This window comes from Bos mutus, chromosome 17 (genome assembly GCF_027580195.1).
Source record: "Bos mutus isolate GX-2022 chromosome 17, NWIPB_WYAK_1.1, whole genome shotgun sequence".
NCBI classification, from domain to species: domain Eukaryota; kingdom Metazoa; phylum Chordata; class Mammalia; order Artiodactyla; family Bovidae; genus Bos; species Bos mutus.
Genome location: NC_091633.1, coordinates 27,392,371 through 27,610,430, shown reverse-complemented (window position 1 = coordinate 27,610,430; position 218,060 = coordinate 27,392,371). Strand labels below are relative to the sequence as shown.

The 218,060-nt window shown below is 50.5% G+C and overlaps 5 protein-coding genes, 1 long non-coding RNA gene, 1 other non-coding gene and 1 pseudogene across 14 annotated transcripts; 2 read left to right on the top strand and 6 right to left on the bottom strand.

Annotated features, from left to right (window-relative positions):
• Positions 1-19,476: 19,476 nt before the first annotated feature.
• Positions 19,477-25,270, bottom strand: NOC4L (nucleolar complex associated 4 homolog). The gene is made up of 15 exons (XM_005891208.3): positions 25,089-25,270; positions 24,626-24,746; positions 24,022-24,128; positions 23,647-23,754; positions 23,342-23,491; positions 23,159-23,258; positions 23,045-23,079; positions 22,646-22,696; positions 22,444-22,555; positions 22,147-22,207; positions 21,645-21,755; positions 21,331-21,491; positions 21,162-21,244; positions 20,765-20,878; positions 19,477-20,661 (listed from the first exon to the last, which is right to left on the bottom strand). The coding sequence occupies exons 1-15, from the start codon at positions 25,203-25,205 to the stop codon at positions 20,542-20,544; spliced, it is 1,551 nt and encodes a 516-aa protein (XP_005891270.1). The 5' UTR covers positions 25,206-25,270; the 3' UTR covers positions 19,477-20,541.
• Positions 25,271-25,276: 6 nt separating this feature from the next.
• DDX51 (DEAD-box helicase 51) lies at positions 25,277-32,932 on the top strand. 2 transcript variants are annotated; one of them, XM_070386357.1, is made up of 15 exons: positions 25,277-25,637; positions 25,724-25,875; positions 28,024-28,174; positions 28,486-28,631; positions 28,716-28,787; positions 28,881-28,987; positions 29,078-29,186; positions 30,503-30,648; positions 30,784-30,982; positions 31,061-31,176; positions 31,265-31,381; positions 31,577-31,678; positions 31,794-31,857; positions 31,969-32,103; positions 32,291-32,932. In XM_070386357.1, exons 1-15 carry the CDS (start codon positions 25,328-25,330, stop codon positions 32,315-32,317), a joined length of 1,953 nt encoding a protein of 650 aa, XP_070242458.1. In that variant the 5' UTR covers positions 25,277-25,327; the 3' UTR covers positions 32,318-32,932. The 2 variants fall into 2 exon arrangements, with proteins under 2 accessions (XP_070242458.1, XP_070242459.1); XM_070386358.1 differs by lacking the exons at positions 28,881-28,987; positions 29,078-29,186.
• A 2,173-nt stretch (positions 32,933-35,105) lies between these two features.
• LOC138991491 (tRNA (cytidine(32)/guanosine(34)-2'-O)-methyltransferase pseudogene) lies at positions 35,106-48,124 on the bottom strand (annotated as a pseudogene).
• A 1,987-nt stretch (positions 48,125-50,111) lies between these two features.
• Positions 50,112-157,622, bottom strand: EP400 (E1A binding protein p400). Its single transcript, XM_070386356.1, is given in 55 exon segments — positions 50,112-53,084; positions 55,409-55,486; positions 61,035-61,181; positions 62,682-62,806; positions 63,172-63,367; positions 65,169-65,387; positions 67,034-67,221; positions 67,333-67,540; positions 69,794-69,903; positions 69,986-70,031; positions 71,018-71,269; positions 71,363-71,441; positions 72,992-73,048; positions 73,172-73,308; positions 75,593-75,766; positions 75,900-76,141; positions 76,263-76,416; positions 76,519-76,563; positions 76,830-76,964; positions 77,268-77,351; positions 77,562-77,705; positions 80,475-80,618; positions 80,768-80,879; positions 82,882-83,078; positions 85,176-85,345; positions 85,435-85,637; positions 88,815-89,086; positions 89,587-89,681; positions 90,919-91,074; positions 92,312-92,476; positions 94,314-94,556; positions 95,383-95,552; positions 97,059-97,225; positions 99,807-99,993; positions 100,539-100,675; positions 100,758-100,932; positions 101,235-101,404; positions 102,380-102,516; positions 107,061-107,238; positions 107,486-107,676; positions 108,640-108,747; positions 113,294-113,383; positions 114,254-114,311; positions 114,720-114,769; positions 115,448-115,526; positions 116,625-116,765; positions 117,884-118,069; positions 118,551-118,847; positions 120,799-121,112; positions 121,115-121,183; positions 121,689-121,796; positions 123,166-123,256; positions 135,448-135,558; positions 137,042-138,399; positions 157,486-157,622. Coding segments are annotated over 54 exon segments (9,387 nt in total). The 5' UTR covers positions 138,365-138,399; positions 157,486-157,622; the 3' UTR covers positions 50,112-52,811.
• LOC138991518 (small nucleolar RNA SNORA49) lies at positions 83,317-83,447 on the bottom strand. Its single transcript, XR_011467498.1, has one exon. It is a non-coding gene; the product is annotated as a small nucleolar RNA SNORA49 (small nucleolar RNA).
• Positions 157,623-166,964: 9,342 nt separating the features above from the next.
• Positions 166,965-177,418, bottom strand: PUS1 (pseudouridine synthase 1). Of its 3 annotated transcripts, none has more exons than XM_070386354.1 (6): positions 177,334-177,418; positions 176,313-176,544; positions 173,374-173,511; positions 172,411-172,513; positions 169,067-169,758; positions 166,965-167,277 (listed from the first exon to the last, which is right to left on the bottom strand). In XM_070386354.1, exons 2-6 carry the CDS (start codon positions 176,532-176,534, stop codon positions 167,230-167,232), a joined length of 1,203 nt encoding a protein of 400 aa, XP_070242455.1. In that variant the 5' UTR covers positions 176,535-176,544; positions 177,334-177,418; the 3' UTR covers positions 166,965-167,229. The 3 variants fall into 3 exon arrangements, with proteins under 3 accessions (XP_070242455.1, XP_070242456.1, XP_005891272.3); XM_070386355.1 differs by having other exon boundaries at positions 177,199-177,338; XM_005891210.3 differs by lacking the exon at positions 177,334-177,418 and adding an exon at positions 176,850-177,085.
• Positions 177,419-181,067: 3,649 nt separating this feature from the next.
• Positions 181,068-204,009, bottom strand: ULK1 (unc-51 like autophagy activating kinase 1). Of its 5 annotated transcripts, none has more exons than XM_070386348.1 (29): positions 203,676-204,009; positions 203,246-203,338; positions 203,122-203,163; positions 195,350-195,382; positions 195,009-195,045; positions 194,143-194,316; positions 193,993-194,066; positions 193,583-193,684; positions 192,481-192,539; positions 192,307-192,389; positions 191,812-191,862; positions 191,420-191,508; positions 190,417-190,627; positions 189,669-189,729; positions 189,373-189,462; positions 188,747-188,872; positions 188,184-188,332; positions 187,976-188,062; positions 186,909-187,177; positions 186,046-186,239; positions 185,652-185,761; positions 185,422-185,565; positions 184,793-184,986; positions 184,523-184,695; positions 184,318-184,436; positions 183,820-183,977; positions 183,520-183,555; positions 182,846-182,981; positions 181,068-182,765 (listed from the first exon to the last, which is right to left on the bottom strand). In XM_070386348.1, exons 1-29 carry the CDS (start codon positions 203,784-203,786, stop codon positions 182,710-182,712), a joined length of 3,261 nt encoding a protein of 1,086 aa, XP_070242449.1. In that variant the 5' UTR covers positions 203,787-204,009; the 3' UTR covers positions 181,068-182,709. The 5 variants fall into 5 exon arrangements, with proteins under 5 accessions (XP_070242449.1, XP_070242450.1, XP_070242452.1 ...); XM_070386349.1 differs by having other exon boundaries at positions 190,417-190,612; XM_070386351.1 differs by having other exon boundaries at positions 190,417-190,570.
• On the top strand, positions 203,242-213,970 carry LOC138991490 (uncharacterized). The gene is made up of 3 exons (XR_011467458.1): positions 203,242-203,410; positions 205,242-205,353; positions 213,526-213,970. It is a non-coding gene; the product is annotated as an uncharacterized lncRNA (long non-coding RNA).
• The last annotated feature ends 4,090 nt before the right edge of the window (positions 213,971-218,060 follow it).

Genomic DNA, 218,060 nt, shown 5'->3' with positions numbered 1-218,060 from the left:
TCAATTCAGATCAGTCACTTAGTCGTGTCCAACTCTTTGGCCTCCCTGTCCACTGTCAACTCATGTTGGATATGAGTTTACTCAAACTCATGTCCATTGAGTCAGTGATGCCATCCAACTGTCTCATCCTCTGTCGTCCCCTTCTCCTCCTTGCCTTCAATCTTTACCAGCATCAGGGTCTTTTCAAATGAGTCAGTTCTTCGCATCAGGTAGTCAAAGTATTGGAGTTTCAGCTTCAGCATCAGTCCTTCTAATGAATATTCAGGACTGATATCCTTTAGGATTCACTGGTTGGATCTCTTCACAGTCCAAGGGACTCTCAAGAGTCTTCTCCAACACCACAGTTCAAAAGCATCAAGTCTTCTGCGCTCAGCTTTCTTTATAGTCCAACTCTCAGATCCATACATGACTACCAGAAAAACCATACCTTTGACTAGATGGACCTTTGTTGGCAAAGTAATGTCTCTGCTTTTTAATATGCTGTCTAGATTGGTCATAACTTTTCTTTCCAGGAGCAAGAGTCTTTTAATTTCATGGCTGCAGTCACCAATGCAGTGATTTTGGAGCCCAAGAAAATAAAGTCTGTCACTGTTTCCACTGTTTCCCCATCTATTTGCCATAAAGTGATGGGACCAGATGCCATGATCTTATTTTCTGAATGTTGAGGATTGGGGAGGAGTAAACATCTGCCCACTGTTGGGATGTTGATGGTGGGAAAAGAAAGGAACTGGGAGATTCTTTTCAAACTCCCAGAAGAAGCGGGCACACTCTCCAAATATATTGCTAGAGTGGGTGTTACCTGGGTATATACAGTTGTCAGAACTCTGAACTGAACATTTCTCTGTGCGTTTCCTAATAAGTGAATTATATCTCATTTTTAGAAAGGACCCAGGACCTTTTAAGGCAGAGAACTCTTCCATGTGGGACAGCGACGAGGAGGTGGCATTGTGCATTCAGAGAACCCGTGGATGTGCAGCACCAAGAGGGACGCTGATGTGAACAGCAGAATTCAGTTATTAACACGAGTCAGTGCTGGCTGCTCAGTTGTAACAGATTGTAACAGATGTACCAATGACTACAAGAGGTTAACAATGGGAGTTCATAGAAACTCTTTGTACTTCCTTTTCGGTTTTTCTATAAACCTAAAATCGCTCTTTAAAATAATCTATTAATGGAAAAGGAACAGTGAGGGCTTGTATTGGGGTTGGAGCCCCAGAGGGCAGAGGTGAGGGTCTGGTATCAGTCCATCTCAATGCTGTGTAACAAGTGTGCCCTTCTTTGGGGCTAGCCCAACATCTAGCAAGCCCATCACATGCTAGTAAGGTAGTTTATGCTCAAAATGCTTTAAGCTAGGCTTCAGCAATATGTGAACTGAGAACTTACAGATGCACAAGCTGGGTTAAAAAAGGCAGAGGAATCAGAGAAATTGCCAATATTCGTTGGATCATAGAAAAGTAAGGGAACCCTAGAAAAACATCTACTTCTGCTTCACTGACTATGCTAAAGCCTGTCAGTGTCCATTAATAACCCAGACTTCTGGACAAGCAGAAAGTTCAGGAATGAAAGCTCATTAATCACCAGTGTGCCCGGGATCCCCACCCAGGCTGCTTGATGGGAGAGGGATGGACACTCCTCCTGGCACTCATACCCTCTCCCCAGCTTCAGAGATGCCAGCCTGGATCCAGGCCCAGAGCTGGGATCCAGACCCAGGTTCACCCCCATCTGCTGTTGGTGCCATCTTCCACCTGGGCACTGCAGGGTCTCTGAGAGTTTCCTGTGGCCCCTGTGACAAAGCACCCCAGGCTGGGGGCTCTAACTCTGAGCTGGGACTGTGAGAGATGCCCTGTCTCCTCCATCCAGACTGTGTGGACAGGGCAGGCCGCAGGGAGTGAGGCGGGGCGGGGATGGGGGGTGGGGGTGGGTATCCTGTCTCTTTCAGGGCCTCAGAGCCCTGCCAGGGGACACCAACTTCTCCTGGGACCGGGACCCCTCACCTTCCTCAGGTGAGGGACAGGCTGAGGCCTCTCTGCGGTGGGGGGAGCTGGGGAGAGGCACCCCCTCACACACACTCCACCCCCACTGAGCCCTGGGTATAGCCCCTGAGGGGGCAGAGTGGGAGTGGATTTGGAGGGGCAAACAAATGCTCTGAAGCCTGTGAGGTGGAGAAGCCAGGCTCCCCACCCCGAAGAGTGTTCTGGCAGCTCAGCCCAGAGGGTGGAGGAGCTGAGGGCCTGGAGGGCCCAGGGCGGGAAGGCAGGGCCACCTGCAGGGCAGAGACCAGCACCCAGAGCCTTTGGAACAGAAAGAACACCCAGTGCATCAGTGCTAAGCGAGCTCCCCAAACCCAGACCCACCTCCACTGCTGTAAAAGTGCATCGGGAGAAATTCCACCCTCCTGCTTGCCTGCTGTGTCCCCTGACCTGTGGCATCACACAGGGTGACCGCAAAGCCTTGTCCCACTCCTGGTCCAGCCACGGGCTTTGCACAGGAGGCTGCTGGCTCCACAGACAGTGAGAAGAACCTGAGATGTGAGATTCCACCTGCCCCCACCCCACACTGACCGGGGTGTAGAGTCCTATCCCAAGGCCGCTAGTGCAAAGCCTTGTACCAAGGTCACAGAAGCGGAGCCCAGAACCACGGTCATCCCCAAAGCTGACTGAGCCCGTTGTGTGTGTGTGCTAAGTCGCTTCAGCCATGTCCAAGTCTTTGCGACCCCATAGACTGTAGCCCGCCAGGCTCCTCTGTCCAAGGGATTCTCCAGGCAAGAATACTGGAGTGGGTTGCCGTGCCCTCCTCCAGGGAATATTCCTGACCCAGGGATCAAACCCGTGTCTCTCATGTCTCCTGCACTGGCAAGTGGGTTCTTTACAGCTGAGCCACCTGGGAAGCTTCTGAACCCCATTGTAACCATTACCAAAAGATCCCTGATCCTTCCTGGCTAGCTTCCTGACCCCATGTCAGGCAAAAGTACCCACCCCGGTACTCAACCTACAGTGCCCAAACCAGTCACCTGATGCCACCTTTTCAGCAGGAGCTTTCTTTGTCCTGAGGCTATAAACAGTGGCTACTAACCCACAAAAGGGGACTTCCCAGGTGGCTCTAGTGGTAAAGAACCCCCCTGCCAGTGCAGGAGACACAGGAGACACGGCTTTGATCCCTAGGTTGGAAAGATCCCCTGGAGAAAGAAATGGAAACTTGCTCCAGTATTCTTGCTGGGGAAATCCCAAGGACAGAGGAGCCTGGCAGGCTGCAGTCCACAGGGTCGCAGAGTCAGACACGACTGAGTGACTCAGCCCACACACACAACCCACAAAAGGGGTGGGCTGTCCCTTGAGCTGGCCCACTGTTCTAACAGTCGACTCTGCTTGGCCTGTCAGGAGGTCGGCGCTCTGTGCTCGTAGTGCCCACATTATCTCTGCTCTTTGTTCTTAATAAACTCACTCCCTTATGCAATACTCTGTGTCTGGAAATTCTATTTCAGCCTGTGCCCAGACAGCCACGATACTGCAGACCAGGGCTCAGCCTAAGAACAAAGGCCCCCACCTCTGCCTGTGTTGGGTCACCCCCGGGGTGAAGCTCGGTTCTGCAGCTGAGAGCTGAGAACACACAGGGACAGAGTCACCGACTTGGCTACTTGCTGAGGGAAAGCTGATTCCGGCACACTGGCTTGAGAACTGCCCGAACCTCCCCAAGACCGTCCTCTCCTTTTCCCCCAAAACAGAGACCCTCCTGTGCTTCCGGTGGTCTCCCCGCCTCATGTTCAGAGCTCCAGTGTGCAGCCCCACTTCCAGTCACTCCAGCCTCCAAGAGGTCCCTGCACTGGGAGTCCTCCCCACTCCCTCACCCCACCCCCAGGCTCCAGGGCTCCCTCTTCACCTCCTGTCTCTGCCCCAGTGCTCTCTCCCTTCACTGCCTTCTGGAACACTGAACATTTAAAAAATTTTGTCTCATTTCCATCTGTCCACCTCGATTAGAATACAAGCTCCAGGAGGGCAGGGGCTTTGGGCTGCAGCATCGTCTCTGCAATGCCTCAGGCACACGGTTGTGCCAGCAAGTCTTGAATGAAAGAATAATTGAATGTATGAATGAATGAATGTAAAGGGAGAGACCCTAAGTGCAGGCCCAGAGGGTGTTCATACCAGTTCCCACCCATCTGCCCGCATCTGCATCCCCAGTCTCCATCCAGCCCCATGGCCATCCGTGGTCTTTGGGCTCCCAAATGCAAGTCCAGGCCCACACCACCAGGAGCCAGTTCTGGCCGTGCGGGGCCATCTTCCTTGAAATTCACACCTACCTCATCTGTACCCTGTGTCCGGACCCCCAGAAGGTGACCCCTCTCCACCCAGCTGAACAAGCCTCCATCCGGGTGAGAGCCTCCTAACCGGCTCCTCTGACAGCCCTGCCTGTCAAGGACGCCAGGTGTGTTTTATGAGAAAGTATTAAATTTTATTTTTCAACTCAGCAGCTGAATCAGTGGGAACATAATTTCCCCACCAGGGAAGAATCTGAAGGTTGATCAGATAGGTCAGGCCGAAGCACCAGGTGGACATACTTCAGCTGACAAGCTTATGAGCCTCCTGGGGGCCAGACTGTAGCTGAAGTCAAGGAGTGGGCATTGTCCTCCACATGGGGACAGGGCACTCTCCAAGTCTGGCTGGAAGGAGGAGGAGGAACCTCTGGCTGGGGACAGCCAAGGCCAGAGCTCCCGTCCCATCCGTGGCGAGATCAGGTCTGTGACCACAGTCACCAGCCACCAGCTCCCGGCCTCAGTTGACAGACAAGCTTTGCTGCCAGCTCCATGAGGTCAGACCAGGGTCCCTCCCAGCCCTGCACCCTTGCCCTCAGCTGGTGAATCCTGCTCCCTGACTCCTGCTCCCAGAGCTCCCACAGCCTGAGGGCTGCCACTGAGCCTGTGGGCAGGGGCTGTTTCGGCTCTGGTTACTTGGCCGAGCCATCACATGATGAGTGGGAAGCCGAGGTTCCAGATCCACACCCCCACCTCATCATACCACCCCCCCGCCCGCAGTCCAGGGAGAGCACAAGTCTTCACAAAGATGCCCGAGCCTGTGGCAAGGCTCTGAGGCGTGGGACAGACAGTGGGGCAGTGGTTCAGTGCTCACCGGCCCCACCATGGCCAGCCCAGCCCTGAGGACGGGTCAGCCCCTACATCCTGCCCACAATGACCATCCCTTCCCCAGAGCCCAGCCGACCCCAGCTTCTCAACAATGGCCCACGGGGCTGGGTGTGGTTGAGCCTCCACTGTCTGTGGGCTTCCTGACTGTGGGACCCCCAACACGGGACCCTCGCTAGTCATGCATTCTGGGTGGGAAGTATGGCAGAGAGCTTGTGGGCAGGTTTAGACCACACTTCCTCAGAAACTGCATAACTTTGGGCTCTAGGGACAAATTAATCAAGATAGAAAAGCTCTTCACACTGATTCAAATGATAAAGGGAAAACTTGGCTCAGAAGTGAGGAAAAAAACACATGGTTCTGGCTTCAGGCATGGCTTGATCTAGGGGCTGGATGGATCCAGTGCTGTGCCCAAGGTTATTGAGGGTGCCTGGCTGTGCACTTTTGCTCTAGTGTCTCAAGAAGACCCTGTGTAGTAAAAGATTAACTGTGCTCAAAGTGAGAGCTGGCCCTAGACCAGCTCCTAGGAAGTGACCTCAGGCCCTAGGTCCTGTCCAATCAGTGTCTTTGTTTACTTGGGGGTCTTGGGCCGTGTGGTATCAGTTTGACCTCTGGGGGCAAGACAGGTCAGCCATGTGTGTAGTCATCTTAAGTGGCCAACCTCCAGTAAAAACCTTGGACCCCCAGGCTGGGGTGAGCCCCCTGGTTGGCCACACTTCACACTCTGTCACATGTCACTGTTAGGAGAGCTCAGCACTGTCCACATGACCCCTGGGAGGGGACGGTGGGAGCTGGTGGCTGGTCTCTCCTGATCTGGCCACCTGCACTGCTCTTCCTATTGCCATTTGTAGTCTGGGCTTTTCACTGAAGTAAATCATGAGTCCTCTGGCTTCACTGAGCAATGCTGAGCCCTTCTCATGAATTGTTAAACCTGAGTGTAGTCTTGGGGTCCCCTAAGCTGCAGAACCAAAGCATTTTCACATGATTTCTTGGAGAAGGGTGTGGGTTCAGCTTCAGATACAGCTGGGTCCAGAAGCAAGAATGAAGGATCAGGTTCCCCCCTAGCCCATGCACTGCCTCTGCTTGGCCCTGTCTCCCACCTAAGCCCCATACACTGAAAAGGCTCCCTTTGCTCACAGTAGGTAGTACAGAGCCTCGGGGTGGGGGCAGGGACACCCCAGTCCTTGCACATCTCCAACCCCAGACTCTGCTGCATCCTGTGGGGCAGAGATGGGCTTTGTGGTCTCCAGGAAGGTACAGTCCTGGGCTTAGCATGCTGAGCAATGATCAAGGATGTCCTGGAGGTAGGGATCAGTCTCTACAAGTTTCTGGGACCCCTCAAAGTGTTTGCCCTTGATGGGGTGGATGCAGCCAGCCCTGGCCATTTATCCATCAGAGATGGGACATAATCAAACTCCAGAGGTCTTGCTGCTTCTGCAAGCAGACTTGGCAACGATTTCTGGCTCTGTGAGCAATGCTGCAACACCCTGAACCTTCAGGGTAGTATCTTTTGGGAGTGGCCCCCTGCTGTTCCTACCTGGCCTGGCACTGGCCGAGCTCAGAGACCAGCCTCTGTGGGTCAGTTCTGCACAGCACCCTTTTTTGTGAGTGAATTGCCTGCATTTAGACTCAGGGGACACCTCAAATGTGTGGAGGGAGATGAGATATGACAGTGGTGACTGCTCTAGAGCTCTGGGGTCCTCCTTCAGCACCCACCCACCTCCACCTAACTAGCAGAAAGCCCTCTTCCACCTGCCCGGAGCACCCTGCCATCATCGCCAGAGGGACCCGAGCCCATCAATGTCCCCATGTGAGTCAAGTATGTTTTCAGGAAAAGGAAATAAAAAGGCATTGAAGTGCCTCCCACTTGCCAAGAGGTGAATTTGCCATCACACCACCCCTTAGAAGGCCCCTGGCTGGGTGGATGCAGCCAAGTGGGCTGTCAGAGGGAAGAGGGACCAAGGAAGGGGGCACATAGCCAGGAGAACTTGTGGAAGGAAACAGATATAGAGACAGACAGCAAGAGCCTGGGAGCAGGAGAGAAAAGCACAGACAGAGCAGACGGAGCCAGAACCCTGCCCAGACGCCCCCTGGAGCCCTTGTGTTTGTAGCCAGAACAAATGAACGAGGTCATCTCTGTGGTCCAAACGAAATAAACTGCAAATTCAGAGATGATTCCCAGTCTTCTCTGAAATATTAATAAGCAATCCCATTGCTAACAGTGAAGGAATTGGAGTACAGGGTTTCCCAGGAGCCACTCCGGAGACCACAACCCTCTAGCAGCCCCCTGGGACCCTCACAGTTCTCACCCAGGCACAGGAGAAGTGGGGCAGTGGCCGGGGAGGGGGTGAAAGAGCCCTGCTGGTCTCCTAATTCTGCATTTCCAGCCACCAAAGGCGATTACCACCACTGCCCGGGAAGACGGCCATGCCATTATTGAATTTTAAATGAAGCCGAAACTGACTGCAGAGGCAAGGGGAAATATTTCATAGCACAGTAATTTTTCTTCAGAGTGCAGTTGCTACAACCAATAAAAATGACCAGCTCTGGAACCAGGCAGCGGTGCAGAGCCAACCCACAGGGTCCTGCTCCTAGTCCTGACCCAAGGCGCTGGCCAAGCCCCTCTATCTGGCCCATAGACCACCCCCCCCAGACACCTCCTGGATCCTGTGTGCACCTGGCCACCTGGCCTCTGACTTTTTTCTTCCAGGACATCTCACGTGGCTCTCCCTCTGCTGCCGAGCTTCCTTGTGGCCTGGCAGCTGGTGACCCAGGAGTGAGTGATGGAGAGAAGACTGAAGACTGAAGCTGTGGTCTTTCATGCTGAATCTTGGAAGTGATATGCCATCTCCTCTGAGGTGCTATTGGTGATGGTGGTGCAGCTGTAACCTGCTCCTAGGCTGCACCATTGTGAATGCGGGGATCATTGGAGCCACCGGGAGGCTGGCCCCTCACCCGGAAAACGGCTGGAGTATAGACTCTAAGACAGCAATGACCCTGTGGGAGCTGGGGTCAGCAGAGGTGACTGTCATAGACGTTGAACAGCAAGGAACTCACTCAGCCAGCCGCGGACCCATGGCTGTGTAACAAAACATCCCTAATCAATGTCTCAGTGGTAAAGAATCCACCAGCCAGTGCAAGAGACTCAGGTTCGATCCCTGGTCCAGGAAAATCCCACATGCCGCAGAGTGAATAGCCTATGTGCCACAACTGTCGAGCCTGTGCTGTAGAACCTGGGAGCCACAACTGCTGAAGTCCGTGCACCCTAGAGCCTGTGCTCCACAAGAAGAGGAGCCACCGCAATGGGAAGCCAGGGCACCACAGCCAGAGATTAGCCCTCTCTTGCCGAAACTAGAGAAAGCCTGCACGGCAATGAAGACTCAGCAGAGCCAAATAAAATAAATAAATAAATTTTAAAGCTCCACTCAATAAAAAAAATATTTTATATATATATATATATACACACATATATATGTGTATATATATATAAAAGGTCAGAACAATTGTTTTCTTACACCAGGGGTCCCCAGGCCACCCAGCAAGAGGTAAGTGGTAGGTGGGTGAACAGGGGGCAGGTGAACGGCAGGCACGTGAGTGAAGTAGCAGCTGCATTTACAGCTGCCTAAGCTCCGCCTCCTGTCAGATCAGCAGCCTTAGGAGCACAATAAGTGTAATGCACTTGAATCATCCTGAACCCATCCCCACCCCTAATCTGGTCCATGGAAAAATTTTTCTTCCATGAACCAGTCCCAGTGCCAAAATGGTCGGGGGCAACTGGCTCATGCCATCGGTTCTGTGGGTCAGGCTCAGACAGGACGCAGCAGGGCTGCCTGAGTGTCCTCTGGTCCATAGGACAGGGGCCTCTGCTGGGAAAGGGACTCCATGTCCAGGCGCTAGAACCATCCAGAAGCTCGTATGTTCAGGCACCCGCTCAGGATCCCCTCCGTGGTTCCTAGGAGCCTGCAGAGCCCCCGGGGGTGGCCTCCTCCACCCCAATCACTGTGGCCACCCTGGCAGGCCCAGAGCTCTGCCAACCTGGAGATGAGAGCCGTCTCCATGAACCAGCACCCCATCTCTTAACTACTTCTTTCTGTTCTCTGCCTGCAGTTCTCATTCTCTTCTGCAGCTGAACCCAGATGGTGTGGGATCAGCAAGCAGGTCCATGCCCTCCTCAGCCACCAGCTACACTGACTCCACCACACGGCCCGGTGAGAAACCTCCATCGGGCCATGGTGACAGTGTTATCAGTGGCCACCAATCATTCCCCCGGTGCCAGACCTGACACCTACCTGCCCAGCAGTGGGGCCTGACCCCAGGCTTTGGTGATGGCAGAGAGTGCCCTGTGGAGCCCTTCCCAGCTGGGTCTTGGTACACCGTACTAGGATTTTGGGGTGCCCTGGACATCATGTGGACAGTGCCCAGGTCCACGGCAGGGGGCTGGGCAGAGAAAGGCTGAGAGAAGGGAAGGCAGAGAGAAAAGGAGACAGCGTTTCATTTCCTGGAGCTGGGCTCACCACCCACCCGGCCCACCTGTCATGTCCTGAACCCAGGAGCCTGTGTACACATCACCTCACAGGCACAGGCACTTTGCAGGGCAGTTCTCCGGTGGTCCAGAATCTGCCTTCCGATATGGGGACTCAGGTTTGATCTCTGGTTGGGGAACTAAGATCCCACGTGCAGCTGAGCCCACATGCTGCAGCTAAGACCCGACGTAGCCAAAATAAATAAATAAAATTTTTATTTTTTTTAAAAGCACTTTACAGACAAGATTAAGTTAAGGGTTTTGCAATATGGAGCTTGTCCTGGGTGATTGATGGGCCTAAGGTCATCGCAAGGAAGCAGACCTGAGGATGAAAGCAGAGGTTGGAGTCATGAGCTCTGAGTTGGAGGAAGGAGCCGGGAGCCCAGGAATACAGGCGTTTCTGAAAGCTGGAGAATGCAGGGAGCGATTCTCCCTGGAGCTCCAGAGAGACCAACCGACCCACACCTTGATCTCATCCAGCAAGACTCTGTGGACTTCGGTCCTGCAGACTACAGGATAATAAATCTGTGTCATCTCAAGCCTTTCATTTCCTATAGCAGCCACAGGAAACTCCAACACTGTCTTCCCAGTGATGTGGCCTCGGGCTCCTGTGGATACAAACCGGCCCAAGGTGGCCCTCATTTGCCTCCAAAGGGTCCTGCCTGGTTCAGAAAGTGGTCCTGCAGGCAGTGGTGAATGGTCAGCCTGAGGCTGCCTGAGTCCAGGAAGGAGGTCGGTGGTGGGGTCCTACTGATCCCTGCTGAAAAGCCACATGCCTTGGGACAAAGGAGCCAAGTTGTCACTATGCTAAGTCACTTCAGTCATGTCCAATTCTTTACAACCCCAAGGACTGTAGCCCACCAGGCTCCTCTGTCCATGGGATTCTCCAGGCAGGAATACTGGAGTGGGTTGCCGTGGCTTCCTCCAGGGGATCTTCGCTGGAGGAGTTGTCTCCAGCCCCGCTTCCAAACTGGGACTCAGACCACAAACCTCTGGGGCCCGAAGCCCAGGGCACGTGGAGACAGACATCGAAGGGCTGGACTGTGCAGCCATTTCCTGAGGTTTCCTTGATGAGGCCGTGGAGACAGACAGACCAGGGACATGCCGGTCTGTCTGGAGGTGGGAGGGGCATGGAGGACAGCTTTGCAGAGGCCCTTCCTGCCCAGGGACCCGGGTCCAAGGCTGCTGCCATCAGAGAATCGCTTACTGCAAAAGCAGCTTCTCCGGGGACTTCCCTGGTGGTCCAGTGGCTAAGACTCAAGCTCTCAATGCAGGGGGCCCTGGTTCAATCCCTGGTCAGGGAACTAGATCCCACATGTATGGCAACTAAGAGATCTTGCATGCCACAATGAAGATGGGAGATCCCGTGGGTCGCAGCCAGGACCCAGCACAGCCAAATAAATAAATAAATGCTTACAAAGCAGCTTCTGTGTCCCTCAAGCAAAGGCAGAAAAGTGGGGGACACAGTGAAGGGTGAGGTTGGGTTGTGGAGAGGCTGGGGGGCTGCCTTCACCCTTCCCAATGGCAGGTGCCACAGCCTATGCATGAGAAGGCCTGTGCTCATTGTCTCATGGCAGAATCCCCATGGACCCCCAGATGACCTGGAAGCTGGGCCCCTCTGCTCCCTGCCTTTTCCAGGAGGTGCCCACTGCCCTGGGCCAGCAGCCCCTTCCTCCGTCAAAGCACCTCCCTCCAGCCTCTGCTAACGTCTCTTTTCCTCAGCATTCTGACTCCGGCCCTCCTCCTCTTAAAAGGACCCTTGTGATCCATGGGGCCCCTGGAACATCCAGACCAGACACCCCCACCTCAACATCCTTAACTGAACCCTACTTGTCCCATGAGGTTCCAGGCTTAGGACATGGACACACCTTATGTGAAGAGCAGATTCACTGGAAAAGACCTTGACACTGGGAAAGATTGAGGGCAGGAGGAGAAGGGGGCAACAGAGGATGAGATGGCTGGATGGCATCACTGACTCGATGGACATGAGTTTGAGCAAGCTCTGGGAGATGGTGAAGGACAGGGAAGTCTGGAGTGCTGGAGTCCAAGGGGTCACAAAGACTCAGACACGACTGAGTGACTGAACAACAACAACAACAGCTCTCTGGGGACACAGCTCTACCCACAGCAGGATGTGATAAATGGATCTAGCCCCTCTTAATGGTGGATGAGGGAGTCTGGTATCTTCCCTTCAGGGGGAATTTGCATCTGAATAGCCAATCCTGGACCTTGCTGATGCCAACCACAGGCCAGGAGGACAATTTGGAAGACAGGTGGTGGCAGCGTTTTAGTGCCCATCAAGGCACACCTTCGGGGGGTGCCCAGCCTGGTCGCCCCCTTGGCCCACGCCAACCAGGACTCTGGTGGCTACCTACCCCAGTTATCCTAAACTGAGGCCGACTTTACTTCTGACCTGAAATTAAAGCCCTGCTTGGTTCTGCTCTTGACTTATGGGCCCAAAGCAGAAGAGCTGTACTTGGCCTCCTGTCCCATCAGGTCCTCCTGCTGAAGTCAGGCCACCTTCCAGCAAGGCCCCAAGCTCCCTACCACCGGAGCTGTCATCCCCTGGGGAAATCAAAACCCAGCCCCACGCCTCCCTCATCTATGGGGCCCCGGGCTCTCTTGCCACCTCTGCAGAGGTGCCCAAGCGCCAGCTGAAATTCTAATCAACCTGCAGCCTGAGAACGCTGCAGTCCCTGGACAACACATGTCAGTCGGACACGACTTAGCAACTGAACAACGACAACGACATCATATCTTGGGTATTTTTAAAGTGATATTTTAGGCATATGTGTGTATATGTTTTTTTTAAAGTAGATTTGAGCATATGCAAGATCTCTTTTTTAAAATAACATTTATTTATAACTACACTGGGTCTTCGATGGTGGGCTTTCTCTAGTGGTGGTACGCGGGCTACTCATTGCAGTGGCTTCTCGCTTCTGAGCACAGGCTCTAGACACGGAGGCTCAGTAGTTGCCCTGTGGGGTGTGGGATCTTTCCGACCAGGGATTGAACCTGTGTCCCCTGCATTGGCAAGCAGGTTCTTATCCACCAGACCACCAGGGAAGTCCCCAACCAAATTTCTTAAGGGGCTAAAGTTGACCAGTCCAGGGATAGGAGACACTGTCCCAGCCGCGCAGCAGGACAGAGAGAGGCCAGGCCCCAGTGTCTGTTTACCCAGTATGACCATCTCTGGCCACCTCCACATAGTACTGATCCCTTGAGGTGGACACTGGTTACCCTCAGGTGAGCCCTGGCTGGGTCAGGGTCTCCTCGACACATTTTCACTGTAATGGGCTAAACTGAATCTCCCCAAAATTCACGTCCACTGAAACATCAGAAGATGACCTTGTTTGGCAATAAGGCCTTTGCAGGTGTAGTTAAGATGGGATCATACTGGAGTAGGGAGGGCCTTGGATTCCATATAGGCTGTCCTTATAAGGTTAGACACAGACACACAAGGAGAAGTCATGTGAAGACAGCACCCCTCCCACAGAGACTGGGCGGGCGGGCAGGCGGCCGCAGTCAAGGACCGTCGGGCACCCCAGAAGAGGCAGGAAGGGCCGTTGCCTAGAACCTCAGAGGGGGCATGGCCTCATGGCCCCTGGATCTTAGACCTTTGGCCCCTAGAACCACGAGAGAATAAATTCCTGTGGTTTTAAGCCTCAAAGCTTGTGATGCTTGTTATGCAGCCCTTGGACACTAATTCCCCCACATTTCTTCATTTACCCCTCACGAGGGGCTTCCCCGATAGCTCAGTTGGTAAAGAATCTGCCTGCAATGCAGGAGACCTTGGTTTGATTCCTGGGTCAGGAAGATCCGCTGGAGAAGGGATAGGCTACCCACTCCAGTATTCTTGGGCTTCTCTTGTGGCTCAGCTGGTAAAGAATCCACCTGCAATGCGGGAGACCTGGGTTCGGTCCCTGGGTTGGGAAGAGCCCTTGGAGAAGGGAAAGGCTACCTACTCCAGTATTCTGGCCTGGAGAATTCCATGGACTCTACAGTCCATGGAGTCACAAAGAGTGGGACACGACTGAGCGACTTTCGCTTTCATCTCTCATGAGTTCAGTGCTGTTCTTGTCCCCACTTTACAGATGGGGACACTGAGGCCCAGCCAGGCTAGGTCACTTGCCCATGGCTCCCCCCATGCACAGCCCCCCTCCCTGTGCTTGTAAGAGGAAGGACCTTCCCCTCCCACAGCCCAGGGTCAGCAGAGGCTCCACGGTTTGACACCCTTCCAGTTCAGAGGTGAGGTTTATGTCCTTCCCCCCTTGAGTCTAGGAGCATAGCCGGTGGCCCCAGGAGATTTCTGGATCTGAGTCTTAAAAAGCCAAGCAGCGTCCACATGCTCTCAGAGCCCCACCTGCCATGTGGAATTCATACTCCTGAAGCCCCTGGAGCTGAGGAACCAGCCCTGGGAGTCTGGCTGCCTCCAAATGACCCAGCCCCACCGTAGACTCCATCATTCTGCTGGGGCCCCAGATACTGTGGAGCTAAGCGAGCCGCCCAGGGGCCCCCGTCTAATTTCTGACCCAAAGGACTTGGGTGTTTGGGCTGTTTCATGCCACTGAGTTTGGGGGCAGTTTGTTACACACTAACAGTAACCAGAGGGGTAGCAGCCCTGCAGGGAAACGCACACACCCTCCCAGGGGCTGTTGGGCTGCACCCTGCTTGGGGAGGCTCACGCAGCTTGTGATACAAAGCGTGTGATGGGCTTCAATACCCCAGCCGGGACTGTTGGGGAAGGGGTGCATCACTGAAAGGCTTTGCAGACAGAGAAAGGTCCTACACGGTGGGGAGGGGGTACAAAGGAGACCCTTCATCTGGTAAGAAATTTGGATTTCCAGGGTGAAAACTCACCTCTCTGAACTCCACTGCCTGGGGGCTGGGGGCATCAAGGCGGAGGCCCTGCTACTCGGGACCATCCCTGCCCTCTGCCCCCTGCCCTGTGACGGGGTCAGGGGCAGCTTCTGGGCCTGGCAAGGATGCAGAGTGAGGGACACAGAAGGTGTCACAGAGCAGATACTGCCACCTCTTCCTGGCAGAACACCTGGTCACGCATCTAATATTCAATCCACTTCCCAAGAATCTGTTGCATCCAGTAATACTAGAAATTTGTCACAGCCTCTTGGAAATGCGAACAAATACTCTTCATGGGTCAAAAAAAGAAAGGCGGTGGAGGGACTTCTCTGGCAGCCTAGTGGTTAAGATTCCACTGCAAGGGGCACAGGTTCGATCTCTCGTCAGGGAACTAAGATTCCACATGCTCCAGAGCACAGCCTAAAGAAGCAAAACAGAAGGAGAATCAATACTGCAATGACAGACATTCGATGGAAAGTCAATATATCACAACTCAGGGGACACTGGGGGCAGCCAGACAGAGAGTGCTCTGTGCACACGCTGTGCCTGTACGTGTCCCAGGCAGAGGGGAGGCGAGGGCATGTGGGACTTACAATGGAACGCTGCCATTTTTAATTAAAGGATCCTGAGGAGGAGACAGATGTGCACCGAGCTGGTAACCATGGTCAAGTCTGGGACTGACATCCCGGGGACCATTAATGGACAACTCCTATAAAAAGGGAAAAACATAACTCCCCTGCAGATACAAATGAGCCTCTGTCAGAGTCTATTTAGCCAGTAATTAAGGAAGGGGCTGGAAAGACTTCAAACAGTTCCCGGGGAACCCAAGTGAAGGCCGATCGGGAGAACTGAAGCGAATCCCCCAAAATGATGACAAGCCGGCCCCTCCACCTGCAGAAGGGATATGACCGTCCCTTCTACAGACCAAGTTCATTCCGTGGACGAGAACTATGTCCTTGGTCATGTCCACTAATGAAGACCTGGACACAGACATAACCTAGGAAGGTCGCTAGACCAGGGGTGCACAGGCTGCGGCCCACAGGCTGGATCTGACACCCTGCTTTTGTAGAGAATTTTCTATGTTGTTGTTCAGGTGCTCAGTCATGTCCTATTCTTTGCGACCCCATGGACTGCAGCACGCCAGGCTTCCCTGTCCTTCACCATCTCCTGGAGCTTGCTCAAACTCCTGTCCATTAAGTCAGTGATGCCATCCAGCCATCTCGTCCTCTGTCATCCCCTTCTCCTCCTGCCTTCAGTCCTTCCCAGCATCAGGATCCTTTCCAGTGAGTCAGCTCTCTGCATCAGATGGCCAAAGCATTGGGGCTTCAACTTTAGCATCAGTCCTTCCAATGAATATTCAGTACTGATTTCCTTTAGGATGGACTGGTTGGATCTCCTTGCAGTCCAAGGGACTCTCAAGAGTCTTCTCCAACACCACAGTTCAGAAGCATCCATTTTTTGGTGCTCAGCCTTCTTTATGGTCCAACTCTCACATCCATACATGACTACTGGAAAAACCATAGTTTTGACTAGATGGACCTTTGTTGGCAAAGTAATGTCTCTGCTTTTTAATACAGTGCCTAGGTTTGTCATAGCTTTTCTTCCAAGGAGCAAGTCTTCATTTCATGGCTGCAGTCACCATCTGCAGTGATTTTGGAGCCCAAGAAAACAGTTAGATGACATGGATTGGAATGAAAACTGACTTTTGCCCCTGCTTTTGTAGAGCGTTTTCTTGGCACACAGCATTCGTGTCCACTACGTCCTGGTGGCTTTCTGCAGCAGAGGTGAGCTACTGCCACCAGCCAACCTCCAGGCCTTTGCAGAAGCTTTGCGGATGGTCCCACTGGGCAGTCCCCAGCCTCCCAAAGACGTCTCCTGGGAACCTTCTTGATCATTTCAGAGTCTCACAAGTTCTCTGTAAGCGACTTTTCCCTTCCCACCTACAGCTGCTTCTATAATAACTGAAGTTCAATAATGGGCATGGATGAACTGTGCAGTGAAAAAACATCCTGCCCTATTGCAGCACATCTTCCTGGACACGCCTTTAAGCCTGAGACAATGTCAGTGGTCCAGGCCTTGTCTGACCTCTGATGGCCCTACACCAGCTCAGTTACTCCCACTCTCACCCTAGAACACCCCAGACCTCAGGGGAGCTCAACCTGAGGTTCCAGCCACCCCAAGTCCTGCCAAGCCGAGAGGAGGCCAGCTGTCCCCCCGAAGCCCTGCCTAGGCTACAGACTCACGAGCAAAATCGATGTTGTCGTGCCACTAAGTTTTAGGGTGACTTCGCGAGCAGCTAAGGCTCCTGGAACCGCCCACTTTGTGGATGAGACAACTGAGACGTGGATGGTCCGAGCGACTTTTCTGAGCACAGAGCGGAGCCCGAGCTGGTGGGCGCCAGGCCGTGACCTCACCCTCAGCTGCTAAGGTGGGATTGAGGCCCCAGGGCAGGAGTGGCTTCTATTAACCAAGGATCCCCCTTGGAGGAGGGTGACTCAGTGCTGAGGGGACCCCTTACCCTGGCCCCTGGTCCAACGGGAAACCCTTGACGAGGGGGCAACTGCATTCCCCCAGCTTGAAGCCCTGACTGACGTCTCAGGAGACACTCCTCTGACATCCAATTTTCTGCAGCTAATTTGCTAAATGCCAGTGAAATGCTTGAGCGTTCCTTATCGCTGGAGAGTGTTCTCCACGTCTCGTCGGACTTCCTCATTACGTGTGTGACTATGACTTAATTGCCAGCCAGCCTCATTCATCTCCTAGAGGGAGACAGGGAGACAGACAGGGAGAGAGAGAGGGAGAGACTGAGAATCAGGAGGGCAGCTCCGGAGATAGGACTGCCCTGCATACTCGGGATATACCAGCATACGGACTGTGTGCCGGGCACACAGCGGGCAGCATCTACCCCCTACCCCGGCCCCAATGACTGAGCACACTGCCCTCCCTCCAAGATTTTCTGAAACTCTGGGCAAACTCTGGACCAAAGGCCCTGGAGCCCAACTCTGTGCCGAGGGGCAGTCAGTGGGGGGACCGCTCATGGATCCAGGAAGGGGTCCCCTGTGTCCCTAGCTCAGTAAGCTAAGAGGCAGGACCACGGGACCTGCAGGAGACGCTGTGTCCCTGTGTTTTTGCAGCGGGATGCAAATTCTATTCCAAGCTCCAACTCTGAGTGAGGCAGAAATGGGGTCTCTGTTGGCCAGGATGCCCCTTTTCCCCGGTGGTGTCAGGATGGAGGTGTGTGTGCCAGGGTGAGGGCTGGTAGAGAGAAGCAGCGCCTGATCCGGGAGCGGCTCCGGTGACCAGAGCTGAAGAGCCAGCAGGGAGGGAGGTGGCCCTGAGATTGGAGCCACAGGAAGCTGTCACCCTGAGCAGGTTGGGGTGGGGAGCCAAGGTGTGTATGGGAGCCCCACCTCCCACGGGGCTGCCTGCGAGGAGCCTGGACTCAGGTCACAGGGAAGGACTTGGTGGTCCCTTGGCACACGGGGCACTACCTGTCCTGGCTGGCACCCCAAGAGGCATGGCCTCCCCACCATCCTGTCTGGAGGCCACTGGTCCGCTCTTCCCCACCGTGAGGCTCCTGTCTGCCCTGCTGTCCCCGGCGATCCTGGATGCACCATCCAAGGTCCTCCACCAACCTTCCTTCTCTGGAGGTGTCTCCTGCCCTGCTTGGATCACCTGGGGATGCTTAACAAGGTGGGGTCAGGGGCAGGGTTCTCATCCCGCCTAGTGCTTGGTGGGGTAGCAAGTGCAGGGATCCTCTTTCTCAGGGGCCCTCCAATCTCATGCACACTCCCTTCCCCAAGAACATCCCCAGCCTGACCTTGACTGCCAAGTCTGGGGTCCTTGAAACTCCCTCATGATGGACAACCCCCTGGGAGGACTCCCCCAGGCACCTGAGGGCTCTGTTCTCACAATCCCAATTTACTGCAGGGAAGTGTAAATTCCCTCTGGAGGGGGAGTGGGCACCGCTCAGTCCAAAGCCCCAATGGGGTCTCCAATGGACCCCAGCCCCATGGACAGCAATCCCAGGAGACAGGATGCCCGGGGCCTGGGTCCCTCCTGGAGCCAGACAAAGGCCAGCCCTCGATCTGGACCAGGTTAAATCATCCACCAGATGCCAGACTCCCCAGGGTGGGCAGGCACCTCCTTCCTCCAGACCCCAGCCCAGGTGCCTCTGCCTGAGGCCTGGGGCTGATCCAGCTTGTGGCGGCCACCTGACCTTAGGGGGAGAGGATGGCAGAACCTCTGCCTTGTGGCTTTCCAAGTGGGGGCTTCTGGTTCTCAGATGCCTTCCAACGGGCTTCATCATGAAGCAGGAGGGGTCAAGATATACACCCATGGGGGAAATGGAAAGTTCTGGAACTAGATACAGGCCGTGGTCACACACCCATGAATGCACAAATGCCACAGAGCCATGCATTTTAAAGTGCTTAATTTTATGCTTTGTGGACTTCAACTTTTAAAATTTAGTATACCTCAGATATCAGATGGGGCATGCTTATACCAAAAATGTGTTCATTGTATATCTGAAATTTTTAAAAGCCGGTTGTAAAAACTCCGACCCAAGCTAGGAAATAACATGTCTATGTGGGGTGGGGGTGGGGGGCGTACTCGACCTCTCGTAGAGGGTGGGCAGCACATAGGATGTAGTCATTCTAGGAGTACAGAAACGGGGAAAGAAAACAGACCCCAGCAGGATACCCCGCCCTCCTTTCTCCAACCCTGCTCAGTTCTCACCACCGCTCACTGCTCACCTACAGCCACTCAGCCAATTGCATGGCCTCTGGGAAGGGCACTCTCAGCCCCTTTCTCCAACAGGAAGCAGGAACCTGCCCAAGGTCAACCATCCAAAGTGCAGCTGTCTAGGGGTCAGAGTGGCTGTGGGCGGGCGTCCCCGAGCTGCCAGAGTGAGGAACTGCGGGAAGCACAGGAGGCTGAACCCAGGTAAGACCAAGAAAACGTGTTCGCATTTCATAATTTATTTAAATTTTTACATACTGCTATTTTTCAGGAAAAGCGAGGACTCAGGCCCGTCCAGCACTGCCCCCTGGTGTCCCTGATGAGGCCATGGCAGCCTCTGGCTCACTGGACACTCCTGGTGCCAGGCTGTCCGGGACCCTGGAAACCACTCACCACGAACGTGCATGAGGGCCCCCAGCCCCGAGGCAGGCCCTGCACCCCAGGGACAAGGCGATCTCCAGGGCGGGGAGGAGCGTCCCTGGTTCTCTCAGGACAGTGGGGCCGTGCCGTGTGCTGCTCCCAACGGGGTGCTGAGTGCACACTAGGACCCTGGGCTGGCAGTGAGGGTCCCCGGAGACCAAACTGGCTTAACTATTCCCTGCTGTGACTCCCAGGGTGCCTGCTGTGAGCTCACACCCTGCTCCTCTGGATGGGGGTGCAGGTGGAGTTGGGGAGGGGTGTGCCCAGAACATGGTGGGGACAGGAGGCTGCTGGGGGCAGCGAGGGTCTCTTCCCGCTGGGCTTGAGAGCCGCCGCCCGCCCCTGCCCCTGCCACGGCTTGCTCAGTCCCTGCCAAATGTAAGCTGGCACCAGTTGTGTGCTTGAATAAACCAGTTTCTTAAAGAAATGGGGTCACTGCTGTAGATGGAGAACCAAGCATCCATGGTAAAACAGGAGACTAAAAAAAAAAACCACCCTGGAAACACAAGCAGCTGCTGGCCTGCGGCCAAGGCGCCTGCTCTGCTCAGGGCGTGGAGGGGCTGGAGGGATGAACCAGCATGCTTGTAACTGCAGCCCTGGGGGCAGGGACTGCTCCTGTACCCCCTGCCCCCATAAACCCCCACCTATGTCCCCACCAGGCTGCAGAGAATGGAGGGTCCCTGGGTAGCATGTTCCAGCGAGGCCAGCAACACACTGCAGTCATGAGGGCACGCTGCCAGCACTGATCCCAGCCCCATAGGCTAAGGAAGAGGGGGTGGGCTTCCCTAGACCCCGACCCACCAGCCCACCCGAATAGCTCTCCTATGAAACCACTTATGGGGGGTGGTGGGGAGCAGGAGGCACAGGGTCAGCTCAGCGTGAAATGCTGGGCACAGAGGTCCTCCCGCCGGCCCAGCAGGCCCCGTGCTGGGATGAACTCCAGCGGCACCGACCCAGGCCCCTTCTTCTTCAGGTCCCGCTCAAAGATCTGCAAGGAAAGGATGGACAGTCAGTCTGCACTGTGCAGCCACGGCCACCCCATCCCCCCGCCCCTCTACCCTCTCCACTGAAGCCCTGCCCCACGCCCTTACCTCAAAGGCGGTGACCTCCAGCAGCGGGGCGATGCTGACCTCGGGCACGGACAGTGCCTGGTTGATGGCGCTGGCGGCCTTGGACACCTCGGGGTGGTAATGCTGCTGGAGGGCCTGGAGGGACATATGGGATTTCACCAGCCCTCCTCGGGCAGCACTGAGCAGTGGACATCCCAGTGCTTCAGCAGCCCAGGGAGGGGGACAGAGTGGAAACTCCAAAGACTCCCTTGGGAAACCAAAGTGATGGGGCAAGATGGGATCCTGGAGGACAAAGGCCAGAGGAAGGAGCTGGGCAGAGACACACAAGCAGAGCTGGGCGGGTGGCCAGGGAAAGTGCCCCGGGGAGGGTGGCTCCAGGAAGCTTAGGGTGTGATCTGGGCAGTCAGGGTGCCCTTACCTGTAGCTCCCACAGGGAGCTCTCCAGGGCTCGGCTCTGGGCCGGGTCCTCCTCTGTGGGGTCATAGGGGTCGGCGTCCAGCTCTAGGAACAAGATCCAGGGCTGATCTCCACTCACCCCCACGTACTGGCCTCGCGGCCCAGCCTCCTCCACCTCCAGCCGCACTCACCAGGGCCCCGGGGCCGATGCATGAGGACCCGGCAGGCCGGGTGTCTGCGCAGCAGGTTGCAGATAAAGGGCAGGACCATGAGCAGGGCCTCGGGGGGTGCTGTCAGGGCCAGGCGGGCCAGACGCTTGGTGAAGGCAGCCACCAGGTAGGCAGGCAGGTGCCTGGGCAGGGCAGTGGGCGTGAGACCCTGCTGCCCCCTGCACAGGCCCCGAGCTTCCCTTCCTACCCCGCAGGACTCAGTGGGGCCCAGGTAGCCCCTGTCGCGCTGAGCTAGGCCAGGTATCCCCTAGTCCCACCCCCACCCCTGTACTCACGAAGACGACAGGAAGAGGTCGGCCAAGTGAAAGAAGCGGGCCCGGTACTTCACGTGGAAGACGGACGGATCGAGAAGGCCATACAGCTTCCGGTAGAAGTCAGGGTACTCCCTAGGAGGGTGAGGTAAGTGAGGGGGGCACGTGTGGGGAGAAGCCACAGAGAGAATAGATCAGAACCCTGACCTGGGGGCCTCCCTGGTGGCTTAGTGGTTAAAAAATCCACTTGCCAACGCAGGAGACTCGGGTTTGACCCCTGGTCCAGGAAGATCTTGGATGCTACGAGGCAACCAAGCCCGTGCACCACGACTACTGAGCCTGTGCTCCGCAACAGGAGAAGTCAGCACAGCTGGAGAGGGCTCGCCGCAAGGAGGAAAAGTCCACGTGGCAATGGGGAGCCAGCACAGCCAGCAAGAGATAAATTACGTTTTTAAAAAATGCCAGCTCAGGTCAAGGACCTTTTAGCAGAGCTAAAAGGCCTACAAACCCCCAGGCAGACACTCACAGGTTGTGTTTATGAATCAAGATGAAAAGTCCATTCAAGGCCAGCAGGCTGACGGCTCCACCTGCAGACAGACACAGCTGTGAAGCCCCAACCTAACAGCACCCCAACTCTGGGAACGAGATTCCAGCAAAGCCAGAGGCCATCCGCCAGATGGGAGGTAGGAAAAAACCTCCAGTACAAATACTGCTGACCAGCTGGGCCCCTGCTCTCAACCCTGCTGGATGCCGGCATCCAGGAACGCAAAGCACCACCCCATGCCCGGTCCCGCTCTGGGCCCGCCGGGCATCTCCTGCTCACCGATGTCATAGGCGCGGGTGAGGAAGTCGATCATGAGGCTGGGCTGCGCCAGGTGGGGCAGGATGGAGTCGTGCATGATTACCAGCACCTTCTTGCAGACGCAGAGAGGCAGCTGCGGGAAGCAGCAGGTCAGGGTGCCGGCTTCCCCATCCCGAGAGCCCCATACTGGTGCCCTGCCCTGGGTCCCTCCCCATCTTCCTACCTGGTGCTTGAGGAAGTGGAGCCACATCTGCTGGAAGGCCTTCCTGTGCTCCTGCAGGGAAGCGGCAGGGGTCGAGGTCCCCCACGTTCTCAGTCTCACCCCACCCTCCTCCTGCCTCTGATACCAGGACAGGACCTAAGGGGTCGCGGCGAGAGAAAACCTCCCTCGGGACCACAGGGTCAGTGTTCATAGCCCACCCCTGGCAATAACACTCAGCACCCAAGAGGTCCGGGCAGGCTGCCTCTGACCTCCGGGAACCGTGCCTGTGGGCATCCTCTCCCCCTTGGGTCCTCCTGTCTCCACCTCCTGACCCCACTGTTGAGGCTAGGAAGGAGGTGCTGGCCTAGGATCAGGTGGTTCCCAGGAAGGCCAACCAACCATCTGTCCAGGGAGTCTCACCTTCAGATGAACGACCTTCCACTTGTCTGACAGCTCTGCAAGGAATGCAAGGGGTCACCAGACATGCGACCCGGCTGGGCCCCTCCTGCCCGCCCTCCCACCCCCAACACTCACCTGTGTGCTTCACATAGAAGCTGGAGAGGGTGCTCTCCTGGCGGGGCAGGCTCACAGAGGACAGCAGCATGAAGGCATTGTTCCAGAAAGTGAGGGGCACCTGTCAGAGGCCAGGCTGAGCACCTGGATGCTGCATGCCCACTGCCCCCTCCCTCCCTGCTCCCAGGGACCTGGGTGGCTCACCTCAGGGCGCCCATTGGTGGTCCGGGCCACGGTGTTGGAGGCGGCCTGCATCGTATGGTAGCGGATGTCATCGTGTTCCAGATACTCCCGGAACTGGGAGAGGAGCAGGGAGCGGTCCTCCTCTGGAGACAGCAGGCCTCCCACCACCAACTGCACATGGGGAGCAGGGCAGGGCACTGAGCATCTCTCCCACCCCCAGGATAGACAGCCCTGAGGTGGAGCTCACAAACCAGAGTCTAGAGGAGCTGCGAGAGTCCCCTCAACTCCACAACCCATAGATGGCTGGGGGAGACCCCAAGACTCACCATGAAGAGCTGGTGGGGGAACAGATAGTTGCCTTCCCACTTGGGCTTCTCCAGTGGGTGCTCACCCTCCAGCTGCACAAACTTCATGAGTGTGCTGAGGGCCAGCTCCTAGGAGGAGGGATGGCAAAGGGACCACGCTGCACATCCCCACACGTTACCCCTGCAGACAGGTGCTTAGACCTGAATGCCCGCAAAACCACACTCCGGGCAGAGTCAGGAGACAGAATGAAACCACACCCTCGAAACCAGCCACAGAAAGAGAGAACATCCTTACCTAGCTAGAGGTCTGCAGTCACAGCCCCAGACCCCTGCTGTGCAGAGAAGGTGGGGCAGGGGCCGTGCAGGTAAGAGGCAAAGCCAATCACCCCAGCTCACCTTGACCTGAAAGGAGGGGTGAGCCAACAGCTCCCCCAGGCGGTTGCAGCAGCTCTGGTACCGGTGCCGCATCCAAATCTTGTATTTGCGAGTGGCCCCCCGGGACCCTGTAGGCGGGACAGGGTGGTCAGCCCACACCCTGACTGGTGCCAGCCCCAACCTCCCCCTGCCTTCTACTCTGGGCAACCAGGGAATGAGTGGAAAGGAGTCACTGTGGCTCCAGACCTGGGGTGGGACCAGCACGTTCCCACAGGCAGGCAGGGTAGGTCCTACTTGGGCTAGGCTCTCTCTCTCATCCCAAGACCCAGACATCCCAAGGACCAGACACATACACCTAAATCTTCGTGGTACTAACAGCCAACGCTCCAGAATGTCAAATCCCACAAGAGGCACGAGACACAGTTATACCCCATCCATTCTTTACTTAAACTCAGCCTCAAAGTCTGTATTACTTTGAACCCCACCCCTTTCCCCAAATATAATCCCCTGATCCCACCCACCTGCATGGCCCGTGATGGAGTTTGGGGTGGGGTTGGGGGGCTCAATCCATGTCAGCGAAGTCCCTCTCCAACACTGTCAAGACTAGGCCCTCCTGGACACTCACCTGTCAGGACCATCTCCTCAGAGGGCAGTTGTCCCACAAACAGTTCTCCTCGGGCCAGCAGGGCCCCGAAAAGTCGGCTGCATGCGTGCACGGCTTCCTGGATCTCCTCCTGGTCCTCAGACTGTGGGGAGATGCCGGTGTTCGCAGGGTACCCCGTCAGGAACTGTGGCCCCTGCTCCCTTTCCCGACCAGGACTTCAGCCCCATCCCCCTCCACCCCTGATCCCGGCGTGACTCTCCCATCCCACCTCTGTCAAAGCTCCCCCGGCCCCGCCCCGGGACCCTCCAACCTAGAGCCCTGCGAGGCTGGAGAAAACTTCCAGTATAGTCCTGGACTCCACCTCACAATTATCTGCCCCCATCCGAGACCAAGTCCCACTTCGTCCGTGCCCGAGGAGACCCCCATCCTGGTCTCTAACCCGCGGACCCGGCCGCGACCCCCGCCACACCACACGTGCCCCCACCTGCAGAACGGCCAGGATGTCGAACACGGCGTTGGCCTCGCCGCGGCTGGCCAGTACCGCCTCCACTAGGTGGCCCAGCGCCCGCCGCGCGTCCCCGGGGCCGGCGTCCCCCTCCATGCCGCCACCCCACGCGGGACAGACCAGACCCGTCGCTCCGCCGCCTGGCGCGCCACTGACGTCACGCCCCGTCCCCGCCGTCATCGCGGCGCGCCGAGCAGGAGAGGTGCGTGGTGGCCGGCATGGCGCTCTTCCACGTCGCGCGGTACGCTGGCCCCGAGGCGGCCGGGGCGGAGGCCGAGGCAGACGGCCGGGCTCGCGCGCTGCTGGAGCGGCTGCAGTGCCGGGCCCGAGAGCGGCAGCTGCAGAAGCAGCCGCCGCAGCAAGCGCCCGAGGAGGCCGCGCAGAGCGCGCCGGCGGCGGGGAAACGGCGGCGGCGACCTCGCAGAACTCGGAGGCGCGAGGGCGGCAGGGAACCAGGAAGCCCGCCCGCGCCCCCCAACAAGCGGCAGAAGACCGACGACGAGGACGAGAACGAGGACGAGGGCGCAGGTGGGGCCTCGCGGGCCGGGGCGGGGTCCTGAGACTCGGGGCCGCGTGGTGCTGACAGCCGCCCCGGCCCCGCTTCTGCCGCGCAGAGAGCAGTGAAGAGACACCCGCGGAGAGCAGCGTGGGCGCCGAAGCCGCAGGATCGCCGGAGGGCCGGGGCGGACCACCCCCAGAAGAGGCCTCTGGACCCCTAACCCACGCCCTGGTGCTCGGGGGCTTCGGGAGAAGCAAGGTGCCAAAGGTGAGAGGCCGCGGGGAGGCTGCAGAGCTGGGGTGACTGTCGTTAACGCGGCTCGTGTTCGTGGAACAGCTTGGAGAACGGTGCCTGCACCTGGTGGGTGTCAGGTTTGTGTTCAGTGAGTGAATTACTGAGTGGGCTGACTACTGAAGCCTCAGCTGTTTTGTCTGCGGTGGCTACTAATCGTTTGAGTTCTGTGCAAGCTCACCGTTTCTACCTTCAATTGTAAAACTTCTCTTTTTTTTATAATCTATGAGATCGACTTGGTTTCTGTGCTGCCGTCACAGAGATCTCTAAACAGCTTCTCTTCCTTGGTGCACATTTAAGGAGGTTCTACTGTGCTCACACTTGCTTACCAAACAAACAGGAGATTCTACCTGGGAGTTGCAGCTTTATCTTAGCACAAGAGATTTCAGTAAACAAATTCTGGAGCTAAAGGGTGTTTGGATGGTGACAGTCACTAGGAAAAATAAGAGAGGCTTGGCAGAGCCCTTGTAAAGAGATCCACTTTTTTTCTTTTCTTTTAGTTTTATCAGAGTATTGGAGAAGGCAGTGGCACCCCACTCCAGTACTCTTGCCTGGAAAATCCCATGGACGGAGGAGCCTGGAAGGATGCAGTCCATGGGGTCGCTGAGGGTCGGACACGACTGAGTGACTTCACTTTCACTTTTCACTTTGATGCATTGGAGAAGGAAATGGCAACCCACTCCAGTGTTCTTGCCTGGAGAATCCCAGGGACGGGGGGAGCCTGGTGGGCTGCCGTCTATGGGGTCGCACAGAGTCGGACACAACTGAAGTGACTTAGCAGCAGTAGCAGCAGCAGTATCAAAGTATTGATTTACAGTGTTGTGTTAATTTCTGCTATATAGCAAAGTGAGTCAGTTATATATTTGTTGTTGAGTTGCTCAGTCGTGTCTGACTCTTTGCCACCCCATGGACTGCAACAGGCCAGGCTTCCCTGTCCTTCACCATCTCCCAGAGCTTGCTCAGACTCACGTCCAATAAGTCGGTGATGCCATCCAACCATCTTGTCCTTTGTTGTCCCCTTCTCTTGCCTTCAATCTTTCCCAGCATCAAGGTCTTTTTTGATGAGTCAGCTCTTCACATCAGGTGGCCAAAGTATTGGAGTTTCAGCTTCAGCATCAGTCCTTCCAATGAATATTCAGAATTGATTTCCTTTAGGATTGACAGATTGGATCTCCTTGCAGTCCAAGGGACTCTCAGGAATCTTCTCCAACACCACAGTTCAAAAGCATCAGTATTTTGGCCCTCACCCTTCTTTATGGTCCAACTCTCACATCCATACATGACTACTGGAAAAACAATACCCTTGACTATATGGACCTTTGTTGGCAAAGTAATGTTTCTGCTTTTTAATACGCTGTCTAGATTGGTCCTAGCTTTTCTTCCAAGGAGCAAGCATTTTATGTCCGTTCTCTTTTAGATCCTGCTCCCATATAGCTTATTGCACAGTATGGAATAGAGTCTCCTGTGCTGTAGAGTAGGTCCTTACTGGGACATCTGCATTGAGTTGGCATCTGTCTTTCTCAGAGACAGAAATCAGCCTAGTTAAGATGGGGGAAGAGGGGCAGGGAAGTGTGTGCCAGGCAGAAGGCCGGATTGGAGCACAGGCCCTGAGGTAGTAATGAGCTTAGTGTATGAAAAGCATGGAGGGGATTGTGTACTTGGGGGACGAGAAACTGCCAGGTCATGAGGCCCTGGAGCTGTGGCTCAGAGCACAGATATTTTTAGAGCATGGATGTTATCATAAGTGCGAAGGTAAGTCCCTGGGTGGTTTGTTTGGCTCATGGAGTGGCACATTTTGGATTGTATTTCTCAGTTCCTTTAAATGTCACGTGGAGAGTGAGTTGTAGGGGTCAAGGAAAAGCTGGGCACTCCCTGATGGTCCAGTGATTAGGATTCCATACTTTCACTGCCAAGGACCTGGGTTCGATCCCTGAGGGTTCAATCCCTCAACAACAACTCAGATCCCATAGGCAGTGGAGGAAAAAAAGAGCTGGGAGAAGTTTGAAGCCTTGCCTGTTTCTATAGCCTCTTTAGCCTGAGTGTTTTGAGTTCTTGGCTTCCCAGGCCTTGCCCAACTGGCTCTGGAGAATTGACCCGGTCTTTCTCTTCTGTCCTTTGTGATAGGTCCAGCCTTTCCTGCCAGTGTGGTTGGCTCAGCCAAGCTGTGTTGGAAAGAATGTAACGGAAGGCTTGGTGCCTATTGAAGACATCCCTGAAGTTCACCCAGACCTGCAGAAGAAGCTGCGGGCACAGGGCATCTCATCCTACTTTCCAGGTGCCCCAGCCCTGGGCAGGTGGACTGGGGACGGGGGTAGGGTTCCTTCTAGAGCATGTTCAGAGCCATGCAGGGCCTCATTCAGCAGCTGCCAACACAGGCAGCCCCTGTACACGTCCAGTGTCACGTGTGGACTTGGTCTCAGTGCCTTCAGCCTCTTCGACACTCCTGGAGGCCCTGGTGCCGACCCTGAGGGAGAGCCCAGCCTAGAGGTCACAGACGGGGAAGACGCTATTTCTGGCCTCAGAGCCTGTGCTAATCCTGGGTGTCCCTGCACAGACATGACCTGCCTCTTTCCCTTCCCTGTCCAGTGCAGGCTGCAGTGATTCCTGCTGTCCTAGAGAGCACAGCCAATGGGTTTCTGGTCAGCAGAGGCGGCTACCGGCCTAGCGACCTCTGTGTTTCTGCCCCAACGGGCAGCGGGAAGACCCTGGCCTTCGTCATCCCTGTGGTGCAGGTGAGCGTAAGGACCCCTCACCCTCCAGTTGGGCATGCAGGCAGGGAGTGACCCTGCTGACACGAGCGGTCGTCTCCTCTGCAGGCCCTGCTACATCGAGCTGTGTGCCAGGTTCGTGCCCTGGTTGTGCTGCCAACCAAGGAGCTGGCCCAGCAGGTACGTGGACCCCATGCCTGGAGGTCAGATCCAGGGTCTTTGTTGCTGCAGGGGGGCCTCAGATCACACTGGTGATGGCCACTCCTCTTCCAGGTGAGCAAAGTGTTCAATGTCTATACGGATGCCACTCCTCTTCGAGTAGCCCTGATCACTGGGCAGAAGTCACTGGCTAAGGAGCAGGAGAGCCTCGTGCAGAAGACGTAGGTCCTGCTGGGCTGTGGGCACCTTAGGGAGGCAGGCTCACTTGGTCAGTGCCGGGGGACCTCGCTGAGCCACCCTCTGCTCCACAGAGCAGACGGCTTCCGCTGCCTGGCTGACATCATGGTGGCCACCCCTGGCCGCCTGGTGGACCACATCGACCAGACCCCAGGATTCAGCCTCCAGCACCTCCGCTTCCTGGTAGGTCATCCGCCTGGAGGGAGGCCTACCCCAGCAGGAACCAGGGATTCCCTCGGGGAGGATGGCATGAATAAAAGAATAGATAAAGAGATAAGGAAAGAATTTTGCAGTTAAGAAAATAGAGGAGAGAAAAGAGGCTGATATTCCTTGGTTTACGCAGAAAGCCAGTAAAGCCCCAGCACAGGACTTGCTCTGTTCACGTAGGCTGCAGGTGCCCTCTCGAATCGCAGAAGGTGCCCCACCTTAGGCACCTTCTCGAGTGGGTCTTAGAAGCCCAGGCAGGAAAGTGAATGCAGAGAGCCTCTGCGCTCCAGGGAGATCAGCCAGAAAAGGAAAAGGAAAGAGAATTACAAGGGGAGACCGAGCTTCGGTGAGCAAGGCCCGCACTTTGTTTTCCAAAGTAGTTTTTATACCTTAAGTTGTGTATAGAGGATAATGGGTGGGGAGGGGGTGCGGGTAGACTCATGCAAGGTCAGCAGTCCTTGATCCTTATCGAAGCCAGGCTTTCTTTCTGCAAACTTATCATATGCAAAAGCTTTAGGTGATTTACATCATCTTCTGGCCAGGAGGCCTGTTAACATTTTATGACCCTTTCTTTAGAAAACTTATTTTTCTCTAATGGTGATTATTCTAAAGTCAGGCGCCACCCTCTGAAAGCATTAGATAAAGTTGCATTCCTATAGGGCAAAAGTGTGGTGGGCTATAATAAGAGAAGAGTTAACTCAAGGGTCCAAGGTTACAAACATTAAAGCTACTACTTACATTTCTATACACCAGCTATATTAATCAATACACTCCCAGGGACACAGTAGGTAAGGGATATGGAAACTTGGCAGCAAGCATTAGCTCAACAAAGAAATCCTCTACTAGTTCTATTTAACAATTTTAACTCTCTGAGAAGCTCTGCATTATTAGAATATCTTAAGCTTCCCGTAGTTGGGAGGTTGTGAATCTGAACAAACCTGTCAGGCAAGCTAGAAAGTCATCAGAGGGGTTTGAATTGAAACACTCCTATTATGCCCAGGAGACTTATTAACTAGAGTTTTAAGTTGATTTTCTTACAGAGAAAGGTGGTCGGGGATAGCCCCCCGTTAATGTCAGAAGAGTTGGTGAAAGTCGTAAAATAGTAAAACAGATTCTGGTTTTGGGGTAGACGCTCAGGCAGGCCCAGAGGGGCACCCCTCGAGTTCTGGCTTGCCTTGCCCACCAGAACTCTCCCACATGACCTTGTCATGGGTGGGGCTCCCGTGCTGGCTCCCAGCAGAGGCCAGCTGGGCTTAGAGCTGAAGCTGACCTCAGTTTCCTGTCTCCTGCAGATCATTGATGAGGCTGACCGCATGATCGACAGCATGCACCAGTCCTGGCTGCCACGGGTGGTGGCTGCTGCCTTTCCCAGTGAAGGCCCCAGGGATCCCTGTGCTGTGTTCCAGAGAACGCAGCCCCGGGTGTTGACTGCTGCCAGGTACCCAGCCCTGAGCTTGCTCTGCTCCTGGCCCAGTGGAGCTGCCCTGAGCTGGTCCCTTGAGCCGTCCGCGCCGGGCTGGAGGGCCTGCTGGTTGAGCTGTGGCTGCTTTTCCAGTACCCCATTCCCTTTCAGCATGTGCTGTCCCCAGATGCCCCTGCAGAAGCTACTCTTCTCAGCCACTCTGACCCAGAACCCCGAAAAGCTACAGCAGCTCGGCCTTTACCAGCCCCGGCTCTTCTCAACGGGGTCAGCACACAGGGGCCCCAGTGACCCCGACATTGACGTGGACGAGGACTCAGGTGGGAAGTACACCTTCCCCACAGGGCTCAAGGTGAGCAGGGCACTGGGGGTGGGGAGGGGGTGCATCTAGGCACCTGGGTCCTGGCCAACCCCATGCCGTCCCCCACAGCATCACTACGTGCCCTGCAGTCTCCGCTTCAAGCCATTAGTCATCCTGCATCTGATCTTGGAAATGAACTTCTCACGGGTCCTCTGTTTCACCAACTCCCGCGAGAACTCACACAGGTGAGGCCTGGCTGCCCAGGGCGGGTGCAGGAGTGGAGGCAGAGGTGGTTCTGCTCCAGCCCACTGGGCTTTGGCTTCTCCCATGCAGGCTATTCCTGCTGGTCCAGGCTTTTGGGGGTGTGACTGTGGCCGAGTTCTCCTCCCGCTATGGGCCTGGCCAGAGGAAGGGCATCTTGAAGCAGTTTGAGCAGGGAAAGATCCAGCTGTGAGTACCTGGTGAGACGGGCGGGGTCCTGCTCTGGGGAGGGGCGCTCACTCGGGCCAGCTGGGTTCCTGAAGGTTCCCTGGTGTAGGAAACGCGCCTCTGGACTTCATAGGCGTGTCCCCTGCAGACTGGGAGCGGGGGTGTGACACTGCTCCTGGCCTCAGACAGGCCCCACAGCCCCTTGTATCCCGGCAGTCTCATCAGCACTGACGCCATGGCCCGCGGCATCGACGTGCAGGGCGTGCAGCTGGTGGTCAACTACGATGCCCCCCAATATCTGCGGACCTACGTGCACAGGTGCAGGCCTGACCCCGGGTCTGGGGGCAGGGGTGGCCTGGGGAGGAACCACAGCTCCCTCAGATCCCTAAGGGGCTGGGGGCCAGTGCTCTGCAGTAGCTGTGCTTGGTTTCAGGGTTGGAAGAACTGCCCGTGCAGGAAAATCCGGACAGGCCTTCACGCTGCTCCTTAAAGTCCAGGTCAGTCTGTGTGGTCTCCGCAGGAGGCCAGGGCTGGGTTCTATCCGGGGCCGCCCAGGGTGGGGCAGGGGGGCAGGGAGGAACCTCATCCCCTCGTGTGCTTCCCTCCAGGAGAGGAGGTTCCTCCGCATGCTCGAGGAAGGTGGGGTGCCTGGGCTGGAGCGGCATGACACCCCCAGCGAGCTCCTGCAGCCGCTGGTCCCGCAGTACGAGGAGGCCTTGTCCCTGCTAGAGAAGGCTGTCAAGGTAAGGGGCCAACCGCGGGGGCTCGTCTCTCCGGGAAACCCGAAGTGGAGGGAGGCGACGGGGCGGGGAGGCCCACGGTTGGGCTCACTTTCTGAGCAGGCTCAGGGCATCTCGGGTTTGGAGGGGCAGAGCTGGTGCAGGGAGTGAGGGAGGGTGGTGTGGGCCAACCCTGTCTCCCCTCCTGCAGGAGGAGCGGAAGCAGAAGGCAGCCTAGGCCAGGACTGGGGACACATCAGCGAGGGCTCCCTCCTTTCTGGAAAGATCCTGAGCAGTGGCTGCCAAACGCATGAGCAGGAGACAGGGATTCCTCAGTTGCAAGAGTCTTGGTCCCCAGGTACTCTGCTGCCTCAGACCAGGCCCCAGGACACACAGGAGGCTTGGCCCAGGCCCAGGACTGGCAAGGGGGCACAAGGTCAGGTCAGCTTCCCGTAGGTGGTCTTCCTGGAGACAAAGCTCCAATGAAGCTGTTCACACTCGCCCAGAACTGACGGGGTGGGGTCTGCCTTCGTTTGGCTGTAAGTTGGGGGTCAGCCTTGAAGTGCCTTCAGGAATTCAGTTCTTCTAAGGACGTGAGCCACCACCCTGAGTGGGAGAGGTGGCCCTGGGTCCCTCACTGTTGGGGCAAAGCACTGGCCACTTGGTAGCCATTCCCTGAGAGGCATTGCAGAGACCAGAGGACACGCTGTGGTCATCAGTGCTTTACTTCATGATTATTCAGAGTGTGTGAGATGAACATCCAGAAAATGGCTTCAGAGCACTAACCGCTGGATGTGAGCAAGCCTCATCTCCAAGACTCACGTGGTGACGTTAAATACAGTGTTAAACTGGGGACTGACTGTGGCTTCTCCTCTCTGCCTGGACACGTGTCACTTGTTTTGGCAGAGTGACAGCCCAACCCACAAGTCCTGGCTTCCCGAGTGCTCACTGTCACCGAGTCAGGGAGGCAGTGGCCGCTACCTGGAGCTGCACTGCTTTCTGCAAAAAGTCCCTGGGAGCACAGGGGCCTGCTGTCCGGCTGTGGTCTGAGCCTGTGTGTTGGAGGGACACGATTACAGATGGCTTGGCTCACAGCTTCCCGAGGAGCTGGAACCAGTCTGCACAAATGGTGGGGGTGAGGGGAGGCACGGGTGTAGCCAGTGGTGAAGCAGAAGCCTGGCTCACTTGTCAGGAAACCTCAGGTTGGATGTGTCCAGTTTATTGAAAAACAGCCCCCAAAATTACCGGAGTCTTATTTCTGATAAATCAACAGCCCCTACTGACTGGGTCTAGCTTTTGCTCACAGAAGGTAAGGTTGACTGGAATCAATTTCCAGGAGATGGAACGGGGAATGCCATAGACCCTCTCCCTAACAAAACTACTGGCAAGATCACAAAAACAGCTGCTTAGAGTCCAGAAATTGTCCTAAGGGCAGATAGCAAATGGAGAAACATTTCTCTAAGAAAATCCAGACAAGGGCCAGCTGTGTTTGAGCTCCTGTGCCACCCCACCCCCCACCCCTGCCCAGCATGGCGGAGGCTCCCCGCCTGGTGGGTTCGGCCAACAAGTCATCAGAAGGTGCTTGGTGTCACTGATGACCCAGGAGGTGCGTACCACACACAGGCCACCCCTGCAGCAGTGAGCCGGGACAGTACCGGTGTGGCACTGACGTGGGGACAGCCCCACACGCTGGCACTGTTGGTGGGTGTGACCGCCATCCGTGCAGCTGCTGTGTGACCCCACTCCCACACCTGGGCACATGCCCCAGAGAATGAACGTGTGTTCACACAGGACAGTGTTCCTCCTAACAGCCAGGGAGTAGAAACATCCCAGGTGTTCATCACCTGATGAATGGATGAGAACACAGGGTGTGTGCGCACCAGAATAAAAGGAATGAAGTGTGGACGTGGGCTGGGGAGGGGCAGGCAAGGGCAGTGGCTGGCTGGTGGTGGGTGCAGTGCCCCGTGGTGATAGGGTTATTGGAAATCCCGGCCTGCCCCTCAGCTTGCCCTTTTCTTTACATCCAGACACGCTTATATCAGAAGAAGGTGACTAAAGACAACAGCTGAGCCTGCAAGTTTTATAATAAATACTAGCAGGACAAAAAATTGCGGTATCACGTTTACCGAGTATTGTGGGGTGGCCAGGCTAGCCCCAACCCCACTGTCCCAGCAGGGCCCAGGGTATGCACAGTGGCCCCGAGCCTGTCCACGAGTTCTCAGAAGGGGTGCAAGTGGCGGGGAGGGTACACGTGCAGGGATACAGGTGGAGGCTCTGGGCCAGGTCAGCAGAGAGGGCGGGAGGCCAGGAGGCTTCAACCAGGGGCCAAGGGTGCCATGTGCCGAGGACTCCATGTAACTGTGCTCCTGAGCAGTGGGAGTGGGAGGGGGTCTGAGTCCAGACCTGCTGGCATCCTCCCTTCCAAGGAAGTAGCCAAGTGACCACAAGGAAACTGGACATGGCTTGACTTAGACTTCCCTCTGAACCTAGAGATACAGAGTCGGCCTGCAGCAGCCCCTGCACCTACTGGGCCCCCAGGGCCCTACATGTCTGGGAGACGGGAGGGAACAGTGCTTTTCAGGTGGGCTGGAGGTACAGGTCACTTTTTGGTGCTGGGTTTCAACAGTGACCTGCTAGGCATTTTATCTGGAATAAAAAAAGACCTCAGGAAAGAGTGAAGTAGGAGGGATTAACAGTGCTGCTGCTGCTACTAAGTCGCTTCAGTTGTGTCCGACTCTGTGCGACCCCATAGATGGCAGCCCACCAGGCTCCGCCATCCCTGGGATTCTCCAGGCAAGAACACTGGAGTGGGTTGCCATTTCCTTCTCCAATGCGTGAAAGTGAAGTCGCTCAGTTGTGTCGGACTCTTAGCAACCTCATGGACTGCAGCCTACCAGGCTCCTCCGTCCATGGGATTTTCCAGGCAAGAGTACTGGCGTGGGGTGTCATTGCCTTCTCTAATAGTGCAGTCAACCAATTAAACTCATCAAAAAAGATATGTCATTACCAGAAGCAGGGACTGGAAATGGTCAAAAGGTACAGACTTCCATTTATTAGGTAAATAAGTACCAGGAATGTAATGTACGACATGACAAGTATAATTAGCACGCTGTAGATTATACATGATACGTGTGAAAGTTGTTGAGTAGATCATGGACTTCCCTGGTGGTCCAGTGGCTAAGACTCCACACTGTCATTGCAGGGGACCTGGATTCCATCCCTGGTCGGGGAACTAGATCCCACATGCCATAAGTAAGCAATCCTGCATGTTCCAAGTAAATCCTTCACTGCATGCTGCAGTGAAGATCAAAGATCCTTTATGCTGTAACTAACACCTGGCATGGCCAAATAGATGAATTGAAGAGTAAATCCTGAATTTTCACCATAAGGAAAATTTTTTTCTATTTCATGTTCTATCTACATGTGATGAACATTCACTAAACTTAGTGTGATAATCCTTCCATGGATGTGCCAGATCATTATGCTGTCCACAGTGCTGTAGGTCAACTACATCTCAATAAAACGGGGGAAAAAGGAAAGAATGGAAGAGGCTGGGAACGTGGCCAACCAGCAGTGGCCTTGGGCCCACCGAGCAGCAGGGTAGGCTGGCGGGCACTGAGCTCACGAAGGATCTAGGGGGACTCTTAAATAACCAGAACTGCATCCCCCAGGGTTTAGGAACTGATCATGTTTCAGGTGGCCCCCAGAACAGGGGGCCTAGTGGGGACCCCTGAGTCCAGCAGCTGCACTGGTCACAACATCCCTGGGCAGTCTGGTCTGCCCTCCTATGTGACCCCTGGGTCAGGCCAGAAGACAGCGTGGCCTCAGTGCAACTGCTCTGCTGCCCTCGCCCACCTAGGGGTGCAGGGTAAGGATGGGGAGTGAGGCAGCTTTGCCGGGTTGGGGTAGAGAAGGCAACAGCAGGTCCTGTCATCCAGGAAAGACCCAGGTGCTGCCTCTGAGCTGGAGCTGGGGGAGGTACCATACCGTGGGGCAGCAAAGGCTCCCTCCTGCTAAAGAACAGCCTAGAATGTGCCCACAGGTGCTTCTGGGAGCTTTCTCTGGCAGATGTGTGAAGGGGGTGCCCTGGCCTGACAGTTTCCCCTCCCCCAGCACATAGCCACCTTCTGATACAAGAGACAGAAGATGATGGCGAGGCTACAGCCACAGCTCTGAACACCTGTGTGTGAACCTGCATCTCCACTCAGCATCATGACAGAGTCAGGCATGAAAGGCAAAGAAGGGGGCTGTCAGGTATCACCAAATACTCCATCTATGACCGGGCACTTGTCATAACCTTATAAAACTACGTGTGACCACACGACTCTTAAATAACCAAGGGTCCAGCTCATGCTCCCCTCTGTGAATCCCTATTCCCATCCCATTCCCCCACAGATCTAACATTTTTTGGGGGGAATTATTTTATAGACCCCAGATCATGTGTCTCTGCAATAGAAATGTGCTCAAAAACCGACCACAAGACTCTTAAGTATTCAAAAATAATCTTCTGAGTTGATAAACTGGTACAATTATTATTGGTATGACAAGTATACTACGATTATAGTAAATAATTACTAAATATAAAAAGTGAAATCTAACAGATGGAGAGGGCTCTCTCTTCTTCAATTAGTTCCTATATCCACAGGATTCAATGTCAACTCCATTGTTTTCAATTTACAGATCAAAACACCGAAAAAAATCCCATTCCCAAAAATAAACTGATGGGATGAGGAAGAGCTTTGTTGTTGAAACGTTCCTCAATCCTTTGCTCCCTTTCTGAGCTCTCGGGTCTGTGGCCAAAAACCACATCCAGACCAGTGCCTTCCTAGCTGGAAGGACGAGTCCTGCAGGTGGAGACAAAGCAGAAGCCACCACCTGGCTAAAGCAGCTGCAGCCCCGCCCCAGCCCACATGAGAGCATCTGTCCTCAGACCTGTGCCCACAGGGGGCAACTGCGGGCACAGCAGGCAGAGGGAAGGATGAGGGGTGTGAAGGCTGCAGAGGCCACTCCCCTGGAGCCATGAGGGAGGCACTCCTCGGAGCCTGTTTATCCCAACACCAGAAAGAACGTTCTGGTTTCCAGAGTTATCACTGAGAAGTTAGCCAGGTTTTCCCCACACCCCTCTCAGTCACTAATTTTCTAACAGACAGTTTACTCTCCCATGAAGTTTTCAAAAATCTGCAGTGAAATCTGCATCCAGTAAAAATCACCACCCCCACCCCCGGCCTTTCTTTCTGGGCAGCTTGTGGGATTTTAGTTCTCCAACCAGGCCTTGGACAGTGAAAGCTTGGAGCCCTAACCACTGGACCTCCAGTGAAAGTGTCAGTCATGTTCAACTCTGCAACCCCATGGACTGTAGCCTGTCAGACTCCTCTGCCCATGGAATTCTCCAGGCAAGAATCCTGGAGTGGGCTGCCATTTCCTTCTCCAGGGGATCTTCCCCAACTCAGGGATCAAACCTGAGTCTCCTGCGTTGCAAGCAGACTCTTAACCTACTGAGCCACCAGGGATCTGGTAGTGGACCGCCAGGGAAACCCCAAATTTTCTGGATGCATGGTATTGTGAGTGTTGAGAAAGGCTATGAACAGGACATTTGCATCACCCCCAAATCTCCAATGGCCCTTCTGAGGTCAATCCTTTCCCCTACAGCCATCTCACCCCTAAAATCCCCAAGCTGTAGTCTGACTCTATAGTTTTGCCATCTCCAGGATGTCATATAGGTGAAATCATACAGAATGCAGGGGCTTCCCTGGTGGTTCAACTGGTAAAGAACCTGCCTGCTAGGAGATGTAAGAGACGTGGGTTTGATCCCTGGGTCGGGAAGATCCCCTAGAGAAGGAAATGGCAGCCAATCCAGTATTCTTGCCTGGAAAATTCCATGGACAGAGAAGCCTGGCCGGCTACAGTCCATGGGGTCGCAAAAGAGTCAGACATGACTGAGCACGCATGCACAACTACAGAATGCAGCCTTTGGTGTTTGGCCTCTTCCTTTCTGCACAGTACACTTGAGATCTGCCTGCCGTCCCAGCACCAGCAGCTTGGTCCTGCTTCCCGAGTGCTGTGTCATCATCTAGAGGGGACGCAGTTTGCTTCTCCCTTTGCCAGGTGAATGACTGGGTTGCTTCCAGTTTGCGGAGATGATGAATAAAGCTGCTCTCAATGTTTGCATACAGGTGATTATGTAAATGCCTGTTTTCACCTCTCCTGTGTGAACAGCGAGAAGTAAGGTTGCTGGGTCAGAGTAAATGATGGTTTAAATAATACAAGCTGCTTCCAAAGAGGCTTTACACTTTCAAGTGCCCACCAAGAGCATGGGAACGGGCTGTCCTACATCCTCAGGAGCCAAGGTCTTCACTGTTGAGCCAGTCTAACGTGTGTGTCCTTGTATCTCACTGCTGTTTTTTAAATATATGAACTTTTAAAAATCAGTACATCTAATTATGAGATCTTATTCAAAGTAGTGGCCAATGTGAACAACATTTTAAGATATCTGCAACTGTAACACAACACAAAAGTAACTGATCAAAAGTAGTAGTGGGAAAGTTGCAGGCATTGCTTTTACTACCGTGATTATGCCGCCAGCGTTCAGATTCCCAAGTAAAGCTAAAATTCCAGCTATATCCGTGAAAATAAAGATGTAATATTTTCTTCCATCAAGTTCACAGATACTGCTGACTTCTACGAGGGTTTAGAAGTCCTGCTTTCAGAGTAAATTCTGGACACATTCAGGACACACGGCTGCGAAGACTTAGAGAAGAGGCAGGACCCTATTCAAGAATTCCCTCTGCAGTGCAGATGTATGTTCTGTGATGTTTCTGTCCTTGCTGTGTTTGTGGTGGTTGCCGGAGGTTCCCACTTGGAGCCTGTATGTTCAGGACTTGCTTTGATGTATTTGAAAACAAGTTCACCTATTCAAGTTATGGTTTTCCTTGAACAGCAAACAGCTTCCAAGTCCTTATCAGACTGCCACCTTAGTTAACATGTTAAGGGGAATAATTCATTTCACTGTCTTCCACCTCAGAGGTCAGCAGGGTATGACCTGCGGGGCGGCCAGGGATGGGGGCAATGTGGACACTGTGCTGATGGGGCAGTCCTGGGGGCAGATCTTCGTGGCCAGCCGCCCCTTCTTCTTCAATGCTCAGGCCTCCTGGTACGATGGTGAGAGGGTGGGGGCTGAGTGCGTGGAGTCTACTTCTATTCTGAGCCGTCTTCTAGGTCCTGTGGGTAACCGCAGTCTGAATCATAGGCGCTCTGGACCCCACAGGTCACAAACGGCACAATGACGCGAGTGGGGCCATCTAATTGGTTGAAATCTGGATCGTAAGAGTGGTCTAGCAGCGGCTTGGACAGGTCAGGCAGGAAGCCCTCAGGAGGGTCATAACCCTTACAGACAGCAAAGGCCTCGATGCTGGTGTTCCGGCTGCTCCTGGGCTTGGCACAGAGCACGCTGGAGAAGAAGACACGCAGCTGGCTGTAGACCAGTGTCACATCCCGGCCTCGGAAGATCTTGGCCACAAAGCAGCCCCCTGGCTTCAGGACGTGTGTAGCAATGTTCAGGGCAGCTAGGAGGAGCTGCGACTGCATATACTCATCGACATCGTGGAGGCCGGTCACATCAGGGGCCCCATCGCACACCACTAGGTCTGCAGGGCAGTCCTCAAAGTGCTGGACGATCTCCTTGGCAGTGGACAGCTGGGTGATGTCCCCCTGGATCTGCACCACACCTGGCAGTGGGGCCATAGCCTGCAGATCCACAGCCACCACGTGGCCAGAGCCCTGGCCTCCGATCTTCTGACTCAGCACCTGGGTCCAGCCGCCTGGGGCCGCGCACAGGTCAACAGCCCGCATCACGCCTTGGAAGAGGTGGAATTCCTCATCCAGCTGCAGCAGCTTGAAGGCGCTGTGGGCACGCCAGCCATTCTCCTTGGAGAGGCGGTGATAGACATCCTGCTTGTCCTCTGATGTCCGGCCCATCTCACAGTTTGTCCAGGCACCTGCCAACACTAAGCTCAAAATTTCAGTTTGGAGAAAAGGAGTGAAGCAGGTTGCCAGTCCAGGAGCAGTACAAGCCTCGGCGAGAGCGCAAACCAGTGAGATTTCAGGATTTCAGTTTGTGTTCTCAGTTGATCTGAGTATGTCGCAGATGCCTAAGGGCAAGCAGAGTGTGGCAAGCCTGTCATCAAGGAAAGCGGTCGTTTGTGCAAAGCGGAGACCAGACCTGAATGTACCACGAGTTCTAGTATCTCGTGCCTATGTGGCCAGTCTGGCGAACTCTCTCACTGCTGTTCTGCTGGGGGCACAGGTTCAATCCGTGGTCAGGTCAGGAAACTAGGATCCTGTATACCATGTGGCATGGCCAAAAACGAAAGAAAAGAAAAATGAATTATTTCTCATTAAGTTTTCACAGTTCTTCATTGGGAAATGATAAGAAATATATAATATACTGGTCTCTGTCCCCGGCTCCTGACACAGAGCTCCTAGAACCCATGGAATCTCCTGAGTGTCAGGGCTGCCAGGAGGGTCTTTTGATCTAACCAGGTGACTCTTGGTGGGCTCCTGGCCAGAGGATGATCACCAGAAAGACTATATACTATGGTCAGAAGCTTGGAACCTTCAGCCTTACTCCCCATCCTCTGCGGAGTAGAGAAGGGCTAGACATTGAGTTAATAATCAGGCCCAAGTAATGGGACCTCCACTGAATCCCAAAGGACAGGTCTAGGGAAGCTTCCTGCCTGGTGAACGCAGGAAGGTGTGGAGACTGGAGCCCAGCGAGGGCACAGGGGCTCTACACGCCTTCCCCACACTCTGCCCTGTGAATCTCTTCCATCTGGCAGTTCCTGAGTTATACCCTTTAATCATAAACCAGTAACCTAGGAAGTAAACTTTTCCTGAGTTCTGTTCTAGCAAATGATTCAACCTGAGGATAGTGGAATCCTCCTGATTTATAGCCGGTGGGTCAAATGGCCAGGTGACAACCTGGTCTAACTGGCACCTGAACTGGGGTTATCTGAGGGGCTCTGCTCTAGCCTTGGGCTCTCAGCATCCAACTGCGCTCTGCCAGGACAGCTGGCCAATGTCATGGGAACCTGAAGAACTGCTTGGTGTGGGAAACCCCACACATCTGGTGTCAGAAGTGTTGTGAGTGCAGAAAATAGGTGTTTTATTATTATTTATATATTCTATGTACTTCATGTATGGATGTGAGAGTTGGGACTGTGAAGAAAGCTGAGCCCCAAAGAATTGATGCTTTTGAACTGTGGTGTTGGAGAAGACTCTTGAGAGTCCCTTGGACTGCAAGGAGATCCAACCAGTCCATTCTAAAGGAGATCAGTCCTGGGTGTTCACTGGAAGGACTGATGCTAAAGCTGAAACTCCAGTACTTTGGCCACCTCATGTGAAGAGTTGACTCAATGGAAAAGACTGATGCTGGGAGGGATTGGGGGCAGGAGAAGGGGACGACAGAGGATGAGATGGCTGGATGGCATCACTGACTGGATGGACGTGAGTTTGAGTGAACTCCAGGAGTTGGTGATGGACAGGGAGCCCTGGCCTGCTACAATTCATGGGGTCACAAAGACTCGGACACGACTGAGCGACTGAACTGAACTGATGTACTTCATAAGTTGTGTCTTTTGCAAATGTTTTCTCCTAGTAACTCTTTTCATTCTCTAAATGTTTTTCACATGGCAAACTTGTTTTTAAGTTCCACTTTTTTTCTTTTATAGATTGTGCTTTTGGTGTTGTATCCAGGAAATCTTTTTTAAAACTTTTATTTTTGGCTGCACCAGGTCTTCACTGCTGCACATGGGCTTTCTCTAGTTGGGGCAGGTAGTGGCTACTATTTGTTGGGGTGCCCAGGCTTCTCATTGCAGTGGCTTCTCCTGTTGCGGAGAACAGGCTCTGGGCACCCGGGTTCAGTAGTTGTGGCACACAGGCTTAACTGCTCCCAAGATCAAGGATCGAACCTGTGTCCCTTGCACTGGCAGGAAGATTCTTATCTACTGTACCACCAGGGAAGTCCCAAGAAATTTTATCCAAGGCTACAAAGATTTTTTTCCTGTATTTCAGAATTGTGAGTTTTACATTTCCGATCCATTTTGCATCCATTCCTATGTATGGTATGAGGTAGGGATTGAGATTATTGCCATAAAGTTTTAAGTTTCAGTTGTTTTAGTTTCTGGATCTGGTTCATGTTTTCATCTGCTTGGTCTCTGATGACCCTGTCTCTTCTCCATGCTTGTTATTTCCTCCTTTTGCTTCTTTCACCATATTAAATACATTTTGCTTATCGTATTCTAGATCCAGCAATTCTATCATCTAACGTATCTTCAGCTGTGAGTCTCACTCCTGAGGGCTCTGTGCTATGTATATTGTGGTTTTCTATTATGAATGTACATTCTGGGGGGTCCGCTGGCCTGAGGCTTGGAGGTGAGGGTTCCTCCAGTGAGGCTAACATTTTCTGAGGTCAGTCCTCTGGGCTTAGACATGGTGCTAATGGCTTCCCTCACTGATTATTCACAAGACCACCAGCAGACCAAGCCCACCATCATCCCATGTGACACAGAGGGAACTGAGGCTGAGAGGGGAGCCTCTCGCATAGGACAAAATGCAGTTGGTATCTTCAGCCCCTCCACTCCTTCACAACTTGGGACTAAAGCCCAGGACACAGGCGATTTCCTATTTCCAAATGTGCTTGAATAAAGTACATGTATTGCAGACAAATATGTTTTATAAGATGTTCAGATCTCGTTTCTTCCATCACAGTACATCATATAAATTCAGGGGAAACATTTGTAAGTTTTTCAGATCACATTATCTGATACAGAATTTCTTTTAAAGATTTTTATGTGAACCATTAAAAAACTCTTTATTAAAGTCACAAAGTTGCTTCTGTTTTGTTTTGGCTTTTTGGATGCATGGCATGTGGGACCTCAGCTCCCTGGCCAGGGATCAAACCCACACCCCCTGCATTAGGAGAAGTCTTTTTTGTTTTTTAAGTATTTTTTTTTTGTTTATTCATTTATTTGGCTGTACCAGGTTGTAGTTACAACATGCAAACTCTTGCTTGTGGCATGTGGGATCTAGTTCCCCAACCAGACATTGAACCTGGCCGCCCTCCATTGGGAGTGCAGAGTCTCAGCCACTGGACCACCAGGGAATTCCCTAGAAGGTGAAGTCTTAACCACTGAACCTCCAGGGAAATCCCTGATATAGAATTTCTATGCAGAAAAATTTGGAGGAAAAAAAATTTTTTTAATTTATTTTTCTGCATCTGGTCTTACTTTACTTGCAGCATTAAGTGATCTTCATTGCTGTCTGTGGGATCTTTAGTTTCGGCAAGTGAGAGCATGGAGTCTTAACTACTGGACCACTAGGGAAGTCCCAAAAACTTTTTCCCGTGTTTTTTTTTTTTTTTTTAATTTTATCAGTGTACAGTTGAAATGAAAAGTTACTTAATTATATACAAAAAGAAACAGAGATGTCATAAAGGAAAAAAGAATTATGTAAAAACGTTCTGTGGGTGTGTGTTGTGGTTAGTCGCTCAGTAGTGTCCAACTCTTTGCGACCCCAAGGACTGTAGCACACCAGGCTTCTCTGTCCATGGAATTCTCCAGGCAAGAATACCAGAGTGGACTGCCATTCCCTTCACCAGAGGAACTTCCTGACACAGGGATGGAACCCTGGTCTAGTGCATCACAGGCAGATTCTTTACCATTTGAGCTATAGGCAAGTCCTATGTTTTAACAAAGTAAAAATGTTCTGAACAAAGTAAAAAAACAAAAATAATCAAGGGGGAAATAATATGCAGTATTTTATTTATAGCTGCAAAGAGAAAATATCCCTAATATAAAAACAGCCCCTAAAAATTAGTAAGAAAACAACTTACTGGGGAAATGGGGAAGAGTATGAAGGACATCTACAGAAGAGATGACAGCGGGCAACAGCAGCTGAGAAAAAGTAACAGAGCTCAACAGCAGAATGCCCTTTCACTTACTCAACTGGCAAACCTTCATGATGTAAAGTAAAGGGTCCTCCCCTACACGGCATACAGGAATATAAGTTGCTATATTTGGGGAGAAATATTCTGTCAATACCTGTTAAGGTTTTTACAATTTATTCATTTTTAAAACCAATCATTTATTAAACTTTTTATTTTATACTGGAGTATGGTTGATCACAATAAACTGTGGAAAGTTCTGAAAGAGATGGGAATACCAGACCACTTGGCCTGCCTCTTGAGAAACCTATATGCAGGTCAGGAAGCAACAGTTAGAACTGGTCATGGAACAACAGACTGGTTCCAAATAGGAAAAGGAGTACGTCAAGGCTGTATATTGTCACCCTGCTTATTTAACTTATATGCAGAGTACATCATGAGAAACGCTGGGCTGGAAGCAGCACAAGCTGGAATCAAGATTGCCTGGAGAAATATCAATAACTTCAGGTGTGCAGATGACACCACCCTTATGGCAGAAAGTGAAGAGGAACTAAAAAGCCTCTTGATGAAAGTGAAAGAGGAGAGTGAAAAAGTTGGCTTAAAGCTCAACATTCAGAAAACGAAGATCATGGCATCTGGTCCCATCACTTCATGGAAAATAGATGGGGAAACAGTGGAAGCAGTGTCAGACTTTATTTTGGGGGCTCCAAAATCAATGCAGATGGTGACTGCAGCCATGAAATTAAAAGACGCTTACTCCTTGGAAGAAAAGTTATCACCAACCTAGACAGCATATTCAAAAGCAGAGACATTACTTTGCCAACAAAGGTCCGTCTAGTCAAGGCTATGGTTTTTCCAGTGGTCATGTATGGATGTGAGAGTTGGACTGTGAAGAAAGCTGAGCCCCGAAGAATTGATGCTTTTGAACTGTGGTGTTGGAGAAGACTCTTGAGAGTCCCTTGGACTGCAAGGAGATCCAACCAGTCCATTCTAAAGGAGATCAGTCCTGGGTGTTCATTAGAAGGACTGATGCTGAAGCTGAAACTCCAATACTTTGGCCATCTCATGCGAAGAGTTGACTCTCATTGGAAAAGACTCTGATGCTGGGAGGGACTGGGGGCAGGAGGAGAAGAGGACAACAGAAGATGAGACGGCTGGATGGGATCACCAACTCTAAGGACATGAGTTTGAGTGAACTCCAGGAGTTGGTGATGGACAGGGAGGCCTGGCGTGCTGTGATTCATGGGGTCGCAAAGTCGGACGGACACAACTGAGCGACTGAACTGAACTGATGGTTGATTAACAATGCTGTGATAGTTTCAGGTGGACAGCAAAGGGACTTAGTCATACATATACATGTATCCATTCTCCCCCTAACTCCCCTCCTACCCAGGCTGCCACATAACACTGAACAGAGTTCTGTGCTATACAGTAGGATCCCTATTAAGATTTTAAATATGTGTACCTTTGACCCATTATCCTAATTTAGTTCCTACTAATGGGAATCTATAGAAACAAAGCAGAATGACCTACGTTTTAAAATACTTACCTCAGCTTTCAATGACTGGAATCAAAGATCTCTCTTGGTAAACATCACATTGCACTTGAAAATACGTGGGTTATTTTCAAATATCTTTTGATATTAATTTCTAACATAATTCCACAGTGATAAGAAAACAGACTCTGTATGATTTAATACCTTTATACCATGAAATTTTTGCACCTTGTTTTATGTTTCTGGATACGTTCCAGTGTCTCCTGGTTTATACTCTATGGGAACTTGAATAAAATTTTTATTCTGCTGTTGGGTGAAAACTATAAATCTTAATTATGTTGAATTGGTTCATAGCATTTTCAGGTCTACTATATCCCACATTTCTGTCTATTCATTCTATTATTTTTGAGAGCTTGATAATGAAACCAAATCCAACTAAAAATCTTAATTTATCTACTTAAAAATAATTGTGATAGTGGATCTATATGTAACTTTGTTCTGTATTTTCCAAGTCTCCTGTCAATGTGTTATCATACTTTCATAATTTAAAAAATTAAAAAAAGATTTTTTTAAATACTCACCTCAGTATGACTCTGTAGTGGTAAAAGCCGGACTCTAAGTGAAAAACCCATCAATGGGGAATAATGAAATAAATATAGTATATGCTCACTGTGGATTATCATCAGACATAAAAAGAATTAAGTTGTTTATCTCTTGACTTGAATAGCTGTTGGAGATCTATTATGTGAGGAAAAAAAGTGGGGTGGGGTGGGGTAAATAGGTCTAAGGACAGAGAACAGAAAGGAATTCTTATTTTTCTATGTTGTTTGAATTTTATGAGACTATTTAAAAACTAACTGGTTAAGACTCCGTACTTCCAATGCAGGAAGGGCAGGTTCAATCCCCGGTCAGGGAAGTATGATTCCATATGCTGTGGTGTGGTCAAAAATAAATAAATCAAAATACAAAAATAAGCCAGGTGACTTTCCTGGTGGTCCAATGGTTAAGAATCCACGTTCCAATGTAGGGGGCATGGGCTGGATTCCTGACCAGGGAACTAAGATTCCACATGCTGTGGGACAACTAAGCCTGCAATACCACAACTAAGACCTGATGCATCCAAATACAGAAGTAAATAAATAAGTACTTTAAAAAAGTAAGTCAGACACAAATATGTAATCTCTGTGGCAGTTGGAATGAAACAAACACAGGAGAATAGCAAAGCTGGGTTTTCCTTCTTCTTAGAGTACCTCAGCACAACTCTGCATCGAGCACAATCTTTCACCACTCTCCTCCACATGGTCGGTGTCACCAAAACTTTGAGGGGCCAAGACTCATTTTAGATCATTTTGTTCTCCTAGTCCAAACGTGTCGTGCCCCATAGTTCTCAGGGTCATTTCTGAAAACCATATTCTTATACCACCCGACAACTGATGATCCTCCCAAAACTTCCCCAAGGACCCCTACATTGCATTATCAACTTTCAAATATTAAAACTTCACTGCTTTGGGGCATCCATAAAGAAAACTTATGATGATAACTGATATTTAATTATTAATATTATGAACCATTAGTGGTGTATCAACAGGCCCAGGAGTACAGAGAGTCACACCCAGAAGTACTCTGTATCACGCTGTTCTCATTAAACCTATTTTTCTTCGCAATCTCATCTGCTACATATTGTTAAAGGAGAAAGTTCTATTTATCTATTACCTCGACGTCAACATTAAGTAGACACTTTTATAAATAAACTAACATGTCCATTTGCTTGGCTAAAGGTTAGAGAAATGTGTGTGCAAAACCTGAGTCATTTTGTAGGCGTTGGCCATCTCTACACAATACACAAAGCCCCTAGGAAGATTTTAAGATTCGACATTGCATCTGGAAAATAAACCTGGTTTTGAGAGACCCTCCACGCCCTCAGTTCTGCAGACGCTGAGACAGCACACGTCATTCTCAGACCCCGGCCCCGTGAGTGAGGCTGGAGAACCGTTAACCCAATCTGGCAGCCTGGGAGCCTAGAGATTTTTCGCACGTGAACTGAGAGCTACTCGAAGCTAAACCAGGTTTCCGTGAGGAAGGAATCCTTATCAGCTTCGGGGACAGACTTCCGTCCCTGAAACTGCGCAAAGGTGTTCGCAGTTCTCGCTGGGTCCTGGGGAAGGCCTCCGGGGAGAGGGGGTGGGGAAGCGCCTCTTCCGACTGACGCCCCCGGCGGGGTCGCCAGACGACGCGCCGACGTGGAGCACCCGCAGGCGAAGGCACCGAGGACAGCGCCCTCCAGGGGCCGGCTGGGGGCTCCCGGGAAGAGAGACACCAGGGCAAACGTCACGGGTGGGGGGCAGCGCGGAGAACTGAGGGTGAGGTGGGCCGGGGGAACCGCGGGGCCACTGGCGGGCGCGGGGGCTGAAAGCTGCGCCGCCATGAGCACGTCCCCCCCCGCCCCCCGCCCGGGTGCGGACAAGCTTCTGCACTCACCGTGGCTGCCCGGCGACACGGCGGCGAGCGCCAGCGGGGCGAGAGCTGCGTCAGCCGGGTGACCAGGCCCTTTCCACTTACCAGCCGACCGGCCTAGCCCAGTGCGCAGGCTCAGCAGTGTAGGAACCGGAAGGAGAGGCGGGATGCGGGCGGGACCTGCGCGCGGGTGCTCGGTCAGCGCCTGCGCACTCCCCCGGCCTTGTTCACCCGCGGTCACCTGGGCCCAAGCCCTCCTTCAATCATTCTGTTTTGCGTCCAACTCGTCCGTCCGCTCCTCCCCCGTCCCGTCCACCCCCTCATCACATACTTAATTACCTGTTAACGGTGACGAAGCACATCTCGTCCTTGCCCTGATAGAACCTGCAGTCCAGGGAGGAGGGGACACACATCAACAAGTAAATAACCAATTAGAAAATAAGGCTAGGCCAGACAGGCCGAGCAGCTTGAGAAAGGGAGGTGGTGGTTGAGTGCCTATTTTCAGTTGGGGGAAGGGAGTCAGAAGACGCCTAATAGGCTAAGCTGGGATATAAAGGTCCACAGGGATAATTTGTTTTCTCCTGTGACCAGGGAGATGGTCCAGTGTGTCTATCCCTGGTTTCACTCTTGCTGCCACTAAACACCATCTGCACTGCAGACAGGGTGAGCTTTCAGAATTGAAAATCAAGTCGTCTTCCAGGTTTCAACCTTCCCCATTTGCTTGGAATGAAATTCAGATTGCTTGTCATGACCTTGTCCCTGTTTCTGCATGGTACTTACACTGTTTTGAATTCTTCTATTATCTGTATGGAGTATGAGAATGTAACCTCCTTTTCTACTCTGCTCATAGATTTAGCTCCAGGGCCTTGAAAACAAATTGCCACATGGTGTGAAAAGAAGAGAAGCGAAAAGCAAAGGAGAAAAGGAAAGATATAAACATCTGAAGGCAGAGTTCCAAAGAATAGCAAAAAGAGATAAGAAAGCCTTCTTCAGCGATCAATGCAAAGAAATAGAGGAAAACAACAGAATGGCAAAGACTAGGGATCTCTTCAAGAAAATCAGAGATACCAAAGGAACATTTCATGCAAAGATGAGCTCGATAAAGGACAGAAATGGTATAGACCTAACAGAAGCAGAGGATATTAAGAAGAGATGGCAAGAATACACAGAAGAACTGTACAAAAAAGATCTTCACGACCCAGATAATCATGATGGTGTGATCACTGACCTAGAGCCAGACATCCTGGAATGTGAAGTCAAGTGGGCCTTAGAAAGCATCGCTATGAACAAAGCTAGTGGAGGTGATGGAACTCTGGGAGTTGGTGATGGACAGGGAGGCCTGGCGTGCTGCGATTCATGGGGTCGCAAAGAGTTGGACACGACTGAGCGACTGATCTGATCTGACCTGATCTGATGCTCAATAAAGGGATTCCCTGGTGGTTCAGACAGTAAAGCCTCTCTATCCTGCAATGCAGGAGACCTGGGTTCGATCCCTGGGTTGGGAAGATCCCCTGGAGAAAGAAATGGCAAACCACTCCAGTACTCTTGCCTAGAAAATTCCATGGATGGAAGAGCCTGGTGGGCTACAGTCCATGGGGTCACACAGATACGACTGAGCGACTTCACTTCACATGATCAATAAACATTAGCTGAATAAACCAATAATTTTTCATCTCTCTCATTAGCTTTGATTTTCTTAAAGAAATGAACCAATGTTGCTTTTTCAAAAAAAATTTCCATCACTAGTGATAAAGCTGGCATGTAATATGCTTCAATAAATATTTGCTGAAGAGGATAAAATAGGAACACAGCACAGCTGGGTAAACACTGCTACCTTGTACAAGGTAGTACTGGAGAACAAGAATATTATGAATAATAAAATGCATCCGGTCTTTCCTCCCTGTGTAGCTTTGGAACAGAGTGGCCAAGAACGCATGGTCTCTGAGGAGAGAACTGGTGATTTCACTGAAAGACTCCATTCCTTCTAGTTCCTTCTACCCTGTGGGGGAGAGGCAAGGAGAAGAAAACTTCAGCTTCCAACACTACTTGGTTTCTCTGTATTTTGTTTTCACATGAATGAAATAAATACGATATCTTACTTTAACTTGAACAGTAGTTTTCTATGAAAGACAAAACAAACAAGCATATAAAAAGGTCAATTTATTATACCTTTTGTTTGGTGGGATATCAGTGCCCTTTAAAACCCTACTATTCAAGTACAAATGATTATGTTTACAAAGTATTTACAATTTCAGTCTTTCTTTATATTTTAAAACACAACAGCTATCTGGACACAACAGTTAACAAAAAATCCTGAAGGTGGCAAAAGGGAAAGCCTCTGCCTGAGGAGGCTCACTTCAGTCTCCTGCTTCCCTCAACCCTGTGACCACCACCCGGCCCCCACTAGAACAAATGTCTCTGAATCAACGAAAAACTGGGTGACTGATTTCCACGGTGGCCAATTCCAGTTTGACAGTGTTTGGCTGCTGTCTTTGTTTTATGTTCTGAAGATTTCTTTCAATCATTACCACTGCACTGGGGTGGGGGTCGGGGTGGGGGGGGGACCCTATTCTGCAAGGTAATATGGGATTCTGCCAACAGTATCAATCTGAGGAAACCTGGAAAACACCACCCTAAACTCACACTTAAATATGTAAAGTTTAACCTTTAAAACAGAAGGTCAAGAAAACAATACACTGGAACTTTTACCTACAAATGACACTATGGAAGACTATGAGGTCAGTGGCGACATCTAGATGTTACTAAATTGAGTGATACCAATAAAACTATTTTCTCTCCCATATCTTGCGACAGGAAATTGCAAAGGAAACAACTTCTTTCACTCACATGGTAAGACAGGGCAGGAGTTCCACACTGCAAATATTCAGACTCCAGTTCTGTTCTCTTAGAAGGCTTTTGAGAGACTTCTCTAAATTTTTCTTCTAGTGTTCTAGATTAATGGAGGACTTCTATTCAGGCAGCTATTTCTAGGATATTCTAAACACTCAACATTTCACCACCATCTACAAAGAGACCGTCAACACTCCATGAAAGATAAGAACAAAACCATCGGCTGCACAAATTAAAATAAGCTGAAAAGGAGAATTCCTTTTTAGTTTTGCACATTTGAGGATTTAAAAAAATGTAGAAACTCTCCTCAGCACTCAGCTATGAAGTATTTCCTGCACGCAGTACTCTCTCATCACAGCAGGTACCAAAGCACAATGAACAAGTCAGAAGGCAAATTACAGTGTTCTGTTTTGGTATGTTCAATTTATTGAAATGTTAAATCCCTCCCACTTTCAATACCTCATTTTAACTTTTTTCCAAATTTCGTGCCAAGAAGGCAAAAATTAGCTGCTTAGTTGGCTTCACTAAGTATCAATTGCCATATTGCTGTCCACATAAATTGATGGGAAATAAGAAAAATTCAGGACAGAACACTTTCCTTTTTGTCATAAAAAGTGATACAAAGGGGGAGGAAACTGATTAAAATGAAAAATCTCTTGGTATGCTAAAACTTTTCCTTAGTACACAGAGACCTCACACAACCTGATCTCCAGGACCAAAACTGTAAAATATGCACGGAGACAGAGCAGAGAGGGTGTCATCAGACGAGTGCCTTTTCCTTGGGTGGACACTTCCAGGTAAGCAGACATCATCACCCAATCAAGTCCACTGCAGTTGCCATAGTGGGGAAAAAAAACAACACCTAAAAGCAGCAAACACAGGGCCGCCTCTCTGCCCCTCAACCATGGGGCTGCCACGCCAAAGAGCTTGGACAGCTCCCCGCTTTAGGCAGAAACCCAAGCAGCCGATCTACTCACAGATGAGACATGACAAGTCTAGTATGAAGATGCCACCACATCCATTTCTGTAGATTATACTTGTAGGTGCATAAACACACCACCTGTATAGAGACTTCTCACCTCCGCAGGTCACGCCTGGGCTGGGCCTGAGAGCAAAGGGGCGATGCAGGCTGCCTGCCCTCAGTGGGCATCTGGCCCCACCCTGCACTCAGCGGTGCACTCTGCAGTGTGACGACCCTTGCACAGCACTCTGGGCCCTGAACCACTCCCAGATGGGAGCCTCACAAAGTCTTCGGGAGCTGCCTCAATACTCTAAGTCCAATTACAAGTTTATCCAAAACCTGGGAAAATACTGTGGATGTACTGGGATGGGAGCAGTCCCAAAGGTTCCGTTTACATGGAAACTGGTCACTCTAGGGGAAGCCACACCAGTGCTCTTTGGAATGAAAATTCAACCTCAGGTCACTTCCGTTCAATGCCAGCTGGGGACACGTTATAAATGTGCTTCGATGTGTATCAGCCTTAAGCCTCTCCTTTAAGGGTCCAAACAAGTCACATTTTAGGAGGGAGGGGAAAAATCACACTGGTTTTCTCTGAGATGACCTACCTTAGATGTTAGACAGTTTTTCTCCTCCCATACTGTGTTTTCAAATAGGAATAAAGAACCAAACAGAGGCAGATGCTGTCAGACCACGTTTTAGCTTCTATGGTCTACTTTATGACTCACTGCACCTTCCAAATGGCTGCTTGCAACATGCAAAACACTGTACACTAACAGAGAAATTCTAGCTGGCTTTCAAGACCCAGCACTATTGCTCTGGAGGAGAAACTAAAGGTCAAACACCTAGGAAAAACTGCCACTGTCACTTTTTCGATCAGTTACGTAACACAGAAAGGGTGTTCGCTGAGAATTGCCGCTCCAGGTGCTGAACATCCCACAGGACCCAGTCCCAGGGTTCAGTAAATAAAGTCTATCCCGTCTTGGTAGGACGGTGGAACGCACAGGTAGCCCGCCTGGGGCTGCCCTCTGTCCCAACTAGGGGCACGGAGGTTTGGTGGGCGTCTTTAACCTGACGGCAGGGACCCTCATCTGGAGCTTGGGCTGCTGGTTCGGGCTGTCGGAGGCGGCTGGCACCTGGGCAGGGGTGGGGACACCAGGGGTCTGCAGCTGGGCGGCCGCTGTGGTCACCACTTGCTGCTGCATGAGCTTCTGCTGCACCACCTGTGCTGTCGCCGTCACCGCAGGGATCATCTGGACCTGCTGCCCAGCAGCTGTCGCCTGGGTGAGAGTCACAGTCTGAGGGGAAGCCTGAGCCAAAAGAGAAACACACAGTGTCGAAAATGCATGTCAGATGACACACAAAATTAAACACTCTTGGGTGTGGGAAGGAGGGGTGTTTAGAAACTTAGCTAGCACGAATGCATCTGTGAAGTGTAAAAACTACCCAACATATCAAAATAGGACCTCCAGTGTCTAACCAAACAAAAGTCAGAACACTGAACTATTGGTGCTTTTAGGCTAAAAGTGGATGATGCCTCTGGGGAAACGCACACGTCAACGACTGGGGACTGACAGCGCTGGTGTTCAGCTTCTAATACCATTTGGTTTCTTGAAATCTACGTGCCAGCGTGATTTTGAACAAAATAAAATTATTTTAAAGCACTGCTTTTATACTACCACATTTCTCAGCAGTAAATAAAATGGTAAGAACCCGAAAGCTAGGCTCTGTTAGGAAGGTGTGTTAGGTTGGTGCAAAAGTAATTGCAGTTTTGGATTGTGAATTTTATAGGCTCAAACACATTTTTATTAGTCAAAATAGGAACCATTAAAATCAACACATTTTTGCCAATGGGAAGTAAGTTTGCTTATTCTTCTACCATAAAAATCTGTGCTTCTGGATTCAATGAATTCTTGAAAAGCATTTTCTGCATCCTGCTTGTGGTGAATGTGTTTTCCCTGCAAAAAGCTATCAAGAGATGAGATGAGTATGGTGGATGAGGCAAGAGTTCACAGCCCAATTTGTTCAACTTTTGAAGCATTGGTTGTGCGATGTGCAGTCGGGCGTTGTGAAGAATTGGGCCCTTTTTATTGACCAATGCCAGCTGCAGGTATTGCAGTTTTCGGTGCATCTCATCAATTTGCTGAGCATACTTCTCAGATGTAATGATTTTGCCAGGATTCAGAAAGAATTCAGAAAATCAGACCACTAGCACACCACCAAACAGTGACCATGAACATTGTGGGTCCGAGTTTGGCTTTGGCAAGTGCTTTGAAGCTTCTTCTTGGTCCAGCCACTGAGCTAGTTGTCGCTGGTTGTCGTATGAATAATCCACCTTTCGTGGCACGTCACAACCTGATCGAGAAATGGTTCGTTGCTGTGTACAGTAAGAGAAGATGGCACTTCAAAACAACGATTTTTTTTCATTTGCAGTCAGCTCATGAGGCATCATGTATTCAGCTTTTTCACCTTTCCAATTTGTTTCAAATGCCCAGGGATTGTAGAATGGTTGATGTTGAGTTCTTCAGCAATTTCTCAGGTAGTTGTAAGAGGATCAGCTTCTATGATAGCTCTCAATTGGTCATTGTCAACTACTGATGGCTGGAAACTACGCTCCTCATCTTCAAGGCTCTCGCCTCCTTTGGAAAACTTCTTGAACCACCAGTGCACTGTATGTTTGTTAGCAGTTTCTAGGCCAAATGCGGAGAAGGCGATGGCACCCCACTCCAGTACTCTTGCCTGGAAAATCCCATGGACGGAGGAGCCTGGTGGGCTGCAGTCCATGGGGTCGATAAGAGTCCGGCACGACTGAGTGACTTCACTTTCGCTTTTCACTTTCATGCATTGGTGAAGGGAATGGCAACCCACTCCAGTGTTCTTGCCTGGAGAATCCCAGGGATGGAGGAGCCTGGTGGGCTGCCGTCTCTGGGGTCGCACAGAGTCGGACATGACTGAAGTGACTTAGCAGCAGCAGCAGGCCAAATGTGTCACTGATATTGTGAGTTTTCTTCCCTACTTTACGACCCATTTTGAATTTGAATTAAAAAAAAATCACTCAGATTTGCTTTTTGTCTAACATTTCCATAGTCTAAAATAAATCTAAAATAAACAGGAAGTAATAAGTCATTAGCAAAAAACATTAAGCGAGAACTGCACATTAAAATCATGTATAACAACCACATTTATTAAGAATATATTCCAATATCAAACAGCAAATTTCAATAATGCAAAAACTGCAATTACATTTGCACCAACCTGATAAGTCCTGGTTGCTGCCTGTATTATTCTACTTCTGAACTCAAGGTCAATACGAGCAGATTCTCTTTTCTTTGTTTCCCTAAAACTCATGTGTGGTGGCTTCAGCTGTCATGATACACCTAAGATTACTGGCTGAAGGAAGAATCCCAGAAATGAGCCCCTTCTCTGTACACATGACACTGAGTCTGAACACATCTGTTCAGGCTTTTTCCTGCCAGATTAACGATATCAAGTGTTTTCCCCAAAGTTAACTGCTTTTTCTATACTATGAAAATGACAAGCAGTTCTCTAGGAATTAAAATTCTGTTTCTTCAGAGAGAAACCGAGATCTCTCTCTGTGAGTACCTCCTAGGTGGCTCTGGTCTCCGGATCCTACCTGTTGGGAAGCAGAGGCGACCTGCTGGATGCTGGCCACGGGTGTCTGCTGTTGGACAACTTGAGGGATTTTTGCAACCTTGACAAAAGGAAAAAAGCCAAACACAGAGGCCGAATCAGTGTGTGCATGAAAAGACATTTCTCACCCTTTCTCTCCTTCTCAGCTCTTAATGCAAAACAAAAACAAAAACAAAACAGTGGTCAGATGCCACAAAATAGCAACTCTCAAAGTGTGCTCACCTGGAGCCCAGAAAGTTGGTTATTGCACTTTTGTACTGAATAACAATTGTCTTCCTAATCTGTAATCATCTGTAATCTGAGGCTTTACTGGTCTCATATTTCAGACAGTCACATTTTTCTTTTACTAAAAATCTCTGGAAGTTTACGTGAGAGAATTAAATGGAAGACGGGACATTTGGGCGCCACTCCAGGCGTGCTTCCACTGTGAAGCGCCCTGGACCCACACCACGGTTCAGCCCTAGTCCCGAGATGTGCCACCAAGTGGTTCCTTCAGCACTTTTCTTCATCACAACCGAGATATTCCTCTTTATAAAACAAAATTTTCCACCCGATGGTCACTTTTTGTAAACCTGCATATCGTGCTATCTTGACACAATAAGACAATTCAGGCCATCTGTCTACTCAGGGCTTCAGGGGCACCGGCTCACAGAAGCAGAAGGGGCTCCCAAGTGGGCAGCTGCTGGGGGCCATGGAAACCCTGCTCAAGCCTCTAACTGGTAGAATGGGATGAAAATAAGTCATGCCCAAGATAATTCTGGAGAAAATGTGAAATTATATGATGTACTTGCAAATAACAAGCTCTGAGTAAATATGAATTCTCATTAAGAAATTAAAATTAATCAAAAGACATTTACTAGTTTACTATAACTTAAATCAAAAACTGTGAGTAGAATTTACTGAGATCAAAGCAACCCCTGACTGAACCCTGTGTTCCTCTGACAGGAGAGATGGGCAATCAGCTGCTATAGCACACGGGCCACAGCTCAGATGGGCAGACACTGAATATGCTGAAATGCCGTGGATAAAACTAAGGTGACACCTATATTTTGTTTTTATTTTACCCTAGTCCCTCTTTATTTTTTTAATTGGAGGATGATTACTTTACAATGCTGTGTTGATTTCTGCCATACAATAATACGAATCAGCCATAACCATATAAATATCCCCTGCCTCTTGAGCTCCCTCCCACCCCTCCCCTAAGGTGACATCTCAAATGCATCAATAAATTTGCACAGTCCAGAGCTCCCAGTTTCAAAATCTAAGCAAAGAGGGGAGACCCCAAGCCATGACAAGGCTCCAAAGACCCTGTGCTGCAGGTGAAGCCTTAGACTGGGTTTTCACCACCCCCCGGGTGTGGCAGACAGGAGACGCATCCAAACCCGCTCTCAGGGGGAGCTAACAGGGGGGCCTCATGCTGCCCCCTACAGCTGCAATCCTGTCACTCAAAGGGTCTGTGAGGAGGTCACCTGAGACTTCAGTGGTGGGCAGGGAGGAGGAGACACAGGCTGAGAGACCAAACCCTCAAGCCACAAGCTCATGTGGTCCTGACTGCACCCACAGAAGCCTAGCAGAAGGAAGAACCTACCTTCCACCCAAACCTCAAAGCCTTCCCACAAACAAGCTTCAAGGGAAACTGGCTCACAACAAGACAATTTCTATAAAGACAAAAAACCCCACAGTTCCTGAAGCAAGAACAGTGGAAAAGAAATAAGTAAAATCAGCTGAACCTTGACTTCAAATAGAGGAATTACCAGACACGCACAAAATAGTATGCTGCTCTGCACAGCTTGAAAACACGTGTGTGAACAAGAAACTACAAAGACCAAGCAGATCTGAGATAAAAACAAACAAAACTTCAAAGAATAAGAATAAAATAAGTATCACCAAAATTAAAATTCAATGGGCAAATTTTAACAGCAAATTAGACCTAACAAAAGGGAAAATCATTGAAGAGGAAGGCAGGTTAGAGGATGTCACTCAGAATATAGCACAAAGAGACAATGAGAGGAGAACACAAGAGACTGAAGGTGCGTGGGAGGTGGGGATGCAGCAGCGGTGGCATCTACCGCAGTAACGGCTGGCCAATGCCCAGGTTCCAGGGGGTCGACAGATACCAAGCCAGGGCGTCATGGCATTCATAAAACCCAAGACAAAGAAAGGCACTTTCCAGGCAGTGCTAGTGGTAAAGAATCTGCCTGCAACGCAGGAGACACAACAGACGTGGGTTTAATCCCTGGGTTGGGAGGATCCCCTGGAGAAGGAAGTGGCAACCCACTCTAGTACTCTTGACTGGGAAATCCCACGGACAGAGGAGCCTGGCAGGCTACAGTCCGTGGGGTCACAAAGAGTCAGACATGACTGAGCAGGCACACACAGAGTTTCTTTGTAGTTTGATGCTACAGGAGGTGTTTGTCCAGGTGCAAGTATTGCAGCAAAAGGCCCCAAGTCCCAGCCTGTCTCAAGACCACCAGTATTTCTCAAGCAGCAGTTATACACAAGACACTGGGCTAAATGCTGAGATTACAAAGATGGACAAGGAAAAGATCTCAAAAGAAAACAAGAAAAGACAAGTTACATAGAAGCAATGACCTGCTAGACAGACATCGGACTTCTCATCAGCAATAAAAGACCAGGAAACAGGGACAGCTGTTAATGTGCTGAGAAAATAAATGTTCATCTAGAATTCCACACCAAGCAGAAGTATCTTTCAGGAATAAGAGTGAAATACACGCATTTTCAAACACTACAGGAAACTCCAAAGAATGGACTTCAAGCAGAAGACAAGCAGTTTTACACGAAAAGTGCCAAGGCAACAGGAGAGAAGGAAACTGTGACCACAGCACACGTGGGTGCAGAGGCTGGAGCAAGTGTGACAGACCAGCGCTCAGAGCAGAGCTGAGAGGGGCTCGCGCTGCTCTGTGAAAAGGCGCACCTGCACATGGACATTTTAGGAAAACCGCTTCAGAGAACCCAGAGAAAACAGGCAATTTTCAAACAAGTAGAGGAGAAAAAAGAGAAAGACAAAAATAAATAGACAAATGGAAGGAGAGAAGACAAGTAAGGCAGGATGAGAACACAGAGCAAGCTGAAAACCCAAACAAAATGGAAGCCAAAGGCCACCCTTCCAGGTCTCACCACAAAGGTGAGCAAATCTGTCACATCAGCTGAGATGCAGGGCGAAGGCAGTGCAGCAGCATCTACCCGACCATTTCTGTGACATATGTATGAAACAGAGAAAATGAAAGATGGAAACAATGCATCAGAAAATTCTAACACAAAATGGGTGGAGTTCTCAGTTTGAGGCAGAGCAGGCTGCCAGACCAAAACAGTACTTCAAAGTAATAAAATTAGAAAGTTTAATTTATGTGTAGCTAATAATAAAGAGCTTCCCAGGTGGTGCTAGTGGTAAAGAACCGGCCAGCCAATGCAGGAGACCAGGGTCCAATCCCTGAGTCAGGAAGATCCCCTGGGAAAGAAAATTGCAATCCATTCCAATATTCTTGACTGGAAAATTCCATGGACAGAGGAGCCTGGTGGGCTACAGTCTATGGAGTCACAAAGAGTTGGACATGACTGAAGTGACTTAGCATACACACAATAATAAAGAACCTAATATAAAAAGCAAAAATAGAAAGGAACATAAGGAAAAACGGGTAAATCCAAAATCAGAATGCGAGATTTTTTCTTCCAATTTTTGGACATGCCACGCAGCATGTGGGATCTTAGTTCTCTGACCAGGGATTAAACTCATGCCCCCTGCCTGCCCTGGAAGCACAGAGTCCCAACTACTGGAGCTCCAGGGAAGTCCCAGAATGGGAGCTTTTAATACACCTGTCTCATAATTGACAGAATAAACCTGACCTGGAGGTGACAAAGGGAGCCCACAGCCACACCCTGCACCAACACAAACCATATCTCAGCACACTTCCCTGCAAGATCAGCGCTGGGCAGGGGCTGGAGTGTGAAGAGCAGCAGAGGGTTTGGCCCAGGTAAGGTCAGGACAAAACTGCTGTCCCGGGGCTGGAAGAGGAGCTGCAGTGCACAGGAGGATCTCAGGTATTGGAGGTGCATACCTCCAGGGAGCCATCCTCAGGCAGCTGGGATGAAAACTGTGCCCGGGGTCGGGGGGGACGACATGACCTCCCTGGTTGTCCAGTGGTTAAGAATCCACCTCCCGACGTAGGGGATGCAGGTTTGATCCCTGGTTGGGGACTAAAATCCCACATGCCCCAGAGCAACCAACCCCAAGCGTTACAACGCAAGATTCTGAGAGCCAAAACGAAGACCTGCTGCAGTCAGGAAACATAATAAAAACAAGCAAACAAAAACCCTGTGAGGAATGGCAACTGGCTACAGATATGAATCTGGACTCATCAGGAGAGATGGGCTCACAGCCTCATGACTAGAGTGACTACAAGGAGAGGGGTGCAGACAGAGGGTTTTTAAAAAGACAAAACACCAAACAAGCAAAGGAACAAAAACTTGTAGCCAACTAGATCAAGAAGGGAATTTTCTTATGTGCTGAAGGGTGAGTTTAAAAATTCAACCCTGCAGAATGACCAAGGAGAGCGATGTGGCCGAGCTTCCTATCTGCGCCTGCCCTACAAGCCCTCGTGAGCAGGAAGAACGGGAAGGAGGAAGGGGAAGGTGTCGCCACCAGACTCACAGGTGACAGTGTCAACACAAATGACAGAAGGACAGACTGAGGCTGCAGGATTCAAAAGTCAACACACACAGTGCCTCAGGGACACACAAGAGGGGACTCACAGTAGAACAGCAGAAAATGCTACTACTCAGGAATAAACCCGGGATGAGCAATAAGATCCTTATGGGAAAAAACAAGAAACTTACTTGAAGGGCCTTAAACAAGATTTAAACAGTAAAGGGTGTCTCATGTTGGTGAATCTGAAGTCAAGGCTGTAGAGATGTCTACTCTCCCCCAAACTGATCTACAGGGTCAATGTATTCTAACAAAAACCCCATCAGTTTGATTGTGATGTGAACACTTAATATGCTGACTCAAAATTCAGAACTTCTGTTCGTAAAGTGAGTGAGAAGATAAGCTACAAGCTGGGAAAAGTATGACATAGACCCGAAGGTGAACACCAGGATATACAACTGCACCGGCAAGCCCTGAACAGGCTTGTCCCTTGAAAGGGGCCCCAACAATCAGCAGATTCACCAAGAACAGAATCACACGGCTGCTAGAGGAAGGCAGACAGCAGGCCGGACCGGCGTGGGTGGAGGCCAGGAGACCACATAGCGCCTCAGCAGGGTGTGTGCCCAAGCCCCACACCCCGTCCCAGACATTACATGTGGCGCTTACATGCAGGACCCACAGGATGTGTGACACTGGGCTGGGCAGCACGGGGAGCAGCAGAGGGAGAGCTCACGAGTTCCTGAAGCACAGGGACGACCACGAGCCCTGGAGAAGCCTCACCAGCACAAAGGCCGCCACTGCGGTGGGCCCTCAGCGCGGTCCCCAGGCCACACTGTGGGGCCCCACAGTGTGTTTCATGGGATGCTGATCTGTGGTCCCCCTTGTTCTACCTCTGAGTGCCCCTCCGCCAAGTCTGTTGTCAGTCCACAGGCTCCCTCCTGCTCACCTGGATCTGGGTCTGCACCTGCTGGGTCCCGGCCAGTTTCTGGGCCTGGGAGATGGGTGTGGTGAGAAACTGGGTTTTAAGGGCTGGCTGGGTGGCGTAGGTGACCTTCTGTGGTTGGCCCTGAGCAGCAATCTGCTGTGCTGTGATCTGAGGAAAGAGACCGCCCAGGGTTAGAGCTGCGTCCCCGTCTCAGAGCCACCAGGCCTCCTCCCGGGCCCTGCCCTCCCCCAGGTGCCCACAGCATTGACCACCCCAGCTCCCAGCCCTGCCTGCCCACTGCCCCCACCCCCAGAGCCCAGTCCCAGGTCATCGCTTCCTCTCCTGGGAGGTCCCCTCACAACCCAGGCTGGGCTTCATCTCCACATCTTCTTCAGAACCTGGGGCCACGTCAGCTCATCAGGTGAGTGAGTGAGTGAACTTGACAAGACAGGAGACACATGTGCACAATTTCTCGAATCTAATTTTAAGAATTTGACATATACTCAAACACATTTAGGACAGATAGAAACAAACTATATGCACAATCTTTGCATCTTTAGTCTGATTTTTAGCTTTCCCTGCCAGGAGAATTTAAATACTATTCTATTTAATACTATTTCTATTCAGAAAGCCATGCGTAATACACAGACCATATATTTGGTTACAAAGTCACCTCCATGCACAAACATTTTTAAGGTCTCAAAAGTCTTCTTTCAAGTCATATGAACATACAGACCAGCACATTCATAAAGCCCTTCTTCTCTCTTTTAGATGTCGGCTAAGCCTCCATGCTGACCCAGCCCTGCCTGTCCAGCACTCCCCACTCACAAGTCACTTCATTTCTCTACATGTCAGTTTCTGAGAATGGGTGCCAGCACCCACAGAGCCCTCAGCACACAGAGGGAATGTTCCAGCTCCGGTTCAGAAAACACAGATACAGCACACAGTTCAGTATCAGCAGTCAGAAATCAGCACGATGATACATCATGATCTGTAGGCCAGGCTTCATGCCACCAGAAGCAGACGGAAAACAGAATGCCTTGCACTCTGCTCCTGCTCGTCAACACGGGCCTGCAAGTACAACCCCGAACCCCCACCTCCAAGGAGGATTTGCTTTTGGGAGCTCAATCAGCCCAGAGCTGCCTCCCAGCCTTCTGAGTCAGGGTATCAGCAACACACTGACAATACTCCTCTTGCAGTACCTTTGTCCACGGTCTCTTCCCTCCCTCCATCCATCCTCTGAACATGAGCACCAGTGTACACACACTCTCTCACATGGACACGGTCCTTGCCTGGCCTCTTGACAGCTCGACAGCCGTGGCCTGGCTCCATCTGTCCAGTACACCCAGGTGGGTCGCACACCATGAGCTACACCCATGTCCTGGAATCCTCTGGCACCTCCCCAGTCATGCAATTCCATAGACTGAGTCCATCATGGTTGCTCCCACAAGCCCTCGGTGCATGGGGGTCTCTCTCCCTCCAGGGTGAAGCCTAAGACCATCCTCTGTGCTGCCCAAGCCCACAACCATAGGGTCTCCTGTGTGACGAGGCCAGGCAACCAGGCAGGGCCCATTATTCAGGACCCTCTCCACCTCTGTGCATCCAATGCTTGGCAGCAGGGCCCACCTCAAATGCAGCGGGGATGCTAGGGACCCCAGTACCCAGTACCTTCTGCTGGACAGTGGCAGGGCCTGGGGCAGCCTGCGGCTGGATGGCCTTCTGCTGCTGGACGGCTTGCTGCTTGAGCTTCAGCAGCTGCTGGACGTGCACAGGCTGGGCCACGACAGTCTGTCCTGCGAACACCAAGCAGATCATTTAATTACGAGCACCAGGAACGAACAAGGTCTCAGGACTCACACTGAGTTCAGCTTCAGTGATTTCTTTACAGAAAATAACAGCCTGAAATGGTGTTGAGGCAAATAAAGCCGTCTCTTATGACAACTTTAAATGTTTCTGGGTTCATAATAACATTCAGACAAAGGTCTGGGAAGCTGAGAATGTTAACGGTTAAATCAAGGGACACCTCCGCTAACACACACTGTGACACTCAGAAAAGGGCTGACGGCCATGGCTACTAGAAAAGGCTTGTCAGCCCCACTGAAGGCTGTAAGCAGGGGGTGATGTGCGGGGGGAGCAAGGGGCGGCGTGAGACAGGCACCTGCGGCTTTCTGCGGCTGCCCGATGGCCACACTGATCCCAGCAACGTTCATGGGCAGGGTCGTGACGCCTGGTGAGGAGACCACAGCTGCTGGCACTGACACCACCGGGGGCTTCGCCAGCGCCACCTGGGCCGGCTGGGGTGCTGGGGCCTGCATCTGCCCTTGCGCCTGCAGCTGTGAAGTGGGGACCCGGGTCTAGACAATGAAAATAATGGGAGAGTCCAGAGATATTCAGGATTCCATGCATCTGCAAACATTTCCCACCAGAGGTCAAGTGGTGAGAAACTGAAAAACTCATGAAGGTGCAATGTGGTGCTCAGCTAACGGAAAACACCTTGCTGTGGGCTGCCTACGCCCCCTGCCCATCACCAAGAGACGCAGGGAGCGGGGCTCAGAAAGCCCCACGTGTGCCTGGGCACACTGCCGCTCAGCCACGGCTCCTGTCCTGTCCCACAGGGCACGTGCGTCTCTTGCCTCGCCCTACACCTCAGAGCCTCACAGCAGCCCCAGACTGCCACGTCTCCTAGTCTCATCTCCTAGTCTTTCAGCGACAACCCTTACCCTGAGACTACTGCCACAGCCTCCCACGGGCCACGCTCGGGCCCCATCTCCTGAGACTTCGTTATCACGCTGCTTCCAAACACTTCTTTCCTTAAGTTGTATTTTTAAAAAGGAAAATGGAAATAGACCCGTTTTTACATGTACAAAACTCAGAAAAAGAAAATATGTCTTATCTGTATGGCTCGCTGGGAAAGTGTGTAAAATGAGATGAACTTTAGGTATTTTGTAATCTGAGTCTCTTCCTTTTGTAACAATCCTTTTGCAAAGCTGCATACTATTCCACCATGTGCTTGCTATACAGTCTATTTAGGTGACTCCTTAGTGATGGCGATTTAACCCTCTCCTAACATTCCCAATACAAGTTTGTATATTTATCACTTTGTACTTGTTCTATTATTTCTTCAGAATGTAACAGAAACGAATCACTGGGTAAAATAACATGCATGTTTCTTAGCTCAACTGACTAGAACTCTCTCCAGAGGGAGCCAGTTCCCGCCAGCAAGTCCCATTCAAGGAATGGGCTCCCCAACCTGGCCTTCAAGTGTGATCACTACTCTGCTCGTTTGAATTGGCATTTTTTGTGAACACAGGCAACACCAAGCTTGCTCTCACAGTTTTTATCTACTTCTGTCCCTTCTCTTACAGACTCAGAGTGAAGCACCCAAGAAGCAGAGCCTGGACCCCCAAGTTACAGCTGTGTTGTGGGTGATGAGTTGTAGGATCTGGGTGTTACTAAAGGTGTGTGGCTTGGTTTCTGCACCTGCAAAATGGAGTTAGCATCACAGCACCCACTCCCACCTCAGCACCAATCAGGTGACAGGCAGAGAGGCTCAGGCAGCACCCAGCCCAGAGCAGGGTTCCTAGTGCTAGTTGTCACCAGGTGTGACAGAGTGGCCCACCAGACACTCCCTCGGCTCCTGCTGATTGTGACTGACCGTCCCAGACACCCCTCTCCCCCTAGCATCATCCCCTCCTTCAGAAATCTCCAACGTCTCTCCGTGCCCGCAGAGCACTGTGATCCTGGAGCCTGGCTCTGGGGTCTCACTAGCCCCTCTGGCTCCTGCAGTCTCCCCTACCTCCCCTCTGCCCAGCAGCACTGGCATACTTTCCATGCGCCCGGTCTCATGCTCCCCTCATCCCCCACGGAAACCCTGCTCTCCCTTCATGGTCTGGCTTGCTCCCCTCCTCCCTGACCTCTCAGGCCACTATAAGTTTTGTGACACTGACGTTCTGGAGCACGACTGTGTAAATGTTTCCCATACGTGTGCTGTGCTTCGCCCTCTCCAAGGAGAACTTAAAGTTCCTGGGGAAAGACCATGTCTTTACTTGTCACTCCACCATCACACCTGCAAGGGCCTGAGCAAGCAATAACAGTTCAGTTAAAACGTTAAGAAGACGCTGCTCTGGAAAAACAAGCGTATCAACGGGAACTTACGAGCCGGGCCACCTGGAGGTTGGCCACGGTGGTGCCCGTGAGCAGGGCGCCGGGCCTCGGGGCCGTGACCGTGGTGAGCTGGGGGCTCTGCTGCTGCGTGGGCTGCGGGGGCTGCACCTGCACTTGAGCCGTTGGCTGCGGGGGCCCCGCTGGGGCCTGTGCTGGGGGCGCCTGCTGGGGCAGCTGCAGTTTCTGCTTCTGCATTTTGATCAGGTGTTCCTAAAACCCAGATAAAGTAATCTTTTCATCAACATTAACTGTACTCCACTTTGTATATATCTTGGTTTTAAGTTACTGTTCTACTACCCATTAAATATTGAAGCAAACAGTTGCTACTATGCAGTCTGCAAACAATCCTCCAGGCTTTTGCCAAACATTTTTTAAATGTTCGTTTATCATGATGAAAACTAGCAACTGTGATTCTGACAGATCAGCAAATCTGTAACAAAATTTCTAGGTTCTGATCACTCATAAACAAGTTAATTTAAATCTGCAATACCATCAAAAAAATTCTAAAAGTCTTAAAATCGTAGTCCTTCTTGAAATTTTAAAATGTATTATAAGCAGTAGCTCTAAATTTTGTATTCCAATTGTCTCCAAATGAAAGTTTAATTGATAAATAAACCCATGTCTTTAAAAGAAGTCGAAATAACAAGATAAAAATATTCTAGGGAATAAAAAATTTTTTAGGAAAACTGATATTGACTTATTCATTCATGACTATCAGATCTCTCTCAAGATGCTGAAAAAGAAAAGGACTTTGCAACTGGTTTGGGAGAGGGCAGGGAAGACAGGAAAGGAATCAGGTGCATGAGTGGGTCAGTGGGGCTCTGAGCAGCTGAAAGCGGGGAGCAGGCCACTGAAGGCCTGCCATCACAGAGCAGAAGAAGTAGGGAGATGGGCGGTGGGAGGAGGCAACAGCGTGGGGAGTGGCACAGACCCGCTCTGACAACTCGCCCCTGCTGGGGTGGACAACCCTAATTCAGTGCTGCCCATCAGCACTCCGCAGCAATGGACATACTCTGGAGCTGGGCTGTCCAGTGAGATGGTCACAGCCATGTGTGGCCTTGGACCCCTGAGCTGTGGCTGGTGTGACGGAGGATGGAAAGTTGAGCTTGGTCACATTTGGTTTGTGTGGTGTGCGCTCGAGTGCCCCTCCAGGATGAAGTCCTGGCTGGTGCTCGCAGGTTCTCAGGGCCCTCCAGCACCCTGGGCCCCTCTGTCACCCTCAAGGGGCAGGCCCGAGGGCAGGTACTTACTGTGGCAGCTCCGACAGCCAGCTGCAATTCTAAAATACCATCTTGTTTTTATTACATACGTTTTTCTGGCTCCTTTCTATGTTGAGTATTAATGCTTTTCCATTTGTGGCAGTATTTCCTTTTAAAATGAATGTATTTGGTTGTATAACAGCACAGGTGGTACAGAGATTGGCAAAATTCAGGAACATCAGTACTCAAATGACTGACACTGAGAAATGATAATGCAAATGAACTACTCCTAGAGAAACCAAGTGTTCACCACCTCGGCTCTTAAACTGTAGAGGAATGCTTTTCACCAACATTTTCTCAGGCTGGGAAAAGGGTCCAGAGGCCTTCAAGTTCTCCCTGGAGCCTGAGCTGCTGCGCACAGAACAAGCAAGCAGGTGGGAAGATCCATCTGGAAACAGGGATTAAGGCCTCAGAGAGCGGGGGAAAGGGCTGGTCACGTGATCATGGAAGTGGCCCTGTAGGCAAGGTTGTTTCTAAAGACCACACACACACACACTTCACATATACAGACAATGGCAGGCTGTGCAGAACACACACTGAATGACACGACACAACAAGGCGTCATCACAAGGGGTATCAAGGTTTCTAGATGCTCACCGGCGTCAGCTTGCCCACAGCCTTGATCTGTGCCGGCGACTGGGCCTGGCCTTGGATCTGCGGGACCTGCACCTGAGAGGCCGCCTGCTGCTGCTGCTGCTGCTGCTGCTGCTGCTGCTGCTGCTGCTGACGAAGGAGCTGGAAGTGTGCGGGCGTGATGGTTTTCCCCGGGAGCTGGACCCCTGTGGCTGAAGAGGTTGTCTGGTGAGACCACAGCCCCCTGACACACACACACGCACCTGAGCCCTCAGGAGCTGTAAGAGCAGGGCAGGTCACGCAGGAAACAACCCTGCCTTTACCTTGGGACACCTGAGTCACCAAAGACCGGGTCGGGGTCTGCACGGGGGTCAGGCTGGTAGTGACCACAGCCGAGGCCGTCACTGAGGTGACCGCACGAACACCCTGAGTCGGTGCCAGGGACACCAGGTCGGATGTGGCCGTGGCTGGGGAACCAACTGCTCGAGGCTGGGTGTGGACCACCTGGGCAGGAGCAGAGCCTCCCGAGGTCTGGAAAAGGTGAAGGGAAGAGAACTGTCAGGCTGCTTCGCGATACTCAAGACTCTACAGTCATCGGGTGAAGAAAAAAGGCCACAAAACTCTAAAACCTAGAAAACAAAGCCTTCTGACAGAGTGCTGAGAGACCTGTGAGTGCAAAACCTGTGCCCTGGGCTAGAGCAGGAGGCAACACGCAGAAAAGGAAGATCCCCTCCCCCGTCTACCACACTTGCCCTATGTCTGTCCAGGTGTCCTCACTCGAAAGACCTTTGGTTTCCAAGAAACCATCTAGATGCCCGTGTTTATCCCCAGAAAACACACAGGACCCTACTCCCCATGGTCATCCCCAGCCGGGCATGGAAGCTGCAGCCCTGAACCCACTTCCACCCACTCCAGGCCTCGTGGCATCCCAATTGAAGTAACTGCTCAAATCTTTTGTCCATTAAAATTATTTTGTCCACTATTAAAAGTTGTTCATTTTCTTACTGTTGATGCAAGAATTTTTATATATATTTATAATTTATTTTGGGCTAGTGTTGGGTTTTCACTGCTGCATGGGCTTTTCTCTAGATTCAGTGAGTGGGCTTCTCATTGAGGTGGCTTACTCTTTTTTTTTTTTTCAACATTGAGGTGGCTTACTCTTGTGGAGAACCTGCTCTAGGGAGTACAAGCTTCAGGAGTTATGGCACATGGGCTCAGTAGTTGCAGCTCCTGGGCCCCAGAGCACAGGCTCAGTAATTGCTATGCAAGGGCTTGGCTGCTCTACATTGTGTGGGATCTTCCCAGACCAGGGATCAAACCTGTGTCTTCTGCATTGGCAGGAGGATTCCTTACCACTGACCCACCAGGGAAGTCTGGAAGAACCTTTATATAATCTAAACACCAGTTCTTTCTCAGGTATATTTTCCATGCCTTTAACTTTATTAATAATTTTTCCAAAGAGCAGAAATTCTTGATTTGACGATGCCTCATTTATTAATTTTTTCATAATGAACAGGTTTTTGGTATCTTAGGAAATCCTCGCCTAAATCAAGGTAGCAAAGATGTTCTATTTTTTTCCTAGAAATTTTATAGTTTGGGGCCTACGACCCACTTTGAGTGACTTTCTATACACAGTACTAGTGAAACAGGTCAAAGTCCATTGCTTTGCACACGGCTCTGCAATTTCTCTAGCACCATTTGTTGAAAACACTGTCCTTTCTCCACTGAATGAAATCCTCTAGCACTTTTAGCAAAAAGCAACCAACTACGTACACGTGGGTCTATTTCTGGGCTCTCTATCCTACTCCATGGATCTGTGTGTCCATCCTTTTGCCAACACCACTCATCTAGATCACTACCAGCAACACCTGCACAACAAAGACATGTTTCAAAACTGAAGAGGGGCCTTCCCTGGTGGTGGTGAAGGATCCACCCACCAATGCGGGGGGACATGGGCTCAATTCCCTGTTCCAGGAAGATTCCACAGGTCAACTAAGCCCATGCTCCACGACAAGAGAAACCACTGCGATGAAAAGCCCGTGCACCTCAACTGGAGAGTAGCCCCCACTTACGCACAGCAACGAAGACTCAGCACAGCCAAATAAGTAAATTTCTAAAAAATACCCAAGAAGGACATCACTCTATTTGCCAAATGCACTGCTGACTCTGAAGCAGCTTCTTCTCATTTGGGGCACATGTTACTTTAGGTCAGTGACTGAACTGGAACTCAGGACGTAAATGTAAACTCGTCAATTTCATTTGTTCACTTCCGCTTTTATGGTAAAACACCACAGCCCAGCAGGTGTGTCTTCTGGTGAGTGCCCTGTCTTCTGGTTTCGTGCTCAGGGGTTTTGCCACTCTGCGTCATTCCCTCTGCCCAGGTCTGGCCCCTTCTTGCTTCCTACTCATGGGCCTAGATATCCCAGAAACCCACCACCCCACCTTGTGCCCCATCTAGCACCGTCCACTCCTGTACTTGTGCAATGGCCACCATCCACTCACAGGCTAACCTGTCAGTACGGCACGTGGGGTACCCCTTCCGTGGGGTCAGAGACACGCTCTCACTCCCTTCCTCCTCCTGGAGTCACGGTGGGGGATTTCAATACCCTCTCCCTCAGAAAGAACAATGTGGAAACCATCCTCTGCACACCTGAACGTTCTTGGTATTTTATGAAATTCAGACTACATCAGTAATCTCTATACCAATGGAATTCTTTTTACAGCTTCGGCAGCATCCCAGGTCATGCACACCACCCAAAACACCCAGGAGCAGGGACAACTCACGGTTAAGGCTCCAGGAGCCACGGGCGAAGCCAGACGCTTGTTAATGGACTGGAAGGTGGCGGCGGGGACGCCAGCGATGGTGTTCACGATCACATTTCCACTCACGGTGCCTGCAGGGAGAGAGGGTGTGAGGCAGGAGGACAGGAGAGAACTCATCTCTAGCTGTGGCATCTCACCCGTGAGGCTTCTTACCCGTGGGCATGCTCGTCCCTGTGACGGACGTTTTGATGGCTCCTGCCTGCTGAAGGAACGAAACCATTTGAATTTCAGGTCAAGTTCTCCCCTGCACAGATGCTCCAAAGCCCTCCATTTCATCAGGATAAAACTGAAAGTCTTAATCGTGGTTACTTAGACCACATGGCCAACTTTAGCCCCATCTCTCCCCACGTCCTCCCCACACACCTACCCATTCTCCCACCTCCTCCCACACTGCTGGGTCTGTGCCTCAGTCACCAAGCTCCAGCCACACTGATCCTTTTAACCCCGTATCTGTCAAACTCAGGGCCTCTGTGCTTGCTAGTTTCCATTCTTCTCTGACTAGTGTCACTTGACTACAGGCTAGGGGCCAGTCCTGCAGAAAGTCTTCCTGACCACCTACCACTGGGCAACAGCAGCTCTCACACCAAGCAGGTGCTTAGTTTTCTGAACAAGGAAGGACAGAGCTGCTTAAGTGCCCATAAAAACACCACTGTGGCAAATGCAGTAAAGAACATGGGGAGGAAACGACTCTGTATAACAAAGCCATCCCACGCCAGGCGGCAGTGTCTTCGCATGGGGGATTCTTATGTGTCACCATGCACATACAGAGAGGGCACATGGCAGGGCACGCTGCGTGAGACCGTCAGGCTACCATTCTTTTTAAACACTTTTTACTGCCTCCCTCTCATGAGTGCACAAGCTTTGGGGGAGGGTGGGGCAGGGTCAGGAAAGGGAGGTCTGCACTAACTGCTCTGCAAGTCCGCAGAGGTCGATCTCTTCACAGTTACACTTCACAAAGCCCTAATCCCAAACTTCCTGTCTCCTCCACCAAGAAGAGCGGCCTTGCCTCCCACATCTCTACTGAGCTAAGCCAGCCAGGAGAGCAGAGCTGGGCCTGCATGGGGTGATGCAGGTGAAATAGCCGCTTCCTCAAGGGGGGAGACTGGGCCTCTGAAGGGCTTTGGGCTGGAAGCTGCGGGATCCCTTGATGGGTGTGCTGGACCCGACCTCCCTGTTCCTTCTCACCAGCACTGCGGCACTGCCCACCGTCGTGATCGCAGGGGGTGCCTTTGGTGGGGGTGGCGCGGGCTGTGCAGGGGGCTGTGCCTGAGCCTGGGGCTGGACGGCAGGCGGCCCCGCGGGCTGCTGGCTGCCTGCTGCTGAGGGCTGGGGCAGAGGCGGAGGCGGCTGCTGGGGCGGCGGGGGCTGCGGCTGAGGCGGGGGTGGTGGGGGCTGTGTCACAGGCGGCTGCTGTGCCTTCTGCTGGTCGGCCAGCGCCTACAGGGGCAAGAAGGAACAGTGTCATGGGAAGGAGCTGGCCCAGCAGACCACCCCAGTCCCTCTGGGCCCTGCCCGCCCACTGCACCACACCTTTTTCTCCTTGGCAATGCGCTCTGCCCGGAGGGACGCGACCTGAATAGGAGGCAGGGGTTTGTCGTAGTTGATGCCACTAAAGATGAAAAAATAGAAACGTATTGCAAGTTCTAAAGCAGACAAACATTCTAGGAACCCAAATCCCCGTTTCCCATCCTGCCAGGTGCTGGGACATGACTCCTACAAAGCCCCACAGGCCAGGGCGCCTGGTGGGTCGGCCCTAGGAAGGGGAAAGGATGCCCTTCCAACAGGAACTCCTGGAAGGTGGGCCTGGGTCTGACTCCCCTCTGCAGCGGTACTCGGCCAGGTGCCCAGGATATCAGGAGGCCCCGAGCATGTAGGGACAAGAAGGCCATTCAGCACTGTGCTCCTCAGAGCAGACTGCCTGCCCCTCCACCCAGCACAGCAAACTGCTCACCCCACCTGCCCTGAGCATCAGCCCTACTCCAAGGGAGAGGTCAGCTGGTCACCCGCCTAGTACCGTGAGCACCTGACGGTCCTCCCCAGCCTCTCACAGCACCCTTGCTTCCAAGGTTCCTGTGCCTCCTGGCCCCCATGACAGTCACAGGAAGGCTGGCTCTGCCCTGTGCACGCCCCTCCCCACCCCCCATCTCAGGGCGGCTCACCAGCACGGCCCAGATGCTGTGGTGCACCTGTCTGGTATCTCTGGATGCCAGCCCTCCCAAGTCACATGTCCCTAGCCCGCCAGCACTTTGTCTCCCATCCTCTGACTGCCCATGTCAGTCCACTCAGCCCCCCAAGGCTGCCCTGCAACCCATCCAGCTGCCCCCATATTCAAGTAAAGATGCAAAGACAATCTGTACCGTGAAGAGACACAGAGAGGGGCTGGGGTGTGAGCTCCCACAAGAAAAAGGTGACACGTGAGAGTGAGGCAAGGGGAGAGGCCAACATGCCGGGGGAGACCATCCCAGATGGAGCGACCCACAAGGCAGAGCCGTGAGGCAGGGACTGCCAGCCCACTCGAGGAGCAGCCCCAGAGGCCTGGGCCCTCGGTGCGGCTGGGAGGGCCGGGACTCTTAGCAGGGACGGGCCCGTGTCCAGCAGTATCTGCAAAACCTGCTTGGTTACAAGGAAAGCTTGAGCCCTAGTGGCAACTAGGTTCCATCTGAACACGTTCTTTCCTCCCCGAATTTTAAGAAGCCAAACACACAGAGAGTGGCAGGGATTTTACAGCCAACACCCAGATGCCAAGCAACTCAGACTGCACAGTTCTCTGTCACTGCTCTCTTGCACCAACCAGTCTCACTACCCATCTACCTAGTCATTTTTTTCTCCCTTTGCAAATTTTCAAAGCAAGAACACCAACCCCTAACAGCATATATTTTCAGGGCAGAGCCAACAAGACATCTGCCAGCGTAGAGACGCTGAAGGAGAAGCTGCTCTCCCTCCTGCAGCCCATCAGGCCGTCAGACTGCAGGCAGGACACCCCCTCATCAGGTGAATGGAGACACCGGCCAGCCGGGCACTCCCCACCTCAACCCCACCCCCAGCTGATGCCTGGACACACTGTCTGCACAGTAACTCACTGAACCTGTAGACTTTAAGAAAGCCCTAGAATGAGGTCATTTTCAAATGGTTAAAACTGTATCACAAACACAGGAATACCTTTCCGCCAATACAGAAGCATGCTTGGGGTTTTTCTGAAAGGGATTCATGCCAAGCCTGCAACACAGAAAGAGAAAAAATTACTGAACAAAGAACAACGCAAAGGAAGGGAAGGCTGACAGCGAGAACAAGCCCCCACTGACTCCGCACAGCCAGCACTGGGGGACCTGGGAAGCGTACAGCGGCTTGATGGGGGGGCTCCTTTTCCCGGCAGTCATCTTCATCAGGTCAAAGTGACTCGTGTACAGCTGGGTGTGTGTGGCATTCTCGTCCTGGGCGTACATCTGGCCTGTGCGCAGAGGACGGTTGTTCTTACTCTGAAACAGAACGGGGCAGCACAGCAGTCAGACACTTACCTGTGAACAGGGTCCCCAACTGGGAACCTAATGTGAAACCTTTGGGTTAAAAACCGAGCCCCTTCTTTCTGACCTTTTCTTGAGACCCAACACAGAACAGCAATGACACAGCGGCCGTCATCCACTGACCACACTCCCCAGCCTGTGCAAGGCCTCCTTGCCCATCCTTGGAGGAAGAAGGGGACTCCTCCAGCTGGGGAGACAGCGGTGAGGCCAAGTGGCTGGGTCACATGGCAAGCCACTGACAGCCAGGACACCTTGACTGTGATCCGCCCCTGGGCACCAGCTTGCCCTCCCAGGGGCCTCTGGCCCCCAGTGGACGTGAAGGCCTGGACTCTGGCATTATTTGTGCCTGGGACTCTCTCCTCCATGGGCCCTATGGTGAAACCAGGCACTTCCTTGCTCCTGTAGAACTTCAGGGTGGTCCCTTTCGGCCTGCAGGCCGCCCCACAGAGGCTGCGTGAGTCCCTCCTGTAGATGTAACACGTCTGACCACCCCTGCTTCAATGGGTGCAAGCAGGTCGTCGACGTAGGATGCCCTTATGGAGCAGCGCTCTAACGCAAAGCAGCAAATCCCCACATGCAGAAGTGAGACACCTTGGACACTGAGTGCCTGCCAGTCACTGGACTATGGTTCATTTCTAACCCCACTCTATACTCTGCTGCACAGGCACTTAACAAGCTTTCCAGTTTATTCAGAATACCACCTTCAAACCCTATAAACCTCTTTTGCCATTTTCTTTAGCTTCACACGTGAGCTTTAACAGAGCATCAAGTTTCAGCTTGATGATATACCATATCCAAGTTATGACAATTGTTAGAAATGCTTCCCAAACCTAATGGCCCTGACACTGGAAGCCCTGTTGATGAAAGCATCGCAAAATGGTGTTCTGAGGAAAGACTGCTTTTCTGGTGATTATTTTCAAATGAGGAAACAAACATGTCTTATCCAGAGACAACTGTTTTTAGAAAATTGAAAACTTGAGATTTGTTAAAGGGTGCTCATAGAAAAAAGTTAAGTAACGTTCATGAGCAAACTTCATCAAAGCTCAGGATGTCTACTGCTGCTACATCTGGCCCGGCCGGTCCCAGGCAGAGACGAGGTCATCTCTCCTGTTCTGTGACTGGACGTGAGGACCATCACCCCAAAGGCCACCAGCCACAGGCCCAACACTGTGCACAGAGGCTTTCTACATGGAGGCTGTGGACCCACTCCCAAAGGCAGAAAGGTAAGGACAGAGCTACCTAGATAGCATATTCAAAAGCAGAGACATTCCTTTGCCAACAAAGGTCCGTCTAGTTAAGGCTATGGTTTTTCCTGTGGTCCTGTATGGATGTGAGAGTTGGACGGTGAAGAAGGCTGAGTGCCGAAGAATTGATGCTTTTGAACTGTGGTGTTGGAAAAGACTCTTGAGAGTCCCTTGGACTGCAAGGAGATCCAACCAGTCCATTCTGAAGGAGATCAGCCCTGGGATTTCTTTGGAAGCAATGATGCTAAAGCTGAAACTCCGGTACTTTGGCCACCTCATGAGAAGAGTTGACTCATTGGAAAAGACTCTGACACTGGAAGGGATTGGGGGCAGGAGGAGAAGGGGACAACAGAGGATGAGATGGCTGGATGGCACCCCCAATTTGATGGACATGAGTTTGAGTGAACTCCAGGAGATGGTGATGGACAGGGAGGTCTGGCGTGCTGCGATTCATGGGGTCGCAAAGAGTCGGACACGACTGAGCAACTGAACTGAACTGAAGGACAAAGCAGATGGAGAAATAGCAAGAGACAAACGCAGTTCAAGGGGGATAAGAAAAGGTGCCACAGTGGAGACATCCTCAGCAGCCACACTAACCGTGGGGCTGGGCCTCGTGACAACATACCACGTCTGCAGTCAGTGTCCACGAAACCTGCAGCTAGGACCAAGGTGTCCAACACCCATCAGCCCCGTAGCAAGGCACTGAGGCGGCCACACGGACAGACCCTTCTTCACGTCAGCTGACAGCAGAGCATGGGCCCTTCCACTCACCAACCCGGGAAGCAGGAAGGCCTCGGATGGTGCTGAGGCCACCAGACAGCACACAGAACTTTCCAGAGGACACAGCAGTGCGGCCACTCCCTATGAGGTGGGATCTCAGCACCCAGACCGCTGCCAGCAGTTACTGTGACCGCGCCGCCCCCTCTCAGGGCCTTGTCCAGCCCTGCACACCCTCACCCGCCTCTGCCTAGCCCCCCAGCCCCCATGAGCCGCACCTTGCCCTCCTCCCTGGGGATGAGCACATTCTCGTAGCGGTTCCGGCACTGCTTGGAGGAGCGGTAGATGCGGCTGCAGGAGTTGACGACGTCGCTGACCAGGTCCCAGTTGGGCGTGTGGGCCGGGGACACAATTGTGAGGTTCAAAGGCAGCTCAAGCAGCTGCTTCACGGCCTGGAGGATCAGGTTCAGGACCCGCAGGTCAAGGGCCTGCCCGTTGGACACCTCCCCCCGCCCCCATCCCCCTCCACTCCCGTCCCAAGGATCCCAATGACAGGGCTGGCCAAGGTCGGGGCCTCAGACTCACCTGCAGCAGAGCCCAGTCCTCACTGATGAGCCACTCGGGGTTGTCAGGTCCGGACTCAGTGGTCGGTTTGGCAAAAGTTGGCAGAGGTTTGGCAAACTGTGTCTGCTGCTTCAGCAGAATGTTCTTCTTCTGCTCCTTGCCCTCCCGGCGGATCTTCAACATGCCGGGGGTCGTGCGGTCAAACAGTGACCGCGGGGGCACCACGGCCTCCCCGTGCCGCTGCTTCTTCTTCCTGCCTGCGGCTGCACGGAAAGCAGCTTCAGCCAGCGGGTCAGCGGGCCAAGGTGGGGAGCGGAAAAGCCACGGGGAAGGGTCACCGAGGCCACCGGCAGCCACAAGCCCTCTCCCTGCGCACAAGCCCACCTGAGGGGTCCGTCTTGTGTCGGCGGCGCTCCTTTCTCACGTACACGGGCGGCAGCTTGGACTCGGGGATGGGCGTGGTTTCATACATGAGACACATGACCGAATCGATGTAGATGTCGTTGTCGTCCTGGGGGGGTGTGGGTGGCGTCCAGAGCTGCGTGCAGGAGGGACAAGCCTGAGCTGGGTGGCCACAAGGGCAGCCGGCCTGGCACCGCGGGAGGCAGGGGTCTGGGGGCGTGGGGACATGGGCACTCACCGGCATGACCTCCGTCTGCCCGTCAGCGCCCTCACACACAAACTCCTGCGGGAAAAGGGGAGGCTTTTCAGGTCCATGCAGCCCTCGCTTTGAGCTGCGAGCAGTCAACCGTCTACCTTCACATCAGTTAATAAGCCTTCGAAATAAGCAGGCAGCACCACTACTGCCAAGACCTAAACTTCGCTTGCATCACAGCCGGCGTGACGGTGGGGAGAGCCAGCAGCAGGGAACAGAAACCTGCTAACCCGGGCTGGACCGAGACAGGCCAGCCCGCCGGCCCGGGCCGTGGACAGGAGACCTGGGGCCCGTACCGCGCTGTAGGCGTCCTCCCGGGTGTAGGTGAGGAGCTGCTCCTGCTCCTGCTCCAGCCGCGCCCTGGCCTCCTGCTCCCGCAGGCTCTGTGCATTCCGGGCCTCCCACTCACGCACAGCGGTCATCACGGCACCCTGCGGGGAGACCGGCCATTCCCATCGCTGCCCCGCACTGCCCCCTGGCCCCCCAGTCCTTGGGCCCCTTTTCCTCTTCCCAGTACATGACCCTCTAACCAAGCACCGAGCTGCTTCAAAACCAAGGAAAACAGCCTGGTGTAGGGTTTCTGAGGCTTTGCCCATCTGATCAGTTTACATACGGGTGGGGTTTGGTTTTAATGCCTTGAATTCTGGGCGAGTCACGCTTACTTCCAACCCAGTTTAACACTGAAGAATTTGAGATTCTCACATGTGAAGATGATCAAAAGTGCAATCTCTTACCTCACTACTTCTCTCCTTTTCTTGATCAATGGAAGTATGGAATAATTCCAGGTAATTCAAAGCATATTTTTCAATTGGTGTGAGCTGTTTCAAAATGCATTTTTTGAACAGAATTAATAGCAAGTTCATAAGGATTTAGTTCCTCATATAACCCCCCACCAGCACCTGAATCAAAATAGCGACTGGTCTTGGTCCAGAATGAACAAGAAATGCCCCACAGAAAGGTCACGTGCTTAGAATATTTAGGTATGAAGAAAAACTGAAGTAGAAACCCAGAAGAGAAAATGCCCAAACCTGCCCCATGAAGTCCGCTAACTCCTCCAGCTGCGAGGGCTCCTCGTCCCACCTGGAACCACTGGAGTCAGGCGACCCGGGCACGGCCTCCTCAGCCGGCTTCTGGGCATCCTCCTCCTCCAGGTACTCGATGCTCTTGAGGGCCTGCAGGATGTGCACGCTGCATGGGGTGACTTTAATATGCTTTGAACACTTTAAATAAGGGGTCTTGGAAAAGAGCCACGTACAGAGCTGACTACACCCCCACACTGCACACCAAGCCCCCCACCACAGCAATGAGTGTGCTCCTCGGACCCTCACACACCCTGGGGAAGAGCCTCAGGACACACGCCGAGACACACAGCAAGGCCCCCAGACTCTGAGAACCGAGCAGAATGGGGTGTCTCGTTCCATCTCATACCTGACACCCACCTTCCCGCCCCAGTCCCACCACAAGCGCACTTCATGTGACACAGGCCCTGGTCCATGGCATAAACAGAAACCAAACCCCCAGGAAGATGGTCCTTGGCACCGCCATTCACGAAATGCAAATTACTCTAGCAGATAACGCGTGCTCCTCTCTTGATAGCCGGAAGGTATACCTGTCAGGGGTCGGCAAACTCAAGACACACACGCTCACGTCGGGGGCGGTGGTAGGGGGGATCACGCAGCTTAGAGGATTCAGTTAAGAACTAGCACCTCTTTTCAGGGCAACTGGGCAAATCTTCAAAGTTTAAAAGGTAACCCAACCTCACACGATACCCGGAAATTATTTCCAGACAGACTGTCCATCTAAGCATGAGGGATAAAACACTGAAACATCTAGAAGAAAGTAAAGGAGAACCTCTCAGAACGCAAAAGCGTCAATCACTTGACAAAGACAGTGGCATTAGGACCAAGAATTTCTGCTCACAGAGTATTAAAAAAGGCAAACCACAGATTGGGAGAATATATTTTACATGTATCCCACAAAGGCCTTGCACTCAGAATGTAGGAAAAAACGCCAACAAGCCATTAAGAAAAAGAGACAACCCAGTCTAACAAAAAAAAAAAAAACAGAAAAAGATGCGAACAAGCATCTCACAGAAAAGTACCCACACTACCAATGAACACAAAGCTCACCAGCCAAGAGCAAGCTGCAGTTCAACCAGAGATGCGCCCACATGGCCCCACACCTGCACCTCTGAACCAGTCCCCAGCCCAGTGTCCACACAGAGCCAGATGACGGTCCTGAGCCACATGTTCTTGGGCAGCCTGTCTCCATCGCCGCTGACCCCCGGCCATGCCTGATTCCCTGCTGACACACCTGCTGTCCCTCCACCCGTAACACTCCTAGACACTGCTCGTCACACCATCTCCATGAGGTGATGGTCTGGCATCTCTCCTGTCACTAGAACAGAAGCTCCGGGGAGGACGAGAAGTCTTTTTCTCAACACTATACCCCTACTGTTTAGAACAGTGTTTGACACACAGTGTAAGACAACCCACCAGAACATTTCAGAGAATCTGTATGTTGAAAGAACCCCAAGCCAACGTCTCTAAGTCACACTAAGAAGCAACAGCGAGGGTGTGTGACACACTCACATTCCTCAAACACTCATGCCTTTAGACCTCACACATTTGTCTTCCACAATATCCAGTAAGATTTTTACCAATGGTTAATGATTACCTCCAGGAGAAGTAATCTACTGTTTCCCCACTATCATTTCTGTTACGAGGTTTATGTTAACGATGTTTTGGGTTTGCGGGGGGCGGCGGGGGGGGAGGTTCTAAAGTTGAGAGTTGTTTTGTTTTTCATTTACTGTTTAAATTTTGGGTGCACTAGGTCTTCAGCATGGAACTGGGGCTCCAGACTGTGCAGGCTCAGTAGTTGTGTCACAAGGGCTTAGCTGTCCAAGGCTTACGAGATTTTAGTTCCCCGATCAGGGACTGAACCCAGGTGCCCTGAATTGGAAAGTGAATTCCTAACCACTGGATGACCAGGGAAGTCCCCGTCATGCTATTTGAGATTTTCTTAAAAGCCTAAGGCACCTATCACCTATTTTAAAAAACAATGGGGTAAATCGATCTGTTCCTCCTGATACAGAAACAGCTGTAAGTATTTCTATGCACCTGACATTACCCACAGACAACTCCTATAAGAAAATGTGAGAAATAGTGGACAGTGGTTGTCTCTGAGAGGGAAGTGAGGGCCTGATGCAGGAGACTTACTTTTCATCATAACTTTTTGAAGATTTTACCACATGCATTTATTACTACTCAATAATCAAACAATTAAGTTTCAAAAATAGAAGAGGAGGCATCCTGTAGCCAAACGCTTCTCCAAGAGGCAGGACAGGAGCAGAGCCTCAGGGAGGAGAGCGAGGTGGTCCTGACAGGTGGGTGTGCAGGTGGGTGTGTGACATGTCTGCACAACGGCTTGTGAGACAAGTGTGCAACCTGCAAGCGTCTGGGCCAAAAGCGCAGAAGGCAGGACTTCACTCACTCTCATAAACCTGAGGCACATCATCTCGGCACGTAACCCACAAAGACGGCCGAGTGAAACAGCTGCTGTTCTCTGGGGTCCTGTCCTCAGAGTGGGACGTGGGGCTCACGCCAGTGCTGCCTTCAGCCCAGCAGCACTGCGACAGGGGAGCACTAAGACGGCAGCCGGCAAGAGCCAAGGCGTTGGAGCAGAAGGTCACACACAACAGTGCGGGGTGGCCCGAGAAGCGTGGGTGTGAACGGTGCCAGCGGGTGGCGGTGGCAGTGGGGCATACCGCTCTCTCCCGCTCCCTTCACCTCTTTTTACAGCTAAAATCCCCAACAATGAAAGCACGGGTGGAGAAAGCTGACAGATCAGGCCCAAGGCCTGGGAGAGGGAGCAGTGGTGCTGCAGCGGCAGACCCAAAGCTCCAGATCCAATGATGCCAAGCAGGCACCAGCCATGCTCACCTCTATGAAAGGTCTTGCAATTTTGGGTGCGATGGTTTCTGTAACAGAAGGTTCCTGAGAAAGGACGACAAACTCCTCGGCCTTCACTGGGAAGCCAGTATCATCCATGGGTGGATAAACCTCAAACAGCTCCTGGATCGTCCGCTGAAACAAAAATGCATATCACTGAGCCCGTGACCTCTGTTCCCAGAAAACCAGCAGCCACCAACCCCTCAACAGCACTAAACCCACCCATTCTGGTCACTGTGTGGCACCCCCTCCCCCGCCCCAGGCCTCCTCACGGATGACAGTACCTGCGTGAGGAACGCCATGGAGTAGTCGTTTCCCTGAGCAGCCACTTCTCGGATCAGATCTTTGGTGCCATTTTTCAACAACTTCTCTTCAATGGAATTGCCACTCACGAGCCTGCAAACCAAACACGTACACACATGCCACAGCTAAGTCCCTGGGAGCCCGAGGGCAGCCTGAGTGCCATGGCGCCCGGACTACCCAGCAGAACAGCACCCACGTGGAGTGGCATGTTGGCAGCGCTCTGAGCTTTTCCTTCCTTTGTGTGGTGGCCAGAGGGGACTGGAGGCCTGAGGGGTCGACTAGCTGCTACCCCACATGAGGTTAGCCACACCACCACCTCCCATGCAGCAGGAGGGCTGGCCCCAGAGGCCCCCGCCACCCATGCTGGCTGGCCATGTCCCCTCGCTGGCCTCTACCTGGAAAGAGCCCCCAGGACACCGGACCCCTTGAGCCCTGTCTCCCTCAGTGCTAAGGACGGTGGGCAGGTGCCCCCAAGTCACTGTGCGCCTCCCAAAGGAACCCGAGTCTAGAGGCTGCAGCCCTAGGACCAGTGTCCCCTGGCTGCTGCTTCATGCCACCTGAAAAGCTGCAGTAACCACTCCCTACTTCCATGATCAGGGCTTTCATTAAAATGATGTTAAACTTCACTATCACTTGGGGGAAACTTTACAGTTTTGTGAACCAGGCCTTCTTGTCCCAGAACAGAGCATGTCCTGAGTTCAGGACATCGCTCAGGTTACATCCTTTCCCAACTTTACCCTCCACTCCTGCACATCCTTCACCTTTACTGCCAAGGTCGTTCCTGAGTGTCTACAGACTGTGGCTACTGAGAATAAAATGTTTTCCCCATTACTAGCTAGTAACTGCTAAAGGGCCAACAGTAAGCAATTACACAATGAAACGTTATTCAATCACAAAAACAATACACCAAATTTATATATATTTGCATGGAAACAGGCTCTAAATATATTGTTAAGACAAAACAGCATTACATGGTAAGACTGCTGGCACGACCCATTTAAAAAAATCAGGGAGGGCTTCCCTGGTGGCTCTGTGGTAAAGAATCTGCCTACCAAAGCAGAAGACATGAGTTTGATCCCTGATCCAGGAAGATCCCACACGCTACAGAGCAACTAAGCCTGTGCACCACCATTACTGAGCCTGTGCTCCAGAGCTCCGAGAGCTGCAACTACTGCAGGCCGAGCACCTTAGGGCCCGTGCTCTGCAACAAGAGAAGCCGCGGCAGTGAAAAGTCTGTGCACTGCAACCAGAGAGCAGCCCCTGCTCACCTCAACTAGAGAAAAGCCTGCACAGCAACAAGACCCAGTGCGGGCAAAAACAAGTAAAATTATTAACAACAAATTTATATTAAAAAATTGGGGATATGTCTGGAAAGACACTAAAATGCTACTAATAGCCTATTGGGCAGGCTATCTGCCTTCTCCATGTGCTGTCATTTTTATTTATTTCTTTTCAATGAACAAGTAACACATTTACAACGACAAAAAAATTAAGCTATTTAAACACAGTGTGTGGATGACTACCTCTTGAAAATGGTAAAGGTTATGCATGTGGGGCTGGGGTTGCAGCCCTGGGCCAGCCGCCAGGGACCACGCACTCTGCAACAACCCCTCCCAGAGGCAGCAGGAGCACAGAGGAAGGGGAGTGTCACATGCCTGCACACTTGGGCACCAGATGGGCAGACAGAGGGCTGACACACAGGCAGAGCCTCCTCTGCCTTTCTCAGCTGTGTGTGGATGACCACTTATAAGATTTAAATTCTTTCAGTAGCTTGTTTACAAGTTGCCACAGCTAAGTTATAAAAATCATTTACATTTGACAATACCTGAAACAACCTAAAACCTGAGACACCCTCTTAAGGGTCAGAGACTCTAGAAGAAATATAATAGGTACATGTTAGAAGGACAACATTTGTGTCTCAGTAGCAAACCCAGTCACCACTGCAAACAACTAGGTCCCAAGCAAGGCTGAGTGTAAAGAAAGCACAGACGGGATAGCAGGAACGTGAGCCCACATGAAGGAAAGGAAACGCAAAGCAGAAGCTTCTGCAGTGCACTGCAGCCACCCCTGGCTGCCCCGCTGGCAGCCACCTCACCTGTATATGTGCACGTCCTTGCGCCGCCCTATCCGGTCACACCACTCCTGGGCCTTGGCGTCCATCACGGGGTTGAGGTCGTGATCATAGAAGACCACCGCATCCGCCTCCACCAGGCTTACACCTGTGGCACGGCTGTGTGTGGAGAGGAGGGCGCAGAAGATGCGCCGGTCTCGGTTGAAACTCCTCATCAGTTCCTGGGGTGAGATAAGCTCCCAAGTTAGCACTCCTGACCATGACGGGAAACCTCCAACACGTTCAGATACTAATCAGTTAGAAACGGGTGTGTGTTTCCTTTGACGCATGGTTCATGTTCCAATTACATCAGAGTTTAGCATTTTATCCTGATTCTTTCAGGCATGTGCTCTATTCTTCGATTATTGATCGCTAACATCTCTACTGGTTTGAAGGTTGCCAGCCAGCCCCCCGCCCTGAACTGTCAGCTCCACGTGTAGGCCCCAGAGAACAGCAGAGTCTCCCTGGGGAGGGATGCGTGCTTGTTCATGTACCCTCCGGCAATGCCAGGAGCCTTACAGCAAAAAGCCCCTGGAGTAAGGCCGAGGGAGCTGCAGCCAGCCAGGGGCAGGGCCCTCCACTACCCTCAGGGCCGCCAGCTGAAATGGCTTCCTTCCCACGACGTCTCTCCTACAATGATTTCAGCGCCCAAGCAGACCTTAGCAGACCAGCCCTCAGCAGACCAGTCCTCTTCCTTCAAGAAATTCTCTATCTACAGTAAGTCGCCTACATATGAACCTTCAAATTGCTAGCTTTCAAAGATGCAAAGGTGAATTCACACGTTCAACCATGTAAGTTAGTTCATATGTCTGGTGTACACTGTCACGTGAGTGCATCCTCTGCAAGTGGCTGTGATTCTGTGCACCTCCCTGTACAGCACTGCACAGAGCACAGTGGTGCATCATCTTTATTTCAAGCCCAGAGTGTCCAAACCAGTGTAAAAGCAGCAGCGATGCAGCTGGTTGTGTTAGCTGGGGACCTAGGCTAACTTTGGTGGACTTACAAACAAACTGGACTTATGAATATGCTCTCAGAACAGAACTCATTTGTATGTAGGGGACTTACTGTACTGTGTTACATTACTCTTGAGGGAATTTACTGCTTAAGACTGTGGTTTATTTCCTTCCAGGCCTTCTCAGCGTAGGGAGGCCTGGGTGTACTGGATGATGTGAAGTGGGTAATGCGATGCAGAGCCCAGCAGCTTGTCTGCACTCGGGAACACTTCACCATGATACCAAGACCCGTTATGAAACACTGCCGAGTACGACTTCCTAGTTCACCCTGTGGGACACGTAGGACGGCGCCAAGCCCTGTGGCCCACAGGCCACTGTGGCCCATGCTTCTACTCCTGGACGTGGACTTTGCTCCCAACTGGGGGTTATTACAAACACTTTCACAGACAATTGAATAGATACATCTTTAAGAAGCGTGGTGCTGCTAAAGGAGTTCTAGATACAGAATAAGGGCTTCCCTGACAGCTCAGTTGGTAAAGAATCTGCCTGCAATGCAGGAGACCCTGGTTCGATTCCCAAGTCGGGAAGATCCACTGGAGAAGGGATAGGCTACCCACTCCAGTATTCTTGGGCTTCCCTTGTGGCTCAGCTGGTGAAGAATCTGCCCGCAACGCGGGAGACCTGGGTTCAATCCCTGGGTTGGGAAGATCTCTTGGAGAAGGGAAGGGCTATCCACTCCAGTATTCTGGTCTGGAGAATTCCATAGAGTACGTCCATGGGGTTGCAAAGAGTCGGACACGACTGAGTGACTTTCACTTCACTTCAGATACAGAATTCCCAGGCCAAGCATATATTCATTTTTAAGGTTTACAACCCATCCTGTCAATTTGCTTTCTAGAAAGGTGTCCTAATTTGCACCTCCACCAGAAGCCTGATGGAATCAAGTTACCCTCAGCTAACCTGGCCAAGTAAAAACTGGCATGTTATTTGAACATGCATTTTTAGAGTGTAAGTCAGTCAGGAGGGCTTTGCTGTTTTCATGTGGCTACTTCCTGAAGGACAACCACCTCGTTCCTATAAGGACCACAAATCACCAATTTTAATTCTAAGACATCTAGCCAACTGGATTTCCCAAGTTACAGGATTTATGAAAAAATGTCAAAGGGTGCAGCTAAAGTCCAGAGACACTAAGAGGTTCTTCCCTTTGCTGAGACAGCACGACAACACTGAGGCCGCATGGCTCCGAGAAACCAGCTTAGAAACTGGCAACCAAAGTTAACCCGACCAAATCATAAACGGGAACAAAAGAATCGATTTCCTTCCTACCTGCCGTTGTTCACTGTTGGCGTTTTCATCAATTCTTATGTAGGTGAGATAATGGAAATTCAAGAACATTTCTAAGATGTCCAACATGAGAACCATCTGTGATAAGATCAGCACTCGGCGTCCTTCAGACTTCAGCTTCTGAAGTAAGATGGCTAAGGCCTCCAGCTTTCCTGTCAAACGAGTGACACCGAGAGCATCTCATAATCCAAAGCGAGAAAGCCCGACACAGGGAGCGGAGTAGACGGGACGCCTCTGGTACCTGAGTCAAACTGGACCAGCCTCAGCTCGGGGAACCGGAGCGAGTGCAGAGCTGTCATCCGCTGCAGCTGCTGTGCGTAGGGCGCTGTGTGCTCCCGCAGGCAGTGCCGGAAGAGCCGCATCCTGTGGCTGTAGAGGGAGGGTGGCCTCGCCACCCACAAGTGCGGGGGCGCGGCTACCACAGGCGGGATCACGCACACCACCCTGAGAAGCAGAAAGCATGCATGTCACAGCTGACACCCACGGCACCTCCACCAGGCAGTCCCTCTGGCTCAAGCAGCAAAGGCTCGAGAAGGCAGAGGGCAGAACCATCTGGCAGTGGAGAGTCACGAGAGGAGTCAGGGTGCCTAACTCCAGTCCCCCTGGGGGCGACATGGCTGCTGGAACACACCATCACAGCAGCCACAGGAGCGGGTGCTGGCCAGTGAGGACTGCCCAGATCAAAATAAGCAGTGCAGAGTACTGCCCCCTACCCCCTGGGAGCACAGGGATGTGTGCGGAGGCGGGACATAGGCACTCTGTCTCCTGGATGGTCTGGGGAGGGTGTGAGCCCTGAAGCTGCTACAGCCACAGCGTCCCCAGCCAGGGTTGGGAGCCAGGCTTGGGAGGAGGAGGCCCTGCCAAGGGCAGCAAGACGACGACTCAGAGGACCCGGACTGTCAACTGGACACCCACCTCCCAACCTGCAGATACCACCTGCTCCAGGAACTCTAACCCTCTCCCTTGCTGCATGCAAACTGAAAACCATTTCTGATCAAAATTCTAATCAATGAAACCAAAGAAGCACTAAATAAATGGAGATATTCCATAACTATGGATAGGAAGATCCAGTATAGTCAAGACGTCATCAGTTCTTCCCACTTGATCAAGACATTCAATTCAATCCCAGTCAGCTATTCTGTAGATAGTGATAAATTCAATCTAAAGTTTACATGGAGAAGCAACAGACCAGAACAGGCAACACAATACTGAACAAGAAAAAGTCAAATGACTGGCACTACCTGACTTCAAGATTTACTACAGTAATCAACAGCATGATACCGTCAAACAACAAAGATATCAATGGAACAGGAATGATCACCAGATTTTCTCCACAAATAAACTACAAGGAAAAAAAGAGGGGGAAACAGAACCTATGTATTAAAAGATACATAAAAGATATAAGTTGATTGTTATGTATGTACCTCATTGTGACTCCGGCTTGAAATATTAAAAAAAACCATGAAATAATCAGAAATGTGAATACGGAACAGACATTTGATGATATTATATCTGCTCTGTGAAAGAAAGTCAGAAGAATGAAAAGACAAACAACAGACTTGAAGAAGATATTTGCAAAAGATACATCTGCTAAAGAACTGTTATCCAAACATACAAAGAACTCTTAAAATGCAACAATAAGAAAAATGGGGGAAGCGATAGCTACGGAGTTTGGGATCGACATGTACACACTGAGGTATTTAAAATGGATAGTCAATACAGTCCTACTGTAATAATAAAAATTTTTAAATCTTTAAAAATGGACCAAAGACCTAAAGAGACACGTTACCAAAAACATATAAATGTCAAATAAGCATATGAAAAGATGCTCAACATAATATGTCATGATGGAAATGCAAATTAAAACAAGATACCACTACACATCTATTAAAATGGCCGAAATCCAGATCACTGACAACACTAATTGCTGGCAAGGATGTGGGGCAACAGGAACTCTCATTCATTGCTGGTGGGAATGCAAAATAGTACAGTCACTTTGGAAGACAGTTTGGCAATTTCTAACAAAACTAGTCTCTTACCATAAGATCTAGTAATCACATCCCTTGGTATTTACCCAAAGGAATTAAAAACTATGTCTACACAAAACATAGATAAAAACTATGTCTACACAAAAACATAGATGTTTGCAGCAACTTTATTCATAACTGCCAAAACTCCACAGCATCCATGTTGTCTTTCAGAAGGCAAACGTTTTTTATTTTTTTCAGTTGCACCAGGTGGCTTGCAGGATCTTTCTTCCCTAACCAGGGATTGAACCTGTGGCCCCAGCATAGGAAGTGCAGGCCACCAAGAAGTCCCAGTACGTGAATGTTTTTAAACAAACTGGTGATTCCAAGTCTTCTCAGGTGCCACGAGTGGTAAAGAACCCGCTTGCCAATGCAGAAGATGTAAGAGATGCGGGTTTGATCCCTGGATTAGGAAGATCTCCTGGAGAAGGGCATGGCAACCCATTCCAGTATTCTTGCTTGGAGAATCCCATGAACAGAGGAGCCTGGCGGGCTACAGTCCACAGGGTCACAGAGAGTCGGACATGACTGAAGTGACTTAGCACACACGGAGGGGGTGCTTCCAGACAGTGGAACATAATTCAGTGTTAAACAGAAATGAGTTATCAAGCCCTGATGAGATATGGAAGAACTTTAAGTGCACATTCCTAAATGAGAGAAGCCATCTGAAAAGGTTGCCTACTGTATGACTCCAACTATAAGACATTCCAGAAAAGCAAAACTATGGAGACAGTAAAAAGATCAGTGATTGCCAGGTTTTGGTGGGGAGAGAGGGATAAATAGGAAGGAATCAACCCAAAGGAATCACCCACAGGTTTCCTAGAGGGTGGAGAGACCATCTGATGCCAAAGCTGAAGACCCCAAAATCGATTCTGAACAGATTTCAGAGGACAACTTGGGGAGAGAAGTGAGATGAATGTCCACAAAAAAACCACAAAAGTTGGTGGGATGCAACACAGCGTTTATTTTTTTGGGCTCCAAAATCACTATGGACAGTGACTGTAGCCATGAAATTAAAAGACGCTTACTCCTTGGAAGAAAAGCTATGACCAACCTAGACAGCATATTAAAAAGCAGAGACATCACTTTGCCAACAAGTCTGTCTAGTCAAAGCTATGGTTTTTCCAGTAGTCATGTATGGATATGAGAGTTGGACCATAAAGAAAGCTGGGTGCCAAAGAATTGATGTTTTTGAACTGTGGTGTTGGAAAAGACTCTTGAGAGTCCCTTGGATGGCAAGGAGGTCAAACCAGTCAATTCTAAAGGAAATCAACCCTGAATGTTCATTGGAAAGACTGATGCTGAAGCTACACTACTTTGGCCACCTGGTGCAAAAAGCCAACTCAATGGAAAAGATCCTGATGCTGGGAAAGATTGAGGGCAGGAGGAGAAGGGGGCGACAGAGGATGAGAAGGTTGGATGACATCACTGACTCAATGGATATGAGTTTGAACAAACTCTGGGAGACAGTGAAGGACAGAGGAGCCTGGCCTGCTGCAGTCCATGGGGTTCCAAAGAGCTGGACATGACTTAGCGAGTGAACACCACCACCAACAGTAAGTGAGTAAAGAATGCTTACAATACTCTACCTTACCTGTCGATGACATCCTGGAGGGATTCTTGACGTTGAGTCAGCGTCAAAATCAGGTCCCTGTGACTTTTCGAGGGCGATGTGTGCCTGCTTGCAGGCCCAGCCCCCTTCCCGTGACCACGGTCAGAAGCCCGGAACCAAGGCACCTGCTCTCTGCCAGGCAAGGAACAAATCCCCAACAAGTCTCTGCCGTAGATGGGGGAGCGGGAGCAGCGCCGTTCGTTGACGAAGTAAATCTGGTCCAGCCGCTCTTTCAGAAGTCTGCTCTTCTCCTCCTTCAACAAAAACAGGGATGAAAATGGCTACTGAGAAATAGCATGGCCGGTCTTACTGAGCCCTATGAGGCCCCCACGTATGGCAACTGGCCATAGAGCGCGCGTAAGACTCACGGGGCCAGGCTACACGGAAAACAGTGACAGAAAAAAACAGTGACAGAAAAGCAAGCAGAGAAAACAGCGCCATTTTCATTGCCAACATGAGTAGTATTTCTTCAGACACTGTGAGCATTTCTAATGTCTGAAAGACTAGTAGAAGCATACAAAAAATGGGAAAGGTAATTTTTATAATGCTAAAGCCTAGTTGATTAGAAAAAGTGTTTTTAATTCTCTAATTCAAGGGCACACCATGTTTTTGATGGCAAGTAAACAGATAAACACCTCACAGAGGCGGGGATATATTAATATCACAACCCTCCCCCATGACAAGCAGCTTCTGAGAAGGACTTCCGTGTGTGCAGGGATGCCACGATGTTGCGCTGGGATCTGTTGCACCATACCTGGGTGGGGCCAGCTACAGGAGAAGCTGGTTTGGAGGCCGCTCCGGGTTCTCCTGCGGCCAGGGGACTGACTGCCACTCGACCAGGCACACCCACTACAAATGCAAAAACGAAGGGCTGGCACACAAAACTACTGGCATGCCCTCTAGAGGCCCTCCTTCACTGGCATGCTTCCTGGAGCATCCTTGGCTTTCACAAGCACATTTCTAGAATATGTCAACTCAAGTCTAAATCATTCAGAACCAACAGTGAGGCATTCCTGCTCTCTGGCCATGATCTGAAGTGAACGTCAGGGTCTGACTCTTTGCCAAGAGCCCTATGTGCACCTCAAACCTCCCCACCATCCTTCTGAGCAGCAGCCACATGGGCCCTACGCTCTGCTGTCCTTGACATCTCGGCAGCATCAACCCTGTGTGCCCTGTACAGAGGGATGCCAGGGCCCAGGACAGTCTGCTCCCATCAGCCAAGCCATGTAGCCCGTCTTGACAGACACTTCTCCACAAGGACTGTGAAGGGGGTAGCTGAGGTCAGTCGTCAGTTCTCAGTGAAGGATCCACTTGCAGGGAGCAAGGGAAAGGGTTAAGATGACTAGAACCCAGTGGCTGGACTGGTGTCAGGTTGGGAGTCTGGGGCCTCACAGAACAGGACTGAGCACCCTCTAGGGAGAGAAAACCTGAAGTATGAAGCCAACCAAATACAAGTAGAACTGTAGGTTGTCCAGCTGGACACAGAGCAGTGACCAGGACCCTCCAGTACCCACACCACCAACAGAGCCCCTGACAGAGATGGAGTGTAGTGACCAGGGGTTCCAGTTAGGAGAGGTCCTTGCCACCTCCACACATCAACCTGAAGAAGTGCCCATGTGCAACAGGTGTGCTCTCCAGCAAGCACCGCGGGAGGGTGGGTATGTCTGAAGCAAGGGACCCTGGTAGGAAGCAGGCAGTGGGGGTGCTGGAAGGAGGACCAGCCAGCTGGCAGGAACAACCCTATTCTGTTACCTGACCGAGGGAAATTCTAGCACGTTCCCTAAATGTATTTGTAACATGAACAAGCAAAATTTCTCATGATTCCAAGTCTCTTGTTAGAGCAAAATCAAAACAAAAAGTCTTAAGGTGAGTGACGGCCGGTTGTATTCAACCAGGACCTTTGGGAACAAAAGAGAAAAGAGACGTAGCAGACACGGGCCGCCTGCGGAAATCAGAGGCAGCCACAAACAGGACTGTCGGGTTCTGGGGCCTTACAGAACCCATCAACATCCTCCACCTGCCTCAGAAGCAAAAAGAGTTGGTAAGTGGTTTCAAAGCCAAGTATCCCCCAAGCTCTCCACTCTACCTGGCGGGGTCACAGGCGTGGGGCTTGGGCCACTGGCTGGAGGCTTGCTTCCCAGGGCATTCAGGGCACCCGCCTGAGACACGGTCTGCATCACCACAGGGCCAGGAGGGCGCAGGTAGGACTGCCCAGGCGCCGACACAATCTGGAGCACACTGCCTGCAAGCAAAGGGCACGGGTCAGTCATGAGGTGCCTGTGCCTTCCATCCCCCAGCCACACCCACTTCCAAAGGCACAGAATGAGGTGAGAAACCAAAAATCCAGAATCAAATTTACTCCAGTGAGGCAACACAAAGTTCAGTTTGCTGGAGAAAGATGGAACTACTTCATTCTCAATGAATGAAAACTCTGAGGATCAAAGACACTTGGCTTAATGTCAAGAAAAACTTCTGCAACTCCTTGCAATGCCAGATTTCAGGCAGTGAGGCAGGTTCCCACTCACTGTCTGCTCCAAGCCTGAGCCATCATGCGGGGGTGGGGGTGGGGGGTTCCTGCCCCCAAATCACACACTGGGTGCGTGCCAGCTGGTCAAGCTGGATGAAGAAATATCAAAAATCTCTGTGGCTCTATAACCACTGTTTAAAAAAACCTGCCATTTCCAGCCTCTGTGTGATTTAGTCCTGAAGTCCTCTACTCTGGAATTATACTCTACAAAAACTAAAGTGCACCTGAAATTCTTAAGAGATGGCCTCGCCTTTCTGGTCAAAAAACTGGAGAAATATGGAGTAAATCAAATGAAACCTTTTTTTTTTTTTTGCTGCAGGCTTCCTGGGGGCCTCCACTCTGCTAACATGTGACCCTGGTGTCCACATGGAACACCCCAGACTGGGTTGACAACTGAACTGTCCACCCCGACAGGAGTCATAAACGCATGTCTGGGAGGCTGCTAGGAGAGGTGGCCGGACCCCACCTCTGGGAGCTCCGGCCAAGTCACTGAGGATGAAATTTAACATCCCACTCAAACTGTATCCCCTTGTTTCCTCCAAGAAGCAGTTACTGCAGGAACACACCGCTCTCAGCCAGAGGCAGTCTGGAAGTTTTAAAGTCTGTACATAAAAGAAAATAATTTCTCCTATGTAAATTGCTAGTCTTTTAGAGTTTTGAGGGCAATTTACCTCACACTAAAATCTGAAAGGAGCAATTATTTCTGTTTTGATTTTTAGAATAGGAAACCGTATTCAAAAAATTTTTAAATACTATCCTCTATATAATATGGGCCAAGGGCCAGGCCACTGGGTGATTTACGAGTCACCTCCCTCATTTAGAACACCTACAAGGTGAGCCTCATTTAGGCCATTGCCAGGTGAAGCACCTGCGCTAAAGGGGCCGGAATCACAGCCACAGCGGGCACCCCAGTCAAGCCCCTGTTGGGTCACCACCCATCAGAGAGCCTTACCTTGGAGCTGTAGGGGCTGGCCGGCCGTGAGCTGCCGGAGCTGGCTGTGCGACAAGGTGAACTTGTTGCCTTGGAACTGCAGTGTCACGGGGGTCTCTGGCTGGGCGACGCGGCTCGGCGGGCCTGCGAGGGAAGCCAGTTGGGCTATTTTGACCACCTCCCCACCTGCAGAGATGCAGACGAAATGGGAATGAACATTCTTTGGAAGGGTTGGCGACTGCTATACTGACAATCACTTGTCACAGAGAATGACCGTCTGTAGCAAACTAAAGTGTCACAGGAACGTTCATTAGGTATTGCTTTCTAACACTTTCAGAAGATATTTTAATAGAAAAGAAAAAACAATTAGAATTAACACCAGGTTTTAATGGTCAACTTACTTAATCCTAACTGGTAGAAATTTTAGAATATCAGATATTAATAATTAACCAAACCATTAAGGAACATTTTACTTTTCTTTCCAAACAAGAAAAAGTAGCAAACATCAAAAGTTAACAGAAATATACTGGCCATACACTTTGAAACTCTCATATCAACCTCTTCATTTCAGAATACTTTTAAAATGTGAGAAAGTACATATCCAATTTAGCTCACAGAGACAAATGAGATTTTATCACTACAAATATAAAACACAGAACTAGCTTCAATTATACCCATAACCTTTTCAAAATTTGGCAATGTATTTAAGTACATAAATACATCACACTTTACGATACAATATTCACAGTAATTTGAACTAGATCGTAGAATTTGGTCTATAATTCTAACTGAAAAAATGCAAAATTTAACAGTGCTTAAATTCTTTCAAACAGAACTCAGATGAGATCATATGTACCTAACTCAAAAAGATACTACATTCAAGCTGGAATTGAGCAACAGCTTCAAAGGTTTCTTTAAACCCAATGGTTGATATTCGAGTCTAAATGTTCCTCCCATGAAATTCATGCCAGAATTATTAGTGATACTATAAAGAGAATAGTTAGCCAAAGACTAGAAAAACGCCGAAGGATATGTTGCCCACAGAAACCGTAAACAAGGGAGGGGAAACGGAAAAGGAGACGCAAAGATTTGTGCACAGAAACATGACTCTTCCATGAGCTCCCCTCAGTCCAAAAGTGGAGGCGCCAGAGTGAAAGGTGGCCTGGCCCCTCACACTCCCCTAAGCACGGCTCCTGCAATACACCCCTCAGGACTACTACCTCAGGCCAAAAACACCCACAAAACACATGTAAGGGCTCTCCTGCCCTGGGCAATGAACCAGGATAAGTGCTCTTCATCTGCTGGCATGAAAGAGGGGCGTGACACAAGAGAAAACTAACGTAACTCAGGGTCTCCTCATGACCCTACTTCCCTCTCCTGTCTTTCCAGAGAAGCCTCAACATAACTTGTTGTGCCAACAAATAAAGTGCTCCAGGTGGTATCTGAGAAATGGTGTAGCCCAGATAGTTCTGTCAGTACACTTCTGACTGCAGCATGGACAGAGGGAGTAGGCTAATCACACTGGCCACAATAAAAAGTTCTATTTAAAAATGTCAGTGACCTACTGCAAAACGTCTCACTTAAGTAATAACTCACTGCAGCTTCAAATCTGGGGATAAACCCAGAGACTAGCAGGAAGTGGGACTGCAGTTCACAGGCTTTCCTTCCCCTGCCCTTTGCTCTCCGAGGGGCCCTGGAGGCTGACAGGACGAGCCCAAGGCTTGCTAAGGAGAAGTGCCAGCCTCAGCCACCAAGGCGGAGCACAAGCCCAGGAGGGAAGCAGAGCTGATGGACGGGGCCACGAGAAAGGACAGAGAGAGGACAAGACCCTGGACCTTGGCCCTGAGTGGGGCCTCCCTCTGTAGGCCAAGGGCTAGAAAGGACAGTGTGGCGAAAGGCAGCACCGGACACAGGGTCAGGGAGACGAAGGGAGTGGACAGCAAGGCTCTTCACACGCCGCTGATCTGAATACAACGTCCTTGTGCAAAGAGGTGGCAGACCAGGGAGAGGCGAGGCCACTTACTCGGCAGGCGCGCCTGGGCCTGCGAGGTGAGCACCAGCCCCTGAGGCAGCGCGCTCTGCCCGGCCGGGTGCGAGGGGGCCTGGGGCTGGGGCTGGGGTGGGCCCGGGGCGGAGGCTGGGACAGTGGTCTGAGCCCGCAGTTTCGCAGGATGGGCTGGGCTAGGTGCTGTGCTGAAGGTCGAGGTAGGCTGGTGTCTCGGAGCACCGGTGGAGGCCTGAGAGGTCTGAAACGGGGCTGCTGCCGCTGCAATTGATAAGGTTGGTTTGTGCAAAGCTGTTAGAGGTTCTTCATACAATGCAGTATTAAATCCGAATTTTACAGAAATAAAACAAACAGTATTTCTTTCACACCACCTCTCCAATGAGAAGCCCTCCCTAAAAGGGGGGCGGGATGGCCTATGGGATGAGAAAATCTAATTTTTTATATGTTGTTAACTATTTTTACTTTACGTTCACCATCCTGCTACATGGTGTGTTTCTGGAGTAAACGGAGTGTCAAAAGTCGGCCCTTAGATACATCAGTGAGAGCCATGTCCTCACCACACGAGAAGGTAGGCAGCACTGGCCCCCTGGCTTCCCAAAGAGCTCTTACAACAAGCTGCTCTGGCATTTATGAAGATCTCAGAAAAACATGGGACGTGACCCCACAGATAAGGGTTACAAGACTATTTATTACCTTTCCTGCTGTTTAACCCTATCCTTCTTCACAGTAAGCAGGTTACGTTGAAGTGGTGGCACTGAACACAAGAGCAGACTTCCTCAGAAGTTTCTTAAATGACTTTGACGTGTATTTCCCGACATAAAAGAGAACGTTTCTGCTGAGGTACATTTTCACCATCACATCAACAGTGACTCAACGAAGAATGTAATGTCTTATACAATTCAAAGACATGAAAAAAACTAAACTCATGTAAGAACTACACATGGTCTCCTGGGAGAATCAGAGCAGACAGTCCCACTCCTGCTCAGAGGAGTGGTCACACATCCCCATGGGGCCGGGGAAAGTGCGAGAGGAATTTCTTCCACAAAAACCCTTTGTGATGCCGAGCACAGCCCCCTGAGAAGCATACCTTTTGCATCCGGATTTGCAGAGAATGTGGCAATGGGTGGCCGTCCTCGAACGTGGCCCTGTGGCGTGGCCGTGGCTGTGGCAGGGGTGGCCGTCCGGGGTGGGTGTGTGTTGGGGAAAGCCACGGTGCGGCCCTCAGGCTTCTGGCCATACTGCACAGGCTGGAACAACCTGGACGCCCATGTGCACGGGCAGGGAGACGTGGACACTGCTGAGACGCGAAGGCAGGGCCCCCTAGATGGGCGCTGGGGACCTAGGGCCACCTGAGGGCAGAGGGCTTCCCACCTCAGGGGCAGTTTAAATAGGGAGATTTCTAAATAGAGTATTAAGAAGCAGCCGCTCATCAAGGACAGGGAGAGGGGTGCTTAATACACAAAAGTGGTACCTCTGCCCCTGCAATGCTTAGGCAACATTCAGGAGTGAATGTGATGGCAGTTTTTAGGTTTCCATGAATGTGGACTAGAAAAATTATATCTAACACAAAGTCCATTAGACTACTCTTTTGATTAAGAGTCAAGCAGAGTGAAAAGTCAACGTGCACAATTAGGTAACAAGAAACAGCAGAAATGATAAAGGCACCTCATAGGTGCCAGTGGGGAAAACTTAAAGCGAGAGCCACAACACAGCTTCCCTGTCTGACTTTTTCACAAGGCAATGTGCTCTTCACGTTTCTTTCACCTAGAAACCGTAATGGCAGGAATTTTGTATTTTCAAAACCCCTGTGCAATGCAACAGGTGGAGACAGCCAGCAGAAGCAACTAAATGAGGCTGCAACAGCCCAGAGAGGACTTTGGCTTCACCGCCCCGGCTCTGTATTTAACTGAGGGCTGCAGGGCTCCTGCGAGTGCAGGCAAGGAAGCTGAGGGAAGGGCGGTCGGACCCAAGTCGTCAAGTAAGTCACATCAAGAAAAGGCAGTAAGAACAGGCTGCCAACCGCAGCGCTGGCCCGTTTCTCTCTAAATCACCAACCTGCTTTTTCCTTTGTTTCTGACTGGTGCCCAGAATTGTGCATAAATCCAACTCATGGATTTCGCCTACCTCGCCTACTTCAAGTCATTTGTGTTTTGAGTTCATCGTCTAGGGTGCCTGCTCCGTCTAGTCTCATGGCACCTGCAAGATGTCCCTTTTTACCCCGGACACTGTAGCCGGGGTGGAGCCTCTGCCAGACCTCAGGGCCCCACCCCCACCCCCACAGCACTCAGGGACCCCAATCCCGCTCCCACAGTACCCCCTCTGCCCTCCTACTCTGACGGCTGTCACTAGAGCCTGCACCAGGTTACAGGCAGTCTGACTGCCCGTCTCTGACCACCTCCCCACGGAGAGCCCTCCCAAAGCCCAGCGCTTCTCCAAAATGATGAAAAGGCTACTCTTCAGGCAGCCGAGTGGCCACACTGGCCTGTCCACACTTGCTGCTTATCCCAGAAACCAAGCACACCTGGGCATTTCGAGGAGAAGCAGGTAACCAGATTAGACGATTAGCCTTTCTCTTCACAAGCTGTAGCCCAAGTTCTCGTGTGGAACTCAAACCCAGTCATCCCAGTTCTCCCTGAGAGGCCAGGGTCTCTTTCAGCAGGAGGAAGAGGGGATGCCATCCGGACCCCACGACCCACAGCCAGCCAAGACCCAGTCAGAGGCAGCCAGTGAGCAGGAAGCACCGCTCCACATCACGCCACACACCTGCTGGGCTTCAGTCTGACGGCCGCCGGCCTGCTTGACGGCGGCGGCGCAGTGAACAGCTCCTCAAAGAGTTTCCGTGTCACCTTCTTCTTACCCAGCAGTTCTGCCTCATGGCGAGTCATTTTATTTTCTAAGCCAAGAAGATCAAAAATAGAAAGGTCCGTTTCCTAAGGAAAAAAAGAAAACAATTTTGCTACATGAGGCAGGAAAAAAAATGACTAGGAATCAAAGTGGATTCCAAACTGGGAAGGACAGGCCCTTACTGGCCATCTTTCCAAGAGACGCCCAGCGGGACTTGGTGTGCTCGGTTCCACTTTTTGTGTTTTTTTTTTTTGATGTGAACCATTTTTAGTCTTTAATGAGTTTGTTACAATATTGCTTCTGTTTTATGTTCTGGATTTTTGGCCATGAAGCATGTGAGATCTTAGCTCCTGACCAAGGATTGAACTCACAGTCCCTACATTAGAAGGTAAAATCTCGACCACTGGACCACAGTCAAGTCCCAAGTTCCCCATCAGTAATATGGGAGTGATGGCACGTGGTCATCCCGAGAGGCAGTGGGAAAGAAGAGGGCGGCACTTAGAGACAGAATAGACTCGGCAGAGGAGAGGAACGAGCCTGGGAAACGCTGGTCTAAGCAGACGGAGATGCTTGGTCTTGTCAAGGCGGGGCTGGGAAGAGACCCCAGTGTGCTGGTGTGGGTGCCGTGGGCATGTGGCATGTCTTTGTGTCCAGAGCCCTGGGGAAGCTTGCTCCATCTGTTCTTCTCTTGGGACTTTCTCACTCCCACCAGGATGGTGGGAATCAAAGAGGAGGGATAGCAGGTGTGGGCAAGGAAGTGGAGACATGAAAGCCCTCATCCCTTCACACATGGATGGGGATGGGAAACTGAGCAACTACTGTGGAAAATAGTCTGGTAACTCATCTAAAGGTTAAACATGGACTCAACACATGACCCCACAATTTTTCACCTGTCACACATGTGCCCACGAGAAGAGAGCCCCACAAGAAGGGAGCCCCACATCCATACAAAACTTGTACATGAATGTGCACTCAGTGGCTAAAGAAGTGTAAACCACCTAAGTGTCCATCAGCCTGTGGACAGATGAACATAATGTGGTCCATCCAGACAACAGAGAAAAGAGATTATGACACATGATGCAACATGGACGAACTCTGAAAACACTACGCTCAGTGAAGTAAGCCGCTGACGTGAACTATTTGGACCAGATGAATCCACAGGGTCAGACGCAGGTGGGTAGTGGGGAGGGGGAGGGAGAATGGGAGTGACAGTGTGCGTGGATTTTCTTTGAGGCAATGAAATGCTCTAGCATTAGTTGTGATGCTTGCACAATTCTATGAATATACTAAAACCAACAAACTGTACATTTCAGAACAGTGAGTTTTATGGCAGTGAGTTATCTCAACTAAGCTGTTTTGAAAATGAACACACAACATAAAGACTTCCATTCATGAAACATTTCCCCACCTAAGCAGTATCTTCAGGTAACCTGCTTCTGACTCATCTTTATCCTCACGGCTCAGGTCTTCTCTAACTCAACAAAGGACACATCCCTACGTTAAGAGTAGTGATCACAGTGGCAGCACGACATCCCTCACACTAACTCACCATAAACTGCTCACCAACCGGCCCCTTCTTCAGACCATCATGTACATTAACTGACTCCTCACAAGCGCCTGGTGTGCTGAGGAGACCGAGGCCAACTGAGCACCCAAAGCCGCACCCCTGACGAGGCAGAGCCGGGACCTCCACCCATAACGATCTGGCCCCAGGGTCGTATGCTAAACCTGCACAAGTCTATCCAGGCCACAGAGCTGTTCCCGTTCCTCAGTGTACGTGAGACCTGATCCCTGGTCCTCGGAGTAGAGGCAGCAAAGGGGAACTCAGGCACCAGCCTGCCAGTGGCCTGGCTGGTGGTCAGGGCAAGCTCTCAGTCTCCCGTGTGGAAGCCAGCGTAGGAATGCTGGCCCCCGAGGGCACAGCCCCACCCTACTGACCCGTGAGTTCAGCACACTTGTGTTGGGAATCACCTGACCTAACCCAATCTGTTCTGTTTTAAAATTTGGGGTTTTCAAAAACTTTCATTACCCCCAAATTCAAACACAGAAAGGTATACAACTATACCTTTTTTGGTTTAAAAACAACCAAATTTCCCCACCTAGGGATAGTTGTGTGTGTATGGTTAGTTGCTAGCTGTATCCAACTCCTTCCAACCCCCAGGGGCTGCAGTCTGCTGGGCTTCTCTGTCCATGGGATTCTCCAGGCAAGAACACCTGAGTGGACTGTCATGTCCTCCTCCACGGGCTCTTCCCAACCCAGGGATCAAACCCAGGCTAGATTGTTTATCACTGTGCCACCTGGGAAGCCTTAGGTATAGCTACTAATATTTTAATAAAAAGAGCTGGGTCCCCACCCCCAAATTACACCTATGAAAACACCCCAAGGGTCCTGTAGTTCTAAGTCCCGCTCTCCTTCACACACTCTGCTGTTGCTCACAGGCCAACAGCCAGGGAGGAAAACCCTCAAAGCATCCTTCACATCATGGGCTCGCCCCTCGGGTCCATTCCAAAGCAGGTTCTGGGTCCAGGGCAAGGCCCATCACAAACGCCCTTGATGTTGCCCAGCATCCGGCAATGCAGAACACAGGACACAAGTTAGTGGACACTGATGTCCAGAAGCTCCTGGAACAGAGCTCAATGGAGGCCCCTCTGGCACCCTCTCTGTACCTTCCAGAAGTCTCTGTCAAGCGCCTTCAGGACGAGCGAGGCGGAGCGGTACTGCAGCGGCCCTGCCGTGTAGGAGGACTCCGGGAGCCGGGGTGCCACCAGCCCAGGGTGGTTGCAGATCCGCTGTAGCCTCAGGAGGATGCTCAGCACGTCCACAAAGTGCCCGCTCTTCAGCGCTTCCTGGGTCCTGCGCACATGCAGGAAGAGATAGGAGCATTGCCAGGGGTGCAAACATGTGCCAGCTGGGCTTCTCCCCGTCTGCTATCCCCATCTATGAACGCACAGCTGGTACATCCCCTTGACCTGGTGAGTAAATCTGCCACATGCCAACCCACCTCCATGAGGTTGTGGTTCTGAGACTGGCTCACCACCCCATGAGAGAGGACGGGAGGCCAGAGAGCCAGGGTACGGGTTAGACGTCGGGGCACCCTCCATGGCATGCCCCCAAAGAGCAACAGGGCAGGTGTCCCAAAGAGCCCAGGGGTCTGTCTGGGTCGGGGAAGGAATGCCCTGACTCCACACGAGTCCTCTCACACTGGCGGCATGCTGTGCTCCTCCTGGGCCGGCTATGGGCAGAGCCTCTGACAGGACCAGGGAGGAGATAGGACTGTTGAGCCCGAGATGAGCGTGGCCTCCAGCTCCAGGCACCCACCTCCCGAAAAGGAGCCTTCTAAAAGACCAGAGGAGGCCCTGCTCCGTGCGGGCAGAGAGGGTGGGGGGGGGCACACTCACCCAGGCTGCAGGATGACATCCTCGTACAAGGCCTTCTGTCGATTGGAGAGGCGGCACTTGAGGACATGCTCATATTTCTTCGTCAGCTGCTTCTCTACGTCTCTCTTAGTTCTCCGCAAAATGAAGGGCTGTGTCACCTGAAAAGAGAGAGCTCTCCATTGTTTCCTTTCCAAAAACAGTGTCACAGCCATGCTACGTCAGGGGCCCGCGGGCGCGTACCCGGTGCAGCCGGATGACCACTTTGTGATAGTAGTCCTGGTTCTCCTCGTTGGGGGCCTTCAGGGGGAAGTGCAGGTAGGGCCTGGAGATGCCGGGGATGAGGAAGTGCACCATGGTCCACAGCTCCAGGAAGGTGTTGTGCAGGGGAGCGTCGATGAGGAGCAGGCGCTGCTGGCTGAGTACAGGCGGAGAGACGACTCAGGGTGGGCAAAGAATCGCTCTCTCTGACAATACTCAAGGAGAGGGACAGTGATCCTGTGGAGCCTGCACACACGCATGCGCACACACAAATTAAGTTAATGAACTGAATTAGGCAAGAGCCTTGGGTCTCCTCAGCCCTCAAGTGCTGAGACAGAGGTGAGGGGGAGTCCTTGCAGCTGAAAGGCCATTTGGGGGTCTGCAATTCCCTACAGTTCCTCCAAGGAACCTTTACATCAGCAACACAGAGCACAGGGCATGTGGCAGGGGCAGTCAGACCTCTGCAGGGTGAACACAGCCTCCCAGTGCCTCTCGGTCATGCCCTTCACGCGCTGCATCTCATCGATGACCAGGCACTTCCAGCGCACCCGCGTGAAGGACGCGAAGCCCTTGAAGAACTGCTTGTAGGATGTGATGCAGATGTTGAAGCTGTTGGGCTCCGTCCACTCCTGCAGCACACAAGCCAGGCCTCACCACCTCCTCGGGCGCAAGCCGTCGGGAGAGGATTCACCACCCACTTACCCTGTCCCCATCACCGTCGCTCCACTCTTTTTTCTTAATAATTTGCTGCCACCACATAGAAAATGGCTGTTTGTATTTTTAGGATCTTTTTTCTCTAGGAGGCTAAGGCCCTCGTGTGGACAAATTAAGAAACTGCTTTGGGGGCATTAACAATTGCTTTTGGAAAATACAATAGCACGCAGTATCCTGAAGTGGGGCTTGTCTTCATGGTATATAATCTTAGTGAGGGAAACATACATTCAGAAGCTGACAGGAAACACGAATAGCTATGTTGCAACTGACTACATTTAAGGTTTTAAAGAGCAGTAACCAGAGATCGTAAAAATAAAAAAGAAAAAGCCAAGAAGAGACACCTCAGAGAAAAACACTTTTTTAGTAACTACTACTCAACACAGTAGAGTTTAACCATAAGCCATATTTTTCTCTTCAATGAATAACTGATCTGGAACATTTACTTAGAATCTAGTACTAGAAACTACTGGGCAGAAAATAGATACAAGTCCAAATCTGTTTCAGAAGCTCTTCTGTTTGTCACAAATACTCCTTATAAACACGTCCATGGGAATTATTTATGGATTTATAATTCAGAACCCAGGATGCATCACAATTTCTCATTTCTGCCTGTGATAACCAACAGATTTATGGTTTAAAAGGATGGTAGCCCCTCCAGAGACCACCTGAGCTCTGCGGGGGGCGGGGGGAACCCTGCAGGCCAGTTTACTAAGTATGGTCTGTTGCTTCCGGGGGCTCCAAGTCCAGACAACTACAAGGTCTGGGGTCTCGCAAATGAGTGATTTACAATAATTACACTAACAAGCATATGCTAACACTTTGAAATCTGCTTACTATAGAAATTAAGATACTTTTCTGTTTCATTCTTTTTCACGTTTAAAATAACATACCTGTCTCTTTGCCTTGAGTTCTCTATGGCTGCCAACATACAAGAGCGTTTTGAGCCCCGGACACCAACGCTTCAACTCGAGCTCCCACTTGAGTATGTTGCAGCTCCTCACAATGACAAGGTGAGGGCCCCAGTTGCCTACAAAGGAGACAGAAGTTTCCTGTGTAACAAAAGCCGTGTGTCCAGTCCAGGCGCCCAGCACTGTGCCTGGTGAGCAAGTGTGTGGGGGAGTCCAGGCACGACTAGAGCAGGCATCACCGGGGACGGAGGGCTGTCCTCCATCCTCCCTACAGAGCAGGACAACATGCTGTGTCTCCACTCCCAGCGCCGCCACAGGGCACACTCCACATAGGTGCTGAAAACGTAAGTGCCCAGTAAAATGACAATTTATTCAAAACCATGGCCTACTAATGTAAGGGGGGCGAAGAACCCTCATCTACACAAAACAATGCTCAGAAAGGAAGAAACTTCAGGCAGGAGCCCTGAACCCAGCACTCAGCAAGCCTCGCTACCCAGGATGGCCCTCCGTCACCCCCACACTATGGGCGCTGGTCCAACACTCATGCTTATGACGGTTGCCAACTGCTAATCAGAACACACCCAAACCATCCCAACCCATCCCAAACCACACAGTTTCAATCTCATTCTCCAGAAAAGTAAGGTTGTTTAAATTACTAGAGTAATACACACATAAATTTCAACTCCTGTGCTATAAAATAAACCTAAACCAAGTTAAAAATCAGGAACGGCAGACTTGGAAAAAATACCTGTAATGCACACATCTATAGGCATAACAGCTAATATGCAAAGCATTATACTGATCCTTAAAAAGAATTATCCAAATGGAAGAAAATATATGCACACAACGTGACTGACAAAGGGTTAACATTCAAAACATATAAACAGTAACTTGAAGATATGCTCAGCACTGCTCATCATTAGAGAAGTGCACATCAATACCACCACCTCGCTCTGGTCAGGAGGGCCATCATCAAAGAGTCCACAAGCAGGACTTCCCCAGCAGTCCACTGGTTAGGACTCCATGCTGCCAATGCAGCAGGCACAGGTTTGATCCCTGGTCGGGGAATGAAGATCCCACATGCCACACGGCATAGCCAAAGAAAAAAGTCTACAAGCAATAAAAGTTGGAGAGGGTGTAGAGAAAAGGGAACCCTCCTACATTGTTGGTGGGAATATAAATTGGTGCAACTGCTGTGGAAAACAGGTGTTCCTTGGGAGTTCCTTAAAAAGACTAAAAACAGAGCTCTACCACAAGATCTTGCAATCCCACCCCTGGGTATATATCCAGAGAAATCTCTATTAGAAAAGAGTGAAGGAAGCTAGGAAGAGAAAAACAAATATAACATGGCATAGTGTAGAATCTAAAATACTGATACAGAAAAATTTATTTGCAAAGCAGAAATAAGACACAAACGCAGAGAACAAACATATGGACACCAAGGGGAGAAGGGGGTGGGGAGGAATGAATCGTGAGGCTGGGTTTATACTATGTATAAAACAGAAATTAAGGAAAACCTACTGCAGGAAAGGGAAGTCTACTCAATATTCTGTGGTGGTCTAAACAAGAGGAAAATCCAAAGCAGGATATATGTGTGTGTGTGTATATATAAAACATTCACTTCACTGCACAGTAGAAAATAACACAACACTGTATAAAGCAACTGTACTCCAATAAACATAAAAAATATTAAATAAAAAAAGAAAGAACAGATACTGCATCCAATGTCCACAAAAGCACTATTTCAACAGTCAAGACAAGGAAGCAAAAAAAAAAAAAAAAAAAAACAAGGACAAGGAAGCAATGTGAATGTCCATCAACAAATGAATGACAAAGATGATGTGGTGTGTGTGTGTGTGGACACACACACGGGGACACACACACACACACACACACACACACACACACACACACACACACAGTGGAATACTACTCAGCCATAAAAAAGAATGAAATAATGCCATCTGCCGCAACATGGATGGACCTAGATATCATCAAACTGAGTGAAGTAAGTCAGAGAGAAACAAACATTATGTTATCACTTATATTTGCAATCTAGAAAGTATATATAAAAATATATGTAACCTGAAAAAAATACTAATATACATATAATACTGAATCACTTTGCTGTACACCTGAAACTAACACAATAATGTAAATCAAATATACTTCAATTAAATGAAGGAAAAAAACCAGCCAAGAGGAAAATGAACAAGCAAGTGAACTGAAATTTCAGAAAGGACAGGAATTCCCTGGCAGTACAGTGGCTAAGACTCCGTCAGTGCTGAGGGCCCAGGTTCAATCCCTAGTCAGAAAACTAAGATCTCATAAGCTATGTGGCAGTCAAGAAAGAAAAAGAGAGAGAGGAACTTCACAAAGGAAAAAAGACAAGCAGACAGTAACTCTGAAAGGCAGGACTTTACAAGTATAGAAACGCAAACCAACCCCAGTGGCCCTTTCCTCCCAGTGAAAAACAAGATTTTTTTTTTTTTACTAGCATTTAGCATATTGTTCCACTTCTGGAGAGGAACAGAGTGTCCACAAATGTGTTTATGAACGTGTCTGTCGACACTTGGGCGAAACAGGGCAGGACTCGCCCCAGACTGCCCTGAGGGGTCACCACTGGGGGTGGAAGCAGGTGCATGTGGACAGCTGCAGCCTGTTGTTTTACTTTAAAAAGAAAAGAAGGTGGTGAGTTTATGAGCAATTTTAACTGTGTGAACTTATCAGAACCCCCTCACTCAAACTCTCTTGGAGCTACCCCACTACTCTTGAGGAAGTGGCGAACAGTTTTATGGTTACTCAATGATGCGCCCAAGGACACTGGGCCCCCTGGGGTGAGGGCAGACAGGGGAGCCACATCCAAGGTGAGCCATCCTCGGTCTGTCCCGTGCAGAAGTGGGGCAGGCAGCAGAGGTTCACCCACCCACCCTTCAGAGCCCGCGAAGACCTGCCAAGCACCTGCCTCTGCTCCAACTTGTCAAGCTTCCCAGTAGCTGGACCTTCAGTCTGCTTCCAGCAGCAAGGTGCCCGAGTGACTCCTCCAACACTAGCAGTAACACAAACCTGTAAGGAGGAAGACCAAGGCCCCCACCCGGCCAGCAGACGGGCCTTCCTGGCTCTGTACCCTCCAGCCACCACACCAGCCTCAATACTGCCCCGTGGACACACCAGCAACTCTTTCAGCCTCTGCACCCACCAGCCCACCTCCCCAAACCCCGCGCTCAGGTGGCCACGGCATTCTCAGGCCTCTGCGCAAAGGCCTTGCGAGGTACACGGTACACAACGCCAATATGCCGCATCCGCATTCACTGTGCACCCCTGTGACTACGACAGTACCTGGAATGGGGCAGGCATTAGGTAAGCACCTACAGAATGAATAACTGAGTCACTTGTTTATTCAAATAATGAAATAAAATCCCCTATTTTTGGAAGTGTATGTTGCTTCCAATTTCACGCTATTATAAATATAATAAGAAACATTTTTTTCAACTAAACAAGAGAGGAAACATGGTAGCTTTTCTATCTTGAGATAATTAAAACCAATTTTAAAGTACTACACTGAACACTTTGTGGTACTGGGTCAAAAGCAAACCTATTAACACAAGAAAAAAAGGTCCCAAAGTTGATTCACTTGTATTAAACGTAAGCTTTCAAAACTAAAGGCAAGGCAGAATTATTCACCGAGGACGCTAAGGTAACTGTGTCAGAATCCAGAGGGGCCACAGAGGAAGAAACTACTCCTGGGCTGAAGGAACCTCTATCCAGCAACTCAGGATATCAACTCTTCCAGCTCAAGCGGTCCCGCCCTGCCTCTAAAGCGCTGACACACAGAAGGGTCCCTGGGAGTTGACTAAGTGCTGGAACATGTATGAGCTTCTGCTGCCCTCCATCACTCCACCCCAGGTGCCAGCAGACCCTTCCTTTGGGAGAGGAAACTCACAAGCCCCCGTCCTGGTTAGAGACATGGGCACAGACTCATTTGTAGCCCTGTGGGCACAGAGGGGGGTGAACAGTGCCAAGCTGAACTTCCGTGTGAGTTCAAAGAGCCAAGGGCTGAGGAAGTGGACATTTAGGGTAAAGGGCAAAGCCTCCTGTGGGGGCAGCAGACACCCCGACCCTCTGCTGCTGTGCAGATGCTGAACCCTCACAGGGCTCCAGGCTACTCCCATGGAACCCTCCTGGGAAAGAAGCCCTGTGGGTGGCAGGATCCAGCAGAGAGACAGGAAGGCAGCGCTAGTGATCTTAGCAGGAGGGCCGCTCCCCAACCAGCCCAGGGGCAGACTGCAGGGAGCGCCCAGGCGAAAGGATTCACAGCAATGAGAAGTAGCACAGAGGCCCTGCTGCCCGCTCTGCCATCCACACGAGTGGGCGGCAGAACCCTGGAAGTCACAAAGCCTCAGCCACAGCCGGCTGGATCCTATGTTACATTAGACTTAGAGAACTTTTGAGTTACTCGATGTAGTATCTATTGTGAACGAGAGTTTTGTTGGCTCCAGAGATGAGTGCTTCTAAGCCCTGTTCCCTCAAGTCCTGGATCAGAGTGTAGAGCAGAAAAAAGGAACTGAGAAAAAAGGCCTCCCCCACAACCCTCAAGCTAGATGTACCACTCACGCTTCAGTCTCAGCAAATACAAACTATTTAAACAATGATAGGCTCTTACCTTCGTTACAGGCTAGGTGAGCAAAAAAGGCAATGATCTGCACTGTTTTCCCAAGCCCAGCTTCATCTGCCAATATGCCATTGAGATTCTTGCGGTAGAGCTTGGCCAGCCAGTCCAGGCCGATCTTCTGGTAATCCCTGAGGGCGCCGTACAGCAGGGCCGGGGCGTTCAACTTCACCTGTGGGGCAGACGGGCCAACACACACATCTCAGGAGAACCATTACAATTCTTTCTCCAAAGTGAAGTCAGAGCAGTCACAGGATAAGCCTACTGGAAGGCCATAAAGATGATTCACAGATAACAGAAAAGGAAAGGTCAGTGACTGTTTTTCCCGACAACTTCTGCCGCTGGGATGAAGAGCTGGTTTAGAAGGAGGAACCTTCCCCTCACAGGGATACCATCCCTCACAAAGGGCGCAGCCTCACCGCGGTGCTGATCCGAGCGCTGCCCTTGGGCAGGATGGCTTCAGCCACAGCGGTCACTTCCGCAATGTCCCTGGTATGAGGTTTCCCGACAATCACTCTCTCTGCAGCTTTAAACTGGTCCATGATGAAGAGCGAGTCGATGAGAACCACATCCTTCCGGCTCTCCCGGTCCCCTGGGCAGTCTTCCATGTCTGTGATCAACAGGAAAATGGGATTTGTGGGATCAGAGATGCTGTGATAGTATTATGAGCCCACTTAGCATGAAAAGAAAAAGAAATAAAAAAAAGAATGAAAAGAGAAGGAAAAGAAGAAAAAAGAGAAGAGAAAAAAGGAGTCGACAGAACCCAAATACTTCAAATACAGAGAACGAAGCAGCAAGTTTGTTTTTAATCCACTTTTATACAGCTAACAATGCTCTCCAGATAAACAGGTACAAACTCTTACAGAGTCTGGAGGAGCACTCTGGAAGGCCACTGGGTGAAGCTGGAAAATGTCTGCACAGTGTTAGAGCTAGTACCACTCACAGACTCACGGCCTCTAAGGGTTCAGTAACTGCCCCTCTGCCATCAAGAAAGGAAGGATCAGAAGCATCTAAGTCTGGGCAAGGGGGCCAGCAGCCCCTCCTTAAGTCCAGCTGCAGCGAGGGGTCCAGAAGGCCCTTATATCCCCACAGAACTCTTCTTGGCTCCTCCCTCGTCCACCACCCGCCACAGGCAGCCAAGTCTACCAACCAGAACAGGTGGGGTGAAAACAAGAAGTAGACTCTATGGGGCATAGTCTGTGAACCTGCTTGGAACAGTCAATAAAAGTCAGGTAAAGCCCTTAAAATGGGTGTGCTAAATTAAACAAGCATAGTGCAGCCTGGATAAACATGATAACATCTAGGTGACATACAATCTAGAGAAGACTGTTTCTACACTGTTCACAACTTGATCAAACGTTCTGATAACTATCCCAAGTTGACCAATAAAAATAAAAAGCACAGAATTTAATAACACTATCAATGTAAACTTTATATTAAATATATTTCAACTTTTTCTTTCATCAGACTGAAGTAAAGGTAATTCTTAAACTCTATTTTAAGTGTCCTTCTTCTGTTTGGTATTTTGGCTTTTGTTTTCAAAGCTGAATTCTTCAAAGATGTCAAGACAGACCTTCTTCTTCACTTGTCTCCTCACTGTCAGGCTTAGGTTGGGGCCACTGGAAATTTGGCAGAAAGGCACCTTCATACAACTTCATCAAATCGATCAACGGTAATTCAGCTGGAAAGGATTGCAGCAAGAAAGATTATTTTACACAAACAGTGTCAGCTGGGAAGAAAGGCCCTTTGGGAGAAGGGCCCTTTCACACACAGTTGACCTTGAACACCTCAGGGGTTGGGGTGCTAACTCTGCAGAGGAAAATATGAGTATAACTTCCAGCCCTCCTTGTAAGAGGTTTCTTCACACCTGACCAACCATGGATCGCGGAGCATTGTAGTCTTTACTATTTACTACTGGAAAAAAAAAATCCACGTGTAAGTGGATCCACGCAATTCATACCTGTTGTTCAAGGCTCAACTGTATACTCCTTTCCCTGGCTTTAAAATAATTCCTTAGGAAAAGTGTGTATTTTCTAAAAGCACATTTATTTTAAAAAAGCTAATAATGATTGCCCATTACTGATACAAAGTATAAGACATTTTCTTTATAAAGTAAGGTAAGAATCTTTGAAATGAGAAACTCAACTTTTGTTCATAAAAGAATACTCCTAAAATAACCCAAATACAACCTAATAAATGTACATAAAACTTATAGATTAATAAATGAAAACATAAAAATATCACTAATGGAAATAATTGGTGGAGATGACACATAAAAATACAAAACATCAAATAAAAGTCACGAGTAAAAAATGTTCAAAAAGGATGATTAAAGATTATTAGCCTTTTTGTATAAAGAGCTCACCCTAATTGATCAAATAACGCAGCAAACTAAAGCCCCGGCCACAGTGGGCAAGGGATATGGAGCTGTCACACACAAAAAATAAAGGGCTCATGAAGTATTTAACTGAGCCTCTCCAGAAACCAGTGCACGATTGGTCCTCCATCACACCAGCAACCATCTTAAAAACTGTAATGCTGGACCAATATACGGAGTCAAATACTCTCAACACTGCAGGTGGTGGTATAAACAGGCTTATTTCTCTGGTAACCAGTATGAAAAGCTGAAGGGCTTTAAATGTCATGCCCTCTAATGTCATTATTTCCCAATTCCATGGGTCTGTCTGGGGAAGTAACTGGAAACCAGGACTTCAGGTTCATGTTCAAACACAGTTCCACATGGTGTTACGATAAAACAAGGCAAAGAACACTGTGAGCTAGGTATCTGTGACACAGAAGCTTTTCTGAATATTTATTGTATGTCAATAATATTGGTAGTCAAAATAAGAAATGCCACAGAGAAGTACCCCAAAAGAATAGTAGGAAAGGCACTATCTGTTTAAGACTTAATATTCTAGTGACAGATTTGCTCACAATTTAAACTATTCATCACATGGGGCTGACAGGTAGATATGTGATAAAGCCAAGCAGAAGAAATTATGGAAGAGAAGTGGTAGGTACATGGGTGTTCATAATAAGGTTCTTTACTTCTCTGGTTTGTCTGAATGTTTTCGTAACGAAATACAAGGAAATGTGCATATACATCATATGATGGCTATCAAAGTAGGAACAAAAAAGGAGAAACAACTGAAAAACTACTTCATCAATTAGATAATTTAGTAAGGTGTCTTGGAACAAACTTAATTCATGGAATCAACAGCTTTCACACATAAAAACTAGCCTGAAGACATAATGGAAGAAAAAATCCTACTCAGAAAGTATTTCTATACTTCTTTAGATAGAAAGTATTTTAAATACTTAGAATTAAAGTTTTAAAAAATTCACGTCTACATAAAGAAAGTGCTGAAAGTTTCGTGAAGGGCGTGAGAGGAGACTCAACCAGGAAGAGGCACCCTGTGGATGGATGAAGACACGCCCCCAGTGACACCATTCATGGCACTCACAGGCTGGTCAGCTTCCCCCAGTGGTCAGGGCTAACCAGGGTGACCACCAGATGGCTTGAAATGACAGTGAGTAGCTTATAAGGCTCCACTGTAGGAGATACAGACGCTCATGGACCACCTCCTCTGGGGAGACCAGCCTCCATTCCACCCTGTTCTGGGGACGCTAGAACAAACCCCCAGAGAAGTCCCAATGTGAGGGGACTGGGGCTCACCTGCCAACAGCCAGCCAGCTAGTTGTGGGTGGCCGGAGGGGCAGGGCACAGACCGGAAACTGGGCCTGCTGATGGCTGCATCCCCGCAGGACCCAAGCCAGAAGCACCCAGCTGCGCTGCTCCCAATTCCTGCACTACAGGAAGTGGTGGAAGAGCTAAAGCTCCAAGTTAACACAGACTCTACCAAGTCAGGGATGCACACGAGAATGAGAAAGAATGAGAAAGGCCTACAAGAACATAAGATAAGGTGAAGCTCAAAGACTAAGAGGTGAAACAGAACACTGCATTTGAACCAGTCATGACCAACCACCGCAAGTTACTGTCTTTCCAGGTGAAAATGCCCCTCTCAAGTCAAGAACAAGTCAAAGGCCAGGGAATTCCCTGGTGGCCCAGTGGTCAGGACTCCACGCTTTCATTGCTGAGGGCCAGGGTTCAACCTCCAGTCAGGAAACCAAGATCCCACAAGTTGTCCAGTACAGCCAAAAACAACAAAGACAAGCCAAAGGTGTCCACCATCAACACTTTTGTTGCTACACTTTTTTGCAAGAATGGTAATAAAAGGATCAAGATTATAAAGAAAGAACGTTATTCTCTGGGGATGAAGAGGTTGTATACATACAAGCAACATGAGAATTCAGCAGTGTTGCTGGATTTAAGATCAACAAATAAAAATCAACTTCATTTCTTTACACCAGCAAAAAAATTAAAATGTAACCTTAAAAATACACCATTTTTTACAGCTTTAAAAAATATATTGCACCTAGAACTAAATCTAACAAAAATATACAACCAGAAAACATTAGTGGAAGCTATTTAAAGAGATCTATGTAAATGGAGAGACTATTTTGATCACAGTTTTAAAAAGCTCTTCATAGAGACATGGTTCTCACCAAACACCCACTAACTCAACTACATTTACACCAAAATCCCTAATTGGTTCTCTGAAACTTGATAAGTTGATTCTGAAATAAGCCCCAAATAGTCAAGGCTCTCCTCAAAGAAGAATGAGGCAAAAGGCCTGACCTAGCTAGACCTCAAGAATTATTATAGGGCTTCCCTGGTGGCACAGTGAATAAAAATCTGCCTGCCAAGGCAGGGGGCATGGGCCAGGAAGATTCCAGACGCTGCAGAGCAACTAAGCCCCTGGGCCACAACTACTGAACCTGAGCGCTAGAGCCCCTGCTCCGCAACAAGAGTGGCCATTGCAGTGAGAAGCCTGCACACCACAAAGGGCAGCCCTTGCTCGCTGCAACTTGAGAGAAGTCTGTGCGGTGATGAAGATGCAGCGCAAATAAAAATAATAAAAAAGTAATTTTAAAAAATAGTATTATATAAAAAAAGAATTACTATAAAGCAAGAACAATCAACAGAGTGTAGTATTGGTATAAACCGACCGATAAAACAATAAAGGTCCCAAAAAAAGCTGTGCATATCAGGAAACCTAATATCTGAGTTGACACCGGGCATCACTGGGGAAGGATGGCTGTTTCAGATGGCACTGAGACAATCTGTAATCCATTGGCGGGGGCGGGGAGAAACACTGCACTCTTATTTCACACTAGAGACAAAATCAACTTGTGGTGAATGAAAAGACATCAGTATGAGGGCAAAAAAATTTTAGACAATACGGAAAGACATCCTTTTGATCTTGAGATTAAAAAAATTTTTTTTAATCAACACTGACAAACTCAAATGCACTAAGATTAAGAACACTGATTTCTCAAAAGGCATCACAAAGAGAATGAAGACCCACCCCAAACCAACTGGAAAAAGGTCACTACGACAAACATCACTGACAAGGAAATGTGCCCAGAACTGGTGAAGAACACCCACCGTGAGTACAGGAAAGAAAATGCAAAACCAAGCTGGTAAAGATAGCGGTAAGAAGACACTGCACTTCGTGGGTAATGCTCCCCCCCACCACAGGATGACAAGAACAGGTGCTCCTGAGACGTGGGGCCTGAGACAACCGCTCTAACTCTGACGGGGCACCACCTCATGTGTGCATACCTCACAAGCCGATCCTGCTACTCCAAGCAGACGCTCCCGCACGTGCACACAGGAAACACTCGAATGATGCACACAGCACCATCTATCAGGACAAATGCAGGGGAACCACCAACACCCCACCAACAGTACAACCTACAACCCGCGACACAGGCACACACCCAACACTTCAGCAGTGAGAATTAATGAACTTATAGCAACACAGGACCACAGGGGACAAAAATCGGCAACAGAACTGAGAAAAGCAAGCGGATGAGCCTCCAGAGTGGTTCTGTTTATACAAAGTTTCAACATACAAGCAAAGCTGTAGGTAGTTTAGGATTTACGTGCCTGGAAGGGCTAAAATGGAGCCAAAGAAATGATAAAGGCAAGTTTCAGGCTGGCAGTCACCCCTGGGAAAGGTTACCCCATACTCTATCCAACCCTGGGCAGTGTGGTTGGCTACAATGAACGCAATATATTTGGGCTTTTACACCTTACTCTTAAACGTTTATAATGGCTTAAATGCTCAATAGAGCACTTTCAGTAAGCTGCTCAGGCCTACCTTCTTTGGCTAGATTAGACAGCTCTGTTTGGTGATCCACGACCCCTTCATTCGCTTCTTCCTCTTCAATCGTCTCCTCCTCATCTTCCACTGAAATGTCATCACCAAATGTCAGAGAGAGAGACTCCACGTCAGCTTCTCTTCAGCTATTCATGAAACACTACAAGACTCCAGAACTGTTTCACACAGCTATTACAGAAGTTAAAACTAAGTCCTAATTTCTCAGGTTGAATCTGGAAATGACAGTATATATTAAGTGAGCAAAAAACCAGGGACCATGCTTTATACTTTCTCTTCCTTTTCAGGGTGTGAAATAAAGCCTGGTTTTTCATCACATGACAGACCTTATTCAGGCCAAAATAGGAAGCGACGTGGAACTTCTTGTCCACCTGCAGAGCCCACTACAGAAAAATCCATGAGCGCTTTACATGGCGTCACTGCAAATTCACCATCGCCATTTTGGAGGCTCCAGCTGAAAATTCCTGGAGCTCAGCTCCTGTCCTGCACCCCTGCCCCGGAATTCTGGCAGAGAAAAGGCCACCAGCACCCAAGCGGAACTCCACCCACCCTCGGGCCACTGCTCCATCTGAACTGAGCCCTCACGACAGCAGGCCTTTCTTCCCGCTAACTCCTCAACACTAACCACCTCTCCTCCCTACAAACAAAAAGCATGCATCTGTGGTCATGCACGTGCACACACACACACACACACACACACACACACACACACACACACACACCATCCAACACACTCTCTCCTTCACAATCCAGCTCTTCACTTCTTCACTGCAAAATCCCCACCATCCACCAAGGCATCTGGCCCCCAAGAGCACAAGCCACTGAACCACTGACTCTTCCAGGCAGGGCCATACTCGACACCCTGGTGGCACTGAGCGAGCTCTCTAGCTGCGCTGTCAGAGAGCCCTCCCGACAGCCAAGAGCACCAGGAGGGGGACAGACCTTCATCATCAGTTAAAGACGTACTCGCTTTTCTTTTTCTTCCAGATATTCCCGAATCCTGAAATGCAGAACAAAAATCGTTAAGCGTGCGATCTGAAAACACAGAATGAGAAACCAAAGCAGAGATGTCTATTCAACATGCACTTAGAAGAGGTGGGAGAGGCCATGACAGGCGTGTCCACATCAGACACGGGAAAGGTGCGGAGGAGGCAGAGGAGGAGGGAGACTAAAGCCACACCTGCTGTGTTCAGCGTGTCTCCCCAAACCACCAAAGTAACACCCAGATGAGCCTAAAGCTATGAGGAACTTGCTTTATGCCCAGGGGAGACTGATTTCATAACGCAAGAGAACATTACTCATGTCTACGAGTTTCTCCAGACACAAGTAACTCTACTTTGTCAGGCACTGTATTTCACTCACACCACTTCCATCCTCTCACGCAGTGACATGACAGTCCCAAACTTACCAGAAAGTTTTCCGGTAGTACATCAAGTCCCTTAGGTCTCAACTCTTTTCCTAAAGAGACAGGTAACATGATTCGTTTTCACTAGGGCTGTGAAGGAGGTGACGTTCCTCACACAACCAAGGGCATCTCTGCTGCGCCCCCTCCACGAGAGGAGAGGGCAGCAAGGGCGAGGCCCGCCTCCCCTCCAGGAACACAGGGCGGCACAGTGCCAGCCCCACCTCCACACACGCTCTCAGCTTTCAGCACCGATGCTTCTGCAGAAACCCAGTCTCCCATCTGGCAAAGTTTCTATTTCATGATTTGTATGATCTTAGAGATCCATGCCTTTCAGCAGGGACCACCTCTTTACCTCAGTTTCCTCATCAATAAAAGAGAGAAACTATCCCCTCCCCCAGTGAAAGCTACCCCCTGGGTGGCCAGTGACCAGGCAGCTACTGTGAAGCAACATGAGAGCAGTGAGACAGCTAGAGATGGGGGCCCCAGGGGTCAAAGCCAAGGGAGTTCACCTCACTGTCCTCAGTTCTGAGAGCCTGCCGAAGCTGACCTCCCCGTGGGCATGGACTCACACTAGCAAATCTCAAAAGAACTGAAATGCCAGGACCAGGCTGCTGAAGGAAGATCTCCCTGGGCAGGCTCCACAGGGGGCCACGATGTCACAGGGAGATGATGAGCAGAGTCCAAGCAGACACAATCCACAAAAGGGAAGACTTTTTAAAAAGTAATCATACCTTTCCGGGAAACTTTCTGTAAATTTAAAGCCTTTTTCCTTTTTTCTTCTAATTCTACTTGTAGTTTTATTTCCACGACCTAAACGCAAACAGTTAAATAAATAAGCGTGCTATTAAGGATGTAAATTATAAAAGTTTCGTATATGAAAACATTAAAATTTGTAGACCAAAAGCCCAGCTGTCCAACCTCACTTCAGATTACAGCTGATGCTTGAACAACATGGGTTTGAGCTGTGCAGGTCACTGGTGCACACAGATGTTCTCCAGGGGTAAAGCCTACACAACCGCACACTCGGCGGCTGGCTGAACGTGACAACCGCACACTCGGCGGCTGGCTGAACGTGACAACCCCACACTCGGCGGCTGGCTGAACGTGACAACCGCACACTCGGCAGCTGGCTGAACGAGTAGCCATGGACCCGCGGACACAGAGGGCAGATGATGAGTTGTACGCAGACTTTCAATTGCATGCGGAGTTGGTGGCCTCACCCCCATGCTGTTCAGAGAGAAATGTTCAATTTGGTACTCTTTAATTACAATGTATCAGCTGCATCCTGCCCAAATTCTGTCAGAGGGTAAGATGAGAACTGTTACAGAAAGACAGACAGAGGAGCCATTCTGGAAGTATGAACCAGTCTTTAGTGACCTGCATGTGTGTGCTCAGTTGCTCAGTCAGATCTGACTCTTTGCAACCCCTGGACTGTAGCCCACCAGGCTCCTCTGGCCATTGAAATTTCCAGGTAAGAATACTGGAGTGGGTTGCCATTTCCTACTCCAGATCTTCCCGACCACAGGTCAAACCCATGTCTCTTGCATCTCCTGCATTGGCAGGGGGAGTCTTTACCATTATGCTGCCTGGGAAGCCCTTTAGTGACCTGCAACAGAGGTCTGTCTGAAGGGCCCCTCACGGAGGCTCACAGACATCACACAACGTGCAGATCGTGCCCAATGGGGATTTTGATGCACAAACAGAAACAGAGAGGGAGAACCAGGTATCTTAATAAGCCAACAGTCCAGAGGTGCCACAGCAGTGCAGGGACCTCGCCTTTCTAAATGACACTTGGGGCTCTACCTGTGGGATTTCTCCAGCACAGAGTCAGGCATGGTTCAGAAGCCTGCCTTGTCAACTCTGACACAGTCTATGATTCCAAGACCCCATCAAAATTTCAGAATTTACCTGTTCAATATTTGACCAAAAGTACTCTATTTCTCTAGCAGTTGACGCAGCTATTCGCCTCAATCGGTTCTGTTCTTCTTTCTTCCCCCTTTCCTCCCGAAGCTTCTTCTCTTCATGATGACGAGCTACAGTTCTGACAAGCTAGTAAACAGAAGTTCAACAACTGTATGTTGTGCCCTGTGTCATGCCATCAGAAAAAAAGATGTGCTAAATTTTCTTAAAATCTTCTCAGCGCATAACTGCATGTAATTCACAGAGAGACGCATCCTCACCTGCACGCACAGCAGAGGAGAAAAGCTTACTCCAGCAAAAATGACTGCCAATGTGCTGCTTAACTGTCCTACAAGTGTTATTTTTACCACGGACACATATTTTTCTCTAAAATGGAGTATGATACTGTTATTTTCTGAAATACCAAAGAACCTGATTTAAGACCCTTTAGATTCACACCCTGCTGTTATCCTCATGGACTCAGCTTCTCTCTACCAAAACTATGTGGGGAAAGCAGGGGTAAGAATTTAGAGGAGGGATGTGGACAGTCTGGCACACAAGACCAATCTCAGTCCTGAAAGTATACGAAATATGAATCTAATCCAGAGGAAGAGACACACAGCAGTGGAGGGAGAAGCACCTGGCCTGGAGCTACACACAGGCACACAAGGACAGCTGCTCTGCACTCTGGGACCTAAGAGCCCTAGAAACTTGCCACCTTCTACATTGCGAGCATCAGCAGTAACACCTCCCAAAGGTTCTCCCCCAGGCTGCGTGCCTGCTTTAGGAACAGAGAGAGGGAAATGAAGTCTGAGGCAGAAATGGAGAGAAGCTGGATGGACAGACTAGGCAGCACGGAGCAGGCAGCCTGCCAGCAGCCCTAAGGCCAGGCATGAGTGCCTGAGCTGCCCTCCAGCCAGCTGGCCTCTTCCCCCTCCTACTCTCAAGCCTGGATCTGGGGAGCTGAAGGCACCCTCATGCCAACTGTCAGGTGAAACTGGCCAGAAAAGAAACTAGATGCCAGGACAGAACTGCAGCAGAGGAGCCGGGTCTGTTTCCAGCAGTCCATGCTGGAGCCCTGAGGACAATCCTCAGAAAGGAATGGCAGAGCAGGTACTCTCTAAACAACAGGATATTCTTCATCCACATCATGAGTCAAGAAACCCTTTAGAGACTGGGGCTGGGAGACCTGCCATGTACAGCACGTTCTGTCCGTAACACCTCCCAAGGCTGCCTGAGAACTATGACTGCCTGTGTCCCAAACCTACCTTCTTAGCAGCGGCCACCTTCCACCTCCTCTCCTGGGCGAAGTCCGTGGCCATCCACTGCATCTCCTCTAGCAGGTAGTCCCAGTGCGATTTGGGCCGTGGGGCCTCCTGAAGTTTGGGCAGCCGTCGGAGGGACCACAGGCCTTCCTTCCTTAAATCCGCTATGCGCTGATGGATCTGGTTTTCCTGCAAGGAGCATCCAGCACACAGTTGAGGTGCGTACCACTAATTCACACTGAATCTACAATCCTGCCCCATCCCACACACATGGGGCCGAGTGCCCAGACCAACACTCACAGCAGAGCACTTACACGTAACTGCTTAGTCACCCAACAAACAGTAAGCACCAACTAAGTGCAGCCTGCAACCTGCACTGGCCTGGGCAGGCTCCAGCTGGCTCTGAGCGCTCAGTCAGCACCCCACCTCTTGCCCACTCCCCACACCCAAACTGTTGACACCGGCACAGAAAAGACCTTCTCCACACCAGACTACCTGCAACAGGACAGGGCCCACCATGCAGTTGTTATCTTGGTTTCTCCTGATCACATACCTCCGTCAGTCATCCTGACCATCAGGGGCTTCGTTTTAAACTACTGCCCCCTTAGAAAGTAAAATCAAATGCATTCTACCAGCTGGGCTCCACACTACAATCTTCCCAGGCACTTACCAAGGCTATTTGTTCTGCCAGCTTATCCTGAGAACTGTCCTGGGGCGGGGCAGCATTCTGAGCTGGGCTCTGTGGTTTTGGAGGTGCCGACACAGCTGCCCCCGGGGCGCGGGCGGTGACTGGAGACAGTGACTTGTTGGTTGCCAAGGAGGGTCTATTCACCGGGGAGGCGCGTGCAGGTGAAGGTCCCAGGCCTGAGCCACTGGCGGGGGCAACAGTCGAGGTAGTGGAGGCGGAGGGTGGGGGCCGCAGGCAGGACTGGGTGGGGTCCACGGGCGGTCTGGTCGGTGCCACCGTCTAGCAGGGGAAACAGGGCTCAGTACTGCACCTGGAACCCACAGGCCAGCAGAGAGGCACACACCAATGCACCCTCTCCCCCGCCACGAAACCAATCACAAAGCCCATCCGCAGACCACGATAACAGGCAAACTAAGCCATGTCCACAGAAAAGAAGTCCTGTTTGTCCACAAAACCACATTAAGGGCTCACTGTAAACTGTGCTTTCACATAATGTCTTATCTAAGTTTTTTTACCTTTTTCCAGCTTTTACTGCTTTTTTTCAAATAATTTTTTAGAATTTTTAATTGTATATAGTTCTCCTTAATTGAAAAATATCAAATTCTGAAGGGCAAATACAAATTCTTATGGTAGGCAAGCTGTAAGGTTAGGGGCCCTCCTCAGTCCTGGCTTGAGAGTCAAGCTTGTAAAGCTGAGAACTCACCTCCCTCCCTGGACTGAAGTTAAATTCACACAGGAACTCTGTCGGGAGCAAGCGGGGGTGCAGAGAGCAGGGAAGGCAAGTTACTGCCCCACTAAGAGGGCTGGGGACAGAGAGGTGCAAACACAGCACGTTTATAACCTGCAGTGTGGAGAGGGCACCACAGCCAAGGATGGGCCTCTCACAACCTGCAGCTTCTCTCTGCACATCTACGGAAATGTCCTCCACCAGCCACAGACTTGGAAAGTTCTACTGGCTGCGGCCACACATCTGTGGGCCCTGGGGCTGCTCTCACCTTCCAGGGCAGAGCTGAGTGGCCCAAGAGAAACCACACGGCCCACAAAGCCTGGAATACCATTATGCTTCCTCTCTGTGGCCCTTCACAGAAGAAGTCTGTAGGTCCCTCCCAACCTGGAAGGAACGGAACTCAATGGCTTCTGTAAGAACTCCTCTAAAATCACATCCCACAGCACATGTGGTCAAGCAGGGCAGGAAACAAACCCAAGAAAGACATCAGTGCTGCATGAAGTTGGTACCGGGCTCAACAACCGTGTCCAAAACAGAAAGACTCATCTCCACGCAAACCTCCAGCCTGCCTGGGGAGAGGCTCAGCCACCCTGGTGGGAGAAGGGGGTTCCTTCTCAAGGCACACAGAAGGCTCCGTAGTCAATGCCGGGAGCCAGTCACAGCCCCTGCAGCGCTGGCTGGCCACCCTGGCCATGTAATCCAGCCTTTCTGTCCTCAATCTTCTCATGGCTAATGAGGACAATAATAAAGACTCTACCACAGCAGTTGCCAGGTGGAGGAAAGCAGGTGACGCCGTGCCGTGCCGCGCCCCGCACCTGCAGGCAATGGGAGGCACCACCACCCTGTGGGAGAGCAAGCGTCTCCAATCACCAGAACTCGAGCTCCAAGTCCAGCGGGGAAGTCTCCTCATTAACCAGTTGGGGGCGGGGTGGTTTTCCTGTGCAGCTGACTACACGCAGCTAAGATAAGCCTCTGAAAACACTCCCTCCTGCCCCTTCTGGGGCCCCAGGCCCACGCTTTTTGGCCTCACTGCTCGTCAGGGACCCCACACGGTTCACTGTACACATTTCACAAAGGCATCTGGGTGAAGCAAATTAGTGAAGGAAACACGTATCAAGCCTGGAAATCTATGCCGTGCCCACCACTTATGGAACCAGCGTCCAAGGGGAGGCACCTGGGGACAGAGCCTGGTGGACGGTCAGGAGCTGCAGCGACATACTGTGACCCAGCATATCAGGTGGGACAAGGGTCATGGAGCCCTGTACTCACCTCTCGGTAGAGAGAGCAGCAGGAAGAATTGAGTCATTTTCTGACATTTTAATAACAATGACTAGGACTGCAGAACCAAACAAAATTATGTTGCAACTAGTGAATTAACTGCTCCACAGTGGAGAGTGAGCTGCTAGGAGAGGGTGAGTTATCTGGCCACGCACCGTCCCATCCAACAAACCACCTGTCTTTTCTTCCCCCTCTAACCTGGGGAACAGCAAGGGCCCGCAGTACCTGTGGTTGGGCCGGGAGTGGAGGGGCCTGCATCTGCGCCTTCCCGGGCATCGGGATGTGGAGGGTGGGTGGCGTGGGCTGCGGGGGAACTGTGGGGAGTGGGCCGGGTGGGGGCGCGGGGGCCGGAGCGTTGGGCGGCTGCGTCTTCACAGGGACTGGGAGCTGGGTCTGGGGCTCCGCCATCTGCGGCTGTGGGGGGAACTGCAGCGCGGGGGGCAGTGGTGCGGCGGGGAGGCCAGCCTGGGGCAGCCTGCTGGGCAGCTGCGGCGGAGGCGTGTGCAGGCTGGCGGCGTTCTGCACCGGGGGCCCAGTAGAGGGTCGTACTGCTGCTGGCTCTGCTTCTGGCCGGCGAGCTGGGTGGCCTGCGGGGCAGGAGGCATTCCCCCTGCAAGAAAGGGAAGACCCAGCAGCCCTGACTCTGGGGCTCGATTCCACCTCCCAGCATTGTCACAGACCCTGCGCTGACAGCACCACACACTCAGAGGGGAAATTTAACTGGCGGGAAACCTGTGTGTATTAGGTCTAATGTGATAAATGAGCACACAAACAAGAAAGAAAGGCACTCGGCCTTTGCGAGTTAGCACCAAGCAGAGCAGGCACAGACTAACCGCAGGGTCCCTACCACAGCAGCAAGTCAGAAAATACACAGGAGGGAAAACCAGAGAGAAGCTGAGGACAGTGGGGCGTGCGGCTCCGCTAAGGTGACAAGAGCTAGTCTCCAGTGGTTTCTTCATGCTGTGTTAAGTGGGACTCAGAGGAACATCCCAGCGGCAGAAACCACCGGGATATGCTACCTGGACTGCACACGTCCAGCCTGGTGCTGCTTCCCTAAGCCCTCTCTGCACTCCCTTTTTCTGAACTAGAGAGCTGGTTCTGGTGCTGGGTCTTACCTTGAACTGTCGGCATTAACTGCTGGAGAGGAACTCCTGTATTCACCCCTGGGTGCTGGAAAACTACCCCTTGGTGACCCACTTCAAGTCGAGGTCTCTTAGACTGCTCTAGAATAATTTTCAGAAAAGGTGCAGTTTGATGTAAAAAATAACCACAAAAGTAGTAGAAAAAACATGTCTAAGTGTTTTTATCATCTTTGAACAGAGAGGCCTTTCTATGCATGAACCAAAATGCAGAAGCCATAAAAGGTTGATAAATACACTTTCTTTCTGTTAAAAACTTGTAAATATAAAGAATAGCATCATAAAAAGGCAAAGGATAAGCGTCAACCTAAGAGACAATATCTGCAACATACACGACGGGCAACATTCAGAAAGCTCTTACAAATTAATATGAAAAGGCTCAACAACCAGACAGACGAAATGGGCAAAGAACACAAACAGCTAGCAGAGGGACACATTCACAAATGGTTAAAAATGTGAAGAGATACTACAACCTTACCGAAATGAAAGAAATCCACTTCAAAACAAACATTTCATTTTTCACCCGCAAGATTGACAAAGATTAAAAGATTGGTCATACTTAATAACATGGCCAAAATTTGAGAGAACCAGAAACTGCTAATGGGGCAAAAACTGGCCCTATCCTTTTGGAGGGCAACCTAGCACCACTAACCCTTCACTATGCACACACTCTGATCAGCGGTCTCATTCTTGGACAGCTGCTTTTATAAACATGCACAGACATGTAGGAAAAAATGTGAAACTAAAGGTTTAATCCTATTTTTATTATAACAGAAAAAAGGTAACACTAACAAATGAATGCTAACATTATTCTTTAATGAATAAAGGAAACATCCATGCACCGGGTGCAATGCTTTGCAGCCATCAAAAAGAATGAGGTCCATGACTGGGAAACGTAACCTAGTCATTTAATATTAAAGGCGTAACAGTGCATATAGGATTGCATTTTAATTTTTTAAGAATGACACACCTGAAGCAATGCTTATCTGGGAAAATGAACACATGCAGCCAGCTGTGTGGCTAGGGAATGGAGAAGGAATACCAAACCAGAGGTGAGCTCAAACTATACCCTGCTGAATTGTTTGAATCTTTTACACAAAATGTGTATTAAGTTTCTAAGTTGGAGAAAAAATCCAGTTTGAAAAAATAAATGACAATTTGAAAAGGCAGATGGCTTTACACTTGAGGACATGAGCCTATAAATGCACATAGAAAATGAAACTGGAATATACCTATTCAACTAATAAACTTCTAACTTCAGTACACATAAACATGCACAAGAATATTTTGTTGATTACTACCCAAAGAAAAATTAACTTTTGAAGTAGAAACAAACCAGAACTAAATTCTTTTAAGGGCCACGCTTCAGAAACAGGTGGCCACTACACTGGAACTCCCAAACTAAGAAGCCAACTGGCTCTGTAGGCCCCTGAGCCTGTGCTCCATGACATACCTGCCGGGGGTCCCGCCTGCTGTCTCTTAAAGGGATCCGTTTCAATCGCACTTCCAGCTGCTGCCACCAGGGTCCCTGCAAGGGCTTGCTGCTGGGGATAAAACAAAAACAAAAACAAAAACAAAAAACAAAAAAAACTGAGATTTTCATAAATTAAGTGCATCACAAGAATGAATGTAAACTAAAACTGTCATAATCACCCCAAACACTGACTCCATTCATTTTTGAGAAATGTTATCTACCCAACATATTGTAAAAAAAATAATTTAAGTTCTAACTTACCTCTGGAGAATAAAAAAGGACTTGCATTCTGGTTTTAAATGGAATTTCAGATCAATGTGACTCTAGAGTCTTTCAGAAACCAACTGGCTTTGTACACAGAGTGACAGCAGACTCTAATGCAGGAAATCTTAGTTTTGTCTAGGACTACAGCTTAGCCTCCCTAATTATTACACTACCTGTTGTCACATAGCCCGCCAAAATCACAAAGCTGAATGATAAGAAGAAAGGTTGAAACTGTCTTCCTACTGGAAAATGGCACTAAAACTCCAATTAATAACAATCTAACTTCAAAATGGTACTGCAATTAGCACCCTATTTGATATATAGCTGTGTGAAATATATACAGGTTATTTAAAATGTTCTAATGAAAAGCTACCATCAAAGACAGAAACTGGGCACCCTACACCTTTGACATCTCTGTACCATCTTGCAGAGATACTGAATGCTAAAAATGAGGTTAACAGTTGCTAATTATTTTTAAATAATTAAACTATATCTACTCTACTTATCAAGGCATTTTAAATGCAAGTTATAGATGTCTGAACAAAGTACCTGCCTGTGAGAGCGGTTGTTGATCCTTGACATCTAGGAATGGGTACTACACCACCAGGACCAGCCATGCAGCAGGTGTTGCCTCACATGGTACAGGGACTCAGTAATGAAAAGGCAAAGCAAGCACTCCACCCCACCCCTGTTTACATGTAACAAAGATGGGGGGAGGAAGGGAGGGAGAAGGAGAGAAAAGAATGATATAAAAAAACAGACAATATGTGAACAGTGGTTATCTTTGGGGATAAGATTATAATCAATTTATAATTTGTGTGTGTGCACTTTTTCTAAATTTTCCAAATGTTTTACAATGAAAATGTATTACTTCTGTAAGCAAAAAGAGGGTGTTTTGTTTTGTTTTGTTTTCAATAAAAGAAACTGGTACAGGGTTCTGTGTTCAGTAATGGCCAAGAACTTCCCATTGGGCCAAACACATTAACTCTAAAAGAAATATAAAAAATGTGAAAAGGTGTGCAGATACAGGATGGAACTCGATACTTGCACGGAGGAACTGGAACTATCAATAGCAGAGGTTTCTGGGCTTATGGCATTTGGCACAAGGCAGGCCTCAGACCCAGAGACAGAGGGCCTCACTGGCTTGAAGACCACTAGGCTGGAGAACAGGAGACCACAGCAGAAGTGAGTGAGGGGGAATCACCACAAGGGGCAGCTGGAGCCTGATCTCTGGCTGCCTCCTAAACCACACCTGTGCCAAGGCTCCAAGCACAGGCCAGCATAACTACACTGAGATCTCAGGAGACAGGGTTCACTGTCTCAGTTCAATCACGTTAACTAAATGTGAAAGCAAAACCATCAATACTCTTCAGAAGAATATTATATTAACAGAACTCAGAGTCTCTGCAACCTATTATTCACAACACCCATGATCCAATTCAAAATTACTTCAAAACACAAAGAGACAAAACATGAGTCATACTCAGAAAACAAATCGATGGACACCAACCCCTAGACAATTCACGTGCTGGAATTAGCAGCAGGGATTTCATAGCAGCTTTTAATAAGTATGTCCAAGGACATAAAAATATGTTTTTACGAAGGATGAGAGGCTATCTTCACAGAAAAAAAAATAATTATTAAAAAATAGAACCAATCTGAAAAAGAATATATATATCATTTTATACCAGAAACACTGTAAATAAATTAATTTCAGCAAAAAAATAAAAAGAGAACCAAACAGAGATTTTAGAACTGAAAAAGTGTCTGAAATTTAAAAAATTCATTCGATAGGCTGAACAGTAGAGTGGGGATGCAGAGGTCAGTGAACTGTAAACAGATTCTTGAGAGAAGAACTAGAAAAGGACTGGACTTCAGGACTCACCACAGGGTGTGGACACCAGAGCAGCACAATGCTGCTGAAGGATGGATGACAGGTAAAAACTGAGCAGAGAGCCCAGAGGGGGACTCAGACGCACACAACCCTGTCAGTTCCTGAAGACTCCAAAGCAACATAAACCGAATGAGAAGTCTTTACAACCAAATGAGCTACAAGACTGGACATTCATATGAAGAAGCTGACAAATTACACTTCATTAAACATAAAAGACTACGTCATCAAAGACACTTGTCTTGGCCTAATTCCTGATAGCCACTGTTTCTTGGTTTTCAGAATGATTTTTAATTTCCTCTTATACGTCTTCATGACTATTTTAATGGGAAAGACACTGCTGTCTTTAAAATACCAATTTGATTTTAAATAACAATCATATATTAGAACTCTTTTAAAAAATTAAAAAAAAATACTTATGGGGGAGAATAAAAAAGAACAGTTGAAGGAACTGGGGATGTAGCTGTCAGAAAAGAAAAGCAGACTTATGTTACTCTGGAGGAAGAAATTAAGACCAACTGCTGTATTAACAACCAGCTGGTTACCAATGGGTAAATTTCTATCCAATTTAAACAACACATGTAAGCTGAGTGGCACCATGGGGACTATAGGGCTGGGTGAAAGAAAAGGACATGGTCAATGAGATGTGACCTTCCTAAGTGCCTGAAAAAGAAAAGAACTACTTGTAAGTAGACAGGACTTTGTCTCTCAATTCAAGATTCTAAAAAGAAGTCTCCCCAAGGTTATTCTTCAGTAAGGATAAAGGAGAGGAAAGCACAAACAAATCACTCATGCCTTCTTTCTGCAAGTATGTCTATTAAATCAAGTTAAGCTACCACTTTATAACTATAAACTTTTAACTATACACATAAAAACATGAACATACATATAAAAATAAAAAAATCAATCGTTGGGGGATAATTAGAAATTTAGGATTAAAATATACACACTACTCTATATAAAACAGATAACCAACCAGGACCTAGTGTACAGCACAGGGAACTATATTTTTAATGTCTTGTAATAATTTATAATGGAAGAAAATGTAAAAAAAAAAAATATCTATATACATCTATATATACATGTGTATATAACTGAAATCAGTTTATCAACTATTTTTCAATAAAATTTTTCTAAATGGAAAAAAAATCAATAGTTGAGATAAGGTTACAGAACTCTAATTATTATTCATTTCCTTTAACATTATAATCACTGACAAATAATCTCCAATTAGAATTTCTTTAAGATCTAAATAACTGTAATAAAAACCATCTGGGGGAATTCCCTGGCAGTACAGTGGTTATGACTCATCGCTTTCACTGTCATGGGGCCAGGTTTTCACTGGTCAGGGAACTAAGATCTTGCAAGCTGCATGGTGAAGCCAAAAAGAAAAAATACTACCTCAAAATCTTTGAGAAGCAAACAGAAATTAATATATATTAACATAAACAGTTCTGAACTGGGACTTCCCCAAAAGTTACCAGAGAATTTAAATCGTGGGATATGAATGTTCACTGAACACTGTTTTTCTCTATTTGAAATTTTTCATAATAAAACGCTAAGTAGAAAGACTTATAAGTTTACAAAGTAATAACACCCATGTACTGATCCTGAGGCTTCATGCCCTGGAGACCTGGTGCACTATGAAAGGATCCCCTGGCCCACCAGGTACTGGCCACCTGATCCACGGGTGACCGTTTCCTCCTGGTGCCAAAACCCACAGGCCACGTTCCACTCCATGCTGCGTTTGGTTTTGCTTCCTTGTTGTTTAGTCGCCTACTCGTGTCTGACTCTTGGCGGCCCCATGGACGGCAGCAGGCCAGGCTTTCCGGTCCTTCACTACCTCCCAGAGTTTGCTCAAACTCATGTCCACTGAATCAGTGAAACTCTCTAACCATCTCATCACCTGCCGTCCCCTTCTCCTTCTGCCTTCGATCTTTCCCAGCATCAGGGTCTCTTCCAATGAGTCAGCTCTTGCATCAAGTGGCCAAAGTATTGGTGCTTCAGCTTCAGCATTAGGCTTTACAATGAATATTCAGAGTTGATATCCTTTAGGATTGACTGCTTTGATCTCCTTGCAATCCAAAGGACTCTCAAGAATTTTCTCCAGCATCACAATTCAAAAGCAGCAATTGTTCAGTGTTCAACCTTCTTTGTGGTCCAACTTTCATATCCACACCTGACTACTGGAAAAACCACAGCTCTGACTATATAAACTTTTGTTGGCAAAGTGATGTGTCTATTTTTTAATACACTGTCTAGGTTTTTCATAGCTTTCCTTCCAAGAAGCAAGTGTCTTAATTTCATGGCTGCAGTCACCGTCCACAGTGATTCTGGAACCCAAGAAAATAAAATCTGTCACTGTTTCCACTTCTTCCCCTTCTATTTGCCATGAAGTGATGGGACCAGATGCCATGATCTTAAGTTTCTGAATGTAGAGTTTTAAGCCAGCTTTTGCACTCTCTCTTTCACCCTCATCAAGAGGCTCTTTAGTTGCTCTTCACTTTCTGCCATTAAAGTGGTATCATCTGCATATCTGAGGTTGTTGATATTTCTCCCAGCAATCTTGACTCCAACTTGTGATTCATTCAGACTGGCCAGCATTTCGCATGATGTACTTGATGTACTGTGTATTTAAGTTAAATAAGCAAGGTGACAATATACAGCCTTGACATACTCCTTTCCCAATTCTGAACCAGTCTGTTGTTTCACGTCCAGTTCTAATTGTTGCTTTTTGACCTGCATACAGGTCAAGAAGGTTCCCTGGTGGCTCAGATGGTAAAGAATCCACCTGCAATGCAGGACACCTGGGTTTGATCCCTGGGTTGGGAATCTACCCTGAAGAAGGGAATGGCTACCCACTCCAGTATTCTCACCTTGAGAATTCCACGGACACAGGAGCCTGGGGGGCTACACAGTCCATGGGGTGACAAAGAATGGCACGCGACTGAGTGACTAACACTTTGCTTCCTACTGAACTTTAACTGAAGAACGCTGCCCTTGGGCTCTCCTGTAGCCCCTTCTGCTCCACATGGTGCTGCTGAGGCCCACCCACACCCACTCACTCATTTTTACCACTGATTACTCATACAGAACATATGAGTGTGCACAACCAATTGATCTGTTCTGCTGTGGTGGACATTTTGCTTCTTTCCAGTTTGGGGTTATCATAAACAATGCTGCTGGGAACATTATTAGATATGTTTTCCAGCTCACAAACACAAGAGTATCCTTAGAGTACGCTGTTTGGGTCAAAGGGCCTGCCCACGTTCACCTTCTCCAGATCGTGTGAAATGTTTTCACACTACACTCCCATCAAAAGTGAGTAAGAAGGGACTTTTCTGGTAGTCCAGTGGTTAAGACTCCGTGCTCCCAATGCAGGGGGCCTGGGTTCAATCCCTGGTCAGGGAACTAGATCCCACATGGTGCAACTAAGACCAGCTGTAGCCAAATAAATAAATATTAAAAAAAAAAAAAAGGTGGATGAGAGGACGTCCCTGGTAGTCCAGTGGTTAAGAATCCACCTGCCAACCCAGGGGACACAAGTTTGATCCCTGACCCAGGAAGATTCCACGTGCCGTGTACCACAACAACCGAGGCCACACTCTAGAGCCCATCAATGGCAACTGCTGGAGCCCCCGCACCTAGAGACTTGCCCTGCAACAAGAAAGCCAAGGCAATGAGGAGCCCTCACAACACAACTAGAGAGTGGCCCCAACCCCCACTTGCCACAACTAGAGAAAGCCTGTGCAGCAACAGAGACCCAGTGCAGCTAAAAATAAATAAATACAAATAAGTAAATAAACAAATAATTTTGTTTAAGTGGAAGAGACTTCCACAAACCTAAATCAACAGATTCTGTCCAATTTTAATCCGGCAATCTGGTTAGTATGATAGTAAATTGGAGGGTTTAATTTATGTCATTGTGGAGATCATGCACCTAGGTTTACGGGTACTCTCTGCCTTTCACTGTCCCACTGTCCTTACAAAAATATTTATCAATGTGGTTTATAAATGCATTGATATATTACATTCTTCTAAGCACTAATAGGAAAGACGTTTCACTGATAAATTTTCTGACAATTTCCAATTTAGAAAATGTATCACATTCATTACCACAAGCACTTAAATACTGGGTTCAAATGATTATTCCCCACTAAATGGAACCAGGTTCCTTACAGAAATGACTGATTCCTGGACTGAATCAAAGCATATGGAAGACAAACTTTCAATATTTTGTGCCAGAAGGTAAGGAAGTACTCAGAGAGTGACAGGGATGTGTCAAAAGTATATAGAGCCTGTCTGAAAGGGCTCTCATTGGTCAAATTACAGAGAAACTGAATATCAAAATAAACAGTAAGAGGGATTACCCTGGTGGTCCAGTGGTTAAGAATCCGCCTTGCAATACCAGGGGCATGCATGCACGCTACGTTGCTTTAGTCATATCCAGCTCTGCGCAACCTTATAGACTGCGGCCCGCTTGGCTCAGTTGTTGTGGCAAGCAGTGGTCGGGGCCACTCTCTAGTTGTGTTGAGAGGGCTCCTCATTGCATTGGCTTGTCTTATTGCACGGCACAGGCTCTAGGTGCGGGGGCTCCAGTAGTTGCCACTGATGGGCTCTAGAGCATGGCCTCGCTTGCTGCGGTACAGGCAAGAATACTGGAGTGGATTGCCATGCCTTCCTTCAGGTGATCGTCCCGACCCAGGGATCGAATCTGAGTCTCCCATGTCTAATCTGCATTGGCAGGTGGGTTCTTTACCATTAGCACCACCAGGGTCACAGGTTCAATCCCTGGTTGGGGAACTAAGATCCCACATGCTTCAGAGTAATTAAGCCTGTGTGCTCCAACTAGAGTGCATGCACAGCAACAAAAGATCCTATATGATGCAGCAAAGATCCCTCATGCTGCAACTAACACCCAGTGCAGTCAAAATACACCTTAAAGATAAATCAACAGTAGTAGTAGAATAAACAGGAATAAAATGGGCTGGGAGCTGGGTAGCAGATGGCTGGCAGGGACATGAGAAGACTTGATGGAAGTGAACATCTCAATATATGCGTGGGTTACACGGTCACTTGTCAAACTCAACAAACTGTAACACTTGAGATCTGTGTAGTCCCTGCTTACAAATTATACCTTAATGTGATATAATTCATCATTTCTACACCAAAAAAGAAACATCACATGATTAGGTAACTAGATGCAGAAACAGTATTTGACAAAATTCAACATCCATTCATGACAAATACTAGGAAAAAAGGAATTTCGTTAACTTGATAATGGATAGTTACAAAATCTATGGCTAACATCATACTTAGTGGTGAAAGACTAAATGCTTTCCTCCTAAGATCAACATGGTAAGAATGTCTGTTCTTACCAATCCTATTCAGCCTCACAGTGGAAGTCCATGCTAGTGCAACATGGCAAGAAAAAGAAAAAAAAAAGCATATAAACAGGAAAACATAAATCTTACTTTCTTTGCAAACATGATTTCTCTAGGTAGAAAATTCCATGGGATCTACAAAAAAGCTCCTAAAACTAATAAATGAGTTTTTTGCAAGGTTGTATAACTCACTGTATTCCCATATACTTGTAATAAACAACTAGAAAATAATTTTTCAAGTTAAGTACCATCTATAGAACCACAGAAAAACTAGACTTTATGGACAGAAATCTAACAAAATGTGCCTAGAATGTGCATGCTGAAAACTGTAAAATATTGATGAAAGAAATCAAAGAAGACAAAAATAAATGGAGAAATATATCATATTCCTGGTCTGGAAGACTGAATGTTGTGAAGATATTACTTCACCCCAAACAGATCAACCGAGTCAATGCAACAGATACGGACAAGCTGATTCTAAAATGTATATAAAGAGTGAAAGGAACCAGAATGACCAGAACAATTTTGAAAAAGAACAAAGCTGAAGAGAACAATATTGATTTCAGGGCTTACTATAAAGCTGCAGTAGTAAAGACAGTATGGTATTACCAACAAGATATATAGATCAATGCAAGAGAAAAGAGCCTAGAAACAGACCCAACAGATGGGATTTTTAGCAAAGATGCAAAGTCAACTCAGCAGATACAAGATAGCATTTTTGTTTTTTTGTTTGTTTTTTTTTACAAGATAGCATTTTAAAGAAATGGTGCTTAACTATCAATATGTGAAGGAAAAAACCTCTAGCTATGCTTGCATGTTACACAAAATTTTACTCAAGGACTTCCCTGGTGGTCCGGGGGCTAAGAGTCTGCCTCCCAATGCAGGGGACATGGGTTAATCCCTCGTCTGGGAAGATCCCACATGCTGCAGGGCAACTAGGCCCACGTGCCAAAACTACTGGGCCCACGGACACTGGATCCTGTGCCCTTCAACAGGAAAAGCCAGCATGGACAGAGGCTTCCGCACAGCAACTAGAGTAGCTGCAACTAGAGAAAGTCTGTGCGCAGCAACAAAGACTCAGTACAACAACAACAACAACAACAACAACAACAACTTTACTCAAAATGGATCAGAGACCTAAATGTAAAACATAAAACTATACAACTTCTAGGGGGGAAAATACATCATGTATTTTTATAAAAATAAAAATACATCAAGTACATCATGAGAAATGCTGGACTGGAAGAAACACAAGCTGGAATCAAGATTGCCAGGAGAAATATCAATAACCTCAGACATGCAGATGACACCACCCTTATGGCAGAAAGTGAAGAGGAACTAAAAAGCCTCTTGATGAAAGTGAAAGTGGAGAGTGAAAAAGTTGGCTTAAAGCTCAACATTCACAAAACGAAGATCATGGCATCTGGTCCCATCACTTCTTGGGAAATAGATGGGGAAACAGTGTCAGACTTTATTTTTCTGGGCTCCAAAATCACTGCAGATGGTGAACTGCAGCCATGAAATTAAAAGACGCTTACTCCTTGGAAGGAAAGTTATGACCAACCTAGATAGCATATTCAAAAGCAGAGACATTAATTTGCCAACAAATTTCGTCTAGTCGAGGCTATGGTTTTTCCTGTGGTCGTGTATGGATGTGAGAGTTGGACTGTGAAGAAAGCTGAGCGCCAAAGAATTGATGCCTTTGAACTGTGGTGTTGGAGAAGACTCTTGAGAGTCCCTTGGACTGCAAGGAGATTCAACCAGTCCATTCTGAAGGAGATCAGCCCTGGGATTTCTTTGGAAGGAATGATGCTAAAGCTGAAACTCCAGTACTTTGGCCACCTTATGTGAAGAGTTGACTCACTGGAAAAGACTCTGATGCTGGGAGGGATTGGGGGCAAGAGGAGAAGGGGACGACAGAGGATGAGATGGCTGGATGGCATCACTGACTCGATGGACGTGAGTCTCAGTGAACTCCGGGAGTTGGTGATGGACAGGGAGACCTGGCATGCTGCGATTCATGGGGTTGCAGAGTCGGACACGACTGAGTGACTGATCTGATCTGATCTGAGGGGAAAAAAACCAGAGGAAATTTTTGTGACCCTGGGTTGAGCAAAGAGTTCTTAGATAAATGTCAAAAGCACAATACATAAAAGATAAAAATGGTAAAAGAGACTGCATCAAAACTCAAAATTTTTGCTCTATAAAAAAACAATATAAAAGAAGCTAAGGCAGAGAATGAAGAGAAAAATATTTCCAAATTTGTATCTGACAAAAAGCTTACATCCAAATTGTATAAAGAGTTCTCAAATGCAACAATAAAGCAAATGACTCAATAGGGGAAAAAATGGTGAAAGAAATGAACAGATACTTCACCAAAGAAGATATACAAATGCCAAATGAACACAAGATAAGTTGTTTTCAACATCATTAGTCTTTAGATATAAAAATTAAAACCACTACTTAAAGTATTAGTATAACAACAAAAGAAAACTGACAAGAACAAACAGAGGGGAGGATGCAGAACAATAGGAACTCCCATTCATGGCTAGTGGGAACGCGAAATGGAACAGCCACTGTGGAAAAGTTTGTCAGTTTCATATAAAACTGAATGTATACTTATTAACAACCCAGCAATCTGTCTCCTAGATATGCCAACAACTGGAAACAACCCAAAGTCCTTCAAAGGGTGAACAGATAAACAAAGTAGGGAACATTCATACAACAGAATACTGCTCAGCAAAAAAAGAAACAATTGGTAAATTCAACAATATGAATTGAATTTCAAATGCATCACGCTACATGAAAGAAGCCAGACTGAAAATGCAGCATAAACTATATGATTCTATTTACATTTTATTCCAGAAAAGGAAAAATCATAGAGACAGAGAATAAAGGTTAAGGGAGGGAGAGAATTTGATGACAAAGATGTAGCATGAGAACACCTGGGGGATGAGAAAACTCTGTTTCTTGTGTGGTGGTGGTTATACAACTTGAGGCACTTGACAAAACTCACCAAACTATGCACCCAAAAAAATGAATTTTACTGAATTAAGCAAGTTTAAATAAGGGACTTCCAAGGTGGTCCAGGGGTTAAGAATACACCTGCCAATGCAAGGGACATGGGTTCGATCCCTGGTCTGGGAAGATCCCACATGCCTCAGAGCAACTAAGCCTGTGCACAAGGGAGCCCACGCACTGCAACTGCTGAAGCCCCTGCGTCTACAGCCCATGCCCCACAACACAAGAGGCCGCCACAACATGAGAAGCCTATGCAGTGCAATGAGAAGCCTATGCAGTGCAATGAAGAGTAGCCTCCACTCACTGCAACTAGAGAAAGCCCATACACAGCAATGAAGACCCAGCACAGCCAAATACGTAAATAAATCTAAAAAAATAAAAATAAGAATCCACATATGAACATAAGAATGGGAGAAAAAAGGAAGCTCACATTGCAGCAGAATGCCAACGAGTGAATGTAGAAGGAATAATGGAGTTAGAAAATCCACTTTGCCATCTTTAACATGACAACTAATGCTGGCAAGGCTCATCAAGAGGTGGTAGATTAGTGGCCCATGTCAAAGGACATTCTATAAAATAACTGACCAGTACTCCTCCCAAGAGTGAGGAGTCAGCCTAGATTAAAGAAGACCTAGATTAAAGAGAGGCATGACAACTAAACACAATTGGTGATCCCAGACTGGGGAAAAACAACTATACAAAGGAAGTCACTGGAACAAGAGATAAAATTTGCACATGAGTTGTGGCTTAGTCATGGTAAAAGTTACTGTAAAATTTCTGGAACTATCATACCATGGTTAGACCAGATGACACTGGTGCCTGATACTACATGCTCGAGTACTCAGGGATACAAGTGCACGAATACGATGTCCACAACTTAGTCTCAAACAGTTTGGGGGGAAATGTGTCTGTGTGTACATATGAGAGACAGAAAATGAAAATAATGCAAATGGGGTAAGAAGTTAACCACCGGTGAATGTGGGTACAGGATAAAAGGGGAGTTCTTTGTACTGTTATTGTAACTTTTATATGGATTTGAAATTATATCAAAATTAAAAATTAAGCATTTTAAGATATACCACCACAAAATTAAACTGCTTTCAGAACCTAGCATAATCTATTCCAAAATGACTAGACTCTGACCTGTACTTTTAGGTTCTTGGCATTTATTAATGTAACACTGAATGACTTAATCTTCAAAAATTAATCAGTTTGCATTCAATTAACATCCATTTAGAAGCCTAAGGTCCTGATAGTTCAAAACTATGTTTTACTTTAGGGTTTCTTCCAGCTACAGAAAATAGCAAGTTATCTATATGATCTTTCTTTCTGCTCTGTTTGCACTGTTCTCAAAAATACAGATAAAAGACACAAGAAAGAACCAACATTGAAAACACAGCACACAGGAATCCTGAGCACACATTCAACAGGACTATAGGTATTAGATGACATGCATGCTGAAGCTACTACTGAGTTACAGGTCAACACACAAAAAAATAATGCATTTAGGTCTGTGTTGTCATTTACTCATGCAATTTAGTTGTATAATTTTATATGCAGGAAAACTTTTTTACTTTTTTAAAATAAGGAATGGGCTCTGGAAAAAAAAATGCTGAAGAGCAAATAGTAAATTGAAGGTTAAAATATCTGGATGAGGAAAAGTTTCGGATGAGACTACATTTTAGAACCATCGAAAAGTACCTGAAATGGTTGCTGCTGGGATGAAAAAGCAGCAGAAACATTTGGAGGAAGCTGGGTTGCTATAGCAACAGGAGTACCAGTCTGCCCATCCTTTCCTGTCACAACCTTTACCTGAGAGGAAATATTTTGAGAAAAAAAGGCAACATAATTTTTAAGACTGCTCAAAATCTTGTTAGAATTTTACTGCTGACAGCTCACCAATCTCTGGTGTTTAAAAATGGAATGTTTTTGCATCAAATCCTGTAAAAGGACACTGAACTAATTTATGACAGATTTATAACATAACACCCTAACTCAACTGCAAATCTTGCAGAAACTCCAATTTAAGTCATAAGTACAATATCCTTAGATTCTTTAACTTCAAACTTTAAAAAGGGGAATGGCAGACAGTCTTCAAGTAGCAAAGCCCTGACAACTTCAGAGGCAGTTTCACCCTGGCCTACTGCGTGCAGGTCAGAATGGCAATGACAGATAAAGGGGACTGGGCCCACAGACAACATTGGTGTACAAACATAAAGAGAGCTGAACTTCACTATTTCATGGCAACAGAGGGGAAACCCTCAAAAAAACCATATAAACCTTTTAGAAAAGAAAAAATGGTTCATCCTGGAAAGGGTGTTAAAGAAAACACCAAATGGCAAAGCCACACGTAATAAATACCAATGAGGAGATGAACAAAGAGGCCAGCTTTTGTTCATCAAAAGCTGATTTCTTTGCAGAAGAGTTGACAGAAATTTACATTTTAGCTATATCAAAAAACAAAGTAAGTCCCACCAACATAGTGTACAGTACACAACACAAAGGCACAAAACAGTGCGTCACAGTCACCTCACTGTCACCCTGTCTGATCAGCTTCATTCTTAGGAGTATAAATAAAAGCATCTTAAGAATCACTGAGGGGTTGAAAAATCCCAACAGGGAGGATTGATTAAGCACCCATTCCAGGCACCCAAAACTTTCACCACCTAAAAAAGAGTCTTATCTTAAATATCATTCTGTAGGTATCTGCAAAAGTGTGAGTTAAATACATGATCTTAAATCTAAGACATCTACAAATTGAAAAAATTCTGTTTTGCTGTAATAACCATATTTTATAAAGATACCTTAAAATATATCTAGTTATTTAAATTTCATCTGATATACTGTAATAAGCTGGTGATTCAAATTCTTTCTTTAAAAATGATATCCATGCTGTTTTTAGTCGGTGGACCTACAGAAGTAAAATGTGAAATCTGGGGAATCAGCAGGAAGGTGGCCACGCCCCTGGCTTCTGCAGGCTCTTCAGGGCTGAGCAATGCCCAGACACCCTGAATAGCATAGGGTAAAGCTGGGTCACGACAGGTTAGTTCTCCAAACCAGGGAGGTGTAGCTGTTCTAAATGAGCCAGCATTACTCACAGCACCACTCTGCCCCATCTTCCCAACTAGACCAGCCCTTTCTTTCCATGAAGGAAAAAGCAAATCCATTCTTCAATTTTACTCCTGGATGAAATCCTCATGAGACTGCATCTTATACACACCCCAGGCTCACAGACTACTTTTCATTTGAAGTTGCGCAGACTCAACTCCACATAGCACGACCCGCTGCTTCTCACCTCATCGTTGATAACCTCAGACTTCTCTTCCTCCTCCTCCTCCTCCTCCTCCTCTTCTTCTTCAAGGTCCAAATCATTCTGCCTAAGATAAGCTTGTAAAGGGGCATAATGTTTCTTCTTAAACGCTAAGAAATCCATCATGTTCCCTTGAAGGTGTTGAAGGAAGAACAGTTCGATCAAGTACTCCTTGAAGGCCTCCTTCAGCGCCTCCATCTCCCTGTAGTGATAGTCCAGGCACTGCTTCCTCATCTGAGCCAGCTCCTGGGAGGCCGGGGGGATCTCCTCCAACTTTCTGGGAGCCTTCCTCACGCCTGTGCTCCCCGCAGACGAGAGGGGAAGGCTGGAGAGGCCCGGGGGCACTGCGGTCCTGGAAGGGCTGGTGGGGGGCGGTGGGGACGTCATCCCAAACGCCGAAGTCCCCCCAACCCCTACCCCAACCCCGGGGAGCAGAGGTCTGGTCAGTGGTGGGCCCTGCAGCACCTGCTGCTGCTGGATCAGCTGCCCCTGGATGATGCTGCTGATCTGGGGCGGCAAGCTCGTCGTGGTGATGTGGCCGGGGCTGGACAAAGGCTGCAGGCCCGCCCCACCCGCAGCCGCGGGGCTCTGAGGCCCCAGGTGGTGGACGGTACCCCCAGACTGCGCGTGGGGCTGCGAGAGTCTCCGTTCTCTGCTGACCGTGATGGGCGCCCCCGCGTGCTGCAGCTGAACCTGAGTGCCCGGGGCCATCTGCGCCAGGCCCGAGCCCTCCTGGAACACGAAGTGGCCGCCGCTGGACGGGCTCAGGCTGATCTGCCTCACCAGCACGCTGGCATCCACGAAGCCCCCGGTGGGACTGCTGCTGCAGAGGCCCAGGCCAGGGCCGGGGGCACCTGCCCGCACGCTCTGCAGGCCTGGCCCTGGCGCGGGGCTGGGCTGGGTGGGGCTCTGAGTCTGCACCTGCTGCGACAGCGGCGAGGTGACCTGTATGTACGATGGAGACCCGTGCTCAAACCGCCTCTGCTGCGCGCTGAACTGGAATCCTGGAGAAGTGGGGCTGGGCAGTGGCAGGGGGGCCAGCGTGATCTGGGGGTTTCCGCCCACCACCGGCCCCACATTCTGAAGGGCGATATTCACGTTCTGCCCGGCCACAGGACTCCGATTCATCAGCTGCGAAACTTGGTAACCGGGGGACTGGGGTGCAGACGGGCTCACCGCCGGGGCGAAGGGCGTGGCGGGGGACTGGGGGGGGTTGGGGTGGGCCTGCTGCTCTTCTTCGCTGCCGGCGAAGGCCCTTGACCTCTGCAGCTGGTGCTGGACATTCTGAGGGCCGCTGCCATGGTGCATGATCGCCCTCCTCTTTTATCCAACTTAATGTTCTCCTGAAAAATCAAAGTTAAAATCAAGTTACTTAAGGACAAATAAAACTATCTGATCACTACTTGTTCCCAGTACCACTCAACAGCCCAGGACAGGGGTTCTGAAGGAATATTTCCACCAGCATCTGACACAAACCACTGTCTTCCTGAGGAGATGGCACTGGAGACCACCTCCTTCGGCAGGGGAGGGGCAGGGCCTTCTGGGTCTCGCTGTGCCCGGGGCCAAGACAGCCTGGCAGGAGTAGGTGGGTCCCAACCAGCTCCTGAGGAAGGTAATTAGCCATTACTTGCTCAAGGCCAGCAGGATCTGAACTCAGAGCTGGCGCTCATGGCTTGCACACTTCTTCTGGGGAGGCGAGCAGCCCTGCTCCATGCCAGGCTGGGGTGATCTGCCTGTCTCTCCCAGAAGAGGGACGGCGCCCAGGAGGTAGTCAGTGACGCCCACCGCATGCCACCACTGTGTGTCACCACAACAGAGCCCCTACCCCTTCACTCGCCGGCAGTTTTCATAAACGTCTGTGCTATGGCCCAGGCAGATACCCCTGGGTTCAGTTCAGTTCAGTTCAGACGCTCAGTCGTGTCCGACTCTTTGCGACCCCATGAATTGCAGCACGCCAGGCCTCCCTGTCCATCACCAACTCCCGGAGTTCACCTAGACTCATGTCCATCGAGTCGGTGATGCCATCCAGCCGGTGATGCCATCCAGCCATCTCATCCTCTGTCGCCCCCTTTTCCTCCTGCCCCCAATCCCTCCCAGCATCAGAGTCTTTTCCAATGAGTCAACTCTTCGCATGAGGTGGCCAAAGTACTGGAGTTTCCGCTTTAGCATCAGTCCTTCCAAAGAACACCCAGGACTGATCTCCTTTAGAATGGACTGGTTGGATCTCCTTGCAGTCCAAGGGACTCTCAAGAGTCTTCTCCAACACCAGACACCACAGTTCAAAAGCATCAATTCTTCCGCATTACCTGAGTGTAAACACACACAGCTCCCATCCCAGGTAGACACTGTGTTCCTGGGGAGAAGGCCCTGGTCTGGGTGTCAGTCTTGCACCTCAGCCTTCTTTACAAGCTCATCCAGAGTGGGGATTTCAGGAAAAAACCTCAGGAGAGAGGGGAACAGCCAGGACTTGGATCCACATTCCAAGAGAGTCCCCATTCCAGGAGAGTCCTGGTCAGGGGTTCATCTACTCTCTGGGAGCTGGGACACGGCTTTAAAGGGGCTTATGCCCCCACACTGCTGAGTGCAGTGGACTAGAGGGGGAGGTGGGAGAGGGAATGACAGGAGAAAGGACAAGAAAAAGCAGAGGATGGAGAGAGAGGAGGCCAATTCTGAGATGGAGCAGGGAGACTGCTCACAAGTCACATCCGGCCAGAGCCCCAAGGCCTGCAAGGGGACGAACCCCACTGGGAAGAGAACGACAGCCTCAGCCTGTCTGCACCCCACTGTAGCTGGGAAACAGACACAGAAATACCCTCCCACCATTTAAAATTCTCAGTCTTCACTGACACGCTTAGCTCCCCATCTCTGGTGTTCCTTCCACCACTCCCCCACCCCCCCGGGAAAAGCAGGAAAGTGATGCCTTTCATCTTGAGGGCATCACTATTATCTCACTGAGAAGACAGTAAGGGGTGAAAAACATTATATGCCAAAAGTTACAAGCTTACAAAGTGGAAACACACATTTATATGAAAGCTCCCAGACCTGGGCGCCTGGCTAAAACACACATATACATGAAATCAAAAGCTACAGAACTCATGGGATGCACAAGTACAGGCTGAGAAAACATAAAAACCAGTGCCTATTCAAACTAGAAGGCACTTTCTGCTCTGATGACTATCTCTGAAGCTCAGAAAGCACAGCTGAACGGGAAACCAGGACCACAGTAAAGAACAGCCTTAATTATCAAGCCAGGAGCCCACTCCCCTCTCAGCCCCAGCAGAGAGAGCCCAGCAAAGTAGGTGGGAACTGTGCGTTGGGGGACACAACTTGGGAGGGGGCCTCTCCCATGCTGACTGCTTTCAAAAGGAGCTTTTGTTCCTGATCTTTTTAAACAAGCGCTATGAGGAAGATTCATGTACAACAGACACGAAAATAGGATAAGGAGAATACACTGTGATCACTAACATGCTGAAAAACTGTGGAGGGGTAATGGAAAAGATATTTAAAAACAGAATGTCTCTATGTGTGTAACTGAGTCACTCTGCTACACAGCAAAGTCTGACACAACGCTGTCAATCAACACTTTGTCGTCGTTGTTGTTACTATTGTTCAGTCGCTCAGTCATGTCTGACTCTCTGCAGCCCCATGGACTGTAGCCCGCCGGGCTCCTCTGTCCATGGCATTTTCCAGGCAAGAACACAGGAGTGGGTAGCCATTTCTTTCTCCAGGGGATCTTCCCAAGCCAGAGAATAAACCCACGTCTCCTGCACTGGCAGGCGGATTCTTTACCAATGAGCCACCAGGGAAGCCCAGATCAACACTTCAATTAAAACAAATGTGGAGGGAGACAGAGCAGATGCCAGAGGGTCAGAGCTCAGAGCATGCCTAGCAGGGTGAGACAACGGTGGGAAAGCAGAACTCGCTACCTCTGACCCAGTAATCTGACCTCTGTAAATCTCTAAGGAAATTCACCTACCTATTTTTTTAAATTATGCTTAAAAATATTTATGACAGAACAATGCAGTGAAAGTAGAAAGAGCAACCAGAAATATCCAATACTCAAGTTCTAGATAGAGAACGTGAAAGTGTCTAAGTGTCAATCACTCAGTCGTGTCCAGCTCTTTGCAACCCCATGGACTGTAGCCCGCCGGGCTCCTCTGTCCATGGAATCCTCCAGGCAAGACTACTAGGGTGAGCTGCCATTCTCAGTTTTTCAAATATACTATTGAGTGAAAAAAGCAGGATATCAATTGCACAACTTAACCCTCCACTGTTAAAAAATAAAAATTTTAAAATGTCTACTAAGATATATGGAAACATAAATACTGACCTGCACCTGCCGAAGAGGTAAGACACCTGAAGAGCCACACAATGGAGCCGCCTCAGCCGCCTAAAGGCTGAGCTACAGACACACCCACACCACGAGGACGCCAAGGAGCCCGGCCAGACACAAGGACCACTGACTGCTGGCCACTGAATTGACAAGACATTCTGGAACAGGCAAAACCACAGGGACAGATTAGACGGAATCTGAGTGGTGGAAAAGGAACTGCAAAAGCAGGCAGGAACTTGGCGGCATGGACCTACTTGTACATTCGATTTGCAATGATGGTTACAAGAATGAGTGTGTCTGTCCAAATTCATAGAACTGTAAACTACACCTCAACTTTTTTAAAAGGTTCCGGACGTCAGTGAGCTTACAAGTCAAGTTATAGGAACAAACCCAATCAACTATAATGTAAAGAAACCACTTATCTAAAACAGCATCCCCCCAAAATATGGTAGAAATACCCTGGCAGAAAGCAAAGCCACCACCAAAGGCAAGACAACTTTGAACTGGTGCTGGCGATGCTCCTAATTGTAAGGTCTGTCAGAAGCAGCTGGAGTGAGCTGTTTGGCCCACAATTCGGAGGACACTGCCCGGAGCAGGCCAAGGTCGGCGAAATGGGTCAGGGCACTGCCACAAACTGTGAGGAGCAGGGACAAGTCCTCTGACCACTGCAGGCAGTGCCCACCAGTGTCACACAGGGGGATGGGGGGCAGGCATCTGTGTGGCTGCTGCTCTTGCAGGACAATGCTGACATCCCAAAGGGGCACATTTGGTGCCGGGAAACCACCCTAAGAAATACCCACCTGGGCCCTGTCCTTAGTGCAGGTCAGGGGTCCCAGGTGAGAACTGGAAAGAGTGAGGGGGAAAAGGCTTCAGAAGATGGGGTCCTGATAGCAGCTGCTCCCACCCCACCCCCACTAGGCTGAGGCCAAGCCCCCCAGCCCCTCCCGCCCCAGTTACTCTTCTGGGCATTGCCAGAGTCCAGGCAGCCAGGCATTGGGAATCCTTCCTTCAACAGGCAGGGCGCTCAGGTCAGGAGCCATCTCCCCCTCGGCCCCCACACCTCCCAAGACAGATCCGGCCCTCCCGCCAGTCTCCTGCTGTGGGTAGTTCTGCTCTGTAGTAAACAGCCCCCAGGATGGGAGGAGAGCAAGGAGAAGGGAACAAGGAGGAGGGTGAACAGGCCTTGGACACACAGTTCTAGATAGAGAAAGTGTTAGTTGCAGGCCTTGGAGCATGGATTCAGGGCAGAAGAGACAGACAAAACATGATATGAGTGAAGAGAGGACAGAAGACACAAAGGGTGTCCGGAAATACTTTCAAGTGGAAACTCCAGAAAGCAATTTGGCAGCAGGTGTAAGAGTCTTACAGCACATTCACATCTTCTGACGCAGTCATCTGACTTTTAGACCAGCCTTAGAAAAAACATCAGCGTTGTGTTCAATATGGGCTTCCCTGGTGGCTCAGATGGTAAAGAATCCACCTGCAATGCAGGAGACCCAGGTTCTATCCCTGGGTCGAGAAGATTCCCCTGGCAAAGGGAATGGCTACCCATTCCAGTATGGATATTCACTACATTATTTATAGCAGAAAGCTGGCATGCGCAACAATAAACATCACTAAACTTTGATACGTCTATGCAAAACAGCATCAATACTGAATATGTGACAGTGCACACACTACTTTTCTCCTGCTACCTTTCGCTGCTTCCAAGCTTGTCCTTAACTGGTACGTGCCATGGTCATTAGTGCCTTCACCAAATACTCTGATCCTCCTGGAGTATCTGGTGAGCATCTCCCAGCCCTGAATCAAGTGGTCACGTGACATGCTGTGGCAAAAACAGGGGCATGCTGTCTGCCATGCTGACTTTCTTCTGCTTGGTGGTTCACAGGGGCACAGAGATGAAGCCTCAGGGGGCATGACAAGCAAGCTAACTTCAGGAAACGTGTGGTGGGCACTCCGCCCTGCCTGGGAAGTCACGGACATCTGGGGAGCACCTGTTAACTGCGAGAACTGGGTATATCTTGGCTGATCCAGCACATAAAACAATAAATGCAAAGAGACTGATAGATACAGAGACCAAACAGTGGTTGTCAGAAGGAAGAGATGGGAGGGGGCAAATGGGTGGTTTTGCCCATTTGCAAATGGAAGGGAAGTAAGTGGTACAAACCTCCAGATGTGCATAAGTCATGGGGCACCAGGTGAAGCATGAGGAACGCCGGCAGTGATACTGTAACACCTTTGTATGCGGCCGGCTACAGATGGCTACTAGACTCATCACAATGATCATTTCATAACGTGTGCACATGTCAAATCATCACACGCCTGAAACTAACATAATATTGTACCCCAACGATCTTTCAACTAAAACTAAAAACAAGAAAACCCTTCCTCATAGAAGTGACTCCTCACCCTTCACTGCAGCCCATCACACAAATCCCAGCAGTTCTCGGCCGTAAGACACAAGGCCCCGTTGATGTATCTCTCCCTGCCTCTGTGACTTCTGGCTGTGGTTCACCCAGGGAGCCTCTCAGGGTTCCATGGGATCCACAAATGGGTGCCTCCCAAGAGCTGTAGACCAAAGAGAAAAACGCCTCCTACAGACAGATGCCATTTTAAAGACTCTCTGACTGCTGCTGAGATTTTTAAAATAAACATTTTTTTTAAGCATTACTAAATTCGTAACAGCTTTCTGTGAGGCTAGAGAACTAAAATCCAGAGTTTCTTAGATCAATCCATTTTAAAAAATAAAAGTCAAGGACTTCCCTAGCAGTTCAGCGATTAAGACTGCCTTTCATGGCAGGAGGCACAGGTTCAATCTCTGGTCAGGGAACTAAGATGCCACATGCCACACAGTGTGGCCAAAGAGTAAAGGGAAAGAAAAGTCAGATCTACTCCTGAGGTCCACCTACCCCCACACCTCACATCATTCACAAAAAAATTACTCAAAGCGGGGAAATCAAACCATAAAAATATTTTAAAACAGATGAGAATATCTTTATAATCCTACAGTAAAGAAGAGTTTCCTAAACATGGTGTGAAACCTAGAAACAAGAGAAGGGACTTCCCTGATGGTCCAGTGGTTAAGACTCCACGTTGTCAATCCAGAGAGAGTGGGTTTGATCCCCGATAGGGGAACTAAGATCCCACACACAGTGCAGTATCTCCCCTCAAAACAAAAAAAAAGAAGAGGCAGCACTCCCAAAATCATTTTACAAAGCCAGCATTACTGATACTGTAAAGCTAGACAACACCACCACAAAGAAAATTACAGGTTACCACCCTCAATGAACAGAGGTGAAAATCCTCCACAAAATATTAGCAAACTGAATTCAATGATACATTAAAAGGATAAAACACTATGATCAACAAGGACTTATTCCAGGGATACAAGGATGGTTCAATATCAAGTCAATGTGATACACCACATTAACAAAATGAAGGATAAAAATCATATGATCACCTCAATAAATGCAGAAAAAGCATCTGACAAAAATTCAACATCCATTTAGAATACAAACTCTTTTAACAAAGTGGGTATAGAGGGAACATATGTCAACATAATAAAGGCTTCATATGACAAGCTCATAGCTATATCATACTCAACAGTGAAAAACTGAAAGCATTTCTTCTCATATCAGGAACAAGACAAGGATGCCCACTTTTGCCACTTGGATTCAACATACTTTTGGAAGCCCCAGCCAGAGCAATCAGACAGGGAAAGGGAATAAAAGGCATCCAAATCAAAAAGGAAGTGGGACTTCACTGGTGGTACAGTGGATAAGAATCTGCCTGCCAAGGTAGGGACACAGGTTCAATCCCTGGTCCAGGAAGATTCCACATGCCGCAGAGCAGCTAAGCCTGTGTGCCACAGCTTCTGAGCCTGCGTTCTAGGGCTGGTAAGCCACAACTGCTGAAGCCTGTGCACCCAGAGCCTGTGTTCCGCAACAAGAAAACCACAGCAATGAGAAGCCTGTGCAACGAAGAGTAGCCCCCGCTCACTGCAACCAGAGAAAGCCCGAGCAAGGCAACAAAGACCCAGCACAGCCAAAATGAAATAAAATTTATTCTTTAAAAAAGGGAAGCAGTACAACTGTCACTATCTTCAGATGACACCATATGATATATAGAAAATCCTCAAGACTCCACCAAAAAAACTGTTAGAATTAAATTAATTCAGTAAAGTTGCAAGATACAAAATCAATATGCAAAAATCTTCGATTTTTTTCATACACTAAGAATTATCAGAGAAATTAAAGGGAAAAAATTCCATTTACAATTGCATCAAAAAGAATAAAGATATTTAGGAGTTTTCTGACCAAGCAGGTCAAAGTCTTGTACACTAAGGACTATACGACACCAATGAAACAATCTGAAGATGACACAAATAAATGGAAAGCTAATCTGTGCTCACAGATTAGAAGGATTAATATTGTTAAAATGTCCATACTACCTAAAGCAACCTAAAGATTAACTGCAATCCCTATCAAAATCCCAAAGGCATTTTGGGGATAAAAATAAAAATTCCATAAAAATTTGTATGGAACCATACAAATGATGGATAGCCAAAGTATCCATCACGAATAGCCAAAGTAATCTTGAAAAAGAAGAACAACGCTAGAGGCATCAAGCTCCCTCATTCCAAACTATATTACAAAGTTTCAGTAATCACAATATGGTACTGGCATAAAAACCAACCCACAGATCAACGGAACAGAAGAAACAGTCGAGAAATAAACCCACACTTATATGATCAATTAATTTATGACAAAGGAGGCAAGAATAAACAATGGGAAAAAGTCTTGAAAATAAACGGTGTTGGGAAAAACAGCCAGCCATATGCAACAGAATAAAATGGACCACTATCTTATACCACATGCAAAGATTAACTCAACCTAATGACTTGAAAGTTTGAACAAAGATCATAAAATTCCTGGAAGAAAATACTGGTAGTTAAGCTTCTTGATTCTCTCTTGGAGACTTTTTTTTTTTTGGATCTGACTCCAAAGGCAATGGCAACAAAAGCAAAAATAAACAAATGGGAGATATCAAACTTAAAAGCTCTGCACAGCAAAGAAAACCATCAAAAAAAAAATAAATAAAAAGCAATCTACTAAATGGGAGAAGATACTTACAAATCAAATATTTAATAAGGGGTTAACACCCAAAATATATGAAGAACTCCTACAGCTCAATAACGAACAATCGAAGTGAAAATGGACACGCGATCTAAAGAGACGTTTTTCCAAAGAAGAAACAGATGGCCAAGAGATACGTGAACAGATGCTCCACATCGCTAATCATTAGGGAAATACAAATCAAAACCACAAGGTATCACCTCACGCCTGTGAGAATGGCTGTTATCAAAAAAGACAAATGACAAGTTTTGCTAAAGATCTGGAGAAAAGGGAACCCTCCACGTACTGCCGGTGGAATGAAGCAGTGCAGCCACTGTGGAAAAGAATATGGAGGTTCCTCAGAAACATAAAAAGCAGAACCACCATATGACATGGAGAAGGCAATGGTAACCCACTCCAGTATTCTTGCAGAACCACCATATGACATGGAGAAGGCAATGGCAACCCACTCCAGTATTCTTGCCTGGAGAATCCCACGGACAGGCAGGCTATAGTCCGTGGGGTCGCAAGAGTCAGATACGACTTAGCAACTAGATCTTCATTGTATGACAATTCCACTACCAGTGATTCCACTTTATCTGAAGGAAAAAAAAACATTAATGTGAAAATATATGTTGAAAAGATATGAAAAGATTTGAATTTGAAAAGATATGAACACTCCTATGTTCATATGCAGCATTATTTACCACAGCCAAGATATGGAAGCAACTTAAGTGTCCATTAACAGATCAATGGATAAAGAAATGTGAGGTGGAGAGAGATGGATGTGATGGCATATTACTCAGCCATAAAAAAGAATAAAGTCCTGCCATTTCCAATGACATGGATGGAACTTGAGGGTATTATGCCAAGTGAAATAAGTCAGACAAAGAAAGATAAATACTGTATGATTTCACTTGCATGTGAAAGCTAAGCAAAACTCATAGGTACAGAGAACAGACTGGCGGCTGCAGTGAGGGTTGGCTGGCAGGTGAAATGGGTTAAGGGGATCAAAAGGCACATATCCCCAGTATAAATAGTCATGGGGTAACAGTGTGATAACTACAGTCAATAACATCGCATTGCATATTTGAAAGTTGCTAAGACAGTAAATCTTGAAAGTTCTCATTATAAGAAAAAAATTTGTAACTTTATATGATGACAGACGGTAACTAGACTTACTGTAGCGATCACTGTGTAACGTATACAAATGTCAAACCATTATGTTGGACACCTGAAACTAATATAATGTTGTATGTCAATTACACTCCAATAAAAATAAGCTGATACACACACATTTCCAGGTGGCACTAGGGGTAAAGAACCCTCCTGACAATACAGGAGACTTAAGAGATGTGGGTTCAGGACTTCTTGGGCAGTCCAGGGGCTAAGACTTCACCTTAATGCAGGGGCGCAGGCTTGATTCTGGTCAGGGAGCTAAGATCCCATATGTCTTAAGGGAAAAACCAAAAAAACATTAAAAAAAAAAACAAAAAAAACAAAACAGAAGTAATATTGTAACAAATTCAATAAAGACTAGAAAAAAAATTTTTTTTTAAGAGAAAGAGATGTGGGTTTGATCCCTGGGTCAGGAAAATCCTCTGGAGGAGGGCATGGCAACCCACTCCAGTATTCTTGCCTGCAGAATCCCATGGACGCTTCAGTCCACAGGGTCGCAAAGAGTCAGAAAAGACTAAAGCAACTTAGCAAGCACATTCAGTTCAGTTGCTCAGTTGTGTCCGACTCTTTGCAATCCCATGAACTGCAGCACGCCAGGCCTCCCTGTCCATCACCAGCTCCCAGAGTTCACTCAAACTCATGTCCATCAAGTCAGTGATGCCAACCAGCCATCTCATCCTCTGTCGTCCCCTTCTCCTCCTGCCCCCAATCCCTCCCAGCATCAGAGTCTTTTCCAATGAGTCAACTCTTCGCATAAGGCGGCCAAAGTACTGGAGTTTTAGCTTCAGCATCAGTCCTTCTAATGAACACCCAGTACTGATCTCCTTTAGAATGGACTGGTTGGATCTCCTTGCAGTCCAAGGGACTCTCAAGAGTCTTCTCCAACACCACAGTTCAAAAGCATCAATTCTTCGGTGCTCAGCTTTCTTCACAGTCCAACTCTCACATCCATACATGACCCCTGGAAAAACCATAGCCTTGACTAGACAGACCTTTGTTGGCAAAGTAATGTCTCTGCTTTTGAATATGCTATCTAGGTTGGTCATAACTTTCCTTCGAAGGAGTAAGCGTCTTTTAATTTCATGGCTGCAATCACCATCTGCAGTGGTTTTTGAGCCCCCCAAAATAAAGTCTGACACTGTTTCTACTGTTTCCCCATCTATTTTCCATGAAGTGATGGGACCAGATGCCTTGATCTTAGTTTCCTGAATGTTGAGCTTTAAGCCAACCTTTTCACTCTCCTCTTTCACTTTCATCAACAGGCTCTTCAGCTCTTCACTTTCTGCCATAAGTACGTACGTATACATATTTTTTTCTTAAAAAATATATTTCCTAGTTATGTCCACTAAGAGTCCTGAAAGCAATGATGCCCTGTAACTACCTGCTTACTTTTGCAAAACAAAAAAAAGGAAGTAATTTAGGAAGAATAAACCAGAAATGAAGAGGGGTGAGTGCAAGCCGACTCATAGGACAGTGAAGGCAGGGGCGCTTCTGAGTACACCATCAGTATCATTTTGACTTTTACAATCAGGTTTAAAGTGCTACATGTTCAAAAAGTAAAATTAAATCAAAAAGAATGAAGAACTCCCTAAAACTGAATATAAACAGAAACTCTGAGAAGGACAACATAATCACGAACAGAGGCTCCCTTGATGGTTCAGTGGTAAAGAATCCTCCTGCCAAAGCAGGAGACTCAGGTTCGATCCCTGCGTTGAAGAGATCCCCTGGAGTAGGAAATGGCAACCCACTCCAGTATTCTTGCCTGGGAAATCCCATGGACAGAGAAGCCTGGCAGGCTACAGTCTACTGGGTTGCAAAAGAGCTGGACACGACTCAGCACAGACAGCAATCACCAAGGGAACCAGGAAGGAACACCAATCAACTCCACGGCACTGGATAAGAATTAGGAGTCAGCATCAACTCATGGGTCTTTCCTTAAAACACATTTCCTAATTCTGTCTCCTGAAATGGCCTAAAAGCAATAACATCCTGGCAGAAAGGAGGGAAACAGGAAGCAGAGAGCTCTGTGGGACAAGCAGCAGACTACACAGCCTCCTGGGGTGGTGATGGAAGATGGAGAGAAAGGTTAAGAAATTTTAGGACAGTGGTTCTCATCTTTGAAAAAAGAGAGTCATGCCCTCATTTAACACTATTTGTATTTCAAAGTCATGTCAGTGGTGGGACTACAAACAAATCCAAGAAGACTAAGTAAAGCTTCTCCTTTCTACCTGGGGCTCTCCTCAAACAGAGCTACTGATGCACACACACTCACAGTCCTGAAAACCAAGAAGAGTTCAGATTGGCAGGTGTGGTGATGGGCATAGGTGGGTTAAGAAAGGCCAAGGTGAAGTTCACAGCTCAGCACCGTGGGAGCCATGTCCCCACAGAGAACAGGTCTCTGCACAGCAGAAATGTGCACAGCATCAGCCAGGGAGCCTGGGGCCCGAGCGACCACCACCAACCACATCTCACTTCTGTGAGAAAGCAGTCTAAGGGGCGCCCAGGCAGGGACAGAGACTGACCCTGATCAGCAGAACCGTGGCAGCTACACCATAAGAACCTTCCTCCCACATCTAGCCACATGAAATCTCCCTCTTTTCCTGGGAAGGCACTGCCATTCTCCAGAACTTCCCTCCGCAGAGAATGTTCTCTGCCCTCTACTCCCTGGTAACTGGTACTCAAGGGCTTTTTATAAGCTGTCTTTGTGCTGGCCTAAGTGACTTGATAGACACCCCCAAAATGGACCAATTACATCTGCCAGATGGAGTAAAAAAGGGTTTAAAAATGTTAAAAACAATGCTTTCATTCACCTTGAATTGCTCCCCCAAATTTTTAAAAGATGATGGGTGGATGGATGTGTGACAAAGCAGGTCAGTAAAATGTTAATAATAGAAAATCGAATGGTGGGTATACAGGCATTTACTATAAAATTCTCTCAATCCTGGTATATCTTTGAAATTTTTCATAGTAGAATGTTAGCATCTATTAAGATGGCAATGTCACATGTCACTTAATAAATAAAGGGCTGTAACAAAAGTCCTATTTGCTAACAAAACTTCATTCTTCCACCTTAGAGCAGGTTATGAAGGTTCCATACTAGACCTTAAAATACGCAAGTTCCAAAAGATAAAACGGACTAAACTAATTTTTAAAACTGTCTAGGATGACTAACGGAGAAGGCAATAGCACCCCACTCCAGTACTCCTGCCTGGCAAATCCCACGGACAGAGGAGCCTGGTAGGCTGCAGTCCATGGGGTCGCGAAGAGTCGTACATGACTGAGTAACTTCACTTTCACTTTCATGCACTGGAGAAGGAAATGGCAACCCACTCCAGTGTTCTTGCCTGGAGAATCCCAGGGACAGGGGAGCCTGGTGGGCTGCCGTCTATGGGGTCACACAGAGTCGGACACAACTGAAGCGACTTAGCAGCAGCAGCAGCTGGATGACTAAATGCTGAGATGTGGATGCATATCAAAGTAAAAGCAATTCATTGTGTTCTAAAAAAAAAAATAAAAACTGTCTAGGATGCATTACATGTGCACTACAGAGAACTGACCTCTCGAGGGGCTGCAGTGGGAACAGGGAAGCCCAGACTTGATGCCACCAATGTCCCTTCTGATCAAAATCATGGTAGTAGTGGTAGGTCCTTAACCCAACGGGCCAGAGCCCCCTGGACTGCAGTTAAATGGGCTCTATTTCTGTTTGAGAGGAACATTCAAGACAAACCGAAGAAGTGCTTCTTCAAACTCCAGGCAATAAAGCCACAAAAGCCCAATTTATTATTCTGCTGCTCTTTCTCAGTCTTTTTTCCCCCTACTGTCCCCCTAAGAAGTCTATTGGTGAAGTTTTAAACCATAGCCATACTGTATCTCTGTGAACTATGACCCTTCAGGAGGCCACAAAACACCGTCACATCTAATTTTTTTTCACCCTCCTCCCAAGAACCATTCTGACACCCTTGTGGGAAATACCACCTTCACAGAGAACACAGGTTCTAATGCATAGAAAGAAACATTTTTGCTACTTTTCTGTACATCTAAAGTTATTCCAAAGCATTTAAAAACTAAATAAACCAAATATCCAATTAAAATCTTACAGTCTCAATCTGGATTAAGAAAATAAGACTCAACTATATGCTGCTTGAGCTTCCCAGGTGGCTCAGTGGGTAAAGAACCTGCCTGCAATGCAGGAGAGGCAGGAGGCTTGGATGGGTTTGATCTCTAGGTTGGGAAGATCTCCTGGAGGAAGGGTATGACAATTCACTCAAGTATTCTTGCCTGGAGAATCCCACGGACAGAGAAGCCTCAAGGGCTACAGTCCATGGGGTCTCAACGAGTCAGACACAACTGAAGCAACAGCATATACAAATGCATGGTATTCCTACTGAGTGACATGCCTCAATTTATTTTTAAAAAGGGCTTCCCTGAAAGCTCAGCTGGTAAAGAATTTGCCTGGAATGCAGGAGACCCAGGTTCAACTCCCGGGTCAGGAAGATCCTCTGGAGAAAGGACAGGCCACCCACTCCAGGATTCTTGGGCTTTCCTAGTGACTCAGATGGTAAAGAATCTGCCTGCAATACGGGAGAGGTGGGTTCAATCCCTGGGTTTAGAAGATCCCCTGGAGAAGGGAACAGCTACCCACTCCAGTTTTCTTTCCTGGAGAATTCCATTGACAGAGGAGTCTGGCGGGCTACAGTCCATGGGGTCTCAAAGAGTAGGACACAACGGAGCGACTTTTTACTTTTCCTATGCTGTTTACAATAATACACTTTTAAAAGAAATGGAGGGGCTTCTCTGTGGTTCAGTGGTTATGAATCCACCTGCCAGTGCAGGGGACACAGGTTCCGTCCCTGGTCTGGGAAGATCCCACATGCTGGGCAACGAAGCCCAAGCACCACAAGAGAAGCCACTACAGTGAGAAGCCCCACAGCAACTAGAGAGTGGCCTCCGGTGGCCATGACTAGCAAAAGCCAGCAGCAGTGAATACCAGCACAGTCAAAAATAAATAAACCTTCAAAAAGTAAAATACATGGATAGTGAGAATTCCCTGGTGACCCACTGGTTAGGATTAGGTGCTTTCACTGCAGAAGGCCAAGGTTCAATTCCTGGTCAGGGAACTAAGATCCTGCAAGCTGCCAGTGTTTAAAAAAATTTTTTAATTTAAAAATAAACCCAAACTGGACTTCCCTGCTGGCTCAGTGGTAAATAATCTGCCTGGCAATGCAGGAGACATGGGTTCAATCCCTGATCCAGAAAGATCCCACATGCCGAGGAAGCATGAAGACAGTGCACCACAACTATTGAGCCTGGGCTCTAGAGCCTGGGAGCCACGACTACTGAAGCCCACACACTCTAGAGCCTAAGCTCCACAGCAGCGTGGACGCTCCACAATGAGAAGCCCAAGCGCCGCAACTACAGAGTGGCCCCCCACCCCCGCCCCGCTCACCACAGCTGGAGAAAAGCCTGCACAGCAACGAAGACCCAGCACGGCCAAAAATAAGTAAATTTTTTTAAAAATTAAAAACAAAAGAAGTGGATACCAAATCAGTTAGTTTGGGAAAGTCAAGAATGAGAAGAAAGAGCAAAGAGGAACTTCAGCATGCTCGGGGTACTTCTGTACTGTCTGACTATAATGCAGTGTGACTTGTTCATTCATTACTTGTATTAAAAGTCTGGCAACAACCCAAAGCCCTTCAACGAGTGAATGGATAAACTGTAGTCCATCCACACTGCAGACCACACCTCCACAAAAAGAGACACATTCTTGGTATATGCAGCAACCTGGATGAATCTCAAATGCATTATGCTCAGTGGAAGAAGCCAGACTCAAAAGGCCCCACACTGTGTAAGCTGCTTTAACTGACATCCTGGAAAAAACACAAACACACACTTAGGGGTCAGAGGCTACTGAGCACTTAGGGAGGAGCTGACTACAGAGTGGCAGCACAAGGGAATTTTTGGGAGGAAGGAACTTCTTTGTACTCTAACTATTGTGGAAATTAGACATCTGTCAAAATTCTCTGAATTCTATACCAAAAAAGTGAATACTATTACATATACACTAAAAAAAAAAAAAGACAGCTAAGTAAAGTAACAAAGTGAGGATGTCCAAAGACCTTCCCTTTCACTCAGAACATAAATGACTTCTAAAATTTATTTCTATAATATGATAATGCACCAAAACAAGATAAAAATTTCTGTTGATTAAAAATAAAGCAGAAATCACAGAGGGGGTGGGCCTGAGATGACAAGCCCAAAGGATGCTCTACCCAGAAGAAAACTCTTAAGGGTCAGGGTCTTGACTTCTAAAGGCAACAGGTACTTGGTCCCTCTACAAGGGGCTGAGGAGCAGAACCAGGCTCCAGAGGAAGATGTGCAGGTCACAGCTACCATCAGCTGCTCGCTATCCTGGAGGAAGGGGACAGATGCACCAGGCACTCACTGCCACCACAATGGGAACATGGGACCTGGGGTGCGGGTGCGCGGCTATGTGCAGATCTGTTGGAGGGGGTGGGGCCTGCTGTGCAGAGAGAATGCCAACAAGAGAACTCAAAACAGAAGATGGATGAAGATCCTGTCCATCTGAAGGGCACCACACTGCCAGTGTGGGACATCCAGCTTCACACAAGGCCCTTGAATGTGAAATCCAGTAGCTAATCCTTCCTTCAACAGCCTCAAGAGCTCTCATCTTCCACTGGAGGGGTCAAATCCAATTCTTTTCATTTCTACCTACGAAACCCAACATCTACATCAAACCTCACCTCCTGCATAAGCTTCTCTCTACTAGAAAAGCCAACTTCTCTCCTCTAACTTACAGCAGGTGAAGTCTATTCCTCAGCAACCCCTATAACTTTTAATACCCTGTAGGCCTAGGTCCCTACCAAATTAATCTGCTTTAGGAAAGAATTTGTTCATTTATTTACTTACTCAACATTTATTAAGCATATACTCCATCAGACAAGATCTGAAGCACTGTGTGTAGGAGAGTGAACAAAGCGTAGTTCCTGCCCCTAGGCTGGGGGTGAGGGGAGCGGGCAGTGAGGCAATGAACAAAACCGTAAGTGCCAGACCATCCGTGCAATGGCAAAGTCAGGATAAGGGATAGGAGGGTGTGGGCGAGAGGACAAGGCCCTGGGTTACCCAGCAGCCTCTCTGAGGAGGGAACTTCTGAAAAGAGAACTGAGTAAGAACCAGACCTGTGGCACGCAGGAACCTGATGTTTCAGGCAGAGCCGATGTGGGCCCAGGCACAGAGCTAGGTGTAGCTGGAGCCAGGTGACAACCAGTGGAGTGTCAGGACATGAAGTCACAGGGCAGCAGGAACCTAGCCACAAGGAGCTTCATAAACTGCCTTAGGGAGTCTGGCTTTTTTTTCTGAGGAAGATGAGAAACCACGGAGGGCTCTGAGCTAAGCAGTGCATCACCCAGATCTGTATTAACAGTCAACTGCAGAGCAGCTCAGCTCAGGTGAGTAGAGAGCAGGGAGGTCACTGGAATAACCCAGGCAAGATGATGTAGAGGGCTTAAATGACAGCTGCACCCAAAAAGGCAGTGAGAAGCGTCAGGTTTGAGTGCCGACCAATCAAATTTGGTACCTGGAAGAAATGCAGACACCACACAAGGAGCTCTGTGCTGAGCAATAGGAGAAGGGAGTTACCTCTGACTGAGATGCAACAAGGTATCAGTAGATTGCACACAAGTAAAAATGGTTGTTTGGAACCCGAAGATCCAGCTAGGAGCTACACATTCTGGGAGTATTGACAAGTGGCCTAGCCATGACCCTGGATGAGATCACCCCAGGGTACAGACCAGAGAGGAGGTGGGAGGACCACTCTGAGGCAGTACAATTTTTAGCAGTTAAGGAGATGAGAAGGAACCAGCAAGGAGGCTAGGGACAGCAGCCTTCAAGATAAAAGGACAACCAAATGAGTTGTGTCCCAGGGCCACCAAGGGAGAGTGATTCAAGAAAGCCATGGGAGGCCGAACCAAAGGCTACTAACAGGGGGACTTGGCAATATAGTGGTCCCTAACCAAGGCAATGGCACCCCACTCCAGTACTCTAGCCTGGAAAATCCCATGGATGGAGGAGCCTGGTAGGCTGCAGTCCATGGGGTCGCTGAGGGTCGGACACGACTGAGTGACTTCACTTTCACTTTTCACTTTCACGCATTGGAGAAGGAAATGGCAACCCACTCCAGTGTTCTTGCCTGGAGAATCCCAGGGATGGGGGAGCCTGGTGGGCTGCCATCTCTGGGGTGGCACAGAGTCAGACACCACTGAAGTGACTTAGCAGCAGCAGCAGCAGCAACCCCAAGAGGAGCTGTTTCAGAGGAGAGGAGGGACCAAAAGCTTAGCCTGAACCATGTTCAAGAGAAATGAGAGAAGAGGAAATAGGAGTTCAGGATTCTTCCCAATTCTGGTATAAAAGGAAGCAAAGACCAAGAAAGGGTTTCCCTGGTAGCTCAGTGGTAAAGAATACTCCTGCCAATGCAAGAGATGAGGGTTTAATTCCTGTGTTGAGAAGATCCCCTAGAGAAGGAAATTACAACCCACTCCAGTATGCTTGCCTGGGAAATCCCACAGAGGAGCCTGGTGGGCTACAGTCCAGGGGATTGCAAAAGAGTCAGACAAGACTTAGCAAGTAAACAAGAAGATCTGAAGATCTAGAAAAGGTAACGGTAGCTGGGGGGTTTGCATACTGATGGAAATACTCTGGAGAGAAGAACTGAAGGCAAAACAAAATATTAGAGCCACGGGCTGGAGAAGGCAAGAAGGGGTGGATCCAACAGGAGAGATTAAATGGCCAATGGCTTACAGATATTGTCCTACTAACAGCAACTGTTGTGGAAGATTTAATGGCACCTGATCATGCTAACTACATGTTTTTAAAAGCACATAAAACATTGTACAATAAAAAAATTAAATGAAAAGGACAAGAGGCCACAAAGAAACTGTTAATTATGCGTATCTTTGGGTGGTTGAATGATTTAGTTTTAAGACGTATTTTTACTTTTCCCCCAATCATTCAGAAAGCATATTTCTATTTCATTGGTTTCACTAAAAAAGTCACAGAAACTATTTCATGGTACATATCACGTAAAAAAGAAAAATGCAATCCATCAGAAAACACAAATAAACGAAGAGAAAAAACGTACTATAACCCCCAGGTTAAACACTACTAGCATCCCGCTCTATTATTTTTCTCTTAACTGATAAGCTGACGTCTGAGCAGAGAGGCGGGTTGCAGACCTCTGCAGGAAGGTGAGTTCCGGGCAGGGGCGGGCGCGCAACGCAAAGGCCCGGGAGCGAAAAGGCTTCGCCACTTAAGGGATGCTAGTGGGCGGCGGAGAGGAGCTGGAGGGAGCGGCGCAGGGGGTTCCTGGACGACGTCTGACAAGTCACTTTCCCTCTGCACCTCTGCTTACCCCTGCGCGGTGCACCTCGCGCGAAGAAGCAAAGTGGTGCGATCCCCATCCTGTGGAAGGAAGGAGTCGAGCATCGAACCCGGAAAACCAAGTGAAAAGAAAGCACCGGACCTAACTTTAACCCCGCGCAGAAAAAACAACGCGAGGCGCCCCGCTCACAGGGAGGAACGAGCCGGCAGGCAGGGAACCCGCAGCACCCCCGGCCGCCGGCGGCCCCCGTCACGACCCGCGGTCCCCGCACAGATTCAGTGCCGTCCCACAGCCAGCGCCGCTCCGGGCCTCCCTCCTCGGCGCGGCCCGGGGGCTCCAGGGCGAACCGAGGCCGGGGCGCGGGCCATCTAACCCGCAAGTCGGTCGTCCGCGCCACGCCCACACCTACCCCAGGTGTGGGCCGCGTTCCTCAGCTCTGGGGCTGGGTCTGGGGTCCGGGCCCAGACAGCGCCGTTCGGCTCAACACATCCGGGGCCCGGCCGGAAGAAGCGGCGGCGCGGCTGCTACGGCGAGCCGGAAGGGACGCGCGCTGCGCGCTCGCAGCTGCGCGTTGGTGTGACGTCGGCGGAGCGGGAGGCGCCGAGGGGGCTGGGAGAGCTAGACAGGCAAGGCGAGGGCGAGGGCCGATGGGCTGGCGGCGGAGCGGTTCCGAGTTTGTGAAGAGTGGAGGTTGCCATGAGGGCGCTGCGTAGACGACGGTGTGGGCATGCGTTCACTCCGGCCAGCCGGATCGAGCGTTCAGCGCCGGCTCTAGGTTTGGGGAGGAGACCTCGAATGCCTGTGGAGCCGCCTTTTCGAGAAGTGGGGTTGGCTGGGGCGAGGGGCTGACAGCCCGGCGGACCAAGCAGGTGAAAAGGCCAGTCCAGGGTTGAGTGAGGAGGAGGTGCAGAAACGGGGCGGGGCAGAGAAAGTCATACCTCAGAAGCAAACAAAAGGACACGGGGAGACCGGGTGTCCACCTGTAAGTGTACTCAACTCAGCTTATTGATTGCTCAAAGCCAATAAAGAGAGGCAGGAGTCAGGAGAAAGGGAAGGTGCTTTAATCAGAAAAACTGGCAATCGGAACTGCCAGTGGTTAAGAATCCCCCTTGCAGTGCAGAGGACAGAGGTTTGATTCCTCCTCAGGCAACTAAGTCCGTGTACCGCAACTGTAGAATCTGTGCAGGGCAACAAGAGAGGACAGAGATCCTGTGTGCTATAACTAAGACCTGACACAACCAAAATAATTTTTGAAAAGAAAAAGAAATCTGGTGTTCTAGGCAGGAGGTGTTCTTATGTCCTGAGGCCAACTCTGAAGATTCTGCTCAGCCTTGACAGTTTTTAAAGGGAAAAAGCGGAGAGAACCTCAGGGAATCGTCAATCTGGAGGGTGGGCTCTGCATCCTTTTCCTCCGTGTGCAGACTGGCTGACTCTTCAGATGTTGCACAAGTGATCTGCCCTCTGGATTGCTGAGGGAGCCGCTGTGTAGTCATTCTTTAACTTCTTCATTCTGACTTCTTTCAACGTAGGAAAAGAATCAATACGTTAGGCGCAGGCATAGTGGGCAATAAGGAAAGCACAAGTCAGGAGTTCGGTTAAATTACTCAGTGATCTCATTCCTGTAATTAGGTTCTTAGATGGGGGAACAGTGGAAACAGTGTCAGACTTTATTTTGGGGGGCTCCAAAATCACTGCAGATGGTGATTGCAGCCATGAAATTAAAAGACGCTTACTCCTTGGAAGGAAAGTTATGACCAACCTAGATAGCATGTTAAAAAGCAGAGACATTACCTTGCCAACAAAGGTCTGTCTAGTCAAGGCTATGGTTTTTCCAGGGGTCATGTATGGATGTGAGAGTTGGACTGTGAAGAAAGCTGAGCGCCAAAGAATTGATGCTTTTGAACTGTGGTGTTGGAGAAGACTCTTGAGAGTCCCTTGGACTGCAAGGAGATCCAACCAGTCCATTCTAAAGGAATTCTAAAGTCCTGGGTGTTCTTTGGAAGGAATGATGCTAAAGCTGAAACTCCAGTACTTTGGTCACCTCATGCGAAGAGTTGACTCATTGGAAAAGACTCTGATGCTGGGAGGGATTGGGGGCAGGAGGAGAAGGGGACGACAGAGGATGAGATGGCTGGATGGCATCACTGACTCGATGGACGTGAGTCTCAGTGAACTCCGGGAGTTGATGATGGACAGGGAGGCCTGGCGTGCTGCGATTCATGGGGTCGCAAAGAGTCGGACAGGACTGAGCGACTGAACTGAACTGAAGGTCAGAGGGGGACAGAAGTGGGCCAATAAAGGGACAAAAGAGCTGCTGTCATAAAGAATGGAGTTGGATCCCAACCTTATGCTTTATGCAAAACTGAAGTCAAAATGGATCAAAGACCTAAATGTAAGTACTAAAGTTACAAAACTTTCAAAGAGAAACATAGATACAAATCTTCAGTATCATAAATCAGGCACTGATTTTTTATGACACCAAAAACAAAAGTAACAACAACAAAAAAAATAGGTTGGACATCATCAAAATAAAAAAACTTGTGCTTCAGATGACACCATTAAGAAAAGACAACCCACAGAATGAGAGAAAATATTTGCAAATTATATATCAAATAAGGGACTTGTATCCAGAATACAGAACTTGCAACTAAATAATTAAAAGACAATTAATTCTAAAACTGGCAAAGGAATGGATAACAAGATCCTGCCATATACCATAGGGAATTATGTTCAATATCCTGTGACAAACCATCATGGAAAAGAATATGAAAAAGATTATATATCTACATATTCACACACACATATGTGTGTGTGTATGTATATGCTCGGTCGTGTCCAACTTTTTGGGACCCCCTGGACAGCCAGCTCCTCTGTCCAAAAAAATTTTCGAGGCAAGAATACTGCAGTGGGTTGCCATTTTCTACTCCAGGGTATCTTCCCGATCCAGGGTTCATACCCAGTTCTCTTGCATCTCTTGCATTGGTAACAGGCGGACTCTTTACCACCGTGCCACCTGGGAAGCCCATACTTGGAATAACTTGAAACAGTATAGATTTTTTAATACTTAATTTGAGCAGATGACTTGAAACAGTATAGATGTTGTACACTTACCTGACCAACTTTTTTTTAATTACATTATAAAAAATGCATGTTACCTTAGAAAAGTTAATCTATTTGCTGTTTTACTCTTTTGCAAAAACATTTGCTCTAATGAAGGAATTTGTTTTTTCCAAAATGTACAGTTCCGAAATGTACAAAATGCATTTTATAATATTTACTGCTTTATTCCTAATTCTGCTTTAAAGTATTGAACTGGGCATAAAACATGAAAATATTAATCCAGAACCTGTATAAACGATGTTGCTTAAAATCTGTATTATTACCATGTTGGAAATCCAGACTGCTTTTGTGATGTTTCAAATTAAAAAAAAAGTAATCCTCTTCCTTACCTAGCTATCTATCTATATATATAGTTATATATATATGTAAAGCTGAATCACTTTGCTGTACAAAAGAAATTAACACAACATTGTAAATCAACTATACTTCAATTAAAAAAACATTTTTAATGGGCAAAGGACTTGAATACATGCCTCAAAAGAAGATGTACAAATAAGCACATGAAAAGATGTTCAGCAACATTAGGGATCAGGGAAATATAAACCAAAACCACTAGGATGGCTTAAACCAAAGAATCAGGTAAGAAGTGTTCACAAGCCCATTGGAAAAATCAGAAACCTCACCTGCTGCTAGTCAGAATTTAAAATGATGCAGTCAGGGACTTCCCCGGTGGTCCAGTGACTAAGCCACAGTCTGAATGCAGGGGGCTTGGGTTCAATCCCTGGTCAGGGAACTAGATCCCACATGCCACAACCAAGAGTTTGCATGCCACAACAAAAATCCCTCTTGCCACAACTGAGAACTGAAACGGCCTAAATAAATACTTTTTTTAAGTAAAAAATAAATGATTCAGCCACTTGAAAAAAATGGTTTGGCAGTTCCACAGAAGAGTTGTTAGGACTTAACATATGACCTAGGAATACCACTACTAAGTATATATCCAAGAGAGTTAAAAACACATCCACATGAAAGCGCATATGAAAATATTCTTAGCAGCATTACTCATAATCCCCAGGAAATGGAAACAACCGAAATATCCATCAACTGATGAATAAATAAACTATGTCACACTGGGTGTGGGCACTTGAACTCCCTTTTGCCAAGGACAGCTGAGACCAGTCCAGGAAGCCTCCAGCCTGGAGCCAGTCAGCCAGGAACAGAGCCCACACTCCTGCCTCCCACCAGCTGGGCCCTCTTCACAGGGCAGGGAGGGAGGGAGGACCTCTGGGCACTCTCTCAGGGCCTGATTTAGTACTATAGTTTGTACTGGACCATCCATGCACCTCACTGGTCCCAAAGCCTCCATCTGCCAAGAGCTGGCTGCTGTGGCCACTGGAGCTAATAAATCTGTTTAACTTGAGAATATATGTATATAATGGAATATTATATATTCTATAAAATTACATTAAATATATACAATGGAATATTAATCAGCAAAAAAAGAAAGGATGGAATTTGACATAGACTACAACATAGATGAACCTTGAAAATACTATAGTAAGTTAAGGAAGTCAGATACAAAAGGCCATGTATCATGATTTCATTTATGTCAAATGTACAGGGATTTCCCTGGTGGTCCAGTGGTTAAGAATCTGCTTTCCAATGCAGAGGACGCAGGTTCAATCCCTGGTCTGTGAACATGCCTCAGGGCATGCCACAGGGCAACTAAGCCTGTGCAACACGACTAAAGAGCCTGTGCTTGGAAATCAGTGAACCCACATACTCTGGAGCCCATGTTCTGCAGCAAGAGAAGCCCACTCACCACAACTAGAGAAAGCCCGTGCGCCCCAGCAAAATCCCAGCACAGCCAATGTCTATGTGTATGTATATATATATGAATTTAGGTAGTGCTGCCAATTGCACCACTTTGTGTATCTACTAAATACCACTGAATTGTGCACTTTGAAAGGATGAGCTTTGTGGTGCATGAATTATACCTCAATTACAACTCCGTTTTTAAAAAGATGCAAGCTAAAGTGATCCAACTCCTCAGCAAAATGCACATGCAAATACCACCTCTGATATTAAACACACAGAAAAAGAAAAAAAAAAAAGAACAAACTTGACTATAAAAGGGAGACCATAAAGGAGCATAAAAGGGGATAATTAGTTGAATAAAAGCAGAGCAGAATGATTGCATGTTTCTTTTACTTTTTAAAACATTTTTGTTATTTTATTTTTGGCTGTGCTGGGTCTTCATTGCTGTGCACTCAGGCTTTAAAAGTGAAAGTTGCTCAGTCCTGTCCAACTCTTTGAGATCCCATGGACAATACAGTCCATGGAATTCTCCAGGCCAGAATACTGGAGTGGGTAGCCTTTCCCTTCTGCAGGGGATCTTCCCAACCCAGGGATCGAACCCAGGTCTCCCACATTGCAGGCAGGTTCTTTACCAACTGAGCCACAAGGAGTGTGAAATTCTAATTGTGGAGATGGAGATGGGTGGGTGCTGATCTCTTGCTACAGAGCTTGAGCTGCAGGCTTGTATAGTTGCAGTGCTCAGCTTAGTTGCTCCTTGGCATGCGGGATCTTTCCAGACTAGGAAGACTCCCAGACACAGGGATCAAACCTGTGTCCCCTGCATTGGCAGGCAGATTCTTAACCTCTGAACCACCAGGAAAGTTCAATTTTGTGTTTCTGAGCACTGATAGGGAGGCCCTTTCAATCTTCACTCCACTTCCCACTTACTGAATTTGGGAAGTTAAAAAACTACACCCCTCAGACTCCTCGGAGCTCAGAGTCCCAGCTCCTCCCACTGGCTGCATCTCTGCAGGAGTGGAGGCACCGGGAGGTGGCTTCCTTGCTGCTCCTGGCTGCACTTGCTGCAGGAGTTGACAAATTTGAGTCTCTCCTATAAGGGAGGTCCAGTTGTGAGTGACTTCTTGACCTGAATCCCTGGCCCTGGACTCAGCTCTGGGCCAGGGATCACACATCTCCAGTCATGGGGCCATTGGTGCAAACAAATGGGAAAAGGGGAGCAAAGGGAAAACAGGCAGAAATGGCCAAGCAAGAGACTAAAGACTTACCTGTAGGGGAAGGGATAGTTAGGGACTTTGAGATGATCAAACCTATACCTCCTGCAGTGGAAGCAGAGTCCTAGCCCCTGGAATGCCAGGGAAGTCCCCTCCAAACACATATTATTTTAGAATATCACATACCTATGGATCCTCCAAGATGACTGAAATGATTACCCACTAATTGCCTGGAGTCACACTTGGGAATTGTCTACAATTTGACCCTGAAACCAAGACCATGTAACTTTTCATGGGGAGAACCCCATGATTGCAGCAGTTTTAAGGTTACTTTCTGCCCTGGTGACTTAAAAAGTGACTTACAAAACCCTATCACAGGTAAAATTAACATGCTTAAAGACAACCCCCAATATTTCTCCTTCAACCCCATCCTGTTCTCGATCACCTTACCTGTTAATGGCCCAGCTCATCAATTCATCAAACACAAAGCCTAAGTCAGCATTAAACCCTCCCTCCTGTCCCAGTAGTCAGGGGAACACCTGCAGTGACCCAAAGGCACACCTCACTCGGCCTCTCCCCAACCACAGTGCCTCCCCCACGTCACTGCCAGTCTTCCTGATTCTACTGCCCAACTCCATCTATTCTCCCAAATGGAACAGCCCCTCAAAAAGATCTGTCCCATTGTGCACACAGGTGTGCAACACACACATGTATCACACGCACACACAGGTATCTGTGCACACACATCACCTACACTTATATATGACATAAATACACATGTATAGACCACTTGCACAACACATGTGCATACACATGTGTCAGGAGCCGCGTTAGGCATTGCTGACAAAATGGAGGCACAGCCCCAACCCCCTCTCCTCGTCTCGCAGGCAGGGTCCCAGGATAAAGGAGTTAGGTCTTGTGATTCTGACTTGCTTTTTCCTTTCTTCGGTTGAGTTGGCTGGAAAGAATGTTAAGGTGCTTATTGTTCTTGAGAGGAGCATGAGAAGGCACAAAGCCTTCTGCAGTTGTGCCCAGAGAATGATCCATAAAGTTAACCATTGACGTTTGTTCAAGGATCTTTACAAAGAACGTTCCAGGATGAGCACGTAGGCCGCAGCTTGAGGCCATGGGAAGGATTGTTATCTGAGACCTGTTTGTGAGAGAAATGTTAATGGCAAAGGAAGGTTGCTGAGTTTAGGGTTTAGGAATATTTAAGAATAGTTAGAAGCTAAAAGTTTAAGGAATGTTGTAGTGTTAGCATATTTTACTGTAGCTTGTAGGGATTAGGAATTTTAGAGATATTAATAGCTAGAAGCCTTTTTAGGAGATAGTGAGCTTAGGATACTAGGGGCAAGCAGGATTTAGAAAGATAAGAAATAAACTGAGGAATGTGGTATGCAGCCCATACATAAGCATGAGTTACAATGTAATCACAAGTAAACACAATTTTGAGAAAATTGCTGAAGCAGGAACTCTGTTTGAAGGGCAACAATGAGACAATAAATCTGGGTGAGGGGGAACTGAAAATGTTAAGCCTCTGACCTAATGCTTTTCAAAGTATAAAAGAGAACCTGAAACTTGAAATAAACATGCAGTCCCGCACCTTGAGTCAGAGGCTGCATCATTCTCCACTGATACCGCTCACCTCTTCAGGCTGATTCCCTGGCTGCTGGAGCTGGACTCCGGCACACACGGGTAAACACATACCACACAGCACAGGAATGCTTGCATCCCAGGGGACACATGTACCCACACAGGCCCAACACACACACACACACCACTTCTCCATTTGAAAGCTCCTGGGTCTCCACTGGCACAGTAATCCTCAAAATTCTCCAAGCCAGGCTTCAACAGTATGTGAACCATGAACTTCCAGATGTTCAAGTTGGATTTAGAAAAGGCAGAGGAATCATAGATCAAATTGGCAACATCCGTTGGATCATTGAAAAAGCAAGAGAGTTCCGGAAAAACATCTACTTCTTCATGCCAAAGCCTTTGACTGTGTGGATCACAACAAACTGTGGAAAATTCTTAAAGAGATGGGAATACCAGACCACCTGACCTGCCGCCTGAGAAATCTGTATGCAGGTCAAGAAGCAACAGTTAGAACTGGACATGGAACAACAGACTGGTTCCAGATCAGGAAAGAAGTATGTCAAGGCTGTATATTGTCACCCTGCTTATTTAACTTACATGCAGAGTACATCATGAGAAATGCCGGTGTGGATGAAGCACAAGCTGGAATCAAGATTGCTGGGAGAAATATCAATAACCTCATGTATGCAGATGACACCACCCTTATGTCAGAAAACAAAGAACTAAAGAGCCTCTCGATGAAAGTGCAAGAGAAGAGTGAAAAAGTTGGCTTGAAACTCAACATTCAGAAAACTAAGATCATGGCGTCTAGTCCCATCACTTCATGGCAAATAGATTGGGAAACAATGGAAACAGTAACAGACTTTATTTTTGGAGGCTCTCATGTCACTGCAGATAGTGACTACAGCCATGAAATTAAAAGATGCTTGCTCCTTGGTAGAAAAGTTATGACCAACCTAGACAGCATATTAAAAAGCAGAGACATTACTTTGCCAACAAAGGTCCATCTAGTCAAAGCTGTGGTTTTTCCAGTGGTCATGTATGGATGTGAGAGTTGGACTGTAAAGAAAGCTGAGCACCGAAGAACTGATGCTTTTGAACTGTAGTGTTGGAGAAGACTCTTGAGAGTCCCTTGGACTGCAAGGAGATCCAACCAGTCCATTCTGAAGGGGATCAGCCCTGGGATTTCTTTGGATGGACTGAGGCTGAAGTTGAAACTCCAATACTTTGGCCACCTGATGAGAACTGACTCATTGGAAAAGACCTTAATTCTGGGAAAGACTGAAGGCAGGAGGAGAAGAGGATGACAGAGGATGAGATGGTTGGATGGTATCACCAACTCAATGGACATGAGTTTGCATAAGCTCCAGGAGTTGGTGTTGGACAGGGAAGCCTGGTGTGCTGCAGTCCATGGGGTCACAGAGAGTCAGACACAACTGAGCGACTGAACTGAAATGAACTTCTGCTGCTACTCAGCGACTGCCACCTCCTGACCCGCTCTTCCTCGCTGACAGAACATCACTGTTCTTCTGCAGGGCACCACTTAAAAAGCATTCCCTGCCTCCCTTGCAGCTACAGAAGACCACATGACACACTTCTAGCCAATGAGGGGATGCAGTTGCTGGCAGGAAAGCTTGCTAAGGGAGAGGTTCAACAATGTGCCCCTTCCTTCTGCCCTCGGTCTTCCCACCCGGGTCTCATGCTCCTTCCCTGAGTGTGGAACATGCCAGGGATGGATGGATCCAGAGGAAAGCTATGTGCTGCAGGGGGCCAGGTGGACACACAGAAGGAACCCATGTTCTCTGGCGCTGGGGACTGCTGTGCATGGCCCAACAGTCACCCTGTTCTCTTCTTGTCTGTGCGGCTCTCTTGGCCACCGAGCCCCATCCTGCCAAGAGGGTCCCATCCACTCCAGCCTCCACCCACTAGCCAGCCCCTGATGTGCACTGACCAACCCACGTTTCTCACAGCTCAGGGTGGAGGCAGAGCCAGGCCTGTTGCTAACACAGCACATAACTGTCTCTCACCATGAAAGACCCACAGAAAAGACTGAGGAAAAAAGTCAAAGAAGTATCTTAAGTGGGAATTCCCTGGTGTTCTGTGCTTAGGCCTCTGCAGGGGCCCAGGTTCAATCCCTGGTTGCGGAACTAAGAATCCCACATGCCCAGCGCCACAGCTCAAAAATGAATAGAAGTGACTAAGCCAAGTTTGTACGTATTTAATAAGAAAATCGCTTCTTTAAAAAAATAAGTCTTTACATGCTCAGGTGTGTGTAGTCAACGTGTTGAGCTGAAAAAAGATTTGCAGCAGGTTCTCCCTGTGAGAAAACTCAGAAACACGCAGGTCTCAAGACCCTGAGATGAAGAGGGCGTGTGGGGGCTCTCCCATCTGGCGAAGGCACACAGCCAACAGCAGGCTGGCAGGTCCCGGCATGTGTCGTGGGCCACTTCCAAGACGCTCCCAGGGCCTCAGTCACTGTCCCCGACCCCGTCACTGCCTTCCAGGGAGCTGGGGGCCTGCAGAGCAACAGCACACAGGAGACAGCCGTGAAGAACCATGTCGTCCAGGGGCAGGCACTTCCTCCCGGGGTGGAGGTTGGGCTGCCCTGACCCGCCTGAGGCAGGGCTCACCCTGACTCTGTGTCTCTTAACTAGTTCAAGAACCTGTCTTAAGACTGGGAGAGCCAGGGGCTGGGAACAAGAAGGGAGGTCTTCACTGGGCTCCTTCAAACGCCCAGAGGCCACCACTGCAGAACCCTGGGAACATAAAACTGGGCCACTGTAAAGCTGGACAAGTACAAGCCCCTCAGCAGTATGTACAGATGGCAAATGGCCGGAGGCCTCTATTCACAGAATCAAGCAGAGGGCAAGCCTGGCCCCAGGTCATATCCGTACATGTGCTCGACTTGGCCTCATGGTGCTTGGGAAAACTGATAATCAACCATCAAAGGGTAGAAGCGCAACCCAAAGTATATAAATAAAAGGTAGAATATTTCACATAAAATCCTGGAATGCCAGTTTCTCTGGAAAAAAAACATAAGCTCTGACACACTTGACACAAAGAGTTGACTCATTGGAAAAGACTCTGATGCTGGGAGGGATTGGGGGCAGGAGGAGAAGGGGACGACAGAGGATGAGATGGCTGGATGGCATCACCAACTCGATGGACAGGAGTTTGAGTGAACTCCGGGAGTTGGTGATGGACAGGAAAGCCTGGTGTGCTGCGATTCATGGGTTCACAAAGAGTCGGACATGACTGAGTGACTGAACTGAACTGATACCACTTGGCTCCACCTCCACTGGCTGAACTGACCGCACCTGCCCCTTCGGGTGGAGCAAGAGCTCTCCTGTTGGCCACAGTCTCCACCAAGCCCTACTGCCTCCTGACAATGGATGCTACTTACCATCCGACCTGCACACCTGCTTTCTTTACACCTGGCCCACCTTGCTTACTTCCCTTCCCTGGATGCACCTGAGTTTACAAGCCCAGCTGTGGAGGAAGGACAGTGTCTTTCTGGATATCTAGAACATGGGAAGAAATCTCCCAGAGCTCCAGGTGGGAATCTCACCCTCTGACTGCCTGCTGGACCACCACAAGAGAACATGGGCTTTGGGGACCTCCCTCACTGCAGGGTAAAGAATTGAGAACTAAAGTTAAAATGTTAACTCTTAGCTCCAGCACCTTGAATCATGGATATTCTCCTTCTAACATAAGGTTGGTAGTTACATAACAGATGAGTCACACTTTGAACCAGGGCCCTGGGAGGTACTTGACAGCAAGCCTGGCTCCCTTGCTCGCTGAGCAAAGTGGCCTGATTGGGAGATGGGCCAAAATGCAGGGTCTGCATCAGCCTACATTCCCCCACAGATGGAAGGCAGCACCGTGGGCCTGGATAGGAACACCGCCCTAGGTGAGGAGAACGCCTCCGGGCTGCTCAGTGTCCTGGGTCCAAGCGATCCCACATTCTGGAGTCAGACACATGCATACTGACCAAGTGCATGAGCCAGAGAAGGACATCCTAGTGACACCTCCATCTCACACTTGGGAAGATGGGCCACTGAGTGTGCCCCTCAGCCGGGGTCACCAAGCGCAGAGCAGGTGAACCAGCCACCAGAACCTCTGCCCTGGCCTTGGCTCCTGCCGCTGCTGTTACCCTGGAGGAGTGACGCAGCTCTTGGCACCTAGGCTTGCTCATCTATAGAATGGGCACACTCAATGACAGGTGTGGACAAGCGCCTGGCTGAGCTCCTGGGAAGGCCGGCACCAGCCCCCACGGTCCCCATGGTCCCCAGCCCCCAGCCCCACCTTGGTGCCTAGGCCAGCGGCAGCATGGGCAGTGGCGCTGAAGTCGTGCATAGGCAGGGTGCTCAGCCACTGGGCCATGGACCTCTCCTGGCGCTCAGTGCTAATGATCGTGGGGTAGATGTGCTGCTCCTTGAAGGCTGTGACCTCTGCCTCCTCCCGTGCCCAGTCCAGCGGCTCGTGTAGCCCGTCATGGCCGAAGCGCTGGTTGTACTTCTCGAAGTGCACTCGCTCCAGGACCAGCCCCAGCCCTGGAGCCTTGGGCACGTCCACCTTGGCCTCCCCCCAGCAGCGCTCCAGCACACTCTCAGGCGCGTAGCCCTTGACGATGGCCACCACTAGCCCCACCATCTTCCTGATCTGGTGCGTCATGAAGCTCTGGCCCTTGACCTTGATCACAGCGAACTCCATGCCCTCACGCACGAAGGGCTCCTCACAGAACATGTCGAGGATGTAGCGTCGGGCGCTGGGCTCGTGGGGCCCCTTCTGGGAGGTGAAGTTGTGGAAGTTGTGGGTGCCTTTGTAGCAGGCCAGGAGCCGGTTCACACGCCCCAGCGTCTCCGCGCTCAGTCGGTACGTCTCGTCCTGCGAGTCGTGGTCCTTGTGGGCGAAGGCAAACGTGGGCAGCATGTAGACGTAGGTCCTGGCGTCGCACTTGTTCTTGGAGTTGAAGCCGCCCGTGACCCTCTTCAGTCCTGGGGGCAGAGGAAGCGACGAGAACAAACTGATGACACCATGACCAGCTCTGAGTGCTGGCACCTCACCTCCCAAACCCAGATGAACCCGAGGGGGACCTGGCTCCACGTGCTAAACCCTCAGTCCACCAGACACTCCGTCTCAGAACCAAACCAACCAGTACAGCCAACTCTCAGGCATCTGTCAGAACCCAGAGTCGGCCAAAGTGCTGGGCATCCTGCTCTCGCCTCTAGGATCCCAGGGGGACCTGGCACAGTTGCCATGGAGACCAAAGCGCCAGCCGGTGACCCTGACTTGGAACCCGTGGGTCAGAAGCCATTCTGCAGGTGAGGCCAGGGGCAGCAGTGTGATCAACAGCAAAAGCAGCTTAAAAAGCCCAGCAATAGGAAAGCCATCAGTGGCTCCTGAACATATGCAGGATGAAATGAGAGGCAGGCCTGCAGGGCAGGTGGCACGTCACCTGGACCGGGGGCCTCATGGCTGAGGGCTCACTGTACTGGCAGGAGCTCCAAAAATATTTAACCGTTAAGTGGAAAAAAAAAAAAGTAAAATGGGGCTTCCCTGGTGGTACAGTGGATAAAAATCCGTCTGCCAGTGCAGGGGACATGGGTTCGATCCCTGGTCTGGAAAGATCCCACATGTTTCGGGACAACTAAGCTCGTGCACCACAACTACTGAGTCTGCGCACCTAGAGCCTGTGCCCTCAACGAAGAATCCACCGCAATGAGAAGCCCTGCACTGCAGTTAAGAGCATAGTCCCCCCCTGCCGCAACTAGCGAGAGCCCTCACAGCAATGAAGACCCAGAGCGACAACACAACAGAAAAAGAAAATATAAAGAAAGAAAAGCAAAATGGAGAACTACAGGAAGGGGGATTCTTTTTGTGATAGGAATACACATATAGAGATTATGTCTATATTTGTACAGAAAATTTCTACAAGCATGGCGAGAACTGTTGGTGGGGATGGCTTCTGGGAGCTGGGGACCAGAAGTCCCCCGTGGCCTGGATGCTCCCTGCTGCATGGCTGTCCTCACGCTGAAGGCACAACCAAGTTGCAAGGAGTCAGCCTCACAAGGAGCCTGGCTTAAAGGCCAACTTTGGCTTCATATTTCAAGGGGTGATTCGATGCCTCCCCACCCCGACAGCCCTCCACAGCAGCCAGCGCCTCCAGGCTGCCCCTGCCTCTCCGCTCACCACTGCCAGTTCAAGGCTGCACCTTCCCTGTGCTCGCCACCATCTGTTTCTGCTGTTATGTTTGACTTGGGGTAATCTTATTTTTGTTTTTTGTCTTGCTTTAAGAATTCATCTTGGTCGACACTGAGCATCACAAATATGCTTTAGCACGTAATTTCCGTTGTGTGGAACATAATCTCCAAGAGGCTGGGGGAGGCTGGCAGTCGACCAGACAGCTGGGCTGTTAATGGTTGTGTTGTGTCACGTTATAGAAGCAGTATAAACAGCTGCGATTGTGCATAGGGTTTGGTATTGTTTTAGCAAAACTGGGGAACAACCCATGGCGAATATTAGAATATTCCCTGGGAAATGACTGTTAGGAAGCGTCAAATGGGACTTAGGAGGAGGTTTTCAAGAGGGATTACCCTACCAGGGAGAGAAAGACCACAGTGTAATAAAAACAAAACTATATTATACTAAAAGTAAATTCAGGCTTCCCTGGAAACTCAATGGTAAAGAATCCGCCTGCCAATGCAGGAGATGCAGGTTTGATCCCTGGATCAGGAAGATCCCCTGGAGAAGGAAATGGTAACCCACTCCAGTATTCTTACCCAGGAAATACCATGGACAGATCAGCCTGGTGGGCTACAGTCCATGTGGTCGCAAGAGTCAAGACACGACTTCTGTGGCCCTCTGGCCCTCTGCAGAAAAAAGTTTGCCAACTCTTGCTTTAAATTTAAACCCCAAAACAATCACTTAAAAAAAAAAAAAAAAACTATAGCAAGCCATAGCATTAACTAACCAAACTGCTCCTTTCTCCAGGGGATATTCCTAATCCAGGTATCAAACTCAGGTCTCCCACATTGCAGGCAGATTCTTAAACTGAGCCACCAGGGAAGCCCAAAGTGATAATTAAAAGCAATTATAAGAAACATCAATTAATCCAAAAGGAGGGAGAAACAGAGGAGGGGAACAAAGTAACAGATGGGACAGAGAGAAACAGGAAGCAAGAAGATCTTCACCCAGCCATCCCAGCACACATTATAATAATTATTAACACCAATGGCACATACACGCCACCTAAAAGGCAGAGAGTCAGACTTGATTAAAAAAAAAGAAAAGGACCTAGAAATCCCATTATCAGGCCTATTACAAAAGGGAATAATTGCCCCTGTTTTAATTTGATCAAATCCAGATTTTCATACCCAAGCATTTGGTTAAAACAAGGCACATGTAGTGCCAAAGTGCTGCACCGATGGCCTGAGTCTGTCTGTCTGGCTGTGTCCCTTCCTGAAGGAGACGCGAGTCCTGAATCCTTTTCTATAACTGACGTACAGCCACTGCAACCAACCGCTAAGGACCTGCTCTATTGTCTTATCTCCACAATAGAGAAACTCGGCGAGAGAAGGAATTGCATGTCCCTTCTCTCTTGGGACCGGCCACCACCTGGTGCACAGCCCCAGTGACACATGGCTTACCCAGAATCCGAATGTGAGACGGAAGGTGGCTGTTGATCTTTTCTAAAATGTCATCAATCAGCCACACCTTCAGGGACACGACCTGGCCGGCCGCAGACACGCCCTGCAAAGGAAGCAGACGTGGGAGGGCCAGCTGGGCCTTGCACTTGGAGCACGACGCTCGGCACGCTGGTCTCTTCAGCAGAAGGACCACGCACACGCTGCGTCTTTCCACGGAGGAATTCTGCTTCTAGAAATGCATCTGAAGGGAATAATCAGAGACGAGAACAGTGCTCTGTATACCAAGGGAGTGAATGCTGTGCCACTCATAAAACATTACAAGTGAACTTTGAAGCTCAACAAAACATAAAGCTAGGGAACAAATCTATGACATCCTGCAGATAGGAGATAAAGTCCCACCTTGGATGTGATTCTCCAGGACTTAGGAAAAAAAGAAAATACAAGTTAGATGACAGAACTCCAGGGCAGAGCAAGGAAGAGGTCACTATCTGAGTTGCAACAGCAGGAATCCTTTGGGGATGGGGCGCTGGTTACACAACTGATCGAGCTCTGTGCTCAGGATGAATGCAGTAACCATTTGTATATTATACCTCTGTGGCCACATGGTCCTGCTTGTATCATGAGCCTGAGATGGTTGGCTCTAAGGCAGATGTCGTGGCCACTGCGCCACCCGCAGGAGCAGCCAAAGAGAAAGCACAGGCAGAGAGGACATCAGGGCCTGTGGCCCCAAGCACCTAGGTCCAGCCACACCTGGGCCGGAAATGCCCCGGCTTCTTGGTTGCACGAGGCAAAAAATTTCTTTCCACTTAGACTCGCTTGATCTGTGCATCTGTCATTTGTGACCAAGAGAATCTTGAGAGATAGAGACACTAAGAGGGAAAGTGGGACAAGGACAAACAGAAACCACAGACAGGCGGCTTCAGTGCTGCTCGCACCTGCCGGGGACTTGGGGACAGCACCTACCTTGTCCGTCCGGGCGCAGCGCTGGAAAGACATCTTCCGCATGTCCTCCCCGTGATTCTCAGGAATACAGCCCGAGCGGACCAGGGCCAACACCAGGTCATCTTCGATGGTCTTGAATTTCGAGGACCCAACATTCCTCTGAGGAAAAGAGAAGAAAAATTGTTTTTTACTCAGTCACGACCCACAAAAAGGGGCCCTGGGCTGGGACCGGTCCAGGGAGGGACGTGTGTGGTTTGCCCGCACCTGGCAAGTGGGGACCACACCTGTGGACGTGGAGAGACCCTGCAGCTCGTCCCCCGACCTATGAGAAGTAGGAAAGCCACCTGTGGGTCCCCACAGTCCTAGAAATTTCCAACCCCGGGCAGCCAACATTGGCCTCACCTGAGACAACATTTCCCCCTACCTAGTCAGATATTAAAAGACGCTTGCTCCTTGGAAAAAAAGCTATGATAAATCTAGACAGCGTATTAAAAAGCAGAGGTATCACTTTGCCAACAAAGGTCCGAAAGCTGTGGCTTTTCCAGTAGTCAGGTACGGATATGAGAGCTGGACCATAAAGAAGGCTAAGCTCCAAAGAACTGATGCTTTTGAACTGTGATGCTGGAGAAGACTGTTTTTTTAACTTTATAATTTCCTATGGGTTTAGTTTGTGAATAAAAAAGAAAAATGAACAAAGTGTTCACAGTAATTATCAAGGCAAAGTCAACTCTAACACGGTTTCTCTGTAACGTCGTGAGCGTGTCAGCACCACCACCAGGCCAGCACGCAGTTGATGACATCACCCCTGCAGCTGCTACTGTCGCCAGAAGTCCTCAAGTTGCAGGGTCAGTGCCTGGGGCCCCAGCTCCTCACCAGCCGCAGCTCTCTCTTCTGGAGCTGAGCAGGGGGGGCAAGTGGTAGGACCCCAGGAGACCCCAGTCTGCACTCCACACACCCGCTGGGCTGGGGGGTCCAGGGCTGCCCCCTGGGGTCAAGGGCGTGTGCAATACTGCTGTGGTGGGGAGGGGGCAACCCCACCAGGGCTGGGTGGAGAAGACTCTTGAGAGTCCCTTGGACAGCAAGAAGATCAAACCAGTCAACCTAAAGGAAATCAGTCCTGAATATTCTTTGGAAACTGAAGCTCCAACACTTTGGCTACCTGATGCAAAGAGCCAGCTCACTGGAAAAGACCCTGATGCTGGGAAAGATTGAGGGCAGGAGGAGAAGGGGACGACAGAGGATGAGATGGTTGGATAGCATCCCCCCAACTCAGTGGATGTGAGCAAATTCCAGGAGATAGTGAAGGACAGGGGAGCCTGGTGTGCTGCAGTCCATGGGTCACAAAGAGTCAGACACGACTGAATAACAAGTCAGAGACCAGCACCCTCCTGCTGAAGACCCATCTGTCTGCAGCACCTGGCCAAAGAGGGACTCCTCTCCCTCATCACCCTGGGAATCCCCTCCCCCAGCACCCCAGGGTCCTCCCGCCCCTCAGGTCCTGAGCATGCCCTCCTGCATCACTACAGGGAGGCAGGCCCCTCGCTAAAGAAGGAAGCCACCCCAGGGTACTACCAGCATCTAGTGGGTGTGGATGGGAATGTGAGTGGGTGAGGGATGCGGTGTAACCCCAGCCCAGTCCTGCAGGATCCCGTGACATTGATGAGATCACCAACCTGACATTCTCCAAGAAAACCTTTGACAAGGAAGGGACACAGTCCTACACGCACTTCGCCAAGGCTCATCACAGTGGGAAGATTCTTCCCAAAGTTCACCTTACAGTCTCCACGGCACCATAAGCCAGTCACTCAGCAAGAAGCTGTAAATGCTCCTCCAGCGATGGGCATGGGTATTAGGAAACAGGGGTAACAACCCTTCCACACATCCTGACGTGCCCTATCACCATGTGAGCTACCGTCACTCCCCACCCTTCATTCATTCCCCTGATGACGAAACTGAGGCCAACTGGGTATGATGAGACATGGGCAAAATTCTCAAGTCGGTGATAAGGCAACAACACATGTGATCAAAGTCACCCTCAAAAAAGCATTTAAATAACCACAAAGAGCAGCGGAGGTGGTCAGCCTGTTCCACTAAGTGGGACCGAAGCACTGTTTTCACCCACTGTCACAATCTACCAGTGGTCATCAAACTGGGTTCATGGGTGCCACCTTATAAAGAAAATAATGAAATAGGAAATGAAGTAGCTCATTACTACTGTTATTCACAGTGAAGGCTACCACAGCCCTTGGTAAGGTTGGGCATCGTTTTCTTAAACTTCTGCTTCAGTTAGATACTTTACACAGCAGTGAATTACTCCCTGGGAGCCAAGCTTAAAGAAGTTTACAGAACAAGAAACCAAAGTGTAAGAGCCACAGAGCTGACCACAAGGAACAAGAAGAAAACCCACGTGCATCTGTCGGGACACCCAGACCCTTCTGCCTTCCAGGAAAGGACTGCCTGGTGGGGCTGGGCAGGGAATTCTCATGCGCCCATGCACCTGCAAACTGTCACCTTCACGACTCTGACAAAGAGAAACAGCAGCCTCTTCTGAGCATCCCTGGCACTGTCCCAATCCTAGCGAGCAGCATCATTCAGCCTAATAATGACTCTTCATGCCAGGACTGTGATCTTAAAGAAGAGGAAGCGAGAGAGCTCCAGTCACTTGCCCGAGGCCACAGTGCTTGGTCATCAGCAGGCCTAGGACCTTAATCACCTTAGGAGGCTCGTGAACACCCCCTACAAGCATCCAAGCAATGTACAGATGACACAGGTCTCAAAGCTGCTTCCATTTGAATCTTACTTGATGGGAACCACCCAATAGAACAGGTGAAGAATGAGACCTCCCTTTCTGCCATCTCCTGAGATGGCTCACAGGGCAACTGTCACTCTGAGGTCCCCGCCCCAAGCACATGGTGGCCTTGAGAGGTCAGAGCTGCCCAGGCCCCTCGGGGCACCCGCACCTGCATGCCGTGGTAGCCCTTCCCAGAATAAGCCATGAGCAGCACGATCTTCCGCTTGGGCAGCTTCCTCTGCTGCTCCCCATCCTCGCTGCTCTTGAGCTTCTTGGCCTGCTGCTCTGTTTCCTCCCAGATCCTGGTGGGGCCCTGCCAGCCACTCCGGGCCTTCTTGTCCTGCTCCTGTTTGGCTCCCACGGGGATGGGGGCCTCCCCGTTCCCGGCCATTGGGTGCAAACTGAAAAGACACGGTGCGGGGTAGGGTGCAGGGCGGTGAGCAACACAGAAGGAAACAGTGAAAGAGTGCCGGTGGCAGCATGGGCCGGTAAACACCCTGGACTGACCACCGCGGCGTCCAAACCCCAGCTGGGCGCTAACTGGAGATCTTGCCCAACCACTAACTTGGCCTCGTTTCACTGTCCGAAAAACGGAGCAGTGACAGCACTTAACGCGACCAGGGCTTGGTGCTCGCCGGGCATGCAGTCGGGTTCAGTGGGGGTCAGCGTGCTACCCCAGGGTCACAGACAAGTGCACCGTCATTACCAGAGGAGGCGCGGTCCCAGGTGCGGGGTCCACGGTCCGCAGGCTCTCCTCAGGGCCCAGGCCGCCGCCCGCAGGCCGGGGAGCCCCATGCAGTGCCGGGAGTGGCGGGGGTGAGGGGGCACGCGCCCGACCCCTGACCTCACCCGGGACGCACCCTCCCAGGCCCTTTAGATCCCTGACCTCCCCGGGGCCCCTACACACCAGCCCGCCCCTCCCGAACTCCCCGCGCCCCCGCCACAACCCGCCACGCTCCAGCCCCGCCCCTTCTGAACTCTAACCTTCCTGGGACCCTCTCCCGCTCCAGCCCCGCCCGCGGATAACCTCAGACGTCCCTGACCCCCAGGCTGACCTCTGACCTCCCTAGTCCCTCCTGCTACCCCTTCGTCCTCTCGCCCCACCCAGCTGGCTCTCCCTCGGGAGTCGGGGAGACCCCGGCCACCCACGCCGGGACCAGCGGGGCGCGCCCTGACCCGGCCCCACTCACGGAGCCGCGGACTGAGCGCGAACCTGACCACGTGGGCGAAGGCGGAAGTAGAGAGCACTGCCGGACGGCGGCCGGAAGTGGACAAAAGTCCTTCTGGGCGAGGCGGGCCGAGGTGGCTTGGGGCGGACCTTGGTATCGGGGGCGGGACTGGGCGGTATTGGGCGGTATTGGGCGTGGTTTAGGGGCGGGACCTGGTGCCGGGAGCCGGGTTCCCGGCCGCCGCCGCAGCCGCCGCAGACTCCCGGCCGGTTCGCGGCACTGTGAATGCACCATTTTAGAGAGAACGAATCATCCTCGCAGCAAACGCTCCCAGGCCCTGCTCCGTGTTACATGTGTCAGTTCATTCAGTCCTTTCACCCACCCTAGGGAGCAAGCACCATAGGATCTCCTCGTTACTGAAGAGGAACCCGAGGGACAAAGAGGCTGAGCCCCTTGCCTGAAGTTTCACAGCAGCAAGCCCCTGGCATGTGGAATGAGAGCCTGTCTTTCAACAGCGTGCAGACCAGCGCCTTCCCACAAACCTGTCCTAAAAATGCACTTGCCATGTGCCACGTGCTGTTCTAGTGGCTCGGATGCATGTTAGCTTATTCAAACCTCATGAAACATTGAGCAAAGTTTTCTTGTCCCCGTTTTACACCCAGAGGCCCGGAAATGCCAGGGAGAGAGTGAGTCATGCTGAGGCTCCAGGGAGTGATGACCTCCCGGGAACTGGTGGAAGACAGTTGGGAAACTCATCCATGCGTGGGGTTTGGAAGACTATGGGTGGGTGGAATGAGCAACAGAACCCACAGAAGGTGGAAGGAAGTGCTGCTGAAGGCAGGGTACTCATATCTCCTTGAGTGGGTCATTTGGTCAGCAGCTATGTACTGAGCACCTGCTAGGTTCCTGGTGCCTCCAGAGGCTGGAATAGATGAGGAGCAGAACCCCTGTCCACAGAAAGCTTCCATTCCTGGGGGGACAGGTCATAACAAACCAACAGTCAGAGAGTGTGATCAAGTAGTAAATGCTGAGTGAAGAATGACTCAGAAGTACTGACGCATGCTACAGTCAGGGGTACCCGAGAATATGGTCAGCGGGAGAAGCCACTCCGGGCCTTCTTATCCTGCTCCTGCTTGGTCCCCATGGACATGGGGGCCTCCACATGCAAAAGGCCACATCATGCGTGGCTCCACGTGCGGTTGATCCTTTAACAATGCAGGGTTGAGTATGCAGCTCCACTTATATAGGGTTTGTGTCACTAAATCCCAACTGCAGTACAACTCAGTCTGCCAGTGGTTGAATCCACGGATGTGTAACCATGGATACAGAGAGCCAACTGTCCAGTTATATGTGGATTTTCAAACTGCTTGAGGGGTCTGTGACCCTAACCACCACGTTGTTCATGGGTCAACTCTACATGAAATGTCCAGAACAAACAAATCCACAAAGAAAGAAAGAAAGAAAGAAAGTAGATCCGTGACTGCTGCCAAGGATTCTTTTGTGCATCAAACTCTACTCAGCCTCCTCCTCTGCACACAAGTCAGACCTGGTTGGACAAGAGCTCAGGCAGATGGGAGGGGACAGCTGACCTGTGTTAAACAACCCCCCACCCCACAGCTCCAGGACAGCCCATCCCTCTGGGGGAAGGGAAGGAAGAGCGGCACCAGGGCTCCAGGCATGAGTAAAGGTCAAGGTTACGTGTGGTCTTAGAAACTCAAGTGGCTAAGCGGCCTTGAGAAGCAGCAGGGCGCTTTCACACAGAGCCCCCCTCACACCTTACCATAGACAGAGACCCATTATCAGGGGCTGGTTCTTTCCCGCTCTCAGCCTCTGCAGCTCCAGAGGTGTGGGCCCCGCTCTGGCACTTGCAGATGGACACGAGGGCCCAGGCTGAGCTGCTCCTGTGAGTGCATGACCTGGGCAACTGTGATGGCTGAAATGGCAGAGGAACTAGAGCTGCTGAGGAGAGCTGTTGAAATTCAATGATGGGGACTTTGGGTTGTGTCCTGGAGATCAGTCAGCCTCTCCCTGCCCGAGTGAACCAAGAAGCCCACTCTGCTGCAATGGAAACCCCGGGCAGGGTGAAGGCAGTCTCAGGGGCAGGTCCAAGACCCTGAGTTGTGCCTGGGGGCAGGGGGCCTGAGTTAACAGGTGAGGACCATAGAAGCCTGGGGCCCTGCTCTCAGGTCCTGCATCAGGTGAGACAGAATGAAAGGAAAAGGCCACAGAGGCGGCTTCCTGCAAACCGGCCATGGCAGCGCCAAGCATGCCTGCTCTCTCATCGATGCCAGCAGCTCTGATCTCGCCATCTCTGACCTATGTCAGAGTACACATTGAAGCCTGTGAGGTTGGGATAGGTGCCCAGGGGACAGTTTGAAGTGGGACAGGCCCCTGAGTTGGGCCTCCTGGCTGAGGGTCCCTGTGAGCATGCCAGGAACATGCAATGCAAGGTCTACAGAAAGAAAGCCAGTCCCTCCTGTGTGCTTGCTGCACCCCCAGGCCTAGCCAATTCTCCTGGGCCCTCTTTACTGTCAGGCTCCTGCACAGGGATATTTATAGCAGCTTCACCTATAAATACTGACACTGAGAAGCCAGAGGACATCCTTTGGTAGGTGAACAGATAAATAAACTTGGTACCTCTAGACGGTATCATTCAGCACTGAAAAGAAATGAGCCATCAAGCCATGAAAAGACATGAAGAAGCCACTCTGAATAAACTGCACACTGTATGATTCCAGCATTCTGGAAGAGGCAAAATTATGGAGACAGTAAAGGGACAGGGATTGACATTGGTGGAATGAACAAGGGCAGTGAAATGATACTGAAATGGTACATCACTTTACACCTGTCCAAACCCACAGCATGTGCACCGAGAGCGAATCACAACATAAACCGTGGACTCTGGGTGATGACGTGTTGGTGCCGGTTCAACAATGGTTAACAGATGAATCCCACCGGTGCAAGTTATTAATGGGGCGGTGAAGGGGGCAAAGCAGGAGAGGGAGAAGTATGTGCGAGTTCTCTGTACTTCCTGCACAATGTTTCTGTGAACCTGAAACTGCTGAAATGAAGTTTATTAAAGTGACAACAAAACGCCATGGTTGTCTTAATGCTCTTTTGGCGTTTCTAACATACGGGGGAGCCCCACAGAACGGAAGGGGCTGCCTCTCTGCCAGCACGACCCTTCCTGTCTACAGAGAAGGGAGCACGCACTCCAGGAAGCCAGACTGGAGCAGCCCTGCTGGGACCCGACCTTTTGGGGCCCCACCTTCCACTTCCTCTTAACGCTACCTTTCCAGGAACTTTCGTCTCACATTGTGGTTAGCCTCTTTGGTAACTTAATGAATTATTTTTAACCTATTGAAACAATATATAGTCTAAAAATGCAAACCTTACCACTCAACAATAGAGAAACCATCCAATTCAAGGATGGGTAAGGAACTTAAAATAGAAAAGATGTAGAAATTGCTGACAAACCTGTAAGACACTTGGGGTCACTAACCATGAGGATAGTGCAAATCAAAACCACAGCCTCTCACACCCACACCGATGTGGAGCGGGGGACCCTCCTGGGATGGAAATGCTGTGGCTGCTGTTACGGTTTGGCGGCTGGTGAACCCCCAGAAGACTGAGCTCCTCAGCCTTGCCTTGAGCCTGATCCCCAGTCGCCAGGTGATGCTGCTGGACATGGGGATAGGGGGGCCAAGAAAGGAGGTGACAGAACAAGACAGTGACAAACCATCAGTAACAGCAGCTCAACAAATCCAGATGTTTATTTCCTTAAATTGATATTACACAATTTAACATAACGGTGTGTGTGTGGGGGTGGGGGTCACACGAAACGTCTCTTAAGGTAGATTGAGAGGAGAGCTGTGTCATGGAGAACAGGACGGGCTGGCAGCACGCACCCTGTGCCCTGGGAGGCTGACAGCGAACAGAGCTGCAAGTGGCTACTCCCATGGCGCTGGCCTCCCAGTGGCCCTGATTCCAGCTGATCATAAAGCAATAAATACGAACACATTCTGCGTTGGAGGAGAAACTCAAGTCACTGGTGATGAGACAGAAAGGGGTCCCAGGCCTGCTTGCTTTTAGGTCCAAGCATGGAGGCAAGATTTCAAGTATCACCGAGAGAGAAAATGAGGGTCTTCACCTAGGCCTGGGGTGAGACCTCAAAGCTGTGGGTGATGGACTGGGGCCCCCTCTGCATCCTTGTGAACAGGTTTGAGAGAAGTTGGGCAGGGCTGGCAGATCAAGGAAGGGCACCCTAGGGCCTAGAGGAGGGCTTTTCCGCCAACCCCCCAAATATGGCCAGGACCTGGGTGTGTGTGGGGTGACTTAATGTTAAAACCTACTGTGAAAGCTGGACTGGGAGGCTTTTGCACAAATACGGTCATCACCTGCCCACCATCTTCAGGCAGGAAACGAGGGCGAGGGTAGGGCAGACAGCTAAGCGCAGACCGCACGCGCCCAGCACCATAGCCCCCCCAGGTCTCGGCATTGCTGCCGAGGCCGTCCCTGCCCTGCTCCCACCCTTTCAAAACAAAACATCAACTCGTATGAGTTTTCTTAAAAAAAAAAAAAAAGAGTTACAGAAAATAAGACACGTTTTAGGAGAAAAATGTGAAAGACTGCAACGTCTGTGCTGGGTTTTGGAAGCTCGGTGCTTCGTACTGTCCGTCCCTAAAAGAACATTTAAATAAGACGGCTGTTTCCCGAAGAGGGTCCCGGGTGGCGGGCATAGCACATGTGCTCGTGGGGCTGTTTATACACGTACACGAGAATACGGGTGTGCACACACGCCTCATAGTGCAACAGCCGGGACCAAGTGGCAGCCCCGGGTCCAGTCCGCCTGCATAAAGTGCTGGGTGATTCACAAAGCTGGGTGGTGGTCTCGGGGAAGGGCAGAGGAGGGAGCCAGGAGGATACACCTTTTCCTGGGTGGATCCACTGGGCAGGCCTGGCGGCTTTGGCTTGAGTGGGCATCATGGTCTCAGGGCCTCTGTCTTCAGCATGACAGCCCTGGGGTCTGGGTGGGGTCAGGGGATGCCCACGCATCCCCACCTGCCATCGAGGCAGCCGAGAGAGAAGTTCAGATCGCTGGCTGGGCTAGGAGTTCTGCCTGTCAGCCAGGCCAAGGGACTGGCCTGTGCTGAGGTTCTGGGTGGGGCCCTCCACCGCCCTGAAGTCCATGGCCGAGGAGCCCAGGAGATGGAGACGTGGCTTGAGGCCTGGCTCTGGCCGCTGGGTGGGGAGCCGAGGTCCTTTCCCCAGCACCAGCGAGCAGTGTCAAGGCCACAGGCTTGTCTCTTTCGGCCTGGCCAGCACACTGCTCCCCGCCCCATGGATCTGCAGAGAAGGTCCAGTCCTTTCGGCACAACAGGCCGGGCCTCCAAGAGGTCAGGCACAGATGCCGGTCAGCAGGGCCGAGAGTCTCCGCTCAATGCACAGCTTGCCTGCAGGGAGGGAGAGAGGGTACCCAGTGAGCGGGTGCCCAGCTGCTCCCCCCCGCTCCCCCAGGCCCAGTGGCACTGACACTTGGCGATGTTCTCCACGTCCGCCTGGTCCGTGAGAATCTGCTGCAGCCCCTCCATGAGCAGCAGGGCCTTGTGGTAGCGCTGGACACAGTCCTCCCGGCGGTGGAACATCTCATCCAGGGCGGCTGACTGCACCTGCCGGGCGAGGGTGGAGGCTGGGTCTGGCTGCCCCCCAACAGGGTAGGAGGACCTGGAGCTGACTGCCTGCAGGCTGGAGGGCATGAGTGACGGGGCAGGGTGGTGCGGGCACCGTCCAAGTCACATGAGGCCTAAACAGATGCCCACTCACCTCAGGCAGTCGGGGTTGCAGATCAGACCCCGAGGGTGGCTAGCTCTGCTCCCAGGTCAGCACTGCCACTGGGGAGAAGGCTCCCTCGGACCTGGTCCCAGTCACTATCAGTGTGGGCCAGCGACGGCATAGCTTAGCAATGGTCACCCCAGGAGTTTGGGGATGAGAAGGCAGACTTTTCCCAAATGTTTATTCAAACATTGCTTTTACTACAAGTGACTTCTTTCAAAAAACAGAGATTGCCTTAGAAGCCACTCGTTTTGGAGAGCAACAGAGGCAGAACACTGAGCAGGGCCCCTCTACGCCCCCAGCTGTCTTCACGCTGTGTCTTCCGAGCTGGCCTGCCTGCACAGGTTTCTTCTACTGCAGAAGAAACCAACTCACCTGTAAAGAGACTTGAAAACGAGGTCCCCTGTTTTCCTGGTAAGGAAACTGAGTTTAGAGAGGGGTGTGACCAGAGATACACTTGGACGATGGAGTCACACTGTGGGGCTTAAGCTCAGGTGAGCTCTGGGCTCCTTGCTGCGGCTGGAGCGGGGCCTGTGTATCACTGGTTGGCAGAGTAGACAACATGGTGGAGCAACGCCCTCTGCAGTCTGGCAGAGCTGTGGCCATCAAACAGCCCTGCCCACTCCTTGGCCCGCTCTCCCAGCTCCTCCCCACGCGGGGTCCCGCAGGTCGTACCGTCTGCACTGCGTGGCTAAAGATGAGCTTCTCGGCAGTGACGCTCTGGATGCGGTCCAGGAGCCGCTGCTTGTCCAGGAAGAAGCGCTGCAGCCGCAGGCTCAGGCTTTGGCAGGACACCACGCTGGTCTTGTACAGCTCGTTCAGTTTCCGCACCACTGCAGGAGGGGACCTTGCAGCTCAGGCTGACTGCAGGAGTGGGGACCAACAGGCAAAAAGCCCCTCACTCCACCCCCGGGGCAGCTTTCTGACTCCACCTCCTATGCATTCTGCCCCAGCAATGCACACTGTGCCTTCCCACCCCCAGACACAGGGCCCTGCTTCGGGGCCTTTGCACCTGGCCTTCTACTATCCCCTTGGCCGTTATCCCACCTGGGTGGGGCCTGCACCAGGTAACCTTAGAAAGGCCTCCCGCATCACCTCACCCTCCCTGTCTTCCCCACGAGCTCACAGCCTCCTGCCCCGACCCTGCTGGGAGCCCGAGCCATCCGCCCTCACCTTGCTTCACAGTGGACGACAGGCAGAGCTTGCCGGCCCGGATCTGGTCGATGGCGGTCTGCAGGCCCGAGGACAGGAGCTCGGCCACCTTCAGGTAAAGCACCAGCTGCTCTGCAAAACTGGAGGGCGGCACGGATGTGTCAGGGGGCTGGGGGGCCCATGCCCCAGGCGGCCTCCCCGCTGGGCACCCACTGGGCACACCCACCCCCACTCGCGGCTCAGCAGGCTGATCTGGTCGGCCACCACGCTCTCCTGCAGCTGGTCCTCAGGCCCCCCAGCCGCCTCGCTGGCGCTGCCCTTCAGAGCCGCGATCTCCAGGATGTGCTGGACAAAGACGAGCGTGAAGCGCAGGCTGTGCAGGATCTCCGTGTGCTCTTGCTGGGGAGACGGGGCGGCTGAGCGACGGACCTTGACAACCCTGTGACCAGCCCTGCCCAGAGATCATGCTGGGCCTCATCCCAGCCCCAGCTCTCACCTCCATCAGGGTCTCCTCAGGGAGGTCGGGGGCCTCGAAGGTCACGGCCCCCTCCAGGTTGGCGGTGACAGGGTCGGCAAAGCTGCAGCAGTGGCCGGGGGCGGGGACCTCGAGGGTGGCCTCGCTGTAGGCCCCGGGCGCCAGGTGGCGGGCGGAGGAGGAGCCGGCCGAGCTGAGGGAGCTGGAGGAGCCCACTGTGGGGAGAGGGCTGGTGAGCAGGGGCCCTCACCACGGCTGCCCCTTCCCCACCAATCTTCTGCCACTCTGAGACACAAGTCTGGTCCCCACCACCCGGCTGCTCTCCCTCCAGGGAGTAGAGCCCACAGTGGAGGCCTCACCACTCCCAGGCCTCCGTCCACTGTCCACTGTAGGTGGGACCCTCGAGTTCAGAAGCTGGGGTTGCAGAGGCCTGTCTGTATGACCTGTGCCCGCCCAGAGGCAGCACTGAGCCCTAGACCCCTGACCCTCCCGGGAGGACCCTCCCAGGGCCTCAGCGTGGGGGTGGTGCCCCGGTGCCCAGGGTATCACCCCTGCTGCACTGGTGCCGTCAGCCACCGCCCTCCCGCTTCCTGAAGGACGGCGTGGGCCACTGACTCACTGCAGCTTTGAGGCCACCAGACAGTCCTCACCTGAGAACATGGTCGTGCGGGGGCCCTGGGGTGGCGTGGTCCCGCTGGGGGGCGAGCCCACTGTGAACACTACGGGGGAAGGGCTGCTGGCGCCCCCAGCACGAGCTCCTGGGTGCAGGTTCCCTCCGAAGCCAGCAGAGGGCGCTGGGGGAGTGAGAAGAGGCGCTCAGGTTCCTCCCGCCACGGCCCCCCACTTCCCAGAGAGCTCCCCACCGACCCCTCTGGCGCACCAATCTCCATGGGCTTCTCCTGCAGGCTGTCCGTGCTGCCTGAGTCGGGAGCCTGCGTCCCAAACGCAGCCTTAAGGAGCAGATCTGTGAGGCGGCCGGTGCTGAGGGACCTGCAGGGTGAAGGGTGGTATGAGGTGCCATGAGCCGCCCTGCGGGTACCAGTCTACCCACTTCCCAGGGCTGGCCCCCTACACCCCACAGGCAGGGCCTGGGGAACCTCACAGTCTGGTCAGCATGCCCAGCCCTGCCCATTCCAGGCAGTTACTGTCACCCATTGAACAGATGTGCAAACTGAGGCTCAGAAGCGGTGGTGGAGGGAGTGCGGGGCAGGCAAACAGCAGGTAGGCCGCGCCGCAACTCCCCAGGCAGTGTTGGGGGAATCCTCAACACTCACCTTCCGAAGGGGCCCTTGGTGTCCTCGGTGGGCCGCAGGCCGGGGCCCAGTTGCTGCCCCTGGAAGGGCCCTGCCTCGGAGAGGTCGGGGAGCGTCCGGTTCCGTGGCGGCGTCATGACCACGCCTTGCCGGGCCAGGAGGGTCAGCAGGTTCTGGGAGCTGGGGGTCTTGGTGAACTCGAACGCGGGCACAGTCTAGGAGGGGCAGGGAAGGTGCTGAGGATGACCCACATGGTAACGCTAACATCCTGACAGGGTCAGCAGTGCTGGCCTGAATCTGCAAGGCCCCACGCCTCCGCAAAGGCCCAACCCTCACTGACCCAAGTCTTCACAGCAAAGAAGTGAGACTTGTGGGTGGCTGACTCCGTCCTGTGCTGGAGCAAAGGCACACATGCAGACATGTACCACGCTGGGCACACATGTGTGCACCTATGCCCTCACACAGACACCATCAGGCGGCTGCAGGTACTAGCCCCATTTCACAGACAGGAAACTGAAGCAAGGGCTGAACTAAATCATCTGTCCATTGCGGCAGCTTAGGTTCTCTGGTGCTCTGGACCCTGGACCAGGGTCAGGATACTTCCCATCAAGGGCCAAGAAATGTTGTGCCTTTGGGGCCAGTCTTCATCGCAGCACTCCGCGTGTAAATGGGGAGATTTATGGAGTCAGCTACCAGCTGGTGCAGAAGATCTGGGCGCAGAGGGCAGGCCCGGCTGTGCTGGAGCACGCAGGCCCCACCTCCAGCTTCTGGGGACCCTCATGTCCTGCGGGAATCCCACCAGGGAGAAAGCCCAGTGGCCCAGGCACGTGGGAGAAGTACAGCGTCACTCCCACCCACCCCCTGGAGGTCTGGGGCCCTGTTACCTTGGTGGGGGAGCCCAGGATAGGGGGCAGGGGGTTCCGCTGCAGGAAGTCAGGCAGCTTGGGCGAGCCGCGCAGGGGCCGGCAGGATTGAAGTCCATGGGAGGGCTGGGGGGGGCTGGCCTGTGGGTGGCCAAACGCCACCCCCAGCGGGTCCGTGGGGGGCTTGGGCAGCTTGGGACGGACGACATGCAGGTCGGACAGGTTGGGGGCGCTGTGCAGGCGGTAGCCCAGCCCGCTGGTGTGGGGAGAGTGCTCAGGTGCAGAGGAGCCTGGGAGGGGACAGGATGAGCCCAGTCACAGCCGTCCGTGGACGCCTGGACCAGCCCACACTACCAACCAATAGTATATAGAGGCCCCCATTCTGCTCAGGATTCCCTTTACCCTCACAGTCACCCAAGCCACACTGCACCCACGCTTTACTGCGTAACCTGGAAACAGGCACAGAGACACTGAGACACCTGCCCAAGGTCACACGGCATGACAGGAGTGAGGGCTGAATTTGAGCCCCCTCGTCAGCCTCCATAACCTGAAGGCTGGAGCTTGTTAAACAGTCTTATGGAATTTTCTTTCTCTCTTCAACTCATAAGAAATGATGATTATGGGGCTTCCCTGGTGGCTCAATGGTAAAGAATCTACCTGCCAAAGCAGGAGACCTGGGTTTGATCCCTGATCCAGGAAGATCCCACATGCCACGGAGCAACTAAGCCTGTGTACCGCAATTAATCAGCCTGTGCTCTGGAGCCTAGGAATTGGCAATTACGGAGCCTGTGTGCTGCGACTACTAAAGAGCCTGTGTTCTGCAACAAAAGCCACCACAATGAGAAGCCTGCACAACTGCTCGCCACAACCAGAGAAAAGCCTGCACAGCCCCGAAGAGCCAGCACAGCCAAAAATAAAGAAAGAAAATTATACTTAAATAAACCTTAAAAAAAAAAATGATGGTTGTGGACAGGAAGACAACCACTGTTCTAAGCAGTGACAGGCCAGCCCAGGGAGGTCAGCCCAGCTCCTGTGCCCCTCCCCAGCTCCACCCTCAAACCCATCAATCAGGCTGGGGCTGCACCCACCTGGACGAGGGGACCTGCCACCCCGCATCTCAGATGCTTGAGGGGAGGGTGCTCCACTCCAGCCTGGCCGCTCAGGGATGGTTCCGACTTGGGGGAAAGAGAAATTGCCAGGGTCAACATGGGATGGACAGCAAGACCCTCCCCTGCCCCAGGGTGAAGACACCCAGTCCCACTCAGAGGCTGGTCTCCCAGCAGTATATAGGCTCACCCTGGGGAGACGGTGTGTAGGGCCGGCCCCCACCCAGGGACAGCTTCCTGGCCAGGGCGGCTCCGTGCTCAGCGTGGGACGGGGGTGATGGGCTGGCCCGTGCAAAGCCCAAAGGACTGGTGCTGCCTGACCTGCGGATGGCAGAGGACCTGGGGACAAGCGGTACAAGGTGTGAGGTCCCCAGCCACGCTCGGCAAGGGCCACGAGCATGCCATGTGTCTGTCCCCCTCCATTCAAATAATGGGCTTCGCCAGGAGCCAAAACCAGCTGGGCGTCCCCAGTCCCTGCCAGGGTGACTGCCAACTCAGAGGGGCTTCCGGGAATTAATTTGAAAAGTACCCCTTCCCACTCTCTTTTGGAACTTAACACAAATCACCATCAGTTTTATAAACACAAGCAGTCACCGTACAGCTAGAGTGCCAGAATGTCCACGAGGCAAGTGGTGGCGCTGATGGTTAAGCAGTGTGCAGCCTGCACAACCGCACTTGAGAGATGGCCCTGCACCACCCAAGTGGGGTTCTTACCACAAACGAGCCTGGCCAGTGGGGGGGCCCTGCACTCACCGCGCTGTCTGGTACTGGGTGGGTGACTGCAGGTTCTGCTCAATGCGCTGGTAGTTCTGCACCTGCGTGGGGACTGGGATGGGGACAGAGGCCCCACATCTGCTGCTGGAGAACGTGCCAGTCCGGCTGTGGTGGGCAAAGAGAGGTCAGGGTCACTGCAGGCGGGGCACTGGGCTGAACCCCAGGCCCAATATCCCGGGGCAGAGGCCACTCCAGCCACCTGCTTCCCTGTCTCCGCACACGGCCACTACTGCTTCCAGGGGGTATCAGGGACTGTCTGTGGGCACTCCCTCCCCACTACTCTACACTCAGGTGGCTTCTGGTTGGGACCAGCCAGTAGGAAGGGGACAGAGGACAGTGACTGGGCTGCTCCTGTGGGCTCTGGGCATCCCTGCCCCCTTGGCCCTACAAGCTCGGGGAGCGGGGCTGATGACACTGGTCTCTGGCAGTTCCCCCAGCCCCCACCTTGCATCCTTCCCACCACAAACCCTCCCTTCTGCTGGACCACCCATGAGGGGCCTGGCAGCCTGCCCAGCCTCTGGACATGACTGCTTCCTGCATGGCCCGGCTTGGTGCTGGCGTGCTGTGATGCCAAGGGAAGCCTAGGTGGCCCCTGCCCCACTTACCCTGAGGGGCTAAGGGAGCTGCCGCAGGGCGGGGAAGGAGAAGGGGTCCGGCCACGGCTGTCCAGGCCTGTGGAGGCCGCCAGCGAGCTCCTGCGGACAGAGCAACAGGCAGTCCCCACTCAGGACAAACGTGCACACGGACTCTGGCATCACCCTCGGGACCCCATCCTGCACTGGGCACAGGAGACCTGGCCCTGCCCAAACTCTGACCCGGAGGGTCGAAAGATAACCTAAGAGCAGGCACTACCCTCCCCCCAGAACAGGGGGCAAGGGGCACGGGGCTAGGGGATGCTTACCCACTGCACATCAGGCTGTCTGGGGGCGGCTTGGCACCTGCTGCCTCAGCCACCAGGTCACCTGTGGACAGGAGATGAGTCAGGCCAGACCCAGACACCTCCTCCTGGGGTGGTGGGGGCCATGCAGGGCCCAGCACTCTCCTGTCCCTGTTGTGGCACTCACACTGCCACCTCCCTTTGCCTGTCTGGACTCAGGGCTCTAAAGGAGACCCTGGTACCTCCCCTGCCCAGCAGCCTTGAGCCAACCTCAGGCCGGGTGTCCACACCTCCCAATCTGGGTCTGCCCCTCCTCCCAGATCTTCAGGTTCCCCCCTTCCCTCCTGCTGTCCTCCTTGCAATGCCCTCGGCTGGGTACCAGGCCCCTCCTCTGCATCAGAGCCAAGCTGACAGGCTCAGGGTGCCCCACTGGACACCAGGGCTGGCTCCCACCCAGCCCCATCTGCTGGTCTCGGTGGCCAGGGCCAGCGAGAGACGCACCAGCATCTAGAGTCAGGAGAGGAACTGAGGACCCCAGGACAGGGCTTTGGAAGGGTTGTGGGGCATAGGCTACAACTCAGATACAGATGGGCAGGTGCTCTGGACGCTCTGGACACTCGGGGGCACAAGGCCTGTGTGTGGCCAAAGGCAGGACTCAGCTCTGACTCAATGACCAACCACATATGGGGTGGGAGCTTCCAAGTCCCTTCTTAGGGGTGTATCTGGCACATCTGCAGTGAGCCCCCTGCCCACCCTGTGGGGGGCCCCTTACCTGGAAACTGGGCCGGGACCATGACAAAGTCGTCGGTGTCGCAGGATGAGTCCTTGCTGCTGCCGCCTGAGTCCCGGGAGCCCTGCAGGAAGCCAGCAGCCTCGGCCGGGGAGGTCAGGGTCTTCTGGAGCTCCTGCTGCATCTCCCCCAGGGACTGGGGGTCAGAGGGGAGCCCGCTGAGACTCAGGCCCAGGGCCTGGGGGAAGCAGGGCTGCTGGGGACGAGGCCAGGGCTCTGCATGATCTTCTCCCCAACGGGTCACGCTCGCCTGTGACTTCCCCACAAGGACAGTCATCTCACAGAGCCACCTGCCCCCCAGGGTGAGGAGGCGCTTCACTCCCACAAGCTCCAGGGAGACCCCCTTCCAGGTGACCCTCCACTTCTCCCTCCGTCCTGTGAAGGGTCGTACAGCCTGGCACGCTGGGGACGTGTACAGGGGGCAAGGCTGCCTGTGCACAAGCCCTGTGCCACGCTCAGCAGACGGGGCACCAGAGAGCTGTTTTCTCCGCCACCAGTCCAGCCCTGGTCCCTGCCTAGCAGGACGGACGGATGGACAGGTGGAGGCTCAAGTCCCAGCACCCCCAACCCCGCGCACAACCTTGGCAGACCTCACCCCACCCCTGTACTGGGAACATGGGCTGCAAGGATCGGATCCCAGGACACAGGGACCCCTGCACACAATCCTCCCTGGGGCCCCTGTCCGTGTCCACCCATGCACAAGAACGTTCAGAGCTGATGCAGTCCTGAACCCGCTGACGGCCATCAGGTCAGCCTCCGGGACACAACCGGGGAGGGGGCCCTGAAAGGGGACTTCACCCACTTCTACCGCTCCACGTCCACAAGCAGAATGTGTAAGTCTGGTGTCATCTGACCAGACAACACTGCAGAAATAAACGTGGGGGCCTGGGTAGGACAGAAGCCCCAACAGGGTTCCTGCAGCTGTCTACATGCCCCAAAGCCGAGGGGAGAGGAGCCCGTAGCCCCGACCCTGCGTGTGACTCACCGGTGGGGAAGCCAGGTGTGAGGTGGAGCTGCTGCTGGAGCTGCTGCCAGACCCCGAGCTCGGGTACGAGGGCACGGGCACAGGAGGGGCTGGGGGAGGGTGTGGGTCAGCGCATGTCAGCACGGGATATTGCCGGGCCCTGCACACTCCCACCCCGCCCATGACAACCCCACACCCTCCAGGAAGCCAGGGAGAAGACCTGTGCGAGGCCCCTGCCCCCACCTCCCCAATCCCGCTGCACCAAGTCAGCTGAGCTCAAGCCCACTCCATGGCCTGGGGGTCCCTAGGGACTACAGGCTGGAGCAGGACTGGGGAGCTGGAAGTGGGGGTGGGGTTGGAAGCCCATGGGGAGAAGGGAGGCACAGGAGTCCTAGAACCCTCAGGGGACTCACACTTCTTCACAGTGGCACTGGCATCCAGAAAGGGGTGATGGAAAAACTCATCTGCAAGAGAAAAGTTGGGGCAGGGCTCAGGAGGGTCTGACAACAGAACTCCCAGGGTGAAGGCTGGGCCCCCACCATCCCTTCCTGTGGGCCTGAGCTCCAGCAGGCTCTGGCCCCTGTCCTGGCTGCCTCACGCCAGGCACGGGGGGAGACAGAGCCCCAGCTGGCAGCTCTTGAACACATCTGGCACCCCCAGTGTGGTCCAGGCTGGGCTCCACCCACCCTTCCGACAGTTCCCAGCAACGCTGCCTATTGCACAAGTGGGGGTTTTTCTATCTGTGCAGCTGGGAAAGGAGCTGTGGGAATGGGGAAACCCGCTCACTGTGGCCACAGGGGCCCTGGAAGCTGGGGGTGCAGGATGAGGGGTGCAAGGCTGAGAGCTAGAAGGGCCCCTGTCCCCCAGGCCTGTCAGAAGGAGTAGGGGGCCGAGCGGCCGGCACTCACCAAAGTCCATGCGGTCTTTGTGGTTGCGCTGAAGCAGAGCCAGGAGCAGCTGTCTCAGCGGGGCTGAGGTCTCCCGGGGGATGCTGGGGGCACAGAGCACAGCGTTGACAGGGCAGCCTGATCGGGGCAGTGAGGAAGCAGGCAGGGGTCTGCCGCCAGGGGAGGGGCACTCACGTGGGGACCAGCGTCTTGTTCTTCTCGTAGAAGAGGCGGAGGTCCTGGGGACTGCTGGCCTGGAAGGCAGGGAGGGGTGAGGAGTGAGCGCCCGCTCCACTTGGCCACCGCCCACTCTGCACCTGACCCCGAGAGATCCACGGTCCAGCGCCGCCAGCCTGCCTGCCTGAACACTGAGGGCCCTCCCACGCATCCAAAGAAGGAGTGCCCCTCTCCCCACTCAGGCTGTGGAATCGCGGGGACCGCACAAAGGCAGAGGCTGGGGGCGCCCAGAGGAGGTTGCTGGGCCTTCCACCCACCTGCTGTGGATGACTTCTGGGTAACTGCTGCAACTGGTTGTTTGCTTCTTGAAATTGAAAAGTAGCCAATGTGCCAGCTCCAGAAGAGGGCCCTAGAGTAAGTTTGCTCCACAAGTGGGCCCTGCCTCCCTTGATAACACATGGCTGGCACATGCGTGTTCATTAATCATTCACTGAGCCCTGCTATGTGCCAGGCACTGTTCCAGGCACGAGGGTACAACGTTCCCAAGGCTGACATGCCAGCCAGGGATAGCCCTGTGCTTGCCCACACGGGGAAAACAGTAGGCAGGGAGGGGTGGAGGGAGCTGGGGGTGGAGGCTGGCCTAGGTCACTGGGCAGGCACAGAGGCTCTGGGGCAAGCTGGTGGCAAAGGAGAGCTGCGAGGTCAGGCCATGGAGTCACTGCAGGACGCGTGTTTGTGGGGTGGGCTCAGACGCACGGGCCCTCTAGGGTCCAGCGCAGGACAGGCCACTGCCTTCCAAATGTAGGGTATACCCCAGAGTTTGGGGTCCTGGTATCAATGTCCTGGCTCACTTCGGCACTGGAATGGGTAGGAGGGAGGCCGTGACACTTGGTTCAGACATACACATGGACAAACACAGGAGTGCTCCAGAACCAGTGGAGACTCCGGCCTTGGCTCTAAGCAGGATAGAGCCCTGAAGTGACTGCACAGTGGGAAGCTGGGTGATCATGTCATGCAAGTGGAGGGGAGGCTGCAGGACTTTAACGACCCACGACTATGGCAGGCTGCAGAGACGAGCACTCGCACACCTGTAGCAGACCCCTCTGCCCTGGGCCCTCACCTGGAACGGCGCCTTCCCTGTCAGGCACTGGTACACGATGGTGCCGATGCTCCACAGGTCTGCCTTCCCGTCATAGTGCTGGGACATGATGACTTCTGGCGCCTGCGGGGCGTACAAGTTTGTGTGGTGAGCATGGACACTGAACTGTGCTGACCAAGGCCTGCCTCCAGCCAGGCATCAGCCAATCAGGACAGACACCAGCCAGGGGCCACCCAGTCACACAGACACTAGCCAGGTGTCAAACGCCATAGACATGGTGGGGAACAAATGGTATATCCATGTCGGCTGCCACCCAAGGTGAGACCACAGGATGGGGCTCAGCTCTGGACACGGGAGGGGACCCTGCTCCCGTGTGGATGGAGGCCCCCTTTGACAGGGCAATGCAGCAGGGGCTGGGGGTAGCCACCTACCATATACATGGGGGAGCCACAAAGCGTGGCTGCCATCATGTTGCTCTGCAGGTACCGGGCGAAGCCGAAGTCGGCTGCAGGCAAGGAGAGATGTGTGAGGGGGGCGGCTGAGGCCCCTGGGGCCCCCGGGCCGCAGCCACCCCGCCTCACCAATCTTGACCCGGATGTTGTTGGGGTTGGCGCGGCGCCCGCCGGGGTTGGACAGCAGGATGTTCTGGGGCTTCAGGTCCCGGTGGATGATGCCCTTGCTGTGCAGGAGCCGCATGGCGCCCGCGATCTGCTGCAGGAAGAGCCGGATGGTGTCCTCGCTTAGTGTGCGCATGGCTGCAAAGGGGACGGGGTTCAGGTGGGCACAGCTCACCCGGGCACCCAGAGTGAGGGGCCTCCTACTCCTCCTACTGCTCCCTGCGGCCTCTGAACCCACCCTTTGCACCACCTGACCCTGAGCTGCTCCAGCGTGCCCTCCAGCTCCAGGGTGTCGCCCAGCACACCCTGCCCCTTCTCAGGTTAGGACCACTTCTCAGCAGCTTCCTCCACCTATTGCTCAGGGTAAACACCATGGCCAGAGGCTGCTTGAGAAGCCCCAGGTCCAGCTTCAACCAGCGAAGGGCTCATCCAACAGGTGAGAGAGCAGTTCCCCACTTTTGCCAGGACCCTGGGGAGGCCTGCCCCCTGTGGATAGCCAGGGATCTCTGGAGTCCAGAGCGCTCAGGACAGGCCTGTCTCCTGCAGAGCCACCAATCAGTGGCCATAGGGACACCCCGTAGGGCACCACATCCCAGCAGACTGAATGGAGCCCAGCTTAAGAGTGACCCTTCCAGACCAAGTCTGCCCTGCAAGGCCATCCTTTGTGGTTTTGACATAGCATGTAACCCTAACAGGTCTTCAGTCACCCTTCCATCCTTCCCAGCAGGCGACACCACCTTTAGGCCTAAGAAAGCTTGTTCACACCAGGCCACCTCTCACACTGGGTCAAGGTGAGCACACAGCCCATTCAGCCGCGGGTGTCCACTCACTGTGCAGGTAGTCGGCCAGATCCCCGCCGTTACAGTACTGCAAAAGACCAGCCACGTGTCTTGGTCAGCTGCCAGGGGAGACCCTGCAGCCCAGCCCAGGTCTCCCCATTACCCAACCCCAGGACACCTGCTCCCCTGGCACTTGGGGTAGACATGCCTTGCAACTCTCAAGGAGGTCAACGGGGATGCTCACCACCCCTTCAGCCCCTGCTGTGGCCGCTGGGCTGCTGGCTTGGTAAGCCCACAGACATGAGGACAACTTCTAACCCCTAGATGACAAGGGGCCTGAGAAACAGGAGGGCCCAGCCTCCTGGTTCTTACAGCCGGCCGCCAGGACTCACCTCCATGACCAGGTAGACGGAATTGGCCATTTCCTGCAGGACACAGAAGAGGCAGTGAGAGGTGGTGGGGAGCACGCCCTGTCCCCCAGTCTGGCAACTGTCTGGGAAGCCCGGCTTAGCCCCAGTGTGACCTGGGTGCCCGGCCTCTGCAGCTGTCCTCAACATACTGCCTGGGCTCAGGCAGCAGCTCCGGGAGTCACACCAGGGCTCAGACAGTTGGTTAGTGACCAGGACATAAGGACATCTGAGGGCCAAGTGAGTTTGAGTGACAGGAGGAGGAGCCAATCATATCACTCTGTTTGTCAAGGCGGGAAAGGAGCTGAGGTCCCAGGAGAGATGTCAGGGCTGGAGTGACGACCCCACCTTCCAGGGAGGGCCCCCGGTAACCCCAGGACTCCAACAGGATCAGGGTCAGCTCCAGCCCTGAGGTCCTGATGGGACTTCCTGTCCTATTGAGTGGCGAGTTGTGGCCGAGTGGACCCAGCTGGTGGGGGATCCAGGCCCGCAAAAACGACACAACTGGGGTATGAGGGCCTTGTCTCTCAGGCCAAGGCAACCACTCCTGCCTTCAGACTCAAAGATGCCAAGAGGATTACAGGTCAGTGCTGCCAGCCCACTGCTAGCCAGGAGCACCAGGCCAGCTTCCGGCTCAGCCCTTGGCCACCCGTGGCCTCAAGGAGACACTGGCATCCTTGGCTCGGTCCACACCCGCAAGTCTGAGGGGCCTGTTGCCTGGACTGGTGTGGAACCCCACCAGTGTCCCTACGGGAGATGCCCTTGAGATCCCAGGTCACCGATGAGGAAATAGGCTGGAGGAGCCAAGTCCACCAGGCAGGTGTGGACCTGAACTCTTCGCTCTCCTGCAGACCACTCCCTCCAGTCTTCCCCAGGTGGGGCTTTCCCTAACTGCGGGGGGCTCTGCCAGCCAGGACAAGGTCCCCAAGCCCCTTCAGCACCAGTACGTTGCAGGGTCTTGGAAACCAGGAAGAGCTCCTCCCGCCGCCCCTCCCCGCACCCCGCAAAACCACCAAGTCCTCATTCCTCACCAGCATGCTACTCCCAGGAACTCCAACTTCTAACCCACCCCCCATCCCCTTGCAAGGGGGCAAGTGTGTGAGCTGGCCCTGTAGCTCTCAAGGCAAGGGGGGAGCCCCAAGGGGGAGGTGGCTGCAGGAGGGACATATCTCAGTGGCCTCTGGGGGAGGGCACCCGAGGCCCAGATAGACTTGACCCCTCAGCAGCAGGCCACCGCCTTCCACTCCTACTCAGGTCTCAGACATGTCCCCATTCCCACCCGGCAGGACAGAGGACCCTGACCCAGTCACCCTGCCCCCAGGAGGTTGGTTCCGGGCTCAGACCCACATCAACAGTGACACAAAGCCACTAGTGACACCCTCTGTGTAAATGTCAGTGTCTTGTAACAAGAAAACCCCTCCACCCTGCCTCCAGGGCTCTACCAACAGAGGGCCTGTGGGTCTAGGATGGAGATACCCCAGGGAGCAGGGATGAGGTCAACACGGAAACCTCTTAGAGCTGGCTGGGGCCCGGATCAAGCCCATTTCCACATGTCCCCACCCCGCCTCCCCAGGCTGGTTACTCTGTGTCCCAGCAGGCATGCAAGAAGCCTCCAAAGTGCCCAGCTGGGGCTCCTCCGGGAGGGGGGCAGGCTCTGTCCACAGAAGTCCACAGGGGCCTTGCCCCTCCCCCCAGGAGTGAGAGCGTGGGAGCTGCCTGCAGGCCCCGCCCTCCCAGGCCAGCTGTGGGCAGAGATAACTCAGGGTAGGGGAAGGAAGGAGTCCCAGGAGGTCACACATGGACTGGTTAGGGGGGCCCAGGCCAGCGGGGAAGGCACACCGGGAGACAGGGGGACAGAAATAGGGAGATCAAGACAGAGGAAGACACATGGAGGCTCAGGAGCAGAGTTGGAGGCTCCCAGCAGAGGACCCAGCAGAGGGCGGAGGGAGGTGCCAGAGATAAGGACCCAGAAATAACCCCGGAGATCAGAACACCCACTCCCCGTGACACCCAGGCCACCTGCTCCCTCACCTGCTGTCACCCGGACCATGGCCACCTCTGCGGACGGACGTGCTGAGCAGGCTCCCAAACTCACCCACCAGGGAACACCCTTGTCTCGAGTGGCCCAGAGGCCCTGCCCCACCTGGGCCATGCAGCCAAACGGGCAGCAGAGCGGGGACTCAGGGCCCCTGCTTCCCAGAAAAGCCCCCAACTCACCCACCGAGCCAGGGACTGAGTGACAAGGACAGGAGACGGATGCAGCATCCATGCCCACAGGGTGTCTGTCCCCAGAGTCACCCAGGCCTGGCAGGAACGCTGCCACCACCATGCCCGCTTGGGGATGAGGGGCCTGCCAGCTGGGAGATGCACCTGTCGTCCCCCAAATCTGGGAGCATCCACACCTCATGATCACCTCCTCACCAGGATGTCCCTGTGGCCTCAATGACAACATGCTGTGTTTCGCACCCAGGAATCCACGGGACCCCCATACCCACCGTACCTACTCCATCCAGGGAGCTTCCAAATGCCAGGCCAGACGCACTCCCTCCCTTGTGCCACCCCACAGGGCCCACTGCCCTGGGGCTCGCCCCAAACCCCACAGGTCCTACTGGGCATAGAGAGTCAAGGGTGGGGGGCGGGGGGAGTAGCACCCACCAAACCTCACCACGTGGGATTCAAGCCTAGCATCAGAGGGCCCCTTAGGCCAGGGCCTGTCTCCCCGCCAGTGGCATCAGCTTGTAAGGCACTAAAGCAGCCGGCTGGCACGAGCCTTGGCCATTCCCTGAGGAGGTCAGGAAACGTGCCCAAGGCCCCGCCACCCCTCATGCCAGGTCCAATGACAAGAGCCCCAACGAGAGGGCCTGCAGGGCCCCCAGTGGAACACTTTTCCAAGGAGGCTGTGTGCCCAGGCCCTCCTGCCACCTGAGGCCTCGCTGGGCATCCCCCACCACCCACCTTTCCCTGAAGAAGACGACTCTCTGGGCCCCCTGGGGGAAGAGAAGTCAGTGCGGCCTCGAGGGCACAGCTGGTCAGCCCCTGGCAGCCTGCTGCCCACCCGGAGCCTGAAAAGGTTCTGCCTCGGCCTGTTTCCTCATGAGCTAAACTTGGTCTTCACAAACTCCCCCAGGAAGTGGGGACCAAGTGGGCTCCAGAGGGCAGGCCTCCTCCTTAGGGGTCAGTCCAGACACCTGACTGCCTCCTGGGTCTGCAGTGATCCCAGAGCGAGAGAAGGTAGGCAGATGAGCACTACCAGCTGTATTCTTGTCCTCAGGGGTCCGTTACGTCATTAACACAAGAATACACACACGGCTGAGGCGCTGCCCCCCCCCCCCCCCGACCCCGGCCCCCGCAGGGAGCACAGCAGGGCCACCACCTCCATCACTCCAGTCACCCCCAGTGCAACCTGAGGACTGCGCAGGTCCCAGTGATGTCCTCCTATTTGAGGGCAGAGAGGTCCTGCAATTCTGCTTCTCACACAACTGGCAAGGGAGGGGAAGGGTTGGGTACCGGAGTCCTGACTACCCCACCGTGCGGCCCCCAAGGCAGGGGGCGGTGAGCCCCAACCTGTGCGCCTGAGGTGAATGGGCAAGGCCTTCAAGGCAGGATGACATGAACCCTCTCTCTCTCTCTGTGGTGTGCCCACAGGCCCTGGGGACGGGGTTGGCCTGGGTGTCAGGGCCAGGTGTCCTGAGCAGCCTGGCACGGGCGCCCAGGCACGTAGGAGGCTGCCCCGCCACAGGGTGCTAAGGTGCTTTGCTTAATAGGATCCGAGCTCCAGGGCTGGGCCGAGCCCACTCTGTCTGGTGATCCTGGGCTGGGCCTGGTGGGCAGGTGGGTGGGCGGGCACTGACCTAGTTACCTCCTGGGGAGTGGGCTGTCTTGGCTCCCAACAAGGTGGCAAAAGCCACAGCCAGCGCCAGAGCGCGGCCGCCCACGGGAGCAAGGCTGCTCCCTGCCCCCAGGCTGGGCTCTCCTGGACAGCGCCCAGACAGGAAGGGATGCCCGGCCCCACCCTGAGGAGGAAGGCCCACCCTCCGTCCTCACGGAGCCTCCTTCAGCTTCTATTGTGTGCCTGTGGCTCCCGGGAGGGGGGAAGGGGAGGCCGGCTGCTCTCTCCAGCCCCCTTCTTCCCGCATGCCGGGCCTGCCCCGGGTTCGGGAAAAGCAAGGACACTTCCAGAATGGAAAACACAGAATCGACACGGTCCTCCCTGGGACGGCATAGTCCACTTACTACTGAGCCAGGGCTCTGAAAAAAGCAAGGCCAAGGGCTGCCACTGTCCTCAAAGTTCCCACAGAGAGGCAGACCAACCCCCCGCCACCCCCGACAAGGTGTCCACCAGCCCAAAGTCACAAGAGGCTGGCTCTGTCGGCCAGGCTGGCGAGAGTGAGTCATCCAGCTGTGGGAACCAGCCAGACGGCACGCAGGCCTCAGGAAGGCCCTCCTCCCGGGGCACGCTGGGCAGGGCTGGTCCCCAGATTCCTAGGATGGCCGCTCTCCCCAGAAAGAGCACATCTGGACACCACACAGCAGGCTAGCGTTAAGACCGAGGGCCCAACCCTCTACCCCTCAAGGAAAGGCCAGGGCTCCAGGTGCCTCCCCACAAGTCTGCAGGCCTCAGGACAGAGCACCACCCCCATCCGCCACCCCACCCCCACCCCTGCCGGGTGCCTACCTACCACCCACCCACATCAGCCTGGCCTGACAATAGTCACTATTCCATATGGCCCCAAAACAAAACCACCTCAAAAGACAAGAGGCAACCTGAGGGGGAATATTTGTAAACTATCACAGAAGGGCTTTCCTTAATATATAAACAGTTCCAATATATAAAGAGTTCCTACAAATCAATGATATTTATATAGCTCTTATTAAGTACCAAGTACAGGTCTAACCAGGCTTCCCAGGTAGTACTGGTGGTAAAGAACCCGCCTGCCAGTATAGGAGACATGAGAGACTTGGGTTCGATCCCTGGGTTGGTAAGATCCCAGGGAGGAGGGCATGACAACCCACTCCAGTATTCTTCCCTGGAGAATCCCATGACAGAGGAGCCTGGCAGCCTACAGTCCCTAGGGTTGCAAAGAGCTGGACATGACTGGAAGCAACTTAGCACGCACAGGTCTAAGCGCTTGATATATATAGACTCAAGTTGTCACCACACCACCCTACGACACAGGTGTACTGTTAAAATCTCCAATTTTCTGGGTAACAGAGAGGCAGCAGGAGGCTGAGTAGTTTGCCCAAGGTCACACAGGTAAGTAAATGGGGGAGCTGGGCCCAGAAAGGCAGTATGGCACAGGGCCCATGCCATTCAACACCATGCTGTCCAGCCTTGGGAATCATAAGACCTACAGGAATACATCCCTGGGCAGGAGGCATTCCTAGTGTTCCTGTGCACAAGGAGAGATGCTGAGCCTCACTCAAAAGTGAAAAACAAAACCATACGAGACACCATTTTCCACCACTCAGAGTGGCCAAGATGAAACTCTGATAACAGATCTCCTGGCAACGATGTGGGGAGACAGGCCCTCTCACAGGTACCACTGCTGTGTCCACGGTCCATCCTCAATGGACCACAATCTGGCAACTGTTCCCAACTAAAATACGCATCCTCTTACTTCTAGGAATCCACCCTGCAGACACATACACATGGCAAAGGTGAATCAAGGAGAGTCACCACCACACTGCTGACATGTCAGAATCCCAGAATAACCCCATGTTCCATCAGCGGCGGATTGGTGAGGTCACCTGTGGAATATGGGGCCATGAACGCCCACAGCTGCAAATAATACCCACAGCCACGATCATCAACAACACTAAGACACACAGTTTCAACCAAACAACTCCAGACTCTGTTTTACAGAGAAAGAGATGGAGGCACAGAGAAATTAAGATATTGGTCCAAGGACACACAGCTAGTTTAAGTGGCAGAACCAGGACTGGAACTAGGTCACCTAGCTTCAGAGCCTGGGCTCTGAATCTTGCAGAAGGAATGGGGGATAATTCTCCTGGAAGGAGAGGGGGTGTCATTTCTCACCTCAGGACTGAGACAGTTAATGTGGAGTGACATAGACTTTCTCCAAAACACACACTTAAGCAAAAAATACCATAGAAGAACAGTGGATGGTGTGGCAGCAAAAAGGTCCATGAGGATGTATCCTGATCCCAGAGAGACCCTCTGGGGGAGATGGGGCTCACTGGGACAGGGGTGGTGGAGTCACCTTTTTCCACACCCCTTTTGTACTGCTTCTTCATTTTTAAGTCAAATCATTAATTGTTTTTTAAAGCCATGATTTCCTGGGTCCCATGGGTGTCTCAGTGGAGAAGGTAATGGCAACCCACTCCAGTATTCTTGCCTGGGAAATACCATGGACATGCAACCTGGCGGGCTACAGTCCATATGATCACAAGAGTTGGATACGACTTAGCAACTAAACAAAGCATGTTTCAGACTGGTGTCTAAGGACTTGGGGAACCACCTTACACTCCGAGGGCTGAAAGCACAGAGCCCCAGGTGAGGAGCCTGGAAATGAGAGGCTGGCTGGCCCTTAAGCACTTCCTCCACACAGGGGAAGCCATAGCATTGCCAGCCCTGGAGGAAGTGGCACTGCCCACAACCAGGTGTGTGGCCCAGCCAGGATGGGAAGAAGGGAGAGAAGTGTGTATATATGTGTGTGTCTGAAGCGGGGGCGGGTAGGGAAGAGTGGGAGAGGAGGAAGAAGAGGAGGAGACAGGGGGCCGCCCTCTTAGCCCCAGGACACAGCTTCCAGGCACTGGCTCTCGCTGTCACATTGGACGTGGGCCCTCCCCAAGTCACCTCATGTCATGCCACAGCACCCAAGGCCACAGCCCAGCTCTGAAGGGGGAGGGAGAGGACAGGGCAGGAGGGAGGAGGCCACCAAAACACAGTCGGGCTGGGAACTTCCCCTCAGCCAGGGGCTGGTCCCGTGGCCTCAGTAAACAGGTTTCAAAACCATTAGTCAGCACTTTGGCCCTCAGATTTGCTGCCTCAGGTTCCTCGGTCCCAAACTGGGTCTCCAGGGTCTCAGACCCGGGCCAAGGCTGGGCCCCACCGCCAGGCCCACAGGCCAGGGGCACTGAGGGAAGCTGGCCTCAGCTTTCTGGGCCAGCTAGGCCTGGGGTGGCCTCATCAGCTGGGTGCCCGCCTCCCTCCTGCCTCCTGCCTGGGTGGCTGGCCCCAACTGCCAGCAAGAAGGAATCTCCCTTGGCTCCTCCCCTCCCCCAGTCTGACGCAGGGAGACACTGGCCAATGCCAGGCCACTGGAGTAATGTCAACAAACAATCGGTCGGCCCAGACAGGTGGTCCAGGCCGGCAGGATAACCCTGGGCCTGGGCTGGGGACAGGACTCACCTTCGGGACCACTGGGTCCGACACCTCTGGAGGGCCACACAGTAGCCAGACCTCCCTCGGTGGAAAAGTGCTGGTGCCCGTGGCAATTGGGGTGCCAGGGAAGGTGGGAGCTCTCCTAACATGCCCAGAGGAAGCCCAGACACAAGAACTGGACTGAGGGTGGGGTCTCTAAGGTCCCATCAGGCCTCCAACACCCATCCAACACATACGGGTGCCCAGCTCCTTCCCCCAACAGGAGATGCTGGCCTAGAACAATCTACTCCTAACAGGGTCTCCAGCAGTTAGCTGGCCTGGGAACGGGAGCCACCAGGGCCTGAAGCTAAGCTGGGGCCAGCCTGGGGGGAGCACACCCCCTCCCCACCACAACCACAGCCCCAAGCCTTACCTGAAAGTCGTACAAAGCCACGATGTTTTCATGTTTCAATTCCTAGGACAGAAAGCCAAGTTTCCGGTGAGTGAGGTGGACTCACCCACCACCCTCGCCCCTCTGGCTTCTGGTGTCGGCTCACCTTGAGGATTTTTATTTCCTTCCCTAGGAGAGTCTGAGACTTGGCGAGATTCTTCTTATTAATGCACTTGACGGCGACCTCCAGGTCGTGTTTCTGAAAACGAAGCGTGGGTGTCCCTCAAGTGCCGAGAACCTGGCAACCCCTTGAAGGCCTTGCCCAAGCCAGGTAAGCACCTGGCAGGTCCCTGGAGATGACCGGTCAGGAGTGTATGAGGGATATGGTCCCGGGGCTGTGGGGTGGAGATGAGGGGACGCCTGGCTATGTACATGTGGGGCCCCCGGCGGGATGAAGAGGTCTCCGGGATGTGGAGGTGGGGACGGGGGGTGCCCAGCGGTAAGAATAAGGGGGTCCCTGGAGCGGAATGTGGGGGGCCCCCGGGGCGGGGGGGCCGCCCTCGCCAGGGCTCTGCCCGGGCTCGCCTGCCCCTCACCTCGCGGTGGCGCCCCTTGAAGACCACAGCGAAAGCGCCGTGCCCAATCAGGTCCTTGCGCGAGAACTCGAACTTGCCCACGGCCTCCAGGCCGCCGCGGCCGGGCTCCATGGCGCGGACGGGGCCAGGCAGGCCGGGGCTCAGGCGACGGCACAGACCGGGGGCGGTAGGCAGGGGGCGCACCCCATCGGGCAGCCCGGGATGCGGACGCGATTCGACTCCAACCCGATCTTGACCCGGGCTCGGACCCTAGCTTCGGATCCGACTCGGGCTCCGGCGGGGAAACAAAAGAGCCGCTGCCGCCGGGGCCCGGAGCCTGAGACGCCCGCGCAAGCGCATTGAGCGCCGGGTGGGGCGGAGCCTGGGGGCGGGTCTGCCCAGGAAGGGGCGGGGACTGGTGCGTGCCTGGCCTGGGAGGGGCGGGGCCTGGCCAGTGGCCGCGCTTAGTAGGTGGTGGCGCCGGTTGTGGGGCGGGGCCATAGTGGGCGGGTCCTATTAGGGGCGGGACCTATCGGATGGTTAGGCGGGGACAATAACGGGCCCTCCCCCTTGGTAATGGCATGGGAGCTACAAGCCTGGTCATAGGCCAAGGTTGGTCCTCCAGCCAGTTCTCCTCCAGCTGCCTTGCACTACGTCCTTTGTCTGTGCACCCTAGCGGTGCACATTTGCCATAGTCGCCATTAATACCTGGCGACTGCGTACCCCAGGGCTGGGGATTGGATAGAATAAATTCTTCGAAAAACAACTACTGCATTGCAGGTTAAGCATTTAAAATTGTGCTCAATAGTTAAAAACTTTTCCCCAAAACTGCACCAAACCGAAGAAATAGCCCAGAAGTCCTAAAGGTTAGGTCAATTCTGATGCATCTTTTTTATGGAATAATACACAGCAGATTCTTAAAGGCAGAAGTGGTCAGATAAAAAGTGCTCCAGGACTTCCCTGGTGGTTCAGTGGTTAAGACTCTACCCTTCCGCTACAGGGGTTTAATCCCTTCTTGGGGAAGATTCCACATACTATGGATCTCGGCAAAAAAAAAAAAAAAAAGTGCTCCAAAGTATGTAATTCAATGAAAGCAAGATTTCGAACAATGAACTGGTCATTGTCATTTTAGAAAGTCACTGGAGAAGGAGATGTGTATACAATACCTACAAATGTATACATATATTTGTATACATATATAGAGGGCTTTCTAGGTGGGACAGTGGTAAAGAATCCGCCTGCCAGTGCAGAAGACGAAAGAGATGCAAGTTCCATCCCTTGGTCGGGAGATCCCCTGGAATAGGAAATGGCTACCTGCTCCAATATTCTTGCCTGGAAAACTCCTTGGCCAGAGGAGCCTGACTGGCTATACTCCACGGGGTCACACAGAGTCAGACATGAAAGCGACTGAGCACCTACAGTTATAGGGTACTTAGAACTATATGTATGTATGTACAGTACATTGTATAATTTATAACAGCTAACTATTGGTTACCATATGCCAGGCTATTGTCTTTTTATATATTAATACATTTATTCTTCACAGCGATTCCATGAGGTACTTACTATTAAATCCCTGTTTTACAGATGAGAACATTTAAGGCCCAGAGAAGTTAGGTAGTAGGCTCAAAAGTCACACAGCCGACAAGAGTCTGGATTCTCACAGGAGAAACTTTTAACAGCAGTTGCTTTGGGAAGAGTAAGTCCTTTTCACCTTACGCCTTGAGTACAGTGTGAATTGCTCTTATCACCTTCAAGTATTGCTTTTGGAAATGCAGAATCTTCAACAATTTCTGCTGCCACTCCCAATCTTCAGTAATAGCCCTGGATGGTTGCATCAGCCTGTGGGGATGCAGTTCTGAGGGGCAGGCTCCCAGGCCACTCAAGGAGAAACCCCACTCCAAGCCTCAGGACATGCGGGCTGTCTACCCTGGACTGGGGCCAGAGGCTATCAGAGCTGGACAATAGGTCATCTTTGTTTTCCAAGGACCAGGTATTGCAGAGCTACGGGTCAGCCACAGCCTGCCCTTATCTCCTCATCCATCCCCCCACTTCATTCAATGACTATTTAATGCCAGGAGTCGCCACAGGACAAAAAGAGAGAATCCCCTCCTTCAAGGCCTTCCTTTTTAAAAATATATAATTTTATTTATTTATTTTATTTTTGGCTGTGCTGGGTCTTCGTTGCTTCATGTAGGCTTTTCTCTAGTCGTGGTGAGCCGGGCCTATTCTGTAGTTGCAGTGGGTGTGACAGCTTCTCATTGCAGTGGCTTCTCCTGTTGCCGAGCATGGGCTCTAGGTGCTCAGGCTTCAGTGGCTGCAGTGCATAGGTTCAGTAGCTGTGGATCCTGGGCTCTAAAGTACAGGGTTGGTAGTTGTGGCATATGGGTTTAGTTGCTCTGAGGCATGTGGGATCATTCCAGACCAAGGATGGAACCCATGTCTCCTGCATTGGCAGGTGGATTCTTTACCACTGAGCCACCAGGGAAGCCCAAGACCTTGCTGTTCAGTGGTTGGGATTGGGAAACAAGATGAGCAATGACTGCAGAAGGAGTTGTAAAATTTCAACCCAGGAAAGTGAAAAGAATGAGCAGGGCAGACAGGAGGGGCTAAGATTGCTAGAGGGAGTCCACCCACCCTGGGAAGGAGATCTTTACTCTTAACTTATGAATTGATGGGGTAGAAGTTAGGAGGGGGCAGATGAGATGGAATATGCATCTGGAAAAGTTTTCTAAGCCCTTGAGGGAGGAAAAGTGGGGAGGCTACATATGCTTGATCCCCATGGCCTTGGGCCCTGCTCAGTGGCTCAGGCTGCCACCCTCCTCTGTGGGACATGACCACCATGGTCTGTGCCGAGTCAGTCCTCATTATTCAGATTCCATATTTGCAAATTTGCCTATTCATTAACTTTTTTTTATAACTTTCAAATCCATACTTATATGCTTTTACGGATAAAACATTTGAGTCTCCTGAGGCCCTCATGCCCTCATGAGAGTGAGGGAGGTGACCGCCTTGTGTTGGCAGCGCTCACATTGCAAACAGGTGTCGTGTGAACTACTTAGGGCCGCACTCCTTGAATCTTTGTGCTTTTTCTTGGTGATTTCGCTGTTCAAAATGTAACGATATTAATGAATCAACCGCCTGTATCAAATAAGAACAAAAACTCACATAAAGACACCATGATGGATTGAACAGTTGGCAAAAATGTGACTGGAGGGTGGCAGGAGCCTAACTCTGTATTTTTCCTGGAGCAGATTCCGAATCTGTTAATTCGGTACTGGTGGCACCATCATAGAGCATAGGTACTGTCAACTGAAAAAAATGCACAACCTAAAATTTGAGAGTTATGCTTTATTTGAAGAACAAAACTGAGGACTTAAGCCTAGGACATGGCATCTCAGATAACTCTGAGAGTGGACCACTCCAAAGAGGCAAAGGGGGAGCCAGGATACATAGGAGACTTGCAACAAAGACCAGGTAGTTGGAACATCAAAAGATTAGTGTTCATTAAGGAAAACCAGATATCTCGACTTAAGGAATTTAGCACTTTTCTGTGTATAGGAAGACACAAAGACTGAGCTCATTGAAATCATTCCTTTCATGTGCACCCCAGCAATCTGGGGCCTGTATCCTGTGCATTTCAGCCCAAGTTGCCTCAGAGTGCCCCATCCGGGCAGCTGTAATGTGATGGCTTGATGGCTGCAACACCCTTTGTTTACTGAAGGATGTGGCAGGTGACAGTTTTCATTCCCAGTACCTTGAACAGTGAGAATCGGCTATCCTTGCATTATGCAGGCAATACTCTTTACAGGAAGTAATTCATGCCCATGTCAACCTTTTGGAGGTAGACTCCTATGGTATAAGGAATTGGTGCCTCTCCACTGCAAGCCCTTGCTCCTCATCCTTGTAGGTCTCCAAACCTCCAAAAGTGAAACTCGCTCAGTCATGTCCAACTCTTTGTGACCCCATGGACTGTAGCCCATCAGGCTCCTTTGTCCATGGAATTCTCCAGGCAAGAATATTGGAGTGGGTAGCCATTCCTTTCTCCAGGGGAATCTTCCTGACCCAGGGGTTGAACCTGGGTCTCCTGCTTTGCAGGCAGATTCTTTACCATCTAAGCCACCAGGGAAGCCCCCCAAACCTCCAAAGGCAAGGATTAAATCCTGCTCATCTTTGACCTCCAGTGCTCAGCTCAGTGCCCAGCAATCAGTAAAGAAATTTGCTGAAAGAATGAAGACCGCCTCCTACTTGCTTACTCAACACACAAAACACATCACCTTCCATAGAGGTGCCACCTGCCTACCCAGACAGGGCTCCAGTACAGGTGCCACCTTCTGTGAAAGGAATAGTGAACAGGTGTTATTTCAAAGGGACTGATGGCAGCTCCTCACAGCCTTAAGCTTCAGAGTTCTTAAGAGTTCTGTGATTGATTAGTAGTGTCTGTCCCAGGAGAGGGGAGAGGGGACCGTGTGCCTTAAAACAGATGGAGGGCTCGTGTCATTGTGACTTCACCAGTGTAATTTTCAAGAAGTTAAAACTCTTACATGAATGGGGCACAAAAAGTGGGCTAGACGTTTAGTTAATTCAATAATAAGGGAAGCAACCAGATAGGAAAATGGTTCCTGGGGGAAATTTGAGGAATTGGTTATTTACAGGGATTTGAAAAGAATGTTAGAATAAGATGGATCAGTCACATTCAGAACTGGTTATTGTTTCCCAGGGTAAAACCTTAACCTTTGATTATCTTTTCTATTTCAGAGAAATTGTTTATCTTCTGTTTGACAGAAACCTGCAAGTTAACTTGGAGATAATGTCACAGATCCTTAGCTTTCAATCTATAGTCAACAGATAGGTAAACACAGGTGCAGAACCCCTGCAACAAGGATTGCAAACTTATGGTCTAAGGGGCCAAATCCAGCCCTCCTCTTGTGTTTTTCTTTCTTATTATTTTTTAATAGTTAAGAAATATACATAACTTAAAATTTGCCATCTTAACCATTTTTAAGTTTACAATTCATATCATTGTGCAGCCATCACCACCATCATCTCCAGAACTTTTTCATCTTCCCAAACTGAAATTCTATTCCCATTAAACACTAATGTGCCACCCCGCAAAAACCCACTAACACCTCTGGCACCCACCATCCCACTTTCTGTCACTGTGGATTTGACAGTTCTAGGTACTTCATCAAACTGGAATCCTACAGTCTTTTAACATCTGCCTTATTTTCCTTAGCATAATGCCTTGAGAATCCCAGGGACGGGGAAGCCTGGTTGGGCTGCTGTCTCTGGGGTCGCACAAAGTTGGACACGACTGAAGGGACTTAGCAGCAGCAGCAGCAATGTCCAAAAGTTTCATCCGTGTTGTAGTGTGTGTTCGAATTCCCTTCTTTTTAAAGGCTGAATAATACCCCATTGTATGCATATGCTACATTTTGTTTATCCACTCATCCATTGATGGACACTTGGGTTGCTTCCACATTTTAGCCATTGTGGATACTGTGGCTACGAATATGATGAGTATGTATGTGTCTCTTCCAGATCCTGTTTTCAATTCTTTTAGCTATATACCCAGAAGTGGGATTACTAGTAATTCTATTTTTAGTATTTTGAGGAGCCACCATGCTGGTTTTCACTGAAGCTGCACCATTTTACATTCCCATCAGCAATCACAATCTCTCCACATCCTCACCAACACTTATTGTTTTCTGCTTTTTTAAAAATAGCTGTCCTAGTGATTGTGGTTCGTCACTGTGGTTTTTATTTGCATTTCCTTAATGATTAGTGATGTTGAGCATCTTATGTGCTTATTGGCCGTTTGTTTATCTTCTTTGGAGAAATGCCTACTCAAGTCCTTTGACCAGTTTCTAATTGGATTGTTTGAGTTGTAGTTTTTTTTTATACTTTGTGGAGATTAATTGCCTACCTTAGTAAATAAAGTTTATTTACTTTATTTACTAAGCCACACCCACTTGCTTATTTATTGTCTGGCTGCTTCCAAGCTGTACCTGGAAAGCTAAGTAGCTGCAAAGATGACTGCATGACCCGCAAAGCCATATTTGCCATCTGGCCCTTTACAAAATGAGTTTGGTGACCCTGGCCTTGAATTAAGTAATCCTTCACTGATGCTCCAACAGGACCACAAAAGAGCATGGTGAAGTCATTACTGACACTTTGGGTCATTTTTCCAAAGAGTGGTAGAGGTTACAAGCAAAACCTAGGAGTTTCTGTCTGTATCACCCCAGTCCGTGATGCCCACAAATGAATGTGCTCCTCAAATTCCACTGAAACACTACTTGCTGATGGTGTGTGGGAGGCCCTCCTCCTCCTCTAGCCCTGATCCTTCCCCCAACCATGGGTTGGACAACTGAACTGATGACGTTGCCTGGGTGGGTCCCCTCCAGGCACAGGGTGGAGACTGGGGTAGCCACCTAGGTCCTCTGAGCCTGGATTATCTCACCCAGGATAATAAAGAGGATTAATTAGAACAATGTAGCCAGCTTCCTCAAGAGGAGTTCCCTAGAATGCCACCACCTCCCTGCCTATCCAAGCTAATTCCAGCCAAGAGAGCACACTGCTGAAGGGAGAGCGAGTGATCTCATCCAGGAAAGATCTTTGTCCTCCCCTAGGGGATATTAAGCAAAGCTTCCAGGGCTTAGGCTCACCTCAGGGGCTTCAGACTTTGTTTAAACATCAGCAGGGCAGAACGGCTTTTGCCCTGGTGCCAGTGTTGGTTCTAAGCTTAGTGTTGGGCAGGATGGGAATTTGAAGGGGCCCCTGGGACATGGAACAGCAGACTGGTTCCAAATAGGCAAAGGAGTACGTCATGGCTGTGTACTGTCACGCTGCTCATTTAACTTACATGCAGAGTACATCATGAGAAACTCTGGGCTGGATGAAGCACAAGCTGGAATCAAGATTGCCAGGAGAAATATCAATAATCTCAGATATACAGGTGACACCACGAAGAAGAACACCACGAAGAAGAACTTAAGAGTCTCTTGATGAAAGTGAAAGAGGAGAGTGAAAAAGTTGGCTTAAAGCTCAACATTCAGAAAACTAAGATCATGGCATCCAGTCCCATCACTTCATGGGAAATAGATGGGGAAACAGTGGAGACAGTGGCTGACTTTTTCTGGGCTCCAAAATCACTGCAGATGGTGATTGCGGCCATGAAATTAAAAGACGCTTACTCCTTGGAAGAAAAGTTGTGAACAACCTAGACAGCATATTAAAAAGCAGAGACATTACTTTGCCAACAAAGGTTTGTCTAGTCAAAGCTGTGGTTTTTCCAGTAGTCATGTATGGATGTGAGAGTTGGACTGTGAAGAAGGCTGAGCACCGAAGAATTGATGCTTTTGAACTGTGGTGTTGGAGAAGACTCTTGAGAGTCCCTTGGACTGCAAGGAAATCCAACCAGTCCATCCTAAAGGAAATTCGTCCTGAATATTTATTGGAAGGACTGATGTTGAAGCTGAAACTCCAATTCTTTGGCCACCTGATGCAAAGAACTGACTCATTTGAAAAGACCCTGATGCTGGGAAAGATTGAAGGCAGGAGGAGAAGGGAACGGAGACGACAGAGGATGAGATGGTTGGATGGCATCAAAGACTCAATGGACGTGAGTTTGAGTAAACTCGAGGAGTTGGTGATAGATAGGGAAGTCTGGCGTGCTGCGGTCCATGGGGTCAGCAAAGAGTCCGACACGACTGAGCGACTGAACTGAAATGAGCTGGGTGAACCACAAGGCCACACCCACCATAGTTTCTCAGCCAATCCCTTCCAGCTCCAAGCCCAGAGGGAAGGGCTACACCTGTGACCCCCAGGCAGGACACTCTAAACATAAACTTACCTTGCTGTTTTAGTTGCTCAGTCCTGTCTGACTCTCAACCCCATGGACTGTAGCCCACCAGGCTCCTTGTCCATGGGGTTTCCCAGGCAAGAATACTGAAGGGCGCCATTCTCTTCTCCAGGGGATCTTCCCGACCCACGGATCAAACACACATCTCCTACACTGGCAGCTGGATTCTTTACCGTGGAGCCACTGGGGAAGCCATCAACTTACCATCAGTTCAGTTCAGTTCAGCCACTCAGTCGTGTCCGACTCTTTGCGACCCCATGAATCACAGCACGCCAGGCCTCCCTGTCCACCACCAACTCCTGGAGTTCAACCAAACTCTTGTGCATCGAGTCGGTGATGCCAACCAGCCATCTCATCCTCTGTCGTCCCCTTCTCCTCCTGTCCCCAATACCTCCCAGCATCAGGATCCTTTCCAATGAGTCAACTCTTCACATGAGGTGGCCAAAGTATTGGAGTTTCAGCCTCAGCATCAGTCCTTCCAATGAGCACCCAGGTCTGGTCTCCTTTAGGATGACTGGTTGGATCTCCTTGCAGTCCAAGGGACTCTCAAGAGTCTTCTCCAACACCACAGTTCAAAAGCATCAATTCTTCGGTGCTCAGCTTTCTTCACAGTCCAACTCTCACATCCATACATGACAACAGGAAAAACCATAGTCTTGACTAGACAGACCTTTGTTAGCAAAGTAATGTCTCTGCTTTTGAATATGCTATCTAGGTTGGTCATAACTTTCCTTCGAAGGAGTAAGCGTCTTTTAATTTCATGGCTGCAATCACCATCTGCAGTGATTTTGGAGCCCCCCAAAATAAAGTCTGACACTGTTTCTACTGTTTCCCCATCTATTTCCCATGAAGTGATGGGACCAGATGCCATGATCTTAGTTTTCTGAATGTTGAGCTTTAAGCCAACTTTTTCATTCTCCTCTTTCACTTTCATCAAGAGGCTCTTCAGTACCTCTTCACTTTCTGCCATAAGGGTGGTGTCATCTGCATATCTGAGGTTATTCATATTTCTCCTGGCAATCTTGTTTCCAGCTTGTGCTTCCTCCAGCCCAGCCCAACGTTTCTCATGATGTACTCTGCATAGAAGTTAAATAAGCAGGGTGACAATATGCAGCCTTGACGTACTCCTTCTCCTATTTGGAACCAGTCTGTCGTTCCATGTCCAGTTCTAACTGTTGCTTCCTGACTTGCATACAGATTTCTCAAGAAGCAGGTCAGGTGGTCTGGTATTCCCATCTCTTTCAGAATTTTCCACAATTTATTGTGATCCACACAGTCAAAGGCTTTGGCATAGTCAATAAAGCAGAAATAGATGTTTTTCTGGAACTCTATTGCTTTTTTGATGATCCAGCGCATGTTGGCAATTTGATCTCTGGTTCCTCTGCCTTTTCTAAAACCAGCTTGAACATCTGGAAACTCACAGTTCACGTATTGCTGAAGCCTGGCTTGGAGAATTTTGAGCATTACTTTACTAGCGTGTACCTTACTACCCAGCAATCCACTCCTAGATGTTTACACAGAGTCCCTGAATGTAAATGTTAATTACAGCTTTATTCAGAGTAGCCCAGAGGTGGAAACAAATGTCCCTCAACAGGTGAAGGCAGACATAGAGGAGTATATCCACACTCTGGAGTGGAGACAAAAACCATCTGGTCCACGCAACTGCGTGGGTGAACCTCGACACCCTGGATGCATAGCAGGAGGAGCTGGACACAGAAGACTTCTCTTGCAGGGACTCATCCTGTGTGGAATTCATCTGTCAGAAACTGGATCACTTGTTGGTTGTCTGGGTTGGGAGGATTGACTGAGAAAGGACAGGTGGGACCTTGCAGGTGACAAATGTTCTATAGTGATTGGGGTGGTGGTAGATATAGGGTTTTATACAGTTCTCACAAGCCTTGAAATGCCAGTATTTCTTAAAGATTTTTTGATGTTGACCATTTTTAAAGTCTTCATTGAATTTGTTACAATATTGCTTCTGTTTCTTACATTTTCGTTTTTTTTGACCAGGAGTCACATGGAATTTCAGTTGAATCAGGGATCAAACCTGTAACTCCTGCATTGGAAGGCAGATTCTTAACCACTGGACTGATACAGGAGAGAAGAGGGCAGAACACAAAGAATGACATAGAAAGAATGACATAGCCCGAGGACACAACATAGAATGATTAGAATCAAATGGGATCTGTATGGCAACTTTGACTACACCTAGATCCTTTACATGCTCATTCTAACATATCAGCAAGTTAAATGATACATCCAGAGGTGCCATGACAGTTGCAAAGCCAAAAAGACCATCAAAGACCAAAAACTCGGTGGTGGCCCAATTCCTGGAAATCTCCCCCTTTTCCCAAGTGATTGGAATAATCCTCCCACTCATTAGCCTATGAAATTACCTAGCTTATAAAAGCTAACCACACCACATTCCGAGGCCACACTCACCTTCTGAGATGTCTGTGGAATGTGTTTGTCTCTAAATAAATCCACGTCTTATCTATCACTTTGTCTCTCACTGAATTCTTTCTGCAATGAAACATCAAGAACCAGAGCTTCATTAGGTCCTGAAACCAGGTCTGCGATCTCAGTTGGAAGACTGAGTTGGGTTGTGGCTGGGTTTGAGCCCTAGCCACACGGGTTAGAGTCCCAAGCTGGGTTTTGGCCAGGTTCGAGTCCCAGCACATAGGTTCGAGTCCCAGTCTGTAGTAAACAGTCTCAGGACCACTGGGGAGGTCCCGAAATACAAGTATTTAATTGTGTGTGAATTATAGCTCAATTTTAAAAGTTAATTTTAAAAAGAAGCACTGGGGGCTCTTCCCTGGTGATCCAGTGGGTAAGACTCCACACTCCCAATGCAGGAGGCCTGGGTTTGATCCCTGGGTGGGGAACTAGGTCCCACATGCCACAACTGAGAGTCTGCAAGCTGTAACTAAGACTCTCACAGGCCGCACACGGAAGCACTGACACACTACAGTTGATGAACCCAGAAAACATCCTGGGAAGTGAAAGAAGCCAGATGCAAAAGGCCGCATCTTGTATGCATTTATGTGGAATGTTCAGACAGGCAAATCCATGGAGACAGAAAGAGGATTGGTGGCTGGCAGGGGATGGGGAGGGGCAGTGACTGCTGATGTGTGTGGGGGCTTCCCACTGTGCCCACTGATGCTGCCCTGGGGGGCTGGTGGTGTGGCCCTAGGATACACATCAGGAGTCAGTGTCAGCGAAGGCTGGAGGGAGAAGGAGTGGGTGACTGCTGCGTCCAGTGACCCGAGCTTTACCCTGCATCTTCTCAGCCCTGGAAGTCAGCAGCTCCTGAGTGAGACCCAGGCTGGCTCAGGGCCGTCGGCTGGCCAGACTGGTTCCTGCAGAAGTCAAAGTCGAGTGCCCCAAGGCCTTCATATACTGCCAGGTGGGTGACTCAGCCTGACATGGACAGCCACCCTGCTGATGGATGACAGACAGTCAGGAGCCTTGTGGGACATCTTAAAGTCATGCCCAAGCCTCTGCCAGGCCTGGGGCAGGGACCAGGGCTTGGGGCTTTCTCTAAGCCTCTGGGCCCCAACTCCGGAATCCTGTGAGCTCTTGCTCTCCCAGCCTGGCAAACCTGTTCTCCCTCTAGTCGTCCCTGTTTTAAGTAGCACCTCGGTGTGTCTTCTGATGATGCCCAGGCTCCTCCTGCCTCCTAACCACAACCTGCTGTCCTCTCCCTCACTTAGTTCCATGTGCTGGCCACACCCTTGTCCAAACCCCTGTCTGGAACCTGGGCCACCCCAGGATCCCTTAGTCCTGCTCCTCCTTTTCAGCCACACTCCTCAGAGAAATGCTGTCTTCTTCCCTCTTCACTTCCCTTATCCAGCCCCACTCCACCTGTCCCAGCCACAGGGCCTTTGCACTGACCCAATCTTGGGCCAAATGCTAGTTTCAGCTCTAAAGTCACCTCCTCCAGAGGCTTTCCCTGATTGCCATTCCATTTAAAGAAGCCCCCTTCTCTCCAGGCACTCTAACAATAGTGGGCTGTTGTTAGAACACAATCAAGGGTCTATGAAGTGGGAATGTGTCCTCAGCTGTGTCTCTTTTGTGACCCCATGGACTGTAGTCCACTGGGTTCCTCTGTCCATGGGATTCTGTAGGCAAGAATACTGGAGTGGGTTGCCATTTCCTTCTCCAGGGGATCTGCCTGACCCAGGGATCTAACCTGCATCTCCTGCATTGCAAGCCACTTTCTTACCACTTGAGCCACCTGGGAAGCTAAGGGAAGTGGGTTGAGAGACACTTAAATCCTTGTTTCACTTACTTCCAATATAAAGCTAATGTTCACCCTCTCCAAAGTGCTTAAGATTTAAAAAAGTAAGAATCTTTCATCCCCACATCATTTTCTTCCTACCTTATAGGAACTTTGTCTTTTTTTAATTTATCTTGGCTGCTCTGGGTCTTTGTTGTTGGACAAGGGCTTTTTTTAGTTGTGGGGTGCAGCAGGCTTCTCACTGCAGTGACTTCTCTTGTGATGCGTGGGCTTAGCAGTTGTGACCCGCAGGCTCTAGAGCTTGGGCTCAATAGTTGTGGCTCACAGGCTTAACTCTCTCCACTAGTGTCGAAGCTCTCACACAGGAAACTTGAATCTGTCATTAACTTAAAAAGAACTTAGGAGAACTTCAATTCATTATTGTTGATCAATGAATGAATGAGCAAATGAATGGGAGGGGACAGGGCCTGGGCGTGTCCAGGCACTCACCTGTCCCTCCATCCCCAGAGACCCTCCTCTACTCTCTGCTGACAGAGCATGGTTCTCTCTTCCTGTGGAACCTCGTCCAGGCCCATGCCCTGGCCTCACTCACACTCACAAAGGGGAACTTAGGACATTTACCGCAGTAGTCTTTTTTTGAAAAAATTTTTATTTGGCTGCACAAGGTCTGAGTTGTGGCTCATGGGACTTTTTTCTTTAGTGGTGGCGTGGAGGATCTTTCGTTGCAGCATGCAAGGTCAAGCATGAGGGGTCTCATTCCCTGACCAGGGACTGAACCTGGGCCCCCTGTGCTGGGAGCGTTGAGTCTTAGCCACTGGACCACTAGGGAAGTCCCAGCAGTAGTCTTTATAAAAGGAAAAAAAAACAGAACCCCCCCAACTTTGTTATAATATGTTTAACATGTTATTCAGTGGAATATTACCCAGTGGTGAAAAAAGAAACAGATGCCAACTTCCTGCAACAACTAAGATGCTTTCTACTTTCATAATATGCGATGGGGAAAAATGAGTCCTAGAAGATGACCTAGAACATGACACCCTGTCTACAAAGCTGAAGACAATTAAAACTCAACATGACGTTGTGATGCATGTATGATGAACATGTGGGTGATTGTCTGTCTGTACTAAAACTACCATCCAACACAAAATCAGTGCTTCCTGGGACGGATGAGACAGTGTGGGGCACAGAGGCGGGTGAAAGAAGTTACTGTTGATACCCTAGTTCTTGGCAGGGGTTGGTGAATTCATGCATTTTTATACTATAAATAAAATAAGTCCAGTTTGCTGGTGACACTGCATTATGAACTAAGATTCAACCAAATAGTGCATCTGAGGTTTAGAATTTTTTTTTTTTTTTGAAAAGGACAATTTATATAACCATGTGGGGACATATTTTTATTTTCTTATCTCCTGGCAGCCTCTGGTCCCACATGGGTGGTACATTTATATGAAACACCAGGAAGAGGTGAACCCGCAGAGACGGGTTGCTGGAGCCCGAAAGGGGGTGGGGAGGGGCTGCTAATGGGGATGGGGTTTATTTCAGGGTGATGTAATGTTCGGGAACCAGACAGAGGTGGTGGCTGCACAGCATTGTGGACGTGCTAAATGTCCTTGAATTGTTCATTTTAAAACGAGTGATTTTGTGTTAAGTGAATCGCACCTCAGAAAAGACACCTTGAGGGGCTCTGGCTTGGGGAGAGCTGCTCCGAGGGATCTGTGAGGGGATGGATAGCACAGTGCCCTGTTCAGGCCTGGCTCTAGGTGCTCCTCAGAAACCAATCCACATCCTTTACACTTCCACCTCCAGGTGGGTACCATTACCCTCCCCATTCTTTTTTTTTTTTTTTTTTGCACTGTTCGGCTTATGGGATCTCAGTTCCCAGACTGGGCATTGAACCCGTGCCCCTAGCTGTCAGCTGGCAGCTTGAAGTCCTAATCACTGGACCATTCCACAGGTGAGAAAGCTGAGGCCTAGTCTAGAGCCACACCCTAGCGTCCTGGAGCTCAGCTGTGGACCAGCATCCACACTCGCCAGTATGCCTTGAGGGCAGTGCACTGGGGCGTGGCACCCCTGATGCTTTGCATCCTCCAACCCAGGTTGCTTTTCCAACTGCTGGCACCCAGAGACAGGCGGGTCAGGCAGTACTCTATTTCTTATAATTAAAAATGTTTTTTTATGCTGTAATTCATATACCATAATATTCAGGCTTTTAAAGTGGACACTTGGTGGTTTTTCGCGTCTGTAGTTCTGTGACCATCATCATTATCTAATTCCACAACATTTTCAACACACCAAAAAGAAACCC

Excerpts from the sequence above, each read along its gene's own strand:
- NOC4L (XM_005891208.3), bottom strand. The coding sequence starts at position 25,205 with ATGGAGGGGGACGCCGGCCCCGGGGACGCGCGGCGGGCGCTGGGCCAC. Across the intron at positions 22,556-22,645 it reads TCCACTTCCTCAAGCACCAG|CTGCCTCTCTGCGTCTGCAA; the intron begins GTAGGAAGATGG and ends TGCTTCCCGCAG. Across the intron at positions 20,879-21,161 it reads GCTCCCTGTGGGAGCTACAG|GCCCTCCAGCAGCATTACCA; the intron begins GTAAGGGCACCC and ends ATGTCCCTCCAG.
- DDX51 (XM_070386357.1), top strand. The coding sequence starts at position 25,328 with ATGGCGCTCTTCCACGTCGCGCGGTACGCTGGCCCCGAGGCGGCCGGG. Across the intron at positions 28,788-28,880 it reads CCAAGGAGCTGGCCCAGCAG|GTGAGCAAAGTGTTCAATGT; the intron begins GTACGTGGACCC and ends CTCCTCTTCCAG. Across the intron at positions 29,187-30,502 it reads TCCAGCACCTCCGCTTCCTG|ATCATTGATGAGGCTGACCG; the intron begins GTAGGTCATCCG and ends TGTCTCCTGCAG.
- PUS1 (XM_005891210.3), bottom strand. The coding sequence starts at position 176,938 with ATGGGGCTCCCCGGCCTGCGGGCGGCGGCCTGGGCCCTGAGGAGAGCC. Across the intron at positions 173,512-176,312 it reads AGGGCTACCACGGCATGCAG|AGGAATGTTGGGTCCTCGAA; the intron begins GTGCGGGTGCCC and ends TCTTTTCCTCAG. Across the intron at positions 169,759-172,410 it reads GTCTCACATTCGGATTCTGG|GACTGAAGAGGGTCACGGGC; the intron begins GTAAGCCATGTG and ends CTCTGCCCCCAG.
- ULK1 (XM_070386348.1), bottom strand. The coding sequence starts at position 203,786 with ATGGAGCCCGGCCGCGGCGGCCTGGAGGCCGTGGGCAAGTTCGAGTTC. Across the intron at positions 191,863-192,306 it reads CAAAGACCGCATGGACTTTG|ATGAGTTTTTCCATCACCCC; the intron begins GTGAGTGCCGGC and ends TTTCTCTTGCAG. Across the intron at positions 188,333-188,746 it reads ACCCAGTACCAGACAGCGCG|GTCCTCTGCCATCCGCAGGT; the intron begins GTGAGTGCAGGG and ends GCTTGTCCCCAG.